General features: G+C 42.4%; 3 protein-coding genes across 8 annotated transcripts; 2 read left to right on the top strand and 1 right to left on the bottom strand.

Moving 5' to 3' along the window:
- Positions 1-24,993: 24,993 nt before the first annotated feature.
- Positions 24,994-102,024, bottom strand: zgrf1 (zinc finger GRF-type containing 1). 3 transcript variants are annotated; one of them, XM_033018633.1, is made up of 31 exons: positions 101,960-102,024; positions 93,598-93,684; positions 93,285-93,365; positions 91,690-91,749; positions 89,716-89,901; positions 88,213-89,620; positions 86,967-87,056; positions 85,750-85,814; positions 81,202-81,291; positions 80,218-80,385; positions 80,033-80,129; positions 79,829-79,926; positions 79,053-79,191; positions 74,845-75,467; positions 70,344-70,482; positions 67,059-67,243; positions 65,060-65,259; positions 62,412-62,554; positions 60,753-60,899; positions 56,009-56,123; positions 53,788-54,032; positions 51,194-51,353; positions 46,827-46,904; positions 40,710-40,851; positions 39,798-39,925; positions 37,281-37,404; positions 35,641-35,817; positions 33,146-33,280; positions 31,588-31,852; positions 29,923-30,080; positions 24,994-25,051 (listed from the first exon to the last, which is right to left on the bottom strand). In XM_033018633.1, exons 2-31 carry the CDS (start codon positions 93,616-93,618, stop codon positions 25,001-25,003), a joined length of 5,718 nt encoding a protein of 1,905 aa, XP_032874524.1. In that variant the 5' UTR covers positions 93,619-93,684; positions 101,960-102,024; the 3' UTR covers positions 24,994-25,000. The 3 variants fall into 3 exon arrangements, with proteins under 3 accessions (XP_032874524.1, XP_032874534.1, XP_032874542.1); XM_033018643.1 differs by lacking the exon at positions 80,218-80,385; XM_033018651.1 differs by lacking the exon at positions 101,960-102,024 and having other exon boundaries at positions 93,594-93,654.
- Positions 102,025-102,053: 29 nt separating this feature from the next.
- larp7 (La ribonucleoprotein 7, transcriptional regulator) lies at positions 102,054-154,420 on the top strand. 4 transcript variants are annotated; one of them, XM_033018674.1, is made up of 14 exons: positions 102,071-102,120; positions 102,742-102,933; positions 109,982-110,203; positions 110,287-110,387; positions 117,736-117,819; positions 121,407-121,571; positions 123,502-123,610; positions 123,678-124,046; positions 124,132-124,270; positions 129,249-129,403; positions 145,445-145,569; positions 147,218-147,380; positions 152,658-152,749; positions 153,308-154,420. In XM_033018674.1, exons 3-14 carry the CDS (start codon positions 110,002-110,004, stop codon positions 153,386-153,388), a joined length of 1,785 nt encoding a protein of 594 aa, XP_032874565.1. In that variant the 5' UTR covers positions 102,071-102,120; positions 102,742-102,933; positions 109,982-110,001; the 3' UTR covers positions 153,389-154,420. The 4 variants fall into 4 exon arrangements, with proteins under 4 accessions (XP_032874584.1, XP_032874555.1, XP_032874565.1 ...); XM_033018693.1 differs by lacking the exon at positions 102,742-102,933 and having other exon boundaries at positions 102,054-102,120; positions 123,702-124,046; XM_033018664.1 differs by lacking the exon at positions 102,742-102,933 and having other exon boundaries at positions 102,054-102,120.
- A 36,731-nt stretch (positions 154,421-191,151) lies between these two features.
- On the top strand, positions 191,152-234,261 carry gucy1b1 (guanylate cyclase 1 soluble subunit beta 1). The gene is made up of 13 exons (XM_033018619.1): positions 191,152-191,280; positions 191,740-191,813; positions 194,518-194,618; positions 199,410-199,528; positions 205,472-205,669; positions 216,589-216,819; positions 220,712-220,828; positions 220,955-221,088; positions 222,363-222,560; positions 227,065-227,302; positions 231,665-231,805; positions 233,592-233,746; positions 233,917-234,261. Exons 1-13 carry the CDS (start codon positions 191,278-191,280, stop codon positions 234,047-234,049), a joined length of 1,842 nt encoding a protein of 613 aa, XP_032874510.1. The 5' UTR covers positions 191,152-191,277; the 3' UTR covers positions 234,050-234,261.
- The last annotated feature ends 32,533 nt before the right edge of the window (positions 234,262-266,794 follow it).

Here is a 266,794-nt window from a genome sequence, read left to right as displayed (position 1 = left end):
TAGGTAGATACAGGGAATTGAGGGATAGCGTAGTGCGAAATGTGGAAATATTGATGCTCTGAGGTACTTGGCTTTCACTGTTCACAAGCCACAGAAAACCAACATGTAGCTCCAACATGTGATCACAAAGGTAAATAGTCTGTTGGGCTTCATTAGAAGATAATATAAGTGCAGGAGTAAATGATGCTTCACAGCAATTATACTGTGTATTATCTCACCTGGGATTTGCAAGCAATTTTGGTCTCCTTGCCGAAGAAAGGATATACAGTGGACTTGCAAAAATGAAAAAGGTTCACAGGACTACTTCCAGGGATGGCTGGTTTGGTGTATGAGGAGTAATTATGTTGAGTAGGCCTGCATTTTTTTAGGGTTTAAAAGGCAAACATGTTTAGGACAGGGGACAGCACAGTGGCGTATGGGGCAGGATGGAGGCACAGCGGTAGAGTTGCAGCCTTATAGCACCAGAGACCCGGGTTTGATCCTGACTATGGGCGCTGTCTATATGGAGTTTGTCGTTCTGACTTTCCACACTTTATGTAGAAACAAGGAACTGCAAATGCCGTTTTACCAAGGAAGGGCACGGAATGCTAGAGTAACTCAGCGGGTCGGGCAGCATGCTTGTGGAACAGGGATTGTGTTGTTTCGGGTCGGGATTCTTCTTCAGACTTGCTTGACCACACTTTATATCTACCGGAGACATGTCAAGGACTTCAAAATTAAGATAGGGATATGGTAAATAATTGCAGGCCACTCAGCCCAATATCAGCAGTGGGCAAATATTTGCCGAACATTCTTGAGGGATAGCATGAATCAACATCCCAGATTCATTAACACAATGTTGGCATGACCAACAGTTGTATTTTGGGAAGAGGTGTGAAGGAGGGTAGAATATTTAATGCAGTTAATCCTTGAATTTTAGCAAAGTTTGCATCTGGCAGATTGCTCCAACGGAAAGTGGGAAATTGAATTAAAAGCTGTCTTGTTTGCAGACAGCAAAGGGTGATGTCTGAAGAAAACCAAACGCAATGCGCTCCATGGGCTCTGAACAAGGCCCATGCTGTGTTATTATTTTTTACTTCAATGTAGACCACAATGAAGACATCTGTTAGCGATGCCAAGACTTCCTACACAATATGAAGGTTTCAATAGACCAAAACCAGCAAATAGAATTCAACCTGGAGAAGGGCAAGTTAATGATTTAGAGAGGACAAACAAGGACATGATACACATGCCAAATGGTAAAAATTAAGGAGTGTAAAAGAACAAATTAAAGTTTGAGTTCAGGTACATCAACCCTTGATTGTAGCAGGGCAGCAGATAAGGTGATGCAGATACCTGACTATTTTGTTAGAGGGATGGAGTACGTCAGGCAGGTCATGTTAGAACTATATAACACATTAGTGTGGTCCAGGTCGGGGATACTATATACTGTTATGGTCATTGTTGGAGAATGATAGTAACGGTGAGATTGTCAAAGCTTTGGAACAAAGGAGATTGTCATTTAATTGAAGTGTATAACATTTTGAAAGCTTTGACATGGTGGGCAGTAAGGGCTTATTTCCCCCCAGCAAAGTGATCAGCCACTGGAGATCCAGTGCAAACAATGAAATAAAGTAAATAAGTATTAGTTAAAAGATAGTTACTAGAGCTGACTGTGAGCCTGAAAACTGATAACCCCCAAGAATATGATAATCAAGGGAAACACTATTGTAGTTCGGTTGGGTATCAATCGTGTCCATATGGGAAGAACACTGCTTTGGGATGAGTTTGCATAGAAGCAGTATGGTGGTGCAAAATAGTAGGTAGTCAAAGATAGATCCTTGAGGGATATCAGCGATAACCAACCTTGCAGTGCACCTAGAGATGCCATTACTGGCTAAAAGGGTAGATAAGGATGGGGCTCAAGTTTTTTTCCCAAATGGATAGCAGAATAATTGCATAATGTTTCAGATCTCTGCTGGGAAATTCTGTAATCTTTAAAGAAAGATGAAATTGCTCAACATCTAGCTAAAGAGACATAACTTGAAGTATCTTAGATTGTTATTTGATGAAGAAGTTCCAATAGATAAAATGTATTCTGCACAATGTACAAATTGGAAAGTATTTAGCAGATGAAACCATTAGAGAAGGTTAAGATGATTTAGAGCAATTTGGATCAATGCTGATTAGAGAGGAGGAAATAGGATACAGGAATTAAGAACAATCTGATTGTGATTGCAAGTTGGAACCAGATTCCACAAAGCTTAAATTTTTTTTGCTTGCATCCATTCAATGTTTTCCAATAATATAAATATATGAATGGGAGCGGTGGCCAGATTAGAAATTAATGTCACAATACTATATGCAGTAAATGATATGGAGGTGAAAAGAAGTGCCAAGGAGATAGTGAAATGGATATAGCGTGGCCAAAGTAATAAATATGAGGGATCATGTTGATTAGAAAAGGTTTTCATCAGCCTGAAGGTAAGAAATACCACAAGGCAGAAAGCAGTAATGGAAGTAGCCGAATATCGTCCAAACTGAGTCTGAAGAAGGGTCTCAACCCAAAATGTCACCCATTCCTACTCTTCAGAGATGCTGCCTGTCCCAGTGAGTTACTCCGGCATTTTGTGTCTATCTTTGGTCCAAACTGTAATATTAACTTCATGGATGACATCAAACAGGAAACTATTGATGAAGATCATTTGATGGAGATATCAAAAGGGTTCTAATGGGTAATAATGTGTGACTTTAATCCATATGGAGATGTCCAAAAACAAGCTATAAATAATGCTCTACAGGATGCATTCGTAGACTGTTACTTGTTTTTTAAGCTCAATTCATTGAAGACTCAAGCAGGGAATAGGATCTCCTAGATTGTTTATTGGGCAATGAGAGGGGTAGGTCAGTTAACCATATACAGATGCCAGAAATGCAGCAGATCGGAGGATTGGGATTGGGAACACCTTAGCTTTCTGTAATATAAAGTACCAACCGTTTAGTTAAGAGTGGTAAAATAAAGGGTAGGGGTATATTTGCAAGATACACATAAGTGAACTGTAAAAGTTTCTCCAATAGTCAAGAGTCGAGACTGTTTTAATGGAGTACTGTAAGTCCTGAAAGAGTTTTCCAAACTTATTTGGAGGCTGTAGTGTTTAATAACCTGATGGTTGTAGGGAAGTAGCTGCTCCTGAATCTGGACGTTACAGTTTTCAGGCTCCTATTCTTTCTTCCCGATGGCAGGAATGAAATGAGGGTGTGGCCAGCATGGTGTGGGTCTCTGAAAGGCTTCCTTTATGAGGCATCGACACCTGTACTTCCCTTAGACGGTGAGGAGTTCAGTACCCGTGGTGGATGGGGCTGTGTTGACCATTTTTTGCAATCTTCTTAATTCCTGGGCATTCAAGTTGCCGAACCAGCCCATGATGTAGCCAGTCAATACGCTCTCTCCTGTACACCTTTATATGTACAAGAAAGTATTTGTTGACATACAGAATCTCCTCAATCTTCTAAAGAAGTAGAGGCATTGATGGACTTTCTTTATGATTGCATCAATTAGCTGGTTCCAGTACAGATCTTCAGAGATTTGGCTGGCCAGGATTTTTAAGCTTTCGACTCTCCTCCACTATCTCATCAATAAAGGCAGGATTGTGCACCCTCAATCTTCCTCTTTCAAAGTCAACAATCAGTTCCTTGGTTTTACTGACGTTGAGAACAAGATTGTTGTTTAGGCACCATTTGGTCAGTCGATCGAACTCCTTCCTCATCATCTGTAATTCATGCAATAACGGTGGTGTTGTGGCGAATTTGAAGATGGAGTTGGAGCTATATCCAGCTTCACAGTCATGTGTATAGAGTGAGTTGAGCAAGGGGCTGAGAACGCAGTCCTGAGGGGGTCCTGTGCTGATGGTTATTGAGGAGGATGTGTTGCTGCCAATTTGTACAGATTGTGGTGTGTGGATCAGGAAGTAGAGGATCCAGTTGCAGACGGATGCACGGATGGAGGCCCAGCCCCAAGAGTTTGATAACCAGTTTGGAGGGGATGATGGTTTTGGATGCTCAGCTGTGGTCTATGAACAACAATTTATATTGTCCAAGTGGTCCAGTGCAGAGTGGAGAGCCAGTGAGATTGCATCCTTTGTTATCCTGTTGAAGCGGTAGGCAAATTGCAGTGAGTCCAGGTTCTTGTTGAGGTAGGAGTTGATATGCGCCATAACTAACCTCTCAACGCACTTAGAGTGATATACAATGTGGAACTAGGCCCCTCGGCCCAACTTGTCCGTACCGGCCAACATGTCCCAGCTACTCTAGTCCCATCTGCCAACGTTTGGTCCTTATCTCTCCAAACCTGTCCCATCCATGTACTTCATCACAATGGACGTTAGTGTCACCAGTCGGTAGTCGTTGAGGCTCATCTCCTTACTCCCTCTTGTGTCATGGTATTATTGATGTCCTTTTAAAGCAGGCGGGAACCTTCGACATCAGCACTGAGATGTTGAAGATGTCGGCATAAACTCCAGCCAGTTATGTGAACAGAAAAAGATTGGTGAAAAAAAAAACCGTCCTTTGCAGTCACGACTGAGAGAATTTATAATAGAGATCAAAGAAAACACACAACAACTCAGCAAATGCTTTGGGCTATCTTCATAGAAAATGGCACAATGAACTGCCCAGCAACACTATGTAACTAAGAATCGAATGAACAGGAAGAATTAAAATAAATTATTTTAAATGAAAAAAAGTGTTGGAGAAATTAATGGGACTGAAAGCAAATACATCAGTGTGAAGAAGGGTCTTACCCCAAAACATTACCTTTTCCTTTTCTTCAGAGATGCTGCCTGACCCATTAAGTTACTCCAGCATTTTGTGTCTATAGCCAGGACCTGATGAGCTGTGTCCAAAATTACTAAAATAAATGATGTGGCCCAATGGGTCCTTCGGCCCACAATGTTTGTACTGAACAAGAAGCCAAGTTAAATATCTTCTTGTACATGATCAATGTACCTCTATTCCCTGCTCTTCCGTGTGCCAATCTAAAAGCTTCTTAAACGGCACTATCGTATCTATGTCCACCCACACCCCTGGCAATGTGTTCCAGGCCCCCACTGCTCTCTGTGTAAAAAACTTGCCCTGGACATCTCCAATAAGCTTTCCCCCTTTCACTTTAGAGCTATGCCCTCTAGTGTTGGACATTTCCACCTGGGAAAAGTTTCTGACTATCTACTAATTGTATATACTCCCCTCAACCTCCAACGTTCCAGAGAAAACAATCCAAGTCTATCCAACTCTCTCTGTAGCTGAAACCCTCTAATCCAGGCAGCATTCTGGTACCCCCCCCCCCCCCCCTCTGCTCCCTCTCCAAAGCCTCCACTCCTTTCCTGTAATGGGGTGACCAGAAATGCACACAATACTCCAAATGCAGCCTAACCCAAGACTTTACCCACTGTTTACTGACTCTTATATTCAATGACCCTAATAATGGAAAGCATACCATATGCCTTCTTTGCCACCCTATTTACTTGTGCTGCAGTACTAATGCAACTTCCCCACCATTTTTATCTCCCTCTCTATCACATCAGAGATAGATAGATTTCGAGACACAAAAGCAATTTAAGCATTTTGGGGAGAGAACATGGATATAATAATTCAATAGGGGATGATAAATGGTCACATTGAAGGTGGAGAGAGCTTGAAGGACTAAATTACTTGTTCATGTGCTATTTTCTATGTTTCAATGTATGCATGTTTAGGGCGGCATAGTTTTCGATGTTTCAGGCAGTATCGTGGAGCAGCTGGTAGAACTGCAGCCTCACAGCGCCAGAGACGTGGGTTCGATCCTGACCTCAGGTGTTGTCTGTGTGGTGTTTGCACGTTCTAGATTCAAGATTCAAGAGAGTTTATTGTCATGTGTCCCAGATAGGACAATGACATTCTTGCTTTGCTTCAGCACAACAGAATATAGTAGGCATAAATGAATACAGAACAGATAGATCAGTGTGATCATATACCAATGAATATATATATATACACATAAATAAACAGAAAAAGTGCAATGGGCTATTAATGATCAGAGTTTTGTTTGAGTTGAGTTTAATAGCCTGATGGCTGTGGGGAAGTAGCTATTCCTGAACCTGGATGTTGCAGATTTCAGGCTCCTGTACCTTCTACCTGATGGCAGCGGAGAGATGAGTGAGTGGCCAGGATGGTGTGGGTCTTTGATGATGCTGGCAGCCTTTTTGAGGCAGCGACTGCGATAGATCCCCTCGATGGTAGGGAGGTCAGAGCCGATGATGTACCAGTTTCTTCTCACATCGTCGAGACGTGCACGTTCGTGGGGTAATTAGCCTCTGTGAAAACTGGCCCTAGCGTGTAGGATATGGATGAGGAAGTGGGATGACATACAACTAGTGTGTATGCCCTCGGTGAGCCAGGGTCGGGCTTGTTTTCATGCTGTAACTCTAAAGTAAACAATGTTTCAGGTATTATACTTTCGATAAAGAAAGCTGTTTATTATAAAAGAGCATGAAGATTGCAATGTTTTTATTTGACCATGAAGATTTATTGTGCAGATTCATACATCGAGTTATACCTCAAAGAGGGGAAAACAATTGGAATATCATGCTTTATACTGAGAACTAAATATAATTTTGAGATGTAATTGTGAGTCTATATTTTTTGTAAGTTGAAAGTGTTAAATTTCAAGGAGAAACACAAGAAGATTCTGTTGGATGCTTCCTGATGATAAAACACTATTAATAAGAAAATCTTAAATATTAGTTGTTTCCATTTGAAGGTATTTGAGATGATTGTTTAAACTCATGAATGGGGTGCGTCAGAATGGATTGAACCACGTTGCCAATGATTGACACTTTTGGTGTGGGGGAATCAAATTCAATTAGAAATAAGGTTAAATGTAAAAGAGTTAGGTCAAATAGGACGTTTTTACTCAGTGGTCTGCAAGGCTGAATTATGTCAATTGGAATGACTGGTGCGGAATCCCTACTACCTACCATTTAAGAACTGGTTGAAGGAGGGGGATTAAAAGAGTATGAGAACAGAGCAGAGATCTAGATTAAGACTACTTTATAAAAAAAGGTAAACACCAATTTGAGCTGTTGAGGCATAGCTAATCCCATGCCTTAGTTTATACATATAGGAAAAATCTACATTTTGTAACAGCAAAAGAAAGTATTTCAGGGCTCAAACAGGTGCTTATCAGTTGACATTTATTCCCATACTAATAACTTGCATAATAAGTTAATTAAGTTTTTGGATTGCAATGTTTTTATTTGACAATGTAGTGTCATCAAATGCTTTCAAATACTTTCAGATAATTCAGAGACAGCTCACTGTTTTCAGATTATTAATGGATACTTAACAATCTAAATGAAAATATAGAATGAAATATAGAATAGGGGCACTAACACCCAAACCTAAATTAATAAAGATTAAAAAAATACTTAGCAGATGTGATCTGACCTGAGAACTTCAGCATTCTCTGTTTTTATTTTAGATTTCCAGCATTTGCAGTTTAAAAAAAAAATCAGCTCTCAAACCTGGAAGCTCCAGCATTAAGGATTAGGGTAACAAGTATGTAGAAATATCATCACTCTAAATTCCTCTCCCAATCTGGATCATCTTAACTTGGATATGTGTCATCTTCTGGGTAATATCCCTGTAACTCTCTACCCAACAGCACTGTTTGAGTACTGTAACCAGACAGCTTTCCCCAGTGTGACAAGATCCACCACAACTTTATAACAGAGGCTGAGAATGAGTGGCTGAGAATGCTATATGGTCAGTGTCACACACGCCCTATTAATGATTTTAATTAAATAAGCAAGATTTACATTTATAATATTGTGTCTTGAAATTTTGAACAATAAATGTGTTGCGACATGGTTCCATGTGGTTTCCATGACTACAAAACCATGGATTGGAAGAGAAACTGAGTTAAAAATTGCTCCATTTAAACATGTTAACAATAATAATAATAATAATAATACATTTTATTTATGGGCGCCTTTCAAGAGTCTCAAGGACACCTTACAAAAATTTAGCAAGTAGAGGAAAAACATGTAAGCGGAATGAAATAAATAGTAGAGACATGACTAGTACACAAATTAAAGACAGAATTCAATTCAAAACACAATATGAGGCAATTCAAGCACAGATGAAAAGGGAGGGGGACGTGGGGCTAAGGATAGGCAGAGATGAAGAGATGGGTCTTGAGGCGGGACTGGAAGATGGTGAGGGACACGGAATTGCGGATCAGTTGGGGGAGGGAGTTCCAGAGCCTGGGAGCTGCCCTGGAGAAGGCTCTGTCCCCTAAACTGCGGAGGTTGGACTTGTGGATGGTGAGGAGACCGGCTGATGTGGATCTGAGGGACCGTGAGGGTTGGTAGGGGGAGAGGAGGTCAGTGAGATATGGGGGGGCCAGATGGTGGAGGGCTTTGTAGGTGAGGACCAGGATTTTGTAGGTGATCCGGTGGGAGATGGGAAGCCAGTGAAGTTGTTTGAGGACTGGAGTGATGTGATGCCAGGATTTGGTGTGGGTGATGAGTTGGGCGGCTGCGTTCTGGACCAGTTGGAGTCGGTTGATGTAGGTGGAGTTGATGCCAAGGAGAAGTGAGTTGCAGTAGTTGCAGAAATACAATGATGCAATTGTCAAACATAAATTCACAAGAGAATTTAATGTTCTCTTGTGGATTTAATGTTTAGAGACTACATGAACATTTCCAACATGTCTCACTCCTGCTGTCTCTATCCAAAGAAATATCTAATAAGAAATAGAACAGAAAATGAATAATTCCAAATTAAGTGATGTTTACATTTTTCTTTGCAATGGGAACAGATTTAAACCCAGCTGAAGGACATTTTGAAGATTAGAATTTAAATATGTTCTGCCACAGAAACAATTGTTTTCTCAGGAAATATCTGACATAGAGAACTAAGGTGAAATGTGACTTAAATTTTTAAAAGTACTAAAAGATGCTACGTATATATTTATATCTGCAAATATTCATGTTTTGTGGAAAGTCTCAGTTCAAAGGTTAGGCAAAAGCAACAGGGGAGCAATAGTTGAAGCAAAGTCCAGTGTATTAACTGACTTGAAAAGATCAAACCTGTAGTGATACATGTCTTGTCTTACTACACATGGCACAGATTAATGCAAACATTAAATGGAAATATGTTAGTGTTCTGAACTCATCAGAAATTAGAAAATACATTGCATTGTCACAAGAAATGAAGGGCTTCTTGAAGAGGCTAAGTGGAATGTCCTTAAAACTTGGAGGAAGATATTGTTATGAAATCTGGGGTTAGAGAAGAAAGTAGATTTAGTGCTTGGGTCCCACAGGTTGTGATTGTGAATTAACTGGTTCTGCTTTAGATGACAAGATTATACCAGATACAAGCATTGAGCTAAAGAGATGCATCCACAGTCATGGCCTCAATAGATATTCATACAATTGGATTTATTTTAAAGTAATATAATGTAACTGATTCCAAATTGAACTAAATAATTGTCAGATCATTTTGAATAACTTCGGTCCAGTATAGGATCTAGCCCCAGTTCCCTTCAATGTAAAATCACCTAGTAATAAATGGTCAAATATATTATCAGTTTACCATCTCCTCTTACCCGATCATGGTGACTCAGTTCAGCTAAGGCGCATTTGCCCCCAATTTTAAATCCGGCCAGATTAAAGGGCCTGTCCCACTAACACGACTTTTCAGCAACTGTCATCGAACTTCAAGCTCGAGGGCACTCGCCTGAAAAACCTCAAGCTGGATCGACCGTCAACGATGAAACCGCGAGCTGGATCGATCGTCAGCGCACACACACACACACGCACACACACACACACACACACACACACACACACACACACACACACACACACACACACACACACACACACACACACACACACACACACACACACACACACACACACACACACACACGAACAAAGGTGGGGGCCAGGGAAAGCAGGGGAGCGGTGTCTGAAATTCACACATTACAAAGCCAAGGTGATACCCGCGATGAACAGGAAGGTAAAAGACGACTGGCACAGTGTACGGTCAGTCCTTTAACAGAGGGGGGAGGGGAGAAGGGGTGAGAAGGGAAGATAAGGGGGGAGAAGGGGAAATGGGGGGGGGGGGCGGGGGTAGAAGGAGTGGATACACTTTTAACAAGCCAGAGATACACAGCTGTGAAGTTTAGCGGGCATTTAACATTACCGGTCGGTTTTCCTTGGTTCTGAAAACTCGTGCTTACATTTATTTCCCCCCAATGAGCCAATTAAAATGCCCGGTCAGCAAAGCCGATTGCCTACGGCTACCTCGACTATCTATAACTACATGGCGAAGCCACTACCACTGCACTACGAGTTCAAAAGAACCATGCCGACCAATTTTGACTTGCGGAAAGTTTTTCAGCATATTCAAAAATGTTCCTCGACCAAACTGAGGCAGCGAGTATGCGGGAACTTCTCTCGAGCATGAAGGAGAGTTACAGTGACCTCCTAGGACCACGTGTCGACCATGCTGCGAGTTTGTGGCGAGCGCAAACTCTTCTAAACTCGCAAATTATGTCGCCATAGTGGGACAGGCCCTTATAATACCTATTTTGTGTTATATTTAAAAGCTCTCTTCCATTTGTCACTGGCGAGTGCCCTCAATGGCTGCTGCAGTGTCATTAAAACAATGGCCAATCTACCTGAGGTTGGACACAAAATGCTGGAATAACTCGGTGGGACAGGCAGCATCTCTGGAGAGAAGAAATGGGTGAGGTTTCGGGTCGAAACCCTTCTTTAGACTCCTGAGGTTGATTGGAAATAAAGTTTTCAGAAACGAACACAGGAACAATGCATCTTTCTCTACCTGGGGTGAATCTTTATAGATATTTCAAGTCAGGAAACGTCTAAATGCCGATGGTGACCAATTCTGATCATATGTGTTTGACAAAGACAAGCATAAGTCTCAAGTGACTGGATGTGGGACATGCACTTTGTTCGTTAAGACCAACCTCACAACGAACTTCCCTTTGCTATGAAAGAATAAATATATATATTTCAGACTAAAATAACATGGGGGAAGTTCGTTGTGAGGTTGGTCAATTGAACAAAACTCACTAAGTACGTGTCCCACATCCAGTCACTTGAGACTTACGGTTGCCTTTGTCAAACACATATGATCTGTTGTGTGGGCATTCTTGTGGCCACCCTACATTTTGGTGGATTTTGTTCTTCCAGTTTTGCATGACAGGTGCTGGAATCACGTCAAGCTTTTCTGAAAGATACTTTAATGAGAATCAAATTACTCCGGACTGGTGAAACACACAGCATCAAAATAAAGTGTATGTGTTTGATCTTATTCGATACCCCATTGCATAAGAAGCATTCGCGGCAACAAAAAACCCAACATCTATTTCTCTTGCCATTTGTTCTTAATGTTCCGTTAATATAGATTAGAGAACGAAAAGATCTTATATTTTAAATCGTGATAGTTTTTAATAAAAGGAGATTCCGTCCGCCGAGAATGCGGGTGAATGACGGGACCATTAATCACTGAGCCGGCTAACAAATACGATTACTACCAGAGAGTCTTGAGTCAGAAAGTCTCATAGACTTTAAGACGTTAATCCCGAACGTAATCCTTCCTTTGCCGTGTAGAAATACTGCAGCCACAAGAGTTGTTTTGTTATTTATATTGGCGTTTAATAAAACTCAGCCGGGGTTGAATAGGACCCTTACTCTTGGATGGTAATTAATTCCTTATTTCTGTGACCCAATTGTGCCGGGATAGAGCAGTGGACAGTGCCAGTGTGCCCCCTTTATCTTTGTCCAAAGACACAACTCTCGTGCTTCAACAGCTATGGGAACTCGCTCTTTTGATGTTATTCAAGAGTTTTTCCTGGACATCTTCTACTTCAAGGGCTTTTAATTTTTTTCATTTTTTTTTAATTCGTGAAAACCTTCCAGCTTGGCCACCTCAGTCGAATTTAATGATTCAATGGGGTTTGTTTTTTTTGGGGGGGGGGGGGGGGGGGGTTGTAGTGGTGGATGGTAATGTGTGCATAATAGCTTGGCAGTCAGCTGCCTAAACCGGGGACCAACAAACTAAATGTGTATAGTTGTAGACTTCAACCCTATGCCTTTTTGACAACTGTAAAAGTATTTTCTATTCTCCAGTGTGGTTTCTATGACAGAATGTCATATCTGAAGTTGAGTGCCGGAAATTTGTTTTGCAGATAATTAAATGTCGGTTGACTAAAGGTGTTCAGGATCTCTTATTGACTAGGGTGGTTTGAAGCTGGACAGTGTGCACCATTGTGATATTTCGTCCCTGGCTTTGTCGTTGTTGAAATCTCGCTGCAGAAAAATCTGTACTTTAATGTACTATAATGAATCTTGTCTGCAGCAGGTTTTTTTTTTTGGGACGAGAGACCCCCGAATGAACCATATGGCTAGGGTGACTCGAGCTGGCCGTGTTTCGCAAACAAAGAGGGGATTGAGAAGCTGAAGGAAGGCAGCAAACTTCTTTCCGGCTGATGGAGCTGTTGTCTGAAGCCAATGATCCCAGATCTCTGGGCTTTATTCGCAGCTCGGGCTGGGACGTGATGTGTCATATCATTAGAATCTTTCATATTTACTACAAGTGTGCAGACGACCAGTCTGCAAAGAGAAGGGCGCATATGTGAGGTAGATTTAGCATCTGAAAAACCCCATCGGATAAATACACTTGAATGGGGATTTGTTCGTTTTTGTTCCAGCGCAGTTCTAATCGATTGTTGATTGAGATTTTAAGGACCATCAGCGAGTAGCTGACGTTTGAATTACAAATCTGAGGCGTCTTCAAGCCATTTGAACAGCTCTTTTATTACGATATAGATCAATGGAATCTCCTAATTTTGTGTTAACGGCAATGGGAACAGATACAAATCACAGATGCATCGTTCTGTGCAACAAAACTGGTTGTAAAATCGTATTTGGAATTGTTTATAGACAAGTCTTCACGCATACACTCTGTGTGTCAAGATAGATACTTTGGATGTTAATTATTTCGGTATGTTTTTCAACACCGGCTGACTGAGGAAAATCTTGCAAGTTCCCTCGACGGAAGGGAAAGAGGGAAGGCGACGCCTAATGGAATGACAAGGAGACACAAGAGACTCCGGACGCTGTAAGCTTGAGCAAAACACAAAGTGCTGGAGAAGTCCGCGAGTCGGGCAGCATCTGTGGAGGGAATGGAGAGATGGCATTCCCGGTCTGGACCTTTCTTCAGACTAATTTGAGGGACGGAGAGGGGAGAACGCTGGAAAAGAGATGGGGAGAGACAAAGGCTGACAAGTGATAGGTGGATACAGGTGGGGTTGGTGAGTGGTGGGCAGATGGATGTTATATGTGACCGAGGCGAGGGATATTAAGGAAATAAAAGGGCGTTGGAGGAGATGAGAAGAGTGAAATGTAAATCCAAAGAGGAAATGGGTGAAAGGGGAAATGCAGGGAGGTTGGGGGGAAGAGTAAAGGGAAATGGGAAACTCAAGCACAGAAGATAAGTGTAGGAAGGAGAAAGGAGCAGGGTGATGGGGGTGGAGTGCAAGCGAGGATGGGATAATTGGGATTAGAGAGGGGGAGAGGGCACAGGAGGGAAAGAGGAATGGAGGGGGACATTAAACTTAAGTTGGAGAATTCAATGGTCACTCCATTGGGTGGGAAGCTATGCAAGTGGAATGAATGTGAGGTGCTGTTCCTCCAGTTTGCATGTGGCTTCACTCTGGCAATGGAGGTGGTCCAGGTCAGAAAGATCAATAAGGGAATGATAAGAAAGTCATTATTTATGTGCACAGCTTCACATGAATTGTAGGTAGACAAAAAATGCTGGAGAAACTCAGCGGGTGAGGCAGCATCTATGGAGAGAAGGAATAGGCAACGTTTCGGGTCGAGACCCTTCTTCAGACTGATGGGGGGGGGGGGGGGGGGGGTGCTGGAAAAAGAAAGGAAGTAGGCGGAGACAGTAGGACTTGTGGGAGAACTGAGAGGGGTAGGGGAAGGAGGGAGAAAGCAAGGGCTATCTAAAATTAGTGAAGTCAGTGTTCATACCGCTGGGGTGTAAACTACCCAAGCGAAATATGAGGTGCTGTTCCTCCAATTTGTGCTGGGCCTCACTCTGACAATGGAGGAAGCCCAGGACAGAAAGGTCAGATTGGGAATGGGAGGGGGAGTTGAAATGCTGAGCAACCAGGCGATCAGGTTGGTTAACACGGACTGAGCGGAGGTGTTCAGTGAAGCTATCGCCAAGCCTGCGCTTGGTCGCGCCAACGTAGAGAAGTTGACACTTAGAATAGCAGATGCAGTGGATGAGGTTGGAGGAGGTGCAGGTGAACCTCTGCCTTACCTGGAAAAACTGATTGGGTCTTTGGATGGCATGGAGGGCGGAGGTATAGGGACAAGTGTTGCATTTCCTGTGGTTGCAGGGGAAAGTACCCGGGGAGGGGGTGGTTTGGGTGGGAAGGGACAAATTGACCAGGGATTGTGATGTACCATACCTCCGAATATTCATTCTGGAACAAAAACATCTGCTCGCTGGCTTTGGTTTACAACCCCTGATGTGGTGCCATAAAATATATTTTATTTTTGGCATGTGTGGTTGTTTATAAGGCCAGCATTTAATGTCCATCCTTGCGAGTTGCCTTCAATAGGCAATTGTGTACCTGTTCAGCAAAGAGTTCTAGGAATTTCAACCAGTAATGTTGAAGAAACAGCCAAATATTTCTAAATAGGAATGGGTGACGTTTCGGGTCGAGACCCTTCTTCTGACTCGACCCGAAACGTCACCCATTCCTTCTCTCCAAAGATGCGGCCTGTCCCGCTGAGTTACTCCACTATTCTTTGTCTATCTTTGGTTTAAACTAGCATCAGCAGTTCTGTCCCACACAAACTATTTCTAAATCATGAGGGGAACCAGTGCTACCAGTCCTTGTTGGTTGAACTCACCGGTTTGGATGTGCTGGGGGAGTAACCTAGACGGGTAAACTGCAGCATATTTTACTTTGGATCCATGCTATGTCTGTCGTGGAGATTTACATGATTAGCTGGTCCCGGATGCTGTCAAACCTTTACCTATTGTTAAAGTTGCATTTATCCAACCAAGTGGAGAGTACTGCATCGTGCACCCGAGTTGCCCTTTATGCATGAAGGAAAGGTTTTGTGATGAAGGAGATGATCTATTTCACAGAAGGATGCCCAGCTTATGACCTATGTTGCATTTTTCAAGTGGCAGATCTTGACTGTCCCCACCCCTTCCTCTCCACAATGAATAGCAATAGTATTACCATGATGGAGTCCCCCAGGCTGTTGATGACAAGGGACTTGGTAATGGCTATGCTGTTGAACATCCAAGGTGGGTGAATGGAGTCTCTCTCGCTGGACTTGGTCATTGCCTGGCAGTTTTGTAACTTACCACATCTGTTCATGCCTCATGTTGAGCTCCTGTTCCATGGAGGCAAGGGGTGGCACAGTGGCACAACAGTAGAGTTACTGCTTTACAGTGCCAGAGATCCGGGTTTGATCCTGACTACGGGTGCTGTCTGTATGGAGTTTGTACGTTCTGCCCATGACCGCGTGGGATTTCTCCGGGTGCTCTGGTTTCCTCCCACACTCCAAAGAGGTACAGGTTTATAGGTTAATTGGCTTTGGTAAGTTGTAAAATTGTCCCTAGTGTGTATAGGTTAGTGTGATCGCTGGTTGGCACAGACACAGTGGGTCGTAGGGTTCTGCTTCTGTGCTGTATTTCTAAAGACTGCTTCCTTTGCTGAGGAGTTGCAAATCATAATGAACCCTGCCCTGGTGTGATGACTTAGGATGTCCAATAACCTTTATGGAAGGTAAATCCAATCATCGGATTTCACACCATAACCCCTTCCTCGCCCCCGCCCCCTTCATGCCATTACTTTCCAGTTTTACCAGCATTCCTTGATCCACACTGAGTCAAGTGATGTCAAGAGCAGTCGTTCTCACCTATTTGATTTCAGTTATTTGGACTGAAGCTGTGATAACGTCTGAATCTGATCAGTTGGCAAAACCTAAACCGGACACTGGTGAACAGATCATTGGAAAGCATGAACCAATTGATTGATCTACTATCCTCAGTTAGTATTACTGGTGGGCATTGACTGGTAAGCTGACTGAACAGCAATTAGTTGGATTAGATTTGTTCAGCATCTTGTGGACAGGGGACATACTTGGGCATTTTTCCATAATGCTGGATAGATGCCTGGATTGCAAATGCGTTAGATCAGGTTCGGCGTAAGCATGTTCTGGAGCGCAAACATTCATTGCGGCAGTTTGGAAGCTGTCTGGAAGCTCAACCTTTGCAGTAGCTTGTGGTCTTTGTCATTTAAACTTTGAGATGCAGTGTGGAAACTGGCCTTTTATCCCACCAACTCTGTGTTGATCAACCATCACCCCATACACTAGCACTATCCTACACTGGGGACAATTTACAATTTACTGAAGCCAAATAACCTGCAAATCTGTAAGTCTTTGGAGTGTGGGAAGAAACCGGAACACCTGGAGAAAACCCACTCAGTCACAAGGAGAACGTACAAACTCCGTACAGACGGCACCCATAGTCAGGATTGAATCTGGGAGTTCGGTGCTGCTCCACTGTGCCACCCTTTATTTGTAGAGGAGACCAACTTTTATGAAGCTTGGTGTCTAAAATGGTGGGGATTTCAGGAGGAATCGGAGATGGATCATCAACTCAGCCATCTGGCTGAACATATTTGCAACGGTGTCCACCTTCCCTTTGGCACATATATGCTAGCTTAGTTAGCTAGGTGATGATGGGAGTATTACTGGACTGTCCCCCTATTAGCTCTTTAGCAGCTTATCACCATGTATTAACCTAATCGCTTGTTGTGGGATCACTAATGTTTATTGCAAGATGTTCTTGCTGATTAGCTATAATCCAATTTTAATTTTCAGCACAAGGTCCATAGCTCTGTAGTCACTGTTCTTCAAATGAACCTAAAGATAGTCTAAATGTGTTGAGGTTTCTGCCTCTAACACAGATTAAAGGGAAAATCAACTTCCTCATTCACTCGACAATTCTTTAAATCAATGCCACCTCCGCTGGCACGAATAGATCCTTTCCATTTACTCTGTCCGGGCCCAAGAAATTTACATACTCATTTGCACCATCGTTATATCTCGATATTTATTGGTAATTTGTACTCAGATACGAGTACCTTTGAGGTTCTAATATGCAATTTCCTCTGCATTAAATCATCCTCCACTCATGCAAATATATCTTAATGTGCCCAAAATTGTTAAAAAAGATATATTTTTAAATGGGTAATCATTATGACAGATAGTATTTATGGAGGGAGATACTGAGTTAATATTTCATGTCAATGATCTTTGCTCTGAATAAACTTACACATCAGCTGCTTTCCTCTACTTCAAAAGCTACATATTTACAACATACGTAACTGTTACAATTTTTCCACTAATTAAAACAAACATAATTGAAATTAGTAGAGGAAAATCAAATTTTATTCATGTAAATGAGGTCTATACAATGTATGTTTCCTTTCTATCAATGTAGTTAAAACATGTATTATATTTCATATTACAGCAAGTTTAAATACTTAAACATTCTAACCATTGATTTCTGGCTATTTAAACAAATAATTTAAATGTGTGAGAAACATGAAATTCAAAGGTTAATTTGCAGTTTTCTGTTTATCTAAAATATATTACGTCTGCATACAAATGAGTATTTACAAGCCACCTTGCAATTTTGGTGCTGATTTTCCCCCTAGAGTCCATCAGCCATGTCTATTTATTACAACCAGGTAGACACCATTCCATTCTCATTGGTAAATTAAAACTTAAATGACTAAGAACAAAAAGCAAAAACATACTGAAGCCGCAAAGCATTTTCTCACTTTGTTCATTTCCTTTTGAGTCTACAATTCAAATCCAGACGCAAAGAAATGGACAAATGTATTATTTTATTCTGCCGGCTGACGATCTTACATAAAATTAAAATGGATAAATGTCATCCTGTTTCCAAATAAAGCAGAATTAACCAAAGTAAAACTAACAGAAGCCACTGGCTTCCAAGTAACACCATCCTTTGCCTTACCAGATGAACCAAACAGCATAATGTAAAGAGAGGAGAAACTTCACAAATTAAAATAATCCACCAAACCAATATCAAGGAATAGCAGTGGAGAAAGGTTTACGCTGATGAAGCTTTTTAAGTATTGTAGAAAGGGAAGTTATATGTTACGTTAATGGCAACTAATTGGTTTAATTATAATCATACAGAATATAATCATAAAGGCCACATGCACCTTTAAAATGAACGATAAAATAGAACCGTAACGCTATTCTTACAATTACCAGATAAAATCTTCAATAACTCATCATATAATTGGCATCGATCAAGTTTGGTTTCTAGGCCAGACGGCAAAAAGTCATGTTCTCGTGCTCCGTTGGATAGTATTCTATTTGATCAATTGTGAGATATTGCTTCTTGCCACTCCAAATCCAGTTGCATGTTCCTTTAAGACCAAACTATGCAAAATTGACGCACTTAGGTTAACTCAATGCATTTTAGTTATTGTCATTTTATACATTGTAATGTAGTATATTCTCCCCTGCTATTATAAACATGTAATGTTATAGGTCATACATTGCCCTCCATAATGTTTGGGACAAAGACACATCATTTATTTATTTGCCTCTGTACTGCACAATTTGACATTTGTAATAGAAAAAAAAAAATCACATGTGGTTAAAGTGCACATTGTCAGATTTTATTAAAGGCCATTATTATATATTTTGGTCTCACCATGTAGAAATTACAGCAGCGTTTATACATAGTCCCCCCCCCCCCCCCATTTCAGGGCACCATAATGTTTGGGACACAGCAATGTCATGTAAATGAAAGTAGTCATGTTTAGTATTTTGTTGCATATCCTTTCATGCAATGACTGCTTGAAGTCTGCGATTCATGGACATCACCAGTTGCTGGGTGTCTTCTCTGGTGATGCTCTGCCAGCCTGTATTGCAGCCATCTTTAGCTTATGCTTCAAGAAGAAACTGCAGATGCTGGAAAATCGAAGGAACACAAAAATGCTGGAGAAACTCAGCGGGTGCAGCAGCATCTATGGGCGAAGGAAATAGGCAACGTTTCGGGCCGAAACCCTTCCTTCTCCCCGCCACCCGCTATCAGTCTGAAGAAGGGTTTTGGCCCGAAGCGTTGCCTATTTCCTTCGCTCCATAGATGTTGCTGCAACCGCTGAGTTTCTCCAGCATTTTCGTGTACCTTTAGCTTATGCTCGTTTTGGGGGCTAGTCCCTTTCAGTTTTCTCTTCAGCATATAAAAGGCATGCTCAATTGAGTTCAGATCGGGTGATTGACTTGGCCACTCAAGAATCGACAATTTTTTTAGCTTTGAAAAACTCCTTTGTTGCTTTAGCAGTATATTTGGGATCATTGTCTTGCTGTAGAATGAACCGCCGGCCAATGTGTTTTGAGGCATTTGTTTGAACTTGAGCAGATAGGATGTGTCTATACACTTCAGAATTCATTATGCTACCACCATCAGCAGTTGTATCATCAATGAAGATAAGTGAGCCAGCACCTTCAGCAGCCATACATGCCCAGGCCATAACACCCCCACCACTGTGTTTCACAGATGAGGTGGTATGCTTTGGATCTTGCGTAGTTCCTTCTCTCCTCTGATATGTTAATCTTCGTTTCATCTGTCCACAAGACCTTTTTCCAGAACTGTGGTTGATCTTTTAAGTACTTCTTGGCAAACTGTAACCTGGCCGTCCTATTTTTGCAGCTAACCAGTGGTTTGCATCTTGCAGTGTGTATTTCTGTTCATGAAGTCTTCTGCGGACAGTGGTCATTGACAAATCCACACCTGACTCCTGAAGAGTGTTTCTGATCTGTCGGACAGGTGTTTGAGGATTTTTGTTTATGATAGAGAGAATTCTTTTGTCATAAGTTGTGGAGGTCGTCCTTGGCCTGCCAGTCCCTTTGCGATTAGTAAGCTCACCAGTGCTCTCTTTCTTCTTCATGATGTTGCAAACAGTTGATTTTGGTAAGCCTAAGGTTTGGCTGATGTCTCTAACATCAGCCAAACCTTGTTCTCAGTCTCATAATGGCTTCTTTGACTTTCATTGGCACAACTTTGGTCCTCATGTTGATAAACAGCAATAACAGTTTCCAAAGGTGAGGGAAAGACTGGAGGACAGACTAGATGCTGAGTGTTCTCTTATACCTGCATTAAGGAGGCAATTAAACACACCTGAACAATGTAAGTTAAATAAACAGGACAGCTAGGTTGTAATCTCAGTTATTACACATGCCACGGTAAGTAAGGCAAATAGTAGATAGTATAGCTCAATATGTGGCTAACACCTGTGAAGCCATGTGTCCCAAGCATTATGGTGCCCTGAAATGGGGGAACTATGTATAAACACAGCTGTAATTTCTACATGATGAAACCAAAATGTATAAAAATTGACAATTATTAAATCTGCGTTTATTAACAAATTGACAATTTATTAAAATCTGACAATGTGCACTTTAACCACATGTGATTTTTTTTCTATTACAAATCTTAAATTGTGGAGTAAATAAATGATGGATCTTTGTCCCAAACATTATGGAGGGCACTGTATATAGACATTTTAGTTATAATTTTATTCTGAAGTTTATAGAGAACCCTTAATATCACACTTGAAATCTGAAATAGATGCAAGAGAGAGCAGACATATTCCTGTTCCCATGTAGTAAACAAAATAAATATTTAGAACAAGGCCAAAGGAGTACAGTGATAATAACATGTAAAATAATGTAAAGGGGGGATAGACAGAATGCTGGAGTAATTCAGCGGACAGGGAGCATCTCTGGAGAGAAGGAATGGATGATGTTTCGGGTCAAGACCCTCCAGCATTTTGTGTCTTTCTTCGGTGTGGGTTTGGGATATGGAGTTAACCTTGATTCTTGCAACGGATAACTTCTGTAGGCTTTCTATTTTTATTACTATTAAAACACATATTCAAATGTAGATATTCGAATACTGATCCAATACATATGATTAATTAAGGGAAAATGCATTGTGGATTCCCTATCATTACCACAAGAAGTTGGGAAATGATTAAACTTGGGAGAATCCGGTGGAAAGGATTCTTGATACACTGTCTCCAGCCTGCTGAGAAATCAAAGAGTTGAAACAACTAGGAGAACCTTGCTAAGTACAAGACAAGGTGTTTATTTTTCCTTAAGTCCGCTAGATTTACTTTAAAGTGTATAAGAAGGGGGCAATTATGGCAGTGGGGTGGTATGCTCCTGTTACAAGTGGCAGGATTCCACACCCTGATTTTTGTTTGCAATATCTGATCTACTTGTATTCGGATTGGTTGTATGATTTGAAGGTAGACACAAAATGCTGGAGTAACTCAGCGGGACAGGCAGAATCTCTGGAGAGAAAGAATGGGTGACGTTTCGGGTCGAGACCCCTTGGTATGATTTGACTAGGTAACATGCAAAACAAATTATTCACTGTACAATCGTACACATGACAATAATAAATCAATATCAAAACCAATGTGGGAAATCAGGTACCAGTCATGTGTCTGCAGGAAGTGTGTCAACCTATAGCTCCTCTCAGACCTCAAAGGTCGGTTGAAGTGGCATTGGACACACCAAGGAGCATACAGGACATAGAGAAGATTATACACTTTCATGTCAGAGAGGTTTAACCATACAATTGGGTAACTGCCAGAGGCTGCAATCAGGTAGAGCCACAGGATACTTGAGCAACCTGCCCCTCTCAGATATATGTTTTGGATACTTTTGGATGGGGGAGGGCGGGGTGTGGCCTTTAAGGGGCAAATAGCAGCACCAGCCAGAACAGTGGCACCACATCTGGCTTTGTTGGACAGCAGGCTAGGACTAAATCAATGGTAAAGGTACCGAGATGGTGTGTTGCCTGCCTGATGCCAGTCACAAGTATGTCTCTGAGCAGGAACTGGACATTCTAAGAGGAGAGGGTGAGCAGCTAAAGCTCCTGATCTGTATTGGTATCAATGACATTGTTAGGAAGAGAGATGATGTCCAGCAAAGATAATTTAGGTAGTTAGGTGCTAGGTTATATAAACAGGACAGCTAGGATTGTAATCTCAGTTATTACGCATGCCACGGTAAGGCAAATAGAAGATAGTATAGCTCAATATGTAGCTAAGAAGCAGCTGCAGGAGAGAGGGCTTCAGATGGGATCATTGGGTTCTCTTCCAAGGCAGGTAGGACCTGTACCAGAGGGGCAGGTTGCATCTGAGCTGGAGGGTAACTAATCCTTGCAGAGAGGTTCGCTAGTGTGATTTGGGAGCTTTAAAACAAGAGTGGCAGGGGGTAGAAACCAGAACAGATCAAGCGAGTGGAGGGACAGATGGGAAGGTAGAAGTTATGACAAATGAGTTTGAAGGGAAGGACAGGCACGGATAAGTTTATGAAATGATGGGACTGATAGGCTGAAGTGTGTTTATTCCAATGCAAGAAATATTATGCAATAAGCAGATCAATTTAGACCTTGGATCAGTGCATGGAATTATAATCTTGTATCCAGTACGGAGATTTTGTGCGGAGGTGCTTTACTGACAGAATCTTCCAAGGTTTTAAATGCTTTAGACATGATAGAAAGAGAGGAACAACAGGCAAAGGAGTTGCATTGCTAATCGGGGAGAATGGCACGGCTGACTGAGAGTGGATCATCCACTGAGGCAATCTGAGTAGAGCCCAAATATAAGATAGGTGCAATTATTGATGGGATTAAATAATAGGCCTCTCATTGCTAAGATTTTGGAAAAATGTAAAAGCAACAGGCCTGTTGTAGCGAGGGACTCTGATTTCCTCAAGATTGAATAAGATTTACTTTAAGTGCAAGAGGCATAAATAGGGTAAAAACTGTGAGTTGTATCCAAAAGAATATCATGAAATAGTGTGTGGATAGTCCAACTGGAGGAGGGACTATGCGTGGCCTTGTATTGGAAATCGAGTCTGGTCAAGTGACTGGCAATTGAAAGGGAGATCACAACTCCATAGCTTTAAGATAGTTATGAATAAGAACATGTCTTGACCTTGGAGTAAGCACTAAACTGGGGAAGGGTAAATTACAACCTAATTTGTCAGGATATAAAGGCGGCATGTCCACATTGGGCAAGTGGTATTCTTCTAAAGACCAGAGTTCAGGAAAGACTTGTCCATGTGAGGAGGAAGGGCAAGGATGGCTAATTAAGCGAACAACGGATGACAAGAAGTTGTACATTTGGTTAAAAAAAAAAAGCAGATGCAAGGTTTAGGAAGATGAAAACATTCAGGTCTTTTGAAAGATATAAAGAAAGCAGGAAATAACTCAAGCAGAGATTTGGGAGAGCCAGAAGGGGCCATAAAATGTTGCAAGTAGGGTTAAAGAAAATTCCAAGACGTTTTACACATACATTAAAAACACGAGGGTAGCTCGGAAGAAGGTTGAAACCACTCAAGGATGAAGGAGGGAATTTATGCTTGGAGAAAAGTCAGGTACTAAACGAGCATTTTGCATTGGTATTCACTAAGGAAAAAGACAGCGAGGATAATGAGATCGGTGTGGTTAAACTAATATGCTATATGATATCAAGGAGGAGGTGGTGTTGGGTCTCTTGAACGTGGATAAATCTCCAGGACCTAGAGGGATCGATCCCAAATTATTAAGAAAGGAAAGAGAGGAGATTGCTGGGGCCACGATGAAGATCTTCATATCCTCTGTAGCCACTAACCCAGAGGACTGGAAATAGTCCATGTTATATCTTTGTTTAAGAAGGGAAATAGAGATAAAGCAGGGAATTATAGGCCAGTGAACCACACATCAGTCAGTTGGAAGCTAATGGAGTGGATTCCTCGTGGTGGGATTTATTTGCATTTGAACGGAGAATGGGCTAATTAGGGACAGAATGGCTTTATGCGGGGCAGATAATATTTGTAAACAGATCGTGTTTCTTGAGAAGATGAAGGTAATTAAGGATGAGGCTAAGGCAGTGGATGTTGTGTACATGGACTTTGTCAAATGCCTTCATGGTGTCTCATAGTATCTCATGGAAGGCTGATTCAGAAGATAATGATGCATGTGATCCATGGATTCTGAATTGGTTTACCCATAGAAGACTGAGGACAGTGGTGTCATTCTGACTAGAGGTCTGTGACCAGTGGTGTTCCGCGGGGATCAGCGATGGGACCTTTGTTGTTTATACGTTAAATAACTTGGACAAAAATATACATGTTGGTTTGATAAGTTTGCAGACAACATAAACATTTGTGGAGCTGTGGACAGGAATAAGACTCAAAGGATGCAACAGGATATAGATCAGTTACTGATATGGATGGAGCATAGGCAGATGGAGCTAAATCGAGGCAAGTTTGAGATGTTGTACTGTGGGAGGTCAAATAAGGGGAAATTATAGAGTTACCAGATGCTGCCTGGATTACAGAGGTTTAACTATAAGGATGGACAACCCCCTGGTTCTGGACTCCCCCAACATCGGGAACATTTTTCCTGTATCTAGCCTGTCCAATCCCTTAAGAATGTTATGTTTCTTTAAGGTCCCCTCCCATACTTCTAAATTCCAGTGAATATAAGCTCAGTTGACCCATTCCTATGTCAGTCCCGCAATCCCAGGAATTAACCTGGTGGACCTATGCTTCACTCTCTCAATAGCAAGAATGCCCTTCCTCAAATTAGACGACCAAAACTGCACATAATACTCCAGGTTCTCCAGAGAAGTTGCCTGACCCACTTAGCTGCTCTGGCACTATGTGTATTTTTTTGTAAACCAGCATTTGCAATTTTCTATTTGTTTTGGGAGATTTCCTAGGCCTACGCTATACACAGAACCAGTAATAAATTAAAATCACTTGCCAGTGGTTCATCTGTCTGGATATTTTCTGCATTCCTATACCTCAAATGTTGCATTTCCCTCAGTCCCTTCTGTTGTATTAATGGTCTGAAAATAAATGAATGTTAGATTGTTCTTAAATATGGTTATTATTGTTTTAATTACCAAAATCACAACAGTGTTTAAGAAGGAACTGCAGATGCTGGAAAATCGAAGGTACACAAAACTGCTGGAGAAACTCAGCGGGTGCAGCAGCATCTATGGAGCGAAGGAAACGGGCAACGTTTCGGGCCCAAACCCTTCTTCAGACTTCGGACAAAATCACAACAGTGTTAGATATAAGCCAATCTATACATATGCTGTCGCCTCCGAACTTAGGCCCGAGACATCAGCGTTGACAGGAACTGTCACAGAAATTGGCCGCAAGACAGCAGTGTCGACGGATACGGGGCCACGTGGGTAATTGCCAAACCAACACGCAGCCAGCCGCGGAACCTCCTGGAGTGGTTCTGAAGCTCATCTCCTGCTCGCCCCTGAAGACCGGTACTGGAAGGTGGAGAGAGTCAGACTGGTAGACGCTGATCAAAGGGTTGGTCGGAGGAGTACCATGGTGGTTTAACCTCCCACTCCTTCAAGGTCAGCTGCGGAAGGCGTCTTCCAGGGCGCGTGTGCTGAAGGATCGGAGAGGAAAGGGATGGCTAACTGGCAAACCGTATAAAGCGGGAGAGGCGGTTGGGCCGAGGAAAGAAGGCAGGCTGGGACCAAAGTGAGACATTGGGGAGTCTAATGAGTACATTTGTAACCATGTTGGTGCCAGATATGTGCCGACTCTTTGCAAAATCAAAGAATTTCACTGTACCTAGGTGCATTTGACAATAAAGTATAATTGAATTGAATCATTGAAGTTACAATTCTAAGCAATGAGATTTTGTCATGCTAATTTAAATCTGTACTTAAAAGGTAGTAATCTTCGATATGTGTCCATAAAATGTCCAAAATTATTAGGTACAACCGACAAGCTTGATGGATGAAGAAACAGTAACAGCACCAAGTACCTCTAAATAAACTATACCAGTGAAAGATTAATATAGAAATCCATACATTTAAACACAAGAGTTAAAGTGTTGTATCGCAGGAAAACAGGTCCTTTGAGTCACCTTGTTCAAACCAACAAAATTGGCATACTGAGCTAGTCCCATATGCCTGCATTTGGCTGATAGCCCTTCAAACCCTTCCTCTACATACATCTGTCCAAATGTCTTCTAAAATTCATATTTGTATCTGCTTTTATAGCTTTCTCGTAGATTATTTCAGATACAGACGACCCATTGTGTGAAAAGGTTGCCACTGAAATTCCTTTTAAATCTATCCCTTCTCACCTTAAGATTATGCCCTCTCATTTTAGAATCCTCTAACCTGGGAAAAACACTGTGAGCGTTCACTTTATCCTCTCAGCCTCAAATGCTCCAAAGAAGGAAGTCCTATCCTAAACAACCTCAACCTATAACTCATGCCCACAAGCCCAGGTAACATTCTAGTGAATCTCTTTTGCACCCTGTCTAACTTAATGACATCCTCCGTTTAATTTGGTGGCCAGAACTGCGCCTAGTACTCCAAGAATTATTTCACCAAAGACTTGTGGAGCTGCATCAAGATTTCCCAACATTTGCACTCAATACCATTTCCTGGCTGAACAACTTCTAATCATGTGTGTGGACTCGGTAAGAAGTCTTATTGGGCTTGACAACAGGCAATGAGAAGTGATCAGATTGCAGTAAATGTACCAGTTTATAGTATTGAAAGATGACTTCAAGTCAAGAGTAGACAAGTCTCAATTCATTCATCTTTTTGAATTCTGACAGCTTTGCAGTGCCACTGTCAGGGAAGTACAGTTACTGCAGTTACTTTGTAAACCGAATCCTTGAATAGCCACTACACATTCTTCAATTTATCTATATCTCTATTATACTATAACTCTTCCTATTATTTGTGTTTGTGCCCACGATGTGTCAATCTACTTTTCCTATCTTCTTCCAAACGCTAGGCCACAGCCTACCCATTTTCACATATCTTACTCACATTTTACCCTTCGAGGCGATAAACATCTTCCCGTCACATTCCCACCTATATTTCCGAGGTTAATAATTGTTTAAAGTTTCAAAAACAGCCCGAAAATTCTAGCATTTCGGGAAAAAAAAACCCGAGTGACTTCACAATGCACAAGCCGGGACACTCCGGGAGGGATGGGCACTCCAGCGCTCGCGGTGAACGAGGAGTGGCAGTGACTGCCGGCGTCCGACGCCCGGTGGGGGGGGGGGGGGGGGGGGGGTGGTGCTGGAGGGCGGAGCCCGAGGATGGGATGGGGCCGTGGCCAGGGCAGAGAAAGAGGCCGTCGCTGGAACCAAGGATGAGTCTGGGTCCAGGGTCAGGGACGAGCCCAGAGATGATGTCGGGGCCTGCAGTGGAGCCCAGGCAGTGGCCGAGCTGATGGCTGGAGTTTACAGCCAGGGCCGGGCTGAGTATGAGAACCAGGCCGAGTTCCAGGCCCTGGTGCTGCTCTACCACCTGGGTAGGTGCTAGGACAGGGAATGGGAATGAGGGGAAAAGGATGAGGGAAATGAGGAGGAGGGAGATGGGGTGGGGAGTGGGGTGGTAGAGGGAGAGGGGGTGTGGAGGAGGAAGATGGGGAGGGGTGGAGATGTCCCCTCCCTATCTACCCATACTCCCACCTTCTACCCCCTCCCTCTCTACCACTCTTCCTCTCCCTCCCTCTCTACCCCCCCTCCCTCTACCCCCTCACCATATCTCTCTACACCCCCTCTCTGCCCCTCTTCCTCTCTACTCCCCTGCCCCTCCCTCTCTACCACCCCTCCCTCTCTAGAGATTGAAGAGGGAGGGTGAAGAGGAGCGATTTGTATTGGGGGAACGGGTGAGTGGTGGAATCTTGCTTTGGGGGAGACCTAATAGGCATGTAAAACACAAACATTGTACCTTAATTGGTACACGTGACAATAAAAATCCTTTGCACCTTTGAAAGGCATGTTAAATATTTCATTGTATTTCCTGATTGGCTTCTGTATTGTTATTGATTGCTGCTGTTATGTCATGGAATTATTTTGGTTATAGTTATTGGACACTAGACCAGGTGCGGACCCGTTGGGCCCCGTCCCCCAAGGCAATATTCCACCACTGACCCATAGCCCTCAACCGCACAGGCGTGGCTGAGGGGTTCTCGTTGTGATGCCAGAGATCCCCGTTGTGACACGAGGCACTGAAACCCTCCATCAACTGCTCCTCGCCATTCCTCCTCCTACTCCATCCTCCTCCATTCCCAGCAGTCCCTCCCCTCTTCACCCTCCTTCTTCTTTCCCCTCTCCTCCTCCACTTCTTCCCTCACCTCTCCTTTCCCCTACCCTCAGTCACTACCTCCCTCCCTAACCCGTTTCCCCTCCCTACACCCCTCCTCTCCCTGCTCCACCACTCGTAACCCTCCTATCCTACTCCCCCACTCTCCTTCCTCACCCCCCCCACTCCCTACCTCACCCACTCCGCTCCCTCCATCCCCCCCTCCCTCCTCACCTCCCCCACTTTCCCCTCCCTCTCCCCTCTCCACCCCCCTCTGCTCCCCCATTCCTCACCGGCTCCTATCCCACCCTCCCCAATGAAAATTGCGATGTTTTTTAAAAAATTAGATTCTCAATGAATATCGCATTTTTTCTTTAAACAACCTAAACAACGTTAAATGTTAATGAAATTGGAAGAATTTGATAAACTTTTTTTTGAAAATCGCAATTTAAAAAAATGTAAATGAGATTTGGGATCCCATTGTGATGTCATTGTGACGTCGAACGCGGCTGACTGGCAGTGCAAATGGAAAAGTAGTTTGTAAAGTGATTTTCGTTAAGTTTTAAGTGTCAATAACTTGTAAAATATAACATCAATCCGAACAACACTTGTTTAATTTACATTCCAGGACAACGATAAGGTGGGCCAAAAATTGTTGCGCTATCATGTACCGTTTTGGCGGGGTTTTGGGTATATCACGCACACAAAAGCATACAAACAAACAGAGAATTTTAGTAATATACTAGACCAAGTATAGGCCAAGGGCCACAGTTTAAGAATAAGGGGTAAGGCATTTAGAACGGAGATGAGGAAACACTTTTTCACACAGAGAGTTGTAAGTCTGTGGAATTCTCTGCCTCAGAGGGCGGTGAAGGCCGGTTCTCTGGATACTTTCAAGAGAGAGCTTGATAAGGCTCTTAAAGATAGCGGAGTCGGGGGATATGGGGAGAAGGCAGGAACGGGGTATTGATTGTAGATGATCAGCCATGATCACATTGAATGGTGCTGCTGGCTCGAAGGGCCGAATGGGCTACTCCTGCACCTATGGTCCATTAGAGGTCCACATATATATTGTATCATTCACATTTCCTACCTGGTTCACTACTTCAACAGAAAACAGTATTGTGTTAAATTGACATGATTTTCCTTTAACCAGTGATTAGCTTTTTCTAATCACTTGTCCAAATGTGAAGTGTTTCATTTAGGAAAGAATGAGACTTAACAAGGTAAACAAGAATGCACAGTGTTGTAAGTGGTAAACGAACAAAGAGATCTGGTGATATATGTGCATGATTGAGAAAAATGCATCTGGGACATCGGCTTTATAATTCAAGTGGCGTAGACTACAACAAGGAAGTCACTTAGAAATATTCAGAGCTGAAGATGCCTGTGTGTGAATTTTTTTTACATGTGGTGGCTGTTACACTAGTTACTGCACAAGTAACGGTTTGACAGAGGAAAGATGTCCATAATAATAATAATAATAATAATAATAATAAGTATGAATTATTTCACAGATTCAGGACAAGCTTTAACCACTAGACTTACTCTTATCTAAGGGACTTTGAAAATAAGTTCATTCACTGGACAATTCAAAGAAAAAATTGTCAATGTCAGAATATTGAAATTCTTACTTTGTTGTCCTCGTCAGACAGAACAGACTCATTTCTGGATGTTAATTTTCTTTTTCCCTTTTGGTTTTTTTCTATCAACTTCTGCTCATTGTAACATTTCAAAATCTTCTCTAGCTCTGGTTCACATTGTCGTGCGTGCTGCAAACCATTTTTTCTTCCTGGTAAAATAAGTTATTTCGCTACTATTAATTAATATCTACATAGACCACAATGACTGATTTGTGAAGGTACTTACCATTTAGGAAAGTTCAAAATTAATTCTAATTTATTGAGCAACATGAAACAGTTAAGAGTATTTTCTTAGAGGGGGAAAAAACATATATTTTGCACACTTATATTACACCCTGACAACAATATTTTGTGCACTGTTATTGGGAAGCAGAACAGAGCAGGGATTAAAAGATCTCACTATGAACATAAGCAGCAGAAACATAATTTAATCTTTATGCTGTGTGCATATAAAATGCAAGTTAGAAGGATTTATAATGATACTAGACTAAGTGGGACCCATTGGGTCCCAGCATCACACGGGAGGGCTGGTCACCAACGCAATATTCCACCTCTCCACCAATTCCAATACTGCTCGCCAGTGGGGGGGGGGGGGGCTGTCTGTTGCGCTAGTATGGGTGTTGCGGGCGGAAGGTACTGGTTTCCAGAGGGCTAGTATAGACATTATGGGCCGTATGGATGCTTGGGCAGGCATCCAACTGTTGCAACGATTTTAAAAGACAAGCCAAGGCAAACAATTGGGCTGCAGACACCCGACAACCAAATTTCACTTTGTGAACACAAACTTGTTAAAAAAAAGGCGAGGCAAACAATTGGGCTGCAGACACCCGACAACCAAAATTCATTTTGTGAACACAAACTTGTTAAAAAGGCAAGGCAAACAATTGGGCTGCAGACACCCGACACCCAAAATTCATTTTGTGAACACAAACTTTTAAAAAAGGGCTGCAGCCACTTTACAGCCGCATCGAGGGGACTCACCGTGGAGTAGACGTGCCTTCAGTGTTATTCGCAGCTCAGAGAGCCGTGATCCTCTCGCTTCCTGGTTCTGGCAGAGACTGAGTGAGGCACGACACTTCCTGGTTTTATAGTCCCTCCCCCTGCCGCCAGCGGGGGCAGCAGAGAGAATGGGGAATTTTGAAAAACATTAATATCTCTCTCATTTTTCATCGACGGAAAAAATCCTCCGCACTCATACGGTGGAGGGGGGCTCTGAGTGAGGTGGCCAAAAATGACGGCCGTAGGTGGCGGCGTTCTCTCGGAAATCGCAGCACAGTCGGCCAAAAGCGGTCAAGATCAGAGATTTAGTCATATAGATTTATTGATAACTTGGAATTGGCAATGTTACAAAAGGAAGATAACGTGATCCTCATAAGGCTACACTGGGACTGAGTAGCCTTATGATCATAATTTGATTTCCATTATTTGGCATCATTAACAAATATTTTCAGCATGGTGTTTGACCTTGGACTTTTGCATCCAGCACGAAAGATCAAATGGAATGGAAAAACAAAACCATATAAACATTGGAATCATAACCAATACTTTAAAATGTTGACGCACTGGATTGAAATTTTCATGTTCACATTACTGATAGTTATCTTCAATAATGTGTGCAAGACTTAATATATGTTACCTTACCTCCTAATATCTTACCTTCACAGTGACGAATAACTTTCCCCCACTGTTTATTGTTTCGAAGACAGGACAGATTGCCGACTATTAGCAAGTGTTTTTTTCCTCTGGTCAGAGCAACGTTCATTCTCTTCTCAGAATCTATAAATCCAACCTGTTGAGTTCTCACACAAGACAAGACAATAATCTCCTTCTCGGCTCCCTGGAAAGCATCCACTGTTGAAACCTGAACAGCTTTGATCTGAGCCAGGTCACATTGTGCTGCATAGTTAAGTAATCCACATAACTGCAAGTGTAAAATAAAATGGAAGTGTAAATTGGCATCTCTTTCATTAGTTTAGTTTAGAGATACAGCATGGAAACAGCCTTTCGGCCCACTGAATCCATGCTGACCACTGATCACACAAGTTCAATGTTATCTCACTTTTTCATCCACTCCTTAAACACTAGAGGTCACTTAACCTATGAACCCCTGCTTTCAGATGTGGGAGGAAACTGGAGCACCTGGAGGTAATGCATGCGGGAGAATGTGGAAACTCCACACCAACTGTACCGAAGGTCAGGATGAAACCTGGGCCTCTGGTGCTGTGAGTAAACATTTAGTCAGTGTGGATGAATTCTTTAAATAGTTCAGTTCCGATGAAAGCTGGACACAAAATGTTAAACCTATTCCTGCTCACATATATGATCAGCTGCATTTTTTAGCATTTTTGTTTTCAAATTAATTAACCAAACCAGTAATGGATGCAGTTGTCTCCATTTCTAAAGTTCAATTCCACCCAAGCCAATTTCTGTTCCACTGTCACTAAACATGTTTTGTGATGCAAAGGAGTTTGGTTTTACTCTGGATAATTATTAATGGATACAACTGCAACTGTTGTTTTTTCAAGTTTCTAGCAGAATGTGTCCATATAAATATCTGAATTTCAAATGAACTATTTTGAATTTAAATTCCATTGAGTAGGAGAGTAGTTATCTAATGACAGAGCAATGTGACGTCTTATTTGACGTGCCAATTTTATCCAAATCCCTTTTGGCCATTCTTTGGAAAGTGAACTAAAATGTCACACACGTTACCAAATGGCATCACATAAAATAATACATTAAAAAATTATTGTAAGAGATTCATCTTATTCATTGCTATTTTCCTACCCACAGAACTATAATGCATGTCTGCTAAAGATATGAACATTCTAGCTTTTTAAAATTCATAAGAGTTTGTAAGATAAAACTGAGATGAAAAAAATGCTTCTGTGCATTTTTTTCACACACTTGACCAGTCATATTTGACCTCTGACCCTAAACAAACATTGTCAGCATAACATAAATATTTCACTTGATAAACTGAAACAAAAATGAATCATATATACAGTACAAAACAATATACCTGTAATGCTTTCAGAATTAGAAGAGATGTATTCCACAAATTTTCATATTTTTGGTCACACACGTGACTAAGAATAGGCCATTGTAATCATGCCGCTTCGTTGCTCATATATTTCCCATTATAAAAATCATACCGTACTTCCTTTAATTTACCATGAGCAGAACAATACATATATTGAAGTAATTTAATCACCTTGAACATCTGAGATTTGTATAATGTTATCACCCCAATCATTGACCCCATAATTCCACTGGCTACCAGGGACTGGATGAGTTTTGTAGTGAATGTTGCTTCCTCCAGATTATGGTAGCTGCCTTGCATCTCCATCTGGACAGATCAAAACATAAATCACATTACAATTCGACGAGGCAACATTTTGTAAACTCTGTATACAGTATCAATGTTCATGACATCAACTGATACCTTGAAGGAAAGATAATTGCTTAGACCGAATGCAAGTTAATATCTAATATCCTATTTAATATTCTCCAAAGCATGTCATGTATGCATATGGTCCAAGCTAATCTGACATTTAATTTCACAGTTTTCGTGCGGAAGCATCACTTTCCCATCCAGCAGGAACTAAGACTAAAGTCTAAGACTAACCAGGCTAAAATCAGAATTCATTATTTGGCGATGCGAGCATGAATGTACATGCCCAATTACCACATCCACACAACAGTAATTAAATAAAGTATTTCAATTAATGATGGTCTTAAATTGGTACACACACTCCTGGGTCAATTTAAAATCTGCCTTCACATAGCTTCCACTAATTAATGAGTACAGTCATGTAATGGGCTCACTTTTAATTCTGGAATAAAAAATAAATGTCAATAAATTTGATTATTTTTAAATGCTCAGAGAAATAAAACTGAATTTTGCAGTTTCACCCAAATGCATTGCCAAATATGGATTCCATTGTTCAGGCTTACAACAAATTGCTACAAATTCAAAATCAAATATGCCAGTTATGAATGCAATTTAAGCAAATATGTGAATAAACTAGCTCACCCCCGAAAACCTGACCATACAGTTTTACATTTGTTGTAAATGACGTTAAAGGCAGGATGCCATTGCAACCCAAGGTGAAACCATCATAAATTGATAGCATTCCACTAATTATCCTCATTCAATTATCAATTACTTAGGGTCTTGCAGTAAATGTTACCAATACAGAGGTACAACAAACATAAATAATATCAGAGGAAATTCTACTTGGACAGCTGAGGACAACAAAGTCCAAAGAGTAGTCCAGTGATGCTTTTCTGGCCATTTTAGATAGCCCCTGTGTAGTTAAGATAGAGAGAAAGATCAATCCAAGACATATAAGGTTAATGTATGGGTTATGTCAGCTAAAATTGAGTTGTCAACTAAATTGCAGCACCTCACTTCAAAACCTTCTTAAGAAAACAAGTAGATGTTTTGGAAGAATGCTTAGGTTAACTTAAAGGAACCAGTGAATCAAAAGGCCACCTATAAGGTCACTAAGATAAGCTTTTGTCTTCCTAGAGACATCCGAGACTAACTCGGCATTTTATTGAATAAAAGAATGTACATTTAGAAAGGAGATAAAGAGGATTTATTTAGCCAAAGGATGGTGAATCAGGGGAATTCATTGCCACAGCCAACTGTGGACGCCAAGTCATTGGGTATTTTTAAAGCGGAGATTGGCAGGTTCTTCATTCATAAGGGTGTCGAAGCTTATGCGGAGAGGGCATGAAATTGGAATTAAGGAGGAAAGATAGGTCAGCCATGATTGAATGGCGGAGTAAACTCGATGAGCTGAATGGCCTAATTCTGCTCTCATGACATAAACATTTGATAGGACAAATATCTCACACAATTATGCCACAAAGGAGGATAGATAGTTTTGCCACATAGCTACCAGTTGTTTTTAGAGATAAAGTTAATATATGTGCATGCTTCGACCATTTAGGTAGATCTTCACCTTCAGGGGCAAAGAGAGAGATGGAGAGAGAGAAAGACTTTACCTTAGCGGACGGGGAAAGAGACCCTGGATCATGGTGCAGGCAGGTGTCAGGATTCACATGATCTCAAGGTCAAAGCCATCGCAGACTGAGTCTTTGATGTGCAGAGGGATGTGCGACATTTCTTTATTAATCATTTTCCTGTATTTTGCTTTAATTAATAAATATAGTACTCTCAAAAATGTTCTTTTCAATTCATTGATGCGATCCTTGAAAACTGCTTATATTTCATTACAGAAGGATCTTGTTTGCCACTGATAAACTCAAGTAGATCAGAATTATGAAATACTTTCTCCTATCTCTTTGGCCAAACTCTGCCTTAGTACAGAATTTACAAAACAAATTACTTACCAAATTTAAAAAGAAAAAGCTAAATGAAGAGCACATGGTGATGGATTTATTTGCTTATATATACACTGACAGATGACACTGTGAAACAGCAAATTAACACTTTCACCCACATAAAGAAAGCAGCTGGGGTAAAATCCAGGAGCACAATTTTCTACTGATTTAGAATTACAATGTTTCTATAAGAGAAAAATCACTGACATATGTTCAAATAGCACAATATTTAGTGGTGGTACTACCAAGGTTATTACAAAGTGAAAAAACCCCTACAACTTTTATTGCTTGCTATAGCAACTTCTTTAAAATATGTTAATCTGAACAAACCCATATCCAATGTAGAATATTTACCTGCTCTTGTCCTTTAACATTATAAAAGCAAAGAGTCGGCAACCAGTCCAATAAAGGATTCAGATTCAAAGTAGAAAGACCATCTATGAGATTGCCATCATAGAAGAGTTCATTTGTTATAGCACTTATAGCAGGATGGCATCTGTACTGAGTCCGAAGCATAACAGGTTTATGGCCCTGGGTTTAAAGGAAACAAAAATCCACCAAGATTATAATATTAACACAAACAGTATGCCCCCAATAATATGTTCGCAATTGCTTCCAAAGAACAGTAGTACTTTTGTGCCTTCAGTGCTGTGTTTATTTTATGCATGAATGCTGACAAATATATATTTTTAAATGAACTCGAAAGAGGCACTTACCAAACAATGCAAGGCAAAGCCATCATTAATGCAAACCTGCCCACCTTCTAAACAGAGTTTACATATTCCTTTTGTGCTTTATGTGCACTTGGCACAACGAGCACACATTACAAAAACAATGTTGGGTGCAGCTGGTGTTGCCCTGCAGATTCCACAGCTGAGACAGTTGGCACAGATGGCAGACTACACCAGTGAAACTGTATGAAGTGGGAGTTAGGGCAGACACCACAGAAAACATAATTGGGATTATGGAGACACACAGGATGATTTGCGCAGATGGCATGAATAACTCTGACTCCTAACTCCATAGAAGTATGACTAACATGCCTTATTTAAACATATGAAGAGCAAATAATGAGCAACTTTTTAAACTTTAGTCATCTTACTGATTATTTATAACGCTTAGACTGATTATGGAAGCAAAATATTTAAGCAGAAAATGCAAAATATTGAACCTTGAATATCAATAAAATTTACAAAGATAATTTTTTTAATGAAATATTAAAATGCATGAATCATACAGAAGTTGATGATATTAGATCAGTTATGTGATTTCCTACAATGGAATTACTGTGCAGAACTTTATCTGCAGAAGCCTTTATTTGTATTATATATTGGAAAATTAACCCTGATCCATTGTGATGCTGATCTTTAAGCAGCGATTTAATTACCAAAACTGAGCAACATTCATAAATAACATGCTCATTGACAATACCCCTGCACCTTGCCAGTAGCATCATATATGCCGCAAGTGGGAACTGCAGCTGCATTGTTCTGGCCTAAAATGTGATCTCACTGCAGATGTCACATGAGTACAGTGACAAATACAACAGATGCACTATTAAGTATGAGCAAAATACTGCATATCACAAAACCTGAAATAAGTATACGTGTTGGAAATACACAACTTATTTCAAGTTGTCAATGTCCGCCTGCTTCTGTGAGCAGAACAAAAATAGTTAACATTTCCAATGCAGGTCCTTTTCACAATATCTTTAAAGAAATGCACTTTTCTATTCCTTCCACATTCTTTTTCACTAGATACATAATTATAACGTTTGTGAGCCATTTGGGTTCGCAATGTCTGATCAGAAACAAGGAGAACTGGTGAAAGCAGAGGATGCATGCTGAGAAACCAGAAAATGATATTACTTGCATGTACTGGACTGAGGTGGATTTATTCAGGTTAAAAAGGATAAAGCTGAAGCATGCGTCACTGCATCTTTTAATGTGGACAAGCACAATTCCCATCATTAAAGTTAAAGTTAACTGCTTTACCATCAGGCACATTCTGTCAAAGAGAGTCTGCTCCAAGCCAGCATCATGAGCACTTTCAGAGCCTTGGATGGTAGGAGGCAACTGTTTAGGATCTCCAACAAGAATCAACTTTTCACATGCAAACCTATAATGAAAAGGCAGATTTAATATTTATTATTTATTTATATTGTGTCATGAATGCATTTTGAACCAAAAACAAAGAGGTTTTGAATTCTAGCATGTTTCAATGTGATATTATATTAGACTACAATTTACTTAGAAATGTGTTAACAAGACTGGAGAATATTTGCTACTCTAGTATATAAGCATCTCGATCAGCAGAATTTCTCTCCGGGGGATGATTATTTCAGTATGTGGAGTCAAGAAAGGGCAAACATTTTGTAATCTGTGTTCCAAAATGCTAAATTGGGATATACATTTGGTAAAAATGTAATGTCTGTCTGTCTTGTGAACCTTTGGAACTGTTCAAACCTTCAATTGTTTGTATGGGAAAAAAAAAGAGCAATTTTATCTCACGCCTCAAATATTGATAACAACTGCATAGAATCATAGTTGAAATTTGGCAATAACAATCTTAGAATAGCCATTACTTATATATATATGTCTTGAGATTTATTTGTAGAACTTTTGAGATTATTGAATAATCGTAGGCCCCCACCTCGGTCATGACTGACCATGGGTGATGCATCCTAGTTGTTGGCTGCTTGCTCCAAACATCGACTAGGTCAGCGTCGCTTGTGGCTGAAGAGACCAATGCGGGAGTGACAGTCTCTGTGGCAAAGGTCACATTTGTGTGTGTTGTCTGTGGTTTGTTGAAGTTGCTGCGCTCCTTTCTGCGTGCCCGCTTGTCTGCCGCTGTGTTCAACAGTTTCTCTTTCCCCGTTTTTAGATGTTGGTTCAGGGCACCTCTCCACTTCATGCGGTCAGCTGCAAGGCTCTCCCAGGACTCCACATCGATGTCGAGCGCCTTCATATCACTCTTGCAGACATCCTTGTAATGTAGCTGGGGGCGGCCGATGGTTCTCCTCCCAGATGCCAGCTCTCCATAGAGGATGTCTTTTGGAATACGGCCATCCTCCATGCAGTGGACATGGCCCAGCCACCGCGGTCTGTGCGGCCTGAGTAGAATGTACATACTGGGAAGGCCAGCGCAAGACAGGATCTCGGCGTTGGACACTCTGTCTTGCCAGGATATACCCAGGATACGGCGGATGCTTCTCAGGTGGAAGGTGTTGAGTCTTCTCTCCTGCCTGGCATAATCATGCAGCTACATACTCAAAGACATGATCATTTCATATGAATGGACTGAAAATCAAGGAATAAACTTTCTCAATATGAAAGGAGTTCCGTGAGCATACATTTAGGACTTTCCACGGCACCTGAAAAATCAGTTAACCCACTTCCCCAAGACGTACATACGCAAATAATTGTGAAATTTTCCTTTTTTGCCATATTTATACTTCATTTATATCCTCTTCTCTGTGGGGCCAACATACTGAGATACAATTTTCAGTTACTTCCTTGCTGATTCATGATCATTCATCGTGTACTTGTTACCTCTGTGCTTGTTCACCTACTTCAACATTCTGATATTCTCATTTTTTTAATGTAAATCCTTTCATGGCCTTGTTCCTCTCTACAACAATATCCTGCAATTTTGCACCGGTGATCTCTCTGCTCTAATAATATTCATCGGTCCTCCACTATCAGGTATGCCATCAGCTGCTAAGTTCCTTGACTCTGTTGTTCCCACCCAGAACTTCTGTGTCTTTCTAGCACTTGTTCTTGAAGATGCACCTGAAAACATATTGCATTTACCAAGTCATCTAACCTTTAATCCAAACTTGGCGCATGTTTCATCCAGGACTTTTCACTTATAACTACAAACAGCGACATGTAGCTGTTTTAAATTAAACTTGCAGACATCACACAAATATGCATATAATAGTCCTCAGCCAAACAGCGTCTCGTGTGCAGCTTTGAACATCAGATGGTGTCATCCATCTCAACATTTTTCTATCCTCTCTCCTTCTCCACCCCCTTTCCCATGTCTACTATTTCCCCCTTTATCTATCTGACCCCCCCCCCCTTATCCACACATTCTTCTCCTCACTCCATTGCTCTTATTTTTTCATTTTACTCTCTCACCTCTTTGCTTTGCTCAAAACGTATTCTTTGGGTGCATCAGTTACCTCATCTTTCAAGTATTGTTTGTACAAATATAATTTTTTACCATCACTGTGAAAAGTGGTTTTAAAAAAAAATTGTTTTTTCGCTAATATGGCTCGATGTGTCTTTTCATAAAATGTTTCCTATTTTGGATCATCCAAAACAGATACAAACAACATAACATATCAAATGCATGGATTTTTCCTCTCGCTGGTTGTGATGATGTATACTTAATCTCTGTGACAAACACTAATGGCAGATAGGCAAACAATCTGATGTTGAATACTGCCCTGTGATGAATAGTGCAGTAATTTATAAAGAATGAAATGAGTTTGCAATAAACAATACCTTGCAATAGGAAGTAGAGAAGTTGGTTCTGTGATTTGGCTGCATTCGTCCAGTAACACTAATGGAAAGCTCAGGTTGTTCATGCATTGAAAAGGACATGCAGCACAAGTAGCTCCCACCACTTTAATCTGCAGAAGATAGTGGGGGGAAAAAGAAAATTGAGAGAAACCTGTTGTTATTATATATATAGATGGTGTTTATTCATCTAAAGGAGAAAGTCCCACTTGTAGTTCTAGTATTCCAAGTGTCAAAAATATAGATTTTTTTATATTGTAGATGCTAAGCTTCCAAAAAAAGCATTCTATAAAACATAGTAAATTGGACATTCAAACTATCAATCTAAAACAAGAGGATAGTAGCTGATGTCAATGGTGCTATTAAGGAGCATTTAGTTTCGAGGAACTTAATAATCTCTGCCTATTTTGAATTTCTCCAAGAGCACTTGGCTTCGGACATTCACCTAAAAATATTTTTGCCAAAAGGACTGTTCCAATGCATGGTAGTGGGTCTTAAGGGCAAATAGAGTGCTGCCTTGCCCGAAACACTTTGGCATAAAAAATTGGCAACAATTGCTAAACAATCTGAGGGCCTGTAAGGGCCTGTCCCACTTGGGCGTCATTTGCGAAGATTTTGTGAATCCCAAAATCCTGGGGTGCCGCGCGCAACTGCCTATGCCACCACGCCTCACATCGCACACACACACACACACACACATAAAAAACACACACAAACACACACACAAACACACACATTTTTAGTAAAATTTTACTACGGCCTCCAGTGCCTTTGACGTGGTTACAGTGCAATCAATTAGCGTCATTAAATAAAAAAGTGCTCCATACTTATGAGAGCCTATAAACGATGAAAGGATTTTCTTTCAGTCAAGTTTATATGCTAAAACAAAGTACTGACCTCTTTGAGCAGAGCTCTGTTTCTGCCCAGTTTGTGTTGCTCAATACATCTTCTCACATGCACCTTTTCCACTAACGTCAAATCATCTTTAAGGAGTGCCTGTAATTCACGTAGTTCCTCGCTGTCGCTACCTGCATGTAAACTAATTAAAATTCATTAAAAATTATCATAGCCATTATGGTACATTTGTTCTGTCGGGAAGACGACTGATTTCTCAAAATTAATGACAATTAAACAGAGACTATTTGTTCATTCAGGAAATTAAATAAATGTCTATATCCTGACTCAATCGTGTCTTGCCTTGTCTAGTCCCTTCCCATCTACATTGTGGACACTGTGAATGCCCTCCATCTCGACAACTAAGAACTCCCTGGCCTCCACAGCGTCCTCATAACCATGGATATCTATATAACTAAAAGTCTCATCTTGACACTTCCTGTCTGTGCTGTATATTGATTTTAGGAAAAAACGCTACCGTATATCGCTATGATTTTTAGCCATCTTACTCAGTCCTCCTCCACTGAGGCAGCCCCGAGGATTTTTCCAATCGATGAAAAATAAAAAAAGTTATGAGTGTTTAAAAAATCTTGAGATCAGCTGATTGGTCCTCTCGTCTGTCAATCACCATGATGAAGGTAACGCCCCTTTGGGGGGAGCAGGACTATAAAACTCTGGATGCCTGGACGTGAGTGACTGAGCTACCAGCCCACCAGGCCTGAGTGACTGAGCTGCCAGCCCACCAGGCCTGAGTGACTGAGCTACAAGCCCACCAGGCCTGAGTGACTGAGCTGCCAGCCCACCAGGCCTGAGTGACCGAGCTGCCAGCCCAAGAATCCATTTGGCCCACAATGTCCATACTAGCTCTCTGGAAACCAGTCCCTTCGGCTCACAACACCCATACTAGCACAGGAATATTGCGTTGGGGGACCCTCCCGTGTGAACATGGGACCCAACGGGTCCCACTTAGTCTAGTCTAATCTTTATATGTCTCCATCCCCCATCAAGTGGGTCTAAGGCCAATTGCTTATTTTTGGAAAAAAGATCTAACCAAATCCACCAATAGCAGAACTTGTTCTGCTAAAAAGGAGGCACAAAAGGGGTAAGGCCCTGGCTGACACGCGATAACTAGAATCAGGTGAAGAGGAGAATAATAAACAGATAGAGCCAGGTGAGGGAGGAATGGGGTGGAGTTGAGACATTTGTGAGTGGGTGATAGGTAGGGGGAGGAGAAAGAGGCGAGGGGGAGAGAATGTGAATATGTCCACATCACCTCAGTCTTTGTCTCCATCTCCACTCTCACCTCACTTGGGTCCATCTGCCCATGTTTCCCCTCTCCTTATCTATCCCTACATGTCACCCATCTCCCAACTAAACCCCCTCCTTCATTTTCCCATCTTCCCCCTACCACGTGTTTCTACCTATCGCCTGCCAGATCATGCCTCATAAGCTCTTCCTCTCACTTCTTTACATTGACTGTCTACCCCCTACACCTTATGTAAGGTCTTGACCCAAAACATCAATCATCTCCATGTCTCTGCAGATGCTGCCGACCCTGCTGCTTTCCTCCAGGGGTGTTTATTTTGCTATAGATTTTAGCTTCGGCAGTTTCCTGTTTCTCTGAGTGAAGAAACCCAAAAGCCTAAACAATACAAGCACCCCCTTGTGGCTGACTCGCTTGCAGCGTAAGGCTAGAAAGAATACGAGGACATTTTCCAAAGTACACAATACAATGTGAAAAAGGAAAAGATAGACTGCTTCAATAAAAACATCCTTTCAGCTTCAAAATATTGGTCAAACCAAATGGGGAGCAAGACTGGACCATGATGGGAGAGTTGATTAGCTTTCATTATGGCTAGGCTAAAAGATATGGAAAAAAAAAAAATAGGAGATCACATTCAATGATCTCCCAAGAAAAGCACAAATCCTTGTTGCAGAAGAGTTCATGCACAGTAAGTCATAGAGCTATTCAGCACAGAAACTGCCCCTTTGGCCCTTTCCCATGCTGATCACACTGCTCACACTAAGCTGGTCCCACCTCCTTGTAACTGGCCCATATCCCTCCAAACCTTTCCATTTACCTGTCTGCGTGTCTTTTAAATTTCATAATGTTACACTTCCTTTGGCAGCCCATTCCATGTTTGCACCACTCTCTGTGATGCTTTTAAATCTTTCCTATAAACCTTTGCCCTCTAGTTGTTGATACCCATTCACTGGGGAAATTAATCTGGCTGCTCACCTTATCTATACCTCTCATGAATGTGTACACTTCTATAAGGTAATTTCTCATGGAAGTATACAAAAGAAAGACCCAGCCAATCCAACCTCACATTTTAAGTCAAACCCTCCAAATCTTTTTAAAGTCTGTTCCAGTTTAATGGCTTCCTTTCCATGGCAGTGTAGAATCATAGAGTGATACACAGTAGAATCATAGAGTGATACAGCGTGGAAACAAGCCCTTTGGCTCAACTTGCCCACACCGGCCAACATGTCCCAGGTAAACTAGTCCCACCTGCCTGCGTTTGGTCCATATCCCTCCAAACCAGTCTGATCTATGTCTAACGTGTCTAACTGTGTCTTAAATGTTGGGATAGTCCCAGCCTCAACTACCTCTTCTAGCAGCTTGTTCCATACACCCACCACCCTTTGTACTCCAAATGTGGTCTTACCAACACTTGCATAGTTGTAACATGACCACTCAACTTCAGTATCCAAAACCCTGACCGATGCAGGCACGTGTGTCAAATGCCCTTTTCATTACCTTCAACACCTGTGTTGCTACTTTCATGTATATACCTGCATCCCTAGATCTCTCAGTTCTACAACACTTCCCAGGGTCCTACCATTGAGACTATAGATAATAGACAATAGGTGCAGGAGTTGGCCTTTCGGCCCTTCGAGCCAGCACCGCCATTCAATGTGATCATGGCTGATCATCCCCAATCAGTACCCCGTTCCTGCCTTCTCCCCATATTCCCTGACTCCACTATCTTTAAGAGCCCTATCTAGCTCTCTCTTGAAAGTATCCAGAGAACCGGCCTCCACCATCCTCTGAGGCAGAGAATTCCACAGACTCACAATTCTCTGTGAGAATAAGTGTTTCCTCATCTCCGTTCTAAATGCCTTACCCCTTATTCTTAAACTGTGGCCCCTGGTTCTGGACTCCTCCAACATCGGAAACCTGTTTATTGCCACTAGTGTGTCCATTTACTGTACAAATTCTGCCCTGGTTCATCCTACCAAAATGCAACACTTCACATTCATCTGAATTAAACTTAGAAACATAGAAATTAGGTGCTGGAGTAGGCCATTCAGCCCTTCGAGCCTGCACCGCCATTCAATATGATCATTGCTGATCATCGAACTCAGTATCCCGTACCTGCCTTCTCTCCATACGCCCTGATCCCTTTAGCCACAAGGGCCACATATAACTCCCTCTTAAATATAGCCAATGAACTGGCCTCAACTACCTTCTGTGGCAGAGAATTCCAGAGATTCACCACTCTGTGTGAAAAATGTTTTTCTCATCTCGGTCCTAAAAGATTTCCCCCTTATCCTTAAACTATGACCCCTTGTTCTGGACTTCCCCAACATCGGGAAAAATCTTCCTGCATCTAGCCTGTCCAACCCCTTAAGAATTTTGTAAGTTTCTATAAGATCCCCCCTCAATCTTCTAAATTCTAACGAGTACAAGCCGAGTCTATCCAGTCTTTCTTCATATGAAAGTCCTGACATCCCAGGAATCAGTCTGGTGAACCTTCTCTGTACTCCCTCTATGGCAAGAATGTCTTTCCGCAGATTAGGAGACCAAAACTGTACGCAATACTCCAGGTGTGGTCTCACCAAGACCCTGTACAACTGCAGTAGAATCTCCCTGCTCCTATACTCAAATCCTTTTGCTATGAATGCTAACATACCATTCGCTTTCTTCACTGCCTGCTGCACCTGCATGCCTACTTTCAATGACTGGTGTACCATGACACCCAGGTCTCGTTGCATCTCCCCTTTTCCTAATCGGCCACCATTCAGATAATAGTCTACTTTCCTGTTTTTGCCACCAAATTGGATAACCTCACATTTATCCATATTATACTGCATCTGCCATGCATTTGCCCACTCACCCAGCCTATCCAAGTCACCTTGCAGCCTCCTAGCATCCTCCTCACAGCTAACACTGCCCCCCAGCTTCGTGTCATCCGCAAACTTGGAGATGTTGCATTCAATTCCTTCGTCCAAATCATTAATATATATTGTAAATAGCTGGGGTCCCAGCTCTGAGCCTTGCGGTACCCCTCTAGTCTCTGCTTGCCATTCTGAAAAGGACCCATTTACTCCTACTCTTTGCTTCCTGTCTGCCAGCCAGTTCTCCATCCACATCAATACTGAACCCCCAATACCATGTGCTTTAAGTTTGTATACTTCATCTGGCATTCCATTGGCCCTGTTGATCAAGATCCTCCTATGAAAATAGATAACCTCTCTTCGCTGTCCACTATATCACCAAACTTTGTGTCATCTGCAAATTTACTAATCATGCCACCTACATTCACATCCAAATCATTAATTTAAATAACAAACAACAGTGGTCCTAGCATCGATTCCTGTGGTACACCACTTGTTACAGAATCCATCTTGAAAAGAAAAACTCTACCACCACCTGTTCTTCTGTTTCTTACTCTAAAGCCAATTTTTTTTATACAATTGTCTAGCTTGACCTGGATCCCACGTGATCTAACCTTCCAGCCCAGCCTACCATGCAATGCTTTATCAGCGTCCTTTTTATAAATAATTGCAGACAACATCAACTGCAATTGTTCCTGGCTACCTCTTCAGAAAAATTGGTAAAACGCATTTTCCCATGTGCAAAGCATCGCTGATTATCCTTAATCAGTCCTTGGCTTTCCAAATGCATGCTGATCATACCTCTTAGAAACCCCTCCAATAGACTGGGAGTCTGTTTCAAATTTTATAGTTGCAACAACAGCTTTCCAGGTTGCAGGAAACTGTACAAGGAGGTTATTTTCAGCATATCGATAGGTCCATATGCCTCGTAAACCTGCACTCTCTCCTCTCCTGATTGCAGTGTATTTCATCGTTGCTGTGATTATGGATGGCCTCTCTAATCCCCACAAACACCAATGTTTAACCTTGCTATATGATGTTCCTTTCTTTTTGCCACCTTACTAGCAACCAACCAAGACCTGACCTCTGGTTCACCTTCCCTTCCAGTTATTCCTTTCCAGTTCCAGTTAACATCTCCAAGAGTCTCTTGTGGTGACCAAATATTTGCAGTTGGTATTTCCATCCAGCTTCCATTAGAAAATGAAAGAAAAGTGATATAATGGAGGTCTGGCTAAAATTCACCATGATATCTCTGGCTTTAAGTGTATCCTGTCTGTTTTCCCCTGTTCTGCCCATTCAGTGTTTTCACCGGTTTGCCTGGTCACTGGGTGCCAGCAAAGATCATTTTCATAACTTACATTAAAACAAGACCTTCAACGTTACACTTCACACTCAAATCACCAATAATACAGGAACAAAGACCTGTTTACAGTAAGCTTTTTATGGAGAGGAGAGTGTTATAAAATATGATGTACTTTATCAAGACCATTCTAGAATGTGTTGCAAGTTAGTTGAAAGACTTGAACAAAAAGATGAAGAATCCATCGTCTACAATTTTAGGCAACAAGGACTGGAAGGACCAGATGAGTGAGTGGGATTTAATATTAATCTGGACAGCAACACTTTAAATGAAGAAAAGGGAAAAGGTCCAGAGCAGCAGCATCCCAGGCATTCCCCATTCTTCACTAGAAATGCTGTCAAATTCAGAAATGGGGTTGACCCAACAGTTTTGAAGAAATATTGCAAGCACAGAATGGGCAATTCACAACTCCAGGAAATACCTGACCAATATCATGTATAACAGTTGGAAGAAATTTAGGATTGAGCATATTTATTCATCACTAACTCAGCCAGAGTAAAATCAGGTGCGCAGTCCTACTAGATGACAACATTAATGTTAATCTGTGGCCATTGTAGTTTATTGTAGACCAATAGTATTAAGGAGTTCATCATACTACATCTTCATGGACAAAAATAGAGAATGAAAATTATGCTTACCTGTATGGCAAGATGGGTTTGGCAATCTTCCGAATGCTTCCAACTCTGATAAATTTATCAAATCCTAGTTCCAGAAGCCTAATTAAAATAAACCATGCTAGTTAAATAATAACTGCATAACAAACTGGGGAATAATGTTTATTTTTCTGAATAGATTTAAAAAAATCATAATGCTCTACCATTCCAGGGGATGTAAAACTATATCCCTGTAATTACTTACAGTCATCCTGCATAAACTGGCATGCTTTGCAGGGGTGAAACAAAATGAAACAATGATACTGTATGTAGATGCATTTAGGTAAGTGTGCATGCTCCCCAACCTGCAGTAGGCATCAAAGGTTACAGGGAGATGGCAGGAAAATGGGATTGAGAGGGACAAATGATCAACCATGATTGAATGGCAGAGCAGACTCAATGGGCCGAATGTCCTAATTCTGCTCCTATGTCTTACAGTTTTCTTCTTTGCTCAAGAAAGACTAAAATAAACTACATTTTACATGCAAGCCATACTGAAAACCAAGTGCAATATTTGTTTATGAGCAAAATAAATGATTGAACGGCTTGGGCAATGATGAAAATATGCAATTCAATGGTTGGGCGCGATTCCAAAAGGCACAATATTCTTCAGAATTCTTACAGTGCAGATTATACAAGGCTGTGAAATGAACTTGGAAATTATCTCATTTCCTATCTGTCTCGGTCACTCCAATGAATGTATCCTCATAAGAAATCATTTGGAGAAGCAGTTGTAAGAGTCAGAGACTACCCTACTTCAGCTACAATCCATAATTACTTTTCTGAAATAACAAAGCATTGATAATATTGTTGAGAAATTCTATGACAATGTATTCAATTGATTGAACGTCTTGCATTTGCATCTAGACTATCCTTGTTGAGACATTCTGTTGAGTTTTGACGCGATCAAATTAATATTTTGTAGAATATTGAACATATACTTGTACTTTAAATCAGGTTGGGGGAAAATAAATAGTGAAGGTTCATTTGTACCTCATCATTGCTAATCAGAGAAAGGGACCCCCAGAGATGGTACCAAAATTAAATATCAGTGACTGAGGAGGTCTTAAATCACTCAATCACATAGCAGTGAATTAAATATTTCCTAATGTTCATAGAAACATCCTTATCTGAACAAGAATCATAGTCAGACAACATGGAGACAGACCATTCGGCCCAACTTCGCCACACCAACCAACATGCCACATCTATACTAGTCCCACCTGCCTGCATTGGCCTATATCCTAAACCTATCCTATTTGTGCACCTGTCCAAATGTTTTTTTAAACATTGTGACAGTACCTGGCTGAACTAACTCCTCTGACAGGTCGTTCCAGATACCTACAATCCTTTGTGTAAAAAAATGTTGCCACTAAGGTTCCTCCCTCACTTTAAACCTATGTCCTCTTGTTCACGATTTCCCTTCTCTGGGCATAAGACTCTGTGCGTTTACCCTATCTATCATCATCTTATACACCTCTATAAGATTACCCCTCACCCTCCTGCGCTCCAAGGAATAAAGTCCTAGCCTGCTCAAACACTCCCTGTAGCTCAGGCCCTCGAGTCCTGGTGACATGCTCGTAAATCTTCTCTGGACCCTTTCCAGCTTAACAACATCTTTCCTATAACATGGTGACCAAATTCAACACAATACGCCAAAAGTGGCCGCACTAATATCTTGTACAACTGTAACTCCCACTTTCTCTACTCAGTACTCTGGCTAATGAAGGCCAATGTGCTGTAAGCCTTCTTGACCTCCCTATCTACCTGTGACGGCACTTTCATGGAACTATTTACCTGCAATCCTAGATCCTTCTGCTCTGCAACATTTCCCAGAGCCCTGCCCTTCCTTGAGTTAGTCTTGCCCTAGTTAAACTTCCCAAAATGCAACACCTTGCACTTATCTGTATTATCTGAAGGCTCCCGGAATGCACTGAAGACCCGGCTGGTTTGGCTTGGCCGCTGCAAAGAAGGGCCTGGCAGGCCGCTGGCACAGGGAGTGGAAGCTCAGACGCACTGAGCTCGGCCCTAAGAGCCGAGGAGACATTGCTGATAATGACAGACGTGAGAGAGGGACCGGAGTATTGCCTCAAGCACCTTCAGGCTGGCTGCAGGAGACGACCCGGGACACAAAGGTGGTCGGGCAAGAAGAGGGACATTGGTTCGTGGGCTAAGCTGGACGAGGGCAACAGAGGAGGCCCTCCTGCAGCCTGGGGATTGTCTGGATCAGGAGCTGCTCCAGAACATCGAGCACGTGGACTTTTTGTAAATGGTGCCAAAATATGACGATTCGTGCATTTGTGAGCTATACAAAAATAATTTCACCGTGTATACATGACAATAAAGAACTATTGCACATTGCAAACTCCATTAACCATTACTCAGCCCACCTGCCCAACTAATCAAAATCCCACTGCTATTTTTGACAATACTACTTTGCAGCTTCTTTGACTTAAGCCTTTACTGGTTGGCAGAAAGCGATTCATCAGAGGAACTGAATTTTTCCAAAAGGATGCAACACAGCAGGCCCGTATGAAGCTTTTCAAAAAGGGGGGTGGCATGAGGGGTAGTGCGGGGGGGAGTGGTGGTGCGGTCGGGCCTGAACAGCGGGGCTGAGCGGGGGGTGCGGGCGGGCCTGAACGGCGGGGCTGAGCGGGCGGGCCTGAACGGCGGGGCTGAGCGGGGGGGTGCGGGCGGGCCTTTACGGCGGGGCTGAGCGGGGGGGTGGGGGGTGGGGGGCCTGAACCGCGGGCCTTAACGGCGGTGGGGGGTGGCGACGCGATTTTTTTATTACTCTAGGGGGAAAAAAGGGGGGTGCGTTCGCACAGGATGTGCACAGGACACATATTTACAACACACCAGCGTAGATATATGCATATCAGTGATTATTGGTAACTTTTTGGCAGGAATAGGTAAGAAAGCAAATATTAGTATTATTATTTATAGTTATTTTTTCAAATTTACCATGTGAATTCTCATTCCCTTCTTGCCTTGTCTTCAAAGGCAAGTTTCAAGGTCAAAAAACCTATGCATCTACCTGTGAATACCAAATGAGTTATTACTACAGTTTAACAATTCGTTGGTTGATATTACTAACTCATTACTCAAGATGGGCCCAAAAAAGCTGCAGTAACTCAGCGGGCCAGGCAGCATGTGTGGAGAGAAGGAATGGGTGACGTTTCGGGTCCAGAGCGGGCAAGCACACACACTGACAAAAACTAATCCAAGGTGAACACAATATATGCCATTTGGAGCTGGCCAGCACATTCATAATCTGTTACCTGCACCAATTTGTGTATTCTTGATGATAAAACTCATATTCTCAAAACAAACTAGGCTGGGACACATCCTTCCTTTTAGGCACTATGAGCTCTTAATATGCCAAAATGTTGTGTGCAGCATTCTGACATCTGTGGGAGAAATCTCTACAGGCATCAGACTGATGAAGGCGATAGCACAAGCTCAATCAAAATGTGTAATAGATTGTGACATAGAATCAATTTGTGACATTGATTTTACATCAGTGTTCCCATTCTGAAGCTTGACAGTCCAGACAACACCTCAAGTTACACAGCTGAATTTAAATTCAGAACTTGACGGACGCCTACATCATTGTTATTTAAAAAGGTGATTAACTGATGACACCTTAGCTCTCAATTGTTTTTTTCTGCGTTATTAGAAGGGTTCGACAGATGTCTCATGTTTTACAAAACTGTTTCAAATTTTGCAAGTCTGCAGAGATGCAGAATGACATTTGACTGATTTCAAGGCTTCTGTATAAACCAAATACTTCCAAATGTGAGTAGAAAGTTCTCCTTGAAGGTTTGCATGACTAGAGCAATGATGGAAAACACTTAAGAGCTGGTAATATTTCTTTAAATTGCTAATTTGACATCCAGCTTATATAAAAATGAAGAAGGGGTTCGACCCAAAACGTTGCCTATTTCTTTCGCTCCATAGATGCTGCCTCACACACTGAGTTTCTCCAGCATTTTTGTCCACCATAAAAATGAAATTCTCCATTCATCAGGTGGAGTTGTTGAATTGCAATCAAAACAGACAGAGCAGACAATTCCTCCTCCTCCGTTTGAAGAAGGGTAATGACCCGAAACATAACTTATTCCTTTTCTCCAAAGATGCAGCCCGACCCACTGTTACTTCAGCATTTTGTGTCTATCTTTGGAAAAAACAGCATCTGCTGTTCCTTCCTACACAATTCCTCCTCCTTGTTCAATACTATTTATACTGCTATTGTGTGTGTGTGTGTGTGCGCTATAATAATTATGAAAAGTCCACCTAAATACTTGCCAAAACCAACAATATTTTGATCATCATTCTGATCTATGACTCACCCAAGCAGGACTCTGTCCACTGCAACATTAGTAGAGGCAGAGACAAGAAGTTTCCATTCAACCTGTCTGGGACCTTCACTTGCTTCGCTTTCTTCGAAAAGTTGAACAAGAAATAAAATCATAACAGCCAACAGGTGACTCTTCCCAGCTCCATAGACACCTAATAAGGAAAATCGTAATACAATACATGAAACAAAAAGCTAGTTTTGGAATATCAAAATTCCAATGGAAAAATATAGAATTTTTGATTATTTTACCTCACCAAAGGGTACATAAGCAGAGTCAAAGATATTTTTCACCAGTACAAAAACTCATCATATCCCCCACACGAAGATAAAATGATGCACATTATAATTGTTGAAAACATGTGGATGACCACTGGAGGGCAGTGCTGCGTTCTAGAGGAAATCAGCAAAGAGAATGCCATCTATCTAATGAATGCCATAAACGTCACCTATTCCATAGATGCTGCCTCACCCACTGAGTTTCTCCAGCATTTTTATCTGCCATCTATCTAGTGTATCTTAAAAACAGAGTCTTGTACATTACTTAAGGATATACTGGGCAATAGAATCTGGAATATCTGTCTGAGATGCCCGGATCTTCTTCAAATTACATGGAAATAATAGCTCACACTCTAGCTACCCATTCTAATGTATCAACCAGTCACACATAAACTCAATAAAGTTAATAAAAAGTTAAGTTTTTGTCTGTTTAAGTACTTTATTTATGGTGCAATATGTCTTAACTACTAGACCTGGCACCACAAACTGGCTTTTATGAGTTTATGAGTTTATCAAATTTGGAGTTTTAAAAATATGTATTTTTTATCCAATATTTATTTACCTTTCTGTACTTGACAACATCAAATAATATTTCCCATATTTTCTTGCTATTATAATTTGCCATTATAAATGATGGTTCCTGTTTAAGACTCTACGTTGCTCATCAATGATCCTTCCGGAAGGTTAGGGTAAATACATTTACTGGTTTGTTCACTATAGTAGCAATGTTACAAAATGTTGAGATTTTAAAAATCAAGTCTGCAATTTATCCCATCAGATAAAGCATAAAAGGAAGTTTAATTTGACACCTAATTCACTTTCATATCTTCAGTATTAAAAAGGTTATGGCCATTTTCATACTCAGAAATTAGCATCTTGTTCCCTATTGATTTTCCATTGACTTAACACAAAAGCTGTGATCGAGGACAGTCTAAAGCCCATAACTTTATTAAAAATTAAGAGAAGTGAAATACATTTTCAGTTATTTTAGATTGAAGCATTCTGAAACAAGTATTAAACAATCTTACTTGGATGACCTGAAATTAAAGCATATAATTAGTTAGTTACCCAATTGTAGCTAATTCCAAAATTCAATTACTAGATCTAAACATCTATCCATTTCTTAAGGAAAGATTAACATTTTTAAATAGCCTAAGTGTCCAAAGAACATTCACACAAGAATTCACAATAAAACATGATTTTTAAATCTCATTGACATTAATTTATAGGCCAAATGGAAGGGATTTAGTGTTCAATTGCTGTAAATTAATGGCCATTTAAATCAGCCATTAAATGGGATTCTGTGGAACGCGCTGGTTTAGAACGCTGCCATTGCGGTGAATTTGTACCCCATGTCGGCATGAAAGATACTGCCGGTTCAGATGGGCCCCCAAGTCAGCTACTCGCAACATAAAATTTTGTATAAAGGGATCTTAAGAAGCCCTTTTTAATGTAAAAATAAACAACCTACCTTGCGTTGTCCCCTACATGAGATCCGTCCCGTTGTCGGGGTTCGCGGCTTTAGAGGATGATTTTTAATTTACTCTAACAATTAAATAACCCAATTTAGTCTAAAAATACCAGCAGCGAACGAATTTCGCAACGATTTTTCGTCAGCAACTAAGTAGGCTGAACAACATCGATTTCAACAGCCTAGAGAAAGTCGCGTTTTAAACCCGCCCCCTCTCAAAGGCGTGCACACGGGCAGCGGCAGAACTGCAGCGCCGCTGAAGGTAAGTTTTGCAACATACCTAACTATAGTCCTGTATGCCCTGCATAAATTAATGCATAGTTCTGATCTCATAGTAATAGCAACTTCTGACGTTTTTTTTAAAAATGAACAAGTAAGGCAATGTACACAAAAATGCTGGAGAAACTCAGCGGGTGCAGCAGCAACTACGGAGCGAAGGAAATAGGCGACGTTTCGGGCCGAAACCCTTCTTCAGCCGTCTGAAGAAGGGTTTCGGCCCGAAACATCGCCTATTTCCTTCGCTCCATAGATGCTGCTGCACCCGCTGAGTTTCTCCAGCATTTTTGTGTACCTTCGATCTTCCAGCATCTGCAGTTCCTTCTTGAACACAAGTAAGGCAATGTGATGAGTTGTAGATTCTGTACAATACCTATTCACCTAGGGTCACCATATCGATTTGGTAAAAGCATCTAACAAAATGTAATTTAAAGTCAATGGATGTTCTAGCTGATTGGCTAGACCCACCCTTTGAACTATTGGAATATGATTAATAAATCCAAAGTGATCATATAAATCTACATATTATGAAGATTAAATAATAGAGTAATTCCAATTTTTACCATGTATGACAGTGACTGGCAGAATGAGATCCTGGGAATGTTCTCCTTTTGCTATCATTGTAGCTACTTGTTTGAATGCAGCTCCCTGATCTGTATTCAAGTGAAATGCCTGTATCATTTCCATTGTCAATTGCATTGTCCTTTCTTTACACAACAATCCAGTCATCCCAGCTTGCTTTGTCACAGCAGGAGAAACAAACTTCTGTCTTGCAGACCTGATTATCAGTTCTTCTTCATCTTCAGGCCTACATATTTAAAAAAAAAAATTATTTACATTTTTTTCTTTAAACATTTTTTTTTTTTTAAGTATTATGGAACTTTTTCCAATGGGCTTATTATGGAGACTTGGGTTCATGCATGTTGAAACTTGCTACTTTACTTGTATTTATATTTAGTAAAATACAGAAGAGCAATAATCAACTTTTTTCAACAATTTATTGAATGGCAATATTGCTTTTACATTTTCTAAATCTTCACTGGAAAAAAAGGTATAAAGCAGTTGTCCTTTACGGCCAACAATATTCAATGTATCTTCTCCCAACAAAACTGAAAATTAGACATCAAATTCACATACATTTTATTTCACCATTTTTATAGACAATTGTATTAATCGGCAGTGTGCAGCATTTCTTGAAAGATGCTTTCTACCATATAGAGCAAGAGGAAAAATGGTAAACTATTCTGACATTAACATGCCAACTTAACAAAAGTAACCAGAAATGCTACACTTGTCGCTTTACCTCCCCCCTCGACTCCATTCAAGGACCCAAGCAGCCGTTCCAGGTACGACTGAGGCTCACCTGCACCTCTTCCAATCTCATCTATTACATCCGCTGCTCTAGATGTCAGCTGATCTACATCGGTGAGACCAAGCGTAGGCTTGGCGATCGCTTCGCCCAACACCTCCGCTCGGTCCGCAATAACCAACCTGATCTCCCGGCGGCTCAGCACTTCAACTCCCCCTCCCATTCCGAATCCGACCTTTCTGTTCTGGGCCTCCTCCATGGCCAGAGTGAGGACCACTGGAAATTGGAGGAACAGCACCTCATATTTCGCTTGGGCAGTTTATACCCCAGCTGCATGAACATTGACTTCTCCAATTTCAGGTAGCCCTCACTGTCTCCTCCCCTTCTCAGCTCTCCCTCAGCCCTCTGGCTCCTCCTCTCCCTCCCCCCCCCCCCTCCACCACCCTACATCAGTCTGAAGAAGGATTTTGGCCCGAAACATTGCCTATTTCCCTCGCTCCATAGATGCTGCCGTACCTGCTGAGTTTCTCCAGCACTTTTGTCTACCTTCAATTTTCCAGCATCTGCAGTTCCTTCTTAAACAATACTATACTGTGATTTGTTCCATTCAAGTACAAAGACAGCACTATCACTGACAAATGTGTTCTTTTGAACAATTGAGAGAGAAACTAATTAAATCTCAACTTCCCATATATTGTGCACATTTCAATAAAATACCATATATTGGTATTGGCATATTATAATCATGTGCATCGAGATACAGTGAAAATTCACTGTTAAGTCAAACAATACACAAGTACAATGAAGTCATCAACAAGTACAAAATGTAAAGACTGCAATGGTCATTTGGGAGATTGGGATCACACCATTAGTTTATGAATTTGTTCAGTAGTTCATGCATAAAGCATAGATTGTCTGTTTGTGGAGGTGCTGAAATGACGAGCTCTTCACACACAATTTACAATCCGTTCCTGAATCCACTCGTCACAAACATAGGCTTGACCATCATTTGCATCAGATGATTCCAGGTGCCTTAGTTTAGTGCCCAGGTAGTTTAGTTAATATGTAGAGGCAGAAGGAGCCAAGACCCCTGCACAGGATTGCTATCCAGTGGGTTTCAAAACGCAGATGTCACTCGAAACTGGATGCGATGGACTTTGTACCAAGGTATCAGCAGAATGCTAGAGAAACACTGGAAATTATTTCAAATCATGAGATTCCCTGCAGAAATTCTATCCCAATGCCTTGGCCTTGATGGTCCTAGTCTCCAATTAAAATGACCATCCACTCTTCGCCAATCAGGCTGTAAGATTGTAATTGCCACAATTTTATTAAAAGAACTGTTCTATTGACAAAAAACAATTCTGTTCATAATTTCACATGCTATTAAAGTTTGCAATACGACATTTACTTTGGGAATGTATAGTCACTAATCACCAACATAAATAATTCATGTACCAGTGCTGAATGCTTACATTTTGAGCAAGTATGGCATCAGAGGAAGGGATGCTGGGTTAACATGTTCCTGCAGATTTCTCAGACAAGTTAGCTCAGTGGTAACATTACCAACAAATAAGGCATGAACAATCACTGGGAAAGCAAGAGAAAGAATTAGTTGCCTTCTCAATAACCAAAGATTTTATACAAATTGAGCACCGATTCATTTGTGAACAAACAAAATTATAAACAAAACTGTTTTTTGTTTAATTTTCCTAGCTAATAAACAGAGGTGTATGAAACATTGCTAACATCCATGTCATACGCATAGCCCAATGGGACAATGCTACTTAATATCATAATCAAGTGCTTGCAGGACACACAGCAATCACTACTCATCTTTTAAGTGTACACTTAACTTCCTCATGAACAAAAACACTTTACGGGCTCCATGTTCAAAAATACACCTCCTGGGTTAAAACCAGTTAATGAAGAGTCACAAAAAATTGTTGAATGAAACGAATGATTAAAAAAAAAAAAAATCATAATAAACAAAATTATATAACTTCTAGGATATCCTCCCTCAATACCAAAGTAGTGCATTCTTTGACTAACGGTGCCATCTCTTCTCCTTTTACTCCTCCTGTTTCACTTGAAAAATCTATACCATGAGATATCGTTGCCACCCTTGCCCATCCTTCAACTAGGTCTCCGATGTCACCAATATCATAGTCCCCCATGTTAATTTAAGCTTTGAGCAGATACTTTACTCGCTATACTCCTTGCATTAAACTAGATGCAATTTAGCTTTGAATTACTTTTGTGGTCTCCTCCTCACTTGTTCTGCCCACGGGACTTAATAACTTTTTTTTCCTCTAATTGCTGTACTTCTCTCTCTGATTAACCAATCTGAGTCCCTTCCCTGCTAACTCAGTTCCAATCTTTCCAGACAGCACTAACAAACAACCCGTGTAAGGATCCTCTTCTCTTCTTCTTCTTGCGAATGAAACATAAACCAAAGGAATAGTTAGATCCCAAGCCGGGTGTTGAGCAGCCAGGTTGTTATCTCTGCGTCAATGTCAGCCAGGCCATGAGCTCCATTTGGTGGGCGGGAGAGAGGGCACCCAGAGATGACATGGTTGGCTGTCTGTTGTTCTGCTCCACATTCACAGGCTGGGCTCTGGCGGAGTCCCCATCTCCACATGCTGGCATTGAAATGCCCAACTCCAGTACAAAGTCTGTTGAGCTTCACCCATGCTCCTCTGGGGAGGTCAGACCCTGGACAGCTTTTATCTGGTGAAGAGATGTAGCTGTGTAATGGAGATGAGGTTGCCTTCTGGCACTCCTGTGACCACTTGGTGGCTATCCAGTGTGCTTTTGTCTCAGTTGGCTGGATGGATGCTAGGAGTTGTTTTCCATGAGGAGGAAAGGGGTGACGGGACTTCAGTCGGGGTGGTATCTGGTCTCTGCTGATAGCCTGATGGAGGAGGTGATCTGGGTCCATGGCACGACGAGGTAGTGCCAGAGTTGCTGCTTGCCTTCGGATCCCTGCAGGTGGAATGCCTGCAAGTATAGGGAGCTGCTCGACTGGAGGAGTTTGAAGGCACCCAGTGATGATATTGGCTCCACTATGGCTCAGATACAACACATTTCAACTTTCCCAGAATGGTTCCAAACATAAACACGTCCCACAGCACCATCCTTTCAGCCATGCATTCATCTGACCTTTCCTTCAATTCCTATAAACTCAACCTAGAGGCATCGGAAATGATCCAGTGATTGCAACCTTTGAGGTCCCAATCCTTAAACGGCTACCTAGCATTCTAAACTCAAGTTGCAAGACCTCATCCATTCTGTCACCCATGTCGTTGGTGCTTACATGTATCACAACCTCTGGCTGTTTATCCTCCCTTTTCAGAATCTTGCAGCTGCTCTGAGACGTCCTTGACCCTAGCAACATGGAGGCAACATAACAACTTTGAGTCTTCTTTGTGAACACAGAAATGTCTATCTGATAGAATTGAATCTCCTACCATTATCACAATCTTGCTTCCCCCAGAACCATATGTTCAAATGCCACAAACAGGGCTGCTGCCCCTGCTCCCTCCTGGGAGGCCATCATCGTCTGGTAATCTGTCTCCTCTATATTTGTACCTGGGGAGCAACTGGGTGAGCAGCTCATTAAATGCATTGTCTACTTCATTCCCTGCATTTTGAATGCACCTTTCCAACTCCATCTGCAGTTGCAACTACTTTAGGCAGTCTGCCAGGAACTGCAGCTGGATACACATCCTGTGGATGTAGTCATCAGTGAAAGTGGAAATGTCCCCGATGCCCCTTATCCTGCAGGTGGAGCATAGCACTGCCCTAGTCTCCATACCATTAGTACTACTCCCTTCAACTAAGACATTAAGAGAGAGAAAATGAATCTTACTTTGTCACTACTCACCCTGGTCTCAAAGCCTGTACTTTGACTCACAGGAGGATGTCAGCCTCACAACCCCATTCAAAACGGCCTTCCCTTTTATATATTGTTGATAGGGAAAGACAAACTCGATCTCTGAACCCCTCTCTGCCTTTCTAAACAACATTGGTCAGTGTCCCTGGACATGCTCAAAGCTCCAAGGAAAAAAGTCACTTGATCCATGTCCGAAACAGAAATCATATTAAACTCAAATGCATGATTTATGTACTGGTTTGTGGAGTGATAAAATATGACCAGGTAATAGTCTCTCACGTACAATCATGTTGCACTACATACAAAATGCATTCCAATCTTATAACATTGAGACAAACAGCACTTTATCAACATATCCCTGGAACACTTGGATAAGAGAGACACCTACGTCAGACTCCCATTCATAGACCACAGCTCTGCTTTTAACACTATTACCCCATCCAATCTCATCACCAAACTCGTGGGACTTGGAGTCAGCACTCATCTCTGCAACTGGAGTCTCGACTTCCTGACTAACAGACCCCAATCAGTTAGGATAGGGGACAAATCATCCATTACGATAATCTTCAAGGTAGACAAAAGTGCTGGAGAAACTCAGCGGGTGCAGCAGCATCTATGGAGCGAAGGAAATAGGTAACTTTTTGGCCCGAAACGTTGCCCATTTCCTTCGCTCCATAGATGCTGCTGCACCCGCTGAGTTTCTCCAGCACTTTTGTCTAACTTCGATTTTCCAGCATCTGCAGTTCCTTCTTAAACATGATAATCCTCAACACTGATGTTAGGCAAGGATGCATTCTCATCTCCTTTCATTAATCTTTGTACTCCCACGATTGTGCAGCCATGTGCAAATCCAATTCAATTTACAAATTTGAAGACAGCACCATCGTTGTGGACAGGATATTAAATAATGATGAGGCAAGCACAGAAAGGTGATTGAGGACCTTGTGACCTGGTGTTGAGATAACAATATTTCCCTCAATGCGGGCAAGATAAAGGAGATAGTGATCGAATTGGAAGTGGCACACATACTCCGGTATGCATTGACGGTGTCAAAGTTGAGATGGTTGAAAACTTCAAATTCCTAGCAGGAAATATCACAACTTGTCCTGGACCCACATTGAAGCAATGGCCAAGAAAGCACACCATCACCTCATTTTATTTGAAGGCTTAGGAAGTTCGGCATGTCCCCAACAACTCTCACCTACTTTGCCATAGAAAGCACTTGATCAGTCTGAAAAAGGGTTTCGGCCCGAAACGTAGCCTATTTCCTTCGCTCCATAGATGCTGCTGCACCCGCTGAGTTTCTCCAGCATTTTTGTGTACCTTCGATTTTCCAGCATCTGCAGTTCCTTCTTAAGCATTTGATCAGGATGCGTCACAGCATGGTTTGGGAACAGGTCCATCCAAGACCACAAGCAATTGCAGAGAATTGTGGACGCAGCCGAGACCATCACACAAATCAAACTCCCTTCAACTGACACCATTTACATGTCATGCTGCCTCGGCAAGGTCACCAGCATAATCAAGGACGAGATGCACCCCGGCCACTCCTTCTTCTACCCTCTCCAATCAGGCAAGAGGTATAAAAGTGTGAAAATGCACTCCACCTAATTCAGGGACAGTTTCTTTCCAACTGTTTAAGCAACTGAACCATCTTACCAGCAACTAGAGAGCAGTCCTGAGCTACTAACTACCTCATCCGAGACCCTCGAGCTATCTTTAATTACAAAGCCAAGTCAAGTCCAATATTTGGCAAATTGAAATCTCCCCAGTATCATAACCCTATTTTTTATTGCATTTCTCTGATATTTGCCAGCATATTATCTCCGCCATCTCCTAGTGACTGTTAGGAGGTTTGTAGTAAGTGACAACATCATTTTTGGTAGCTTTGTTTGCGGATCTTCGAAGGTATCCTCCCTCAATGGTAAAGTAATGTATTCTTTGACTAACAGTGCCGTACATCTTCTCCTTTCACTCCTCCTGTTTCACTTGAAAAATTTATATTATGGGATATCGAGTTGCCAGCCCTGCCCATATTTCAACTATGTTTCTGATGCCACCAATAAACTAAACTACATTAAACTAGACATGATTGAATTTCTAAGCCATTGTTCTAACTTCCTCGTGAATGCAAAGTAGAAACCTTGACCAAGAACTCCATCCCACAATAAAATGTTATCTTTAAATAAAAACATGATTTGCCGCCAAGCATAAAGACTCTCATTGAAAATGGTATAATACCAAGCATCAAAAGTTTGGGGAGATGGGGAGTAGTTGAGGCTATTGTGAGAGAGAGAAAATGGAACACAAATTAAATTCCTTACTGTCTGAAGGCCAGTTTGAAGGAGAATAGCCTTTCACCGGCAGAAGTTCTATTTCACTGGTTGATGATGGCCCATAGAAAACACTGTATGCAATGAAAGTGTCAATCGGATCAAATTTCAAGGTTTTTGAAATAACCCAGAGATCATCTGTCAAAAGAAAAAATTGGAAAGATGTTATAAACCAAAGACAAGGTGGTTACAAATTTACAACTTTTTATTTTATTATTCAGGACAGATCTGATGAATTTAATTACACAATTTTTTTTTATTTTAATTATATCTTAAAAGTTCAAATTGCAAAATGTATCAATGATTTCACAGGTGTGTTACAAGAATTGATGCTTTGAAATTGAAATTGCACCTGCATCAAAATTGCCCCGATTAAAGAAATGGAACTGCCCCAATCTTACTACCAAAACTGAACACATATCTGTGTATGATATGTTTAAGAAGGAACTGCAGATGCTGGAAAATCGAAGGTACACAAAAAAGCTGGAGAAACTCAGCGGGTGCAGCAGCATCTATGGAGTGAAGGAAAAAGGCAACGTTTCGGGCCAAAACCCTTCTTCAGACTGATCGGGGGTGGGGCGGGGAGAAGAAAGGAAAAAGGAGAAGGAACTCGAAGGCTGGGGAAGAGGAGGAGACAGCAAGGACTAACAAAATTGGGAGAATTCAATGTTCATGCCCCCAGGATGCAGACTCCCCAAGCGGAATATGAGGTGCTGTTCCTCCAATTTCCGGTGTTGCTCGCTCTGGCCATGGAGGAGACCCAGGACAGAGAGGTCGTATGGGGAATGGGAGGGGGAGTTGAAGTGTTGAGCCACCGGGAGGTCAGGTTGGTTATTGCGGACCAAGCGGAGGTGTTCGGCGAAACGATCGCCCAACCTCCGCTTGGTCTCACCGATATAGATCTGCTGACATCTAGAGCAGCGGATGCAATAGATGAGGTTGGAGGAGATGCAGGTAAACCTCTGTCGCACCTGGAACGACTGCCTGGGTCCTTGAATGGAGTCGAGGGGGGAGGTAAAGGGACAAGTGTTGCATTTCTATATCGGTGAGACCAAGCGGAGGTTGGGCGATCGTTTCGCTGAACACCTCCGCTCGGTCCGCAATAACCAACCTGACCTCCCTGTGGCTCAACACTTCAACTCCCCCTCCCACTCCGTATCTGACCTCTCTGTCCTGGGTCTACTCCATGGCCAGAGCGAGCAACACCGGAAATTGGAGGAACAGCACCTCATATTCCGCTTGGGGAGTCTGCATCCTGGGGGCATGAACATTGAATTCTCCCAATTTTGTTAGTCCTTGCTGTCTCCTCCCTTCCCCAGCCCTCCTGCTGTCTCCTCCCATCCCCCAGCCTTCGAGCTCCTCCTCCTTTTTCCTTTCTTCTCCCCACCCCCCCACCCCCGATCAGTCTGAAGAAGGGTTTCGGCCCAAAACGTTGCCTTTTTCCTTCGCTCCATAGATGCTGCTGCACCCGCTGAGTTTCTGTGCATGATATGATTGTTTTAAATTTCACAATATCATGAGCAACAGCTAAATATTTTCCCAAGTAAAACTAACTGAATACTTTTAAAAAGCAACTAATATTCTGGCAGAAACTAAGTATTTGGTCCACCTCTAATTTTCAGTGCTTAAAATTGAAATGGTTAAATGCACCTTTATTGTAGGCTGACGAGTTCTCTTTCCTGCTCAACCAGAGATACAATTTAGGTTTACAGCAGTTTTCTAAACTTGCATCATTTATCAATTCATTCCACTTGCCACGATAAAATCTTTTTCTTCGATATCCAGATGTTTTCCTATCGACAGTCAAAATGAAAATCAGTATATTAAATATTTAAAACGCAACCAATATCACTCATCTTCAAAATGAAAGAAAATAAGCGAAAATATCATTTAACTTGAAATAGAACTGTTAAATTCAGCCATGCACTGCATCACGTTGTTAAATGAAAACAAAAAAATGCCTAAAGCACTCAGCAGGCCATGCAGCATCTTTTCTATGAGGAAAAAAATAATGCTGCATGTTTGAGACCCTTCATCAGAACTGGGAAGGAGAGAAAATAAGAGGATTTTGTAACAAAAAGGTTGCTGTAGTAACAAGTACAAAGGCAACATCCCATCAGGTGAGCTTTCTTAAGTAAGTATAACAGGAAAAAATAGCAGTTAAAACCACTATATGCTTCATCTTCTTTTAGTGTTGTTAGTAGCATGGTGTTGAGGCATGTCCAGCAGGCCACAGTATACTGGCTAAGAAAAAAACGAGCAAAAATGCTGACAGGCAGCAATAGCCAGTTCCAATAAGCACAGAAAAAAAAGAGCAAGTTACATAAAGTTGGAGAAAATGATCTCAAATAAAGAAGGCTGCAACCTTACTGAGACAGAGGATGAGGTTTTATTCGAAGGTAGACACAAAATGTTGGTCTCGACCCGAAATGCTGGTCTCGTCAGGAAGGAACTGCCGATGCTGGTTTAAATCAAAGATAAGACACAAAAAGCTGGAGTAACGCAGCAGGTCAGACAGCATCTCTGGAGAAAAGGAATAGGTGACGTTTCGGGTTGAGACCCTTCTTCAGCCAGTCTGAAGAAGGAGGTTAACACAAAATGCTGGAATAACTCGGGAATAATAAAAGCGGGTGAGGCAGCATCAATGGAGAGAAGGAATTGGCGACGTTTTGGGTGGAGACCCTTCTTCAGTCAGGGGAGGGGGCAGGAAAAAGAAAGAATGTAGGCGGAGACCGTAAGACTAGTGGGAGAACTGGGAAGGGGGAGGGGATGGAGAGAGAAAGCAAGGGCTGTTGGAGAAGCCAATGTTAATACTGCTGGGGTGTAAACTACCCAAGCGAAATATGACGTGCTGTTCCTCCAATTTGTGTTGGGCCTCACTTTGACAATGGAAGAAGCCTAGGACGGAAAGATCAGATTGGGAATGGGAGGGGGAGTTGAAGTGCTGGGCCACCGGGAGATCAGCTTGGTTAATGCAGACCGTGCGGAGTTCAGTGAAACTATCACCGAGCCTGCGCTTGGTCTAGCCGATGTAGAGAAGTTGACACCTGGAACAGCGGATACAGTAGATGAGGTTGGAGAAGGTGCAAGTGAACCTCTGCCTCACCTGGAAAGACTGTTTGGGTCGTTGGAAGGAGTTGAGGGGGGAGGTAAAGGTACCTGAGGGGGGGGGGGGGGGGGGGGGGAGGGGGGGGGGCTTGGGTGGGAAGGGAAGTGTTGACCAGGAAGTTAGAGGTAACAATCTCTACGGAAAGCAGAAAGGGGTGGAGATGGGAAGATGTGGCCAGTAGTGGGATCCCTTTGGAGGTGTCGAAATTGTTGGTGGATTATATGCTGTATGCGGCGGTTGATGTGGTGGAAGGTGAGGACAAGGGGGACTCTGTCCTTGTTACGAGTGGGGGGGAGATGGGGAGTAAGAGCGGAGCTGCGGGATATCAAGGAGACCCAGGTGAGAGCCTCATCTATAATGGAAGAGAGGAACCCCCGTTCCCTAAAGAATGAGGACATCTCCGATGCCCTGGTATGGAAAACCTCATCTTGGGTGCAGATGCGGCATAGACGGAGGAATTGGGGGGGGGGGGGGGGAATAGAATTTTGATAAAAAGCAGGGTGGGAAGAAGTGTAGTCAAGCCAGCTATGGGAGATGCCAATTTTAACTCTTGATTCAACTAGCACCCTATATCCAGGCTACTGTTTGGAGGCCTCTAGATAACTCCCATTAGGGTCTTCTTACCCTTACAATTCCTCACCCTTACAATTACCCTTGCATAGTCTTATCAGTTCCACTGTCCACATCCATGTATCCCTCTTGTTATCACACCTTTGCCGGCCAACAATTGTCCATTATGGGCTCCACCTTTCCTGAGGTCGTCTGTTGCCGGCCTGGATTTGTTCTGCCTTTTACTCGCCTCTAGTTAATTTCCCCCCATCTCTACTTTCGGTCTGAAGACGGGTTCCAACCAGAAAAGTCATCTATTCATTTTTTCCAGAGATACCGCCTGACCCGCTGAGTTGCTCCAGCATTCTGTATCTATCTTTGGAAGACGTTAAAAGACAGGTGATAGACACAAAAAGCTGGAGTAACTCAGCGGGACAGGCAGCATCTCTGGAAAAAAGGAATGGGTGATGTTTCAGGTGGAGACCCTTCTCCAGACTAAAAGACAGGTGTTACATTGCCTGCAGTTGCAAGAGAAGATTAGACACAACCAGTTTTGACACAACTGCATTAACAGACATTTAAACCATTATAGGTCATTGTTGTGTCAGGGGTACGAAGCACCAACAGAACTAAGGCACACCTTATGCGAAGTTGACATTCACAGTACAGAGGAACATGCTGGCTTCTAAAAAAGGCACTCAAACTCATGGCATCAGCCAGTTGTAACTTAGCCTGAAGCTCCATTTTCTGATTCAATTCAAACGGCTGCAGATGATCTAACCACTTGAAAAATTTACATTGATCTTTTTTTGAGGCATCACAGGTATAGAAAAAACGACCCTAAAAAAAATGCAATTCAAATTTTAGAAAGACATTCAAATGTAAGTTAGGACACATCAAACAATGATTCAGCAACTCGTAGTGTACAAAAATGCTATATATTTAAGGAAATGTTGATGGTAAGTCATGGGTAAATGGGAATCCATTTAAAATCTATTTACACTTTACAATAAAATTTAAATATATTTGAGTTCTCTGAGGTCAGTTTTCATCCTTTTGAATAATCTTTTGCATTTTTAGAGTAAAGTAATGAATATGGCACATAACACAAGGGTTGGCACAGTGGCGCAGCTGGTAGAGCTGCTGTCTCAAAGCACCAGAGGCCCGGGTTCTATCCTCGGGTGCTGTCTGTGTGGAATTTCCACGTTCTTTCCTGTAACTGTGTATGTTTTCTGCAGGTGCTCTGGTTTCCTTCCACGTGCCAAAGACGTACGGCTTTTTAGATTATTCAGATCTCTGTGACATGTCCCTCGTCTGTAGTGGCTGGATTAGAAAGTGGGAGAACATAGATCAAGTGTGAAGGGGTGATCGATGGGCAGCATGAATTTGGTGGGGCAAAGCATCTATTTCCATACTGTTTCTCTAAACTAAACCATGATGGCTCATCAACAGCCCAGTGGTTAAATATAATTCTGAATGCAGAGATGGGATATGAAGACCAGGAATACTCCAAGATTAATTGCCAATGGTTGCTGTATCAGCTGACCTACAACAGCGTGGGTAGTTTGTGGAATTGGTCTCAGTACCTGTATCCTGAAGATAGGGAATGAAGAAAATCTTTTTTTATCTTTCTACAGCTTCAGCTGAGAAACAACTTGTTGATTTCAAGAAAGGGGAAGTTTCGGAGACCTCAGTTTTAGTTGGTGGTGGAGAGTTAACAGCTTCAAATTCATGGGCATTATCACCTTGGATGATCAGCCCTGGGCCCAGCACATAGATGTTATTACTAAGATGGCATGACAACAACTGTACTTTCTTTAAGGTATGTCTCCAAACACCACAACAAAATTCTACAGATGAACTGTGGAAAGTAACCTGACTGGTTACATCAGGACTTGGTGTGGGAATTCCAATACACAGGAAAGCAATAGGCTGCAGAGAGTGGTAGACAAAGGCCTGTCAATCACAGGTACAATCCTCCCCTCCATCAAAAGTATCTACAAGGCATGCTGCCTCAAGAAGGCAGCATCTATCATCAAGAATCCCCACCATCGAGATCATGCCCTCTTCTGCCTGCTATTCAGGAGATACACAATCCTGAAGTCCCACTCCACCAAGTTCAAGAACAGCTACTTTCTTACAACTGTGAGGTTCCTGAACATATCTGCACAACCCTAATCCTACCTTGACAATGAAATAACACAATTCAACATTTGCACTACCATGGTCTTGGTGTTATTTTCTAGTAATATTTTTGCATTGTCTTTATACTTTTAGAAATGTTGTCTAATTGATATATAATTTGTGTTTGTCGGAGTCTATGAGCCGGTGACGCTGCTGCAAGCAAGATTTTCCATTGTACCTGAACCTCACCACACTAGTGAATATGACAATGACTCGACTTGGCTTGACTTACATTTGGGTAAACTCTCACATTTCCCCATTGTCAAATAACCTGCTAACATTCACCGCCTCAGCAAACACACGGAAATCAACCTTTCAGGTGAGGTACAGGATTATGCACAAGATAACAACTACATATAAAAAAAACTTTTCACTCTCACCAAGCCAAAGCTTAAAGCCTGTAATTTAATTGTACATAAACCTTGAAAAACTCAGCAGTTCATGGAAAATATTACCTTATTTGGACCTTCCTTTTTAACCATGACAAGCTTTGCAGGCTGTTGATGTTGACAAAGTGGGAGAAAATGTTGCTCATTTTTACTATTGTTTGCTTTTTCTGAAGAATATCGAGACATGTCAACTTTTGACAACGTTTTGTGAAGTTTCTGAGACAGTTCATAGAGCAAAACATTGAGATATTCTGAAAAAAATGTTCAAAGCCAAGCAATTTCAGTGGTGTTTAGCATGTTAAAAGATTAACCAAGAAAATTAAAAACAGATAAAGTATATGCCATACATATTAATAAATCACTTCACACCCTTTCCTTGGTCAAAATCTAAATTCTTTAGACAATTTGACAATGCACAAAAGTTCTAATTATACACAATACCTGCATCAAAATATCCCTCTATATCTAAGATGTAGAAACAAATATCTGTAGATGCAGGTTAATATACAAAAGGGCACAAAGCGCTGGGGTAACCCTGGAGAATATGGATAGGTGGCGTTTTGAGTCAAGACCCTTGTTCAGACCGATTGTGCGGGGAGGGGGGGAGAAGAAGGCACGAAAAGGTTGGAGGGAGTTATAGGTTGACATAGACAAGGGACAGGCTGATGGTTGGAACAAAGGCCAGAAATAAGAAAAGAAGGGAGGTGTGGTCAGAGTGAAGAGTTGCAGATTGTAAAGCCAGAGGGAGGAAATTGGCGGGGGGGGGGGGGGGGGGGGGGGAGATTGTGCAGGAGAAAGGGTACGGGGTTAGTGAGAGGTTACCTAAAATTGGAGAATTCAAACCGAATACGAGGAGCTGTTCCTCCAGTTTGCATGTGGCTTCACTCTGGCAATGAAGGAGGCCCAGGACAGAAAGGTCATTGTTGGAATGGGAAGGGGAGTTAAAATGGCAAGCAACCAGGAGATCCAGTAGGCCCAAGCAGACCAAGCTCAACTGTTCAGCGAAATGGACGCCGAATCTATACTTGGTCTCGCTGATGTACAAGAGGAACAGCACCTTATATTCTGCTTGGGTAGCTTACAACTCAGTGATATGAACATTTAATTCTTTTAATTTTAGGTAACCTCTTTGACTTTCATTGGCACAACTTTGGTCCTCATGTTGATAAACAGCAATAAAAGTTTCCAAAGGTAATGGAAAGACTGGAGAAAAGACTGAGAACTCTCCTATACCAGCATTAAGGAGGCATTTAAACACACTTGAGCAATTACAAACACCTGTGAAGCCATGTGTCCCAAACATTATGGTGCATTGAAATGGGGGGGGGGGGGGGGGGGGGGGGGGGACTATGTATAAACACAGCTGTAATTTCTATATGGTGAAACCAAAATGTGTAAAAATGGCCTTTAATAAAATCTGACAATGTGCACCTTAACCACGTGATTTTTTCTATTACAAATCTCAAATTGTGGAGTACAGAGGCAACTAAATAAATGATGGGTCTTCGTCCCAAACATTATGGAGAGCCTGTATGTCCCAACTAAGCAAGCCCCATTTGCCCATGTTTGTCTAATATTCCTCTAAACCGTTCCTATCCATAGATCTGTCCAAACATCTTTTAAATGCTATTGTAGTGCCCGCCTCTACTACCGCCTCTGGCAACTTGTTCCATAGACCAAACACCCTGACTGCAAAAGTTGCTTTTCAAGTTCCTATTAAATCTTGGCCCTCTCACCTAAAACCTATGTCCCCTGGTACTTGATTCCCCTACTCTGGGTTAAAGGTAATGTGCATTCACCCTATCTATTCCTCTCATGATTTCAAACACCTCTACAAATCACCCCTCAGCCTCCTGCACTCCAAGAAATAAAGTCCTATGACTTTCCCCCATGATGTTAACTTGCTGCCATAAAGCCTTCCTAATGCAAGATGCTAGGGCCTTGCAAAGTTTAACATCATTAAACAAAGGGAACAGAGTAGGCCTGATCAGAAAATGATCAAAATAAAACTTTGATGGTTAGTTCAGCCAGTGCCTCCCCATTGCCATCTGTCAAAGCTATCAAGGACAATTAATACTTTTCAATATCTCTGACATTCATAAATATTCAAAAATTATTAAAGATCAATTCAACAATTTATATATACATTTTGAGAAGTATACAACAAAATATTAGGTTTGAGAATATCTGGAGTAATGACACAGCTCTGTGCTGAGAATAAGTTTCTGGTTACTTGTTGAATGGTACATTATGTAAACTGACAATGAATTTCTGAGAGAAGCCAAATTGAGAAGGTTTCAAACACAGCCCCTCTCCAATGAGAGTCATCGATTTCTGTAAGCCTAAAAAAGACCTATGTTTAATGGGCTGATGTTATTCCTCTATGTATATATAACGACATGGAGTGTATACACCAGGGGTGGGGAATCTGCGGCCTACTAGGTCATTAAGTGCGGCCTTTTGAATGAATCCAAATTTTGTAGAACAAATCCTTTTATTTTAATTAATGTTTTTGTTCGTCTTTTATTATTTTTATTTTAATCTTAAAATGAATGTATTTAAAACACCAAAGAGTAAAGGAAGATTCACTTATTGCTGCAAATCTACGTTCTCCTACCTAACCCAAATCAAGACACCCTTAAGGTCACAAATGACGGATACCCATCTAGAAGATCAGCTGATCCATGTTGCAACCAAATATTCAAATGTTTTCCCACGAAAAGCACACAACAAAGTCATTAAAAGATTAGTTAACTTTAGAATTTTTTTTTTTTTAAATTTTCTTGAAGTTAGTACAGAGTAGTTATATTTTTACAAAATAATGTACATTTTGAAGTATATCTAATTGAAGTTTCTTGGATGCAGCCTTATTAGATTACAGCTAACTTAATGTGGCATTCTAACATGAAAAGGTTCCCCACCCCTGGTATACACGGTAAAGCTTGATGGCGTCTTTAATCAAATGGTAGCACTTGATTACAGAGCAACCTATTTATAAATACGTTTTCCGTAGCTGTAATGGGAGTTTTGCATGTGATGTAGGATTGTAAGGTATTTTGAAGGCAGAGATTGATGGATACTTGATTGGTAAGAGTGTCAAGGGTTGTGGGGAAAAGGCAGGAGAATGGGGTGGAGAGAGAAAGATTGATCAGCCATGGCGGAGTAGACTCGATGGGCTGAGTTGCCTACTTCTGCTCCTATGACAAAAACTTTTGTAAGAAATAAAGTGAAAAAGATGGCCATAGGTCTTTCAAGACTGATTTCCTATTCAATACGATCCTAGTTTACTAATGCCCTTACCATCCTAGTTTCACATCCTTTGATTTATTTGGTAAACAAACAAAAATATACCTGTTATTACTGCTGTGAAGGCTTCTTTGTAATGTGCAGTACTAGGGAATGTGGTTGGGATGGTTACATGTCTCTTAAGAGTCTTTGCTCCTTGTGCTGCATCAGCTTTGGGGAAACACAACTCTGACAGTGAAGTATTCTGCATCAAAAAAAAGAGACATACAGATTAAAATCACTGTGTATCTTTTTTCCTGAAATGTCAAGTAAATGTTTTTAATGTGCTCATATTACAATTGTGTTAGTGATTTTAATGATAATTGAAATAGAAAAAAATGGGAAAATAATTTCTTCAGTAATTTAATATTCATATGAACGCTTTTACTACGAGCATAAATCCTTGCAGTAGAAAAAGCCCAATACATCAGTTGTGTTATTGTTGTGGCAGCTGCATTAAAAATCCAACTTTGTGCACTGTTATGATTGTTGTTTAATACTAAAACAAACTAATTTGCAGGTGAGATGGACATTAGAATGTTTCCATGAAAAGAAGGGAAAAAAAGTGCATGATGGAAAATGTTTGCACCACTTACATGGTTATAGATTGGACTAAGGAGGAGTATAAGATAGTCTAAGGTGGCTCTGCGGTACATGGAGGGAGAATATTTTAAGTGTGTTTAGCGGAACTTCTCTGACCAGCATATGTCTGACCAAATAAGGAAGGGAGCATTACCGAATTTGTTTTTTGGCAATGAAGTGAACCAGGTGAAGCAAGTAAAAATATGAGGAATAGTGATCATTGAATGGGTATGGAAGCGTTTCTTGAGCACTAAGTGGTTAAATTAGTCAATAGGGATGGACCAGTTTAAAAATGAGAAGAGATCTGACATGAATAACATGGAATTGAAGATTGGCTGGTAAAAAAAAAAAAATGATTGATTGCCTTAATGCAAGAGACTGAAGATTTAGGTATAGTCCCAACAATGGAACAATATAAGATAATTAAAGCCAGAATTCCTTGTATAATCAAAAAAATGGAGTAACATAGAGATGAAAATGTTATCTGATGATTCTACATAATATGCTTGTCAACAAGACTGAAGGCCATGGAATAAAACGGGCTTAATAGCAAACTCTGAAAGTATTTGGAAGATTGTGACCTGTACCTCAACATTTTCCAGACACTTTTCATTTAGAAATAAGAATGTATCCTATATACACTGGCCGACCGCATCAATTTCAGTGCAGCCAATCTTTCTTGCACTTCCTTTGCTGAGACTCCAGTGTTCTTTCTTGCTACAGGCACATGTTCTTTTATTACCTCAGCTTAGCCTCCATCTTCACAAATAGATCTCCCTTTGGTCTACCACCCGTCTTGCTGTCTATAGAAGATATTTGGATGTTTTTCTGGTTATTGCCAGACTTTTCTCATACCGTTTGCCTCTCTCATTACTTATTTCATTTCCCCTCTGAATCTTCCAGAATCTAAGCTGCAAATGTTACACTATTGTTCAAAAAAATGGTGTAAAGATAAACCCAATAACTGCTCAGTCAATTTAATGTGGGAGATACCTGTCAGAAATAATAATCAGGTGCAGAATTAGCAGTCACTTAGAAAGATAGAGGTTAATTCGGGAAACCAACAATGAATTGCTAAAGACAAATTATAATTAAACTATTTTGTCAAGATAACTGAGAGGATTAATAAAGGGAATGCAAACAATGTGGTGCATGTGAATTTCAAAATACATTTGATAAATTGCCAAAGAATTTCTCATCAAGATTCAAGTCAGTGGAATAAAAGAGGCTGTAGCAGCACGACTGAAAAATTAGTTAACTATTCTAAAACAGAGCAATTGTCAAAGTTTATTCTTCAGAGTGAAGGCAAATGAACTAGGGTGTTCATCAGGATGGATATTAAATAGGCTGGTGGAACAGTGTACATAAGGGAGACAAAACTTAACACAGAATAATACAAAGTTGAAGAGCAAAGCAAGGCAATATTAACTTGAGGACACAAAGTGCTGTGGTAACTCAGCTGGTCAGGCAGCACATCAAAAGTTCACGTACACCTCCCCGAACCGCATCGACCAGATTTGGGGTTTTACATCAAGCATACACTCGGCGACTGTTTCGCAGAGCACTAATTTCCTGTCTGATAACCATTTTAACTCCCCTTCGTATTACCATACTGACATTTCTGTCCTGTGTCTTCTCCACTGCCAGAGTGAGACCACATGCAAACTGGAGGAACAGCACCTCATATCCCACTTGGGCAGCTTCCAACCCAACAGTATGAACATTGAATTTTTAAATTTTAGGTAACTTACCAAATCACCCCCCCCCTTTTCCCGCTCATTCTCTGTGCTGTACCTCACCTGACCTTGCACCCATTATTACATTCATTCGTTTGGCTTCACAATTCAGAACTGTTCCAAATCAGTCTTAAGAAGGTTTCCGACCTGAAACATCACCTATCCATGTTCTCCAGAAATGCTGCCTGACTGGCTGAGTTACTCAGGACTGTCTATTTTGTAAACAAGCATCTGACACACCAGATGCTGGAATCTAGAACCAAAATAAAACAGCACGCTGGAAGGAATCAGGTAGTCAAGCAGCATCTGTGGAGGCATATGATTGAACTCAATGTTTTGCATTGAGACTTTGGAAGAGGAAAGATTGGCAGCATATTGCAATGTGGGGGTAATGGGATATAGGTAGATGGGCAGAAAGGATGATGGACAGGTGGAACCAGATGCGGTGAGGGACATGGGAAAAAAATAAAAAAGATATCTAGACAAGTGTGTATGTGTCTACAAAGCGAGAACATGGGAAAATAAATTCAATGTTCTTATCATTGGGTTGCAAGCTTTAGTCTAGTTTAGAGACAGTGTGGAAACTGGCTCTTCGGTCCATCGATTTTGCACGACCAACAATCACCTGTACATTAGTTCTACCCTACCCACTAGCAACAACTTACAAAAGCCAATTTATCTAAACATCTGTATGTCTTTGGAATGTGGGAGGAAACCGCAGCTCCCAGAGAAGGTGCAGACCCTGCACAGACAGCACCCAAAGTCAGGATCGAACCTGGGTCTCCGGCGCTGCAAGGCAGCAATTCTACCATTGTGCTGCTGTGTCGCCCTATCCAAACGGAATAAGAATGTTGTTCTTCCAAATTGCATTTGGCCTTGCAGTAGGAATGGAGAAGGCCGACTACAGACAAGTTGGTGCGCAGGAAAGTTAAAATGATACAGGTCCACCACTGATTTAATGGCACATTTGGTTCCAGAGCCTTTCTGGATTATCCGTTTTGCCGGACCAACAGGTCACGGCCTCAGAGAGGAGTCTAACGGTACCAGAACGGTCCACCTAGGCTGCCGAGGGACCGGCAAATTTGGCCTGGGAAGCTGGCTCTGGGAAGCCAGGCTGGAGTGCTAGAGCCCCGGTCGGAAGGGGCAAATTCAACCCGCCATTCGACGTGGAAGTCCCAATGAGGTAGAGATCAGCCGCCTTACCTGGCCTAGGCATCACATTTTTAGGTGACTTCTGGGGGGAAAGAGGGGGGTAGGTGGGGGGGAATTTCAAGTCCGCTCTCGTGATCTTTCCGGATTAAAGGAGGTGCCCGACCATCTGTTGTCGGGGGGGGAAAAAAAACTATAGTGGTCCCGTACTTACAATTAGCACAGAAGAGTGTCGTAGAAGAGATTACAGACTGCCCATTCTCTCTAGAGCTAATAATGAGAGAAGTTCTTAAAAGGCTTGGCATTGTAGTTGATATTTCTCCTGCCTGGGGTATATGGAACCAGGTTCACAGTCAAGGTGTTTCCCATTTAAGGACAGAGATGAAAATAAATGTGTTGCCCCAAATTGTCGTGAATCTTTAAAATTCTCTACTCAAGAGATCTTGAGGCTCAGAATATTTGTGACTGAAATGCATCGACTGTTAAATATTAAAGGAATCAAGGAATATGGAATTAGGTAGGAAAGTGGCACTGAGGTAAAGGATCAGCCATGCTAATATGGAACAGCAGAGCTGATACAAGGACTCAAATGGCTTACTCTTTCTTCTACCTCTTAAGATTTTACGTACACCAAGCTCAGATGATGCTCTCATTTAGTGTGGTCTTTCTGTTCATGGAACTTAGCCTTGCCCACTTTTTATCTGAACACCCGAGGTTCCCCTTTTCCCCAAATTTGGCTCTTCTGCTTCTTTTTAATATATTAATGCAAATTATATAACAAAACCAAGCAATCTCTCCATACAGTATACCACTTAGTTCTTGGCCACAAATCCCACACCATATGTGCTTTTAAAATATAAGATGCAAATCATAAAAGAACCATCGGTTAGATTCACTCAAAAACAAAAGTAACACTGAACAGACCACAACTTTTGGGAAATTTAGAACAATAAGCCAAAGTAAGTCAGAAAAATAAACAGCAATAAATTCATACAAAGATATAAATAAGAACAAAGTTCATGCGACAGATCATTACAGGATGAGGCAGTACACGAAATAATAATTTAAAAGGTACAGATAAATTGAAATTAATCACTTACATTAGAATTTTTCCAGTTAAGAACATGATTTGTTTTGCTTGGTACACTGTACCATTTATGCATGGAACTAATATTTGGTGCAGGATAGGTTTCATTTATTGACAATATATTTTCATGATGTTTGACCAGTTTGTCTTTTATCAGCTGAACAGAAAGAGGGTCTTTTACATTTTCTTGCATCATAAGTACTTCTTCACTTCCTTTCTCAAACATATGATTTTCTTCACCGTGATCATCATCATTCAGATTGGCTGAATTTTGATATTTCATCCATTTGCTAGACCTATTCTGTAAAGTAGAATGATGGTTCATTGGTTTTGGATATTCTGTAATGCAAGTATCAGTGTTCTCAGACATATTATAGCTATTGATCATGTATTTAGACCAGAGTCTCTTTTCTGAAGAGTCACATAAATCTCCTTGTTGGCTATTCACTGAGTAAATCGTGGAGCACTGAGCGCGCGGTTCAATTATACTTGAAAAGTTTGCAGGGAAATTTGAAGGAAGAGTCTGGTTGATGCATTTGTCTGTTGCTGGTAAAGTAACAAGAGGACTTCTTAGTCTTAAAGTTGATTGGATTTTCGACTCTCCATCCTTCACAAAACTATCTGTTCTTTCATTATCTGTGAACGATAAGAATGTTGGACACAAGTTAGTCAGCAGGAACCTGGAATAGGTGACATTTCGGGTCGAGACCCTTCTTCAGACTGATGTGGGGGTGGAGGGGCAGGAAGAAGAAAGGAAGAGGCGGAGACAGTAGGCTGTGGGAGAGCTGGGAAGGGGAGGGGAAGGAGGGAGAAAGCAAAGACTACCTGAAATTGGAGAAGTCAATGTTCATACCGCTGGGATGTAAACTACCCAAGCAAAATATGAGGTGCTGCTCCTCCAATTTACGGTGGAACTCACTCTGGCTGTTATAGGTTGTGAATATAGTTACATTTGTCATCACTCACAAAATACAAATTATATCAGAAAGATCTCTTACATAACTGTTTTATTTATTCCTTTCTACTTTACTCTTCTCCCTTACCATTACAAGCAATGTACTAGGAACTCCTGTATACTATGTCTCCAAGTTATACATTCAGTTCCCTTTGTTGCTCAAACACCATGCATACTTAGCCAATCCTTTCCCCAGACACGCCTACATTCCATGTTTGAATTACTCTAGTTTCTTTCCCAGGTCTTATTATCCATTCTCCACATTTTATACATGAGATACACATCCTGTTTTCTCCATCAAAATATTAACCACCCAATTTCCATTACTAGAAGTCGGCATTATTCAATATGGTGGCAGTGGCAGGTGAAGAGGAAAGTCGGCAGCTGTGAATAATATGCAAACTCACCTCCTGCACCTTCTGAAAATACATTAAAGGTTTGTGATCGGCTCGGAAAGTGGAGCAAGGTAGCCTCAGCACACAGTAGCGGACGAGTGGCTGTCATAGTCATAGATCGTGGTGTTGGCAGAGGTTGCTACAGGAGGCTCTACAACAGCCGGGTGAGAGAGTAGATTGAGCATGAAGAGGGGTTAGAAGGAGCTGATGACATTGAGCTGGGCCAGTCCAACACCTACTTCATCGATAGAGCGCTGCCAGGACACCATGACTTGAAGTGAGGATATGAGGAATTGTGTATCTCCATGAGCCAACAATGGAGTTTTCAGAGATTTGGAAGCTGCAACATGGCACTGAAACACGATGACCGTCTCCGTGCTGTTCCAGGAAAGAACCTATGGTGCTCATTTATAATATGATTTGGTTGGATAGGATGCCGAATAAATTTCTCACTGCATCGAAGAGCGCATGACAATAATTTTTAAAAATCAACTCTACCATAACCCTTCTCATAACCTCTGTGAAAACTAGCATTGAATCTCAATTTCCTTTGCCTCCCTACAATTCATAAACATGCCAGTACTCAAACCTCTCCTTCTACCTCTTTCCACCATAACATCCAAATAAAATCTCCCCGATCTGCTTTCTCACTCTCCCCATGTCAAAAATTCCCAACTGAAACCTGACAATTCCCGTGTGATAAAACAGCAGTTAATGAAGTGTGAGAGAGTATTCCTTGTATTGCACAGAAACAGAAACTTTTTGACATAGATTGTCAACAGGCCCATTGTATCTTTGCAGCCTCAATAAAAACCTTGCAGCCTAACCCAACATAGCAACAGTAGGTCTGTAGGCCTACAGGTCACATGTCTTCATACACACATTTAAGAACATTTAAAATCTATTTAGGGTTTCTGCTTTCGCTACCCTCAGAGTGAAATCTTTTTTTTTCCATCTCCTTTCTAATTCTTCGCAATCACTCAAAATCTAATGGTTCTCATAATTCATCTTCCATTGTGAGAATTGTGAATTAATGGCTATCTATTGCTGAAATCAGCTTATAATCAAGAAATTCAGAAATCCTTTTTAATTGAAAGCTAATAGCACCATGTACTCCTTTTTCGACCTAACACATTTAAATTACTCTCGGGGTATGTCCTGATCCCATCATTCATGGAACTTTGCAACATTTATTCACATAAACATTAAATCAGTGTGAAAATTACAATAAAAAGTCCTATATTATGAAGCAAACAACTCTCGATTTTCAGTGTGGCTCAAGATTAAAAAACCAAGATAGAAGTACAAGTTACTTAGATGTTGCAAAGAAAGAAATATAATGTCAGATAAATTACGATGCAATAATTAGGTGGCTTGTTTGTTTTCCTATTTAATTCTTTTGTATAAAATTCCTAATCATAGTTTTTAAGGTTACGCCAAATAGTTATCTGACATTGGATAAACAACCCATCAGTTAGCCCTGGCCTGCACTTGACAATAGACAATAGGTGCAGGAGTAGGCCATTCGGCCCTTCGAGCCAGCACCGCCATTTAATGTGATCATGGCTGATCATCCCCAATCAGTACCCTGTTCCTGCCTTCCCCCATATCCCCTGACTCCGCTATCTTTATGAGCCCTATCTAGCTCTCTCTTGAAAGTATCCAGAGAACCGGCCTCCACCGCCCTCTGAGGCAGCGAATTCCACAGACTCACAACTCCCTGTGTGAAAAGGTGTTTCTTCATCTCCGTTCTAAACGGCTTACCCCTTATTCTTAAACAGTGGCCCCTGGCTCTGGATTCCCCCAACATCGGGAACATGTTTCCTGCCTCTAGCGTGTCCAAACCCTTAATAATCTTATACGTTTCATTAAGATCCCCACTCATCCTTTTAAACTCCAGAGTATACAAGCCCAGCTGCTCCATTCTCTCAGCATATGACAGTCCTGCCATCCTGGGAATTAACCTTGTAAACCTACGCTGCACTCCCTCAATAGCAAGAATGTCCTTCCTCAAATCAGGGGACCAAAACTGCACACAATACTCTAGGTGTGGTCTCACTAGGGCCCTATACAATTGCAGAAGGACCTCTTTGCTCCTATACTCAACTCCTCTTGTTTTGAAGGCCAACATGCCATTCGCTTTCTTCACTGCCTGCTGAACCTGCATGCTTACTTTCATTGACAGATGAACAAGGACCCCCAGATCCCGCTGTACTTCCCCTTTTCCCAACTTGACACCATTTAGATAATAATCTGCCTTCCTGTTTTTGCTACCAAAGTGGATAACCTCACATTTATCCACATTAAACTGCATCTGCCCACTCACCCAACCTGTCCAATTCAACCTGCATTCTCATAGCATCCTCCTCACAGTTCACACTGCCACCCAGCTTTGTGTCATCTGCAAATTTGCTAATGTTACTTTGAATCCCTTCATCTAAATCATATACCCCCAATACCATGTGCCCTCATTTTGCCCACTAATCTCCTGTGGGACCTTATCAAATGCTTTCTGAAAGTTGAACAATGGAATTGATCAGAGATCAGCGATAACCAACTCCAGTTCCAGTTGAATGCATTGGCACAGACTTGCACACCTGGAAGACTTGCGTCAGTGCCATTTTCAGATAGCCAATTTCCCAGCCCAAAATTAAATATCTCTGATGGTTTTTAAGAAAGCACTTGAAGTACTTTCTTTGTGCAATATCACCAAAGGAAATATGGAAGTTAGTTTGCATACAATAGCATTCCAATGCAAAGCTATGATATTTTACGTATTTAAAAAAATTAAAATATCTTCCAAATTATTCCATTGCAGCTTTTTCTCCCCTGCATATAGATGTTTCTCTCGTTTGATAACAAATTACTCACCAAAGAGATAGCCACTAGTACTTAGTTGGTTGTTTGGCACTGAATAATCAAGTTCTCCCACATTGCTGTCCCTGGAATGTCTGAGCATACTGCCCAAAAATGCATCCACTGAAGGCACTTGTTGCATTGGGGATATTTCCTTGTAATTTAAAACAAAATCCAATTTGGATTTTACTTTTCAGTTATAAATAATGTAAAATTGAATATTAACAATTAATTTAGAAACATATTTGAGAGAAACAATGAATAATTTGCATAGTGAGAAAAACTTTTGTTTTCAGTTGCAGTTATGTGTTTAAAACAATTTAAAAGTATTGACAAAACTATACATGTATAAGTGTTAACAACTCCATTACAAGCAATTTCCTGAGTTCAGAGATGGTATAAGGTCATTACATTACTCCTTGTTCATTCAAATCACATCCAATTGCACACTTCTACAGTCCCCCTCCCCCCAACAAAAAAATCCGATACACTAAATAAAGCACTGATATCCAGCCTATAAAATACTAATTATTGTGTTCACATGTTAATACTAAACAGTAGACAATATACTTCCTTTAGAAAAAAGAGCTCATAGCTCATTTACCTTGCAATATAAAGGTTCAAATAAAATTACAATAATTCGCAATATGTCATTTGGAATATGATTTTGTCAATGGATTCTTTAATTTGTGAAAAATCATATTCCAATATTGTTCAATTTTTGCTTAGAAGTTTCTGTTTCAAATAATTATGTCTATTAGATTCACAATATAATTCAGATTAATTTTAACCTTGTGCATGTTCCACGGTGTCAATTCAAAATCAGAATATGAACCAGAGGAATTGAACTGATCAGGGATGTCTGATGATAAAATAGGCTCCACTGGTACTAGGAGAAGAAACAGACAGTATTAAATGAAGTAAAAAGCAGGAATATTTTAATAGTTATTGGATATAGTTGGACATTACAGAGATGAATATGAAAATCAAAATACCTTGATCGTCTTCGTACCAGGTGCGTATGCCCTCTCTAGCAACATTAAAATTGCTCTCATCGTGGAGACTTGGTGCATCAATCGGTAAATCTGTAATCTTTTCAAAATTATGCACTTAAAAATATAAATAGTTGCGTACTAACGGAAAACTTCATAGTTTAAAAATGAATGGCTCTTAATTCTACCTGAAACAAAGCAGCATTTGATACGAAACTGGCTTCTGTTATCAAACTCCTTCGAATGTGATGCAAAGCATCAAAGTCTTTTTCAAATCCTATTTCATCTCGAGGAGCCCTGATTATTGTATCACTGGTGGCTGAGCCCTTCACCTGGTACCCTTTAAATTCAGCTGCCTGTGGAAATGTGTCATGCTCTTTTCAGAAGTTTATTAAAAACCACAATGTAAATTTTATTTTTATTGTACTTTCATTTAACTGGCAAACTTATAGAATTCATACATTGACCTACTCCAAACTTGAAAAGCAAACAATTCTGTAAAATCTTCCTGATAAGGGCCGCAGTGACGCAGCTGGTAGAACTGCCGCCTCACAGCGCCAGTGACCAGAGTTAAATTCTGACCTCTGATGCTGTCTATATGGAGTTTGCACGTCTTCCATGTGATCATATGGGTTTGCTCCGGGTGCTCCGGTTTTTCTCCTCAAGGAAGTGTGGGTTTGTAGGTTAATTGGCTGCTGTAAATTGCCCATAGCGTGTAGGGAATGGATGAGAAAGTGGGATAACATAGAACTAGTGTGAACAGGTATCAATGGTCAATGTGGACTCAGTGGGCGGAAGGAAATTTCCCATGCTGCATCTCTATAAGCTCTAAAGAAGATAATCTTTAAGCAACTACCAAGACATTAAAAAAGGTAGGCTTGTTTTGAAGTCTTGTTTAATCATATGGTCACAACGAGTAGACCAACTTGGTTGCAATGAACCGCAGTGCCAAGGAACAGGGAAATGAAAACATCTGGACATTAAAAGTGAAAAGTTGGTCTTCAGATGAGAAGGTATAATATTGCTATTTTAAGGAGTGATACGAGATAAAATTGCTACACAATAAAAATTAGATAATTATTGATTATTAAATTAAGCTTTCTGTCTTTAATATTTTAGCATGATAGGTACTGAGATCTACTAATGCAAAAAATAAATATATATTATATTACCTGTAATGTTCTGAGTGGTATGTCAGATGTTATTCTTTCAACCCAGTTGTTATTGGCATGTTCTTCAAATACTTCAGCAAATTTTGTATCCTAAGATTCAAAGGTTGCAAGATTTCATAAAACCATTTTGAGAATTTAACAGGCAGTGCTGCCTAAGGCAGCCTTGTACTACGCATTATCTTGGTTAATATAAAACTGCTAATGGCATGAAGTATGTATGTGGACTTTATGTTTGTCGAATGCTTATTATTAAAATAGCTAAATGAAAAAAGTGCATGCACATTTATTTATTGTGAATGCTGTATATCACATTTAAGCAGGAAGACAGGTCTATTTAGAAGGCAGTTTTCACAAAATGCCAATCGTGTATTTGAAGGTTTAGTTACTGTAGTATTGGATGACATAATGTACTAGAAGTTCAATATATCCTCAACATGCGAAATGGCCAGAAAAAAATATAATTGGCAGAGGAAAAAAAACACAAATTGATTGATTTAGATATCTTGGAGAGAAATATTTTTCAAAGTAATGAGGTGATACCGGTACTTTTGGAATTCATGCAAATTCCCACATTATTTTCCTTTCTGTCGCCCACGTCAGGTCCCTGACAACTTGCAAGTATCCCATTCCCTGGTTCCTTGTAAGTGTGGACAGCAAATTGGGCTAATTCAAATTTTAATGGATAAATTAGATGCCTTTACTCAATATAAATCTATAAATAAGGATAGGAGGAAAAAAAAAATCGACATTTGAGAAAATGGATGGAAATATATTTTTCTACAATATAGCACCACTGATTGATGTTAGAAAATGTTGAAAGTAAGTTTTCAAAATGTGATAATTGCATACATTCATTGAAAATTTTTGTTTTAAATACCCCAAAATATAAACAGATATTGAATTATTGTCAGCACTATGGCTACAAGTAGACAGCATTCTGGCATCTCAACATGATAAATTAAATAAAGAAATACAGAAATTTATGTCACAGGTGTTTTGCTCTATAAAAGGATCTATTATTGCAGCTTTTATCAACAGATCAGGCATTGAAATATCTGCATGCACTGGTATACTCAAGATTGTTGAAAATGTTAGGGTCGGTGCATTCCAGATTAAACAACTATTTCAATGGAATGCAGTGCATTAATGAATAAAGATTTATTAATAACCGGGAAAAAAAGACAGCTTTTAAAGGAAAATTGTCATAGCTGTGGAAAATGGAATATATATGTCTAGGTTGAAAGCTTAATGAACAGCTTATGCACATGGGGTGAAAGATATCTTTCTGTGCTGTATGATTCCAAAAACTTTATGTAGAAACAAGGAACTTGTGTGTTGGTTTCCCAAAAAAAGACAGTGCTGGAGTAACTCAGTGGGTCAGGCAGCAACTATGGGGAACACGGCTAGGTGACGCTTCAGATTGGGACATTTCTTCAGACTCCAAACACAATTTGGTTTATGGCACAACCAATTGGTTTCAGAGTTCTTCACAGCCTTGGTCTAAACATGGTCCAAATAACTGAATTTGAGTGGAGAGGTGAGAGCAACTGCCTTTGGCAACATGATATGATTTGTTCACTCAAATTCTCAATGAAGCTGTGCCAGATAATAACTAACTCCACCAAGAGTCTAACCAATTACCCATGACAACGTAGCAGCACAGAAAAATAGAGCATGGAGTTCCGGGACTTCATAGCTCCCAGATGCTCAGCTTTCTACCCAAGTTCCAAATATATACTCATTGCCAGGTTAATTGGCCACTGATGTATGTGGGTAGCACAAAAATCAATGAAGCTGAAGGGCACATTGGCAAGAACAGATCACAGGGAAATAATGGAACGCATGGAAATAAAGATTTTTACTGTACCTTGGTACATAGCACAATAATAAACCTAAACCTAAATAAGTGGAGGAATGGGATTGACTGGATTGTTTGATGCACAACCCTGAACACAATCCTGTTTCAGCAACAATCCATTATATACTTCGCTTAGGTTGCACTTTTATGGTCTAGTTACCTAGAAATATTGCTAATTTATTTCTAATATTGATATTTTATATTATTAGTTATCTTATATTTATTTGTTATGTTATTGCATTAAATGTACCTGTAAAGCTGCAGCAAGTAACATTTAATTGATTGTTCCTGGTGCATAACGATTAAACAACTTGACTTTTGAAGTTATTCTGAGAACCAACATGGACAATGGATCGAATAACTTCCTTCTACATCATAGGAAATTATGAGATTCAATGGCATTACCATTGGGAAAGTCCTCTGCCATCAACATCTGTCCAGATGAACCAGCTACATAAATATAGTGGCTACAATAGCAAGTCAAGGACTGGGTATCTTAAGGCAGGTAACTCACCACCTGACACTTAAAGCCTTTCCACATATACAAGGCACAAGTCAGGAGCGCAAAATTAAAAAAAACCTGAAAATCCCAAAACGTTTCCAGTCGAAGGCCCTTCACCAGAACTGGACAGATAGGAATATACGTTATCGTTAAATTGCAAATTGAGATGGTGAGTAATGCAAAATAAACCAAGAGAATGAATGAATGAATGCTTTATTGTCACATGTGACAAGTCACAGTGAAATGCTTTGCTTGCATGCCCATGGTATGCAAAAAGTCACCATAAAGGACACTGACAAAGTTAGAGTATCCACACCAGGCCCCTTGTTCTTCCCCCCTCCCCCCTCTCCCTCCGGGTCCTCATTTGTTCATTGTTCTTCCCCCTCCCTCACGCTGGATCCCCCATGCCGGGTCTTCCATTGTTCCTTCTCTCGGCAGCAGCATCCTCACTCCATGTGATCTGTGCTCATCCGTCGGTCGGCATCCTCATCGACCGCCGCATCGACCTTTCCACTATCGCTACCGGATCCCCTCTGGATGCCTCTGTGGCGCCGACCCTGGCCCCAGCCGTGGGCTTCGCCAACCCAGGCTCCATCGGCCGCGGGCTCCTCAACTCGCGTAAACTCGTACATGTAGACATGTAAAACCCGGCATAAGCATAATCATCTTCAGTCTTTACATGTTGCAGCTACCAGGACTTAATATCAAATTCAATAATTTCAAATAACTTGCTTTCCTGGTCATCAAATAATTGCATGAATACAAGCTAAATAATTTAATGCTTAAACTGTAAGAAAATCAAGAATCCCAAGTTACAAATCATGACCGTTCAAAAACACATTCACACTAATCTTTTTCTTCTTTTTTTTTTACAGGTTGATATCACTTGGGAAGCAAGCATTAGTCCATTCAAAATTACCTTGCAAGGTAATAAATCAGATTGATATGTCCATATTGAGACCAAGTTATGCGAGGATGACATACTTCCTTCATTGAATGATACGACTAAATAATCAAATGTGTTTTCAAGTGACAATCTAATAAGTTCACAATCATCATTATTGATATCAAATTGTTATTTTGGATTGAATTATTAGAATTTAAATTCCAGAGAAGCTGTGGTGGGATTCAAACTCTCGACTGCATCAACAGTCCATGCCTTTGAGTACAAGTAAAGTTACTTAAAAACTGTGCTTCCATAGTTCCAAATGAATTTGCAACCTTTCTGTTTTCCAGAGGTTAACAGCATATTACATCTTCGTTGATGTGTCAGGTGATGAAAAAAAATACTATATTTCTATAGTCTACAACTTTTAATGCAAAATAGCTTCTTAAAAGGGGAAATTTCGACTTTACTTTGTGACGAATTCTGTTCAAAATATTAAATTTAAATTGAAATAGGATAAACTCGGGTCAAGCACCTTCTTTATCCCTTCACATTTCTGCAACTTTAAACATGGTTGTTTTCTTACTTTTCCAGTTCAGGTTAATGATTCTTCATCTGAAACACTGACTCTATATCTCTCCCATGGATGCTGCATGACCTGCTGAGTTCTTCTAACATTTCTGTTTTAGTTAGGATTTCCAACATCTGCAGTTTTATGCTCTGAACAATTTTAAATTACTGCAAAAAAACTCTTGCAAATTATAACATTAATTTTAAATTAAACTAAATAATTCCTATTTCTTATGTGTAGATAGAACATACTTGAAAAAAGTAAACGCACAAGATCAATTCTTGGCTGTTTGATCTTTCATTGAGCATCTCTACAAATTATCTCAGACTGTAAATGTTAAAAAAGATGAATAATATAATTTTATAAACGATTCATATTCCACATCTAGCATATAAAACAATTAAAAATGAAATAATACCAGAACATCAGAACCAGGACATGCAGGTCATTCTGCAGCATAAGGATTTATTTTTCACATCATGTTGCAGTGATATCGCACATTCATAACATTTGTAGGTTTTTAATAATAAATCTTCAAATATTATTTACATGATTATTGTATTTAGCTTCATTATAAGGATAGCGTTTCATAATACTACTTTGCATTGCACATTTGCATTTTACAGGTACATATGAGACAAGAATGCACAGTTTCACTGTGGCACAGAAATCTCAATAATGAAAATATGACATCTTAATATGAAACAAATTATGGACTGTATCTACTGTACCTCAGCCAAACAGCTGAACTCTGTGGGCGAATTCCTTGGAGTACATAAAGAATGTTCCGTTGAAACTAAGAAACAAACAAATTTCACTGGTAGATAATTAACTACGTTTTTCATATTCAATGTACATGTCATTGAAAAAAACCCACAAGTGATGTTGATTTTGAAACTTTCACAGCTACAACACAGTTTGATTTGTTTTTGAAAATAAAATAAATGCAAATTTATAATCTATTTACACAAGCTTTTTTTAGTTTGTAATAGCTTTATATTGAAACATAACCTAATATTAAATATTAATCATATTCAATTGTATTCAGGCATTTGTAATTACAGTAAACCTTTGTTATAATAGACCATGGGGGGTGGGGAGGTCTGATTGCCTGCTATAACTGAATATGGGATTATCCTTGTATTAAAAAGTAGAAACAAACAGCTGCAGTTGCTGGTTAATACATAAAAGCACACAAAGTGCAGGAGTAATGCCCCTGTCCCACTTAGGAAACCTGAACGGAAACCTCTGGAGACTTTGCGCCCCACCCAAGGTTTCCGTGCAGTCCCCGGAGGTTTTTGTCAGTCTCCCTACCTGCTTTCACTACCTGCAACCTCCGGCAACCGCACGGAAACCTTGGGTGGGGCGCAAAGTCTCCAGAGGTTTCCGTTCAGGTTTCCTAAGTGGGACAGGGGCATACCTCTGTGGGTCAGGTAGTAACTCTGGAGAACATGGATAGATGACGTGTTGAGTCAGGACCCTTCTTCCGCTGGAGGAGAGGTTCTGCACAGTCATTGGCAGCCAAAGTTCAGGTAAGGGTCGGTGGCAGCAGTGGGTTTAGCGGTGGAGGCAGTGCTAATGGTGGCGGCGACAACGGTGGAGGCAGGAGCGGCCGGAGACGCAGCATGGGCCGGAGTGGCATTGGCAGCCTAGCCTTGGAGTGAAGGTCAATAGATCAATCTGCTATAACCAAAATTCGTTATAAAGAGGTCTGTAAAAACGAGGGTTTACTGTTCCAGGTTTTTCTGGCTCCTGGAGTTCTGAACAAGTAACATAAATTGGTTTATTTTACAAATACTTTTTCAGAACACTAGACAATTGTGTTTCTGTATCTTAAAACCATGGTAATAACATTGTTTGCAGTAATATTTATCTATATCTTGTACCATTAAAAAAATGCACTATGTAATTTCTGTTGTTGGATTAACATTGTTTTACAGTTTCTCACCTCTGTCTTTGTTACAATCTGCAGGGCTGTAGTTGGGATTCTGGCTGAAAATACAACATTGCTTCAAATCCTCATTCTTGGAATTTATTCCTACACACGTTTAAAAAAAAATTTGCAGTTCATGGATCATTCCACAGTACGTTTGACACAAGGCTATGGTGGCGATATGAAGGATGTACAGGCAGTTCTGATATAATGTGATAGTTGGATTCCCAAGAAACCTAATGTTATATAAAATATGTCATTTGGGAAAAGGAGGATAGATGTTGGAGAGTTTCAGACTCGTAATAACAAAGTTATCCCCCCCCTTCCCCCCCAGAGGATTTTTGAAAATAATGATCTTCTTAGTAGCTGTAAATTTATTCTTGTTACTGCAAGTCAAAAATAATAATGGCTGCATTTAACAATGTTTAATACAGCATTAGTACCCAAATGTCAATAAATGTGTTTACTTGTCAGTTTTGATCGCTACCCGCGGTTAAAGTAGCAGGTGTGTTCTCCAGATAAGGGTGTCTGATTATTGCAGAGAAGTTAAGTGGAAACAGGTTTATTCTCTGCTTATTAATTTCCAAATTATTTTTTGTGTTTCTCCAATTCTTAATTGAAATCGAGCTATAAGCAGTTTGGCCTAATGCACCAATCGTGTTAGAAACATAGGTGCAGGATTAGGCCATTCAGCCCTTCGAGCCAGCACCGCCATTCAATATGGTCATGGCTGATCATCGAAAATTAGTACTCCGTTCCTGCTTTTTCCCCCATATCCCTTGATTCTTTTAGCCCTAAGAGCTAAATCGAACTCCCTCTTGAAAATATCTACTGAATTGGCCGCCACTGCCTTCTGTGGCAGAGAATTCCACAGATTCACAACTCTCTGGGTGAAAAAGTTTTTCCTCTTAGTCCTTTTTCCAATTCAATTTATGGAAATATACCTTAAAGCAGAACTACCTGAAGAGGTGTTGGGGAGATAGACAAATTAAGTCAATGGCAAAGAACATGGTAGATTGAATAAAACATGGAAAAACAGGTGGTTATCACTATGGTGAAAAACAGAATGATAACGTAATTACCTTTGAAAGTATTTATCCATGAAAAGAATAGAGAAACATAGGATTATTGAAGGAAAAAGGTATCAAAATAAAAGAATAGCCACAATCCAATTGAACGGCAGAACAGGCACGAGGGCCCAATGGATCCTCTTGCTTGAATTTGTTATTTTTATTAATAAGTCATAGGTTCACCTTCTTACCTCCTGTAATTTCTTCTGACCTATTAAATGCTTGTTCCAGAACCCCATTCATTGCACAGTCTTCAAAGGGTTTCTGTACATTAAGCTTTTCTAAACTTTCGATTGCATTGCTATGTTCCGATAAAGATTTTAACAGTGAAATTGTGTATTTTGGAGCATGACTGAGAGAGTAGTCATCAGCTTTAGATCTTAGCTCTTTTGGTTCATGTATAGGATACTTCCGAGGACACTGGGAATGTTTTTCCGATAAAGATGCGGTGTTCGGGTGATTTATGGATTTAATTTCAGTTTGATTATTTCCTTGCAAAATTGGATCCAAGTCCTCCTCTTCAGAAACAGGCAACAAAGTTTTCAATTCCACGTGGTCGGTTTGATGGACTTCCATACATTTAGGTATGGGAAGTGCTGGAATGGGTTTAGCAGGAGCACTACATATGTTCAATGATCTTTGTGACAATATTTCATTTTCATACAAATTAGTTGTTCCATTTTCCTCTGAGATAAATTCCCCTAGTAGATCAAAGTTTATATCAACAAAATTATTAGTGCTCAAGGTGCTCAATTCTACTTGTGCAATTGGTTTCTCAGAATAGTCACTGTGAGTAGTTGAAAGCAACTCGGATGGATTATCCAATTTGATATAACATTCTTTTGCCCTGCAAACATTATTGTCCAATGCCTCTCCAGCATTTGTATAATTCTCCTCAGTCTGCTCTCTTGTATTTGGAGTAATTGGTTCTTCCTTCTTCTCACATTTCTGTTGGATTTCTTGAATATTCAAGGAACTTCCTATTCCTAAACCTTCAGATAAATTTCCACTTACATCACAGTTCGTTGGCAAATCTATATCACAATGTTGTGCCAATCTAGGATCTGACATTTTACCAGGAGAGTAACCAGCATGATGGACACTTATATCTACTGCACAAGCAATGTCAGGACCAACCGATGGCTCCTGTGGATGATTTTCTGACATATTGCAGCGTGACTCTGTTTTTCCATCAAGCAGTGCTAAAATCTGAGCTTTGCTCCTCTTATTTTCATGTACTCTATTACTATAGGAAGTGCCCTCTGGATTGGAAGCCATTGCAGCAAATCCAGCAGAATAAACCATATTCATTTCATCACTGTCCCTCAATGTACAGTATTGACTCAGTGAAACTGTAGAGGGTAATTTAGAGCTTAACATAGTTTCACTTGTTGAATCTCTATTAGTTGTTTCTGAAGAATCTTGCAGAAGTGCAGAGCAACTTAAGGCATTCTTTGCGCACATAGTAGAAAAAAGGAGTGATGTAGCATTAAGCTGAGGGAGTGATGAGCTTGGCTTCTGGGATTTAGCCATTGTGAATGATGCATTATTCTGCTCTGTTGTCAGCTTCTTTGACACCTCCCGAGGTCCTTGGAAGCCCTGTAATATTTGCATGAAATTGAATTAGAATGCTTACTCAAGCCATTAATGGTGAACACCCAAATGCAAAAAGGTTCATAAAATACTTTACATACAGTGTACTTCCGTTTCAGACCCACAGGCAAGTAACGTCGAACTGGGTTTGAGAGATTTACATTAGTTGTAACAGGTTTTGTGGCTTCTTCTTCACCGATACAATTAGTGTCCCTTTCTTGGAACATTTTTTCTTCTTCCACTGTAATTAAATATCGATCACTTTCAAATTCCTTGCCCGATTTTATCTACCAAAGCAGCAGAAAACAATATTGAAATTATTTGGAAGAAGAATGAGAGGAGATCTAATTGAAACATAAAATTCTCAAAGTGCTGGACAGACAGGATGCCACAAGGATACTTCCTCTGGCAGGGGCGACTAAAACGAATGGGGTCTCTGTCTCAGAATACATGGGTAATACATTGAGGACTGAGATTAGAAATGTCTTCACCCAGAGGGTGTAGAATTTGTTACCATATAAGCACATAAAGGTCAATTGCTGAACATACTAGATAGATAAATTCATATGAGGAGATAGATACATTTCCAAATGAAAAATACATCAAGGGGCAAGAGATGTGAACAAGAATATTTTGCTGAGATAGGTGATCGCCCGTGATGATATTGGATGGAGGAGCAGTCTTAAGAGGCCAAATGGCCTACTCCCACCTTTATTTTTTGATGTTCCTCATGCACTTTGAAGCATTTTTAACTTTCCTAAATATTCCATGAACTGGAGCACCAAACAATATTTCGCAACTCTTGGTCAGAGATTTGGTAAAAGGGTGGGCAAGAAGCAGAATATTACCAGAGAAAGGTCCAGAACTCAGGAATCAAGTAGCCTGAGCTATGGCTACTATAGTGGAATAATTAAATCACAAAATCATAAAAAGGCCAGAACTAGAGGAGCGCAGATAATAACGGTTGTGGAACCAGAAAAAATTATGGGGACAGGGAGGGAAGAAACAATAAACAATCTTCAAAAGGAACAGTTGTAAATTGTTGGACAGACAGGATGCCACAAGGATACTTCCTCTGGCAGGGGCGACTAAAACAAATGGGGTCTCTGTCTCAGAATACATGGGTAATACATTGAGGACTGAGATTAGAAATGTTTTCACCCAGAGGGTGTAGAATTTGTTACCATATAAGCACATAAAGGTCAATTGCTGAACATACTAGATAGATAAATTCATAAATTAAGTCAAGTTTAGAGAGTGGAGCTCACATGAGGTTTCCCAGAAATGTTTAGAATAGTCAGTCTCAGAAGTAATAATAATAATAAAAAGTCTGACGTTTCTGCACTAGATGAACTGATGTAGGGCATGGTGTTACAAATGTCAAAATAGCCACTCCATTGCAATGACTCCGAGGCTCCACAGTTTTGGTGTGATGACGATTAAATCAAAGGCTGCAAAATGGATTTTTGAAACGGCTCTGAAAACATCAACTTTGCGGTATTTAGATGGTGAAGGTTCTGTGCACCCAACAGTAGATCTTAAAGAGGGTGGTGAAGAAGTAGAATATATATTATAAAACATTTACAACACAAAAACAGTTTGGGAAATTAATCTCTCTGGCTGTTTCTATGCTATTGAAGCCTTCTAACACTTCATTTAACCCAATCAACACATTGACCTACTCATTTCTCCTTCATGTGCTCATCTAACTTGTTCTTGACTAGATCCAAACTATTTGTCTCAGTTATTCCCTGTGGTCACAAGTCCAGATTCTGACCAGTTTCTAGGGAAAGCAGCTTATTTTGGGTTTGTTAAATAGTTTAATTTTTGACTTTCGACTATTTAAGGCCCCCCCATTTGTTTTTCATCCACAAATGGAAACATTTTATTTTTTAACTATTCTTTTAAAATCTTCAAAGATCCTTCTAGATGAAAACCTGTCACTTTATTGATGGATAACTGTTCAATCAACTATAATTAAATACAGTAAATCATGGGACTGCTCATTGCTGCATGTACAACATTTCCACAAATGAAACAATCAGAGATGAAAAAACATTAAATAAAACTCTCACCTCTCCAAATCTGACATAGATGTGATCCAGACAAAGTCCTTTATCATCATACAAAGTAGCCTGAATGGAAAATAAAACATATTGATGATAGGTCATCAACTGGAAATTTATTCCTCTCTTCACAAACACTGCCAAAAATATTTCCAGCATTCTATTTCTACAGCAAAAAGTCTCTTTGTTCTCCAAACTTTCATTTTTACAAAACTGAATATGTTATGAAAGAATACTTTGGTTGAACAATCCAAATAGAAGTAAAACATGAAAACAATGAATTTACTGCCATTGATGCACCAAACACAATTGTATTACATCTGCATTGTTTTGAGATTTCAACTAAAAAGGTAGGTCTTGAAGGCACAGTGAATCTATAATCCTGCAATGGATATGTTTTGTAAAAGACCAAATGCTAATAAAGACACTGCTCTTACAACATAAATGCACTGTCTCTGTGCCAGATGCAGATAAGTCTATTTTTATTTCAGCAATAGGGGGAAACAATATTTAAAAACTGTTAATCACAAACAGATATTGATTCAAAATTAAATTCCAAATATTGAGAATTGCAGCCTTTTTCAGATATTTCTTTGATGAGACATTTTTCAATGCTGTCTCAAATTTGTTGGGTCTCTGCTTAAGATGAGTTGATTGATTTCAGTTGGGAACTACAACTTCCACAGGTGAGCGGATAGGAAAGAGAAAACCGTGGCATACTTCTGATACCTACCCAGCAATGCATGCTGTTAGAATTAGATGTACAATATGAGAAGCTTGGACATGAAGCAGATGTGGAAAAATCCCATCAACACCACACACTGTGAGCCGTGCGGGCGGAATGCAAGATCCGACACACCACGGCCAGGAAGAGCAGTTCACCAAGCTACCCTGGTCGTCCGCTGGAGACCAGAGTCTGGGAGAATGGAGCCGGGGACAACACTGGATGCGACGGGAGAGGAGTAATGTCGCTGGAGAAGAAAGGAAGCTGGGTTCTGGTCTACCACACCTTCAAGATCGGATGCAGGATGCGTCCCAGGGACACAATGGTTGACGGGCGAGGAGAGGACGCCAGTTGCCGGTCGACCAAGGAAAGCAGCAGCTGGAGGCAAACACCAGCCTAGGGTTTGGCTGAATTGAACACCATTCAATAACAACTGGAGCATGAACTGGACTTGGAAAATGCACTTTGCACATGACAATAAAGCACCATTGAATCATATTGCACCATTGAATTACTTTTCAAATGAAAGACTGTAGTACGAGTGTCATCTGTGAATTTGTAATTTAGCGTGAAGACAAGGAAAAGATCATTTTCAGAATAAAGTTATACTTGCAGTCATATAACGAAACCCAATTTATTTCTCAGAACTATCCTGCTAATGCAAATAATCAGTCATCATTAACAATTGAACTTCAGTTTCATTCACAGCGTCTGAACAATATGTCTTGTAATGAAGCTAAACTATGCACAGTCTCAACAGTTATTTTACTGAGTGTTACTTTATGTAGGTGGAAAGCTATATCCTCCTTACTGTGACGTTAAACTATACTTTAGTAGAAAATATTTTAGTAGAAAGTATCTCACTACTTGATAACCAAACCTTATTTCCAGGAGAACTAGTCTTTAAAACACCATCATGCCATTTTTTTGCTTTTTGTATTTTCTGATTTGTGTAGAGCACCTAAAGAATAAAGCAAGGATTAAATGATCAAGTGATGGATGTTTTGCATTTCAGTCAAACAAGATGTTTTTAAAGTGAGATTTCTCGAAACATTTCAAATTAAAATGAATAATTCCAAGTTTGAGGCAATTATGTGAGGTAAACCAATCATCTGACTTTACAAAAATGGCACTGCCACAAAATAATTCAAATACATCAAACGAACAAATAAAGTAAAAGTTAGCTTACTTACAATAAATTCACGGCAAGGCATTTTCTTTCCTTTTCCAAACACCAAGTCACTTCAGCAAGGCTAATTCATAATTCAATTGCACCAGCTCTAAGTAGAAAAATATACATTATTTATACACTCGGAACAATTTTGTTGAATGGTGTCAGAGGTTATGTGTTTAAGACGGAACTGCATATGCTGGAAAATCGAAGGTACACAAAAATGCTGGAGAAACTCAGCGGGTGCAGCAGCATCTATGGAGCTAAGGAAATAGGCAACATTTCGGGCCGCAACCCTTCTTCAGACATTATGTGTAACAGGTTATTATTTTATCGCAGTGGGATTGACTTTATGGGCTGATTATTTAAGGCAATGCTGGCGTAGATCAGCTTTGCTTATTGAGAAATAGTTCTATGATATCAAGGCCCATAACCGTTTTCAGCTGGTTACACATCAATTCAGCAGGGCTTCTGCTGCAGTGTTGAAATCACTACAGGGCTCAAGTCTTCAAGCAGAATCTTCTGGCACTTGTGTTGATGAACAGCCTCCACTACCTGCACCAGAGCTGCCAGGTTTTGTCAAAGCATTTCAGTATTCTAGTACCTGAAAATCAGTATTTTGCTGACGGTGCCATTTTGCTGAAAAAAGTTTTTTTTTTTTTAAATGTGCAGTCATACCCATGTCAGAGTACAAGAATGCATAACTTTGCTACCAATTGACATGTCTTCTACGCACCTTACTTGACAGTGCATTCATTGCCTTCTCTTTGTTTACTGCTGTTTGAACGGCTGCTTCCTGCTTTAGCACCATGATGATGCAGAAGCCATTTTGGAAGCCTCCCACTCCCTCCCTCCCTCCATCTGTCTCTCCATCCCTCTCTCTCCTCCCCCTTTCTATCCCTCCCACCCCATTTCCCTCCCACCCTCTCTCTCTCTCTCTATTTCCTCCCTTTTTTTCTCCCGCCGTCTCTTTTTCCCTTCCTCCCTCTCTCCCTACCTCTCTCTCCATCTCCCTCTGTCCCTCCCTCCCCTCTCCATCTTCTCCCTCTCTCCGCCTCTCCCTCTTGAGCCCACACACTGCTCTGTAAAATCAAGGCCAATCCCAATATAACAGCAAACCCACTGGTAACCTTTCACCACTGGGCTTATCCAGAATTCTACCACTACCTGAAAAATAATCAAAGGCTCAACTATCACTGAGAAAGAGAATTCCAAAGACTCATTGTTATATGAGAATTTTCCTGAACAGTCTGTGACCCTTAGCGCTGTGGCCATAGCGCTATGTGTAAAGCCCATAGTGCTATGTTTAAAGCCCATAGCGCTATTTTTAGAACCCATAGCGCTGTAACCGACAGCTTTTCGGTTAAATTCCCACACGTTAAACTGACAGCGCACTGTTTAAACCTGGAGCAGGACAGGCAGCGTCTCTGGATAGAAGGAATGCGTGACGTTTCTCTGCCTCTATTATTAACAACTATAGACCAATATCAAACCTATCTTTCATAAGTAAAATCATTGAGAAAGTTGTCCTCCAGCAACTTAATCACTTCCTGGCTTCAACTGGCTGCTACGACAACTTCCAGTCAGGATTTCGACCTCTTCATAGCACCGAGACCGCCCTTATTAAAGTTGTAAATGACATCCGTCTTAACACAGACTCTGGCAAAGTTTCAATATTAATGCTATTAGACCTCAGTGCTGCATTCGACACTGTTGATCACTCAATACTTTTGGACAGGTTGGAAAAATGGGTGTGGCTTTCAGGCACAGGTCATATCTACAAGATAGGAACTATTTTGTTTCCATTGGCGACTTTGTAGCGGAACCAACATGTGGAGTCCCGCAAGGTTCGATCTTAGGGCCCTCTTTATTCAACATCTACATGCTCCCACTAGGGCAAATCATGCGAAATAATAATATTGACCACCACTGCTATGCCGATGACACTCAAATCTATGTAGCGCTATCACCAAATGACTATCGCCCCATAGATCTGCTGTGCCAGTGCATTGAGCAAGTCAAAGACTGGATGTGCCAAAATTTCCTTCAGCTAAATAAGGACAAAACGGAGATAATTGTTTTTGGTGCTAAAAAAGAAAGGCTTAAAGTAACCCAACACCTTCACTCTCTGTCCCTGAAAACTTCAAACAAAGTCAGAAATCTTGGGGTTATTATGGATTCAGATTTACATTTCGACAGTCAAATCAAATCAGTAACAAAATCGGCCTACTATCACCTCAAAAACGTAGCAAGATTAAGAGGACTCATGTCAGCTCAAGACTTAGAAAAACTTGTACATGCCTTTATTACTAGTAGGCTAGATTATTGTAACGGTCACCTTGCAGGTCTTCCGAAAAAAACTGTCAGGCAGCTACAGCTTGTTCAGAACGCTGTTGCTAGAGTTCTAACAAAGACCAAAAAATTTGAACACATTACACCAATTCTTAAATCCTTACATTGGCTCCCTCCCTGTATGTCAGAGAATTGATTTCAAAATCCTGCTGCTCACCTATAAATCACTACATGGTTTAGGGCCAAAGTATATCACTGACATGCTTCCACTATATAAGCCTTCTAGACCGCTAAGATCTTCTGAGACCAATCTGTTAGTGATTCCCAGAGTAAATACAAAACATGGGAAAGCAGGATTTAGTTACTATGCAACAAATAGCTGGAATAAACTTCCTGAAGATTTAAGACTTGCCTCAACTTTGACCACTTTTAAAACAAGACTGAAAACTTTTATGTTTACTTTAGCTATCAGCTAAATCTTAACTACATTGCACTTTTAACTTTTACACTTTTTATAATGCATTTTTAATTTTGCTTTATTTTCTTTTAATTCTTCTATTTTATTATTTCATTTTATTGTATGACATGTTTTTATGTGAAGCACTTTGAGTCGGCCTCGTGTATGAAATGTGCTATATAAATAAAGTTGCCTTGCCTTGCCTTGCCTTCTTCAGACTGAACTGCGTATTTAAAATCCGTATTTAACACAAAATCGCACATCCGTATTCTAATCGCATTTCCGTACAAAATACGGAAAATCCGTACTACTTGGCAGCTCTGCTGCACAAATTAATTAGGAGTGCCCCAGGTTAAATGAGAGCTTAAAAATTAATAAAGAAGGGCTTACAGTTTGGGATAAAGAAAATAACTCTTAAATAATGTATTTTACTTTGCAGAATGGTACTGCACTCATAGCATTTAGTGTCACTGAATTGTGCTGAATTAGTTGATTCAAATCAAGATAACTGTGAGCAAGGCACTACAACAACTACTTACATATTTATAATCAGTCTCATTTTTCCTGCACTTCAGAGGGTAAAATAAAAAATAAGGAATTTCATTTTTATGCACACCATGCAGTAATTCATTATGATTTTTTTTCTGAAAAGGATATGGTTCTTTTCTTATGATAGGATCATCTCAGCCTTGAGATCAAAAGGGCTATTAACAAATGCTGCCTAGCCTCAAACATGAAGAATGGTTGATAGATTGGGATGTAAAGCATTGTGGCAACCACCCACAGAAACTTGTCTCCGCCTTACAGTTGTTCCACAATAGCATGCAAGCTATAATATTAACCAACAGGTTTACCACAGAACTATTTTCCAATGTCGAACAAAGCTGCACTTGTGCCCCAACACTTCTCTCATTTTTCTTCATGCAATATTACATCTCACCTTAGACAAACTTCCAACAAGAACAGACGTAATCTTCAGATGTATTGGAAAGCTCTTCAACCTGTGGCAGTTACATTTTAAAACTGTAGATGGTTTATGCATGCAACCTATAATGTAGCTACCTCATCACCACTAACCACGCCCCATCATATTAGTATAACTGTAGTATCCTCCCTTTGTTCCTCCCACTAGGTCCCAGTACGCCTGAAGGCTGGATGCAGTCAGTGCTGGGACGTGTGTGCCATGTGCTATATTAAACTCCTAGTAAAGGTTACAGTGTGTCAGCTATCACTCCTTTACATGGTGTCAGAAAGTTAAACTCGCGTCTCCCATTTACCGGTTTTCTTTTATTGTCCCCTGAGCGCACCCCTGAGACAACTCACTAAAAAGGACATAGCTTGGTCATGGTTTCCACACCACCAGCAGGCGTTTGACCTGCTAAAGACGAAGCTGATCAGCACACCTTCTCTGAAGTTCTTTGATCTACTGCGTCCGGTCGTGGTCACTTGCGACGCTTCTCGTTTTGGACTGGGTGCTGCTTGCCTGCAGCCCCATGATGGTGACTCGCTGCTGCCTATCTCTTATGCCTCCAGGACCATGACGGACACAGAGCAGCGCTATGCGCAGATAGAGAAGGAGCTGCTGGCGGTGGTGTTTGCGTGTTCAAAGTTTAAGGACTTCCTATTTGGAACCAGGTTCACCGTTGAGACGGATCACCAGCCACTGGTGACGATACTTAACAAGCCTATACACTGCGCTCCAACCAGGCTACAGCGGATGATGCTGCAGCTACAGCGGTTTGACTTTAAAATCGTGTACAAGAGGGGCACCGAGATGCATGTGGCTGACGCGCTGTCCCGGGGCCCCCGGACCTCCTGCGACCAGCACCCCTTCGAGCAGGCAGACTTACAGGTACTGAACGTTAACTTCGTCCCTTCCAAGCAACTACAGTGCCTGGTTGAGCATACCGCTAACGACCCCGACCTGCAACAGCTTGCTGCTGTCATCAAGCGCGGGTGGCCTACCAAACGGACTTCATTGCCTGCTAGCGTCCACCCCTATTTTTTGGTCCGCGATGAGTTGGTCCTCCGGGACGGCATTATTATCAAGGGACATAAAGTGGTCGTCCCTGCCTCGCTGCATGGTTTGTACTTCGACGCCGCCCAAATGGGGCATCCCGGGGCAGATGCCACTATCTCGCATGCCCAGGAACAATATTACTGGCCGGGCATGGCAAAGTACATCAAGGCCAGGGTGGATTCCTGTCCGGACTGCAACTCTCATGCCCCGCATCAGCAGCGACAGCCACTTCTACAACAGCCTGCCCCTGACATGCCCTGGTCTTCCCTGGCTGCCGATATTTTCGACTGGCGTGGGAAGCAGTACCTTGTGCTGGTAGACTCTTACTCAAATTGGTTCGAGGTGGACCTCCTCCCTGCCATCACCTCTGAGATGGTGATCAGTAAGCTACGCCGTCACTTTGCCACGTTTGGTTCCCCTGTTCGGCTGCAGACAGACAACGGCCGCCAGTTTACTAGCGCCGAATTTCAAGCTTTTGCTGCAAAGTGGAACTTCAATCATTTCACCAGCAGCCCGGAGTACCCGCAGAGCAATGGACTGGCTGAACGAGCGGTCCCCAGCGCTAAGCACTTGCTTGAACAATCCCGTCTCTCCAACGGGGATTTCTATCAGGGTCTCCTGAACCTTCGGAACATTTCCAGGGACAGTACTATGCGATCCCCTGCCCAACGACTCATGTCCCGAGTTATTCGCCCTCCGATGCCGATCGCCCAGCAGTCCCTGATGCCCAAAGTCCTGCAGCCTGCTGATGTCCAGCATCGAATTGCCCAGAAGCACGAAATCCAGCGCCGCTCGCACGACAAATCCTGCCGCCCCCTATCCCCACTGATGCCTGGACAGGTCGTCCGTTTGCAGACGCCCACCGGCTATTCCCGACACCACCGTTGTCGGGTTCGACAGCGCTCCACGGTCCTACCTGGTGGATTTTGAGGGGACTGTATACCGACGCAGCCGCCAGCACCTGTTGGCGGTCAACTAGCCCAAACCACCTCCTGCGATTCCGTATACCCCTCCTTCGCGTGTCGAGCCTTCCTCAACTAACTTACCCTCTGATCCCTGCATGCCCCGGTCGGTCCGTTTGCCTCGGGCACCTCCCCCTGCTCTTCCTGGGTTCGCTCCCCAGGCCCGGTTGTCCCGTGTCAGGTCTCCTCTCTCTCCGACTTCTGCTCATTCTACCCCTTCTGTTTAACCTGGCTCACCTGTGCCTCTCCGTTCCCCTTCCAAGCTTGGTTCTCCACCCACCTTCTCTCCCCCTCCTGTTTCTGTTCCTGTCCCTCCTCCTATTCTTTCGGGTGGGGAGGGTGAGGGTGCTGTGCGCACTCGCTCGGGTCGGATTGTAAAACCTCCGGCTCGATACGGAGAGTTTGCTTCGCTCTGCAGGTACTGTATAACCAACCTGCCATTGCTGTAACTTGTTTAAATTGTATGGGGAAGGATGTAGATGGTTTATGCATGCAACCTATAATGTAGCTACCTCATCACCACTAACCACGCCCCATCATATTAGTATAACTGTAGTATCCTCCCTTTGTTCCTCCCACTAGGTCCCAGTACGCCTGAAGGCTGGATGCAGTCAGTGCTGGGACGTGTGTGCCGTGTGCTATATTAAACTCCTAGTAAAGGTTACAGTGTGTCAGCTATCACTCCTTTACAAAAACCAAGCTTGCTCAGACTTTAGAAAGTGAGCAGCACAGAAACACTTTCCTTTGCCTAGGCTCAGAGCTCCAAGCCAACATCATAACTTTCAGTGAAGCATACGAGAGGTTGGGGCTTCCACTTGCTATCCAAGACAAAGGTCCTCTATCAATCTGCTCCTGATGCACTACACTGTCCTCCAACAATAAAAATTCACAGAAAACCCGGCAAAATAAGGTCTCAGAAGTAACTTCTCGGCGGCTCCTGTCTTCATTGTGTCAGCAAGGCCTTTGATTAACTGAGGAGAAAGATGTTTGAAGAACAAGACCTTAAATTTGGCACTGATCCCAGCCCACCAATATACCCAACACAGGTTTAATAAAAATACTACCTATTCTATTCCCACTAAATCTTGCAAATTCATTAGAATGACAATGATTACAAAGTTAATCATTATTCGCTCCAGCACAACATCCCCAGTATTGAGGGCTTCGTTATATTCAATTGTCCATATTGAAATGGGCACATCAATTACATGACCAACTAGTGGAAATAGATTTGCAAACAGAGAAAAAGATTCAAGGATGTATTCAAAGCCACCTTAAAGAAATACAACATCCTCACTGGCAATTCTGACCCATTACTATTCAAAGTGGAGGAGCATTCAGGATGCTATTGTAAACCTCTAAGCCATACATTAAAAATAAACAGTTGGCCTGGGTAATTGGCAGGGTGAGGAAACCACCACAAACTTCCCACTGCCAACCCTATGAATGGCCACCTGCCCCATCTACGGAAGAGTCTTTAGTTTCACGTTGACCTCATTAGGTACTCTGAACTACCACATTTGGAAATGGAATTCAAGTCATCCTTGAATCCAAGAGACTAACAAGTAGCATGCTGATACAGCAAGTAGTTAGGAAAGCCAAAAAGATGTTAGTGTGACCTGCGAAGAGGATGCTAGGAGGTTGCAGGGTGACTTGGACAGGTTGAGTGAGTGGGCAGATGCATGGCAGATGCTGTATAATGTCGATAATGTGAGGTTATCCACTAGCGGCAAGAACAAGGAGGCAGATTATTATCTCAATAGTGTCAGATTAGGAAAAAGGGAAGTGCAACAAGACCTGGGTATCCTTGTACACCAATCACTGAAAGTAAACATGCAGGTACAGCAGGCAGTGAAGAAAGCTAATGGCATGTTGGCCTTCATAACAAGAGGATTTGAGCATAGGGGTAAAGAGGTCCTTCTGCAGATGTACAGGGCCCTGATGAGATCACATCTGGAGTATTGTGTGCAGTTTTGGTCTCCTAATAAGGAAGGACATCCTTGCTATTGAGGCAGTGCAGCGTAGGTTCACGAGGTTAATCCCCAGGATGGCGGGACTGTCATCTGATGAATGATTGGAAAGACTGGGCTTGCATTCACTGGAATTTAGAAGGATGAGAGGGATATCTTATAGAAACATATAAAATTATAAAAGGACTGGACAAGCTAGATGCAGAAAAAATGTTCCCAATGTTGGGCGAGTCCAGAACCAGGAGCCACAGTCTAAGAATAAAGAGGAGGCCATTGAAAACTGAGATGCGAAAAAAACGTTTTCACTCAGAGTTGTGAATGTGTGGAATTCCCTGCCACAGAGGGCAGTGGAGGCCAAGTCACTGGATGGATTTAAGAGAGTTAGATAGAGCTCTAGGGGCTAGTGGAGTCAAGGGATATGGGGAGATGACAGGCACGGGTTATTGATAGGGGACGATCAGCCATGATCACAATGAATGGCGGTGCTGGCTCGAAGGGCCGAATGGCCTCCTCCTGCACCTATGTTTCTAAGAGCCGGGACAGCGAGCCTGCTGTCACCAGCCCGACACACGAAGCAGCAGCAGCAGCACCGCGGTCACGAAGCCGACCAACACCACAACAACAGCAACAGCAGCTTCAGCAGCAGCATCAGGCAGCAGCAGCATCTTTGACCCCGCGGTTACCGGTGGCGGTGATGTGTTGTTATTGTTGTTACCGGCAGCAGCAGCAGCAGCAGCTCGAGCCCCGGGACGTCTGGAATATTCCCGCCGCGCTACGTCATTAACCGGCGCCGCCGAGCAGTGAGCCGAGTCGCGCCGAGCCGAGCCGGGTGTCGCAGAGCGGGGTATGCACTGACCTGTTTATGTTTGCTGTTATATTTGTTCGTTTCCTCTGATCCACCGCGTTTGTTTCACTCCCAGCAGCTGGGTGTCATCCGTACGATCTCCTGCATCCGTTTACTTGAAGTGTTTATGTTTGTTGTAATATTTATTTCATTCCCAACAGCTGTGTGTCGTGCACACATAGATGGACACATACACACACACATACAGGAGAGCACTTGCATTCATTTATTTGATGTGTTCCAGTGTCTTGCACTGTTGCGATCCACTGTGCGGTGCGGTATATTTCATAGCTCGGTTTGGTGTGTGGTTTAAAGATAGATAGAAAATGCTGGAATAACTCAGCGGGTCAGACAGCGTGTCTGGAGAAAATAAATAGGTGACTTTCGGGTCGTGACTACTCTACAGACTGATTTCTTGCTCTCTTCTACAATTGATTTTGATGCAGTTTGTGTTTCATTTTACACCGACTGGGTATTATATTACGATTGCGTTTTTACTTGATTTTATACACTTTTATTTACTGTATAATATGGTTTGATGAATTGTGGGTTGTGCATTTAGCTCGCTGCTTTTTTTGTATTTTGACCATACATTCAAAATTTAATGTGCATTCACTTAAGGTTGGTGTGGCTTGGAACCCTGGGCATACAGGAAGAGCGCGGGTCTTTCGGTGCGGCGGTGGCGCGCGTTTCAGGTCGCTCTGAGATGAAGGCGCATTTGTTGGAATAGGACTGAACGGAGTTCTGACCTCTGCACAACATTGCAATAATATTTCCCACCTATCTTGTTGGGGATTTAAAGCACGCATTTGGGTGAGCAGCATTGTATTCTGTTTACTTGTGAGGTTTTCAGTCCATTTTGTAAAATACATGAATCGAACTCATGGTTGTTAATATCAATCCAGAGATATTTTGTTTGGTGGTTTTCTCCTCAATGTTTTATTTTTTAATAATTTGATGTTTTTATTTGATGTCAGGATAGTTTCTATTGTTATGCCCCTCCTTATGATTCCTCCATCTGCAAATTTAATAAATCATTAAATTCAACATCTGGATGTTAGATCAGCAAAATGCCGTTCCTTTGGCAACACATTGCTGAAATTAATATCTATCATTTTCTATCTATCTTTGAACCACACAGTAAAATAGTAAAAACAGGCTAAAGTGCAGATGTGTCTGTGCGACGTGACCATCCGAGGGAGACAGTCCGTGGGGGGGGGGGGGACGTGGAAGGCCTTGTAATGTCTGCCGGAAGGAAGTAGTTCGAACAGCCCATTACAAGGGTGTGAGGAGTCTTTGTGAATGCTGACGGCCTTCCTGAGGCACCGTGTGCGGTAGATGCCCTCCAAGGCTGGTAGCGGTGTCCCAATGATCTTCTGCGCTCTGTGGACGACGCGCTGAAGAGCTCTCCTCTCCGCCTCCGCGCAGCTGAGATACCACACATAGATGCCATACGATAGTATGCTCTCTGTCGTGCAGCGGTAGAAGGTTGTCAGCAGCTGTTGGGGCAGACCAGTCCTTTTCAATGTTCTCAGAAAGAACAGTCGTTGCTGTGCCTTCTTGACCAGCGCAGCGGTGTTGGTGGATCATGTGAGGTCCTCTGAAATGTGAGTACCCAGAAACTTAAAGCTGGACACTCTCTCCACACTGTCCCTGTAGATGGAGATTGGGGCGTATTCTCCATTATGTGACCTCCTGAAGTCGATAATCAGCTCCTTGATCTTGGAGGTGTTTAAGGACAAGGTTCTGCACCTCCGCTCTAGTTTGTTTCATCACTGTTGGTGATTAGCCCGATCACCGTTGTGTCATCTGCGAACTTGACGATGGTGTTGGTGTCGAATGCAGGAACACAGTCGTGTGTGAAGAGGGAGTAGAGCATGGGGCTCAGTACACATCCCAGTGGTGTGCCGGTGCTCAGGGTGATAGTGGAGGACAGGTGCGGGCCCAGTCTCACTGCCTGCGGTCGCTCCGTCAGAAAATTCAGGATCCAATCGCATATCGGTGAGCTGAGGCCTAACTGGTGGAGTTTGGTGGTGAGCTTGGTGGGGATGACCATATTGATCACAGTGGACTGCACAGTGGATCGCAACAGTGCAAGACACTGCAACACATCAAATATATGAATGCAAGAGCTCTCCTGTATGTGTGTCCATCTATGTGTGCACGACACACAGCTGTTGGGAATGAAATAAATATTACAACAAACATAAACACATCAAGTAAACGAATGCAAGAGATCGTACGGATGACATAATATCTATCAACTAATGGTAGTGACAGAATTAAGACTACGCTTATGTGGACTACCTTGCACAAATGACTATCTTATACTGTTGATTGAAGGACAACTATCAACATTTCCCCTCCTGCTCTCAGTTATTCGTGAGATCTACCTCCTGTGGTCTTCATTACATTCCAAGTTAATTGCTGCCTTTCAACGTTCTCTTCTGGCCTCTGTGTGAATTATAGATATTTTTAATTCCTGTCTTCTTTCAAAGCTACCGTTATCTATTATTTTACTTGTAAAGTACAGCCGCACCTCTCACCTAACATTCTTCTCAAGATACTAACCTTGTGGTTGTCCAAATTTGAGCCCATCTTGTCCAAACCATCTCCTTTGAATTCCTAGAATTAGGCTTCCACCCCTGTTTCAGTCGCACAAGTCAAGAGTCAAGAGAGTTTATTGTCATGTGTCCCTGATAGGACAATGAAATTCTTGCTTTGCTTCAGCACAACAGAACATAGTAGGCATTGACTACAAAACAGATCAGCGTGTCCATATACCATTATATACGTAAATACACACATGAATAAATAAACTGATAAAGTGCAAATGGGTGGGCGGCGCGACTCACGTCGCAGCGGCCTCTGCAGTCCGTCTGTCGTTTTTTATTTTTTGTCTCGTTTGAATGTAGTTTAAAGTTTTTTTTTAACTGGGTATGTGTGTGGGGGCGGGGGGTGGTGAAACTTTTAAGATCTTTAACCCTGCACGGAGAACCCGACCTTTTCTCTGTCGGGTCTCCATTGTTGGTGGGGCCTAGCACCGTGGAGCGGCCTCCAACCGGAACGACCTGGGGCTCCAGTCGCGGAGCTGCGGACTTACTTACCATCGCGGAGCTGGCCGAGTTCAGTGCGGGAGGAGCGGTGGTGGCGCGCTGCTGCAGCCCGACCCCAGAGATTCGGAGGTTCCAACCGCAAATCTAGTGGACAGTAACACCGGGAGCCCGCGGGTCTCTGCTGGGAGACTGCTTTTCGGGGCTACCGCAACGGCAACTTCTCCCGCCCGAGTTGCGGGGTTGAAAATTATCTGTAGCGGGGCCTTGCATCATCGCCTGGCGCGGCTTTAACGGCCGTGGGACTTGGGGGGCTCCAAGACCCGGAGCGTGGCCTTGCATTACCCGGCGCGGCTTTAATGGCCGCGGGACACTTACCATCGCCCGCCGGGGGCTTTGACTCTGACATCGGGAGGAGAATGAGGAGTGCAGGGGAGAGATAAGACTTTGGCTTCCATCACAGTGAGGAGGAGATTCACTGTGATGGATGTTTGTTAAATTGTGTTGTGTCTTGGTTATTTTTCTTGTGTGTATGACTGCAGAAACCAAATTTCGTTTGAACCTCAATGAGGTTCAAATGACAACAAATATATTGTATTGTAACAGATAATGAGCTATTAATGTTCAGAGTTTTGTCCGAGCCAATTTTAATAGCCTGTGGCTGTGGGGAAGTAGCTATTCCTCAACCAAGTCATTGCAGTCTTGCAGTCTTCAGGCTCCTGTACCTTCTACCTGAAGGTAGCAGGGAGATGAGTGCGTGGCCAGGATGGTGTGGGTCCTTGATGATACTGCCAGCCTTTATGAGGCAGCGACTTCGATAGATCCCCTCGATGGATGGGAGGTCAGAGCCGATGATGGACTGGGCAGTGCTTCCTACTTTTTGTAGTCTTTTCCTCTCCAGGGCGTTACAGTTGCCGAACCAAGCCACGATGCAACCGGTCAGCATGCTCTCTACTGTGCACCTGTAGAAGTTAGAGAGAGTCCTCCTTGACAAACCGACTCTCCGTAATCTTCTCAGGACGTAGAGGCGCTGATGTGCTTTCTTAATAATTGCATCAGTGTTCTCGGACCAGGATCAATAATCAACAGTTTGTGATTATTGTGAGCAGTTTGTGCTTATTGCAAAGAAAATGTACTCCATGGTGAGTGGCATGACCTGTGCCCTGTAATTCCTACGTAGCCTTTCTACCAATCTTTCCTCAGACCTTAAAACGTATTTAATTGACCAAGCTTTAAGCCAGTGCCTCTCCAACTCTGGGTGGGGTGTGCTCCATCATTTGGTCTGTGAGTCACATTTGATCTACTAAATTGCTTTGGACATTGGAACCACATACCTACATTGTTGGAAAAGCACATGACCAGCTCTTCCCATGCTGTTGGTTTATTTACCTTTATGCCTACTGCTTTAATGGTCCATGCCAATCTCAAGATGTTTAAGTGAGTGCCTATTTTCCAAGGCCTGGCACCAAGCGTCATCGCTGAATTTTTTTTCATGTGATCTGCTGAATAGTGTGTGTGTGTGACTGACTAAGGGTGTAAAGAGACTTTTGGAGGAGTGGAGTGGGGGGGCAGCAGGAGTCCCTGAGGGGGAAGGACATGGGGTGCCTCTGTTCTGCTTCCAACTCCTGACAGTTGGCAAGGCACATGGGTCCCCTGAAAGGCTGGTATTAGTTTGTTTTTCTCTCATGTACCAAGAAACAGTGAAAAGCTTTATTTTGCCTTCTATCCATAGAAATCACACCGTACATGAATACTATGGGTAATGCAAACAAAAGGGAAAGGGAATACAGAATGTAGTGTTACAGCTACTGAGAAAGTGCAGATAAAAACAAAATATGCATGGGCCGCAACGAGATACGTTGGGTGATCACAAATACATCATTATCTTATAAGAAGCCCATTCAAGAGTCTGATATCCGCAGAGGTATAAACTGTTCTTGAATCAGGTTGTTGTGGTTCAGTATTCTTAAACAGGCAAAAATGCAAATAAAGTCAGTATTGAGCATTACAATCTTTATGCCGCCAGGCGGGTGTGGTAAAACACTTTATGCAGATTACAGACTATACAGAGTTCTCATCCCCACACAAAGGGGCAGTGATTTAAGTACATATATATACTCCCATAATCAACGATTCAGCTATACCTTATCTAGAGCCTCTTGCTTCTTAAGATTAACAGATCCTTAAGATTGACAGGTTCTTAAGATTGACAGGTTCTTCTGACAGAGGAAGGGTTAGCCATATATGGTTATATGAGAAGGCTATTTTTCTGCAGAACAAGCATTTTGTTTTTTCTACTTATGACGCACATTATAATCTTATAGAGCAAGAGTTAGTGCCAAGAGTCTGAACCCCCTCTAAATGTTTATATTATAGAGGAGACATTCATGAAGCTGTGCTCATTATCTCGCTTATGTTATTGGAAAAGGAACATCAACAGTTTGTTAGCCTCGTTAGTGTACTGAAAGCAAAGGTTAGTGTGTTTTGCTGGCTTTGCAATTTCTTAATTTCAGCTGAATCCATTTTGTAAGTTTAAATCTTTTCGAGCTTCCTCAAGGTGATACGTGGTTTCAGGAATTGCCTGATTGGAGAGGGGAAAAGAAGAATGACGATAAGTGAACTGTGATTATATTGGCTGCTTTCCCGAGGCAGCATGAAGTGTAGATGGACTTCATCGGGAGGGGGATGAGGGAGAATGGGGAGGCTGGTTTGCATATTGGACTGGGCTGTGTCCACAACTCTACAGTTTCTTGTGGTAGACACAAAATGCTGGAGTAACTCAACAGGACAAGCAGCATCTCTGGGAAGAAGGAACAGGTGACGTTTCAGGTCAAGACCCTTCTTCAGATATTCTCCAGCATTTGCAGTTCTTTCGTACAGTTTCTTGTGGTCTTGGCCAGCGCAGTTGACAAACCAAATTGTGATGGATCCTGTTAGGATGGTTTCTAAAGTGGATCTGTAGACATTTTGTGAAAGTCATTGGAAACATGTCGAATTTCCTTAGTCTTTTGGGGTGTCCATTGCAAGGGATTGTAATCTGTGGATGGTCCCTTTGAATATGGATTGTCGGAACAACCAAATCTAAATAAATCTATCTACATGCTGAGTGGTAGCATTATCATCAGTATCAGAATATGAAGTCTGCTCAAGTCGGGGCTGGTTGTTGCTTGATCAAAAGGTCATAAGGAATAGGAGTAGAATTAGGCCATTCGACCCATCAAGTCTCCTCCACCATTCAATCATGGCTGATCTATCTCTCCCTCCTAAACCAATTCTCCTGCCTTTTCCCCATAACTTCTGACACCTGTACTAATCAAGAATCTATCTATCTCTGCCTTAAAAATATCCACTGACTTGGCCTCCACAGCTTTCTGTGATAAAGACTTCCAACAATTCACCACCGTATGACTAAATTTCTCCTACCTAATAAGAACATCCTTTAATTGGCCTTGCATTCACTTGCTGCTGGTAGAGTTGACGCATCATGGCATCTGAGACCTGGGTTAGATCCTGTTGGGTGCTGTTTGTGTGGAGATTACCTGTTCTCCCTGTGACCGCATGGATTTCCTCTGGGTGGCACGATTTACTCCCACATCCCAAAGACGTGCAGGTTAGTAGATTAATTTGCCTTTGTAAAATTGCCCATGGTCCATAGCGAGTGGATGCTATGGTGGGATGATATACAACTAGTGTTGATTGTCAAGGGGTGATTGATGGTCAATGTGGAAGCGGTGGGCTGAAGGGCCTGTTTCCATGCTGTACCTTTCAATCAGTCACTTTAATCATGCCAAGTGTTCGCCTGAATTCAACTGAAGATTGTGCAATTACCAACGAGAATCCTCACTTTTAATCTTATGATAGAGGGATGGTAATTAATAAAGATACTTTTGAGAAAGTCATCTGTCAATGTACTGGGCTGGCATAATTGACTTCCAACAAATCACAGCCATTTCACTTTGAAAGATTGGGTTCTCCTGCCACTGGAGAATTTATCCATTGATGCCCACTTCAGTTTTATTAAGGAGATTACATTCCACATTTGATTAAATGCTGTTTAAATATCGAGGCCAGTCATTCTTGCCTACCCTTGGAATTAGGCTCTTTTGGCCAAGCTTCTCAATCAGGGAGAATGAAGAAGGGTCCCGAGCCAAAATATCACCGATCCATTTCCTCTATGGTGGCGCTGGGGCAGACCTGGCAGAGCAGCTGCATCATGATGCCAGACCCATTCGGTCCACCCTTGGGTGCTGTCTGTGTGGAGTCTGCATGTTCTTCCTGTGACCATGTGGGTTTCCTCTGGGTGCTCCAGTTTCTTCCCCCCCCCCTCCACCTCCACCCTTCCCCCCCCCTCCACTTCCACCCTTCCCCCCCAAAGACATGTGGGACTGTAGGTTATTTGGCCCATGTAAATTGATGATGCCTGACCCTATAAATTAATGACCCGCTAATTTACTCCAGCAAATTGTGTTTGTTTTTGATCTAAATCAATCATCTTGTCTGTTGAATCATTTATTGCATGCTGCTACCCAAAACTAATCTGTATAAGTGACAGTTTGTTGTTGCATAAAAGTATAACCTTAGATCAAAAACGTAGCAGATTATTTTGATGGTTTGGCCTATATAAGCCTTATCTAATGTGATACTATGTCATATTAACTGATCTCAGGTGGTGGTACTGCATTCTGTAAACTGCTAGTCAGTGGTTTAAAATAACTTTTGTTAACAATATGCCTACTCTTGAAGTCCATCTTGATGCTTATGTTTTAAAACTATTCTTGATAAGCTTAATGCATTTCCTTCATAAATAGCTTATTGCCTTGGACTGAATATGGAGGAGACAGAAAAAGTGTCAAGTGATGCAGCACAGACGGAGTCCAGTATCCAGAAGAAGGAAAAGGAGAAAAAGAAAAGGTCACGGGTTAACAAGGTGCTTTCTGAGATTAAAAAGCAGGTGGAATTTTGGTTTGGTGACGTAAACCTCCACAAAGACCGCTTCCTCCAGGAACAGATTCAGAAATCCAGAGATGGATGTGAGTAGTGCCTCATGATATAAATATAAACAATTAAAGATTAAAATGTATTTATATTTAATAATTATTTTTATCAACCCTAGATGTTGATATATCTGTGCTGACAGTGTTCAACAAGATGAAAAAGTTAACCACAGATGTAAAACTCATAGCAAGGGCGTTAAAAAATTCAAATGTTCTTGAGGTAAGCTGGAATAATTTCTTATCATATGTTACTGTTGTGAATAGAAGGTACGCATCTATACAATACAAGCTATGCATTAATGTTATTAGTTTTTACATTTACATGTCACTTAATTTCTAGATTTACAGAGAAAGGCAGCATCAGTATGTTAGAGGAGGTAGGTATGCTATGGAAAAAGTAAGTGATTATGAGATGTCGTTTGGCTGAAAACATGTACTTTGAAAGGTGATGTGTTTCGGTGTTAAAAGATTAGAGATACCAAATATAATGAGGACAAAACAAAAATTAATTGGTGCCTCCTTCAGGTTAAAGGCGACTCTAATGCCCCAGTCAAACAAGTAATACACCCATATAGCATTAGATTGGAGATATGATGATGACGTTTTGGAAATTATAATCTGGGAGAAAATTAGCAGGCGCTTGGGCAAACATGGTGGATCAAAAGAGAAGCAAGCCTGATTCGCTGAGGTTAAATTGTATCTGATAAAAATTTGAGTATAGCAGCAAGGAGGTCAGATTGCAGTTGTACAGGGCCCTGGTGAGACTGCACCTGGAGTATTGTGTGCAGTTTTGGTCTCCTAATTTGAGGAAGGACATTCTTGCTATTGAGGGAGTGCAGCGTAGGTTAATTCCCAGGATGGCGGGACTGACATATGAAAGGGCTTATATTTACTGGAATTCAGAAGGTTGAAAGGGCTTTCTCACGGTGCGACCTGACGCAAGAGTTTAACATCGTGGGAACCTCCTGCGATAACAGTACGGCATTCGTGGACCACCGAGGACCTCCGTGGCGCTAACGGCAGGTAGTCGTGTAAATTTCTCCAAGAGTGACTTGAGCACTTTTTGGTGAGCGTTGCAACATTGTATGAACGCAGATGCCAGTGCGATATCCGTAATGACTCTTGCGGGTACCGTGGGAACTCCTGCGAACGGTAAACCCGGAAGCTTGACAGAGGGGACATAAGGTGAGTAAAAAAGGTGGTCTCAATATCGCCAATGGACCATGTGTCCATCGAGGACGTCCCACCTAATTGTCATTGTTTGAGAATCTTTTCAACAGTAATACTTGCAGAGATGCCTCTCAGAAAAGCGCAAAGAAAGGGGTCAAAGAAAGTCAGAAAGTTTTTAGCCATGCAGGTAAATAAGGAGGAGACTCAGCAAGAGAGACAGGTGGAGAGGCAAGAGGAGATGCCAGAGATACCACTGCCTGTGGGCTCCTTGGAGCAGGGAGAGGGTGATCAAGGTGGATTTGAGATTGCCTCCCCAGTAGCTGTTGCCTCCCCAATAGCCTCAGCAGATGATAACATAAAGGGAAGATGGCAGAAGGTAAGGCCATATAACTTCAACAGGGAACAAGAGGAGGAACTGGTGGAGTGGTACCAATGCAATGTGATTCTCAGCAGCTGCACCTCTCATTCGGATCAGGTTGTGCAGAACACATGCTGCATATACTATACTCTCCACATTCTTGGGCCTCTGCTCCATTGTCTTGAGCAAGCATCTAAATCTGTTTGCCATGATGCCAAAATAATTTTCTACTACCCTCCTGGCCCTTGACAGCCTGTAATTGAAGATCCTCTGTTCCCTAGTTAGATTCCTCTGTGGATATGGCTTCATAATCCAGGGCCGTAGTGCAAAGGCTTCATCAGCAACCATCGCATATGTGATGTCCGGGCTGTCTTCTCCTGACAGAGGTTCTGGAACAGGCATGCCTGCTGTTCCACCTTCCATTTTCTTTCCAAGCCAGGTTTCTTTCCAAATCTGGCCATCACCAACACTTCCAGGTGTGCCCACATCCACAAAGTTGTAGTTATAATCAACCACCGCCATGAGTACAATTGAGTGGAATTTCTTGTAATTGAAATAATTTGAGCCACCTTCGGGTGGTTTAAGAATTGCCACATGCTTGCCATCCAAAGCCCCACATGTGTGAGCAAAGTTCCACCTGTTTTCAAACCCCAGTGCAACTCTCTTCCACGCATCTGGTGTACTGGGGCATTCCATCACTTCAGCTGAATAAAATTGGATGATCGCCTCACAGGTTTCTCGGACAATACCACAGATGCTGTTGGTGGCGACAAGAAAGTTGTAAGATAGACTTTTATAAGAATCGCCTGAGGCCAAGTAGCGGAGGGTGATTGCTATGCGCAACCCTGGTTCCAGTGCCTTTCTCATTACAGTGTCAGTCTTCTTCAGCAGAGGTCCCAAATTATTCTTTAACTCATTAAAGAGCTCGGGTGAAATTCTGACAAAGTTTTTGAATGCACTTTTATCCTCTTCGCACAGCACATTAAGCAGTTGCTCATATTGTCCAAATTGAGGTCTCCGTTGAAACATGGGCTTAACCCAGTGAGACTTCCTCTTAATTCTCTTTTAAATTAATCTCACCCTTCTGCCTTCACGCAAGCGTTTTCGATGCACATGTTGCGCTAATGCATACAGCGCGTCAATGAAAATAACAACCAGCCTGTACTCGAACCAACTTTGTATAGGCATGTCTGCAAATGAGCCAATTCTACGAACGGAGGATATTTATATAGTGTGTGAAAAAAAGTGACATCATTTGTGCCACGTGATTAACTACACTACAGTCCACGATGTTCATTCACGATTAACGGGAAAGATCGGGAGACGGACAAGTCACTTGCACAAATGACAGAATTGCCGAGTACCGTGGGAACTCTTTATCTACCCCCCGTTATATCGTGCGGAACTCATGCTGGACCACGACCACTTCACTCTGGTGACATCTTGCGTCAGGTCGCACCGTGAGAACCGGCCATTAGAAGATCTTATAGAAACATAAAATTCTTAAGAGATTGAACAGGCTAGATGCAGGAAAAAATGTTCCCGATGTTGGGGGAGTCTTGAACCAGTGGTCACAGTTTAAGAATAAGGTGTAGGCCATTTAGGACTGAGATGAGGAAAAACTTTTTCATCAAGACAGTTGTGAATCTGAAATTCTCTGCCACAGAAGGCAGTGGAGGCTAATCCACTGGATGTTTTCGAGAGAGTAAGATATAGCTCTTAGGGCTAGTGGAATCAAGGGATATAGGGAGAAAGCAGGAACAGGTACTGATTTCGGTTGATCAGCCATGATCATTTTGAATGGCGGGGCTGGCTCCAAGGGGCCAAATGGCCTACTCCCGCACCTATTTTCTATGTTTCTAATTAGGACGATGCAATTAAAATGCAGTAAAAGCATAGATATAAATTGGCCTGGGAGCAAGATTATGTTGAATGGCTGTGTTTCACACGGCGTACATCAGAATTCTGCAAGCTTCTGTTCCAGAACCATTGCTGTTTTTGATATGACTTGACTATAGAGGGCAGCATTTAGAAATTTACAAAAGTTTGAAGTGCAGTAAACTCGGGTGTGATGATCAACTTCGGGGGAACCCAGAATGGCAGACATGGGGGTAGGTGTAAAACATAGAAATAAATAAAGTGATAGCATTTGTTGGTAAGAATGAAGTGGGGGTAGCTTGGTGGAAGGTTCAATTTTAAAAGATATGCAAAAAGAGAGAAACTGATTGCATATACAGGTGCACAACCTTTTATCCGAAAGCCTTGGGACCAGACACTTTTCGTAATTCGGAATTTTTCGGCTTTCGGAATGGAAGATTTTTAGCGTAGATTTTAATGGCTGGCTCAGTGGTAGAGTGCTCGGCTCATATCCGCAAGGTCGCGAGTTTGCGCCTCGATCCCGGCAGTTACTCGATCGCGAGTTTGAGTCTTCAATGTAGTTTTTTCTTGCAGAATAGGAGAGAATAGGGAGGGTTAGGCTGGGATCATTCTCTGCGAGATGATCTTAGTGCGGGAGACAAGTGTAGGAGAGGTGTACTGACTGTGTGGGCAGAACTTTGGAAGTGATTGCCCACCATTCTCAAAAGCCGCTGTGTCTCCCTGTCCCTGGGATAGCAGGGGGCGATCAAACAGCACAATACCCCCCTCCCCCTCCAACTCCAGAGGAATCCGCTCCCCGATGGGCCGCTACGGCGACAAGTGGCAGTTCGCCCACAGCCCGAGCTGCGCCACCCCAAGAACAAGACGTACCTTGCACACCATCAGCTTCTGCCCCTACAGGGAGCGTGTTCCTCTGGAGTTGGAGCGGGGCTGGGCTGGAGTTGCTGATCTGGGATCTCCGTGCTTGCAGTGGGCCTGGGGGTCAGTGTCCCGATGAGGGGGCGCAGCTCGGGCTGTGGGCAAACTGCCACTTGTCGCTGTAGCGGCCCATCGGGTAGCGGCTTCTGGTGGTCCTGACGTCTCCGGCCAGTTTGCAGTTTTCCTCTGGAGTTGGAACGGGGCTGGGCTGCTGCTGGCTGTGGGTCTCTGGGATCTCCGTGCTAGCAGTGGGCCTGGGGGTCGGTGTCCCGTTGGTCCTGACGTCTCCGGTGACTGGCACTGACCTGCTGGCATCGCCGACGTGAAGACAGTGCAAAGCCCCCGCGCCAGTGCAATGGGCGGGGAGCTGGAGAGGGGAGGGAAGGGGTCACACACATGGCCGGGAAGCAGAGGGGTGTAGGTGGGGTGAAACTGAAGGGAGCGACAATCTGCTGCTGCCTGCCCGCTGAGTTAAAAAGTTCCCACGCAAGACTCACGATACATTGTGTATCGTAAGTCTACCGTGGGAACTTTTTAACTCAGCGGGCAGGCAGCAGCAGATTGTCAATTATTAACCCTCCCGCGCAATATACCCTCACCTTCTCTTTTATGAATGGGGATTTAGTTCCCCTTTCTTCGAGGACCGACCGGAGGTTCCGCTGTCACCTCTGCGGGCCGTCCTCGGTGAACGTCTTCAAGGACCTTTCTTCAAGGACCGAAAAAATGTCCGCTATTCGGAGCTTTTCATTATTTGGAATTTCGGATAAAAGGTTGTGCACCTGTATTGCACAAATCTGTAAAAGTAGCAGGACGTGTTTAGACAGCAGGTGACAGTATTTAAAAGTCCAGCCTTTGGATGGAGACCTTTGGATGGGTCATTAATCTAAACTGCAGCATTTTATCTAGTTCTGGGAACAATATTTCAGAAAACGCATGAAGGTATTGGTTTAAGGATGTGACTAATAATCAGGTTATTCGTCTACAACGAGGTTAACAGGAAATTTGATAAAGTTGGTTAGAAAGAGTAAAAATGAGTAAAGTAACACTAGATGGCGCAACAATCACATTTGTTTCCGATGTTTTGCAAGAGTGAGAAAGAGTTGAAGAGGAAAGGTCTTTGACCCGAAACGTCACCTCTCCAGAGATGCTACCTTTCCCTCTGAGTTACTCCAATATTTTGTGCTGATCTTTGGTGTAAACCAGCATCAGCAGTTCCTTCCTATACAAGGTTTATTTTGGAGTGGTTTGATCTGAAATGTACTTTCTTAAAGAATAATGGCTGCAGCTTGAATTGTTAGAGCACATGGGGGTTTAAGAGACAACATATATGAAACGTGAAAGCTGCCGTGCAAGTTCATCAGGTAATTAAGGTTTATTGGGTACAAGCTTTTATTTCAGGAGGGTAGTATAAAAGTAAGGAGACCACAGCTAGAGTACAGTGAAGAATGTGTCCCTTTATTTAAGGAAACATAACATTTTGGAGGCATTTCAGAACGGGTTCATGAGGATGACTAGGGGTGTAGAGATTGTCTTATGAGGAAAGGTTGGTCTGTGCATATTGGAATTTAGAAGAATTAAAGGTGATTTTTTTGAAAAGTATGTTTTTAGCAAGCTAGATGGTGCTAATGCTGGGAGGATATTTCTGCTTGTGTGACATCAAGGGTGAGAGAGCATGGTCTAATTAAAAATGTGAGACCGAGACTTAACAAAAGCTAAGACAGATGTGGAAGAATTTCTTTTTTCAAAGGGTTGTGAATCTTTGGAATCCCTTTGCCTCACTTAGAAAGCAAAGCAGTGGAGGTTTCAAAGGTCTTTTATTGTCACATGTACCAACTAAGATACATTGATATGCAAATTATCATACAGCCATACGAAAAAAAAGACACACAACTACATAAAAGTTAACATAAACATCCACCACAGCGGATTCCCCACATTCCTCACTGTGATGGAAGGCAGAAAAGTCTAATAAGCTTCCTGTTTATTCTCCCGCGGTTGGGGCAGTCGAACCAACCGTTGGGGCGATCAACGCTGCCGCGTCGGGGCGGTCGAAGCTCCTGCGGCTTGGAGTTCCTGAAGTCTGTCTCGGACCGGACACCGCGAGCTCTTTGATGTTAAGTCTGCAAGCACCCACGGTTGGAGCTCCGAGGTCGATCCCTGTTAAAGTCCCGTAGGCTCCCCGTGGTGGAGCTCTCAAAAGTCGGTCTCCAGCAAAGGCCGCCAACTCCTCGATGTTAGGCCGCAGTGTGGACGGAGATACGATACAGGGAAAAATCGCATCTCCATCGAGGTAAAAGATTAGAAAAGATTTTCCTCAAACCCACACACACACACACACACACACACACACACACACACACACACACACACACACACACACACACACACACACACACACACACACACACACACACACACACACACACACACACACACACACACACACACACACACACACACACACACACACACACATAAAACAAGCTAAAGAACACTAAAAACATACATTTAACACACTATTAAAACACAAAGAAGGAAGGGACAGCCATTGGGGCTGATCCTTGAATATATTCAAAGTGAGATAGATAGATTTTCAATCAGCAAGAAAAGCAATGATCAAGGGGAGAAGGCTTAGAAAGTGGACATCAGGAAAGTTGTACTGATCTTGATTTCATTGAATGGCAGTGTAAGCTCAGGAATGAACAACCACCTTTTTCCTGCTATTTTTATGATCTTACTAACTTTCATAAATTAAAGATACTAGATAAATTGAAGATATAGCTCCAACTGAGAGGCGCATACACTCTTTGCATGCTGTATCACAGTCGGTTGAACCTTCTGAAACTGAGCTAAAGGTGTTACTATGTTAACAGTTTTGTCGCTCCACTTCCAAAAGATTTTAGATTGTCATAATGAATTAGATAATTTAAAGATGCACACACAATAATATGTCAATTTGAGCCTGGAAGATATGTCCATTTGAGCCAGGATCTGGCTAGTTTTTACATGGATTGTGGGGTACATAAATGATTGAACGGAATAGCTGTAAATCCATCCATTACTCCACTGTATGTTGCCTAATGATTAAAAAGTACAAACCAAAATACTGCAGTCACAGTAGCCTTTTTCCTATTAAGCTGCGAATCCTGTTGCTAAAGGAAAAAGAATAGGAAAAAGAATAAGAAAGTTCCTTTCTAATCTAATGATAGTTTAAAACTAAGCTTCTTCAAATTGTTATCTGCAGCTTAATGTCGAAGCGACAAAATTAAGGCGACGCCTGGCATTAGGAGTCCAACCGCAAGATGTTGATGCCCGTACAATTTATGTGGTATGTATGAATAATCTCGGTATGATCAGTGACTGAATTTCCCATTAGAGCTGAAGACAGCCATTGATTGCATGGACTCCCACCGTGTGATCCTGCAAATTGACCTTTTGCCGCATTATCCGTTTTGCCAGAACAACATGGCACGGCCTCCATGATGAGTCGAACGGTACTAGAATAGTCCACATAGGAGGCCGAGATATCGGCAAACAAAGTCGGCTATGGGAATGTATTCTTCCGGCTACATCTGACCTGCCAAATCGGCCGTGGAAGTCCCGATGAGGTTGAGATTGGCTGCTTCACCCAGGCCTAGGCACCGCAGGGGGGGGGGGGGGGGGGAGAGAAATTTTAAATGCGCTCATAATTTTGTCCGGGTTAAAGAAGGTGCTGGACCATCAGTTGCTGGGAAATTGGTGGTGGGCCTGCAATTGTTATCGGCTAGTTTCTTGTCATATGCACCGTTACAGGGAGGAACAGGTACAATGAAAAACTTGCTTGCTTACAGCAGCATCACAGGCACCTAATCTCAGCCAACATACAAATTATCCACAGCAGTACAAAAACACAATTATAAAGCAAATCTAACCCACAGGTGTGAATCGTGGTGGTGTTCCATTCCTGAGGTAGGATAAGGCAAAAAACTCATGGTTGTAGCTCTGTGCTGAAGTAACTCAGCAGGCCAAGCAGCATCCACGAAGGGAATGGACGGGCACTATTTCAGGTTGGGACCCTTCTGGTTGTAGTGGGGGACGGGAGGGGAGAGCTGGAAAAAAGGCGGGAGTGGGACAGAGCCTGGCGGGTGATAGGTGGATACAGATGAGGAAGTTTGTTGGCAGATGGGTAGACAAAGACGAGCTGAAAAGGAGATCCTCGAGAGTGAAATGTAGTCGGGGAGATAAAGTGGTTTTCTCTTGGTGCTCCGGTTTCCACCCACACTCCAAAGACGTACAGGTTTGTAGGTTAATTGGTTTTGGCAAAATCGTCCATAGTGTGTGTCGGACAGCTGTAGAGCATGGGGTGATTGCTGGTCGGCATGGGCTCAGTGGGCCGCAGAGCCTGTTTCCGCAGTCTAATGGAATCTGTGCTTCATAAATGGCCTACCTACCCCTGTGCGAGAGATGGGTGCGCATCATGGAGTACACAAAAGAGAGGGGGGCTGGGGAGATGGGGTTGTTACTTATAATGGGAGTTTATTGTTCTTGTTGTGTAGATGCAGACATATACCAAAGATGGACATGTGCTAGAGTAACTCAGGGGATCAGGCAGCATCTCTGGAGAAAGGATGGGCAACGTTATGAGTCGAGACCCTTCTTCAGACGCATGTTCATACTGTTGAGCTGTAAACTACACAACTAAACAAGATCTTTTTGCTCTATTTTGCATGAGTCCTCATGGAGCCTCATGTATTTTGCAGTTGCCAAACAGAAAGGTTGACAGATGGAAGATTGGGGGGGGGGGGGGGGTTATAAGAGTTAAAACGGGTACTAACCGGGGGATCCAGCAAAGTAGGCAAGTAAGATGTTCAGAAACACCTAATGCAAATGAGCTGGTGGTCTCAGGGTGGATGTGTAGGGTCATGCCATATCTCCTACTGTTGAAGGTGAAGTACCTGAGGAAGGGAGTGTGGGGGAAAGTGGTCTCTGGAGAAAGCAGAATGGGGTGGCGATGAGAATATTGCTTGTATTCACTGGAATTTAGGATGAGAGGGGATCTTATAGAAACTTATAATTCTTAAAGGATTGGACACGCATGAAAAATGTTCCCGATGTTGGGAGAGTCCAGAACCAGGGGTCACCGTTTAAAAATAAGGGGTAGGCCATTTAGGACTGAGATCACCCAAACAGTTCCAGACAGAATCTGTGGAATTCTCTGTCACACAAGGAAGGCAGTGGAGGCCAATTCACTGGATGTTTTCAAGAGTTAGATTTAGCTTAGGGGGGGGGCGGGGGAGCAGGAACTGGGTACTGTTTTTCGATGATCAGCCATGCTCATATTGAATGACCTACTCCTGCACCAATTTTACTGTTTAATAATATGACTGATGGAGGGGATCGCATTGAAAACGTCAGGTTGCACGAAAGGGGGTGCGTGATAGATGAGTCCAAAGATCTTAGAGCAGAGCAAGATGGGCTGCTCCCGCGAAATACAATGGGCTGACGTGTAGTACGCTACAGAGGGGATCCTGGGCATTTTTCCCCGCCCATTTTAGTAACCGGAGCCTACCTGACCCGACTCGCAGTGTAATCAATGTTGCGGGGCAACAGTTTGTGTGTGTGATATAGGGTTAGATTCATAATTCTGTCAGTTCATACTTGTCAAGAATAAAATTTGACTGGTAATTGTCTTTTTTAATGTTTTTTAAATCATGTCTTTTTAAATGGCTCACAAGCAGTGTTTGAGTTGATTTTGTAGTAACCGGAACCGACCCGACTCGCAGGGTAATTGACATTGCGGGGGAAGTTTTTGTGTGTGATATAGGGTTAGATTCATAATTCTGTTAGTTCATAATTCTGTTAATTCTTGTTAAAGAATAAAATGTTTATAAACACACATACATGAATGTGATATAAATGTATATAATCATATAACACACACAATTATATTTCTTCTGATCCAATGATGAACTTTATTTCAGACTAGACAAGGGACATTAAATAAGAAACATTGTAAACCCCCCGCAACTTCACACACATTAGGCCTTATCCCCCCCCCCCCCCCCTCGGCACTCCCTCGCCTGCCCCCTCACTACAATGTCTCCCCCCCCTCCTATACCCCTCTCCCCGCTGCCCCACACTCCCTCTCCCCGCTGCCCCGGGCCCCACACTCCCTCTCCCCGCTGCCCCGGGCCCCACACTCCCTCTCCCCGCTGCCCCGGGCCGCACACTCCCTCTCCCTCTCCCCGGGCCGCGCATTCCCTCTCCCCGCTGCCCCAGGCCGCACACTCCCTCTCCCCGGGCCGCTCACTCATTCTCCCCGCTGCGGAAACAAAGATCCGATCTTTGGCCGGAACAAGATGGCGGGGACTGGTCGCTAAAATGGGTCCTATAATCACCCATGAATCCGCCCATGAGCGTACTACGCGTTTGCGTGAGTAACCCACCTTGCTCCGCTACAAGATCTTTGGACGAGTCAGCACACAAATAAAATTGTGGCGGGTGGGGGCAAAAGAATGCTGCTTGTCACATCCAGAATCAAAAGATTTGATAACTAAAGTATGGGAATTTGCACCAGGTCAAGTCGCAGCCCAACTTGCCCATGCCAAGAATATGTTCAATCTACACTTGCCCCTTCTGCCTGCATTTGCCCCATGGGCCTCTTAACCCGCTAGACCCGGGTCCGATACAGAGTACAGATGCAGTCTGTACGGAATTGTATGTTCTCCCCATGGGCACATGGGTTTTCTCCCAAGATCAGTTACCACTCGCACTCCACAAAGACATACAAGTTTGTACGTTAAGTTGCTCTGTATAAGTGTAAATTGCCCCCAGTGTGTGTAGGATAATGCTAATGTGCAGGGGATCACTGGTCAGTGTGTCCAAAGGACCTTTTTCTCTGAACGAACTAAAATTTGTCTGTTTTGCTACTTTTAGGAGTTACTTCCCAAAAATGTCTCGCATAGCTGGATAGACCGTGTATTCAGCAAATGTGGTAATGTAGTCTACATCAGCATTCCTCGTTATAAAACAAGTGGTGACCCAAAAGGATTCGCTTTTGTGGAATTTGAAACAACATCAGGGGCCCAGAAAGCCATTGAGGTAACTCGAGAGAAACTTGCAAAAGCAAACACAGGATGTGAAACAGGGGTTATGTGGGGGAAATGGAGACATTTGACCACTTGTGAAAACTGGCAAGTGTGTAGGAAAATTGTGAATAGAGCAGAAATTATCTAATTAATTTTGGGGGTCTGCATGTGCACACATGGTAAGTCAGTCACAAGCGAGTAGCAGAATTAGGCCATTCAGCCCATCAAGTCTACTCTTGCCATTCAATGATGGCTGATCTATTTCTCCCTCCTAACCCCAATTCTCCTGCCTTCTCCCCATTATCACCAGTACTAATCAGGAATATCTGCCTTAAAAGTAACCATTGACTTGTCCTCCACAGGCAGCTTTCTGTGACAAAGAATTCCAGATTCACCATCCTGACTAAAGAAAGTCTTAGATACACAAAAAAATGCTGCTGGAGAAACTCAGCGGGTGCAGCAGCAGCTATGGCGCGAAGGAAATAGGCAACATTTCTTCAGACTGAAGAAGGATTTCGGCCCGAAATGTCGCCTATTTCCTTCGCTCCATAGATGCTGCTGCACCCACTGAGTTTCTCCAGCATTTTTGTGTACCATGTTACAACCCTTACCTTCAGCAGCACTGCAGTTCTGTCACTGGCCGTGTGCGCGACTTTGGCGCTTTTGGGGGCAGTTTAAAATGTTGTTTATCTCCAGCCTGTTGAAATCGATCTTTGTCAGGCTGTTTAGCTGCTGAAGAATAATCGCTCCGACATCCGTTTTATCAAGTTTATTAAAAAACGGCGCTGGATAATTTAATAGCAGGAGTAAAATATAAATGGCCTTCTAAAGTAGTCAACGCCAACCTCGCGTACGGGACAAAGCAAGGTACGCCATTTATTTTTACATATAAACGTGCATCGTAGGATGCCCTTTAATCAAAATTTAGGCCCCATACGTACCGGCAGTGTTTTTCCTGCCGATATGGGGAATTCATCGCAAATGCAACGTTCCAATCGACCGCGTTCTACAAAATCCCACTCGCAAGACGATTTAAATGGCCATTCATTTACGGGAATTAAACACTAAATTCCTTCCAAATGGCCTATAAATTCATGACAATGAGATTTAAAAATCATGTTATATTGTGAATTCTTGTGTGAATGTTATTTGGACACTTAGGCTATTGAAAAATGTTAAACCTTTTCTTGGATAGATGTTTAGATCTAGTAATGTTTGTAATTTGCTACAATTAGGTAACTAACTAATTATATGCTTTAAATTCAGGTCATCCAAGAAAGATTGTTTCATATTTGTTTCAGAATGCTTCAATCTATAATAACTGAAAATTTCATTCAGTTCTTAATTTTTAAGAAAGTTATGGGCTGTCCTTGATCACAGCTTTTGAGTTTAAGTCAATGGAAAAGCAATAGGGGAATGGAAAGCAATGGAGAAGATGCTAATTTCAAAGTATGAAAATGGCCATAACTTTAATACTGAAGATATGAAAGTGAATTAGGTGTCAAATTAAACTTTTTATGCTTTATCTGATGGGATAATTGCAGACTTGATTTTTAAAATCTCAAAATGTAGTGACATTGCTAGTACTTAAAGAAATTATGCTTTTAGGGAAATGGAATGTAGATAATTCCTTGGTACACAAAAAGGCTGGAGAAACTCAGCGGGTGCAACAGCATCTATGGAGCGAAGGAAATAGGCGACGTTTCGGGCCGAAACCCTTCTTCAGACCTTTATTGCTTTATTAAGGAATAAAGCATAATTCCTTTATGCTTTTCCTCTCAATCCATACCTATTTATCGGGCTACAAATGAAGATTGCCCCCCAGAATTCTAGCAAGTGATAAAAAATGTTGTCCGAAGTAGCGAGCGCATGAATATAAAAACAATTAATGTATCTATGATGTTTTAAATGTTTTGAAAAAACTTTTATTTTTTATTTCCAAGTTGTTAAATAATCCACCAGAAGATGCACCACGAAAACCTGGCGTTTTCCCCAAAACAGTAAAGAATAAGCCTGTTCCTGGGCTTATCTCCAGTGATGGCATTGCCCCAGGTAAAAAAAATTATTAAGTAGCTTTGGCACAATTTTGCAAAATCTTCCTTTATTCGTGGTTCTCAAGTTTCTTCAAAACCATTCTCTGTAGAGGAGAAAGAGAAAAAGAAAAAGAAAAAGAAGAAATCTCGAAAGACCGAAAGCTCGAGTCAGTCGACTACAGAGGCAATGGACCATTCCCACAAAGAACATGCAGAGACCTCAGACAAAGTGAAGGGGAGCAGAGTTACACACGATGAAACCAAAATGCCAGATCCTAGCAAAGCCAAATCGAAAGGTGAACCGCGAAAACGAGAAAAAACAGCCCTGGAGGAATCAGGTAGGAAGAAGAGAAAAAGAAATAGTACCGAAAAGCTGGAATCTGCATCTTCTACAAAAGTGAGGAGAATTGACAACACAGACAAAGAGAAAACAGACAGTGAAAAGGACATCAAAGGCAGGTAGATTTTAAAACATTCATCAAGAGTACAATGCAGAATACATGCTGTATGTTTAATTAAGCAATTTTTTTAAATTTTAAGATTTTTCAACAGAAGAAGAGCATGGATCAGGTGACAAAAAAGACGAGTCCATATCCAAAAGCAAAAGAAAACGGAAAAAAAAACATAAAGATAGACACAAGGTTGAAGAAGAGGTTATTCCTCTGAGAGTAATATCCAAGTAAGTAGACAATGGAAGTGGAATATTTCCAGTACCAGATTCAAAAATATAGAATTAAATCACCCAAGGAATCAGTGGGGTGGTGGTACAATACAATTTCATGATACGGGTTTGTACATTTAAAACACCAATATGAAGCACTTACTTGCAAGATTAAACAGCAAGTTTTCCATGTTGGTGTTTCAAAACTACAATAAGCTTTCAAGATCCAAAATGTGCTGTAGAAATCCATATGGTCTTATCGTGAGGCAGGAATCCCAACAAGAGAGCACTTACTTCATAGATAGCAAGTTCTCACATGTTAGAGGACCCACATCACAATTGCTTCCATTGCAAAATTGGGATATCTTGGAACTGAACATTGTAAATAAATTCCCATACAAAAGTTACTATAATAACTTTATTTAAAACAATTCAGCACAGGTATTACTCTAAGTCTTGCTTTTGACTTGATATAATCGTGTGTGTGTTGAGAAATCCCAACATAAAAGCACTTACTTCAGCAATAACTTAAAAGCAGCAAGTGCATGAATGTTAGGGAATTCTTGCCACTCAATTTCCTGGTGTACTTCTTACAACAATCTGCAAGCGAATGTGTACAAACCTCGGATTTTAAGATTGTGTGCAGTAGAAATCCCAACATGAGAGCACTTACTTAAACCGAGATGGCAAGCACTCGCATGTTAGAGGCTCTAAAGCAATATCTTGTCCCTTCTCCTGCCAAAATAAATGTACACATTTGCTCTTGTCAAAATGCCTTAACTGTTGCAGAAATCCCAATATGATAAGCACTTAATTTTAATTGAATGCACAGCAAATGCTTACATATTAGGATCTCTAAAACAATTGATAGAATTGAATCATACTGCAAAAGAGTAACATTAAAAGATTGTGTGACAAATTTAGAGTCCAAGCAGTCCTTCCAAGCTAAATCATATCCCACTCCAGATGACCTTAGCCTACCTTTTACAAGTTTTTATTTATTTCCACACCCTTTACATCAGCTTTCATACAGCAACCCGACATGCACAAAATCCCAAAAGCTTTCAAGGCAAACCTCAGCTGTGATTTGTATTCCACTGTTACCCTAACAAAAAGCACTTACTAAATGTTATGAAAAAGGAATGCTTTGCTGTTAGGTGAGCAGGAGATCCCAAGTTGGGCAAGTAAGAAAATACTCCTCCCAAGACACTTTTGTAGTACATATGTATGCCAAAACTGTAGGTTAGAAATTCCAACATGTGAGTACTTACTAATGTAACCTGGACAGCAAGCTTCACTTGTTGGAGTGACTAGCAACAGTGAAAAACAGTATAAATACCCAGATGAGCATAGGGATACATTGAGGTAGGATTTTGTTATTTTAAAGTCACCAGCATTGGCAATAAAAGTAGACATTAAAATGTTGATACTAGACAGTGCATCACCATTGCTGAAGTGCAATACCAAATAAAGATGAACAGCATTGCACGATTGCAGTGGTGATGCACTGTACTGTATTAGCAATATTTTTTCTTTTCAGAGCAAAATTATAGCCCATTCATCAGTTAAAACCTCATTCTTGCTCAGTTCCCTCAATTGCATCACCAAACAGTTTCCACGTTTTTTCCTTACAATGAAGTACATTATGTAAAACAATTGGAAGTGAAATTGAACTATTTTTACCATGCAACAACTTTTAAAAACATCATTTAAATATCTTAATGAAATTTGACTTCCCTTAAATGTCAATAAAAGTTATTGCCAATTTGCTTGAAAAAGGTGCAGGAGGCAAAGAATTAAATATCCACTGCTACTTCAACATAAAAGCACTTACTTGTACTAAAACAGAAAGGCTTCTAAGTTGACGTAACAGGAGACATTTTACATCAATATCTCAGGTAGAGGAAAACATGCAGCACCAGTAAAAGAAGGCAACCTCAAGAGCTTACACAAAGTTTTTACCAAACTGAATTCTTCCTGGTTTCATTTCTTCCAACCTTCCTTCTTCGCTTCTACAGCCAAAGGATTCTTTCAGCTACTCAGTCACTGATATTTATATTTCTTTCAGGTACAGTGATTTTAATTAGCTACCTTTTCTGAAGGGGTTGGACCTTTGAATTTCTATTGTTCTAGCAATGTATCAAGACCTGTTTGCCTCAGTGGGTGGTGCCGGCATGTTAACAAGCTGTAAATGGCAGCAAATGGGGCCCATCACCAGAAAAGACTGGTTGTGCTTAATTCAATATCTGCTTTTGTTTAATGGAATTAAGATAGCCTGCACAATGATGCATTAGCACACAATTATTTTTTTCCAAACAATGTGACTCAGTTGAATATTGTTCTGAATATTTGCAGTAATTTATTTAAAGCACAGTACTGTTTTATCATTCAAGATTCATTTCAGTTTATTTCTAAAGTAAAATACTGAATATATGTGGCGAGAACTGGTTTTGACAAATATTAAATCGTTTTGGATGCAAATCAGTTTTATGGTGGAAAACCAGAAAATTGCAGATCCTGGAAACTGAAGCAGCTTGGTGTTGAAACCGGGCATCTATGTCATTCAGTTTTATGATTTTATATTTCATTTTCACAAAATAATAATACTATTAACTTAAATGAAGTTTAATAACTGGTTTATGTTCCTGTGTTTAGTCACAAGTGCTCAAGCTTAAAACATTGTGTTTTCAATTCAATTGGTTGGTTCAATGGACAAATGGAAAGTTTGTGATGCCCACAAATGGTCTCCTGCTACTTTGCTCATGCTGCATGGTCCTTGATTTCTCACACATAGAAAGCAGGTTTTCAAAGTATTGATTGAGGGAATTGGGTGCTATCCTGCAATTTTACTCACAGGTGTTCAATTAGATTTTTGGTGCCTTTGACACCTGTGCCATAATTTCATGTGACTCAAAGAAAGCAATGCTATCAATACAAGTACATTTTTTAAAAAGACAAAAATTCTTGTGGAGAGCAATATCGGTAACAAGAACTTTATTTATGTAGCAAGCAACTGCAGATGCTGGTTTACACTGAAGATATACACAAAATGCTGGAGTAACTCAGCGGGACAGGCAGCATCACTGGATAGAAGGAATTGGTGACGTTTCAGGTCGAAACCCTTCTTCAGGCTTTATTTATTTGTGTGTAATAATGTGGACAATCAAAGATCGATAAAGTAGCGCTGAATTTTAGAGAAATTCAGATTCTGATCAATATTTAGATGCTCGCATCAAAGATAACACGGGCTGAAGAAGGGTCTCGACCCGAAACGTCACCCATTCCTTCTCTCCAGAGATGCTGCCTGTCCTGCTGAGTTACTCTATCATTTTGTGTCTGCATCAAAGATAAGTTGGACAGATGGGTGAGTAGTTTGAGTGAGCCTAACATGTAGATGACTCAAAAGTTTGAAATACATAAGATCTAGGAAGCAATTATGGTTAGTTTCAATTGTTGAGGACTGTCTTTAAACAAAGTTTGTTCATAAAATATATGAAATATTAAAGTGCAAGACTTCCTTTTACATTCACAGTGTTATCCAACTATGCATTCATAATGTTGTCAAGTTGGTACATTCATAGAGTTGTTTATACATTCCATGTACAAAGCACCAATACTACTCATGTAGCTCTGTTTAATGTGTATTTGTGGGGCTGTTGTACAGGACAAAGTCCCTCAGTGCCGAATGGCAGCAAGACCTTAGGCTTAGATTGTAGTCCTTTTTCTCAAAGCCTTTTGTGTTGTCTGTACCAATCTTCATTGCATCCCCTACCCCTTGTCGATATTTTGTTGTGCTGGAAGGTTTTGAGCAGATCAATGTGTGTGTGTGTCTCACCAAACTCATTATCTCCCACTTGATGTTTGCTTGCAAATGGCCAGTAGATCAGAGAGTAATCTTACAGCAGCTTGCTGTAGAAAATATAGAAGCTGCTATGTTTATAATGAGATCATACAACAACAATCTAATGAAGACATAATCAATGTTTAGTTATGTGTGAAGGATAAATATTAGTCGGAATACTGGAGATGACTAACTGTGCCTTTTCACAATTTATATGTTTCACACCCATTGAGTTACTCCAGCACTTTGTATGTTTTAGAATCTAGTTCTAGTTTTAGAATCCTCTGCTCAGTGGATAAGTCTGTGTGTTTATTTGTTTGTTTGTTTGTTTGTTTGTTCTTTCATTCCGGTTTAGGCGCTGTGCACATGACTGCCAGTCAACAGTCGCTTGTAGACAAAAATGCTGGAAAAACGCAGCGGTTGAGGCAACATCTATGGAGTGATGGAATAGGTGATGTTTTGGGTTGAGACCCTTCTTCAGATTTAATCAGTCTAAAGAAGGGTCTCGACCCGAAACGTCGCCTATTCCTTCGCTCCATAGATGCTGCCTCACCCACTGAGTTTCTCCAGCATTTTTGTCTACCTTTGATTTTTCCAACATCTGCACTTCTTTCTTAAACAGTCAACAGGCGCTTGTCCTTTTTTTTTAATCACTTTTAATTGTTACGTTTTTGTGTACCTTGTGTGTTGTGACTGTTGGCAGACCAATTTCCCTCCGGGGATGAATAAAGTTTATCATATCCCTTTTTGTTAACCAGCATCTGCAGTTCCTTGTTTCTCCATCTTTCAAGCCATGTGTGGTACAGTAATTTACTTTCAAGTCGCACGGCATAGCTTTGGATCCTTTCATATTTCTCCACAGAGGAGATTAATTGGGATGGTATCACACAGTACCTTTCGCCCATTAATCTGTCATATATCTTTGTCATTGAATGCATTTTTGATGACACTCACTGGACTCAGTAATTTAATGTGACAAATGGTTCCTCCTTTGTAAATAAAGAATGTTATATTTTAGTGACATCACCTCTACCCCTTGGAACTATTTGTGAGAGAAAATTTAAAGGGACGTTTTTGAAAACACAAAAATATGTTTTTAAAATATGTCATGAAAAATATTTTAAAATGTGATCATCCATTTAATTGTTTTACCAGGAAAGAGTGGATGGATTTGAAGCAGGAGTACTTAACATTGCAGAAGTCCAGCATGTCCAACTTGAAGAAAACTATGTTAGAAATCAAACATAAAAATGGCAATGAGGCAATGGAGGTGATTGACAAAATCAAAGAGGAATGCAAAGACGACGAAGGTCAGTGTCTGTGAAATATTGTATGTGTTGCTTTTCTCAATTTGCCGAGGTATCTTAGGAGAATGATGAGAGGAAGCATTCCTAAATGGAGAAATTAGGAAATGATTTAAGTCAAGATTTCCCCTTGATTCCATGGATTAGAAAAATCTTCTACCTTGCTCTTACGAGGTTTTGGAATAGAATTGTGTTTTGACTTCCGAATCCAAACCTTGGGTATGAATGCCGAGATGTAAAGATTGGAGGGAAAGTAAGGAGGCTACAAAGGGGTATAGATATTTTTAGGGAGTGGACAAAGATCTAGACAATGGAGTATAATTTGATAGTCCATTTTGGCAAGAAAAATACATTATCTAAATAGTGAGAGATTGCTGAGTTTGAGATCGAGAATAATTGCAGGATTGATTGCTTGGGGCTGCTCAGCTCTGGATGATCTGAGTTTGATTCTGACAGGGTGCAGTCTGTGGAGTTTGCATGCACTCCATCTGATCTCATGGGTTTTTACTTGGGTGCTGCAGTTTTCTCAAGCATTTCAAAGACATACTGGTAGGTTAGTTGGGTACTATAAATTGTCCTTGCTATGACAGCAGGATCAGTGTAGAATTGATGGACCTGTGAGAGAGAATGGGTTGCAAGCAAGTAAATGGTGGGTAGTTGGACTGATTGGAGTACTTGGAGAGCCTTCATAGACTGGGCATAACACTTGTCTATTTTGCGAGAAATATGACGGTTGCTTTAAAGATAGACCCCATTTCAGAATTACATGGCCCACAGAGGGCTGAAGAAGGATACTGATCTGAAAAATCGACTATCTGCTTCCCTCCATAGATGTTGCCCGACCTGCTGAATTCCTCTAGCAGTATGCAGCATCTACAATCTCTTGTGTCTCTATCCTAATCACAACACATTTGCCCTAGTGTTTGTTGCAATAAATTATATGGGTATTTACCATTAGAGGTTTAATTTGGGAGACAGTGGTGATAATTTGTTTTTCACTCCGTGTTGAAAAGCATTATGGAAGCCCAGCTTTGTTTTAGGAGCTTGTCAGACAGGGTGTTTTCTATTTCTATTTTCAAAAAGATACATAGACAATAGGTGCAGGAGTAGGCATTTGGCCATTTGAGTCCACAATCAGTACCCCGTTCCTGCCTTCTCCCCATACACCTTGATTCCAATAGCACTAAGCTCTATCTATCTCTCTCTTGATGTGCCCCAGTTAGATGTGGCCCTTGTGGCTAAAGGGATCAGGGGGTATGGAGAGAAGGCAGGTACAGGATACTGAGTTGGATGATCAGCCATGATCATATTGAATGGCGGTGCAGGCTCGAAGGGCCGAATGGCCTACTCCTGCACCTATTTTCTATGTTTCTATGAATGCATCCAGTGAATCGGCCTCCACTGTCTTCTGAGGCAGAAAATTCCACTAATTCACAACTGTGTGAAAAAGGTTTTCCTCAGTTCTAAATGGCCTACCCCTTATTCTTAAACTGTGATCCCTGGATCTGGACTCCCCGAACATCGGGAACATGTTGCCAGTCCAACCGCTTTGTTGTATTTTAAAACTTGCCATCTAAGTTCTAAAATTCATTCTATGCTGTGTATTGGCACATTACATTGAGATGGCATAACATGGCAAGACATGAACATTCCAGCCATGTAGATCGTGATCTGTGGAAAATATCACAGCTGTCTAGGCATGGAAAAGAACATTAAAACATAGAATCGGATTTACTCCCATTTGGAACAGATGGATTAATTGGAGACAGTCAGCTTGGCTTTGTAGGCAGCAGGTTGTATTTAACTCATCTGATTAAGTTTTTTGAAAAGATGCTGAAGGTGATTAATAAGGATAGGGCAGTGGATGGCGTCTACATGGATTTCAGTGTCCCCCATGGAGGCATATCCAACAAAATAAAGATGCACAGGATTAATGGTGATTTGGTCGTATGGATTCATAACAGGCTTCCTAATTAAAGACAGAGGGTTGTGGTGGAAGAACAACATTCTGGCTAGAGGCCTGTGTCTAGTGGTGTTCAGCAGGAATCTGTGTTGGGAACGCTGTTGTTTGTGATATTATTGCTGTGGGCATAAACGTAGAGGTTCGTAGATTTGCAGATGACGCCAAGATTGCCGGGATCACAGTCTGAGAAAGTCTGTCAAAGTGTATAGCAGGATATAGATTGGCTAACGAAATTGGTAGAGAAATTGCAGATAGAGTTTAAACCAAGGAAGTGTGAGATGTTGCACTGTAGGAGATCGAATGTAAGGGAAAAATTCACAATTCATGAGCAAGACCCTCAACAAGCATTGATGTACAGTGAGATCTTGGGGTCCAAGCACAAAGTGGTAACACAATTAAATAAAGTGGTAACGAAGGCATATGGTATGTGTAGGAAGGAACTGCAGATGCTGGTTTAAACCGAAGATAGACACAAAAAGCTGGAGTAACTCAGCGTGACAGGCAGCATCTCTGGAGAGAAGGAATGGGTGACGTTTTGGGTCGAGACCCTTCGTAGTCGTATGATATGCTTGTCATTTTTGGTCAGGGCTTTGAGTATAAGGTTCAGGAAGTCATGATGCAGCTTTATAGGACTTTGCTTGGGCAACATTCAGAGGATTGCGTGTAGTTCTGGTTGGCCCATTACGGGAAGGATGAGGAGGCTTTGGAAAGGATGCAGAGCAGGTTTGCCAGAATGATGTCTAGATTAGGGGATGTGAGCTACTGGGAGAAGTTGGACAGACTTGGATGGCTTTCTCTAGAATGCCAAAGATTGTGGGGAGACCTGATAGAAGTATATAAAATTATGAGAGGCATAGATAAGATAGTCAGTCAGAACTTTTTTCCCAGGATGGACATAGACATAGAAAATAGGTGCAGGAGTAGGCCATTCGGCCCTTCGAGCCTGCACAGCCATTCAATATGATCATGGATGATCATCCAACTCAGTATCCTGTACCTGCCTTCTCTCCAATCCCCCTGATCCCTTTAGCCACAAGGGCCACATCTAACTCCCTCTTAAATATAGCCAATGAACTGGCCTCAACTACCTTCTGTGGCAGAGAGTTCCAGAGATTCACCACTCTCTGTGTGAAAAATGTTTTTCTCATCTCGTCTCGGACAATAGACAATAGGTGCAGGAGTAGGCCATTCGGCCCTTCGAGCCAGCACCGCCATTCAATGTGATCATGGCTGATCATCCCCAATCAGTACCCCGTTCCTGCCTTCTCCCCATATCCCCTGACTCCGCTATTTTTAAGAGCCCTATCTAGCTCTCTCTTGAAAGCTATCCACGTGTCTACCTAATATCCTCCTAAAGGTCTATCACACCTGCTTCCAGAAATGAATATTTCTTCTCTGCATTGACCATAGAGAAAGATGATGGTGGGCAACTCGGGCAATAATAGTGACACCTTGAAAAGAGTCCTCATTACAGCAAAGCATGTGCTGAAGGCTTTAAAACATAATGGTAGATTAATTCTAGAACCACATCAAGTGAATGCTAAGATGTGGGAAGCAGAGGAAGACATTGCTGAGCCATTGGCAGAGATAATCAAAGGTAGACCCAAAAAGCTGGAGTAACTCAGCAGGCCAGGCAGCATCTCTAGAGAGAAGTGTGGAGAATTTATTAGAAATGATTCTGACAAGATTTACACGCTGTGGAAAGGTTCAGAGATATTCAGCATTAATTTGTGTGGGAAATTGTGTCTTAACTGGTTTGATTAGTTATTGATCAGTTGATTAGTAAGATTATTGTCATAACAGTGAATTATTCAAAATATGTCACTACATTATAAATACTTTGTTCATTTGTAAAATTCTGTATTGGACTTTTTGGAAAACGTAAGGGCTGCAACAAAAGTGTCAGAAATTTGTCGGTCGGCTGATTGACCCTTCTTTAGGTTTTGGGTTGTGCTCAGTATTCAGATTGTGCTCACTGTAAATGCCCGACGCTGCAAGGGTATGTTGTGTTGGAATGTACTTCTCCAATTCAGAGACCCAAGCACTTTTAAAACATATCCCCCCTTTTCAAGCTATTTAAGCCTTAGGTAAGGAAGTACAGCATGGGCCGCGGAACCAGGGGGATGGGGGGCTCTGCGGCCCCTGACCACTTCATCTCCACGTCCTTCCCCCATTTTAGTGGTGTGGCAAGGCTTCAGGTATTTTGAGTAAAGTTCTTCACATAAATGTGTATGAGGTTGGCTGCCTGAGGCAGGGAGAGAGAAAGAAATGACTAAATCTATTACCACCTGCTGTTAAAGATCAGCCTTGAAGATAAGTTTCCAAAAACTCTGCAGCAAATCATCCAGGCATGTCGCACCTTGCCCAGACATGGACAGTGAAAGGGCAAGAAGCAAAACACCTCGGCTCCATTGTTTTACTGCTTCACATTCCATGAGGCAGGTCATTATTTTGTACCCATTGCCCAGTGCCCTACCATTCACTGTCTACGTCTTGCCCTGCTTGTCTTACCAAGTTCAAGTTCACATTTATTGTCACATGCACCAATTATGGTACAGTAACATTTGTTACCATACAGTCATACAAGTGAAAAGAACACAATACATGATAGAGTTTAACATAAACATCCATCACAGTGGAATCAGCATTCCTCACTGTGATGGAAGGGGATAAAGTTCAGTCAATCTTCCACTTTCGTTCACCCGTGGTCGGCGCTTGCTCGACCATAAATTTTAGCATAATTTGAAAACTTACTAAGCATATCACCTCTTGCTTATCAAATACTAAGGGGCATTTGTTTAAGGTGAGAGGGGCAAACTTTAACGGAGATGTGTGGGACAACTTTTTTTGCACAAAAATACTGCTGGGGTTGGTGGTTGAGGCAGATATGATAGTAGCATTTAAGAGACTTTTGACTAAGTATATGCACATGTGGCAAAGCAAGGGATATGGATCATTTGCAGGCACATAGATTTGGTCGGCATCATGTTCAGTACATCGAGTCTGAAGAAGGGTTTCGGCCCGAAACGTTGCCTATTTCCTTCGCTCCATAGATGCTGCTGTACCCGCTGAGTTTCTCCAGCCTTTTGTGTACCTTCGATCTTCCAGCATCTGCAGTTCCTTCTTGAACACAGTACATACAATGTTGGCCGAAGGACCTGTTCCTCTGCTGCACTGTTGTTCGATTTCCCTGATTTTGCAACAGCATTCAGGCTTTCTGTCACAGAGAAAACTCTAACCACTCCACTTCTGATATTGAAGCTATATTGCTTTCTTGTACATTTCTAACACCTGGTTGAGCTACAGAAGGTATTGGAAGGATAAGCGAAGCACTGTTAGTTTACTGTCCAAGGCTAACAGCAACCAGTATTGAGGACCTAGTTACATTGGCGACATTAAGCAGCGTTTGTCATTCACATGCCCCATTGACATTCTATTCAAAGCTTGATCAGGTATATCCAAGAACTCTGCGGGAAGATAGAGAAGCCTGGCTTGGATTCACGATTCATCATTGGAAAAGGTAGCAGACAAATGGGAGATATCTAATGCTAGACCTCTATTTACAAAGGGCTGCCATCTACATCAATGATTGGGATGAGAATGTAAATGGCAATATTAGCAAGTTTGAAGATGATACAAATGTGGGTGGTATTCGAGATAGTAAAGATGGTTGTCAAAAATTGCAGCAGGATCTTGATCGGTTGGCCAGGTAGGCTGAGGAATGATTGATGGAATTTAATACAGAGAAATATGAGGTATTACATTTTGAGAAGTCTAACATGGGCAGGACCTACACAGTGAATGGTAGGGCTCTGGGAAGTGTCGTAGAGCAGAAGGTTCTAGGAGGGCAGGTGCATGGTTCCTTGAAGGTGGATAGGGTGATCAAAAAGGCTTTTGGCACATTGGCCTACATTAGTCAGAGTATTGAATAAGGAAGTTGGGAGGTCATATTGCAGTTGTATAAGACGTGGATGAGGCCACATTTAGAGTATTGTGTTCAGTTCTGGGCACCATGTTATAGGACACGAAGCTGTTGAGCTGGAAAGGGTACAGAGAAGATTTACGAGGATTTTGCCAGGACTAGAGGGTCTGAGCTATAGGGAGGGGTTGAGAAGGCTGGGACTTTATTCCTTGGAGTGCAGGATGAGGGGTGATCTTATAGAGATTTATAAAATCTTTAGAGGAATAGATCGGGTAGATGCAAAGAATCTCTTGCCCAGAGTAGGGGAATCGAGGACCAGTAGGTTTAAGGTGGGGAAAAGATTTAATAGGAATCGGAGGGGTAACTTTATTTACACAAAAGGGGGTAGGTGTATGGAAGCTGCCAGAGGAGGTGGTTGAGTCATGGACTATCACAACGTTTAAGTAACAGACAGGTATATGGCTAGGACGGATTTGGAGAGATTTGGACTAAACGCAGCAGGTGGGACAAGTGTAGCTAGGACATGTTGGCCAGTGCAGGCTCGTTGGGCCTAAGAGCCTGTTTCCACGCTGTATGACTCTGGCTGCTTGAGGTGGAGAAAGAGCACTTGGGATAGGATTAAGAATCTCAAGTTTTCTCGATCACTATTTCTCACAATCATCCCACCAACCCAATTCATCAAAGTCCTTCTGCTGGAATGTCTACCTTTACCGCATTGTCCTCATTAAGCATCTGACAACCCACAAAACCTTGTGAAACCAAGCCATCCTCTATCCCGAGGAACTGCCTAAAACAAATATTTAACTGCCAAATACAAAATCTAGAGAATTTTTAAAAAATCACTCAGAAATGAATTGGACAGTTTTTGCGTTGGCAGCAAAGAACATCATCATGTACACATATTTAAACTGTGGAAATCTTTACTATAAGTAAATAGATGTAAGCATTTTAACCTAAACTGGAACAATTTAACTGGAGTTTTTCATAATTTGATCTAATTTAGAAGTGTGAAGAATGCAAAATAGTTGCCATTATCACTCCAGACAAGGCCAGAGGTGTTAATAGGATTGGTGATTATAGAGCAATTTTATAGATGCCTTCACTCACAAGAAGCAGAAATTTAAATCATTCTGAATGGTAAATCTGGAAACTTCCTTTGTTAACCTATTTTATTAACAAACATTATTTAAATGCTTGGATTTTTAGGAACCTTTTTCTGCAATCAATTGACTTTTTGCAGGAGCTGCTACAAATACCAGCTACCAACTAAGACAAGTAGTAATATTTGTGACTAAAATTTCAGACCTGAGACTTGGCTGCATGGCTTTTCATGCCAATGATTGATAAGTCTTCTCTTCTTTTCTCAAGGCCTCCTTTCTGCCCTGACTCGGGGGAGGAACACTACCTCATATTTCGCTTGGGCATCTTACACTCCAGCGTAATGACTTCTCTAACTTCATGTAACCCTTGCTTTCCCTGTTTCCCCCAATGGATTCTGTGGAATTCATTGCCACAGAAGGCTGTAGAGACCAAGTCATTGGGTATTTTAAAGCCAGTGATTGACAGATTTGTGATTAGTACGGGTGCCAACATTTAGGGTAGAAGGCAGGAGCTTGGGATTGAGAGGGAATGATAGATCAGCCCTGATTGAATGGCACTTGATGAGCCGAATGGCCTACCTTTGCTCGTAGGACTTGTGTTGCATGGAATGGAATGTGTTAGAACATAGAAACATATAAAATAGGTGCAGGAGTAGGCCATTCGGCCCTGCGTGCCAGCACCGCCATTCAATATAATCATGGCTGATTATCCAGAATCAATACCCCGTTCCTGCCTTCTCCCTATATCCCTTGATTCCGTTAGTCCTAAGTGCTATATCTAAATCTCGCTTGAACACATCCAGTGAATTGGCCTCCACTGCCTTCTGTGGCAGAGAATTCCAGAAATTCACAACTCTCTGGGTAAAAAATCTTTTCCTCATCTCAGTCCTAAATGGCCTACCCCATATTCTTAAACTGTGTTTGGACACCTCCAACATCGGGAACATTTTCCCTGCATCTAGCCTGTCCAATCCCTTCAGAATTTTATATGTTTCTATAAGATACCCACTCATCCTTCTAAATTCCAGCGAATGTAAGCCCAGTCAATCCATTCTTTAGCTGTCCAGAGAGCCTGGATAGGTTGGGTTGAGCAGAGAACACCAAAGGAGGTTCTGATTAACAAAATGATGAGGGGTGTCGATAGAAAGCTTTCCCATTAGCCATGTTTATTATCAGGCATATAAATACGGCAAAGCTCCTGAATTCAAGAAAACCCTGCCTTAGCAATAATGGAGATTGCCTGAAAACATATTAAGAAGTATGTTTAGATGAGCACTTGAAAGTCCATGTTATACCAGGCTGCAGACTTCAAAAATAAAGCACAATTGAAATGGGATCAATATATACGATCGCCAGCATGTTTGTGATGAGGAACATGGCCTATTTCCACAGTGAACGGCTCCTTGAATCTAAATGCAAAAGCAATTATTTAAGTGTCCTTCGAGTAATAATATCTCAAAATGCTTCAGAGTTTTGAAAATGTAAAATAATGAGAAGAAAACCTTGCGAGTGAAGTGTAAATATTATTATAACGATGAGTGAAGTAAAATACATATTAGAAGCATTTGCAGCAAATGGGAGAGAGGATAAAATGAAAGGACACCATTTACACCCAGTAGACTAGAAATGTTTAAAGTACAAAAGTGAGTTCGGTATTTTGACTGCGCATGCCCAGGTCATAGGTCACAAGCGAAAAAAAGTCTTGGCAATAGTTGTGCAGCATTGTGTGCAGGCTTGCGTTTCGTCCATGGTCGGTGTCGGCCGGTAGGGGGGAGGGGGGGGGGGGCGGGGACGGTCCAGTGGCGGTTCGGCAACGCTTGCGGCGCCGGGGCCACGGGTTCGATCCTGGCTGCGGATGAGGCGCGGTTCTACGTGCCTGCTGCTGCCGTGAGCCGGTCCAGTCTCCCCCCCCCCCCCCCCCCCACCCCGGTCTCCCACTCGATTCTGCCCCCCTGACAAATACAAACTTGAAAAAAGACAAAAAATCGGACCCAAACTATACTCACTGCATCCACAGAGCTTTGTTCGATTTTTATTTATAGCGTTTGAACTTTGACAAATTCCATGATTCCTTGCGTTTTTCGGAATAGCAAACTCGCTTATACAAGCACGCCTTTCCAGCCCACGGTAATGACTTGATCGAATACACTACTTCCAAATGATACTTTGCTGACATTACTAGTTTTTAAGTGAGATTTCAAACCGAGGGCCCCTTGGGTGGGTGTGCAAGATCCGCAGTAACTTGAGGAACTATGGCGCCCTGCTGATGTTTATCTTGCAACCAATATCACAAGAAAGTGATTTTAAAAATAATAATTGAGGCTAAAACGTCGATGAAAACTTCTGATGACTAATGCATAAAAGCATGGCATCACCTTCTCCCAGATCATAGATTCAGAGAGTTGTACAGCACTGAAACGGGCTCAGGACATCCATGCTGATCAAGACATCTATCTGAGAGTCTGATTGACCTGCAATGGCTCATATCCCTCTAAATATTTTTTTTATCCCTGTATCTGTGAAAATTTCTTGTAAACATTGTAATTGTAATCACTTCTACAGCTTCCTCTGGATATTATCAAATGTTGGGGTTTGTTATTTTCACACATACCGAAATGCAGTGAAAAACTATGTTTTGTTAGCTGCCCAGGTAAATCATAGACCAGTGGATATGGGGCATCATATTCTATGTACCACCACTCTCTGTATGTGAATATTTGCCCCTTTTAAATCTTTCTCCATTCATCTGAAAACTGCCTTCTAGTTTTTGATTCCCCTATCTAGGGCAAAAAAGACTGAAATAATCCACCTTATGTATACGCCTCTTAATGTTATTTCGTGCACACTTGAATGACAGGATCAATTCCCATATGTCCATATTTAGCTTGCTGTGTTGTATGGCCCATTTGGTAACATTCAATTGCTGTGGCACTTCTGGCATGTGAGTAGAGAAATCTGGGCTAACCCCCAAGTGTTGTACTCTCACAGGCTACTCTCACCAGGAGTGGCCATCTTTCAGATGAAACTTGAAACCAAGGCCTTTAAGGCTTCCGGGACACTGTTGTGAGGAAGTGCAAGCGAGTTAACCAAGGTTTCACTGCAAATTTTTATCTTTTAATTAACGTTTTTTACAAAATGGACGCTCTGCTAATTACCACGTTACTATTTATAGGGAGTTGTGCAGCCCAAATTGGCTGTGTGATTACAACATTGGAATACTGGGTTTAGGTTTAAGTATAAGTTTATTATTGTCACATGTACCAACCAAATTTAAAAGGTACTTCCCAGATGTAAATAGTTTGGGAAATCGTTAATACAACAATTTTAATGTCCCTTTTATTTTCAACTGATTTTCACTGGGGAGGAATTAATGCGCTATTGGGCGAAGGAAAGGATATGATCAATGCAACCGGAAGGTGTTTACTTGGATTGCATTTTAAATTAAGGTAAATTAAGGCTCAGCAATGATGTCCATGCTAAATAACTTCCTGAAACCACTGGGCTCCTTCAAGTAGAGCCGACTTGTCTTTCACATTTTGGTTCTCTTAGAATAATTGACTGTGTTTAAGAGATCAGGGAAATTTTTGTATATAAGAAAATAATTTGTTTTACATTTGGTAAAACAAGTTTATTACCCTGCATAAGTTTTATTTGTTTTGAAGCATATAAGCAAGCTTTAAATCAAGCATGGAATATCCTCCCAACTCCAAATCAAAGAAACATAGGAAAATGTTTACATTTCCTGTTTGACCTGAACTGAGTTGTCCTGAAAAAATTGACAATTTCATGCTTTTTGGCCCACTTTCTAATTTTTTTAATATGATTTTAAGACTGTTTTAGTTAATATTCAGCATTTGTTTTATATCCCTATTGCTACCCATTTTGCATTTTACACTCCTTCACAATCTAAACTATTTTAAAGCAACATCCCTGTTAATTACATCAAACTTGCTTTAAACTTTAATACTCGTTTATATGTTGAAATGGAATGCTCTGCAAACCACAAATCATCATAATTCGAATTTCCTGCCATAAATCTGATAGATTCTAAATGTCCTCAGTAAATTAAATTAACTTGCATGAGTTATCTTATGGAGTGTGATGAAGTTTATCTTGATTCAAGCTAAACATGATCACAGTATCATTTGCATTCTTTTATCAAGGTGTGATTTTTTTTTGTGTCGAACAAAATCGTGTGTATTGTTCAGCAGTGCACAATAGGAGGTTATTTACTGTCGTTATGTTAACTGGAGGCCGGTATTTGAACACCCTATCCTGCGCTTATCTTAATATCAACCATAATTAGGTTAGAGAGGTAACCAAATGGTGGGACACAGTTTTTTAATAAGGTGCAATATATCTTCCCGTGTGCTCAGGATGACTTTTCAAACATAAACACTACTTAGTGCCTACTGCTGTTTGTGAGAAACTCTTTGGCCCTTACAAGAAGCGATGGTTTGGATTCCGAGTTGTCAGATTGCTTTTTTGGGGGATGTAAATGGGATTGAGATAGTTGCATATTAGTATTTGAGAACTTATTTAATTCTAGGGTTAATTTACCATTTCAAACTCATCAACATCCCAGGGCACCACTGATAACTGAGTAAGCCTGCCTGACCAAATAACCAAAGAGCAAGACCAGTCACTAAGTGTTGGAATTTTTTTTTCTGATTTGGCTGCTGATGGTCGTTCAGATTTAATTCCTGGTGCATTGTGTAATCCCGACTGAACAAGTAAATTTGCCTGAACAAGGAATCCAGGTTATTTGGAGTGAATTAATATTTAAAATGTAAATTTGCATTTTAAAACCTGCCATCAGTAATCAGGACAAATACTGCCAAAATATGTTTTTTTTAAACCAATTCGCCAATGTTTGTAAGGAAAGTTCGGCTTGTACTCGCTAGAATTTAGAAGATTGAGGGGGGATCTTATAGAAACCTACAAAATTCTTAAGGGGTTGGACAGGCTAGATGCAGGAAGATTGTTCCCGATGTTGGGGAAGTCCAGAACAAGGGGTCACAGTTTAAGGATAAAGGGGAAATCTTTTAGGACCGAGATGAGAAAAACATTTTTCACACAGAGAGTGGTGATCCTCTGGAATTCTCTGCCACAGAAGGTAGTTGAGGCCAGTTCACTGGCTATATTTAAGAGGGAGTTAGATGTGGCCCTTGTGGCTAAAGGGATCAGGGGGTATGGTAAGGCAGGTACGGGATACGGAGTTGGATGATCAGCCATGATCATATTGAATGGCGGTGCAGGCTCGAAGGGACGAATGGCCTATGCCTGCACCTATTTTCTATGTTTCTATGAAAGAAATCTGCATTTTTAACGTATAGCCTGAATATGATGCCAGACCTAGTATGTCAATGTGTTGACTCGGTAATTCTCCAGTAAGCAGTCAATGCAATGACTATTAAAGATGAACAATAATTTTTCACACAAAGTCTGGAATGAACTGTCAGAGATGACGGTGGAGGCAGATACTATAACAATAGCTACAAGACATTTGTACAGGTACAAATATGAAAGGTTTAGAGAGATAAGGGGCCAAATGTGGGCAGGTTAGACTAGTGTAGAAAGGGCATCTTAGTTAATATGAGTGTTGTGGCTGTTTCCATGCTGTATGACTCAATTACTCTAATTTGCAGCATTATTAGCAATGCTCATAATCTCATGATTTTTTTTTTTAAACAGCACAAGAGCCTTTCTTGCCATCATTAGCTGACTGAACATTCATACACACCATTGTACAGTTGGGGAAGACTCTTTACTTGGATACATTGTGGTGCTGGTTTAGGTTGTGAGACTGGGCACTGGAGCATTCGAGAGTGCACGGGCCTGATCAAGCATTGGGAATTTTGACTCTGACTGCTCTGGAATGTATGAATGGAAGTGTGCCAGCCAGGATAGTTTGGGGCTTGTGATAGAAAGTGATCAGACAGGCAAGAGATGTGATGTGACCCGATGAGGGTGATAGGTCATGCTAGTGGGGTTTATTAACAGCCAGCGAATAGATTGGGTGGTTTGCACAAGTATGGTCTGGTTACCTAGTATTATTGTTTATTGGGATATTTATTATTGTACAGTTGCATTAATTTTTTTTTAATTAAAAAAAAAAAATATTAGAAGTAAGTACAATAATGTGGTACCTTGTAGATACCTAATATATATTGACATGTTACATTTTATGTACAACTTCTTTTTTTTTTAGCAGTAAATGGAAGAAAAGAAAGAGAATAGTAGAAAAATAGAGAACTGCGTGATATCGAACAGTAAGGTGAAGGAAAGAAGAAAAGAGAGAAAATAGAGAGAGAAAAAGAGGAGATAGAAAACAGGGGACTGAAGGAGAAATAGCTATTTATTATTCTTGACCACCCTTCACCCGATCCTGAAACAGTTAATTTCTACGGTTATGTTGCACCATATGCTTGTAAGAAGTCGATAAATGGAGACCAAATCATTAAGAATTGGTCTGCTTTGTCTGTTAGGAGGAGTCGCATTTCTTCAACATGTGAGGGTACAGTTGCATTATTGCGCCTGTAAAGTTGCAGCAAGTAATGGGCCTGTCCATTTAGGCGACTGCAGGAGACAATGCAGTCGCCTCATGGTTGCCACATACTCGCGGGTGGTTGCCTTCATGGTCGTGAGGAGTTCCCGCATTCTGGTAACTAGTCACGACCTCAATATGGTCGCCGTGAATTTTTCAACATGACAGCTAAACATTCCGATTCTCTCTTGAGATTGGGCGTGTTCATCTGGAATTCAAGGGAACCACTGCTGCATTGCTGATGCCCATCACATGTAGAGGGTTTGAACACAATATGAACATCAAGGACTTCAATACCTGAGCTGATTAGAAATAGTGGCAGGGTCGAGATATAGCGGGTGCATTTGGAACATATTTTAATCAGTCCCATACTGCAGGGTGCAAACTCTGGACAGTAGTTGCAGAGAGGAGATAATTTACTTCCAAGATGACGTGAACTAATTTGCCCAGCAATGTGAAACTTTACTAATGTAAATTTGGACACTGGTGAAGCCAAATTTCACTGAACAAGTAGTAGTTCCTTGAAAGTGGGGACGCAGGTGGATACGGTGGCGAAGAAGGCCTTTGGCAAACTTGCTTTCAACTGTAAGGGCATTGAGTAGGGAGTTGTGACACCCTGCTACAAATGTACAGGGTATTTTTCAGACCATACTTGGAGTATGGTGTGTATTTCTAGTCGCCCAGCTATAGAAAGGATGTCATTAAGCTGAAAAGGCTGCAGAAAAGATTCACAATGATGCTACTGGAACTGAAGGGTTGAGAGGCTGTGGCTCTAATCCCTGGGACAGAAGGTTGAATGGTGATAGTGTAGAGGTATGTAAAGTTATGAGAAGCATGGATGAGGTGAATGGTCAGTCCTTTTCCCAAGGCAGGAAGTAGAAAACTAAAGGGCAGAGATTTAAAGTGAGAGGAGAAAGATTTAAAAGGGATCTGAGGGCCATGTTTTCCGAACAGAGGATGGTAGATATATGGAGTGACCTACTAGAGGAAGCTGTGGAGGCAGGTACGATTAAAATATTTTTTTAAATATCAGGCAAGTACAAGGATCGGAAAGGTTTTGGAGGAATATGGGCCAAATGCAGGGAAATAGGACAAGCTCAGGGAGACATCTTGGCTGGCATGAACAAGTTGGGCTGAAGGGCCTGACTTCATGTTCTCTGTGACTAACTGCAATGAGCTTTTCAGCAGTTATTGGGATTTTCTGACATGCTCTTATTGACATTCATGTCTGGTTGGTTCGTGCAAGTGGCCTACAAACTTCAACCAGTTATATTGGTTGATTTTTGTTATGATTGGCTGGTGGGGATTGCTGCATAAAGTCTTGTAGCTTTGGTGCTTAAGTTCAGAGTAAAACCAAAAGTTAATGACTAATTGCAGTATATCTCCTCAAAATATGACAATTCATATCCTGCTTTTGACTCTGAAAGCCACTTTTGAACCAATGATGAATATTTTGAAGACCGTCTTTAGTAAGCAGAGTGCAACAATCTTGGGTACATCTCCAGGCAGTTACACACACACACACACTGGAGTACATGTAGTGCAAATGGGGCATGTTGGACCGAAAGGCCTGTTTCCACGCTGTACGACACACAGGCGGCATAGGGTTATCGTTGCCTCAGAACGGCAGAGAGCTGGGTTCTATCCTTTCAATCCCAGCCTCAAGTGCAGTCTGTGTAGAGTTTGCATATTCTCCCTGTGACTCGAAGATAGACACAAAAAGCTGGAGTAACTCAGCGGGACAGGCAGCATCTCTAGAGAAGGAAAGGGTAACGTTTCGGGTCGAGACCCTTCTTTAGATTGGAGACTATGACTGTAGGTTTCTTCCAACAAAGCAAAGATATGAGGTTTAGTAGTTTAATTGGCCGTGGTCTGTAGGTAAGATGTATAAATCGGGGGAGCAGGAGTTGATGAGAATATGGGGAAAATAAAAAATAGAACTCTTGCTGGATAACTCTATGTGGATGACTGTTGTTTTATGTAGACTTGGTGGTCTGAAGGACCTGCTTCCATATCGTATGTCTCTATGACTTTGAGATGTAACCATTACCAAAATATTTCTAGATGGGAATCATGAATAGCACGTAGGATTGTGTTCACCACTTCGGTCTTGTGTTGTGCACCAGCAAGCACACTTGCTTACACACTCACAATGTCTGCAACATCCATTTTTTAAAATTTATTTGCAACATCCATGAGGACAACTATTTTAGCGTTGTCCAAGATCAAACCTGAGAACCTTGAGTTATGTGGCTTTGCTTTTAACTTGAAAACTGCTTTGGGATTCTGGGGACCATTCAAGGGTTATCTTCAGAGTTTGCATTCTTTGAGTCTAATCAACTGGACGAGTAAGTGTATTAGAATGCAAATAGTTCTGCAAAACAAAAGACTTTGAAATTGTGCTTGGGATGTTAAGGAGGGGGTGGGACGATATGTTTCTGTGAATGTGTTAGTGTTAAGTATCTTTGAATTTCAAAGCTATTGATGAAGGCCACATTGTTCTTTTCTACTAAAGCAAAGGTTAACGATGGAGAAACCCATCCCTCTGCGAAGGTTAACACCCTGGGGCCACAGTTTGTGAGTGGAGTCATTGTGAAGATCACCAGTACTGAGCCCCTGCTGGGCAGGAAACAGATCAAGGTATATGTATGCCCTGGAGGTAGACTTTCTTTGATCCAATTCTTGGGTCAGCCTATTGTTCTGTAACATTCGGAATAAAAAATTGTACCTTCCGTTTTTCTCGTGACTTTCTTGGCATTTTAATCTATTTCTTCTGCTAAACAAGAATACATTTCAGATTTTTTTTTTACCCTCTACATTATTGGTATGATTTTCAATCAAAGCAAACATTCATTCCAGCCCTATCTTCATTAAGTTATCTTGTATTATTCTCTAGAAAATCTGAATGCATCAGACAATAGGTGCAGGAGTAGGCCATTCGGCCCTTCGAGCCATTCAATGTGATCATGGCTGATCATCCACAATCAGTACCCCGTTCCTGCCTTCTCCACATAACCCCTGACTCCGCTATCTTTAAGAGCCCTTTCTAGTTCTCTCTTGAAAGCATTCTGCTCATCATGCTGATGACTTGTAAGAGTAATTATTCAGGTATAAAGTTGACCCATTTAGTTGAACCAATGTTTTAATGTCAAATGCCCCAAAACAGAACAATTAAATTCTTACTTGCAACAGCACAACAAATATGTAAACCTAGCGCTCTGTAAACACCATAATATACAACAAAACATTTTTTTAAATATAAAAATAAAACAAACAATAGTCATGCAAAGACAAAAACAATGCCCTAAGTCTATGTTGTTCAGAGCTTATTTGGAAGTTGCCGTGTTTAATAGTGTTTAACCATCCTTGAGAGTTGCAGAAAATGTAACCTGGAATAAGGTCATTCAGCCCATGGTTTCAATGTTGGAACTGGTGGAAATCTTAACTCTACCCATCTCACTATAAAAGACAAATCAATCAAATGTATTTCAAGTAAATGTAAGACACAATTAAATAAACTCAAGGATTAGGGTGCAGGGCTAGGATCTGGCTATCTGAGCTTGTTTCTTTTGATTATCAGTATCATGACTAATCTACCTTGTGCCATTTTCTTGTACTATCCCATATCTTGTGATATCTTGTTAACATTGGTTAAATCCAGACATTTGTCAATCTCTGCTTTGGATAAGCTCTGTAACTGTGTCTCAATGGGATAGAGGATTCTAAATAATCACCATCCTGAGTGAAGGCATTTTCCTCATCTCAGTCTAAATGGCCTGATCAGTCCATCATGGGTTCTGACCTCCCCACCATCGGAGGGATTTGCAGGTGTCGCTGCCTCAAAAAGCCAGCCAGCATCATCAGAGACCCGCACCACCCTGGCCACACACTCATTTGACCCCTGCCATCGGGAAGAAGGTACAGGAGCCTGAAAACTGTAACGTCCAGGTTCATGAACAGCTTCTCCCCTTCACCCATCAGGCTATTATACACGACAACCTCAAGACCTCTAAATTACATAAACTTGGGGGCATTGGTTTTGTGTATTTGCACTATTATTGGTTGTTTTTTTTTTATGTCAGCATTGACTGGAGAACCTTTATAAGGATATTTGTGAATATTTGAGAATCAACATCTTACATCACAGCCGTCATGTACAAAATTAGGGTCGAAGCAATGGCCCTGACAGGAAAAGAATGGCACAGCAATTATCCTTGAGTTTAGAAATTAACATTGGGTTTTGGAAATCACTTCACTCCTCTCTAATGCACTTTTTCTTTACATGAAGGATGCTTTGATGGAGTCATCTGTGGATGTTTTATATGTGGATATGATTGATGGAGATACTGAGGGACATGCTCGGTTTAAAACTCCTGAAGATGCCCAAACTGTAATGAAAGCACATCGAGAAATACAGAGCAAGTACAACTGGAAACTTGAACTCCTCGCAGGTCAGCTTCAACAAATACAAATCTAGCTTTACATGTATATATTTAAATGATCCAAGAAAATTTCTGTTGGCTATTTTTGGAGCTTCAAAGATATGTAAATGAAATAGTGAATGGTGGAAGCATGCATGGAATGAGATGAGCAGCAGATAGAGAAAAGGAGAATGCTGAATGAAATGATTGAATCCTAACATTATTAAAACACAGTGCTGGAGGAACCTGCTGGGTCATGCTGCGCCCCTGCCTCTCTTTTCCAGCTTTATCCCCACCCCCCTCCTATCTGTATGAAGAAGGGTCCCGACCAAAATGTAATCTGTCTTCTGTCCATTACCTCTGAGCTGCCAACACTTTGTGTTTTGCTCAGGATCCCAGCATCTGCAGTTTCTTATGTGTCCCCAGCAATATTGGTTGCCTGCTGTTGGATATTGGTGTCTGAAGGGGTGTGTAGCATTGAAGTAGGAGAAATCATATTGCTTTTTTATCTCGAAAACCTGGGAAATAACAAAGTAAGTTTTTAAACTGAATGGCTGCTCACACTTTGCTTTCTGAGCAAACACTCCTGCCCCCTCCCACCACTAAGATGTCAGGCAGCTGGGCATATTTCTTCCTTGTTCATGAACCGCAATAGCCGATGTTCAAAGAACTACAGTCCATCGTGCCAATTAGTTGGTGCCAATGAAAGCCATCAGTCCTATAATCTGGTGTAATTCAGTGACAGACATGTGTCCACATAACTGCCACAGTGTTTGTTGGGACATATACCCAACATTAATCCCATCCAGATGAATGCATTCAGCCATGTTTGGACTTTGGGTAAACAAATACCATTGTCCCTATGTGCAGGAAGGAACTGCAGATGCTGATTTAAATCAAAGATAGACATAAAAAAGCTGGATTAACTCAGCAGGTCAGACAGCATCTCTGGAGAATAGGAATAGGTGATGTCTCGGGTCGAGACCTTTCTTTGTCACCTATTCCTTTTCTCTGAAGATGCTGTCTGACCCGCTGTGTTACTCCAGCATTTTGTGTCTACCATTGTCTCTGTTCCACAGTTGTTCCTATATCCCACATCTTCTAGCCACTCGTTCCATGTGCATGTTACCCACTGTGTGAAAAAGCTGTCCCTTGGCTCCCTTTCTGTGGAAGAGTCTACAGCCATCCCAGAACCCACAAAACCAGACGTAGAAACAACCCTCTTTAATTCAAGTGCTTGCCTAAGAACGAGTATGCATTTCTAGCACAACCTCCTTTCGCTTATGTTCTATGCTACTACCGACATATCTTCCTATCCTGCTAATTTTAGGGGTCTGCCTACATGTACTCCAGGGTCTCTCTGTTACTCTTTAGTTTTAATAATACCCAAATCCAGCATCTTGTACTTCTCTGGATTCTTTTGTACCTAATCACTCCACTGATCGCTGCCTGCAGCTTAGAACTTATTTCTTCACTATTGACCGCACTGTGACAGGTATTGTGAATATTGGTGCCACCAGCAAACTATTTAATCATAGCCCAAGTTTAGTTTAGTTTTAGTTTGGAGATACAGCGCAGAAACAGGCCCTTCGGCCCACCGAGTCCATGCAGCGATGTGATCCCCGCAGTGATTAACCCTATCCTACACACACCAGGGACAATTTACACTTATACCAAGCCAATTAACCTACATACCTGTACATCTTCGGAGTGTGGGAGGAAACCGAAGATCTCGGAGAAAACCCACGTGGTCACAGAAAGACCGTACAAACTCTGTACAAACCGCACCCGTAGACGGGAACGACTACTGTGCGTCCCTTTAAGACAAGTCATTGCAGGAAGCCTCCAGGTTACAACAAATTCCGTTCCTGCGTACTGTTCATACTGGGAGAGGATGAGAAAAAAGTTGCGAGAGAAAAGTGAACGGGTGGTTAGAATGGCTGCCAACTCATCTCACTGACTCATTGAGTGAATGAGTGAGTCTGCTTTGAGCTCCTATCTCTGTTCAGCTCAACCCAGCCACCCCAATTATTGCTGCTCGTTGGGGGCTGAGGCGAGGAGGCGCACAGAAAAGCCCCGTTCCCACACACCACAAGATGTCTATGGTCCGCAGCAGCTGGCAAATCCATCCCACCGCTCTCCCAAATATTTGATTGTATGTGTGGGATGTCTATAAGTCAGGCTTTCAGTATCCGGGTCAACTTGTAATGTAAAGTACAAATAGCATGAGTTTTTAGACTTTAGAGATAGTGTGCAGAAACAGGCCCTTCGGCTCATTCAGTCCACGTTGACCAGCGATCATCCAGTATACTAGCATTAAGGGCCTGTCCCACTTGGGAGACCTCCACCGCGACCTCTGGCGACATTAAGCGACTAAAAAATATCACGGTCGCGGTGACTTACGACCTTCCTCGACTATATGTACGACCTCTTACGACTATGTTGAAGACCTCCCTCGACTATGAAGAAGACCTTCTTCGACTATTTTGAAGACTAGCTTCGACCATGTACGTTTTACTCGAGGATGGTCTCTGGCAAATTGGTCCGTGAGTGAGCATGACCCCCTTCCACCTCAGAGGACCACACCGAAAATCAACAACGACCAGTGACGAATATCTACAGCTCAAATGATCACCTGATAAAATGATGTCATGTCTGCAATTTTTTTTCCCTCACTAAAAAATGTCTCCTGGGTTTTTTTAAATCATTCTGAACCATGCAAGCAAGGAAGGAACTCGTTTGGAGGATGTTAGTAAAAATACAACTATTGCTTTTGCTTCAGCAGCCTTTTAAGAAAGGCAGAAGGGGAAGAGCAAGGGTGAAGAGGAAGCACAAGAAGAGGTTTCAATGGGTGAATGGAGATGATGTGATGGACTGTCCCAGTACACCAGATGACTGGAAGAGAGTGGCGCTGGGCTTTGACAAAAGATGGAACTTTAAGCACACATGTGGGGCAGTGGATGGCAAGCATGCCATTCTTGTCCCTGTCCCTGTACCCCTCATTTTGCTTTTCGTACAGGATGGCATTCTGCTGGAACCATTCCTCAAGGTCCCCCTCCTGCTGCCTGGTGAAGGTGTAGGCCATAACCTTCCTCCAGCCCTCCCTCACCACCAATGGGGCATCTGCCTCTGATGCTGCGTCAGACACAGGAGAAAGGGCTGCTTTGCTGCCTTCAAATGAGGCAGTGAAGGATGGGGTGGTGGTGGGGACATATACTACCACCCTAGTCTCCTCCTCCAGGGGTCTCTCATGTAGGGCTACCTCCTCCTGCACTATCACCTCCTGTGGCATCACCTCCTGCCACTCCTCCTCCTGGGTGGGCAACATCTGCATGGCAGTTTTTTTTTAGGGTTGTGCCTTCCCCCTGTGCTGCTGCCTTTTTGGTGCCACCTCTAAAACACAAGTCTCCTCTCCAAAAAACTCTCCAGCTATGAATGAACATGCCCTGGAGTGACAGAGGTGACGTTCTGCTGTTTAAATTACTTTTTTTTTCTACTGACCTTTTTTTCACCCTGGAGCTATTACCTTCGACTAGCATCATGACCGACTACGACCGGCTTCGACTAGACCTACGACTAAAAACATATTGATTTTTCCCACGGCGACTTATTTTTAGTCGCGGTCAATTATTAACATCTTGAAAAATACGCCGCGACCTAGCTGAAGCCTCGACTACGCGGAGACCACTCTTGACCATGAAGGAGAGTGACGAAGACCTCCTACGGCCTCGTGACGACCTTGCCGCGACTGAGTCGCGGGCAAACTCGCCAGAGGTCGCGGTGGAGGTCGCGCAAGTGGGACAGGGGCTTCACCCTACAGAGTAGGGACAACTTACAATTTTACCAAAGCCAATTAGACGACAAGCCTGTGTGTTTATGGAGTGTGGGAGGAAACCAGAGCTCCCAGAGAATACCCACACAGTCACAGGGAGAACGTGTAAACTCTGTACAAACAGCACCCGTAGTCAGGATCGAACCCAGGCCTCTGGCGCTGTAAGGCAGCAACTCTACCACTGTGCTGCCCTAGTTTTTGTACATGACGCCCTGCATAACCTTGACAACACACTAGTCACTAAAACACTCAGCAAACTGAATTCTTAGCTTTCTACCAGTGAAACAATATTTATTCCCAAACATGACACTACCTGATTAATGCGTCATGTGCATCTTTGTCAAACACCTCACTAAAATCTACACAGGGACATAAAGGTGCTCTCGTCATCAACTCTCCTTGTTACCTCCTCAAAGCATCCAATCAAATTAGTCAGATAATTTGTTTCTTTAAAAGTTTGTGCTGATTATCACTGGGCAAAGGAAATTAAGTGACAACGTTTTCACACAGAGGATAACGAGCACAAGGAACAAATTGCCAGAGGATGTGGTAGAGGTTGGAACAATTATGACATTTAAGAGACACATATTGGTACATGGGTAGGAAAGTTTAGAGGGATATGGGCCAAGCACAAGCAAGTGGGACAAGCTTGGTTAAACAACTTGGTTGGCAGGTGGGGGTTGGGCTGAGAGATCTGCTCCTGTGCGGTTTAGCTATGACTTACTGTATGTAGCAGGAGGTGACCGATGTGGACGGATCGGGAGCTTGTAGCTAGTATATGTTCAGGTGCAGTTCTACGTACGTTCTGGTCACCGTACTGTAGAGAGGATGTGATGGCACTATTGAGGTTGCAGGGACATTTACAAAGTCCACTGTCATGGCTATAGAGTTATAGTTATGAGAAAATAGACACGAAAAGCTGGAGTAACTCGGCGGGACAGGCAGCATTTCTGGATAGAAGGAATGGGTGATGTTTCGGGTCGAAACCCTTCTTGAGAAGTCTGATTAGGCTGGATTTTCAATTAGCCGGTGTAAAGTTGTGAGAGGTGTGGATGGAGAGAACAAGAACCTTGACTGTAAAATATAATTTTTTATTAATTGGAGAAGGTTAGAAGGATTAGAGAGGAGTTGAAATTTCTGTTTTCATCCAAGGAGTTGTGAGAGTGAAGAACTCTCAACTGAAATCCAATCAATATTGAATGTTTGGATGAGAAATCCTAAACTTGAAAGCCTTACAATCTGAGAACCAGGAAGTGCAAGGAAGACATCCCCCCACAAAAAAAAATCAACACAGTTCTTGGTGATATTGTCACAGTGGCCTGACTGGGCTCCTTCTGTGCCACAGGATTTTCAGATTTTATGCAAACAGAAAATGCTTAACAAGTCAGAATCACCTCTACTTAGAAAGGCAATTTAAGTTGATGAGTCTTCATCGTGAATGAATTCTGAAAAGTTTGTTTTCTTTCTGTCGAAAGGTGATGGTGAGCAGCGTTACTGGCAGAAGATTTTAGTGGATAGGCAAGCAAAATTAAACCGCCCACGGGACAAAAAGCGAGGCACCGAGAAGGTATGATTGAATGAATACTTTATTGTCACATGTGACAAGTCACAATGAAATTCTTTGCTTGCAGACCCAAGGTATGCAAGTAGTTGCCACATAAGGGCACTGACAAAGTTACAAAGTATGTACATTATCCGTGCCAGGTCCCCTTTTGTTCATCCCCCTCCCTCACGGCGGTCTCCCCCCGCCAGGTCCCCATTGTCCATTGTTCATCCCCATCCCTCATGGCGGTCCCCACACCATGTTCTCCTTTGTTCCATCCCTCGGCAGCGGAGTCCTCACTCCACGTGGTCCGGCCTCGTCTGTCGGTTTGTGCCCCATCGACCGCCCCACTGACCTCTCCACTATCACTAACCGGGTCCTCTCCGGACGCCTCCGTGGCACCGACTCAGGCCCCAGCCACATGGCTCCGTCGACTCAACTTCACTGGGGCTTCATTTGTGTATGTTAAGCATTTTCAGAAAGGCGTGGCATTTTTATGAATGTGGAATGTGTTTTCATTTACTTCTTTTCCCTATAAACACTGAGAAATTTAACAAGTTCTTAAACCCTTCTGTATTACAGTTGATTGTCAAGGCTGAAAAAATAATCGTGGCCAAGACACACAAAGCTGGCAAGCACATACATTTTTCTGATGAAGACTAAGAACGTCATACCAAAATATCTTCTTTCTTTTGAAAGGACTTTTGCTACTTTGAATTTTTTTTACCAGTTTTATACTATGTATTAATACTGTTTACAACAACTAGAAAGATGTTCACAGTTGGACTTTTAAGAAATCCAGTGAAATGTTTGACCTTTTTATGGATTGTGTAAATTTGAATCAGTATTTTCATTGTTGCTATAATTTGACAATTTGAACACTGCAAATCGTCTTCCATAACATTTGTCTCAAATGTAAGCTATTAAGGTAGATTAACCCAGGACGTATGGTTAGATAATCTTTTTTTGCTGTATGGTTTCAATAGTTTCAGAATTTTACTTTGTGAAACAGGATTTGGAGTAAATACATTTCAATTTTTTCCCTATTTTGTTTAAAGATTTTTTTAAATTGTGTTTTTTGTGGGGTGTATTGCAGATTGGGGAGTGGAGTGGGAAACGATCTACACTCATCACAAATTTTTGAGCAGGGATAATTGATCTAAATGTGAAAACCAAAAAGATTTGTTTTTTAACTTTATTAATTTGTGTATTCTGCAAGATAAAAATAAGGAAATCAAACTTAGGACCCAACTTGTACATTATCTGAATTGATTTGGCGCCACGACCTTTTGCAACATCGAGCTGCTTTTGAAGGTGCACATGCAGAGTTGTGCATTTGCAGAGTGATCTTCGTGGTTGTAGTTCAACAGTGTTCACTCTTGAGGCTCGCACATGAAAACTGGCTTTAAAATGGGAACACTGAAGACTCTTGGAGTTGAATACAAGAATTGAAGTTGCACCTTTTAGTTCATATTGGTGTTCATCGTTGGCTGACCATACATCCCCCACCTCATATTGTTATAACATCCCTCACAGGAAACAGAGTAATGGCATGAATTCAAATTGGGACCTGATAACTGAGGAACATTTTTGATCTTTGCATATTTCAAAGCCCACGAGATGCTCACTTTTCACTTTTGTAGAAGGTTGTGTAAACATAAACATAATTCTATTAAAATTCTAATTCCTAACATTTCTCCTTTTGTATCGTGGTCAAAAAGACTTAATGAAAGAAGCTTTTGAGGCAGTTATGCTTTTTTGGGATACTTGTGAACTTGGTTCACTGTTCAATCAAGAAGGACTAAACCAGCCAATTGCTTATACAAACACATTTAGCATTGTTTGGCTGCTGTGAAATTTGTCCCCTGTAAATGTTTTTACAGTACCTGAAACAGGTTAGCTTCCTAAAGCTGTTGCAGAATGTAAATGCGATCTGTCTTTGAGGTAATTTCTGCTCCTCCTTTTCCTGGAGTCAATTGACTGTTTATTGGGGTACAGGTTCATGCACCATTGTCATCCTTTTTACATATGAGCTTGCAGTTGACAGGCTACAGCATGGGGGAGAGGGGTGGAAAGGATTCGTACCATCATGATTAATTCTGTCTTGCACGAGCCACACTTCCTGTAAAAGTGCCAAATGATGTTCAAGTTTTTGAAATTATGCTCTTTTCTATGAAACATCTTGTCTCTACCATTATGTCATCCCAGACCAGGAAATTAATCTGAAATGTTCCAAAGATAGACCCAAGGTACTGGAGTAACTCAGTGGGTCAGGCAGCACCACTGGAGGAATAGGATTGGGACCCTTCTTCAGAACCGAATCATCACCCATTCATGTTTCCCAGAAATGTTGCCTGACTCGCTGAGATATTCCCGCATTTTGTGTCTATCTTTGGTAGAAACCGGAATCTGTATTTCTTTGTGTAGGAAGGACTGATACTGGTTTAAACCGAAGGTAGACACAACATGCTGGAGTAACTAAGCGGGCAGGCAGCATCTCCGCAGAGAAGGAATGGGTGACGTTTCAGGTCAAGACCCTCAATCCGAAATGTCACCCATTCCTATCCAGAGATGCTGCCTGAACCGCTGAGTTACTACAACATTTTATGTCCATCTGCATTTCTTTGCTTCTACATCTGAAATATTGCTGTGTGTGTGTTGGTGAACATAGTGTGAACATTCTGAACACAGTTAAGGCATTGCAGAGGAGAGCTTGTGCAAGTCTCTCTGCAGGAGTTGGTACAGGTAACAAAAGCTGTCTAGCACTCTGGTGCCAGGATAACAGCCTCCTCTTGAACATCAAAAAAACGAAGGAGCTGATCATGGACTTTAGGAGGGCACATCATCCGAGGACGTACACTCCATTGAGGATAAATGGGGATCCTGTGGATAGGGTGAACTGTTTTAAATATCTGGTAGTCCACATCTCCGAGGATATGACATGGGCATCACACGCCTCAGCACTCGTGAGTAAGGCAAGGCAGCACCTTTACCACCTCAGGCAATTGAGGAAATTCAGAGTGTCTCCGAGGACCCTCCAGTGCTTCTACGCAGCGGCGGTGGAAAGCATCTTGTCCGGGAACATTAGAATAGAATAGTTTCTTTATTGTCATTGTAACATGAACCATGTACAACGAAATTGTAAAATGTCAGCCAGTCAGTGCACCATTCAAACATTTCTAAAAGCTAACGATACATACAAGGTAAAATATTTAAAAAAAGATAAACAACTAAAATAAATATCATGAAAATAGCACGCATAAACACCCAGCCCTACATCCTTCTGTCGATTTCACAGTCTCTTATTATGTATCGCCCCTGCGTTCCTTGGAGGCTACATTTAGTGCCTTTATAGCAGTGGGGTAAAAACTGTTTTTAAGTCTGTTTGTCCTTGTCCTTGTAGATCTGTACCGTCTGCCTGACGGTAACAGTTCAAACAGGGAGTGTCCGGGGTGGGAAATGTCCTTTATAATACTCAGGGATTTTTTGATGCAGCGGGAACTGTGTAAGTCCTCCATCTGGTTTGGGAATTGCTCTGCCAAGGACAAGAAGGCTCTGCTAGAGAGTAGTGCGTTCGGCCGAACGCACTATGGGAACTTCACTTGCCCCCCTGCAGGAACTATACATCAGGAGGTGCAACTCCAGAGCCAACAATATCATGAGAGACCCCTTCCACCCCTGCAACGGACTGTTACGGTCCGTTGTGTGTGTGTGTTACGGTCAGCTGCTACGGTCAGGCAAACGCCTCCGTTGCCATACGGTGAGAACGGAGAGGTTGAGAAGGAGTTTCTTCCCAGAGGCCATTCGGACTAAACGCCTATCTCACCAGGGACTAACTCTACTGAACGTTTTTCCTTCCATTGTTTATTATGTAAAAGAATATATGTGTTATGATTGTGTTTATAGTTTGTCTTTTGCACAAAAGCCCGCGAGCATTGCCACTTTCATTTCACTGCACATCTCGTATGTGTATGTGACAAATAAACTTGACTTGACTTGACTACTTTTCCAAGACCTTCTCCCTGTAGTAGCAGTTGTGCTGCCTTATGTGTCTGATATAAAAGAGCATTGCTGCTACAACCATCCAAAAAAGTAAGTAGGATGAGCTCCAAATGCCCCGGGCCAGGGGCACAAAGAAAATACCCTCACTGGATATAAATGCGACAGAAAAGGAAGCAGCAGGGAAAGTTGCCCAAGGCCACCTGAGGTGGAGGATTCTGATATGACTATTTTGAGAGAATGACATGTAGCCTTCCCTGTGGGGTTTTAATATGCAAGTTTTGTCTCTGCATGGGGCGAGGGACTTTTAAAATGCAGGATTGAGCCACAGCATGAGTTCCACTCTTCTTGATGAATGAGAAATACTAGCACTTCAGTGACTAATCTTTACTTTCAGAAGATAGTTAATTGGAATGTCATTCATGCAATTCCACAGGCAAATGTTCAATGTGTTCTGTATCTTTTTTTTTCACAGTTAACAGCAACTTCCTCTTTCGCACCTCCCACGTCAAATTCCTAGATTTAAACTTCAGGCAAAATGACTTATGGAGTCAAAGTGTAAAATGGAAGGACAATATACTGTAATTTATGTTATATATCCAATTTATTAAATATTAAAATATATGTGTTTGACCATCCTTGCTAATCGTAGAAATAAACTTTAATGGTTGGTTTAAAATGGATGTAAATTTTTTAATGTATTTTTCAGATAATTCTGAACTGGTCTGTTTTACCGTGCATTTTCAATTGCTCTCCCTCAATCCCATTCTCGGCAATAGAACCAATCTTTCAATTTACTGCAGGAAGGAACTGCAGTTGCTGGTTTACACTGAAGATAGACACAAAATGCTGGAGCAACTCAGCGGAACAGGCAGCATCTCTGGAGAGAAGGAATGGGTGACATTTCAGGTCGAGCCACTTTTTGCTGACTCTTGATTATTCCTGAACTTCATAGTTTCTTGTAGTGCCCAATTCTGATATTATTATGGGCATATGGTGCGTCAGAAGTCACAGCATCAGGCTTATGAAGCAAGTTGTCTCTTCACTACTCCAGACATATTGCTGGAAGACTGAACACATTTCAAAATGGAACAGGTTTCAAGCTTGAATCTAATTTTTCTAGAAAAGGAATGGCTGAAAACAAGTTAATATCTCCAAATCCCCATGGCATGTTGTACAATTGAATCGTACATCAGGGAAGCAGACCACCCAGAGAGACACAAAAACCTGGAGTAACTCAGCGGGACAGGCAGCATCTCTGGAGAGAAGGAATGGGTGACGTTTCAGGTCGAGACCCTTCTTCAGACCCTACCCAGAGAATGATGTGGAGAATCTAACATTTGAGTGAAAGTCATACAAAAAGAAAATAACAGCAAAGGAATACCTTCCATGCCAATAGATTCACAATAGTGTTATTTATAGAAGAGCAATTTTGACATACCTTTATTTATAAGATACTGGAATATGTTTTGAGGAGTATCTTCATTTGTGGATAAAAAGATCAATAGATGTGTCTCCTCTCACTTGCACACAAGATATATCTCTTCAACTGTCTGTAAATGCATTATATAATGCATCTGATTCCAGATTATGCACTGGCTATCAAAAGTTTATCAGGTTGTTATGATATGAATGCATATTCTCCAATTGATTGGATCCAGCTTTCATGACATGTTTTTTATATTTTATTTCATAAGACTTTGAAGAAAATATTGCTTATAGCTAACTTGCATGCTAGAAAATTGAAATTACCTGTTTACCCTTGATGCTACTGAATTGTTAAATCAATAAAATCTATCCAGATGGTTTTCAAAAATACTTTTCCTCATTTCTTTTCACTTGCATTGTTTTTTCTTTCAGTCTACATTCCTGCACTAGCTTATTTTTTTCAAAAACAAGAACTAATTAGCTCTTTCCATTCAGGTAGTAATAGATGTAAATATTTAAAACACATGCGGAAAAATAGGGTCGTGATGACCCTTTAAAAGTCATGGTGAAAGTTAAACTGAAGTGAATCCCAGAGGCAGAATTATTGTACGATATGATGCCTGCGTAATGCATGATGGTACTGAGAGTCAGAATTTTGATGTTAGAGGGAACCAAATATGGAACCCTGAACTATGTCGAGGGTGACCATGCAGATGCTGTAAATAGGCTTGTGGAAGAAAAGGTTATAGAATCATAAAAATCATAGAAACAATGTAAACACAGGCCCTTCAGCCCAACTAAACACTGACCATGTTTTCCATCTGAGCTTGTCCCATTTGGCCCATATCCCTCTTAAAAAGTTGATGAAGGAATGGGATCATGAGAAGGGGTTAACAAGTGGTGTATTTTAGCAGTGATGTATTAAAGCAGGATATAATGAACCGCAGAAAATGAAATTGGTGTGCGTTCACATGGAAAAATGCTAGCAAATATTGAAAGACCTTTGGAAAGATATATCGATAGGGTTTAGATGGTTATTGGGCAAATACAGGGAAATGGGATAACCCTATATGCAAATTTGGTCGACATGGGCTTGGTGGGCCAAAGGTCCCGTTTCTATGCTGCATAGCTCGATGACAATGACCAACAAGGCCATGGTCCTACGGGCAAGAACAAGAGCCTGTGTCGTTTCTCCAATGTAGGAATTTGAGCATTATAGCAGATATTAAATGTATTCGACTGGTGGAATGATAATAATCGACATAAATGTTTGTTGTAAGATACACTCAAGGTACTGAAAGCTCCTCTACACACATACTGTCATGTCAAGTTAATGACAAGTTTGTGAGAAAGTCCTGTGTTTTCAGATGCCCCTGTTGATTCACATAATTATAATTTGGGGAAACAAGGTATACTTTATATCACAAAAATAGTATTTTTTGCACCAACATATTTTTATGGTGAGGCCATCCTAAAATTTTATAAATACACGCAACAGATGGTGCAAAGAAGAACATTCAGAATGGAAGATAAAGGTGTTTTTGAGATTGAGCCAAACTATAAAATGTAAACAAGTTCGAAAATATGCATGAGACTAGGATCAGCAGAATTATTTTTCAAAATTACAACACCTATAGCTAAAATCTATGAAAGACAGAAAATGCTGGAGTATCTTCGCGAATCAGGTAACATCTTTGGAGAACATGGATAAGTGACGTTTTGGGTCACCCGAAATGTCACATATCCATATTCTTCAGGGACTGCAGATGCTGGTTTAAACCGAAGATAGACGCAAAATGCTGGAGTAACTCAGTGGGACAGGCAGAATCTCTGGGGAGAAAGGATGGATGACGTTTCGGATCGAGACCCTTCTTCAGACAGACAGATCAGCTGTCCTGTTCATTATCAACTCTGACAACTTAAGGTGTTGGGGTTCTACTTTGGAGGGGCTGAGGTAAGAAGAATTGGCTGAAGCAGACAGCCAGTCTTAAACAAAAATTAAGACTGAGGGAGCAGCGCCTCTTATTGAGACAGAGGGCATGGACCACATCTGCTCCAAGTATATATTTGGTCCTTACCTGCCCTCTAATGTGCCTGTCCCATGGGCAATCCTCCATTTCATCTGGGAACCCAAGATGGATCATCTATGACATGTCCCCAGATAATAGGGGAACATCTATCTAACTTCGCCCTCATCCTGATGGCCACCATTGTGTGCGGCTGCATCAAGCTGTGTGGAGAACTGAAGCAAATAATGCACCAAGGGTCACAACATGCTGAGGTTCTAACTATTCCCTATGTTGCGAGCAAAGATCCTATAGCAAGCAAGATAGATCACTCGACGAAAAAGACGTGGTACGGTCATGGGCAGATTCATGGGTAATTTTTGGCCCCATTTCTGTAACCGGCGTCCGTCTTCGTACCAAAGATCCCATAGCGGAGCAAAGATAACTAGTGCGGAGACGGAAGACGGTTACGAAAACATCCTCGTAAAATTAAAAGTTCTTTGGTAAAAATCTTCTCATTTTCAGAATTATAATTTATTAACACGAACTGGTCCCCCGCAACGTAGATTACACAAGCGAGTCGGGTCGGGTTGGGTTACTGAAATGGATGAAAAAAAGGCCCACGTTCCGCTCCGTTGCGTACTACGCGTCAGCCCATTGCATTTAGAAGGAATGGTCTATCTTGCTCCGCTATAGGATCTTTGGTTGTGAGGGGTGGGTCGGATCACATTGCCAGGCAATATTCTATTCAGTTGGACGACGCATTCCCAGCGCTTTGTGGAAAAGTTCTTTCAGGAAAACACTTTTGACTGGAATCACCATCAGTCTGCACAGATTTTCCTGCAGGTCTGTGCGAATGTCTCACTGCTAGAACTCACAATAAGCACAGCGACATCGCTTGGCTGGAAGTGAAAGGCTCCTCCTCCACATTGTTGCTGTCTTGGCCAATGCGCAAAGCTGCTCTCAAGACAGCAGTTATGAGGACGAGATTATTGACCATCTCTTTCTGGGCTGTGCATTCATAAAAGAGGTCTGGAAAAGATGCAAGGTTCCTTGTCAAGGTTCAACTCCAGCAGTCGCACAACTGTCTGATTTATGGGAAACTCCAACGATGCTTGCTGAGACAATCATCAAGTGCTGCTGGAAGATCATCAACTCAGTGAAAGAAGTATTTTTGAAGAAACAATGAAACTGCAGATGCTGGTTGACACGAAAGGACAACAAAGTGCTGGAGTTACTCAGCGGGTCAGGCAACATCTCTGATGGCTGGCAAGTGGGAGGCTTTCAAATGTGAGACAGCAAGAGTACAGGGGCAGCATGTAGCTGTAGGAGTGAACGACATGGCTGGCAGGCGGCTGAGACCACACGTGGAGTACTGTATGCAAATCTGGACGCCATGCTTTTGTAAGGATGTCTTTAAATTAGAAAGGGTGCAGAAAAGATTCACCAGGATGCTACCTAGGCTTGCAGAATTTAGTTACAAGAAGAGGTTGGATTTATTGGCACGTTTTTTCTTTGGGGAGTAGGAGCCTGAGGGCTGAATTTATTGAGGTGTGAAAGATCCTGAAGGACATTGGAAAAAGTGAACACTCACAGTCTTTTTTCCCAGGGCACAAATCTCCCATGAGAGGGGAGCAGGGAGATTTAAGAGGGACCTCAAGGACATCGTTTTCACTTAGAAGGTTGTCCATATCTGGAATGAGCTGCAAGAGGATGCTATAGAAGTAGATACCGTTACAATATTCAAAAGACATTTGGACAGATATATGGACAGGAAAGGTTTCGAGGAAATGTGTAGGAAGGAACTGCAGATGCTGGTTTAAACCTTGGATAGACATGAAAAGCTGGAGTAACTCTGCGGGGCAGGCAGCATCTCTGGAGAGAAGGAATGGGTAATGTTTTGGTCGAGACCCTTCGTCTCGACCCGAAACGTCTCCCATTCCTTCTCTCCAGAGATGCTGCCTGCCCCGCTGAGTTACTCCAACTTTCTGTATTTATCCAAGGTTTTGAGGGATATTGGTCAAATACGGGCAAATGGGACCAGCTCAGTATGCCACCTTGGTCGGCATGGGCAAGATGGGCTGAAGGGCCTATTTCCATGCTGCACAGCTGTATGACTTGGTGACCCGTGCTTAAAGAATGATACTTGGTATGAAACGATTAGTTGACCAGTTGTGCAGTTGTTGCAAATGATCAGATAGGCAAACGGGAGAATTTAAACTCCATTCTCCATATGCCATCAATATCACAAAACCAGAAATGACTGTTTAGTTTAGTTTAGAGATACTGCGCGGAAACAGGCCCTTCAGCCCACCGTGTCCGCGCCGCCCAGCGATCCCCACATATTAACACTATCCCACACACACTAGGGACAATTTACACATACACCAAGCCAATTAACCTACATACCTGCATGTCTTTGGAATGTGGGAGGAAACCGAAGATCTCGGAGAAAACCCATGCAGTCACGGGGAGAAGGGACAAACTCCATACAGACAGCACCCATAGTCAGAGGTAGACAAAAATGTTGGAGAATTGGGTGCGGGTGAGGCAGCATCCATGGAGCGAAGGAATAGGTGACGTTTCGAGACCCTTCTTCAGCACCCATAGTTGGAATCGAACCCGGGTCTCTGGCTCTGCAAGCGCTGTAAAGCAGCAACTGTACCGCTGCGCCACCGTGCCGTTGTTAATATCAAGAGTACAGGTCGGCACAGGTAGAGTTGCTGCCTCACTGCACCAGAGACCCACGTTTGATCTTGACCTCATGTGCTGCCTGAATGGAGTTTGCACGTTGTCCCTGTGACCGCATGGGTTTCCGGGGGGGTTCCGGTTTCCTCTCACATCCCAGATGTGTGAGTCTGTAGGTTAATTGGCCTCTGAAAATTGTCCTGTGTGTTGGGATTGGACGTGAAAGTGGGATAACATGGGGCTTGTGGAGTGGGTGATTAATGGTCAGTGTGGATTTGTGGGACGAAGGGCCAGTTTCAATGCTGTATCTCTCTTAATTCTTAATTTATTTGATGAGTACCACAGTTTGGAATTAGAATTGCCAATAATAAATCACACCCTGACAAAATCACAATTTATAATCTCAATTTTATTCTGAAAAATTCAGCCCCTTTTCTCTTCCGACAATTTTGGTTGTTTCTCCACTTCACCTTTTACTCCTTACCAAGCGATGAATTCCATGGGATCATTCTCTAAGTAGCAGTGACTGACTATTAGCATAGTAAATACATGACAACAGAGAGGAGATTACACCAAAAGGTACTGCTGTTCTGTTAATGAGTATGCATATAAGGAGTTATTTTACCCATTTGATCCCCATTAGAAAAATGCATGCTATGCACAAGATTGAAGTAACCAGTGTCTACAAAGAGATGGGATTAATTCCAACTAATTAGCATTGTGCATTGTGTGAATTGAAATAGCTGAACCTTTAAAAAAAATGCCAGAAATTCCTGAGGAACTGTGTGTATGTGTTAGGTTGCTTAATGGCCGTTGATTAGCTCCCACTGACAATAATTCCCAGGATGAAAGTAAATGGGTGTGCAAGCGTCTGAGGCATAATCAAAGAAGTAGAGACTGTAGTTGAGGCAGAAAGGATTTCCTGCTATTATTAAGTTTTAATTGGATTTACTATGCCTTGATAGTCCATTTGGAATATAAACTTTGCTGACGCTGGGAAACTGTTGTGAGAATGATCCTGCAAATTAATATTTCTGACGGTAGGAGTACATGCTCGGGGACATGCTGAAAGTTTGGTGTGGCCAACATAAAGGCCCGGTAAGGAAGGACTGTGATCTATGTTCCAGCTTCCAATGGACACTCAACATGATTAGAGTCAACATGATTAATTGTTGTTACCAGATCTGGAACAATTACATTTTTATTGTTGCATCTCATTAACGCGACAAATTATCAATGAACATACAATGAACAACATTAAGTGTAGACAATAAACAATATTAATGGAGAAAGCAGGAGCGGGATAGTGATTTTGGATGATCAGCCATGATCATATTAAATGACGGTGCAGGCTCGAAGGGCCGAATGGCCTACTCCTGCACCTATTCTCTATGTTTCTATGTTTCTGTTTTTCTAATACAATAATGATCAGTTACACTGAATGGTATAGCAGCTGCCTCAAAGTGCCAGAGATCCAGGTTCGATCCTGACCTGGGGTTCTGTCTGCATGGAGTTTGCACATTCTCCCTGTGACAACGTGGGTTTACTCTGGGTGCTCAGGTTTCCTTTTACATCCCAAAGAAATGTGGGTTGGTAGGTTAATTGACCTCTGTAAATTCTCCCCTAATGTGTAGGGAGTGGATGAGAAATGAGGGATTACATATAACTAGTGTGAAAGGGTGATCACAATGGAATGGGTGATCACACTAGATCACTCTGAAGAAGGGTCCCGACCTGAAAGATTCTGAAATTTCCAAACCGAAAATTCTCCTATTCCTGCTCTCCAGAGATGCAGCGTGAACCGCTGAGTTACTCCAGCATTTTGTTTTCTTTTGAATGAGTTATCATGTGGTTTCAGTAGGTCAAAGGGCCTGATTTCCTGTATCTCTGTATCTCTAAACTAAACATACTATGCAACCAGATAACAATAATGCAAGTCGAAGTACATAGTGCAACCTTAAACAAAGTCCATTGTTGTGGGTTGGGGCCTGGGTTACAGCTCAATGGACACATGTGTATTGTTCGAAGAGGCACATAAGCGCTGTTCATTGTTTGGACATAGAATGTATTAATTTTTAGTTTAGTTACATTTAGAGATACAGTATGAAAACAGGCCCTTTGGCCTACCGGGTCCGCGCCGACCAGCGATCCCTGCATAATAACACTATCCTACACACACTTGGGACAATGTTTACATTTACCAAGCCACTTTTCTTACATATCTGCACATCTTTGGAGTGTGCGAGGAAGCCGAAGCTCTGAGATAACCCACGCGGTCACGGGGAGAACGTACAAACTCCATACAGACAGCTCCGTTGGGACCGAACCCGTGTCTCCACGCTGCAAGTGGTGTAAGGCAGCAACTCTACTGCTGCGCCACCGTGCTGCCCACTACAATTTGATGACACTACAAATGTATTGTCTTGATGATATAAAGTCATGTACTGCTTAGCATTTCTTGAAAAGATTTTTTCAATGGGGTTCTTTGTTAAAAGAGATTGAAATGAAGTCGAAAGCTGAACTGTAAAAAACAGATCTGTCCTCAACAGAGGCCTCACTTTTCTTCATTGTAAACCAGTAGCTGCAGTTCCTTCCTACACAAGACATGAGAGTGGGCAACCTTGTCGGGGAAGCTATCTGTTTTCCACCTATTATTGTGGACTTTACCAATCATGTCTGTGTGGAGCAGCCGGATCCAATTCCTGATTCCTCACGAGAGTCCATTTTGGAGCTCATGCCCATCACATACATGTGTGATATTTAGTCAACTGTCCAAGCATTTTTTAATATCAAAAATAAAAAATTTACTCAAGAAAAACAAAACAAAAAATATCCACAACTTTCTTTACATTGGTATTCTCATTGGTTCTGTACATATGTAGCATTAACACGTGGTGAACATAAAGCACCATAGCAACTCATGTATACACCTACCGGTGGCATATCGGTAGAGTTGCTGCTTACAGCGCTCGCAGCGCCGGAGACCTGGGATCGTTCCCGACGAGTACAGAGTTTGTCGTTAAAGGCCTCCGTCCGCGTTCCCCGTCGACAGCCGCGGCCTGGCAGGAAGCCGGGGTCCCCACGCATTGCCAGCCAAGTAAGGTCTTGGTGCTTGCTAGAGAGCTCTGGCAATGAGGCATTCTGCCAAATGGCAATGATGGCCTGCTTGAGGAACCATGCCATGGGATCCATTGTTTTCTTCTCCAGCAGTGCATGCAGGATGTTCCATGCTAACCACTGCCTGATTAGTGTTGGTTAATTACCGCCACGTGCACCGGGATACAGTGAAAAGTTTGGTTTATGTGTTATCCAGCCAAATCATGCTATACATGTGTACAATCAAGCCATTCACAATAGAACAAGTAGTGCAAAGAGAAAAATACTAGTGTGCAAAAATATAGCATTACAGCGTTATAGTTACAGTGATAAAATTCCAATGTGCATAATGATGTAGATTGAAAAATCAGACTACACCTAGGCTTGCGGAAGAACTATTCAGTTGTTTGATAACTGTGGGGAAGAAGTTGGTCCTGAGTCTGGTGGTCTCTGCTTTCAGGCTTCTGTATCTTCTGCCTGATGGGAGAGGGGAGAATAGGAAATGACCAGGTTGAAAACAGTCCTTGATTGTGTTTGCTGCTTTCCTGAGGCAATGTGAAGTGTAGATTAAGTCAATGGTGGGGAAACTGGTTTGTGTGATGGACTAGGCTACGTTAAGACCTTTCTACAATTTCTTGCTGTCTTGGCAGATCTGTTGTTCAAATAAGCTGCGATGCATCCCAATAAGACGTTTTCTATGATTCATCTGTAGAAGGCGGCACGGTGGCACAGCGGTAGAGTTGATGCCTTACAGCGCTTGCCGCGCTGGACACCCAGGTTTGATCCCGACGACAGATGCTGTCTGTACAGAGTTTTACATTCTCAGCATGACCACATGGGTTTTCTCTGAGATATTCGGTTTCCTCCCACACTCCAAAGACATACAGGTTTGTAGGTTAATTGGCTTGGTATGAATGTAAAATTGTCCCTAATGTTTGTAGGATGGTGTTAATGTGCGGGGATTGCTAGTCTGTGTGAACTCTGGGCCGAATGGCCTGTCTCCGTGTTGTATCTCTAAACTAAACTAAACATGAAAATTAGCATTTTCGCATATCTTTTGCACAGCAAATGTTGGGTACTTCAAACATGGGTGAACTGGAGGTAGTGTGAGTTATGATACAGGTATCAGAGTTTTGGTGACAAAATTCAGCTCCAAAGGATGTAAAGCGTAATGTCAGTAAGGAGAACAATAGACTAGTCCAAGCCTGAATGTAACTGAGGCATGGCTGGGTATTCTATGTACAGATGAGCTGAGGATGGCCAGAGAGAAATGATATGATAAAGGTGGAAGTGGTCAGAAGCTCAGTTTCAGATCAGAAATGTATTAAATTTGCTCATTGTCTGATTGAGACATGATCAGGGAGGGAAATTGAGCTTGTAACTGATGAGCAAAGTGGTTTGCTTGGTGTATAGAGCCATGTATAACACATTGCTCGTTTTAATTGCAACATGTTTAATGTCCGTACACTAATGCAAAGCAAGAAACATCCTCCACCTTGTTCTTGTCTTCCATTATTTTGGATTTATCTTTATCTTCTCTTTGAAAAGGGTACCATTGTATTCAGTGATTTGTTCTTAGCGTTGATTTTCCCATGTAAATATTTGCTGATCTCTGTATCTGGAATTAAACATCAGTTCAGGTTCTTCGAAGGAAATGTGGCAATAGTCAACACCAGGCACCAGAGCCAATAATACAGTTATCAACAAAATACATGAGACATTAGAAGCCATTATTCGGGCTTTAATACATACAGCTGAAGAACCCCATCTGAGGAAAGACATTCTTGCCATAGAGGGAGTACAGAGAAGATTCACCAGACTGATTCCTGGGATGTCAGGACTTTCATATGAAGAAAGGCTGGATAGACTCGGCTTGTACTCACTAGAATTTAGAATATTGAGGGGGGATCTTATAGAAACGTACAAAATTCTTAAGGGGTTGGGCAGGCTAGATGCAGGAAGATTGTTCCCGATGTTGGGGAAGTCCAGAACAAGGGGTCACAGTTTAAGGATAAGGGGGAAATCTTTTAGGAGCGAGATGAGAAAAACATTTTTCACACAGAGAGTGGTGAATCTCTGGAATTCTCTGCCACAGAAGGTAGTTGAGGCCAGTTCATTGGCTATATTTAAGAGGGAGTTAGATGTGGCCCTTGTGGCTAAAGGGATCATGGGGTATGGAGAGAAGGCAGGTACAGGATACTGAGTTGGATGATCAGCCATGATCATATTGAATGGCGGTACAGGCTCGAAGGGCCGAATGGCCTACTCCTGCACCTATTTTCTATGTTTCTATGTTTCTATCTGTTAGGAATAGTCCATCAGCCTTACAAGAGAATATGTGAAAGGTCCTGTATAAGGACGGAGAGGTCCGATAGCAGAAGCATCCACGTCACAGGGCTGAAAACTGGAAGTATCCCGAGCTAATTCTGCTACCACCATCATCTATTGCAACTAGTGATGGCTCCCACTGATTGTCGCCGGAAGCTTGCGTCCTTTGCAGGTCGTACGATGACAGCGATGTCAATATTTAAAACATGGAAGATGGACACGAAAGAAGAAGAAGGACTGAGAAATGTCTTTAGTGTAGGCTTGGAATCAAGTGATCCAGTCATGAATAAAATATTAGGTCTGAAGTTCACCGATGTGACGGCCTGCTTAACGTGGATTTCAACAACTTGTCTTTGTCGGAGCAACCATCTTGGGGAACCGAAGGAGTCAGTGGAAAGAAAGGGTGCAAAGATTTTAGGAGTAAGATGTTCACTCTTCCCTTTCATGAAGTGCAGGTAACTACTGCTGTCAAATGGACTTTAATAGCATATAGCAGCATATTGTGTTTACCATTGGCAAGCTGGTCTACAGTGGAAGGCAATGTTGCATTGTTTCCCAATCTCAAACAAGCATTTCAGTTCATTCCTTATTGCCCGGGACTTTACGGGCAAACTGCAATTCATTTAAATGTGTAGGAAGGAACCACAGATGCTGGTTTAAATCGATGATAGATACAGAAAGCTGGAGCAACTCAGCGGGTCTTCAGAAGGGTCTCGACCTGAAATGTCACCTACTCCTTTTCACCAGCGATGCTGTCTGACCCGCTGAGTTACTCCAGCTTTTTGTATCTATCTGCAATTAAGATGAAGCTGCTGAGCACAAACCTTACTTGTGTACATGATGATAGATGGAAATAGAATAAAACAGAATTCTCATTTGCTGAGAGCGTTAAATAAAATGGTTCCCTCCAAACTGTGGAGATGGAGTCATCAAATAGTTGACGTAGATTCTGGGGCAGAAAATCAGTGTAAACCCGATGTGACATAGAAACATAGAAAATAGGTGCAGGAGTAGGCCATTCGGCCCTATGAGCCTGCACCGCCATTCAATATGATCATGGCTGATCATCCAACTCAGTATCCTGTACCTGCCTTCTCTCCATACCCCCTGATCCCTTTAGCCACAAGGGCCACATTTAACTCCCTCTTAAATATAGCCAATGAACTGGCCTCAACTACCTTCTGTGGCAGAGAATTCCACAGATTCACCACTCTCTGTGCGAAAAATGTTTTTCTCATCTCAGTCCTAAAAGACTTCCTTCCCCCTTATCCTTAAACTGTGACCCTTTGTTCTGGATTTCCCCAACATCGGGAACAATCAGTTGACATGTGACATGTCTTGTTGTATCACACTTTAAGGTACACCATTGGTATCATCATTGGGTAAATGTTAATTTTACTTAAAATGTAGGTAGTTTCTAATGCAGGTGGTAAAGTTGACCACATGTCCATGTTATATTGAAGTTGCACTGCATCATCAACTACTATATTCCTATAACTATTGATAGCCACATTGCTCAATGCACCACATTCCCTTCACTCACTGTCAATCAGGAGTGGGAACTGATATTCATTTAAAAAAAAGGGCACCAAGTGGTGGAGTAATTCGACAGGTTAAGCAGCATCTCTGCAGGACATGGATAGGAGATATTTTGGGTCGGGACCTATCTTCAGACCAATCTGCAGAAGGGTACCAACCTGAAATGTCACCTGTCCATGCTCTCCATGGATGTTGCCTGACGCACTGACTTACTCCAGCAATTTTGTGTCCTTTTTTGTAAACTGGTATCTGCGGTTCTGTTTCTACATTTTGACTGGTTCTAAGTAGGTATGCCTACTTTGAAGAAATTCTCCTCCTCTTTACGAGTGTGAAAAAGGATCCCAACCCGAAATGTCACCTATCCATGTTCTCCAGAGATGCTGTCTGACCCGCTGAGTTACTCCAGCACTTAGTGTCCTTTTTTTTGTTAACCTGCATCTGCAGTTCCCTGTTTCTACAACTGATAGTTATATATGTCACAATACCTTACTCCAACACCTGCCACTACCTCAAGCTTTCCCACTAACATTTTACCCATTCAACTATGATACATTACCCAAATGCAGAACAACATTCAGAAGTAAACTCTCCTCTCTTTTACAGAATGATGTGTCTGGATCATGTGGCTTCTTGGAGGGGTCATTACTATCGGAATGGCCATTATGGATTTGATGTTTCCATTCAGAGAAAATAACAGGACTCACATATCTCAGATTCAGATTCGGATCCTGGCTATTATCATACCGTATATAACAGGATGCAATGAAATTCCCTGTTTACCTACAAACATATCAATCGTAAATACAACAATATATATAATGATGAATGCAAAACAGCAGAATAGTGCGATATTGTAGTGCAAGCACAGTGGTGCAAAAAACGATGAAAGTACAAAAATGGAATAACCAAAAGAGTTAAAGTTAAAATAATGATGGGTGACAGAACCTCTGGGAAGCAGATGTGAAAGGTGATGGGTTCAGAAGTTTGACAGGACCTAATTCCTGTTGGCAAATTGTACTTTCACTTAATCCAACTATGCAAATTATATGATGGAACTCCTATGAACATGCATTTCCTTTACTCTCCCTCATCTCACTGTTAACATACACAAGTACCTTTCTCCTATCCGATGGTCAGCACTCTAAACTGGCAGGGCAGTCATGGAAGGACAAGAGAAGAGTGAGGATAAGGTGACACGATCACTTGTTCTATTAAAAAAATACAAATTGCAGGAGTAACTCAGCGATTAGACAGAATTTGTGGAGGGAATGGAAAGAAAATATGTTTCAATCAATCAATCAATCAATCAACCTTTATTGTCATCTTGCAAAGCAACAGTTGTACAGTGCAAAATGAGAAGACGTTTCCCAGGGAATACCAGAGCATTGCACATAAAACTTAAACATTTCCAACATAAATAGAAACAATAAAAACAATCCAGTCCCTGATAAAAACAATACGAATAGTTAAATAGTGCAGGCAAAAAACAGCAACATTAAAATACAAGTAAAAACAGTCATAAATCATCCAGGGCAGCTGATTTAAGTGGCTAGTGCCAGAGTTGTTATTAAATTGTCAGTGCAAAGAAGCAGCAGAATCAGGTGGAGTGACTGTTTAGCAGCCTCACAGCCTGTGGAAGGAAGCTGTTTAGCAGTCTGGTTGTCCGGGCTTTGATGCTACGGTATCTCTTGCCTGATGGCAGGAGATCCAGATGCTATGCTCAGTGCTTTTTTCAGGCAGCGGCTCTGGAACAGTTCTTGCACCGAGGGTAGGGAGACGCCAATGATCCTCTCTGCTCCCCTCACTACCCTCTGCAGAGCCTTCCTGTCTGATCAGTTGCACTTGGAGTACCACATGTTAATGCTTGTTTCGGGTCTGAAGAAGAGTTGCGACCCAAAATGTCGTCTGTCTATTCTCTCCACAGGTGTTGCCTGAACCTTTGAGTTTCTGTAGTACTTCATTTTTGCTCAAGGTTCCAATTTCTGCAGTTTCCTGTATCTCTACATATTATTGCAGCCACCAGCTCCTTTTACTCAAGCCAAGAGTGTTTAGTTTTTGTATGTACCAGGAACAGAACAATGAAGAAGGGTTTCGGCCCGAAACGTTGCCTATTTCCTTCGCTCCATAGATGCTGCCTCACCCGCTGAGTTTCTCCAGCATTTTTGTCTACCAATGAAATTCTTGTTTTCTTGTTGCAGCTTTACACGTCCATTTACACAATAACACAAGAAATAAACATACGATAATTAGTGACACTATAAATTAACAATCTACTGTAGGTAACCAGCCCATTATAGTGGAAAACCAAAGTATGGAAAGGGAACTGTGTTTGTGTGATGGAGATGGGAAGATATGACTTGTGGTGGGATCCCGTCTGAGGTGACCAAAATGTTGGAGGATGATGTGCTGTATGCGAAGGATACTGGGGTGAAAAGTGAGGATGAGGGGGACTCTGTCCCTGTTTACAACTGGGGGAGAGGAAGCAAGAGTAGAACTATAGGATACAGCGGAGACACATGTGAGAGCCTCATCTGTGATGGAAGAGGGGAACCCATGTTCCAAAAGAATGATGACATCTTGGATGTGTTGGTAGGGAACACCTCATCATGGGAGCAGATGTGGCAGATATGGAGGGATTGGAAGGGGGATAGAATCTTTGTAAGAGGCCGGATGGGAAGAAGTGTAGTCTAGATAACTGTGACAGTCAGTAGGTTTGTAATATACATCAGTCGATAGTCTATCCCCCGTGATGGAGACGGTGAGATCAAGAAAGGGGAGAGAAATGTTTGAGATAGCCCAGGTGAATTTGAGGGCAGGGTGGAAGTTAGTGGTGAAGTTAAAAAAGTCCATGATTTCTGCATGGGTGCAGGAGGTAGCCCAGATGCAGTCATCAATGTAGCAGAGATAGAGTTCGGGGATAGGACCAATGTAGGCCTGGAATAGGGACTGTTCAATGTACACAACCAAAAGGCAGGCATAGCTGGGGCTCTTGTGAGTGCCCATGGATACAGCTTTGACCTGGAGGATACATTATTATGGGTGAGGACCAGTTCTGCTAGGCTGAGGAGAGTGTTGGTAGAGAGAAATTGACGGAGGACCTTACGGCCTTCCTGGTGGGGGATGCTGGTGGAGAGCGACTGTCCATAGTAAAGATGAGGGAACGGGGGCCTGGGGACCGAAAGTTCTTAAAACGTCAAAGAGCGTCTGAGGTCTGTCAGGACGATCGGTCTGCCAGGGCAATTCTGCTTATGGATTTTGTGGAGAAGGTAAAAGTGGGCCGTGCGGGGAACGATAGGGTTGGAGACTGTGGAGGGCAGACAGCCAGAATTGATAAAATCAGACATGATCTGAGAGATACACTAGAGAGATTGGGTTGATGGTTAGGGATAGGAGAGAGAAGATGTGGAGGGGGAGTGCAATACAGTGGACGGTTGAAGAGGCAGGATTAGCTTCTTCACCAAAGTGGGCGATACACTAAACATCGAGAAGACAATGATCACTCACCAATGTTTGTTTTTCAAAAATATACTTGGTCATTATATATAACAATTAGGATATGTCGACATCTTCATTCAATGTTCTAAGCAGTTCCATAAATTTCACTTTGAATACGTTAAATTCAGAATCATTTCAATATCATTTTAATGCACTGTGAGTTTCAATATACCTTGCACCCTGGTATATTTGACACTAAACTAACCTGTTGTTAAACATTGCATCAGTGAAACATTTGAAACATGAGCACACAAGGATTTTAAGGATCTGTATTCCTACCCTGCAAATAAAATTGAAGACTGACCTCTTGTGGAGAAAACAGGGTTTAAACATGTTTGCGAATGTAATTTTCAATCTTGTACTTTGAATGCTTTTCTGATATGTTTAGGGCTTTTGTATCGTTTCTGTGTTTCAATGTAGAACAGAATAATATTGTACTCAACTTCTATATTTTATGGTTAAAATATAAAATATAGGTACAATATCTTTCACTGGAGAGCATGGATAGGTGACTCCTGGAGGCGGGATTTCTCTTCAGACTGATTGTGGAGGTGGGGGGGATATGAAGGAAGCTGGAAGAGGGGAGAGGCAGGAATAAATATGGCAAGTAAAAGATGGACACCAAAGATCCTATAGCGAGCAAGATAGTCCACTCGACGAAAAATACATAGTACGGTCATGGGCAGATTCATGGGTAATTTAAGGCCTCATTTCCGTAACCGGCTTCCGTCTTCGCACCAAAGATCCCGTAGGATAATAGTGCGGAGACAGAAACCGGTTACGGAAACATCCTTGTAAAAATAAAAGTTATTTGGTAAAAATCTTCTCCTCATTTTCAGAATTATAACTTATTAACACAAACTGTTCCTCCGCAACGTTGATTACACTGTGAGTCGGGTCGGGTCGGGTCGGGTCGGGTCGGGTCGGGTCGGGTCGGGGTCGGGTCGGGTCGGGTCGGGTCGGGTCCGGTTATGGAAATGGATTTTAAAAAAGCCCACGTTCCGTTCCGTTGCGTACTACACGTCAGCCCATTGCATTTAGCATAGAAACATAGAAAATAGGTGCAGGAATAGGCCATTCAGCCCTTCGAGTCTGCACTGCCATTCAATATGATCATAGCAGGAGTGGTCTATCTTGCTCACTGTAGGATCTTTGGTGGACACAAGTCTGTAACGGTTTTTGATAGGCAGAAGGTTGATAGGAACAAAGGTCAGAGATAAAAGCAGAAGGTGTGAGACAGGTTTGAAGTTGCGGATTGTGGGGTCAGAGGGAGAAAAGTAGCAGGACGTGAGGGGAGGGGTGGGGAGAAATGTATGGCAATCCAGGTAGGGCACAGGGGTGGGGGGCGGGGGGGGGGGGAGAAAGTGTGGGCGTTAGGATATGAAATTGAGTTAAAATCCGATCAAAGATAGTTTGAGGTCTCCAATGAGGTAGCAGTCCTGAACTACTATCTAACTCATTGGAGACCCTTGGACTATCTTTAATAATAATAATAATTTCAGACATCTCAAGGACACCTTACATAGATTAACAGGAATATAAACATATAATCGGAGTAAAATAAATAATAAAGACATCACAGAGACACAAACTAAAAACAGAATTCAGTCCAAAAACAGAAAATCAAAAACACAATGTGAAGAGAGAGCAGCGGCAGCCAAAGCGCGCCAGCGTCCATTCTCCCTTCACGGCAGCCATCTTGGACAAAGACTAACAGGATTACGTATAGCGAGAAAATCATCCCCCCACAATGGTTACCACTGTGGGGGAAGGCACAATGTCAAGTCCCCAACCCCAAGTTCACCCAAAGTCAGGCCTATTGAGGCCACCGCAGTTGCCTCTACGGAGGCCCGATGTTCCTGGCCATTCTCACCGGGTGGTCTTGCCCCGGCGTCGGGAGAGTCCTCACAGCGGCTGGGCCACCTGGAACGGCCGCTTCCAAGCTGTAGACCGCGGCTTCCGGAGCCGACAAGGCTGCGCCGGTTTGGAGCTCCCAGGCTCCCGATGTTGAAATCGGCGCCGCCCGCTCCGCTTTACTAGCTTTTGTACAAAGGTAGACACAAAATGCTGGAGAAACTCAGCGGGTGAGGCAGCATCTATGCAGAGAAGGAATTGGCGACGTTTCGGGTCGAGACAATAGACAATAGGTGCAGGAGTAGGCCATTTGGCCCATCGAGCCAGGACCGCCATTCAATGTGATCATGGCTGATCATCCACAATCAGTACCCCGTTCCTGCCTTCTCCCCATATCCCCTGACTCCGTTATCTTTAAGAGCCCTATCTAGTTCTTTCTTGAAAGTAACCAGAGAACCGGCCTCCATCGCCCTCTGAGGCAGAGAATTCCATAGACTCACAAATCTCTGTGTGAAAAGGTTTTTCCTCATCTCTGTTCTAAATCTCCTGGTGGCGGCGCGACTCGTTGCAGCGGCTCCTACAGCCTGTCTGTCTTTTTTTTAATTTTTGTCTAGTTAAATGTAGTGTTTGTGTTTTTTTAAGCTTGGTTTTAAATGTGTATATGTGGGGGGCGGGGGGGGGGGGGGGGGGGGAAACCGTTTTAAATCTCTTCCCTGTTCGGGAGACCCGACCTTTTCCCTGTCGGGTCTCCGTTGTCGTTGGGGCCTAGCACCGGGGAGCGGCCTCCAACCTGAACGACCCGGGGGCTCGGGAGACTGCGGAGCTGCGGACTGCTCACCATCGTGGGGCTGGCCGGCCTCGGAGCGTGGGGAGCGGTGGTGACTTGCTGCTGCGACTCGACTCCTGGGGCTCGGAGGCTCCAGCAACGCAGCCGCAGGTCCGGTGGACTGGGACATCGGGAGCTCGCGGGTCTGGGTGGAGAGAGAGACCGCTTCCCGGAGCTCCCACAACGCGACTTCTCCAGCCCGTGTCGCGGGGTTGGAACGACCCGGACCGGGACCGTACATCACCCGGCGCGGCTTCATGGCCGTGGGACTCACCATCGCACGCTGGGGCTCCGACCTTGTACTTTCAGACCGGGAGCGGGGCCGTAAATCGCCCCGCGCGGCCTAAAATGGCCGTGGGACTTAGCATCACCCGCCTGGGGCTTGGACATCGGGAGAGAAATTGAGAGCAGGGGAGAGAAAAGACTTTGCCTTCCATCACAGTGGGTTCACTGTGATGGATGTTTGTGTGAATTTAATTGTGTGTATGTCTGTAGGACATTGTTTTTGTTTGTATGGCTGTGGAAACAAAATTTCGTTTGAGTCTCACTGGGGCTCAAATGACAATAAATTTGTATTGTATATTGTATTGTATTGTATAAATGGCTTACTCCTTATTCTTAAACTGTAGCCCCTGGTTAGTCAAGATGGGAGGGAATACATCGAAGTCCCTCACCCTGAGCACAGGATCGCCCCAGGGTTGCGTCCTCAGCCCCCTATTGTACTCCCTGTACACACATGACTGTGTGGTTAGGTTCAGCTCCAACTCAATAATTAAGTTTGCTGATGATACCGTGGTGGTGGGCCTGATCTCAGACAACGATGAGAAGGCCTACCGGGAGGAGGTGGCTGATCTAGCACTCTGGTGCCAGGATAACAGCCTACTCTTGAACATCAAAAAAACGAAGGAGCTGATCATGGACTTTAGGAGGGCACATCATCTGAGGACGTACACTCCATTGAGGATAAATGGGGATCCTGTGGATAGGGTGAACTGTTTTAAATATCTGGGAGTCCACATCTCCGAGGATATGACATGGGCATCACACGCTTCAGCACTCGTGAGTAAGGCAAGGCAGCGCCTTTACCACCTCAGGCAATTGAGGAAATTCAGAGTGTCTCCGAGGATCCTCCAGTGCTTCTACGCAGCGGCGGTGGAAAGCATCTTGTCCGGGAACATTACCATCTGATTTGAGAATTGCTCTGCCAAGAACAAGAAGGCTCTGCAGAGAGTAGTGCGTTCGGCCGAACGCACTATGGGAACTTCACTTGCACCCCTGCAGGAACTATACATCAGGAGGTGCAACTCCAGAGCCAACAATATCATGAGAGACCCCTTCCACCCCTGCAACGGACTGTTCCAGCTGCTACGGTCAGGCAAACGCCTCCGTTGCCATGCGGTGAGAACAGAGAGGTTGAGAAGGAGTTTCTTCCCAGAGGCCATTCGGACTGTAAACGCCTATCTCACCAGGGACTAACTCTACTGAACGTTTTTCCTTCCATTATTTATTATGTAAAGGTATATGTGTGCTATGATTGTGTTTATAGGTTGTTTGTCTTTATGCACCAAAGTCCGCGAGCATTGCCACTTTCATTTCACTGCACATCTCGTATGTGTATGTGACAAATAAACTTGACTTGACTTGACTTGACTTGACTTGGTTCTGGACTCCCCCAACATCAGGAACATGTTTCCTGTCTCTAGCGTGTCCAAACCCTTAAGAATCTTTTATGTTTCAATGATCCCCTCATCCTTCTAAATTCCAGAATGTACAAGCCCAGCCGCTCCATTCTCTTAGCATAAGACAGTCCTGCCATCCTGGGAACTAAACCTTGTGAACCTACGCTGCACTCCCTCAATAGTAAGAATATCCTTCCTCATATTTGGAGACCAAAACTGCACACAATACTCGAGGTGTGGTCTCACTAGGGCCCTGTACAACTGCAGAGGACCTCTTTGCTCCCACACCTCATTGCTCCCATACTCAACTCCTTTTGTTATGAAGGCCAACATGCCACTCGCTTTCTTTGCTGCCTGCTGTACCTGCATGCTTACTTTCATTGGCTGATGAAAAAGGACCCCCAGATCCCGTTGTACTTCCCCTTTTCCAACTTGACACAATTTAGAAAATAATCTGCCTTCAGACTTCAGACTAGGTTTATCTTACACTAAACATTATTTCCGGTATTCCCTTTATCATGTAACTGTACACAGTGAATGGCTCGATTGTAATCACGTATTGTCTTTCCGCTGACTGGTTTGCACGCAACAAAAGCTTTTCACTGTACCTCGGTACACGTGACAATAAACTAAACTCAAAGTGGTTAATGTGGAGCAGAATAATATTGTATATCTTGCATTAATATTGTAATAATATTGCATTCTATATTTTAACATAGAAACATAGAAAATAAGTGCAGGAGGAGGCCATTCGGCCCTTCGAGCCAGCACCGCCATTCATTGTGATCATGACTGATCGTCCCCTATCAATAACCCATGCCTGCCTTCTCCCCATATCCCTTGACTCCACTAGTCCCTAGAGCTCTATCTAACTCTCCCTTAAATCCATCCAGTGACTTGGCCTCCACTGCCCTCTGTGGCAGGGAATTCCATAAATTCACAACTCTCTGGGTGAAAACGTTTTTTCTCACCTCAGTCTTAAATGACCTCCCCTTTATTCTAAGTGTGGCCCTGGTTCTGGACTCGCCCAACATTGGGAACATTTTTCCTGCATCTAGCTTGTCCAGTCCTTTTATAATTTTATATGTTTCTATAAGATATCCCCTCATCCTTCTAAACTCCAGTGAATACAAGCCTAGTCTTTTCAATCTTTCCTCATATGAAAGTCCCGCCATCCCAGGGATCAATCTCGTGAACCTACACTACACTGCCTCAATCACAAGATGTCCTTCCTCAAATCAGGAGACCAAAACTGTACACAATACTCCAGATGTGGTCTTACCAGAGCCCTATACAACTGCAGAAGAACCTCTTTACTCCTATACTGAAATCCTCTTGTTATGAAGGCCAACATTCCATTAGCTTTCTTCACTGCCTGCTGTACCTGCACGCCAACTTTCAGTGACTGGTGTACAAGGACGCCCAGGTCTCGCTGTACCTCCCCCTTACCTAACCTAACCCCATTGAGATAATAATCTGCCCCCTTGTTTTTGCCGCCAAAGTGGCTAACCTCACATTTATCTATATTATACTGTTTATATTATAGATAAACCAGTTATAAATTATGGATTATATATATAATCTCTTATATTAATCTATTACAGATTAACCATTTTATATGGATATAAATATAAGTAGCACAAGTGTTCGGCGAAATAGTCGCCGAGTCTATGCCTTATCAAGCCGAATTATAGGAAACCACATCGGGACACCGGATGCAGTAGATGAGGTTAGAGGGGGTTAGAGACGTGAACCTCTATCTGACCTTTAGTCCCTGGATGGAGGTGAGGGAGGAGGTATAGGGACAGGTGTTACATCTCCTGCGGTTGCAGGGGAAAGTACCTGAGGAGGGAGTGATTTGGGTGGGAGGGATGAGTTGACCAGGAGGTTGTGGAGGGAGTGGTCTCTGTGGAAGGTGGAAAGGGGTGGAGATAGGAAGATGTGACTGGTGTTGGAATCACTTTGGAGGTGATGGATATGTCAGAGGATGATGTTTTGGATGTGGAGGCTCGAGGGGTGAAGGGTGTGGAGCAGGGGAACTATCCTTGTTCCGTCTGGGGGGAGGGGGAGCGAGGGCAGAGCTACAGGACACAGAGGAGACATGGGTGAGGGATCTATCTCTGACAGAAGGGAGGAAACCACATTTCCCATCTATGGCCAAAAAATAAAACGGGGAAGGCCACTCAACCGTGGCTTACGAGGGAAATTAGGGATGGTGCTAAATCCAAGGAAGAGGCATATAAATTGGCCAGAGGAAGCAGCAAACCAGAGGACTGGGAGAAATTTAGAATTCAACAGAGGAGGACAAAGGGGTTAATTAGGAGGGGGGAAATAGAGCATGAAAGAAAGCTTACGGGGAATATAAAAAACTGACTGTAAAAGCTTCCTTAGATATGTGAAGACGAAAAGATTAGTGAAGACAAATGTAGGTCCATTACAGTCAGAAACAGATGAATTTATAATGGGAAACAAGGAAATGGCAGACCAGTCTGAAGAAGGGTTTCGGCCCGAAACTTCGCCTATTTCCTTCGCTCCATAGATGCTGCTGCACCCGCTGAGTTTCCCCAGCAATTTTGTGTACCTTCGATATTCCAGCAACTGCAGTTCCTTTTTTAACAGTTAAACAAGTACTTTGGTTCTGTCTTCACCATGAAAGACACAAACAATCTCCCAGAAGTACGGGGGGCCGTGGATCTTGCAGGAGGAACTGAAGGAAATCCACATTAGTCAAGAAATGGTGTTAGGTAAACTGTTGGGACTGAAGGCAGATAAATCCGCAGGGCCTGATGGTCCGCATCCCAGGGTATTCAAGGAGGTGGCCCTAGAAATCGTGGATGCATTGGTGATCATTTTCCAATGTTCTATAGACTCTGGATCAGTTCCTGTGGACTGGAGGGTAGCCAATGTAACTCCACTTTTTGAGAATGGAGGGAGGGAGAAAACAGGGAATTATAGACTGACATTATAGTTAGCCTGGCACCGGTAGTAGGGAAAATGCTTGAGTCGATTATTAAAGATGTAATAGCAGAGCATTTGGAAAGCAGTGACTGGATCGGTCAAGGTCCGCATGGATTTATGAAGGGGAAATCATGCTTGACTAATCTTCTGGCATTTTTTGAAACGTTGAATGGATAAGAGAGAGCCAGTGGATGTGGTGTATCTGGACTTTCAAAAAGCCTTTGACAAGATCCCACACAAGAGGTTAGTGTACAAAAATAGAGCATATGGTATTGGGGGTTGGGTATTGACATGGATAGAGAGCTGGTTGGCAGACAGGAGGTAAAGTGTAGGAATTATCAGGTCCTTATCAGAATGGCAGGCAGTGACTAGTGGGGTGCCGCAAGGCTCAATGGCGGGACCCCAGTTAGTTACAATACATATTAAAGATTTAGACGAAGGAATTAAATGTAACATCTCCATGTTACGCTCCATCTGAGTGGTGGTGCCATCGAGTGTGGCAGCCTCGCCTGCAGCTGTTCGTCCTTTCATCCTTTAAATTTTTTTTTAGTGTGTCAAAAGTTTTGTTTTGGAGGTCTTTTAGTCTTTTCATGTGGGGGGGAGAGGGAGGGGGAGGGGGAAACTGTTTTTTTCAGTCACTACCTGGTCGAGGATGCGTCTTTTCTCCGAGTCGCAACTTCTCCCCCTCCTCACGGCCTGCCATCTGGATTGGCGCGGCCATTTCTGCCGGAGACCGGCCAGAGCTTCAGCTTCAGTAGCGGCGCAGCACTGAAGTACCATAGCGGAGCGGGCGATGCTTTACTAGAGTCGCCTGCCCGTGTTGGAAGCTCCAGAATGCTGGGACTGCCGACTCTAACACCGTGGAGCTGTGGTTTGCGGAGCTCCCAGCCGCGGGCGGCGCTGACTTTAAACACCGCGGAGGCCTGGGATCTTTCCCCGGGGTCGTCAGTGTTGGAGCTCGGCCCAGCTCGGCCTGTGGGCTTCGGGAGTTCCATCATTCCGGCGAGAGGGCCTGAAACATCGGGCCGCCGTTTGCGGCGACTGTGGAGGCATCAATAGGCCCCGACCACGGGTGAACATAGAGGAAGAGGACTGAACTTTGCTGCCTTCCCTCACAGTGGGAAACGTTGATTCCGCTGTGGGGGGATGTTTTTTATGTTTAATGTTAAATTCTATAGTGTTGTGTTTATCTTATTTGTGTGCTGCGTGGTAACTCAAATTTCACTGCACCAATTGGTGTATGTGATAATAAATGTCCTTTGTCCTTTTTCCTTTGTTTGCAGATGACACAAATCTGGGTGGCAGCGTGAGCTGCGAGGAGGATGCTATGAGACTGCAGGGTGACTTGGATAGGTTGGGTGAGTGGGCCGATGCATGGCAGATGCAGTTTAATGTGGATAATTGTGAGGTTATACACTTTAGTAGCAAAAACAGGAAGGCAGATTATTATCTGAATGGTGTAAGAAAGAACTGCTGATGCTGGTTTAAATCGAAGGTGGACACAAAATGTTGGAGTAACTCAGTGGGACCGGCAGCATCTCTGGAGAGAAGGAATGGGTGACGTTTCGGGTCGAGACGCTTCTACAGACTGATGTCAGGAGAGTGGGTGGGACAGAGATAGAATGTAGACGGAGACAATAAGACTGGTGGGAGAACTGGGGGGGGGGGGGGGGGGGGATGGAGAAAGAGGGAAAGCAAGGGCTATTTGAAGTTATTTTTATTCCAGTAAGGGTCCATTACAGGTGTGGTTGAGTGAGGCCCAGAGCTTTTTTTTATTGCCCTTGCTTTCCCTCTCTCTCCATCCCTCTCCTCCTTCCCAGTTCACCCACCAGTCTTATTGTCTGGGCTCTCTCAGGCTGGGTGGCTCTCAGGCTGGGCGGCACTCGGGCTGGGTGGCTCTCAGGCTGGGGGCTGGGCTCTCTCAATCACGGCTTCTGGACTCTCACTCACAGACTCTGTACTCAGCCCCGCCTCTGGGACTTTATTCTCCCCGGAAGGGGTGTTACCTTCATGGTGACTGACAGGCGAGAAGACCAATCTGCTGATCTCAATGCATCTCGATCTTAAAAACAACGCAAACCGGAAGAGGACAAGATGGAATTTAGTAATAGTATAGAAGAAGATAGAGATAGATAGATAGATAGATAGATAGATAGATAGATAGATAGATAGATAGATAGATAGATAGATAGATAGATAGATAGATAGATAGATAGATAGATAGATAGATAGATAGATAGATAGATAAATAAATAAATAAATAAATAAATAAATAAATAAATGGATAGATAGATAGCCAAATCCAGGCAGGTGAGACTGGTGTAGGTGGGACATGTTGGTCGGTGTGGGCACGTTGGGCCAATGGGCCTGTTTCAATGCTGCATGACTCTGTAACTACGACACTACAACAGAAAATGACAGAAAATCTTCTGCAATGACTTCCCTTCTTCATAGCTGCCCAGGTTCTGGGTGGAAATCTGCTTTCTCCGGGCCCGGTTTAATTTTCTTGCAGGCTTTAAATCTCTATGGTGTTTTCCACATTTGCCCCTGTATAAACGTAAGAACATAAGAAACAGGCACGGAAATCGCTATCAAAACATGGGGGGTACCGGGGGACAGGGGGGACAGAATTTCTAGGGGCCGCGTGTGCATTCGCACACTCTCACGCGCACACACACACACACACACACACACACACACACACACACACACACACACACACACACACACACACACACACACACACACGTGAGGCTTCAGAGGCTTCAGCCGTGGGCCCTATGGACGGTAATTAGTGATGGGTGCGGGCAGTCGGCGAAAAAATCGCGTAAGGCTCACAGCCAGAGCGGAGAAGCAGCGCTATATGCTGCTCAACTCTGCCTGTCTTGCCGGGTTAACCTACAGCCCTGCCTGGACTGACGGGACACCAGTCCGGAGCCGTGGAGCTAGCGCTGCTTCTCTGCACTGGCTGTAAACCTGGGCCGTCTTTACCGTAAGTCCAGGCAGGGCTGTAGGTTAACCTGACGGGACAGGCAGAGTTGAGCTGGGTTTAGCGCTGCTTCTCTGCGCTGGCTGTGGGCCTGGGGGCACCGCTCCCGTCTGACTCCCGATGTCTGGCCACCCCCGGGCGTGGGGAGGGCGGGGGGACACTCGGGTAGGGACGGGGATGGTCCAGTGGCGGTTCGGCAGCGATTGCAGCGCCAGAGACCCGGGATCAATCCTGGCTGCGGATGAGGCGCAGGTCAGTGTCCAGGGCTGCCGAGAGTGTTTTTCGCCTGTGATCCTATGATCTGGGCATGCAATTCAAGCTCCGCTTTTTTTGTAATCCGGATATAGATGACAAACAGTAACGGGCCCAACACCGAACCCTGAGGCACAGGCTTCTGGTCCGAGAAGCAACCTTCCAACATCACCATCTGTTTCCTTCCATGAAGCCAATTCTCTATCCATTCAGCTATCTCTCCTTGGTTCCCATGCCATCTAACCTTCGTGTACATGTGCTGTATTTTCCTGCATTCCATGATGTAAGCATCAAATGATAAAATCACACCCAATTATTTTCTACTCATTTATCCACATTTTCTTATCAACAAAAAGCATCACCCCCTCAGGAATTCTGTTCCTATAGTCTTTCTCCACATGTTTCTATTTGGCTTGTGGAACCCTCTTTAGTTCTTTAAGAGCAATTTGCTCTCAGTGCTGCAAATTATTTTCTTTCAGATACCCATCCAGCTCACGTCTAAATGTTAGAATTACATTTTCCTCCAATACTCTCCCAGGAATTGTATCCCATACTCTACACCTGGTCAATGACACACTGGTCAACCTGAGGTGAACCTTCTGCAACAGACTGGTTCCACAAAGATACAGTACAGAACGCCACAGGAGTTCCTTTTTCCATGTGGCCAACAAACTGTACAACTCCTCCCCCTTCTGTCATGGGGTAGACTGCTTGCGAATTCCTCAGTTCCAAGGAAAATACTCCAGCTTCTGGTTTCTGACTCGAAACACCAATCAGTCTGAAGAAGGGTCCTGCTCCTAAACATCACCAATCTAGCCCCCCACCCCCCTCCCCTCCCCAGATGCTGCTTAACCGTTGAGTTCCTCCAGCACTTTGTGTTTTGCTCAAGATTCCAGCATCTGCCAATTTGTTTAGTTCAGTTTTGTTTAGAGATACAGCGCGGAAACAGGCCCTTCGGCCCACCGGGTCCATGCCGACCAGCGATCCCCACATATTAACACCATCCTACACACACTAGGGTCAATTTTTACATTTACCAAGTCAATTAACCTACAACCCTGTACGTTTTTGGAGTGTGGGAGGAAACCGAAGTGAGAGGAAACCGAACCGAGTGTGGGAGGAAACTGAAGATCTCGGAGAAAACCCTCGCAGTCATGGGGAGACCGTACAAACTCCATACAGACAGCACCTGTAGTCAAGATCGAACCCAGGTCTCCGGCATTGCATTTGCTGCAAGGCAGTAACTTTACCACTGCGCCACCGTGCCACCCCTGTGTGTCTCCATTTTACTGCCTCACTGCTAAATCTCATCAAAGCATGTCTACATTGAAAACGTCCTTCTCTTCTTTTTGACGGAAGTTGTGTGAGACCCTCTCTCACTGCTCCTCCTCATTGATTCCTAATCAGTCTGAAGAAAGGTCTGACCCAAAACATTGCCTGCCTCTTCCCTCTCTCGATGCTGCTTGACCTGCTGGGTTCTTCCAGCATTTTACTCAAGATTCTGGCATCTCAATTTTCAAGTGTGACACCAGCTTCTCATGTTCATCCACATAACTAAAGTCATTCATCCCTGAAATAATGATTAATAAAGCTCCTTTGGTCCCCATCTGAATCGTTTATATCCATCCAAATGCATGCAGACCAAAATTGGTTAATTTTGTGGCTGAACCACAACTTAATAAGGATGTTACGTGATTTGTTTTTGTTCTGTTAAGAGATTAGTATACAAACTTAAAGCACACGGTATTGGGGGTTCAGTATTGATGTGGATAGAGAACTGGCTGGCAGACAGGAAGCAAAGAGTAGGAGTAAACGGGTCCTTTTCACAATGGCAGGCAGTGACTAGTGGGATACCGCAAGGCTCAGTTCTGGGACCCCAGCTATTTACGATATAAATGATTTGGACGAGGGAATTGAATGCAACATCTCCAAGTTTGCGGATGACACGAAGCTGGGGGGCAGTGTTAGCTGTGAGGAGGATGCCAGGAGGCTGCAAGGTGACTTGGATAGGCTGGGTGAGTTGGCAAATGCATGGCAGATGCAGTATAATGTGGATAAATGTGAGGTTATTTACTTTGGTGGCAAAAACAGGAAAGTAGATTAATATCTGAATGGTGGCCGATTAGGAAAGGGGGAGATGCAACGAGACCTGGTGTCATGGTACACCAGTCATTAAAAGTAGGCATGCAGGTGCAGCAGGCAGTGAAGAAGGTGAATGGTATGTTAGCATTCATAGCAAAAGGGTTTGAGTATAGGAGCAGGGAGGTTCTACTGCAGTTGTACAGGGTCTTGGTGAGACCACACCTGGAGTATTGCATACAGTTTTGGTCTCCTAATCTGAGGAAAGACATTCTTGCCATAGAGGGAGTATAGAGAAGGTTCACCAGATTGATTCCTGGGATGTCAGGACTTTCATATGAAGAAAGACTGGATAGACTCGGTTTGTACTCGCTAGAATTTAGAAGATTGAGGGGGGATCTTATAGAAACGTACAAAATTCTTAAGGGGTTGGACAGGCTAGATGCAGGAAGATTGTTCCCGATGTTGGGGAAGTCCAGAACAAGGGGTCACAGTTTAAGGATAAGGGGGAAATCTTTTAGGACCGAGATGAGGAAAACTTTTTTCACACAGAGAGTGGTGAATCTGTGGAATTCTCTCCCGCAGAAGGTAGTTGAGGTCAGTTCATTGGCTATATTTAAGAGGGAGTTAGATGTGGCCCTTGTGGCTAAAGGGATCAGGGGGTATGGAGAGAAGGCAGGTACAGGATACTGAGTTGGATGATCAGCCATGATCATATTGAATGGCGGTGCAGGCTCGAAGGGCCGAATGGCCTACTCCTGCACCTATTTTCTATGTTTCTATGTTTCTATGTTCTGGCACCCTATGCCTGCTACCGACAAAGCCCAGGAATCTGCATGCATTTTAACCACTTTCTCAAACTCTGTTGCTACTCTCTGTGAAGTCTGCACATGGACCCCAAAATCACTTTGGAGACATTTGATATTAAGCTGTGTGCATATGAGTGGTGGAGAAAAAGCATCAAAGTATCAACGCTAATCTTACTAGAAATCTTCTGGTTCATATATTGTCCAAGGATTAATGCTGAAATTATCCTGCTGCTATGCATAAGATGGCTGGCAGCTTTATTATTAAAATGTTCTGAAATATTTGGTTTATCACAGGAGTTAAGTTTAGTTCATATTATCATACACTCGAGTTGTTTGCCCACCATCTCAACAACACTTGCAAACAAATGCATTAAGACTGGAAGAATCAATGGGCAGTATGGTGGCGCTGTGGTACAGTTGCTGCTTGACAGTGCTTGCGGCGCCGGAGACCTGGGTTTGATCCTGACTATGGGTGTTTGTACGGAGTTTGTTCATTCTCCCCGTGACTGTGTGGGATTCGGTTTCCTCCTACACTACAAGACGTATAGGTTTGTAGGTCAATTGGCTTAGTACAAGTGTAAATTGTCCCTAGTGTATGTGTAGGATAGTGTTAATGCGGGGGGGGGGGGGGCAGTACAGACTCGGTAGGCTGAAGGGCCTGTTTCCACGCTGAATCTCTAAACTAAACAAAACTAAAAATTAACTTAACTGGCCTCATTAAAATGTGGAAACACAGTTTTATTTGTTGCTTATCCTTCTATTGCATACATTTTGTTCATTATAACTTGCTGGTATATGCACAGCGGTTTCAATTTCCACCATCACCCCCTTTGTAATTATTTTACTTTCTTTCTATATTAGCAGAGACCTTTATCTTTATCTCTTCACCTCACCTTTTTTAAGCACTATCTTCATTTTTCTTTTCTCCAACAATTTCCGTTCCTTCAATCAGAAATATTAACTGTTTCTCTCTATAGATACAACTGTCATCAACTATTTCCATCATTTCCTGCGTTTTTAATGCCATATTTTTCACACGTAATATTTTGCTGTTGTAATTTTCCCTCTAAGAATTTCCCATCGGGTGGCTTTTATTGTATAATCTACAATTTAAAATGGGAATGAGATGACACTGCACTGAGATGAAGTGCGTGGGGTACAGAAAAGGTTAACATTTCCACTTGAAATTTACCATTAGCAATCCAGCATTCAGTCTTCCTCTCTAGCCGGTACAAAGGGATTTGATCTGTAATTATCAGAAAGAAAAACAATCCAAAATGCATCCTTATAAGTAGATGTTCAGCATCATGATTTACAAGCACATGTCATATTTTACATGCTGCCCTCAGCTTGTGGAGGAGTTGCATCCCAGGGAATCATTACATTAAGTAAAAGGTCATAAACTAATCTAGCCCGACCCATTAGCTTCAAAGTAAAAGTTCATGTTGCATGCCAGAATTCTGTTAAAAGTATTTGAAATAAATACTTCCCAACCATAACCCCCATGCCCCCGATCTGTCACACTCCTCGTCCCCTTCTTCCTGACTCCCCCCACCCCCCCTTCCTCCAACACACATCTGAAGTCTTATCCCATTTCCCTCACTCTTGGCTCCCCAATCTTCCTCCACCTTTTACATCCTCTTCTCCCACTCGAATCACTCAACTCCCACATATTTCCCATGCTCTTCCATTCTCTATTGTATTCCCATGCTCTCCTGCTCACCACGACTCACACTTTCTCCGTACACAATCCCCAGTTAATAACATTTTCCCTCCAAAGCCTCACTCCTCTGCCCAGCACCCACTTTACTCTACTTGTCTTTTCCCCTCCCTCCCTCAGCATTTCCTTTCTCCTTCTCCTCCCACTTGCTCCTTTCCTCCCCATCCTTTATTTTCTTCCTATTTCTACCCTATTCTCTTTCCTGTTTCATTCCTCCATACTCTTTCCCCTCCTCTGGTGCTCTTCACTCTTTCTCCTCTATTTGATGTTCCATTCCCAGTGTTTTGCCCTCCTTGGCCTGTTGCTCTCCTCCATGATCCTCCATCTCCCAATTTCTTCCCCTCTGCTCTCCGTTCTGTTCCTAACCCCACCTATTTTTCTTTCCTTCTTCTTCCACTCTCTATTTTCTTCATCCTCCCTCTCCTACCCATTCTCAGCATCACCCCCCAGCTTTCTTCCCTAGTGTTCCCCTCTTTCCTTCCTTCTGCCCCTTCTCTTCCCACCACTTCCAACCTTTATTATCTTCCTCCCTGCTCATCTCCGCTTTGACGAAGAGGGGAATTGCTCTCCTTTTGATTGACCTTTCTTCCATTGTCAGAGTGAGGCTCAGCGCAAATTGGATGAACAGCACCTCATATTTCGCTTGGGCAGCTTACACCCCAGCGGCATGAATATTTACTTCTCTAACCAAGTAATACTTGGTTTCCTTTTCTCCCCATCCTTCCCCCTTCCTAATTCTCTGAACAGTCTGACTGTCGATTAAATTTTACCTCTATTTGCTTCCTTGTCACCTTTTCCCAGCTAACAATTTTCTACATTTTCCTTGAACCTCATCTCCTTTGATGTCTCATTTTGCCCTTCCTTACCTCTGTGTCTCCCTCTCCCCTGATTCTCACTGAAGAAGGGTCTCGACCCGAAATATCGCCCTTTTCTTCTATCCAGAGATGCTGCCTGTCCCACTGAGTTACTCCAGCAATTTGTGTCTATCCACCTATCACTTGCCAGGCTTTGTGCTGGACCCACCTCTCTTCCAGCATTCCCCCCCCCCCCCCCCCCCCCCCCACTACAATCAGTCTGAAGAAGGGTTCCGATCTGAAACATCATCTATCCATGTTCTCCAGAAATGCTGCCTGACTGGCTGAGTTACTCCAGCACTATGTATATTTTTATACACCAGCATCTGCAGTTCCTTGTGGGTTCTATAAATGTTGAACTACATTAGATAGTGCCCTTGTTCAGTTGAGCTATGTCCCCTACTGTAAACATTTCCTACAATACAATTTCTATTATATTAATTGCAGTGAAAGATTAACGAATAAAATTAATTTTCATCAGGTGTATTGTTGCATTTACTAAGCGAATTACAAATTTTGTTCCAATATTTTTAAATTCCAAAATATTTTGTTAGTTTGAGCTACATCAATCGAAAGATCAAATGTTATTAATGTTACTCATTTTGGTAACACAAGTAACTGCAGATGCCGGTTTACAAAAACAGACACCAAGTGCTGAAGTAACTCAGTACCTATCTATTGAGTAGAAACAAGGACAGTAGATAGATCTCTAATTTTCACACCTTACCCTTCCCTATCTCTGTGTCTCCCTCTCCCCTAGCTCTCAGTCTGAAGAAGGGTCTTGACCCGAAACGTCACCCATACCTACTATCCAGAGATGCTGCCTGTCCTACTGAGTTACTCCAGCGTTTTGAGTCTATTTGCAGATATACACAAAGTGCTGGAGTAACTCAGCGGGCCAGGCAGAATCTCTGGTGAAAAAGGGTCCCCATTCGAAACGTCACCCATCCTTTTTCTCCAGAAATGCTGCCTGATCTGTTGAGTTACTCAAGCACTTTGTATCTACCTTCAGTATATACCAGCATCTGCTGTTCTTTTCTACACAAGTTTACAAAAAAAAAGAACCAAAGTGCTGGGGTGACTCAGTGGGTCAGGCAGCATCTCTGGAAGACATCGATAGGAACATGGAAAGGTCCCGACCGGAAACATCACCTATCCATGTTCTTCAGAGATGCTGCCTGACCCGCTTTTTGTCTATTTTTACTTATGCTGGTTACTTATTATGCATTTTACTTATTGCAACACCTAACTGCTTTTATAATTTCCTTTAAATATTTTGCTAGTTTTATTTTAGCACTTTATGATTTTAATAGATCCCTGCATTATTTCTATCTCCTCGTTACCAATTCACAGCCCAAGGAGATTCTTCCACAAGCTCTCCCAACATTTAAGATTTGAAAGGAATCTTTCTCTCATAAAGGGTGCACGGAACAAGCTGCCAGAGGAGGAGGTTGAGGCAGGGACTATCCCAACGTTTAAGAAACAGTTAGACAGGCACATGGATAGGACAGGTGTTTCAAAGGAACTGCAGATGCTGGAAAATCGAAGGTACACAAAAATGCTGGAGAAACTCAGCGGGTGCACCCGCTGAGTTTCTCCAGCATTTTTGTGCACCTTGGACAGGACAGGTGTGCAGTGATATGGACCAAACGCGGGCAGGTGGGACTGGTGCAGCTGGGACATGTTGGCCGGTGTGGGCAAGTTTCCATGATGTATCTATCACACTACGACTATGACTCTGAGCTCGCCCCATAGACGACGACGAGGTTGGTTGTCAGCAAAGATACTAGAGGAGTGGTCTATCTTGCTCCTCTGGTGTCTTTGGTTGTCAGGCAGTCAGAGGCGGAGTAGCGGCAATGGCTGGCGGCGCCTGAGCTGAGCTGAGCTGACTGACGGGTTGTCCACTCCGGTACCGGTACAGTCACCCAGACAGGCGGCCGCCGAGCATCGGTAATGGTGAGTGACCGCCTACAGTGTCGATGTTGTTTATGTATTCTCCCCACCCACCACCACCACTGTCCCAATGAGGCTGCCACTGTAATGGAAGCACGGCGATTGCTGCTGTCTTCGGCATTTATTTCCTTTGGATGAAATTCGTCTCTCTCTCTCCCCCCCCACCCCATCCCTTCCTTCTCATCACCTTAATATCTGTTAAATGAGAATCGAATCCTTTCCAGCAGAGTCTCTTAAATTCCCCAGAGGGCCGATGATGGAGTTAAATAAAACCGATCTGGATGGATGTTTCTAAATATATAAATGTTGTCTTATTGGCTGTCTATGGAGGGGAAGACAGTTGTGCTTCATGGCTTCCCCACCAAGTATTGGCCGTCCTGCTTTAAGACCATTTTAAATTCTCGCTCATTCAGTTCGTGCAAAACGAATCACATTTTTGTATTTTGTTTTTTAAATTTGCAGTATGGTTTCGTCAACCACGCCCTGGAGTTATTAATTCAACGCAATTATGGACCTTTGGTGTGGGAAAATATCAAGTAAGTGCCGCAGACATATATCTATCTCAAGGTTGCAGACATCTTATAATTGCCTCAAGTTTACGCTCCTGTTCAGCGCGTTTCAAGGATTCTTGGGTTCGGAGACGAGTCAATAAATATTCGGTTGAAACATAAACAACGGCAATCCAGAGGTCCTGGCTACAAGGGGGAAAACTCCAGCACATACCTATGAATCATTTGGTGTCTGCTGGACATAACACACAAGTTTAAAAAAAAATGCACTTTCGTTTTATGCTGCGAAGGATATTTTCTTTTGCACTGTATCTTTTGTAGGGACACTGAGAGAAATGTACAATGACAGTTCTATTTGATTATCGAACAACTTGTCCAAATAGCTACAACAGCATTTACATGAACATTAAAGCACCAGCCATTTTATGCCGAAGATGTTTGGAATATTATTCGTATTGCACTGGTTTGAAGATGTGCTGCAGGAAACATAGAGGGTTAATTCTTGCCAGAGCTGTGATAAGTCGGATATATATATATAAGATTATCTTGTTCAATTGCACGTGTGAAACTAGCAATTAAGGAGCTGCTTGCTTTTTAATTTCCCGAATACAATTAAAGCTTACTTACATACAGTTTAAATAATCAAATACTCTTGAAGTTCTCTCCTGTACATAATTTTTTTTTTTAAAGTAGGGAATTCTACAGGAATGTTCATAAATTATGGGAACAGAATCAGGCCAATCGAGTCCACTCTGCCATTCAATCATGGCTGATCAATCTTCCCCTTTCAACCCCATTCTCCTGCTGGCTCCCCATAACCATTGAAACCCTTATTAATTAATTATCTGTCAATCTCCACCATACAAAATATCCAATGACTTGGCTACCACAGCCGTCTCAGACAATTAATTTCACACCCTCGGACTAATTGATTTCCTCCTCATCTCCTTTCTAAAGGTATGTCCTTTTATTCTGAGGCTATGCTCTCTGGTTCTAGACTCTCCCACTAGTGGAAACATCCTCTCCACATCCACACTATCCAGGCCTAATTCGGTAAGTTTCGATGAGGGCCCTCTAAACCTTCTAAACATCAGCGAGTACAAGCCCAGTGCTGTCAAATGCTCATCATATGTTAACCCACTCATTCCTGGGGTAATTCTTGTAAACCTCCAGTGGACCCTCTCCATTGCCAGCACATCCTTCCTCAGATATGGGGCCCAAAACTGCTCACAATACTCCAAATGCTGTCTGACCAGTGCCTTTTTGAGCCTCAGCATTACATCCCTGCTTTTGTGTTCTAGTCCTCTTGAAATAAATTGCGTTTGCCTTCCTTACTACTGTACTTCCTTCCTGCACCACGACTCCCAAGTCCCTTTGCTCCTCCGATTTCTGAATCCTCTTTCCATTTAGAAAATAGTCTATCTCTTTATTTCTACTACTAAAATGTATGACTCCACACTTGTGCTTCACTGTATTCCATCTGTCACTTCTTAGCCCACTCTCCCAACGTGTCCAAGTCCTTCTGCAGACTCCCGGCTTTCTCTACACTTACCTGCCCTTCCACCTATCTATGTATCATAGAAACATAGAAACATAGAAAATAGGTGCAGGAGTAGGCCATTCGGCCCTTCGAGCCTGCACCGCCATTCAATATGATCATGGCTGATCATCCAACTCAGTATCCTGTACCTGCCTTCTCTCCATACCCCCAATACCGTGTGCTTTAAGTTTGTTTACTAATCTCTTATGTGGGACCTTGTCGAAAGCCTTCTGAAAGTCCTGATATAACACATCCACTGGTTCTCCCTTATCCACTCTACTAGTTACATCCTCGAAAAATTCTATAAGATTCGTCAGACATGATTTACCTTTCATCCGCAAACATGATCAAGAAGTCTTCAGTTCCTCATCCAAATCATTGATGTACAACATGAAGAATAGTGGCCCGAGCACCGAACACGGTTAGTCACTGGCAGCCCAACCAGAAAAAAATCCCCTTTGTTCCCACTCTTAGCCTTCTGCCATTCAGCCAATCTTCTATCTAGCTTTCCGGCTAGTATCTTCCTTCTAATACCATGGGCTCTCATCTTCTTTAGCATCCTCGTTGGCAGCACCTTATAAACCATATAACCATATAACAATTACAGCACGGAAACAGGCCATCTCGACCCCTCTAGTCCGTGCCGAATACATAATCTCCCCTAGTCCCATATACCTGCGCTCAGACCATAACCCTCCATTCCTTTCCCATCCATATAACTATCCAATTTATTTTTAAATGATAAAAACGAACCTGCCTCCACCACCTTCACTGGAAGCTCATTCCACACAGCTACCACTCTCTGAGTAAAGAAGTTCCCCCTCATGTTACCCCTAAACTTCAGTCCCTTAATTCTCAAGTCATGTCCCCTTGTTTGAATCTTCCCTACTCTCAGTGGGAAAAGCTTTTCCACGTCAACTCTGTCTATCCCTCTCATCATTTTAAAAACCTCTATCAAGCTACCACTCTCTGAGTAAAGAAGTTCCCCCTCATGTTACCCCTAAACTTCAGTCCCTTAATTCTCAAGTCATGTCCCCTTGTTTGAATCTTCCCTACTCTCAGTGGGAAAAGCTTTTCCACGTCAACTCGGTCTATCCCTCTCATCATTTTAAAAACCTCTATCAAAGGCCTTCTGAAAATTTGCAATGTTTATTGTGCATCATATTTTCTCATCATGTTTTCTTGTTGCAGAAAAGAAGCACAGGTGGATGTGGAAGGACAATTTCTGGTACGGATAATATATGATGATTCTAAAACATATGATTTAATCAGTGCAGCAAGCAAAGTCCTAAGTAAGTAGTTTTTAAAATCTATATTACTATGAATTTTGATAATAGAACCATGAATGGATAATTTAATCAAAGTAAGCTATTTAACCTCCGTATCATGAGATCTATAGTTCAATTGTATTGAATTAGTTACCAAATGCTTTCAGCTACATTCACATAGTTGTGATTCATAAATATTAATTTCTCCGTTTATGGTTAAGGCACGTGGGATCAGACTTAATTGAAATTACTCCCAAGAAGACAACTTGCAATTATCCACATTACATTCGATGTAAAAAAAAAAGAACGTGGCAGTAACATTTTGTATATTTGCCTACATTTATACATTCACCTGTATAGCCCGTAAGGATAGATGCAATAACAGAGAGGGGAAGAGGAGTAAACATTTCTGGTTCATTTTCTTCCCCAGAGTACAATTCGACCTCAGCGAAAAACACAAGTGCAAAATAATATGTTTCCCATTACGAAGGGTTGGAGAAATGAGGGCAAAAGGGGTTTCCACCAGTACTGGACCCATCCAATAAATACAATTTATTTGATACATTCAATTCAAGGAGAAGGATAGTTATCGTGGTGTTGGAGGCAACCTTGAGCAGCAAGGCATTCAGTGTGGATACGCAGAACAGTAATGCAATAGTCATCGAATGTTGAATAATTACATAGTATGAACTTTAGCAACGTTGATCTGTCCCAAAGGCTGTGTTATGTTTTGGGGGCCAGAAAAATAAGGATATGTCAATGCATTGGAATTTGACAAGAATGAGAAGAATTAGTTTGCTGGATGGAGCATGGCTCACGATACACAAGAAGGGAATGGAAGGAGGTCACAATCATTAACATTGTTATTTCAGGTGAAAGTATTAATAAAATGACTGAAATTACCATAGTAGTAGTACTGCAAACCCTTATTTTAACGGACCTCTCTATAACAGATTTTGGTTATAGTGGATGGACCTACCAACGGCTGCCCACGCCATCCCCTGCTCCCCGTCACCTGCAGCCCTGGCTGCCCACACCACCACCGACTTGCGCCGCTTCCAGGCTGGACCTTCTGCCGCCACTCTTGTTCCACAAAGCTTCCTCGACTGCATCCAGGCCGTGCCTGCCACTATCACCGCTGACCCTTACCTGTACTCCGGCTGCCCCGACCATTGCCTCTGCTGATCCTCACTCTCCCCCAGTCACCAGCAGGTCATGGCCATCAACTCGCCTGGATTCTAGGCTTGCTACCGGACTGAGAGTCTGAAGAAGGCTCTTGATCCGAAACATAAGGTCATAAGTGATAGGAGTGGAATGAGGCCATTCGGCCCCTCATCTACTCTACCATTCAATCATGGCTGATCTATCTCTTCCTCCAAACCCCATTCTCCTGCTTATCCCCATAACCTCAGACACCTGTACTAATCAACCCCTCCGCCTATGGCCCATTATAAGGAGGGTTTACTATACTTTAACTTAAAGGGCCCAAGGAAAGCAGGTTAGGATATTTTGTCCAACTAAGAATTTTAACACATACATTTGAATGAGGTCAAATTTGAGGGGCAAATGGGCTTAGAATGTATGACATGATGCGTTTTTATTGTAGGGAAATAAATATTCTAAGTTGTAAGACCTTTTGAAAAGGATAGGGAAAAAAACAAGCAAGGTTGGCCTGTGATGAAAGTGATTATCACAATATTGTAATGTATTGGACAAAACTGTAATGGATATAATTTGTGGGTTTAACAGCTTTGTGGCAGGACATTTTCATTCATAGATGAGTCTTGTAGGAAAAAGTAAGGTTGTTTAGCCACCAAGAGTTGAGAAGTACCAAAATTAAAAGGCTATTAAAAGAATTACAATGGATATTTTTTAAACAGAGATAGATAGATTCTTGTGTAGGAAGGAACTGCAGAAGCTGGTTTAAACTGAAGATAGACACAAAAAGCTGGAGCAACTCAGCGGGACAGGCAGCATCTCTGGAGAGAAGGAATGGGGGATGTTTAGGGTCAAGACCTTTCTTCAGGTGATAGATTCTTGATTAGTACGGGTGTCAGGGGTTATGGGGAGAAGGCAAGGGTTGGGAGGGAGAGATAGATCAGCCATGATTGACTGGTGGAGGAGACTTGATGGGCCAAATGGCCCAATTCTGCTCCTATCACTTAAGACCCTATGACTATACAATAGTGTGAAGGTGTGGAAGCAAAATAATTGAGGGAATTGAAAAGTGATGTATTGGAACATATCAATATTGCAAGAGAGAGTGTACTGACAATTTTATGGAAGATTAAGGTGGATAAATTCTTGTGGCCTGACTAAGTGTATCCAAGGACATTGTGTGAAGCTTGGGACAAAATTGCAGTGGGCTGGCCAGGTCAAATATAATGTGAGCCTTTCAACATCAGATGTAAGAAGTGTTATAAATGAAAGTAAGGAAGTGACAAATTTATAAAATTAATACATTGTGGCAAAGTAACACCCTTGAAGGCTGAATTGGTGTTGCTTTCTAGGGTTTTAAAGTAAACGGGTAAAGAAATTTCAGGCACCTTTGCTACAGTATATACTTTCAAAGCTATAAATGACTGCATTGTGTTGGTCAGGTTAGAGTCTCAGAGCCATAAAAAACTGTTTGAGGCAGTTAGAGGAATCTATAGGCAATGGTGGAGGGACTGAACACAGACAAAACTGAAATTTAAAATCATCATGGGTTTGTAAAGATTTGCATAGGCTTAATTAATGTAACAGAATAGCACTGTTAATTCATTTGAACTTCAATTAAGCATTTGAGATAGCTACTGTTTGACTTTGACCACCTTGACTTTGACTTTGTCCCTTACCATCTGGACGCCCGCAGCAACGGCTGTGGAGGGTGGTGGTCCCGACCACGGGGGAAAATGGAGGAGGACTGGCCAAGCTCTGTGCCTTCCACCACAGTGATGAATGCTGTGGTGGATGTTTGTGTAAATGTTTTATTGTGGTTGTGTTCTTTATTACTGTACCGCTGCTGGCAACCCAAATTCCACCGACCTTGGTTGTGTGGCAATTAAATTATATCTATCTAAATTATATCTACTACACATGAATCTAAGAAATAAATTAGGAGTAAGCCATTTGGTCCCATGTGTTTGCTCCACCATTCAGTAAGGTTACGACTGACCCTTTACCTCTGCACCATTTTCCTGCACCTAAACCATGTCCCTTGATTCCCTTAACAACCAAAAATCTATCAGCCTGCGTGATCTCTTGGCAGATGGGCCACAGCAACTCTCCACAGTCACACCACATCTAATCATGAATGGTAATTAACAATTCATTGTTCAGATTGTCGAAGGCAGTAGTTGAGGCAAGTTCTATTGCAAAGTCTAAGAAACATTTAGACAGGTACATGGATAGGATGGGTGTGGAGGGATTGGGCTAAATGCAAGCAGGTGGGACTAGTGTAGATCGGACATGTTGGTCAGTGTGAGCAGGTTGGGTCCTAGGCCCTGTTTCCATACTGTGTGACTATGACTACTCTGGGTGTGCTCTGTTTTAAAAAAAAATCTATTTTATTTTTATTCGTATTTTATTATCAATTTTTCTCTTTTTTTTACTTTCTTTCGTTTAGTTTTGTTTTTTTGTTTTTTTTCCTTTTTTCTTTTCCTTTTTGTCTTTTTATCTTTGTGTTTTTGTTTACATTTATAAGTTTCCTTTTAAAGATGTAACTATATTTACATAGAGACCGGGAGGTCTGTATTCATTGTGTATTTTGACACTGGTCTCATATTAGGTTTTACCTGTTATTAATGTAATCCTGATCCTTATGTATCAATACCATTGTTATGTTTATCATTATTCTTTTTGCTCTGTTTTTTATGTTTTATTTTTGCTTTTTTTGGGTGTGCTCTTACAAGGACTTTTATAGGTGCAGTTCATACCGAACCCATTGAAATAGACACCAACATTTTAGCTGGCATGCTAAATTAAATTAAATTAAATTTCTTTATTTAGCACATTTTTAGTCAACTTCCATTGACCCCAAAGTGCTTCACATAATTACATCCACACCCACAGGCAAAGATGGGTGAAGTGTCTTGCCCAAGGACACACACAGGCAAAGGTGGGTGAAGTGTCTTGCCCAAGGACACAATGACAGTATGCACTCCAAACGGGATTCGAACCAGCTACCTTCCGGTTGCCAGCCGAACACTTAGCCCATTGTGCCATCTGTCGTCCCTAGCTAGCTCTTGGTGTTTCATGCACAAGGACTACCACGCCCTTTGTGCTCCAGCATTCTGTGTTTTTCCTTCATATTCCACTGATTTATTCATTTTTCATATTTTCCCATTTTATACCATCTTTACCAACTTTTTGTCCACTTAATTGATCCAATGATTCAATGATCTAGTAATATTTCTATAAACTGTTTGTTGCCTTTGCCTTTCTATGGTCTTCTTATCGAGTCCACACACGAGATTAGAAGTTGTTCAGCCAGTGTTGAACACACTTCTCGGCATCTGTATACAATGGTGTCTGTCTTGTTGCTTCTTGTGCGTGGTGGTGGAAAGATTTGTGAAAACAGGGCTGCGACGTGAACGCTCTTTCCCTGACACTACTTTTCTACAGTAAAAAATCAGCTTGTCCCTGGCATTATTGGATGTTTCTTTGTTCCGTGTAGCATCTGATATTTAAGTCATTCCCATTATATCATCAGTCATGAATTAATTTGTGTGACAAGTTACTCAGCTTCCACAGACACAACTAGGTCATAAACAATCTTGTTTGAGATATTTGGAATGAGACCCAACAGCATGTTCTGTGATCATTTCTTTCCAGAAATAAATGCTGGTGAAATACTACAGATGTTTGGGAAGATGTTTTTTGAATTCTGCCAAGAATCTGGCTATGATACAATCCTTCGTGTTCTAGGCTCCAATGTTCGTGAGTTTTTGCAGGTAAATACATCATATTTCTGTTTTGAACAGCTAAACATCGATTATTTTTAAGTACTGGTCCACAGAAAGCTAGTTCAATAACCTGAATTAAAGTATTAAAATTTATTACCCAACATTAGGCCTTATCTTGAGCTGAACGCCACTCTTTTGCTCATCGTGGAATTGCGTATTTCATGAAAGCACCGTATTAATTAAACATTTCAGAATCTGTCAATGGTAACTTTATTTTTCAACACCTGTTTATGAAGCTTATTTTAAATGTTAAGTATTTTGTGGAATAAAAAGTAACAGCTGGCTATGATTGTTTTTTTGATAATTGAAATTCTTTATTTTCTGCAGCAATATTATGCTACTAATATAATCAAGTTGGTCATTTTGAATGAATGAATGAATAAGTTTATTGGCCAGGTAGACAAAAATGTTGGAGAAACTCAGCGGGTGAGGCAGCACCTATGGAGCGAAGGAAATAGGCAACGTTTAGGGTCGAGACCCTTCTTCAGTTTATTGGCCAAATATTCACATACAAGTAATTTGCCTTGGTGCTCCACCCGCAAGTAACCACATGACATACAGTGACAGTTAAGAATGATACATAAAACATTAAACATTAATAATAAAACATTATTGATTAAACGTGTGAATTAAATAAAATACCTGAGCAAAAGGAGGCTACAGATTTTTGGTTATTGAGTGGTGCTACTACTCATGGAAAAAAAGCTGTTTTTATGCCTGGCTGTGGCAGCTTTGACAGTCTAGAGTCGCCTTCCAGAGGGAAGTGATTCAAAGAGTTTGTGGCCAGGGCGAGAGGGGTCAGGGATAATTTTACCCGCTCGCTTCCTGGTCCTTGCAGTGTACGGTTCGTCAATGGAGGGAAGGTTGCAGCCTTCTCAGCTGATCGGGCGATTTGCTGCAGCCTCTGGATGTCGTGCTTGGTGGCTGAGCCAAACCAGGCCATGATGGAGAAGGTGAGGACAGACTCTACGATGGCCGTTTAGAATTGGACCATCATTGCCTGTGGCAGATTGTGCTTCCTCAACTATATTGTAGAATGGAACATATAATAGTGTTTAGAGATACAGTGCAAAAACAGGCCCTTCAGCCCACCGAGTCCACACCGACCAACGCTCCCTGCACATTAACACTATCCTACACACACTGGGGACAATTTACATTTATACCAAGCCAATTAACCTACAAACCTGTATTTCTTTGGGATGTGGGAGGAAACCGAAGATCATGGAGAAAACGCACGTGGCCACATGGAGAATGTCCAAACTCCATACAGACGGCACCGGTAGTCAGGATCAAACCCAATTCTCTTGGTACTGTAAGGCATGCTGTGTCACCGTGTCATGCTTTGGACATATTTCTGTCTCAGATTCAGATATTAATGCAGAGTACTGGCAAGCACAAAGTTTAATTCATCAAAAACAGAGGAAACTAATCTTGAAGATACTAGATGCAGGGGTAAAATACCATAATATTTTCTAAAAGATCAGATTTTAAAACATTCAGTGCAGAGATAGATTGAAAAAAGTGAGCCACGATTTCTTAAAAGTTGACTAAACTGCCATAGCGAAATCTTGGAAAAAGTAATTATTAATATAGCATGGACTTGTTGCTTGTTTTTGATAAGTGCTACCAAAAGTTCTCGTTTTGAGTATATGTTTAGTTTAGTTTAGTTTAGAGATACAGCACGGAAGCAGGCCCTTCGGCCCACCGAGTCTGCGCCAACCAGCGATCCCCACATATTAACACATTCCTCCACACACTCGGGACAATCTTATACGTTTAACAAGCCAGTTTACCTACATACCTGTACATCTTTGGAGTGTGGGAGGAAAGTAAAGATCTCGGAGAAAACTCAGGCGGTCCCGGGGAGAACGTACAAACTCCTAAGTCAGCACCCGTGTGTATTGGATATAGTTTGGGATCATAGAATTCGTTGCGACAGAAAATTGCCAGTAGGCAAGATTTTTCTTCCCAATTAATAGAAGAGGTCATCGCTTCCAAATTGGATCTGGTGATGATCCCATTCTATAGAGGTGATTGAGTTAAGTAGCTGTTGCTGTGAAGATCCAGGCAGAGGGCGCAGTGCACCTCAGTGTTACTGTGCACACTCATGATAAATTCATCAAATCCATCAAATCTCTGCTCTCTGATATCTACATCAATTTGCTGTATTGTAAGTAGAGTGATGCCCAATAGTGCAGTCATTCAGATCTTTCAGGAAATCATACAGCATGGAAAAGGGTCATTTGGCCCATTGACTGTGCTGGTTGATCATTGAGCACCCAATTGCACATTCTATTCTCACCATATTCCCATCAATCCCCACCCACTTCCCTTCCCCCCCCTCTCACATTCTATCAGCCACCAACATTAGGGGCAATTTACTGTTGCCAGTTCACCTCCATTTATTTATTTATTTATTTTATTATTTATTTCGAACAGAACAAAAGAATAAAAAGCAAGTGTGAAACAGCATACAAAAAAACAAAACAAGAATATTTATAAAGTGTCATAAACAATATCTATAAATAAATGAAATCGTATGTGTCCGAAAAGGAGCAGGAAGAAGCCAAAGCTTATTAATTCCCACCCCTTATTCAACTGCTTGTAATTATCTTATACAAATTTAGCAGCTATATGTACACCATATGTACACCAGCCACTATATGTACATCAAATGATTTACATTTATACACTAATCAAATATTTACAAAGCCATACAAAAAAGAAAAAAAGAAAAAGAAAAGAAAAAACCCTCATATACTATACAGTATCTTAGTCATATATATAACCCATCACTCTATAATCACCCTTCCCAATACAATCCCACTCACAATCACCTATCCTCATCCCAATATCCTTTTAAACATGTGTTTTTGTACATCTTTTTAAACTGAATTATGCTTGTGCTAAGTTTTATCTCCTGTTCCAGACCATTCCACAAATTCACACCACAGATTGCTATGCACATACTTTTAAGAGTTGTTCTGACATGGATTAAAAAAAAATTATGTTACCCTCTCAAATTTTGAGAGAAAAAATAACAGAGCATTTGGGTTCTACAGGAACAGAGTACTGAATTTGGATGAAATGCCAGGATCATGTTGAATCATGGAGCAGGCGTTAAGAGCCAACTTCTGTTCGTAATTTCTAAGCTTTAATATTTCTGTGCATTTGACAGCTCGTTTGGTTTAAAACACTTCAAATTTGGACTTAAAGAGCACATTTTATTTATGAAAAGCTCATAATCTATCATTGCTGTCAAGTATGTTCTGGGAATGTTGCATAGATGTGCATTTCTCTCCTTAGATGTCATGCATGTTGAGAATCCATGTCATATCGTACTAATCACAGAAAGTTTACCATTATGAAGCTATGTGGCCTTTTAAGTCCATACCAACTTGAAATGAACAAGATAGACACAAAATGCTGGAGTAACTCAGCAGGACAGGCGGCATCCATGGAGAGAAGGAATGGGTGACATTTCAGGTCGAGACCCATCTTCAGACGACTATGTCACCTTTAAATTGAACAACCCAGTTCATTCCTCTCCCTTGTGCTCTCCTCATAAATGATTTCCTTTCAGTTCCCTCTTGAATGTTACGCTGAATCTGTCCCCTACGTGGCTGAAGGACATTTAGAGTCGTAAAACTCACAATTTATGTTATATTCAAACGCCGCTGCCCTGCGATAGTGTTGGCTGTGGTGCAACAGTAAATTGCCATTTATTATTCAAAGGCTAGATGGTGGTAAGATCTCGCTGCATCTGGAACCATTATGATAAATCTCTTAAGATCCATGACATCCTTCCTAAAATATGGTGACTAGAATTGAATGGAATACTCTAGGTGTGGTATCATTAGAGCTTTATGAAACCTCCGCAAAATTTCTCGGCTTTCATTTTATAAAGTCTGAACCCAGCTGCTCTTATAACTATTCTTGGAGTGTGTCATGCCCCAATCTGCTGTTCCTGCACACTCCTCAGAACTGTGCTTTTAAATCTGTGTGTTGTCCCTTTCAATTCCTTTTGCCAAAATCACCCCAGCATTAATTTCCAAAGTGTAATCTGCCACCCTATCTCTGTCCTTTTGTAATGTTATAATGTTCTCCTCGATATTTCTGAAAACAAGATTGCAAGTTTTCCCATTGTCACCCGTTTCTGCCGACAGTGGAGGAAACATACCACGTGTGAACTGCGATATTATTAGAAGCACTGCAGATACTGGGAAGCATCAACGCACCATGGGGAATCACACATGGAATTCCCCAGAGTAGTTTCCCAATGGGCGCCACTTGACCTGAAGATGGTTGATAGCATCATATACCGAGGGGAAAAAATCTATAAAATATGCACAGATGTTTCCAGTTTTGTGGAAACTTAATTTATAAAATATTTCAGAGTTCAATGTAATTCAGTCTGTTAATCTATTATTGTGACTTATATTTCTTCTAAACTAAAAACTTTTTTTCATATGTACTTTCTATAATCTACGGACTGACGCAAAACTGCATTTCGTTGTACCCATACTCAGTATTTGTGCAATGACATTAAAGTTGAATTGAATTGAATTGAATTGAATTATGAGCATTAACTTATTTTTGACCTTGATATTTGACATGAGTATGGTTTGCTTTGTTTCAACTTTTATTTACTTCCAACAGCATCCGAGGTGGGTGTGCAAAGATATCTCCCTGGTTTCTACATTAAGAACTAAGGGTCTTGTGTCTGAGTGAGAAGGTTTTGGGATCGGATTTGAGTTCCAAACCAGACACTCAAGTTCAAGTCTAGTTTAGTTTATTATTGTCACGTGTACAGTGAAAAGACTTTGTGCGCTATCCAGACAAAGAATAAACCACATATGAATAAAATCAAATATTCCACAGTGCACAGATAAAGGATAAAGCATACAACACTTAGTGCAAAGATATAACATTGAATTTCGATGAAGTCAGATTAAAGATAGCTCAGAGGTCTCCAATGTGGTAGATGGCAGGGCAGGACTGCACTTTAGTAGTCCAGGTGGATGCTGAGTGAATGCTGCATTGTCAGATGGGGCAATAAACTGAAGGCCTGATCTACATGAAGCAGAAATCAAAAATTCAGCAGCACTATTTGGCATTCTCACTATTAAATGGAAGTCGTACTAAATTAATAATTTAGCATTGATGACCAATCATAAATTAAAATCATAAAATTAAATTATTACTCATTAACGCACCACTCATTGGCACCAACCTGAAACAAAACCGTTTGGCCTTTCGATCATACATCCCACTACGGTAAGTTAGTCCCTGAGGCAAAACTAATTGTTAAAGCTGTGAGATAGCTTGCATTCACAAACATTCAAACGTTAACAAATTAAACTGCGTTAAACAAAACAAAATGTTGCAAATAAGAACACAAACAAAAGCCAATACTTTAAAATAATTTCATACATTTACATTAGTTAACAATAAAAATGTTCTGGACGTTTTCCGAATTAGCCCTCTACTTGCAGATGTGAAACTGAAGGAGACACAGAATCTGTATCAGATCTAACCTAAAGCATGATTGTCTGCAGATTTCCGTGAAAGTACCACTCACTTCTCAGGAACGCAACATCCCCATTCAATTGGAATGACAATTTTCTTTAATTATGAGGAATTTTCATGTTCTTGTATATTTTTCCATGAATACCCAACTTTCTGACTGTTATAGAGATCGATGCCAGAGTTTCTTGTGGAACTAACTACCTCCTTTCCTTCTGATAAATTTGACCCATTGGTTTTGCATCTGCTATGATAAGGTTAACAGTGCCTGTGACAAATAGGATGCATTATGGAAGCTAGAAGGTTTGACAAAACGTTTTTTGTTGTTGTTGCTTATTATAGATTATGTCTGTGCTTTAAAATGCTCTACTAAATGTGACTAAAATATCAATCTTTTCTCAGAACCTGGATGCTTTGCATGATCATCTGGCTACCATTTACCCAGGGATGCGGGCACCATCATTCCGATGTACAGATGCAGAAAAAGGGAAAGGTCTAATTTTACATTATTATTCAGAAAGGGAAGGCTTACAGGATATTGTAATTGGAATAATTAAGACAGTTTCGCAGCAGCTTCATGGCACTGAAATAGACATGAAGGTAAGATCACAATATTTACATTTTCAATAATAGTGTTTGAAAACTAGAGATAAAAGGGAGCAATATGCCTTTGGTCATGAGCGATTAATGTGCCAGAGATTTGGCTATCAATAGTATTCGCTTTCACATGAATACACTGGAGAATAATTCAATATTCTGGCACACACTTGTGATTAAACCTCACAGACAAATTGCTTCAAATTGAATCTAAAAATGCATGTCTCAAGATTACATGATCTTTCTCCTTAATTCAATATTACCATTAACAATTTCAAATTTCAATATTTCTTATCCTTTCATTGTTTAGATGTATTAATTGTTAATCTGGTTAAAAATCCCTTGTAATTACAATATGCATGGATTTGTAATAATTTAGACAGTAAAAAGGAATAGTTTTGGATTATAGTCTTACCATTTGAACGTGTTGAACTATCTATATGAGTTCTAGGCTATGACATACTTGCAGTTTTTATATTTTGATGTTTCCAATTTATTGACATGTCATTAGAAAGATAATCCATTGTCCCCCAGCTCTCTGGTTGCATTATGCATGATTTACCAGATGCATTATAGCAATTTACTTTGACAGCATCTCCCACTTTAAGCAATTAGTGTATCTAGGACCTAGATTAATGATGCAATGTTTAAAGGGTAAAGAATGCAATTATTTTTGGATTACATTAGGTAATCCAATGGAATAAAATCAAAGTCTTGCCTTTTTATTTGTGTAGACCAATTATTTAAAGGACCCTATTTTCTCCAGGAACAAGTAATGGTTAAGCCCCTGTCCCACGATGCAAGTTCACCCAAGAGCTCTCCCGAGTAAAAAAAAAAAGAAACTCCTGGTAAGTACGTAGAATGTACGTAGGACCTCGTGGATGTCCCGTAGCGGCTCGTAATGCGAACGGCAGGTACTCGGGAAACGCGGTAACTAACGGCAGGTACTCGGGAAACCCTTGAATATTTTTCACAGTGTTGCAACAACCTCACGAGTTACCGCATTTCCCGAGTACCTGCCGTTAGCATTACGAGCCGCTACGGGACATCCACGAGGTCCTACGTACCCGTGCACACCACCAATTTGATTATTTTTTAAACTCGGGAGAGCTCTTGGGTGAACTCGCATCGTGGGACAGAGACTTTACCATAATCACCTACAGTTGGAGATTTGTTGTCGTCAAAGCTTTTCAACTCTGCCTTTTGATGTAACAATTGAAAAACAAAAATACAGTTTGGTACAATGCAACCTCAGATTGCCACTGTATTATTTTGCATTGTATATTTGTTGAGAGTTCAACAGAACTCTTCTTGCACTGCTTTTGCAAGCTTTCTGCAAATTTTTCATCAAATGTAGAATGGCGGCGCCTCGCGGCAGCGGCCTCTGCAGTCCGTCTGTCTTTTTTTATTTTTGTCCCATTGAGTGTATAGTTTGTTGTGGTTTATATATTGTTTTTAGGTGTGTATATGTGGGGGGCGGGGTGGAGGGGGATGGTGGGGGAAACTTTTAAATCTCTTCCCCGTACGGGGGACCCGACCTTTACCCTGACGGGTCTCCGTTGTCGTTGGGGCCTAGCATCGTGGAGCGGCCTCCAACCGGAACGACCTGGGGGCTCCAGTCGCGGAGCCTGCAGACTTACCATCGTGGAGTTGGCCGGCTTCGGAGCGTGGAGAGCTGTGGTGGCGCGCGGCTGCGACCCGACTGGAGCTTCGGAGGCTCCAACCGCAGGCCCGGTGGACGGTGACATCGGGAGCTCGCGGGTCCCTGGTGGGAGACCGATTTTCGGAGCTCCCGCAACGGCAACTTCTCCTGCCCGAATTGCGGGTTTGGAAACGACCCGGAGCGGGACCTTATATCGCCCGGCGTGGCTTTAACGTCCGCGGGACTTGCCATTGCCATTGCCCGCCGGGGGCTCCAACATCAAGACATGGAGCAGGGCTTTGACATCGGGAGAAGAATGGAGAGCAGGGGAGTGACCATGACTTTGCCTTCCATCACAGTGAGGAGGAGATGCACTGTGATGGATGTTTGTGTAAACTGTGTTAATTGTGTGTCTTGTTAATTGTTTCTTCTTGTTGAATAACTGCGGATCAAAATTTCATTTGAACTACATTTGAGGTTCAAATGACAATAAACGGTATTGTATCAACTCTGCAGTGGTCAGCCAGGGATTCTATTCAACATGAGCGCCTCTAGATAATATAATAATAATAATAATAACTTTATTTATAAAGCACTTTAAACAACTACAGTTGCCACAAAGTGCTGTACATGAGAAATCATGAACAAAAAGCTATTACAAACAATTAAAAACCATTAAAAACCGTAAAACGAAGGACTATAAAAAACACACTAAAAATTAAAAGACATTAAAAGCACTAAAAACAGGAGCAATGCCTCAGCCAGTGTCGAAAGCCAAAGAATAAAAATATGTTTTTAGGGAGGATTTGAAGATGGACAGTGAGGGGGCCTGTCTGATGTGCAACGGCAAGGTGTTCCAGAGTGCCGGAGCAGCAACAGAAAAGGCTCTATCCCCTCTGAGCTTCCGCTTAGACCTTGGTACCTCAAGGAGCAGCTGATCAGCTGACCTGAGGCACCGGGCAGGAGCATATAGGTGGAGCAGCTCAGAGAGGTAAGGCGGGGCGAGCCCATTCAACGATTTAAAAACAAATAAAAGAATTTTGAAATGAACTCGAAAGTGCACTGGGAGCCAGTGTAGGGAGGCCAAAATTGGCGTAATGTGCTCCCTCTTTCGAGTTCCAGTCAAAAGGCGAGCGGCAGCATTTTGAACAAGCTGGAGACGAGCCAATGAAGCTCGTGCGACTCCAGAGTAGAGTGCGTTACAGTAATCCAGCCTAGATGTAATAAAGGCATGGATTACTGTTTCAAAATGCTCCCGCTCGAGAATGGGCTTCACCTTTGCCAGCTTCCTTAGGTGAAAGAAGCTGGACTTAACCACCGCGCCTATTTGTTTGTCTAGTTTAAAATCACCGTCCATCCTAAAACCCAGGTTCAAGACGGTTGGCTTTACAGACAATGCCAGTGGACCCAAGTCAACAAAGGGAGGTTCACGGCAGCCATTGGGGCCAAACAAAATCACCTCTGTCTTCTCTTCATTAAGTCCCAGAAATGGATAATTTCAGCAATGATGGGATGATTGGAAATCATTTTTGCAGATTAAATGTAGAAAATTAGCATGGGGTGCAGCAAGTAATCAGGAAGGCAAATTGAATTTTAGTTTAGTTTATTGTCACAAATGTTAACTGCAAGGGGGATGGACTATAACATTTATGATGTTTTGCAGTTGTTGTCTCACACCTGAATGCACAAATACTACTGTGTTTAAGAAGGAACTGCAGATGCTGGAAAATCGAAGGTACACAAAAATGCTGGAGAAACTCAGCGGGTGCAGCAGCATCTATGGAGCGAAGGAAATAGGCAATGATTCGGGCCGAAACCCTTCTTCAGACGGGTTCTGAAGAAGGATTTCGGCCCGAAACGTTGCCTATTTCCTTCGCTCCATAGATGCTGCTGCACCCGCTGAGTTTCTCCAGCATTTTTGTGTACACAAATACTACTGATAGTTTTAGTGTCCTTATTTGAATATGTATATGCTTCCATTGGTGGCACTTCAGCTGATTCATTGTAGGAAGAAATTGTGATATAAGGAAAGATTGAGTAGGTTTGATCTCTACTCATTAGTGGTTAGAAGAATCAGAGGTATTGATGGAGCTTAACTGAATAGATGCTGAAATAATGTTTTCCAGTGGTGGATTTTAGATCTTAAAGCATTGTATGACTCTACAATGACAGTGGCAACACAAGTAGTGAGGGTGGTAGAGAAGGCAGACACAAAATGCTGGAATAACTCAGCGGGACAAGCAGCATCCCTGGATTAAAGGAGTGGGTGACGTTTTGGGTCAAGACCCTTCTTCAGACTGAAGGCGTATGGTATGGTTGCCTTCATGGGTGCGGAAATTGAGTGTATGAGTCAGGAAGTCATATTGAAGCTTGATTGAACTTTGGTTAGGCTACATTCAAAATATTGTGTGTCTTCTGATCGCCACATTATAAGAAGATTGTGGAGGCTTTGGAAAGCGCAGAAGAGGTTTATCAGACTTATAAGGAGCGATTGGACGAATTTGGATTGCTTTCTCTGGAATGGCGGAGGTTGAAGATAGAAATGTATAAAATTATGATACGCATAGATGGGGAGACAGTCAGAACCTTGAAACAAGGACTAGAGGGTGTAGCTTTAAGGTGAGAGGAGCAAAATTTAAAGGAGATATGCCAGGCAAGATTTTTACACAGAGAGTGTAGGGTGCCTGGAGTGTGTTGTGTGGGATGGTAGTGGACGCAGATATGATAGTGGCATTTAAGACGATTTTAAACAGACAGGTGGCTATACAGGGAATAGAAGGATATGGTAGAGGAGGTCCGTTTAACCTGATATCATGTTCAGCACAGAACTGTGGACCATAGGGACTCTTCTGTGCTTTACTCTTCAATGTTTTTAAAGACAGAGATAAGGAAGAAATTTTCTCAGAGGGCCATGCATCGTTGGTATTCTTTACACAAGGAGACTGTAGAGATGAATCTTTGAATATACCCTAGGCAGAGATAGATAATTTTATAATATAGAAGAACAAAGGTTTATGAGGAATATCTAATGAAGTTAAAATGAACCAAGATAACATCAGCAATGATATTATTGAATGACAAGGCAATGTGCCTGGTCCTGGGATCTATTGCTGCTCCTTTTTTATGTTTTAAAGAAGATATTTTGGACTGTTTAGAAATATGTCTTTGGTGATTGGTTTAATAGGTAGATTGGAATAGGCTAGATAAGGCTGGACACGTGTAAAGGAACGTGTGTAACGTTTTTCACAATTATTTTGCTTTACTTATTGCTATAGGTTATGTAACTCATTATTCTATCGTTTGAAGCAAACTTGTGTGTTAAGGAAGTTATATTTAAATGGATGATTGTAACTGGAATCTATTTGTTCATTTTCACCAATTTGAATTGAATTACAAGGTAGCACTTTAATGACAACATCATCAGCATGCCAATGATATACAATAAACAAGTCTGAAGTAGGGTCTTAACCTGAAACGTCACCCATTCCTTCTCTCCAGAGATGCCGCCTGTCCCGCTGAGTTACTCCAGCATTTTGTGTCTATCCTCAGTTTAAACCAGAACCTGCAGTTCCTTCCAAGGCAGCAAACAAGTCTTATCATTTTTGATTGTTTATTGCAATAGGTAACTTCCTGTTACATTATGCAACAAATTGTATGAAATCTTTATTGTAAAGCACAATTTAAAGTCAGAAATATGCATGTTGGCATTCGAGGTCTTTACGCATAGGTTTTGTTGTTAATTCATGCAAATTTAGAACTAATTAGGGTGCTGTCCCAAATTGATTTGTTGTCAAATATTCTGAAGTGCTTTTATATTTAGCTGTAAATATTTAGTTATTTTCTTTCCTCCCTAGCCTCCAGATTATCAAAAACAGATTTTATATTTAGCATTACGCTCAAACACAGGAAGAGTTTGTCCATTAAATTTGTCGGGGGAAGGGAGGAAAATCGAGTATATGTGCAAAATGCATTGAAAGTGTTGGTGCAGGTTGGGAAAACGTTGCAGAAAGCATACAAGATCCTCTGGGCTGTATAAACAGATTTCCAGAGCAGGGAAATCAGAATTTCCCTATTTAAAACACCAGGTCAACCGCAATTATAATTTTAATTCCAGTTCCTGGCACCACATTTCAGTAAAGATTTGAAGACTGGAGACGGTGTGAAAGGGTGTACCAGAGGGATAGCAGGGATGATGGACGAGTTCAGATGCATGAACTTGGACCTCATTAAACAAGAGTTGAAAGAGATGTGCTAGAGGCACTTGGACTCATCAAGGATCCACTGGATCCAGTAGAAAGAAATAAACTATTTTCGATAACAGAAAGGAAGAAAACCAAATAATGTGGAATGAAGGTTTTAGGCCAAATAACCTAAATTGACATAACAAAACATTTATTATACGGCAAGTGGTTGGGATCTTGAACACAAAGTCAGGAACATTAGTGGGGGAAGATTCAATTGTGGCATTTGAAAGGAAATTGAATAAGTACTTAAAAATATATAATTTGCAAGGTTATGTGGAGAAAACGACTGTCTGCCATGTTCTTGCACATGGCCAGTATGGACTCGATGGGCCAAAAGGCATTTTTCATTCTGTCAGTTGTCTGTAATTTCTTCTGACACTTACCACGTATATATAAACAAGCAAGTTGTTCTCAGCAGTTCTCTGCGAGCCAGCAGGATACATTCCAGCAACGGAGTTTGTGAGGGAGTGAGAACTTGGGATAAATGCCCAAAGTTTGCACAACCATCTTACCAGAAATGTCCATATCAGGTCTTATATGATTCTGCAAGCAGGGTTCGTTTTGATCATTTTAGATGCCGTTCCTTTTATATCCTTAGGTCCTTATAATAGTCTTAATGTCTTACCATAGAATATCTTCTCAATGTTTCTGCAGGATTTCCATAGGATTTTTCACAGACAAATTTTTTTTAATTCCAAGTGGCGCATTCGCAATCGTAGTGAGATTGGCAATAAGTATAAAAAATGTTAGCACCCTGTAGCCTGAGAAATCCTGTTGCATGGCATATACTCATATACAGTAGTGCCAGGTGATCGGAAGACTATACTTTTAACACATTTATCTCTAATTCTCATCAAAAGATGTGTAACATTTATTTTGAACCTTCTGTTAAAATTATAGCATATTATTATTGTTTAGGAAACAATGTAAACAGCTCACATGGAAGGAGATCTTACAGCATTCTCATGTACACCACACCATTTGTGCACCTGAAACCTGGACTCTTTATAAGGATAATCAATCATTGCTTTTTTGGGGGACTTAGCTGCAAATAATCTCATATCAAGCCAGAGGATTGATCACAAGAGCCCACAACAGTTATTTTCTGAACTATCTGTAAAATCCTTCTTATGCATGCGTCATTGTTGGCCTTCTGCGATGCAGATTGACAGCCAAAGAGGTGATGGTTAATTGCACTCTGTAGTCCTTGATCTCGGGACTAATGCAGGGAGTGCAGGTTGACTCATGCCGTGTATATCACAGGGCAGCTTTTTGCTGCTATGGGAACTTCATTACTTATCTTTGTCGTTGATTAGTAAATCCAGCTTGTTTCATGTGCCTGTAGATTTGCTGAAATACCTTTGTTTACTGTGATTAGGATGGCATGATAGCACAGCAGTTAGTATCGCTGCCTCACAAAGATGTGGTGGTAGGTTAATTAACGGCTTAAAATTACTGTTTAATTTATGTAAGTGCAAAAAGAACCAACGAGGATTCGTTTCAGGACCACTGGGATTTAAGAGAGAGGATGAGATTAATGGGATTGCTCTTCTGTGAGCTAGCATAAGTTGTTAGGCTGAACGGCGTCTCTCTGTATCATAATAAGGTAGTAAGAACTTGGAGCTATTCATGAATTATAAGGGGTTTCTTGCCCAGAGTATGCAGCTTGTCTGAAATCATAAAGGGAAAATCGCCATGGTAGGTACCATGTACCTAAGGACAGATAGCATGGATGACTTCTTTAGATCCTGATACATTCCATTCAAAGGTTAGAGAAAGGACTCCTTGACAAATTTTACAGGCATTCTCATTACTCCGCTAATATGCTCCGCATATTCACATGCTTCTGGGCACTATCGGGGCACCCGTCGTGGTCTGCATCTGAGTACTTGTGAGCAGAATTAGTGTGTGTCCACCTCCTTTGCGGAGTTGACCAACCAGCTGTCAAAACCAGACTGCAGCAGTGAGTGCCATACATCTCAACACACAATGTTACCATAATGAAGGAATGACCGAGATGCAAAAGGTCTCTGATTACATTGGTCGCTACATTTCCCGAGACAGCATGAAATGAGATTACTAGTGCTGTGACAGCAAAGCATATGCCCCAGTGCCCAGCGCTATGCCCAGTGCCGGATTTACGTATAAGCTAAACAAGCTATAGCTTAGGTCCCCCACTTTCTAGGGGGCCCCCCGAAAAAATTGATGGGCCTCGAGGTCTAGGGGGGCCTCCGGCCAAGGCAGAACACCTACCGCTCAACTCTGGGCGGCCCCCCTCTCTATCTCTCTCTCTCCATCTCCCCCCGCTATCCGTGTCCGGGCCGCCAGGCTCCGCTCGCTCCTCATCCGCCGGCACGGCAGGCCGCCTTGCACATGCGCACAACCACGGCCAGCACATCATCGGCCGCCCTGCGCATGCGCACTGCAACGGCAACTGGTCGGCGCTGGGCACTTTCTCCCTCGCTTTGAATTGTGGGAGATTTGACCGCCATGGCTGTCCGGTCGTTGGGGGCCTCACAAGTGGAACAGCTTAGGGCCTCTCTTCATCTAAATCCGGCACTGGCTATGCCAAGTGAGATGGCATACATGGAAGGAGATTAATTTTGTTGCATCTTCTGCTAATTGCTTGTCAGAGGGTGAAGCATTAGTTAGCAATCATCTGTAATGTGAGTACATTTGCCATTGGTGCATTTGGTGGTCAAACAGTCTTTGCATGCACATATATATGTATAGATGGATTGGTGAGGTGTGTGAGGTCATCACAATGGATAGCTGCCTCCGAAGGATAAGTGTCTGTTCGTCAGATGTTAGTTTTGCAGCACTGTTGATTCACTGTGTGAATGATGTAGCCCTTGTATCTATGATTTACAGCATAACTACTGTGATCTACTGTGGCTCAGCTCTGGACCATTCTGCCGTTTATGCTTCTTCCACAATTCAGGCAGATAGATCACGATTATTTTATCTCAGCTCCATATATGCACTAATCCATATCGCATGATTCCCTTAAAGTCTGAAAATTTGTTGATCAGTGTCACCAATGTAGCATCTGCCTGGATTCTGTTTGACCATAGTCGTTTGTCTATAGTGCAAACACATGTTTATTCTGATGTCTCCTGTGGACTGACCCTGGAAATATCCATAGTCTCTATCGAGAGCAACAAAACACTTGATACCATGCATTAAGAATGTAATGTTTATGAAGGAACTAAGAATGTAACCTATTTAAGTAACAAAACACATTATATGAGACCACCTAGCTTTGTATAATGTTTCTGTTACTGCCACTACACCGCAATTGCTCTTCATTCATTTTATACACTTCATCTATTTGTATATATGCACTTTTTTTAATACAATCATACTTATTCTCCTTTTTTCAGTCTGTTCCTATATAAGATTGTACAATATATTTCTCGCTTGCTCTCTGAGTTTCCCAGTCCCTAATGTACCAGTCTTTTCTCTTTCATTGCTAGATCCTCATGCTCTTCTTCTTCCCAAATCCTACAACTCTTCCCCAAAGTCACAAAAGCATTTGTGAATCTCTCTCCAGTGATAGTGTTTCCAGTACTGTTGAGATAGAACTACTTGGGCCTGTACATTACAATCCCTGCAGTGGTCCGAATGCTGAAGGAAGTTTAAGTGCTCCATCCTGCACCAATTTTGTAGCTACAGTTATCTGTGTGATCGATTTGTAAACAGTAAAACTCTGATTTGTGGTCTAACTGGAAATACCAATAGGTTGGTACCTGGCTTACCTGGTAATGTTTCCCATGTTCTCTTTCATTTCACCAGACTCATAGTTTGTATGCTCCCACTCTACTCACAGTGGCCCTGGTTCCCCTGCTCCCTTTTAGTTTAGTTTAGACATACAGCGAAGAAACAGGCCCTTCGGCTCACCGAGTCCACACCGACCAACGATCCCCGCACATTAACACTATCCCACACACATTAGGGACAATGTACTCTTATTACAATTCAATTAACCAACAAACCTGTATGTCTTTGAAGTGTGGGAGGAAACCAAAGATCACGGGGAAGACCCACATGGTCACGGGGAGAACGTACAAACTCAGTACAGACGGCAAGCGTGGTCGGGATCGAACCTGCATCTCTGGTGCTGTAAGTGCTGTAAGGCAGCAACTCTGTAGCTGTGCCACCATACCGCCCTTTGTATTTTCACTGGAAGCCTATTTCCTATATTCTGTTCCAGCTCACTGGGATCCCAGTTCCCACGCTCCCTTAACACTCACTGCGACTTAGGATCCTGTCACTCTTCCAACTGACTGGAGCCCAGCTTCCCACGCTCCGTTTAAACTTACTGGAAAAATTATCATAATACTGTATCAAATTTAGTAACCGAACAAAAAAAGTATTAAAGATGTGTTGACGTATTTAACATTCAATTAATCTGGAAAATCTTCAGTCAGACAACACTGAAGTCCCCCAGCATGCTGGGTTATTGTGGTTTTAATGTATTTAGTACTGGGAATAAATTGGAGGTTACTGCCTTTAACACCTTTCTACCTAAGGAAAATAACATATAACTCCCTCTCTTTAGAAGGACTTTTAAGTCAAATTTACAGCGCAGACACAGGCCCTTCAGCCCACCGGGTCCATGCCAACCACAGATCACCCCATACACTAGCACTATCCTACACACCAGGGACAATTTACAATTTTACCAAAGCAAATTAACCTACAAACCTGTACGTCTTTGGAGTGTAGGAGGAAACCGGAGCACCCTGAGAAAATCTATGAGGTCACAGGGAGAAAGGACAAACTCCTTACAGACATTTGTAGTCAGGATCAAACCCGGGTCTCTGGAGCTGTAAGCTGTGGCACTGAGCCTCCTCCTTGTGTTCTTTATTACGGACCACATTAACTACTGTTTTTGAAAAAGGAACTTAATAGAGGTGGTTTACTTTAGGTTTTAAGATGAACATTACTAACAATGGAAATTGCTTCCTTAGCTTGATCCTTTTCTTTGCTTGAGGGTAAGGAGATTACTAAAGCAAGTCTTTCTGCATTTTTAGGTGGTCCAACAGAAGAGTGACGAATGTGATCACATTCAATTTTTGATTGAGCAAAAAGATTCTGAAGAAGAGGATTTTTCAGAAGATCTGGATAGGTTTGAGGAGAATACCACCCAAGAATCCAGAATCAGTCCATTCACCTTCTGCAAAGCATTTCCTTTCCACATTATGTTTGATAGAAAATTAATGATTACGCAGTCTGGGAATGCAATTTATCGTGTACTCCCACAGGTACGAACCAACTTCATTACAACTCACAAAAATAAGTAATTTTCATTGGTGTTTGTCTTCATCCCTCTCCCTCTCCCTCTCCCTCTACCCCTTTTCCGCTCTACTGTTGACATTAAGTGAATTTGCTGTTACCAATGCAGATAAAAAAAGTTTCCTACCAGGTAGCCTATTAGGCCAAATTAGGACAATTTGGAATTTGATTCTAAATGATGATGGAACCTGCAATATTTTCATTTTCTGCAGCAGACTTACCAGCACGCATCTAATGACAATATTTTAAAAAATGTGTGAAAAATCTTCAACGTTTAATACATTCATATTTTTAAAAACCATAACTTCACCTTTTGTTTTTATATGAGGCATGAGCAACTTATCTTTTTAAATGTTCAAGTTAATGTTCAAGAGTTTATTGTCATGTGTCCCAGATAGGACAATGAAATTATTGCTTTGCTTCAGCACAGAACAGAATATTCACAACAGAATATTGTAGGCATAAATAAATACAGAACAGATCATTGTGTCCAGATACCATTGAATATATATATACACAGTTTAAGAAAGAACTGCAGATGCTGGAAAAATCGAAGGTAGACAAAAATGCTGGAGAAACTCAGCGGGTGAGGCAGCATCTATGGAGCGAAGTAATAGTCTGAAGAAGGGTCTCGACCCGAAACGTCGCCTATTCCTTCGCTCCGTAGATGCTGCCTCACCCGCTGAGTTTATCCAGCATTTTTGTCTATCTTCTATCTTTTTAAATGAATCAGTTTGGGGCATGTGTGCCACCAACTGTGAATGGAGTGAGTCTGCTTTGGGTCAGACTGGCCTAAAGCTTGTAAGCAACATTTTAAGGTGCCTTTCGGTGTTCTTGGAAATGAATCTGACTGGTTTGAAGTTGCGTTCTCCTGATATCTGGTACTGCTTGCAGCCACTTGTCTGGGTAAAGCAGCCCGCCATAAACCTCATTACATGACACCTGCGACAATGTTTCTTGAAGGATACAAAGTAACTTCCGTGAGAAGAATATCTCGGGTGGATGCAGAGTCTCTTGCTCAAAGCGCTTTCTCACGGGGCGACTTGATGCAAGAGTTAACCAGAGTTGAACATCGTGGGAACCCCGTGCGATAACCGTACGGCATTCGTGGACCACCGTGGACCATCGTGGCGCTAACGGCAGGTACTCGTGTAACTTGGTGACTCGGGAGAAAATTCAAGCAAGTTTGAATTTCTCCAAGAGTGACTTGTACACTTGTGGTTGAAGATTGCAACATTATATGCACGTAGTGGCCAGTGTGATATCCGTATTAACTCTTGCGTTTACCGTGGGAACTCCTGCGAACGGTGAACCCGGAAGCTGGACAGAGGGGACAGAAGGTGAGTAATCTGGAATGAACATGCTGTTAGGCTGGGATCATTCTCTGCGAGATGATCTTAGTGCGGGAGACAAGTGTAGGAGAGGTGTACTGGCTGTGTGGGCAGAACTTTGGAAGTGATTGCCCACCATTCTCAAAAGCCGCTGTGTCTCCCTGTCCCTCCAACTCCAGAGGAATCCGCTCCCCGATGGGCTGCTACGGCGACAAGTGGCAAGCGACAAGGGATCTCCGTGCTTGCAGTCGGTGTCCCGTTGGTCCTAATGTCTCCGGCCACCCCCCTGGACTGGAGCTGAGACTGAACTGTACCGCCCTTGCCCCCTCCCTCTGCAACTGCAAACAACCCCACAGTTCCCAGTCTCAGCTCCTGTACAGGGGGGTGGCCGGAGACGTCACAGCCCGAGCTGCGCCCCCTCATCCGCAACCCCAAGAACAAGACGTACCTTGCACACCATCAGCTTCTGTCCCTACGGGGAGCGTGTTCCTCTGGAGTTGGAACGGGGCTGCGCTGCTGCTGGCTGTGGGTCTCTGGGATCTCAGTACTTGCAGTGGGCCTGGGGGTCGGTGTCCCGTTGGTCCTGATGTCTCCGGTGACTGGTACTGACCTGCTGGCATCGCCGACGTGAAGACAGTGCAATATCGTGAGTCTACACTGTATATCGTGAGTCTACCGTGGGAACTTTTTAACTCAGCGGGCAGGCAGCAGCAGATTGTCAATTATTAACCCTCCCGCGCAATTACCTTCTCTTTTATGAATGGGGATTCACAATGTTCATTCAAGATTTAACGGGAAAGCTCGGGAGACGGACAAGTCACTCGCACAAATAACAGAAATGCCGAGTACCCGTGGGAACTCTTTATCTAACCCCCGTTATATCGTGTGATATTGTGCTAGACCACGACCACTTCACTCTGGTTACATCTTGCGTCAAGCCGCCCCGTGAGAAAGCGCTATTAGAGTAGGTGAATCAAGGACAAGAGTGACATACAGAAGGTTTAAGGTGAAGGGGAAAAGATTTAATAGGAATCTGAGGGGTAAGTTTTTCACACAAAGGGTGGTAGGTGTATGGAACAAGCTGCCAGAGGAGGTAGTTGAGGCAGGGACTATCCCAACGTTTAAGAAACAGTTAGACAAGTATATGGATAGGATAAGTTTGGATATGGGTCAAACATGGGCAGGTGGGACTAGTGTAGCTGGGACATGATGGCAAGTTGGGCTGAAGGGCCTGTTACCACACTGTAAGTTTATGACTATACTGTAACTCAGCAGGTCACGCAACATCTCTGGAGAACGTGGATAGGTGACGTTTCGGATTGAGACCCTTCTTCAGACTGATTATATGGGGGGAGAAGAAAGGTATAAAATAGGCAGGGCAGAGCATGGCAGGGAATAGGTAGACATGGATGGCGAGGGGGGTGTTTTTTCACAGACAGATTGCTTGACAAAGGCCAGAGATGAACAGAAGGTGTGAGACACTTTTGTAGAGGTGTGGATAGTGAAGCCACAGGGAAGAAGTTAGCAGGAGGGTGAGGGGGCAGGGGGGACGAGGGGAAAAGTAGATGGGAGCTCTGTCCTGCCTCTTCTCTTTTCGTGCTTCTCAAAAAATAATTATTCAAATGTTATTTCAGGTATTATTATGGTCAGTGCTAAAATTAAGTAGACTTCAAATAGTAAAAAGATGATGTATGTTACTACATATTAACAGGGAATTTCAGCTACCTCTTTATGATCATAAGCTTGTTATAGAAGGAAGATCCTGAGGAGCATCTTCAGATATATTGGTTTGTATTCCAGGTGATAGACAATAGACAATAGGTGCAGGAGTAGGCCATTCGGCCCTTCGAGCCAGCACCGTCATTCAATGTGATCATGGCTGATCATCCCCAATCAGTACCCCATTCCTGCCTTCTCCCCATATCCCCTGACCGCTATTTTTAAGAGCCCTACCTAGCTCTCTTGAAAGCATCCAGAGAACCCGCCTCCACCACCCCCTGAGGCAGAGAATTCCACAGACTCACCACTCTCTGTGAGAAAAAGTGTTTCCTCGTCTCCGTTCTAAATGGCTTACTTCTTATTCTTAAACTGTGGCCCCTGGTTCTGGACCCCCCCAACATCGGGAACATGTTTCCTGCCTCTAGCGTGTCCAAACCCGTAACAATCTTATATGTTTCAAAGAGATATCCTCTCATCCTTCTAAACTCCAGAGTGTACAAGCCCAGCTGCTCCATTCCCTCAGCATATGACAGTCCCGCCATCCCGGAAATTAACCTTGTAAACCTACGCTGCACTCCCTCAATAACAAGAATGTCCTTCCTCAAATTAGGAGGAGATCCTACCTTCCATTTCCATAATGCATACATAACATCTGCATTCCCAAATCTCTATTAAAATTAGAAATAAACAACTGCTGCTTGATTTTTTCTCTCCTTTATCTTAGATAATGAAGTGGTTCAATTTTGTAGTCTTGATCTATTGCACTATTAATGACCTATGGTTTGTAATTTTCCTTTCCTTTCTGTTGTAGCTTCAGCCGGGAAACTGTAACCTTCTGTCAGTTTTCTCTTTGGTTCGGCCACACATTGACTTTACCTTCCACAGAATCCTCTCACACATTAACACAGTCTTTGTGTTAAGAAGTAAGGTAACTCACAGTTCACTTATCCTTTTTTTATTGACATTACAATAACCATATCTGAATCAAAACCATTAAATAAGTAAACTTATTTTTTTTTAAAATATATCTATATATATATTTTACTTGCTTTAGGAAGATTTGCTGAATGTAGAAAAGGCAGAATCTTACAATGATCTGACGGGTGCTGAGATCTGCTGTTTACGGTTGAAGGGGCAGATGATCTATTTGCCTGAAGCTGATAACATACTTTTCCTGTGTTCTCCCAGGTATATTTTTCATGTGTCAAGCAGTTATGCGTTAATTTTACAGAATTTCTAGACACGATGTATCAATATTAATTTTAAAGTAGCTTATTTTTCTTTTCAAACATGTAACAGAACACAAGTGGGTGAGGAACAAGTGGGTGAGGCTCCAGCACCCCTTGAACCTTTTTCAGTATTCATTACACTCATGGTAAATTTACACAAACACCTGTACCGAGTCAACTACAATCCCTCACCGTATACAAAATTTACCAGGTTCAGTCTTGAGCGAGTCTTCGTTGACAAAGAATGAAAACTTATTCAAGACTTCAATCTACTCAAGGCTTACTCAGATCTGCCTTTCACAAATCTACACAAATAGACAATAAACAATAGGTGCAGGAGTAGGCCATTCGGCCCTTCGAGCCAGCACCGTCATTCAATGTGATCATGGCTGATCATCCCCAGTCAGTATCCCGTTCCTGCCTTCTCCCCATATCCCCTGACTCCGCTATTTTTAAGAGCCCTATCTAGCTCTCTCTTGAAAGCATCCAGAGAACCTGCCTCCACCGCCCTCTGAGGCAGAGAAATTAACCAGTCTCAGTCATGAGTAAACATAGAAACATAGAAATTAGGTGCAGGAGTAGGCCATTCGGCTCTTCGAGCCTGCACCGCCATTCAATATGATCATGGCTGATCATCCAACTCAGTATCCCGTACCTGCCTTCTCTCCATACCCTCTGATCCCCTTAGCCACAAGGGCCACATCTAACTCCCTCTTAAATATAGCCAATGAACTGGCCTCGACTACCCTCTGTGGCAGAGAGTTCCAGAGATTCACCACTCTCTGTGTGAAAAACGTTCTTCTCATCTCGGTTTTAAAGGATTTCCCCCTTATCCTTAAGCTGTGACCCCTTGTCCTGGACTTCCCCAACATCGGGAGCAATCTTCTTGCATCTAGCTTGTCCAACCCCTTAAGAATTTTGTAAGTAAGTAAAGTCTTCATTGTCAAAGAATGCAAGGCCCTCAAGGATTATAAATTCCAAAGGTTCACATATTTCAGAATGAAAAAGTGTCTTCCCCATCACATCCTGAAATGATAATCCCTAGTTATCAGGAGTTTCACTTGAGGACCTCACTTCACTAACTCAGGACACAGATGAAAAGGCAGTGTATGTCCAACCAACAGCAAGATATTGTTGGACACACATTTCCTTGTCACGATCATGCCCAGCATTGACCACCCATCTCAAATGAATGTCTCAACCTTTCTAAATATTTTCTCATGTTCAATCCAGTGTGATGAATTTGGATGACCTGACAAGGAGAGGCCTTTATCTCAGTGATATCCCGATGCATGATGCTACACGCGATCTTGTTCTGCTAGGCGAGCAGTTCAGAGAAGAGTACAAACTTACACAGGAACTGGAAATTTTGACTGATCGCCTGCAACATACTCTGCGAGAACTGGAAGATGAAAAGAAAAAGACAGACAGGTAAGCTACTTCAGGCTAGGAAGTGAATGGTTTGTACAGTTAATTTACAGCTCCAGTTGGCGGTGCGACTCACTGTTGCAGCGCCCCCTACAGCCTGTCTGTCTTTAAAAAAAATTTTTTGTCTAGTTAATTGTAGTTGTTGTGTTTTTTTTATACTGTTTTGAACTGTGTTTATGTGGGGGGTGGGGGGGAACTTTTAAAAATCTCTTCCCTGCACGGGGGACCCGGCGTTTTCCCTGTTGGGTCTCCGTTGTCGTTGGGGCCTAGCACCATGGAGCGGCCTCCAACCGGAACGATCTGGGGGCTCCAGTCGCGGAGCCTGCGGAGCTGCGGACTACTCACCATCAGCCTCGGAGCGTGGGGAGCGGTGGTGGCTCGCTGCTGCAGACCGACTCTGTGGACTGTGATATCGGGAGCTCGCGGGTCCGGGTGAGAGACCGTTTTCCGGAGCTCCCGTAACGCAACTTCCCCAGCCCGTGTCGCGGGGTTAGAACGACCCGAAGCGGGGCCATACATCGCCCGGCGCGGCTTTAATGGCCGTGGGACATTCCAGCGCCCGCCGGGGGCTCCAACTTAGTGACATTTAGACCTGGAGCGGGGCCGTACATCGACCGGCGCGGCCTAAAATGGCCGTGGGACTCACCATCGCCCACCTGGGACTTCAATATCGGGAGAAAAATGGAGAGCAGGGGAGAGAAAAGACTTTGCCTTCCATCTCAGTGAGGAGGAGGTTCACTGTGATGGATGTTTGTGTGAATTAAATTGGTTGTATGTCTGGTAGGAATAGTTTTTGTTTGTATGGCTGTAGAAACAGAGTTTCTTTTGAGCCTCACTGAGGTTCAAATGACAATAAATATTGTATTGTATTGTATTTTTGGTACTGATATTAATTCATCTCAAGCCAGCAACATGAATACAGAGGACATTTTCTGGTATTAAAAAAACTGAGAAAAATAGCAGAGAATGTTAGAAAGGCACAATAAAATTGTGTAAAACTATGAAATATTTTAACACAGGAGATTGGAAGAAACTCAGTGATGAAGGCAGGAAGGTAGACGTTGTCTATATGGATGTAGTAAGGTGTGTGATGTGGTTCTGTATGGTAGCCTCGTCCAGAGCACATGGGATCCAACAGCAACTGGCTAATTGAATCCAACACTGGCTTGGCGATAGGAGGCAGAGTATAGTGGTGTAAGGATACCTTTCTGATTGAAGGTCCATAATCCTGATAAGTATGAGTAGATACATTTTGGGAAGAGGAGTAAGATATACAGTAAATGTTAGGGCACTGGGGAATGTTGACGAACTGAAAATGTAAAGGGATAAGTAAATAAATACCTGAAAGTGATAACACCGTGAGATAGGTTGGCAAAGAATGCAATGGCACATGTACCTTCATAGGTATGGGCAAATAATACAAGAACTGGAATGTTTAAGAAGGAGCTGCAGATGCTGGAAAATCAAAGATAGATAAAAATGCTGGAGAAGCTCAGCGGGTGAGAAGAAGGGTCTCGACCCTAAACGTCGCCTATTTCCTTCGCTCCATATATTCTGCCTCTTGCTGAGTTTCTCCAGCATTTTTGTCTACAAGAACTGGAATGGTAAGTTTACAACTTTACAAAACACCAGTTAGCCGCATTGGAGTATTGTGTGCAATTTTGCTCACCATTGTATAGGAAGGATGTGCTTGCACTGGAGATAGAACAGATTCATAGGATGTTGCCTGGATTGGAGAATTTTAGTTATGAGGAGTGATATGAATGGTTGGGCTTGTTTTCCTTGGAGCAGGGAGGCTGAGGGATGACGATAGAAGTAAATATGTTTATGAGAGACGTAGATAGAGTGATGGTCAATTTTTTTCTCCCATGATCAAGATGTTAAGAAACAAGATAGAATAGGTTTAATAGGAATGAGTTTTAATAGGATTCTAAGGCGGAAGTCTTATAACGAGAGAGGGGTTGATATCTGTAATGTGCTGCCATAGGAGGTGATGAAATCCGATACAGTTACTAAGTTGAAGAGGCATTTAGGTAGATACTTCAATAGGAAGGACCAGGTCCTAATGTGGGCAAAAGGGATTAGGAGAGATGGACAAAAAGATCAGGAATGGCGTCATGGAAAAAGATCCTGCTTCTGTTCTGCACCACTCTAGACTCTATAAACAGAGGAGACAGACTCAAGATAATTGTCAAAACAGCAAGGGTAGAAATTAATGTTTTTTTTAAACTTGGCAAATTACGTGGATTGCCTTCCATGCACTGAGTGACGCATGCAGATTAAATGGAAGCTCTCAAAAGTAAGTCAGTTGATGAAAAGCAATTCCAAGGCGCTAGAGAAAGAACAGGGATATTAGATAAATTGCCTGTTCTTGCAGAAACTTAACTCGGGCATGGTAGACTAAATACATTGTTTTGTGGTTAATTAGTCAAAGATTGCATAATTTATTCACAGCACATTGATAATAAAGGAGGTGTAAATAAAATTACACGTTCAGTGGAAATAATTTGTAAATTCGTGCTCACTGATATTTCATGATGATAAGGTTGTGTAAAAACTAAAGGAGTAAAACTAAAATGATCAGTTATATCAGTTAGATTTACAGGTTATATGTATTTCCTACCGGATTATGATGTTTAAGAATCACATAGCCTCCAAATGAAAATGTGAGAAATTATGTACATATCAGATTGCACAAGTCTAAGTCATGTGCAGCAGCTCATGGAACATACAAATAATCTGGTGTGAATAAATGGGTGTCTTAAGGATAGGAAGTGGTAATGTAAGAATGAGCAGGTACAGCACTGGATATACTATTGCCCCTGCTGGAGGTTGCAGGTGGTTTCTGGAGGTTGCAGGTAGTGGAAGGTAAGACCTTCCGGCAACCACCATCAACTAGCATGGCAACCGGCTTCGACTAAAAAATTACCGATTTTTAAAACGGCAACCTATTTTTAGTCGCGGCAAGTTTTGAATTTTTTGAAATAATCGCCGGAACATAGAAGAAGCGGAAACCACTTTCGACCATTAGGGAGACTGACAAAAACCTCCGGGAACCGCACGGAAACCTTGGGTGGTGTGCAAAGTCTCCAGAGGTTTCCGTTCAGATTTCCTAAGTCAGACAGGGGCATTAGTCCTCCGACACTCCCGTCACTCCACCTGGACTAGTTACAGTATCAGCATTACTGACTCCCCACATACCCAGCAAGAAGTCAGATACCTACTATGCCTCCTAGCTAACCTGGACTATTATGCTCTTCCACCCTCACCTACTGCCTGCCACCACCCACCCTCGGACAATGCTGGACTCCACTGCCTGGACCAACATGCAGGAAATTAAAGCACATGTTACCTACCTAGACCAAAATGCTAACAGTTCCCTTTTGGCCTCATCAACAGCCTTGAGGTCCAGGAACGAAGCCCTACTGGTACTCCTCTCTGGGGAATACAATCCCAGCCTATCTTGTCTCTTCCTGTAACTTCAAGGCAACATATTGTAGGATCTCCTCTGTACTGACCAGTTAATTTACAACCTAATGGCAATGTGTGAATGGATGCTGCACCAAAGATACTGTACCTAAAAATGGAACAAATACCTTTATTTAGTTCCCTTTATGCTGTGGTTTCATAGGATTCCCTTTGCTTGTTATAAGATATTGAGATAGATACCTCACTGGATCTTGGTTTTGTCATTAACTAACATGCAAATTTTATTTTTAGACAAAAAATAAATAAGAAGTAAACAAATTTGCAATAGATTTTTAATGATGCTAACTCTTTGAAAGAAGCCCATAATAAATAATTTACAGTCCGTATTCTGAACAGTTTTGTGGTTGCATAGTGCACCATTCATCATTAGTTGTAGGGGGTGAGAACCAAGCTGTGAAGACCTATCACTGATAAAGGGTCTGAAGAAGGGTCTCAACCTGAAAAAACACTCATTCTTTCTATCCAGAGATGCTGCCTATCCCACCGAGTTATTCCAGCATTTTGTGTCTCCTATCTTCACTGATAAAGAGGACCTGCTTAAAACTGATTATGAGCTTGTGTTTCACAACAGCTTTTCCTCAGTACCCCACAATCATTCACAACTCTTGCCCCAACCCAATTGCAATTCTATCCTTGACCTGGTCTTCCTGGTTGCAAAGATAATTTCTCCCTCTCACCAAATGATGCCCAACTCTCCCCTCTGAGGCTCACAACCCATCCTCACTCCATGCAACATATGAACAAGATCTGCACCTGTTTTTCTTCATGTATTCTGCAATAGTGGAGGATAGGTATGGTCTTTGAGACAGTTACTTCTGCATGGAATGTCCTACAGCAAATGCCCTTTAGACCTTTTACAACAGAACTTTACAGCGGTAGACCCTCAAACAACTTGTATGTTGATCTGCTATGCATCTTCAATTTAAAGTGCCTTTTTAGGTGCGTAAAATTGAATTATTTTAAATGTTAGGAGAATATTTAAAACATTGAAAATCTGTATGCATTCATCCTTTTTCAGGTTACTGTATTCGGTTCTTCCCCATTCCGTGGCCAATGAGCTGAGACACAAGCATCCTGTTCCTGCTAAACGTTACGACAATGTAACCATCCTGTTCAGTGGGATTGTTGGATTCAACTCCTTCTGCAGTAAACATGCCTCAACTGAAGGAGCTATGAAAATTGTAAATCTCCTCAATGATCTTTACACAAAGTTTGACATCCTCACTGATTCACGCAAAAACCCTTATGTGTTTAAGGTGAGTTGCCCTGTTCTCATTTGGTTCAATTTAGAAGTAAATATTATCATCTGGAAATTTGCCATTGGTTGCTGCTGAATTCTTGCAGTAGCTGTGCTTCACACTCCGAATCTAAAATCAATATATTTGGACCAAACCTACATTTTTGTAGTTGATTTCGAAGTGGAACCTTTTATGTTTCATGTATGTAGCAACATTGAACAAGGCTGGATTTTCATACTTGGATTTCTGCATGCTATTGGGCTATCACCTATCTCTGAAATGTTCAATAGAAATGGTGCAAATAGAATTGCCTGTAGAAGTTGTCAACTGACTTATTCTGTAATCTTTGGTTGTTAAATCACAGATGGAAGGTGACCAGTGAATCTGTTACCTCCACACTTAGAGCAATAATATTTTAGTTCTTATCCACACTTTGCAGAGTAATAATAATACTTCTCCTAAAGTCATTGAGCGACATAGAGAATTATCTGTTTCCTCATGCTTGCCTGTGACAGGTAACACCCATGTCATGGCCATTCGGTAATGGAAACATTTTGTTTAAAAAATTTACAAACCACTACCCAAAAAAATGAAAAAGGGAATAACATTTACTCTCACAGAACTTGTGTTGGAAAATAAAAAGAAACACCATTATTTTTCAACTGGCATGCCTTGACTCATGCACAGGTGATGTGGCTTTGTGTTATAGAATATCATGATACAGAATTTTTCTAGGAATTCAAACCTGTCCTATCACTCCACTCCCCCACCCACATTATCCTGATTCATTACCTTGCCCTACCTGGCTCTGCCTGCCCATCACCTGGTTATGTCTGCCAATCTCACACACACCTATCCACCTGGCTTTCTTCTCTCCTGGTCAACCTTTCCTATCTCTCCCCCCCCACTCCAGTTCTGTCCAAAGATTATAGAGGAGCAAGATAGACCACTCCTCGAAAAACGCGTAGTATGACGTGTGTGATTGTCGACACCATTTTATTGAGCATTTTATTGGGCTGTCATGGCGTCCTCATCTAAATCTTCATCTCACTGCTCCGCTATCAATTGTTCTAATCGTAAATCTAAACGACCAGACCTGTCATTCTTTAGGTTCCCCAATAAAAAAGAAAGGTGAGAAAATATTATTATTATTTTCAGTCGATATTCTGTCGTGAAAATGTTATTTTCTGTTCTCCCATCAACGGCCATTGTGAAACTAGGTTTGTCGGTACATTAGAAAGTTAGTAGACTTATTTTTAATAGATCTTTACTTACCACTATAATAAAGACAATTTTAACACTTCTGTACGTTTTTGGTTTTGTTCTTGTAAGGGATTGGTCTCCAAAATATGGCCCGCGGGACACATTAGGCCCAGTGACCACGAGATTTTTCGAGCTCAGATTCAAGTCCGAGAACGCGGCGGCTGTTACCCGTTATAGCCCTCGAATTGTCGAGACATCACAAGCAAAGATCACAAGCCCGCCGTGAAGAAGGGTGCAATCAAAGATTATACAACTCTGCTCTATCATCTCTGGGTGCAATGGTGGGCCGGGGCGTTCGGCGGCGGCGGCGGTTGCAATCAAAGATACTAGAGTAGCTCTGCTCTATAATCTTTGGTCGGAATGGGACGGCTGAACGTTATAACATGATATCGTTCCACCCTCCCTCTCCCCCCTTCTCCCTCTTCCCCCTTCTCCCCTTCTCCTTCTCCCCTCTCGATCCCTCTCCCTTCTCGATCCCTCTCCCTTCTCTCGATCCCTCTCTCCCCGCGTGTCGCTTAAAGAAATGGTGGCCGTGACGTTCCGTCACGTACTACACGTCAGTCCATTGGATTTCGGAGGAGTGGTCTATCTTGCTCTGCTATAAGATCTTTGGTTCTGTCTGCCCATCAGCCCTTCCTTATGTAGTTCTACTTATGGCCTTCCAGCCTCTGTTTTTCCCTTCCCACTCATCCCCTAGCCTGACTCCCTGCCCAATTATTTCCCTTTTATGTTTCCACCTATCATTCTCCAGTCAATATCTCCAAACAACGTCCACCCCATCATTCACATGTGTCCATCTACCCCTCATCACCATATCACCTGGTTCCACTTATCTATAAGCATCTGTCTCATCCTTACTGTATGTCTCTCGTTTATACTGGCTATCTTTCTTCTACACTGTCAATCCTGTTACAAGGTCTCACCACAAAACAGAATCATCCCTTTCCCCCCACAGATTCTGATTGACCTACTGAGTTCTTCCAGCACTCTGTCTTTTCTTTGTAAACCAGCACCTGCAATTCCTAGTTTCTCTGAGTTTGTTTGTTTGTTCTAGACCAAGCATTTGCTCACTTGTCCTAATATTTTCCATGTGACAGATTATATCAGATTACACACTTGTGATTAATTTTGTTACAGACAGATAATTTCAAATTATTGTCCAATTAGTCCGTGGCTATATTTGGCAGCTCTGACCACTCAGCATTCAAATTGGTGCAAGGATTGGACAAAAGTGCAATACAAATGTTTTGCTATGTTCTGTCTTCCATTGAGACCAACAGCAGTTTAGTAACATTCCCCATGCCAAGTGATACCAGGCATGCAATCCAAAACCCAATGTTAACAAGGGTACCAAACCTGCAAATGACACACAAAGAAGAAGCTATTTTTAATTATTTTATTGTTGTCCAATGCAGTTACTCATTTCTAACAGTTTTTATATCTTTCATCAATCTTTCTGATCTAAAAAACCTTCACATTTGTTTGGCTTTTTGAATATTCTTCATTGTAATAGTTATTAAATATCCCTGAATGTCAGAGCTCTTAAAAATCTATCAAGCATAAAGGGGCTGTCCCACTGCGGTGACCTAATTGGCGAGTTTAGAAGTGTTTAAGAGAGTTTGAAAAAATGTCATGTTGAAGACCTCATTCGACTATGTAGAAGACCTCCTTCAACATCCTTCAACTATGTTGAAGACTAGCTTCGACTAGCTTCGGGAAAATTGGACACCGAATAGTGGAGAGTGAAGACGACCTCCTTCGATCTCCTTCGACCTCCCTTCGACTATGTTGAAGACTATCTACGACTACCTTCGACTACACTGAATTACCTACGAATAACATGCTGACCAACTACGACCTACTTCGACTAACCCTAGGAGTAAAAAAAGTATCGATTTTTTCCATGGCGACTTTTTTTTACTCGTGGGCACTTTTCAACGTTGAAAAATACGCCGCAACCTAGCTGAGGCCTCGAGTACGCGGGGACTACTCTCGAGCATGAAGGAGAATTACAAAGACCTCCTAGGACCTCATGTCGACCATGCTGCGAGTATGAGTCAAGGGCAAACTCGCCAGAACTCGCGGATTAGGTCACCGCAGTGCCACCTACTTTGTGGGTGTGGACAGCCAGGCCATACAGGCCAGGGGAGTCCAGGTAAGAAGGGTTCTTTGAGGCCAAGACTTGAAGAAGAATATAGCAAGGCTGATCAAACAGTTTTTAATTAATGTAGCAATTGAAAGTATTGTATGATTTGCTATGTATCTCAAAATTTTAGATTGTTTATTATTTTATTAGCATCTTCCAATGAATGGAACTGAGAAGATTACGGAGAGTCGGATTGTCAAGGAAGACTCTCTCTAACTTCTACAGGTGCACAGTCGAGAGCATGCTGACCGGTTGCATCGTGGCTTGGTTCGGCAATTTGAGCGCCCTGGAAAGGAAAAGACTACAAAAAGTAGTAAACACTGCCCAGTCCATCATCGGCTCTGACCTTCCTTCCATCGAGGGGATTTATCGCAGTCGCTGCCTCAAAAAGGCTGGCAGTATCATCAAAGACCCACACCATCCTGGCCACACACTCATCTCCCTGCTACCTTCAGGTAGAAGGTACAGGAGCCTGAAGACTGCAACAACCAGGTTCAGGAATAGTTACTTCCCCTCAGCCATCAGGCTATTAAACCTGGCTCGGACAAAACTCTGATTATTACCAACCACTTTCTGTTATTTGCACTATCAGTTTATTTATTCATGTGTGTATATATTTATATCATGGTATATGGACACATTTATCTGTTTTGTAGTAAATGCCTACTATTTTCTGTGTGCTTAAGCAAAGCAAGAATTTCATTGTCCTATACAGGGACACATGACAATAAACTCACTTGAACTTGAATACTTTATTGTCACATGTGACAAGTCACAGTGAAATTCTTTGCTTGCATAACCAAGGTATACAAATAGTCACCACATAAGGGCGCTTGCAAAGTTACAAAGTATCCCGTGTCAGATCTCCCATTATTCTACCCCCTCCCTCCCCTTGCACCCTACCTCGGCACCCCACTCCTCACTCCTCCCCCACTCCCACGCCAGCATAAATTTTGCCCTTCTTTTTGCAGGTGGAGACAGTTGGCGATAAGTACATGACTGTGAGCGGCCTGCCAGAGCCATGTGTCCATCATGCTCGTTCCATATGTCACCTGGCGTTAGACATGATGGAAATCGCAGGACAGGTGCAGATAGATGGAGAACCTGTGCAGGTTAGCCAATAAACTCCGAAATGGTATCCGTTGTGCATGTTCACCTTCTGTGCGATACATCTAAAAAAAATCCTTGTAAATGCTGATGAACAATTCCTCATCAACAAATATTCCATTGCTAAAAAAAAGATTCCATGAAAAACTAACATTTAAGATGGTGGTAAATTGAAAGCATAAATTTGTGAAGAAATAAACTGTGTAGTTGTGGCACAGGGAAGAACAATTGTCCACAGAGTACATGCCGTCTCTCTGCATAGCGTCCTGATAGTCCTAGTTCCCTGCTCCACACTGCAAGCCCTGCCTGTGTACTTTGAAGAGCCTCTCGTATTTTGAAATTATTGTCACTGCTTCTAGCACTCTTGTAGCCAGTGAATTTCAGTTCATTCATTTTTATTAGGTAGAAAAATATCTTCCACATGGCCCTTCTGTATTTCTTCTTGTATCTTTAAATATGTGTCCCTACATCCTTGTACAAACAGCTAATGGGAACACCTTTTTTCTTTGTTTAATCTTATCTAAACCAATTGCAATCTTGTTGAGCCATGATCACAATGAATGGCGGTGTTGGCTTGAACGGCCTCCTTCTGCACCTATTTTCGATGTTTCTATCTTTTTCAAATCAGCACCTCTTATTCCAGGGAATAAATTAAAGGCATCTTCAACCTAACCATACAGCTAAATCCCCTTATTCCTTGAACCATTCTGACAACCCTCCTCAAAATCCTTCAACTCCTCACCTACATGTCCTGTGTAGAATGTGGTGACTAAAATTGGATACAGATCTTTCACATGTTATGGCAAGGTTCTGTAGAAGAGAACTGTTTGTAACCCTTAACAGTTCACCAATTAGATGGGTGGGTACAGTTCGCCCCGGCAGAAGATGTTTGCAGAGGTGGGTTGCCCTATAGGACCTAACCATAACCCTAATCCTAACAAATTTAACCTAAGCCTATCTCGGGCTAATAATATTCCTTTAACTTTTGTTACTGCAGACAAGGTTTTAAATGCTATTGACGGTTTTATGAAAGATCCTGCTTGGATATAGAAACATAAAAAATAGGTGCAGGAGTAGGCCATTTGGCCCTTCAAGCCAGCACCACCATTCAATATGACCATGGCTGATCATACAAATTCAGTACAGCGTCCTGCTTTTCCCCCATATCCTTTGATTCCGTTAGCACTAAGAGCTAAATCTAACTCTTTTGAAAACATCCAGTGAATTGGCCTCACTTCCTTCTGTGGCAGAGAATTCCACAGATTCACAACTCTCAGGGTGAATTTTTTTTCCCTGTGTGAAAATGTGTTTCCTCATCTCTGTTCTAAATGGGCTACCCCTTATTCTTAAACTGTGACCCCTGGTTCTGATATGGCCTGGATGGCATGTTTGTAGATAAGATTTGTAAAGTAAACATCATTGTGTTAACTGGAATATATTCTTCTTGGGTTCAACGTGGCATTACAACAGCCCTGTAATAGCTGGCGAATCCATCCTGCTTGTCTCCTAAAACACAAAGTGCTGGAGGAATTGAGCAGGTCAGGCAGCATCGGTGGAGGAAAATGGACAGATAACGTTTTTGGGTTGGGACCATTCTTGGGACCATTATCTGAGGATTATTATCTAGCAGCTCAGATGCTGCTAGCATTGGATTCACTAAAATTATATCGATAAACTATATAAGAACATGGACACAAAAATCTGTAGTAACTCAGTGGCTCAGATAAGAAAAGGAATAGGTGACGTTTCGGATCGAGACCCTTCTTCAGACTATATCTTCTTTCACTTCAGATCACTATTGGCATTCACACTGGGGAAGTTGTCACTGGTGTAATAGGCCAGAGGATGCCTCGCTATTGTTTGTTTGGAAATACTGTTAACCTAACAAGCAGGACAGAAACCACTGGAGAAAAAGGGAGGATCAATGTCTCTGATTACACATACAGGTGAGTGTCAGTTTAATTCATGGTGAATGGTGTTGTTACAATCATGTGATGGGGGAGGGGAGCACATCATGTTTATATCTTGCACATTTACCATTTCTGAATTAATATTGTTTCAACCTGCACTTAAAATGAGAAAAAATGTCCTAATTAGCATAATCTTTTATAATTAGATGCCTTATGAATGCTGAGAACTCGGATGAACAGTTTCAACTGGAGTACAGAGATCTGGTTAGCATGAAGGGCAAGAAAGATCCGATGAAAGTTTGGTTCCTCTCCAGAAAAAGCAAGGAGACCGAAATATGATTCATCAATGAACAATTTATTATTTTGAACATAAACAGTGGGAAAAATCATTAATTTGATAAATAGTGCAGCGTTAACCTCACAACGGAAAAATGAAACATTTCCTAAATTAATGGCATTTTTCTATGAACTTTGTCAAGTACCAAGAAAGTTGTTTAATCAGAAGATTGTTTCTCATTTTTCTTCATTCAATAAACAGATATCAGCGAGCATATTTGGTTTATCTTACATAAAATATTTGCACATTGTGCCAAGTCCGATAACATTTATGTAAAAGATGGATGCCTTGAGCCAATCCAGCATCCTGGCGGTTTGTGTGGCTTTGGAGGAGAGGGCACAGTTCTTCACTGCTGACATGCTGGAGGCTGCAGAGCCAGCAGAAGATAATTACCGTATTTCCCGGCAATGAAGACGCTATTTCTTACCCAAATATAAGGCACAAAAATTTACCTGCGTCTTGGAGGCCGAAGGTTAGGTTGTTAGCCAAGAAAGATAGACTGATGTTGCTATACTGAGGGATAGCCAAGTCTATCCATCATTGCTGGCAGCTGATGGGAAGCGGCTGTAAAGTGGGATGCGGCTTTAAAAGGCGGGGGGGGGGGAGAGTTCCTTTCACAGCGTGTGGGGAGTCTGGCCCGGAGAGGGAAGTAGCTCAGGTGGCTGCGAGCAGCTACTGGGACCGGACAGCGGAAGCAGCCGCCACCTCAGCGCCTTCTGCCGGCCTGCCCGCGCAACCGGTGGCGCTGTTGTTTGGCAGGTAGCTACTGGGCGGAAGGCTGGCCTCTCACTCTCTCTAGCTCTCTCTCGCTCTCTCTCGCTCTCTCTAGCTCTCTCTCGCTCTCTCGCTCTCTCTCGCTCTCTCTCTCTCTCTCTCTCGCTCTCTCTCGCTCTCTCGCTCTCTCTAGCTCTCTCTCGCTCTCTCTCGCTCTCTCTCGCTTTCTCTAGCTCTCTCTCGCTCTCTCTAGCTCTCTCTCGCTCTCTCTCGCTCTCTCTCGCTCTCTAGCTCTCTCTCGCTCTCTCTCGCTCTCTCGCTCTCTCTCGCTCTCTCTCGCTCTCTAGCTCTCTCTAGCTCTCTCTCGCTCTCTCGCTCTCTCGCTCTCTCTCTCCTTAAATCCAGAAAATCTACCTGGTTGTAGATTTGCTAATAATTGACAATAAGATCTTTTTACGGACATATATCAAGCACGACCAACAATATTGGGCTGGAACAGCTTCCAGCAGGAGATGTGGCTAGTTCTGAAAGTTTTAATATTTCAAGAAGCCTTCAGAGTGGCCTGTGTTGGAATAGAATCGGTTAACGGGATAATTAATTAATCTTCTAATGTTTTGCTACTCATATTCTGTGCTTGAATTGTATGTATGGGATACTTACATGAACTTACAAGGTCTTAATATCTTCTCTGTTCAATAGCCCTGAGATAGAATGGTTAAATTACTGAACGTGAGGAATGCCATATTATATGGTGCTCGTTTGCATCAACGTCACCGATTCCTTCTCTCCAGAGATGCTGCCTGTCCCGCTGAGTTACTCCAGCATTTTGTGTCAATATTTAATCAGGAGGACAGTGGAGCTAGTCAGAGAACTAATATGGGGCGGGACGGAGAGAGAGGGAAAACAAGGGTTACTTGAAGGTAGAGAAATCAAGATTCATTCCACTGGGTAGTAAGCTGCCCAAGTGGAATATGAGATGCTGTTCCTCCAATTTGTGTTGGGCCTCACTCTTACAGTGGAACAGGCCCAGGACAGAAAGTTCAGTGTGGGAATGGGAGGGGGAGTTAAAGCGTTTAGCAACCGGCAGTTCAGGTAGGTTTCGGCAGACTGAGCAGAGGTGTTGAGCCTGTGCTTGGTCTCGCTGATATATAGGAGTCCACACCTGGAACAGCAGATACAGTTGATGAGGTTGGAGGAGGTGCAAGTGAACCTCTGCCTCATCTGAAAAGACTGTTGGGGTCCTTGGGTAGAGTCGAGGGAGGAGGATCAGAGACAGGTGTTGCATCTCCTGCAGGGGAAAGTACCTGGGGAGGGGGTGGTTTGGGTGGGAAGGGATGAGTTAACCAGGGAGTTGTGGAGGGAATGGTTTGCAGAAAGCAAAAAGGGGTGAAGATGGGAAGATGTGGTTTCGGGACTTGGAGAGAACAGCATAAGTTAATGGGTGTTAATATCTTAGATGACATTAAATGATATCTTAGATATCGTAGAGACATATAACGACTCTACTTAGAAGTTTCAAGAGATTTGTCATGTCACTGAATAATTCTACCGATACACTGTCGAATGTATTCTGACTGGTTGCATCATAGTTTGGTAGAGTTATTTAAACACACGGGAACGCAAGGGGCTGCATAGAGTGAAGGTCCATCATTGCTACAGCTCTCCCCCATATCAAAAACATCTACATGTGACATTGCCTTAAGAAGGTGGCATCTCTCATCAAGGATCTCCACCATCTGGATAAGTCCCTCTTCAGGCTGCTACCTTTGGGCAGGAGGCACAGAAGTCTAAGGACACCACTGAATTCAAGACAAGGTACTTGTTTGCAACTATGGGTTTCTTGAACTGACCTGCATCACCCTAATCCTACCTCACCAACATGGCACAATAGGAAGAAAATATTGAGAGCATTTTGTCTAAACTTTTTACAAACGCGCGATTTCATTTATTTGAATGAATGCTGCTTTATAGGAGTATGGATTTCTGCTTGAAAATAATGTTCTTGATAAAAGTCATGCTAACCTTGCGGACAGCACAACGGTGCAGTGGTAGAGTTGCGGCCTTACAGCGCCAGAGACCCCGGTTCGATCCTGACTATGGGTGCTGTCTGTACGGAGTTTGCACGTTCGCCCCGTGACTGCGTGGGTTTTCTCCGGGTGCTCCAGTCTCCCCACAGTCCAAAGGTGTACAGGTTTGTTGGTTAATTAGCTTCTGTAAATTGTCCTCAGGTTGTAGGATAGAACTAGTGTACGGCTGATCTTTGGTCAGTGGGTCATCGGTGGGCTATCTCTCAGAACACCAGTCTCTTGCTCAGAATGTTGCTGATCTCATCACCCCTGGCGATCGCCCCTCCGCAGCCTTGAAGTTTCCCAGCCCCATACTGCCCGTTTCCATCTCCTTCCCAATGTCCACACACAGGACTGCCTGGCAGACCCACTGATTCTGCCTGCTCTTGCCCCACAGAACTCTATAGACTCCATTTGTACCACACGTTGCCTCGGCAAGGCCAGCAGTATAATCAAGGACGAGTCGCACCCTGGCCACTTCCTCTTCTCCCCTCTCCCACCAGGCAAAATGTATAGAAGTGTGAAAAAGCACACCACCAGATTCGGGGACAGGTCAATTCAATTCAATTTAAAAACTTTATTGGCATGATAAAAAATACATTGTTATATTGCCAAAGTATAAAACATGACATACATATTTAAGATGCATAAGTATAAATACAAGTATACAGTGCATGGATAGATATGTCCCTGTACATAAACTCGCAATAGGCCTATAGCCCTTTATTGATTGCTACACGTTCTTGCAGCTGTAAGCAGTACAACACAATAGTAAGATTAAACGATAACTTACCAGTTTGAAGTTTGATCTGTATTTTATGAGGAGGAACGTTGAGGGAATACGTGAAGAACCCGCTTCCAACGCATGCGTGTCATTCTTCAAAGCAGCGGTGTGAGGTCACAGAAACTATAATGACCTAACATAGTAAGATTATCAAAGAGATACCAGTTTTGATATGATCATAGGAGGGTGGGAGCGGAGGGCACGTATTCCCTCAACGTTCCTCCTCATAAAATACAGATCAAACTTCAAACTGGTAAGTTCTCGTTTAATCTTACTATTTTACTTCGGAGTCACGTGAGTGACTACGTGAAGATTTCAAAGCTCTGTGACCTCATGCCGTGGAACGAGTCCATGCTTCACAACTGCCTTGGGTATCGGGAGAGAGTATCATTAGCAATTTTAGACACACTTATACAAAGACTTGTGTGATATAACGAGAAAATACATTTATTAATTGAAATCATAGCCCTGTAACCCTTCGGGCAAATTATAATATTGAACGTAAAATGCTTTCCGAAAATGATGATGGCTCCAAAAACTGGTTTATTATAAAACCTTTGGAAAGTCCTTTCGGATGACCATCCTGCTATTCTGAGGATTTGGTCCGTGGGTACCTCAGAATTTTTGCTGCGGATTTTGCTGCATCCCTGGTGGAATGAGATTTAAAACCATTAGTGTTTATTCCTGCCATCTTTAGGACACATTTGAGCCACCTTGAGATAGTTTGGGTCGTGACCCTTTTGTGCGGTTTCTTGTAAGAAATTAACAAAGCCATTTCCTGACCTCGAATGCTCTTAGTATATTCCATGTATAATTGGATATGTCTTGCTATACACAGACGTTCGTCATATGGATATGCCATAAATTCAATCACTTGACCCGATGAACCTGGTCTGTTTGTTTTATTAACTCATGTATGACAAACACCAGTTTCTCTCGTGAGATGATCAAGGAGTCCAGGCTCAGTTTGCTTAATGACTGGACTCGTTGTGCAGTAACTAACGCCATGAGCATAACCATCTTCATGGTCAGTTTCTGCAGTGATAATGCTGTTTATGGGCGACCAGCTCCTCAGCATGTTTAAAACGACACCCACATCCCAGATTTTGGAGTACCTGGTTTTAGGGGGATTTGCATTGAATATGCCCCTCATAAGTTTTGTTACCAGGGGGTGCGTTCCCACCGTGTGCCGCTCCGTTCCTTGTGATAGGTAATTGGAGAGTGCACTTCTGGCACTATTGATGGCACTGTAGCCCAATCGTTTATCATAATGGAGGTTTGTTAAGAATTCCAATACGGCCGGAATGTTCTTGGCCCTTTGGTCTAGGTTGTTGTCAAAGCAGTATATATGCCCCATTTCTTGATGTGTCCGAGGTACTGCTTCCGTGTTGACAGTCTTTGTACGGATGTGATGAGATTCATCGTCCTGTCTGACAGCCCCATGCCGTGTAGTGGGTCTTTCAGACTCTACAAATCAACAAATCCATAGTCTTATGGCATGGGTGACTGCCCCCCTCCAGTTACTGGATGAATTAATAAATTCGGGCTATGTCCAATAATGGAACATGGTTCTAACACCATCCCCTGTATGACCGAATACCACGGTTGAGTAGGCCAATCGGGTACTATGAGAATCCCAGATGCCGAATATTGTTGAATTTTCCTTTGTACCCGATTGATAATGCAGAATGGGGGAAAAGCATAAAAAACGCCATTTCCCCCAATGCAGTGAGAAAGCATCTGTAGCTTCTGCCCCAGGGTCTGGTCCCAGGACACATACCTTGGTAATTGGTGATTCAACCTGGACGCAAAAATATCAATATCTGGTCTACCATATTTTGCTGTAATTTCAGCAAATACATTTTTATTTAACATCCATTCCGTGTTTTCATTAAATTTGCGTGACCTGGTGTCTGCCACTGAATTTAGCTTACCTGGTAGGTATGTTGCCGATATCCAAATGTTTCTTTGGATACACCATTTTGTAATACCATAGACGAGTTGTCAATAATGATGGGGTTGGAGCAATACCTAATGCTATGTTCCCACCACTGTAGTTCAATTATAGCTTCCGTAGGCAGCTCCATAAGGTCTATCAAAATGACCTTTGTTAAATTTGAGTGCTCTAATTTTGCTCTTTGCAAATTTTGATAATGTAATGGCCCAAAATGTGTGGCCGGGAATGTAGCCACAATCTTCCCAATTATCCGGCCTACCCGTCTAATGGAGGGTCTGTTGGTGTTAAGAAGCTCGCTGCAATCCTCCTGTAGGGCTGCGGCTTTATTTATTGGTAAAGTTACTAACATATTGACCGTGTTAATGGTGAATCCTAGATAATCCATATTCGTTTCTGGTATCAATTTACACTTAACTACCGTCTGTGTTCCCCTCTGATGGGTACTGTATAGTATGCATCTTTTAAGTCAATGCTTGTCATATAGAAACCAGCTGATACTAATTCTTTAGCAGTGATAAAGGTATCCATCTTAAAATGAACATATTGAACGAATGTGTTTAGGGTTGAAAGGTCAATGATAATCCTGCAACCCCCATCTTTTTTATTTTTAATAAATATGTTTGATACAAATTTTAATTGTTCATGAGTAGTATGCTCAATCACACCTTTTGTATACAATCGTTGTAGCTCCATGTGGGCTTTAGATTGTTCGGTTTTTGTAAGGACGAAATGCCTTTCTGGTGTATGTTGTACTGGGGGGTTATTGGGATGAGTAAATTCTATCAGATAACCCTGAATACTGCTTAGAACATACGAGTCTGTAGTGATTTTACACCATTCGTCACTGTAGTATTGCAACCTCCCCCCCCCCCGTCGTGGGTCCCTTTTTTATAAAAGAACCACACCCACCTACCTCCATGGTTACTGGTGATTGTATTATTTTCTTTGTTTTTTTTTTTTTTTTTTTTTTTTTTTGTTGAAAAAAGGGGGTTTTGTTTTTATTCGTGTTCGTGGTTGTACTGGAGGTTTAGGCTTCCGCATCTTCCAGGGTGGCCGTCCCTGGCCATACCCTAAAAGAAGGCTGCTGCGGGTTATATTGGGTTCTGGCACTGCCACTGATATAAGCCATACTTTTCGGTCTTCCATGTGGCTGGTACCGTGATCCAAAATAAGCCTTTGCGCTGGTTTTGATGAGCCCCAGTGTCTTGGCTTCCCCAAACAAAAGGGTTGGGGTTTTAACGGCTCTTTGTTTGCAAATTGTTGCATATTTAGGATGCAGTGCTGGCTGAATAGCCGCCCTCCGCATGCTATTCAGCTCATATTGTACATTACAGAACAGGGCTAGTGCGTCTTGGTGGCCTTTAGTTTGCTCTGTTTTGTCCAGGGTGCGGATGTAAGCTGTGATCCCTGCCGTAAGCCCCTTTAAGGCTTTCTGGATTTTGAGATCATGGTTCCTGATGTCCTTCCCCATATGCTTCCAAATGCATTGGTTGACACTGGGGATTTGTAATGCATCACAGTTACCAGGTGGCAGATGTCTGGCCAGTGTCTCTGTGAATATTTGTTGTTGGAGTTGATGGCCAGACATGTAGTTAATACTGGCTGCCATCCTGGAATCCAAGTCTGCCCCTGTTTGACTTGGTTTGTAGTAATCAGCCACCATGTCCAGCAGTGTATGTTTTTCTGCAGATTCAGGATCATGGGAAGCTGTGTGATCAGGGTCTGGCCCATCAGGGTCCTGCCCACTCTCCTCCGAAGAGGTCGAGATTTCAGAGGGTCCCTCACGGGGTACCCATATGGGGCTTGTCTGCCCACTGTGGCTAGTCTCCACATTCATGGGACTGCCACTGTGAAGGAGCTCCTCCAGCAGCTCCTTTAGACGGTCTGTACGTTGAGCTGCACTTGCTATTTTTGGCTGCTCCCATTCCTGCAGCCTTTCAGCAGTGTGCTGCTCTTCTCTGTATCCCAGCTGTTCCCGTCCCCGGTACTCACGGGTGCTGGTTTGCGGGCTTTCCTCGTCCCGCCGCTGGCCACACCGGTCCTGACTGTCGGTCCACGTCTGTTCCCGGTCAGCTGTTTCTCCTGGCTGCTCCGTATGCAGCCACTGATAGCGGGTTTGTTCCGTCTGCCGCACCCGTTCAGCCCAGGTCCGATATTGATACGGGCTGGTCGCCCGCTGCTGCTCCAAGTCGGGCTCTGCTAGATGGTGCGTTTTCGTTTGAACTTTCCCTCCCGGCCGGTGAGTAAGTTTCGTCGGTGCCAGAATAATTTCTGGCACAGCTGATTCCTCTACCGAGGCCTCTAGAGCCGACGGCTGCTGTCTCTGCCGTTCATCCACGTTTACAACGCGTTTCTCGGGCAGCTTTTTTGCAGACCGCTTACTTTTCACTCTGTCCATTTTTCTGTGAATAAAAATGCAGAGTCCTTACCTGCCTTTTGCTGGTCCTTTTTTCCTTCTCCCGTTACTGGGGGATGTCCTCCACCCTTCTGTTGACTCGTGCAATGCGTGTAGCGATATGACACGCATGCGTTGGAAGCGGGTTCTTCACGTAGTCACTCACGTGACTCCGAAGTAAAATAGCAAGTTTAGCAATTCAATATTAATTTCTTAGTGTCAGTTAATGTCAATTAGTGTGTGCGTACATATGTGCATGTTGGTCATTCACCGTCTCTCAGGTTGTGGCATGCTGTTACGTATTGTGCACCAAGATGTACTGTATTTCCTTTGCCAAGGATTATTCTTAGTTTTGATGTATCATCTAGTTCTTTTAAATCAGGGGTTGTCACACTGAGTTTGTCAAAGTATGCTTTCCTTGTTTTGTCAAATTTTTTGCATTTTAGGAGGAAGCGCACCTCTGTTTCAACCTCATCTGTCAAACAGTGGCCGCATAATCTGTTTTCTCTTGGTTGCCAGAATCTCTTCTGTCTTCCTTTTTCAACTGCCAAATAGTGGTCACTTAATCTGTATTTGGTGAGGGTCTGTCTCTAACAGTTATGTCTCTAACAGTTGAGAGATAGTCTGCCAATTTAACCATATAACCATATAACAATTACAGCACGGAAACAGGCCATCTCGGCCCTACAAGTCCGTGCCGAACAATTATTTTCCCCTAAACCCATCTACCTGCACTCAGACCATAACCCTCCATTCCTTTCCCATCCATATACCTATCCAATTTATTGTTAAATGATAAAATCGAACCTGCCTCCACCACTTCCACTGGTAGCTCATTCCACACAGCTACCACTCTCTGAGTAAATATGTTCCCCCTCATGTTACCCCTAAACTTCTGTCCCTTAATTCTGAAATCATGTCCTCTTGTTTGAATCTTCCCTACTCTCAATGGGAAAAGCTTGTCCACGTCAACTCTGTCTATCCCTCTCATCATTTTAAAGACCTCTATCAAGTCCCCCCTTAACATTCTGCGCTCCAGAGAATAAAGACCTAACTTATTCAACCTTTCTCTGTAACTTAGTTGCTGAAACCCAGGCAACATTCTAGTAAATCTCCTCTGTACTCTCTCTATTTTGTTGACATCCTTCCTATAATTGGGCGACCAAAATTGTACACCATACTGCAGAATTGGTCTCACCAATGCCTTGTACAATTTTAACATTACATCCCAACTTCTATACTCAATGCTCTGATTTATAAAGGCTAGCATACCAAAAGCTTTCTTTACCACCCTATCTACATGAGATTCCACCTTCAGGGAACTATGCATAGTTATTCCTAGATCCCTCTGTTCTACTGCATTCCTCAATTCGCTACCATTTACCATGTACGTCCTATTTTGATTTGTCCTGCCAAGATGTAGCACCTCACACTTATCAGCATTAAACTCCATCTGCCATCTTTCAGCCCATTCTTCCAAATGGCCTAAATCTCTCTGTAGACTTTGAAAATCTACTTCATTATCCACAACCACCTATCTTAGTATCATCTGCATACTTACTAATCCAATTTACCACACCTTCATCCAGATCATTTATAATCTCTTTTTGGGGCACGGTAACATTCTAATCTGCTTTTTCAAACGTTTCAAATACGTTTCTTTACATTGTTTGATAATTTGGTTCACTCTAACTGGTGATTGGGGATCAATATTGGTCCTGAGGTTGGTCAGGATTTAACTGGATAGGGTTTAACTATACTTACCTTGGTCTAACTGTTTCAGCATCAGGGAACAGTGAATGCACTAAAAGAGAAAGCTCGAAGAGCTCTGTATGCAATAAAAAGAAGATTCTACAACATCCAAATTCCAATTAAAATCTGGCTTAAAATATTTGACAGTGTAATCCAGCCTATTGCGCTTTATGGTAGTGAAGTATGGGGTCCGCTCAGCCACCATAGTTATAGTAAATGGGAAAAACATACAACGGAGGCCCTGCATGCGGAATTTTGTCGGAACATCCTCCGTATCCAAAGGAAAACACCAACAAACGCATGTAGGGCGGAATTAGGCAGATACCCACTGATAATAAATATCTAGAAAAGAGCACTAAATTTTTGGAATCACCTTAAATCTAGCCCCCCAGATACCCTCCAGTTTAAAGGCCTTCAAACACAAGAGGGGAGCCCAGAAAAGAGTTCCCTGTGTCAGTCGGTACTGAGACAGTTTCTTCCCAGCTGTTATCAGGCAACTGAATCAACGTACCACCACCAGACAACAGTGCTGAACTACTATGTACCACTTTGATGTTCCTCAGACTATCCTTGATCAGATTTTGCTGGTTTTACCTTGCACAAACGTTATTCCCTTATCATGTATCTATACACTGTGAATGGATCGATTGTAATCATGTATTGTCTTTCTGCTGACTGGTTAGCACGCAACAAAAGCTTTTCATCGTACACGTGACATTAAACTAAACTAAACTAAACTCATCTCCAAATACCTTGACTCATCCTATCCCCTTGTCCAGTCCCTTCCAACCTACATCCAAGACACTTCACATGCCTGTCAAATCTTCAAACTGGAGGAACAGGACTTCATATTCTGCTTGAGTCTACAAACCAACAATATGATTATTGAAATCCTCCACTTTTACGTAGCTAATCTACTAACACCCCCACCTTTTCCCCTTCCTTCCCTCTTTTCTTTTGTTCCTCTCTTCCCTCGAAGCACTTCCTTTTTCTCCGTTTTCCCTTCCCTATATTGCTTCCTCTGGCTTCACATTTTGTGCATCTTCTGTCCTTATTTCACACTTTTTGTACTTTCATCTCTGGCTTTAGCCCAACCGTCTGCCAATCAACTCTCACCCCCTCACATGTATCACCAGTATGGTTGCCAAGTTTACTGATGATTCAGAGTTGGGAAGGAAAGAAAGTTGTGATGAAGACACTAAAGAGATATGGATAGGTTAAGTGATGGGCTAAGATGCAACACATGGAGTAACATGTGGTAAAATGTGACATTGTTTACTTTGGACAGAAAAATAATAATGCTGTGTATCATCTAAAATGGTCAGAAATAACAAACTGTATTATTGAACACTTAGAAGTCTGCAAATGTAAGATTTGCCTCATCAAAACATCCAAGAAAATTGGATACAATTCACCTTTAACAAACCCACGTTGGCTTTCTCTAATCAATCCTTACTTTATCATTCAACTGATAAATTTGTCCCTGATTATTGTTTATGTACTTTCTTTGCCATCAAGATTAAATTCAGTGGTCAGTATCAACTTGGGTTCATACAAGTGTTTAACGTTTGCTGTTTTTCAGTCCTCAAGAACCAATCCTACATCTGTATGTGTTTTTTATTTTGCTCCCTTCATATCTTCCTAATTTGATTTAACACCCTCATTTTGATTGAATTGCATCAGTTTCAACCCAATGTATAATTCTAACATATCATGGTCACTCTTCCTAAATGCACCATTACAATAAGATTTTCAATTAACCCTCTCTCATTGCACAAAAACAAGACCTAAGATATGCATTTCCTGAGTTGGTTTCTCAACACATTAGTCACCTTCACCGTAGGAGCAGCTAGGCTCACATGTATGGCTCACTGATAAAAGACAGAGGGTTGTGGTAGAAGGGGGGTTATTCTGGCAGGAAGACAGTGACCAGTGGAGTTTGCAGTGTTCTGGGCCAGGACCTCTGTTGTTTGTGATATATGTAAAGGAATTTAATGTAAATGTAGATGGGTTAGACTGTTAGATAATGACACCAAGGCTTTTTGATAGACCATGGATTGAATACATTTTGCAGGGAATATGCTGTGTGGACAGTTGAGGTTAGTTTATTTTGACATTATCTTCAGCACAGACATTGTGGAAAAAAGGGCCTGTTCCTATGCTGTACTTTTCTATGTTTTTCTCTATATTCTATGTGTGATTGGGCATCTGCCAACTGAATGTCTCACACAACTCACTCAGTTTTGAGAACTTGAGCTTGTGTCTGTGCGCAGTGGCCTGCTATACCTCCTGCCCCAAGACTCTTTAGCCCATCGTTTATTCCGCCATTCAATCAAGGCTGATTTCTCTCTCCCTCCTAACCCCATTCTCCTACCTTCTCACCATAACCCCCATAATTTTAATGTACAAATCTATCTCTGCCTTAAAGATATCCACTGACTGGCCTCTATAGCCTTCTGTGGCAAATAATTCCACAGATTCACCAACTTCTGACTAAATATTTGTTTCCTCAATTTCTTCCTAAAATATTGGTCCTTTAATTCTGATGCTATGTCCTCTAGTCCTAGACTCTCCCACTAGTGGAAACATCCCTTCCACCTCCACTCTACATAAGCATTTCACTATTCTGTATGTTTCAATGAGGACCCCCTCATTCTTCTAAACTCCAGTGAGTGCAGGCCCAGTGCCGACATAGGCTCATCATAGGTTAACCTACTCATTCCTGGAATCATTCTTGTAAACCTCCTCTGGACCCTGTCCAGAGCCAGCACATCCTTCCTCAGATATGGTGCCCAAAATTGCTCACAATATTCCAAATGCGGCCTGACCAGCGCCTTATAGAGCCTCAACATTACATCCCTGTTTTTGTATACAAGCCCTCTTGAAATAAATGCTAGCATTGAGTATGCTTTATTAACTACCAATTCGACTTGCAGATTAACTTTTTGGGAATAATGCACCAGCACTCCCAAGTCCCTTTGCACCTCCGATTTCTGGATTCTCGCCCCATTCAGAAAATAGTTTACTCCTTTATTCCTACTGCCAAAATGCATGACCACACTTTGCCAAGGTAGCATTCCAAGGAATGCTGTAATTTAATTAAGGAAGATTTATTGTTTCCGAAAGAGGGCTGGTGGTGTGAAGTCCATCCTGAATTCTCAGGAATTCTTTGATGGCCACTAATCTGCAAGTCCCCTGGTAGTTCCGCTAAATAGGACCTTGGAAGAAAATCTGCCTCATTTTCATGAACGTGTTTTAAGTGCAGGCTGTTGCTCAAACCAGCAGGTGGTGTGCTTGGTCTGTATTGTTTTAACTTCTCCATATGACTGATCTGCAGATTGTTTCTTTCAAAAGCATAGCTGGGACCTGATGATACTTGTTTAGGACCCAAAATGGTGAAATAACTCAATGGGTCAGGAAGCATCTCTGGAGGACGCGGATAGGTGACGCTTCGGGTCTGGCTTCATTTCATGTCTCAAGAAGGGTCTCAATCCAAAAGGTCACCTATCCATGTCCTCCAGAGATGTTGCCTGACCCATTGAATTACTCCAGCACTTTGTGTTCCTTGCAAGATTCCAGCATCTGTAGTTCCTTGTGTCATCTGATGACACTAGTTTGAATGGCATTTGAAGGTAGCATTCAGATATTTTTCTTTCAACTCACCGATCTGTTCTCATCTCACTACCCATGGAAACTGGGTTGAAATAAAAATATTAATTTTATTGTGTACTGTGGCATTTCAAAAATCTTTAAATAAACCAATTGAGGGCTTCAAATCAGGTTATTAGAAGCTTTCTTTACATGTATTTTAGTCCAATACATTTGATATATTCGATATTTATTTACCTGGGGGGGAACACATTAGCAACATAAAAATAACTCACTGGGGGATTCTGAATTAATGAGATTAATCTGCAGCTAACGTAAATGAGCACGCCACTGTTGTCACAAACTTCATCAGCAAGTGGGGGAAAGCATACCAAAGAAGGCAATACATGTGTTCCTAACCGGAAACCATGGATGAACCATGAGGTCCACTCGCAGCTGACATCCAAGCCTGCAGCATACAAGTCAAACATTGCAAGCAGTACTACGACCTTCTGAGAACAATTAAGGATGCCAAGAGGGAATTCTGAGTGAAGCTGGAGTCCTGAGGCAATGTCCCAGACACCCGTAGATTGTGGCAAAGCTTGAACACTATTATGGGCAGCAAAGCAATATTGTGTAGTACAGCTAGCAACAACAGGTCCCTCTCCCATGAGCTCAGTGCATTCTGTGCTTACTTTGAACAGAACATCACTTCTCCGTCAACCTCAGCCTGCACCTATGGTCGCTATGGCCGTTGTAAGACGTGGAGGCCCCAGCAGCATCCTGAGCTGGCAGAGGTATTCACAGATATCTTTAACCTCTCAATGCTCCATTTTGAGGTTCCCACCTGCTTCAAGAAGACGACTATCATCCTGTTGCCAAAGAAAAGTAATGGGCCTGTCCCACTTAGGTGGTTTTTGATGCAACTGGAACGGCGACTGTCAAGTGAAATTCACACGGTGCAAAGCCAATGTGATACAGACACACACCGTGATTAACAGGAAGGTTGGCGCTGTAATTTGACGGTGAAAGCACAGTGTACGGGAAGGGTCAAATAAGTCATTTAAAAGAGGGGGGGGGGGATGGGGGGGAGAGGTGGGGAGAGGGGGGAAAAGGAGTGGAGACAACTTTTACGAAGCCAGAGATACACGGCTGTGAAGCTCGGCGGACATTAACATTACCGGTCCGTTATCCTTGGTTCTGAAAACGACTGCTTACCTTTTTTCCCCACAACGAGCCAATGAAATTCACCAATCAGCACCGGCTATAACCTACGACAACCTGCGACCTCCTGGCAACCAACTAGGACCTCCTGGCAACCCACTTATGGCACGAGAATTCCGGCTACTCTTCATGGCGGCTTCATTCTAGTCGCCGCTAATTATTCAACATGTTGAATGAGGCCGCGACTAGTTCCCAGAATGCGGGAACTCCTCACGACCATGAAGGCGACTCCCCGGCAACCACCCGCGACCATGTGGCGACTGCATAGTCTCCTGCAGTCGCTTAAAATGTTGCCTCAGTGGGACAGGTCCGTAAGGATACGTTTGCAGATGACACAAATGCACTGGGCCAGATCTCAAGCAATGATGAGATGGAGTACAGGAAGCAGATAGACAATGTGGTTACATCCTCTCCCTCAATGTCCCTCAATGTCAGCAAGAATAAAGGGTCTGTCCCACGAGCATGCGACTCCATGCGGCAAGCGCGACCTAACATGGTCGCTTGAGCCGTACGGCCTCGCGGGGCCGGTCCCACTTTGATCGGCGGAGCCGTATGGAGTTGTGCGGAGCTGGTCCCAACATCGCGCGGGGCTCCGAAAAACTGACCTGTTCAAAAATTCCGCGCGGCAACGGCCTGCCGGCCCGCAGCCGACTTGACACCGTGTGCACCGCCTCGACGCAGTACGCAGCGTCTTGATGCCGTACGTCACGCGCGAACTTCCCGTGGACTTCGCTCGAACTTCACGTCACTCACTCGACCTCCGAGCGGCCCCCGTTTCTGGTTTGGTCGCGCTCGGCGCATGCAGGCGCATGGTGGTGGGACAGGCCCTGTACGGGGATCACTCGACCTCCGCGCGGCCCCCGCTTCCGGTTTGGTCGCGCTTGCTGCATGCAGGTCGCATGCTCGTGGGACACCTAGATATCGAGTTCCAAAAAAGTGGAGGGAGTACATGCCCCAATCAGCATCAATGGTCTCAAAGTCAAACTTTCCGAGGTGCCGCGCACGGCTTAGGCCTTCCCAAAGTGCTGTGGCCGCGTAACCGGGAACCTGCCGGAGGACCTGACCCGAAGGCCTGGCTGACCACGGAATGGGGAACCCGACTGCGTACCTGAAGGCTCAGCTGACCGTGGAACCAAAGGGAGCCGTTGGAGAGATGGGCGTGATGGGCAAGGGCTGGTAGGAGAGTGAACCGGGGTCATGCCTCCAGTGCACTCAAGGCCGGCTGCAGGAGGCGTCCCCGGGACACAACGACGGCCGGTCGAGGAGAGGGAGGTCGGTTCGCGGGCCGATCCGGTGGAAGATGACAGAGGGAGGCCCTGCAGGAGCCTGGGGTGTACCTGGATTGGGAACCATTTTAGTGGACTGAGCGTGTGGGCAGACTTTGGACTTTGGAAATGGTGCCAAACATGGTGGTGCCTGCATGTGTAAATATGCAAAGAGAATTCCACTGTGCAGTTGCACATGCCACAAATAAAGCACTGTTGAACCATTGAAGGTGGAAATGATTGAGAGATTCTAGGTGGAAATATTGCCAATATTCTGTTGTGAACCAACCAGATGGGCATAAAAGGACACCAATGCCTGAACTTTCTCAGATGACTTACAAACTTCCACAGATGCAGTGTAGAAAGCATACTGCCGGGTTGCATCACAACTCAACCTGAGGGACCCACATTATCTTTTGCTAATCTTTTTCTTTGCCCAAATTCAGAGCAACTTTTTCAATTTGTTTTGAAGTTTTCCAGATATTTATATTCAATGCTCCATTTCGCATCTGTGTCTCGGTCCTCCTTTCCCGATTGTGAATCCTGTGTGGGAAGGAAATGCAGATGCTGGTTTAAATCGAAGGTAGACGCAAAATGCTGGAGTAACTCAGCGGGACAGGCAGCGTCTTTGGAGAGAAGGAATGGGTGACGTTTCGAGTCGAGACTCTTCTCTCGACCCAAAATGTCACCCATTCCTTCTCTCCAGAGATGCTGCCTGTCCCGCTGAGTTACTCCAGCATTTTGTGACCTCCTTTTGTTAATCGTGTTGCCTACTGCTCTGACATTATTATATTCCTTTTTCTTTGATCTAATACCACCTTTAACTACTTCTGTTAGACGCAACCTTTTAGGTTTTTGTACCTTAAAAGGATGCCTATTTTTGGTAAAATATGTATTCTTTAAATATTAGGCAATATTCCTTGTTTACAGTAATACTTTTTTTACTGTAATATCTTCCATACCCTATATCATATGGTTTGTTTGCAATTAAGGCAACAATGTGACACAGTGGTAGAGCTAGTGCCTTTCAGCACCAGAGACCTGGGTTCGATCCCGACTACGGGTGCTGTCTGTACAGAGTTTGTACATTCTCCCCATGACCGCGTGGGTTTTCTCGGAGATCTTTGGTTTCCTCCCACACTCCAAACACATGGAGATTTGGAGGTTAATTGGCTTGGTATAAGTGTAAATTGTCCCCAGTATATGTAGGATAGTGTTAACGTGCGTGGATCGCTGGTCGGTGCGGACTCGGTGGACCTAAGGGCCTGTTTCCGTGCTGTATCTCTAAACTAAACCAGAGGATCTTTGCTTCACATGGAGCGGAATCACTTTCAATATTGAATTACAATTCTATCATTTTGTGGTAATATTAACCTAAAGCGCCCTTAATTATCAGATCATTAAAAAAAATCTTTCTCATTATGAAAAATTAGATCCATGCTAGTTGGTCCCCTGAACGATTTCTCAGCATATTGATAAATAAAATCATCCAATGTCATAAAATCCATAAAAACACATCATTATTGCTTCCACAATATTGCTCTAATTTTGGTTTAGCAATCGATAAGTAAATTAAAGTACCATATGATACAGACACCTCGTTTCCTTATTTATATTATGCCACACTGATTGGGGACGTATAGACAAATCCTGCCAATGCATTCAGTTCCTTGCTATTTCTTAGCTCCACCCATAGTGCCCCCACTTCTTGATTTTCTGTGCCTTTAACCCATAATTTATTAGGACTGCCTTTGTTTCACTTTGCCTAGCTCTTCTAAAACTCAAGTATCCTGTAATATATAATTCTCTACCTTGGTCAATTAGCAACCATATCTTCATTGTGTTTATTGGATTGCACCTGTTTTTGAGTAGCTTCATCTGGTTTGAACACTGCACCCACACAGAGTTGTAACAACACTAGTGAATAAATATGCAAACCATGATCTTATTATTGATATACCCAGGCATTCCTTTGCTCCAGTTAGTATGGGATCTCATTTTTATATTCCACTGGGATGCTTCTTCAAATGCATTTTTTAAGTTGTTATCGTGATAAATTAGGAGATTTCTGCTTCATCGTTCTAAAATTTCCATTTGCAACAGTTGGTGGACCTTGAGTACTCCTCCCACTTACACTGAAGGCTGATTGGCCCCGAGGTTGTATTTAGATGTTGACTTTGCAGTTGTGGTGACGTTCTAGCTATCTAAACATGAACTGTGACATTGTTTTTATACCACGTTTTGTTGTCTTTTCTGTCACTAATCAATGGTTCAGGACTCTTGTTGATTTCACATTTCTGAAAAATTGTGTTGTTAATTTATTCATTTATTTTAGATATAAACTTGGTCCTTTCAGTGGGGGTAAATGTAGAATTACTATCATCAATGAGAGTGTGATGATTATCGGTGCTGAAAGTGAAATGCTTTTGTAACTTTGGCACTCAACATCAAAAGAAGGTTATCAGATGTACAGTATCAAAGTTTGGATTAGCTGCAAAGTAAAGGGTAGAAGCCTGGCCATGTAGTTCCAACCAATATCATCCTGTGGCCTATGACGGTTCTCTTCACTGTCTACTGGTTTTCTGTCATTGCCAAACATATTCTTCACACCTCCTATTTTCACATCCAAATTGTTAAGGTGTGTAACAAACAGGCTTCCAGCACTGGTCTCTTTGGCGCACCACTCATCACAGACTCGTAATTACAAAAACCCTCCACAATAATCCTCTGCCTCCTATGTGGGACCTTGCAATTACTCCAGTTATCCTCATCAATATATTATGCTACCTCTTCAAAATATCTGTACTTTGGTCAGATAGGATCTGCTGCAAACTCAAGCATGCTGACTATCTAGTTGCCCCCCCTGTTCTGAGACTCTACAGTCAGGGGGAAGTATTTTCCCTGCATGCAGTTTAGTTTTGGTTTAGTTTAGAGATAGGGAACAGGCTCTTTGGCCCATCGAGTCCACACTGACCAGCGATCCCCGCACATTAACACTACACTTGGGGGCAATTTAAACTTACATCAAGCCAATTAACCTACAAACCTCTACATCTTTGGAGTTTGGGAGGAAACCGAAGATCTCCACACCGTCACAAGAAGAACATATAAACTCTGTAGTAAGGATTGAACCCGGGACTCTGGCGCTGCAAGTGCTGTAATGCCCCTGTCCCACTTAGGAAACCTGAACGGAAACCTTTGGAGACTTTGCGCCCCACCCAAGGTTTCCGTGCGGTTCCCGGAGGTTTCCAGAGGTTTTAGTCAGTCTCCCTACCTGCTTCTACTACCTGCAACCTCCGGCAACCACCTGCAACCTCCGGGAACCGCATGGAAACCTTGGGTGGGGCGCAAAGTCTCCGGAGGTTTCCATTCAGGTTTCCTAAGTGGGACAGGGGCATTATTAGGCAGCTACTCTACCGCAGCACCACCATGCCGCCCAGTTTGTTAAGCCCTTTAACAATTTCATAAGGTTTGATGAAATCTCCTTCCCTTCTTCTAAACTCTGGAAAATTCATTCTCAGTAATCCTAAAGTTTTGGATAACATAAAACTTGGAATGTATTGAACTGTGAACAGATTAATAACAGACCAAGGAGATATAGTTGGCCAGATTGAATGAATGGGCATGTTGCAGATGCAATTTGACATGGAAGTCATAGGGCTGTATTTTGATAAGAAAAATGATCAATGTAATATACTGCAGAGGACATAATAATAATTATAAGGGTACAAAAACTGACATAGATTACAGTATACATGCAGAGAAGGCATGTTCTTTATCTCGCTACATCATCGTCTATATCTCTCGGTTCCCATATCCCTAACCAGTCTGGAGAAGGGTCTTGACCAGAAACGTCACCCACTCCTTCTCTCCAGTGATGCTGCCTGTCCTACTGAATTACTCCAGCTTTTTGTATCTTTCTGAGGCTTTACATGTGTGGTGGATAGACCGGAGGAACTGGGGTTGTTTTCCTTGGAACAAGAGAGGTTGTGAAGAGATCTGTAATCTTCTATATTACTAAAACTCTGTTCTTGACCGGTTTCGGCTTTCTGTGCTGCGGTTTCCGAGAGTACGCCGCCACCTACGGCCGTCATTTTTGGCCACCTCGCTCAGAGCCCCCCTCCGCCGCATGTGTGCCGAGGGTTTTTCCCGTCGATGAAAATTGACAGAGATATTAATGTTTTTACAACATTCCCCATTCTCTCTGCTGCCCCTGCTGGAGGGAGGGGGAGCGACTATAAAACCAGGAAGTGGTGTGCCTCAATCAGTCTCTGAAAGTGGTGTGCCTCAATCAGTCTCTGCAAGTGGTGTGCCTAAATCAGAGCTTTGAATGACACTGACAAATGTCAGTACCCTTAATTTGGTTTGAAAATGAAAATATGGTTAGAGGTAAAAAAAGCACTGCCTGCAAATAGTTGTTTGGGTTGAAGTTAAAAGGAACTCTCTTCCCCCCCCCCTCCCTCTCCTTCCCCCCCTCCCTCTCCTCTCCCCCCCTTCCTCTCCTCTCCCCCCCTTCCTCTCCTCTCCCCCCCTTCCTCTCATCTACCCCCCTCCCTCTAACCCCCCCTCTCCTCTCCCCCTCTCCTCTCCCCCTCTCCTCTCCCCCCCTCTCCTCTTCTCTTCCCCCCCTCTCCTCTCCCTCTCCTCTCCCCCCCTCTCCTCTCCCCCCCTCTCCTCTCCCCCCTCTCCTCTCCTCTCCCCCCTCTCCTCTCCTCTCCCCCCCTTCCTCTCATCTACCCCCCTCCCTCTAACCCCCCCTCTCCTCTCCCCCTCTCCTCTCCCCCTCTCCTCTCCCCCCCTCTCCTCTTCTCTTCCCCCCCTCTCCTCTCCCTCTCCTCTCCCCCCCTCTCCTCTCCCCCCCTCTCCTCTCCCCCCTCTCCTCTCCTCTCCCCCCTCTCCTCTCCTCTCCCCCCTCTCCTCTCCTCTCCCCCCTCTCCTCTCCCCCTCTCCTCTCCCCCCTCTCCTCTTCTCTTCCCCCCCTCGTCCTCTCCCTCTCCTCTCCCCCCCTCTCCTCTCCCCCCCCTCTCCTCTCCCCCCTCTCCTCTCCTCTCCCCCCTGTCCTCTCCTCTCCCCCCCTCAAGTCCTCTCCTCTCCCCCCCTCTCCTCTCCCCCCCCCTCTCCTCTCCCCCCTCTCTCCTCTCCCCCCTCTCCTGCCCCCCTCTCCTGCCCCCCCTCTCCTCTTCCCCCCTCTCCTCTCCCCCCTCTCCTCTTCCCCCCTCTCCTCTCCCCCCTCTCCTCTCCCTCTCCTCTCCTCTCCCTCAGCCTCTCCGCTCCCCCTCTCCTCCCCCCCTCTCACCTCTCCCCCCTCTCCTCTCCTCCCCTCTCCTCTCCCCCCCTCTCCTCTCCCCCCCCTCGGATCCTCTCCCCCTCTCCTCTCCCCCCCTCTCCTCCCCCCCTCCCTCTCCCCCCTCCCTCTCCTCCCCCCCTCCCTCTCCTCCCCCCCTCCCTCTCCTCCCCCTCCCTCTCCTCCCCCCCTCCCTCTCTCCTCCTGTCCTCCTCTCCTCTCCCCCCCCCCTCTCCTGCCCCCCCCTCTCTCTCTCTCTCTCTCTCTTTCTCCCCCCTCCTCCCCTCCATTAGCGTGAGTGCGGGAGGGGGGGTAGTTAGTGTGTGACGCTGCATGCCGCCTCCCCCCCCCCCCCCCCCCCCCCACAACCACACGTTGGGGGAACAGACCCAACGGGTCTGCACTTGGTCTAGTAGTTAATTAAAATTAGGAAGGTTAAAGATAGAGCTGAAAGAGAGAAACTGTCCCTATTTGGGGAACGGTAAAGAGACAGAAGAAGACTGAAAAAAATACAAAGTGCTGGAGTAATTCAGTGGATCAGATAGCATCTGATAGGTGACATTTCGGGTCAGGACCCTTGGAAGAATGAAGGTGTTTGGCAAAATATTCAATGAGACATTCATGAAACATGATTTTGTGTGCATAGTGTTTTGGGTCTGGAATGCAGTGCCAGGATTGCAGAGTAAATGGCTTCAATTATTGCACTTAATGGAATGAATTGACAGGGCTCTGGGGTGGCGAGGAGGAGTGGGATTAGTTGGATTGCTCTTGCATAGAGTCAGTAAGGAAGCAACAGCTAATGTCCACCACTTCGTATACTGTAACTACCCTGCATTTCTGTTGCTTAATGAAAACTCCTTGGTGATTTGTGCGTAAAAATGGAAAGTAACAAATTCTGGGCTTCATAAATGGAGGAGTTGAGTACAAACATGAGCAAATTCTGATGAAGCTTTGCAAAACGCTACTTTGGCCAATTATGGTTCACCGCACATTAGGAAGGATGCGTGGGCCTTAAAGGGCTTTTTAATTGTCCGACCTGAAGCAAGACCTAACAAGATTTAACATCGTGGGAACCTTCTGCGATAGCAGTACGGCATTCGTGGACCACCGAGGACCTCCGTGGCGCTAACGGCAGGTAGTCGTGTGACTTGGTAAGGTCGGGAGAAAATTCAAACATTTTTGAATTTCTCCAAGAGTGTCTTGAGCAGCGTTGCAACATTGTATGGACGCAGATGCCAGTGCGATATCCGTGCGATATCCGTAATGACACTTGCGAATACCGTGGGAACTCCTGCGAACGGTAAACCCGGAAGCTTGACAGAAGGGACATAAGGTGAGTAAAAGAGGTGGTCTCAATATCGCCAATGGACCATGTGTCCATCGAGGACATCCCACCTAATTGTCATTGTTTGAGAATCTTTTTCACAGTAAGACTTGCAGAGATGCCTCTCAGAAAATCGCAAAGAAAGGGGTCAAAGAAAGTCGGAAAGTTTTTAGCCATGCAGGTAAATGAGGAGGAAACTCAGCAAGAGAGACAGGTGGAGAGGCAAGAGGAGATGCCAGAGATACCACTGCCTGTGGGCTCCTTGGAGCAGGGAGAGGGTGATCAGGGTGTATTTGAGATTGCCTCCCCAGGAGCTGTTGCCTCCACAATATTCTCAGCAGACGAGAACATAAAGGTTAGATGGCAGAAGGTAAAGCCATATAACTTCAACAGGGAACAAGAGGGTGAACTGGTGGAGTGGTACCAATTCAATGAGATTCTCTATGACAAATCCAGAGAGGATTATAGAAATAGGGAGAGAAAGCGCAACCTGCTGGAGACGAAGGCTGCTGAGTATCCCCGGTGCTCATGTGAGTAACTATAACAATATATTAGTTTATGTACAGGAGAACAATTTAATGTTATCCATGATTTTAAAACATACAATGCTACAGATGTAAAAGTGCTGTTTTTGCAGTCACCTTTAATTTATCTTATAAGTCTGTCTGTTCCCTGCAGCTGCAATGTAAAAGTAGTCGCAGACAGCTTTTACACCCTCTTCGTTTGAAGTGGGAATCATGTCTCTTTTAGAGCCATAAAATAAATTATGCGAATTCTACGAACGGAGGATATTTATATAGCGTGTGAAAAAAAAGTGACATCATTTGTGCCACGTGATTAACTACACTACAGTCCACGATGTTCATTCACGATTAACGGGAAAGATCGGGAGACGGACAAGTCAGTCGCACAAATGACAGAATTGCCGAGTACCGTGGGAACTCTTTATCGTGGGAACACTTTATCGTGCGGAACTCGTGCTGGACCACGACCACTTCACTCGGGTGACATCTTGCTTCAGGTCGCACCGTGAGAACTCGCCATTAGAGTTACAGGGAACAATTTTAGAATGGACTGGGGGATAAGGCAAATGAATTAAAGGATAAAGCTGGAGATGATAGGTTAAGGGCCGATGTGATAGAGATGTTCAACTGAACGAGGCGGGTAGACAAAATAGATGGAGAGAAATTATTTGGTTGACAAAACAAAAACAAAGGCAGCATGAGGTAAAACATTTATATATCGAAGGGTTAGCATCTGCAATACAATGACTAACAGGATTGTAAAGGAGATTCAGTCATGCCTTTCAAGGCAATTGAATGAAAGATGATTGCAGTGCCAGGGTAAGGGGTACTGGATGTATTGTTCTTACAGAGGCATGGATTCAAGAGCTCCTTTGTGTCTTCTGTAGTCCCTTTAGTTTTAGTTTTAGAGATACAGCGCGGAAACATGCCATTCGGCCCTCCGGGTCCGCGCCGACCTGTGATACGCGCATAGTAACACTCTCCCACACACACTAGGGACAATTTTCACATTTACCAAGCCAATTTACCTACATATATGTATGTCTTTGGAGGTACTTGCTCATGATTTCATGATACAGTTTGATAGAGAACAATTGTGCAATTTTCCAAGAGATGACAGGCTGGTGGCAGAGCTGTTTTGCGTGCACGGCATGAGATAGAAAGTGGTACATGTTCTTGTCACATGCTTAAAACACCCAAAATCAATCTTCAATAAGGGCATCTACAACCCAACAGAAAAATGACCTGCAATTCCCTTCCCCTCCTTCTCCATCTTTTAACATCTAAAATGTCTGAACTCTCTGCAGATTTATCATAACAGCACCATTCCACATGGCTTGACTCCTATGTTGTGAAGGTTGAATTCAGGTCTGATCAAGGTCCTTAAGTGCAACACGGTTGGAAGTGCTTTGCAAACTAGTCACCCAATCCACATTTGTTCTCTCCAGTGTAGATGAGGAAGCATCGTAAAAGCAAAGCACAGTAGGTTAGAGTGGAAGATATTCATGTCAAAGTCTGTTTGACTTGGAATTACTCTTTGGGATCCTCCTTGGTGGGAAGGGACTAGATAAAAGAGCACCAATTGCATCTCTTACATTACCAGAGAAAATGCCTTGAGAAGGGGAATGAAAAGGAAGAAAGAAAAAACGGGAAATTGCAAAGAGAATGGTCAAGAGTCAAGAGTGTATTATTGTCAGATGTTCCAGATAGGACAATGACATTCTTACTTTCTGCAGCACAACAGAATATGTAATCATAGTACATAACGGAGAAGAAAAAAAGTTCAGTGTGTATATATACACATGCACACATACTCAATAAACAAATATAATCAGTGGCGGACTGGGTCTAAAAATATTGGTTGCCAGGAGACAAAGGGGGCCCACCCACAACTACAATACTATCATTTAACAGGGGCCCACTTGCCATCACTTCATCAGGGGCCCACTTGCCATCGGGCAAGCTGACACCCTGGCCAGTCCGCCACTGAATATAGTGCAATAATAAGAATAGCCTGTTGTAATAATGGTCGCTTTGGAACGCTGAGAGGAGGGAGGGGAAGACAAGCCTGGTGGTAGAACTTCTTTGAAGGAGAGAAATATTGTGAAGAATGATCCGATGAATGTGAATGCCGGTGTATCAGGTGAGGGATGAGGGAACCCTAATGTTGCTGTGGCTGGGATGAAACTAGGGTGAAAGAAAAGTTGCAGGTGAGATGTGGACCAAAGCTTTGTCTACTCTGGCAGAAGGGAGCCATTGTTCAGGGAAAAGGAAGGCATTTCAGAGGCAAAGTCACATTGTGAGAGCAGATGTGATGGAGAAAGAGGAAATAGAACAATAGAATTTAATCCAGGTAGGACACCAAGTGGAAGAAAGTATAGTCAGTACGGTTGTAGGCTCATGATGGATTTTGTTTGTTAATTTATCCTCTAAGATGGAGAGAACGAAATCCAGAAAAAGGAAAGGGAAGAATTAAAGATGGACTGTGAGAGCAGGGTGGAAAATACCCCTCAATGTCCAGCAGCAGACGGCCCATAGACTGTGGTCCTCTACAACAGAGCCTTGCATCTAACTACAGTGCGTCTCTCTGAATATGCTTCTGCAAACACTCAACATTTGCTGAATGGATATCTCACTGTGCTGAGAGAAGTTTTAATGATGAAGTTACCGAAAATGGAAAGAAGCTGTTTGGCAGTCGTGTCCAAAAATGAGCTTCAGGTAAATCCTGCATATTAGCAGTTGATCCATAAGTATATGGGTGTTCATATCCAGCTACTTTTTAAAATATTGTTAATTTTTTTCACTAGTTTCCAACCAGGGTGGAAATGTTTTTTTCCTGCTTTCCTCTAAGTCGTATCAATTAACCCACATCTGCCGTCCCTGGATATTATCCTTCTGGTAGTGAAAATGGATCTTAAACTTCTATTCTGCCGAGGGCTTCAAATTTTGCTTCCCACACCTGGAACATCTAGCAGCGAAGTGCCGTCCCTTCTACATCCCAAGGAAATGAATCTCTATCATCATCTCCATGGTCCACATTCAGCAACTGGCTGATGTTGCGTTAGCTCTGCGCGAGTTGCATACAGTGGTCACCAACCACCAGACGGTGAAACCCCAACACTTCTCCATCATAGCCAAGGATTTCAACAGGGCTAATTGAAAGAAGTCACTTCCAAGCCACCAACAGCATGTCCCCTGCAGCACACAAGATCAAATACCTTTGACCATTGTTACTAACCAGCAAAGATGTCTGTCGCCTCATCCCTTGCACACACTTTGGAAAATTGGATCACCTGGCTTTGCTCCTTCTTTCTGCATGTAGTCAGCAAGTGGGGAACACAGCTCCAGCAGTGAGGATTGGACAGAGTTGGTCAGGAGAGACAGGTGTCAGAGAGTGACTGCTTGGCATCGGCAGACTGGGCGATGTTCAAGGACTCGACAATTGACCTGAACGGATATGCCAGTGTTGTAACCTACTTTATAAAGAAATGTCTGGAGGTGTGTGTTCCCAGCAAGAGTATAGAAATATTCTCCAAACGGAAGCCATGGATGAACTAGGAGGTCCACAGTCTAGTGAGGACCTTCTTCTTCTTCTTGCATTTGAGGCAGCAGAGGTTATGTAACGCCCTCCAGGCGCTGTAGCCAGTTCAATGTGCTGTTGTCGAGGGCCGTGAGATCTACCCCTCCACCAGGGGGGCGGAGGACAGTGCAGTCGGAAATGACGCGCTGCGCTGTTTGCTGGTCTGCTCCACACACGCAGGCTGCTGGTGAACCCAGCCCCCAGTGATGCATGTTGCCGTTGAAACAGTCGACCCCTGTACGGAGCCGGTTCACGGTGACCCACTCTTTGCGGGGCAGGTCCGAGCCGGGTGGGGCTGTGGTGTTCGGTGCAACAGTGAATTGTGGAGGTCACGAAGTCTGTTTCCAGCTGGTTCTCCATGCTCCTAGTGTTTTGAAACCAGAGCCACAGAGGGTCGCTGCATGTCGGGAGAAGGAGTGACGAGGCGACTGCCGTTGAAGTCCCAGTTCCTCTGAGTCCTGGTGCAGAGGATGTTTGGTGTCCGATGGGGCCTTGCACACCAGTCTGTGGGTGAAGTACTCTCGGCGAAGCTTGGCGGGTGCGATACCTGCGAGCACTGGCAGAAGATCCGTCGGAGTAGGACGTTGGCAGCCGGTGATGATCTGCATGGTGTCGTTGAGGATGGCGTCTAGCTTGCTAGTATGAGCGCTGTACACGAGTGCAAGAGTACTGGTTCAGAGAGTAAATGTCCTGGCTCCCCATGACGATTCAGCCAAGCAATGCAGGAGGCTGTTCCGCTACGAGACTTTAGCACGGATAGGGGAATAGGGGAACACAGCTAGCAGGGGAAGACCTCTTCCCTCTGGCTCGTAGGTTGACGAGGTTCAGGTAGCCGAACAAATATCTGCTAAGTAGACCCAGCTGTTACCAATGATGCTGAGGATTGGCCTCTCCTGACCTGTCTGCAAGTGTTAAGGATCAGAGCGGCTTCTGAGAGAGGGGGCGCTATCACAGCCCTTATGATAGAGGAGGTTGGGTTGCGCTGTGAGTTGTATAGCCCTGATTCAATGCTGACCTCTGGTACTTTCTGTGTGGAGTGTGAACATTCTCTCTGTGACCATTTGGAATTATTCACTCTTCCTGTGTTGCATCTTCTTCAACCATGCTCATGATTTAAAGAATGTATATCATCACTCAGCAGTAACGAGCTCATTGAATAATGGAGACTGTGCTATCAATGGCCACTCTTCTAATGATCCTCCAGAATGTCCAATGAAAATAATTTCCATACACATTGTTTAAAGCAATATCCCAGTAATTTTACTTTTTAAATTATAATTCATAAAGATAATAAGGTATGTGATCTGATGAAGGAATAATCTCTCCAAAAAGGACCATATCTCCACCGTGACAGCAGGTTCAAGTTCGGGAGAAAAGTTAACTCATGATGCTAACTGCGGGTGGAACCATCTATGGATCTTCTCTTGTGTAGCATTTTGGCATGTTCCTGCTTTGTCACTGAATTTAGCGTTAAGTAGCTTTTCCTAATCCATCATCTAAATCATGTGTCATCCGATTATACTGCCAAAACTATCACACTCACAATTATACATCACCCCCACCCATTCCCTAAACTTATTGAACATGCTACATACTGGCAAGAATCACAAATGTTTAATTGTCATAATAACTGACAACGGAATAATAAAGATAGACACAAGATGACAATAGATAATAGGTGCAGGAGTAGGTCATTTAACCCTTCAAGGCAGCACCGCCATTCAATGTGATCATGGCTGATCATCCACAATCAGTACCATGTTCCTGCCTTCTCCTCATATCCCCTGACTCCGCTGTCTTCAAGAGCCTATCGAGCTCTCTCTTGAAAGTATCCAGTTAACCGGCCTCCACCACCTTCTGAGGCAGAGAATTCCACAGACTCACAACTCGCTATGTGATAAAGTATTTTCTCATCTTCATTCTAAATTGGCTTACCCCTTATTCTTAAAATGTGTCCCCTGGTTCTGGACTCTCCAAACACCGGGAACATGTTTCCTGCCTCTAGCGTGTCCAAATCCTTAATAATCTTATTTGTTTCAATAAGAAACCCTCTCATCCTTCTAAATTCCAGAGTATATAAGCCCAGCCGCTCCATTCTCTCAGCATATGACAGTCTCGCCATTCTGGGAATTAACCTTGTGAACCTATGCGGCACTCCCTCATTAGCAAGAATGTCCTTCCTCAAATTTGGAGACCAAAACTGTACACAATACTCACTAGGGCCCTGTACAACTGCAGAAGGACCTCTTTGATCCTATACTCAACTCTTCTTCTTATGAAGGCCAACATGCCATTTGCTTTCCTCACTGCCTGGTGTTCCTCAAAGGTTCAAAGGTTCTTTATTAGTCACATACACCAATAGGTGTAGTGAAATGCTTGTTGCCAATGTTTACCTGCATGGTTGCCACCTGCATGTTTACTATCATTGACTGATGAACAAGGATCCCCAGATCCTGTTGTACTTCACTTTTTCCCAACTTTACACCATTTAGATAATAATCTTCCTTCGTGTTTTCGCCACCAAAGTGGATAACCTCACATTTATCCACATTTGCATCTGCCCACTCACACAACCTGTCCAAGTCACCCTGCATTCTCATAGCATCTTCCTCACAGTTCACACTGCCACCCAGCTTTGCATCATCTGCAAATTTGCTGATGTTACTTGTAATCCCTTCATCCAAATCATTAATATATATTGTAAATAGCTGCGGTCCCAGCACCAAGGCTTGCGATGCCCACTAGTCACTGCCTGCCATTCTGAAAGGGACCCGTTAATCCCTACTCTTTGTTTCCTGTCTGCCAATCAATTTTCTATCCATGTCAGCACTCAACCCCCAATATCACGTGCCCTAATTTTGCCTACTAATCTCCAACCTGATCAAATGCTTTCTGAAAGTCCAAGTACACTACATCCACTGGCTCTCCCTTGTCCATTTTCCTTGTTACATCCTCAAAAAAATTTAGAAGATTATTCAAGCATGATTTCCCCTTCGTAAACCCATGCTGACTCGGACCGAGCTTGCTACTGCTATCCAAATGTGCCGCTATTTCATCTTTTATGATTGACTCCAGCATCTTCCCCACCACCGATGTCAGGCTAACTGGTCTATAATTCCATGTTTTCTCTCTCCTGCCTTTCTTAAAAAGTGGGATAACATTAGCTACCCTCTAATCCAAAGGAACTGATCCTGAATCTATAGAACATTGGAAAATGATCACCAGTGCGTCCACTATTTCTAGAGCCACTTCCTTAAGTACCATGGGATGCAGACCCTCAGGCCCTGGGGATTTATCAGCCTTGTCCCATCAGTCTACCCAACACCATTTCCTGCCTAATGTGGATTTCCTTCAGTTCCTCTGTCACCCCAGATCCTCTGGCTACTACTATATCAGGAAGACTGTTTGTGTCCTCCTTAGTGAAGACGGATCTAACGTACCTGTTCAACTCATCTGCCATTTCCTTGTTCCCCATAATAAATTCACCCTTTTCTGTCTTCAAGGGTCCACCTTTGGTCGTAACTAATTTTCTCCTCTTCACATACCTAAAGAAACGTTTTCTATCCTCCTTTATATTCTTGGCTAGCTTACCTTCGTACCTCATGTCAGTAACTCAGTGAGTCAGGCAGCATTTCTGGCGAGAGGGAATGGGTGACGTTTTGGGTCGAGACCCTTCTTCAGACTGATGTCAGGGAGATGGAGTTACATAGATAAGAAAGTGTAAGGTGTGAAAACAGGACAAAGGGAATTAAGCTCAAGGAAAATGTAGAATAGATCATTGTCAGCTAGGAGAAGGTTCCTTCCAACAAAAAATGGAATAATTATATTCTTATTGATTAAAACGATTCTCTTTTTAACCTCTGTACTATGCAGAATGCACTAATTTTTATCTGCTCCGTTAATGGCACCTAAGTTTATATTTCAACTATGGGCATTATGTCATGTTGGTGTCCTCAGTTTATCACCTTTATTTCCAGACCTTGCATTGAACAATTAGTATCAGCAAAATGCTTTGTTTTCTTTTTCTCACTCTTTCTCTGCCCTCCAAATTCATCTCTCTGCCATTTAAATTTTTTTTTTTTTAATTATGTTTTTGAAAAGGAAGTAAAAAACCCCCAGAAAAAATAGAGAGAAGAAAAAGAGGAAGAATAGATAGTAGAAAATAGAAAAACGTGAAGTGTCTATATAAGAAAAGAAAAAAGAGAGAGTAGAAATAGGAGAAAAAGACCCTTAAAAAAGAAATTGTCATGTCTTTGTTCGGAGATGTAAATCTATCAACGACCTGACCTGGAATCAGTAATCTTTACGGTACCGCTGCATCACATGATTCCAAAAAGTCGATGAAAGGGGACCAACTCCTTAAGAATTGGTCATATTTATCTATTAGACGGAGTCTCATTTCTTCAAGGTGTGCTATGTCCATCATATTCCTAGTCCACATTTTAATAGTTGGTATAGCTGTATTTTTCCAAAATTTAAGTATCAATTTCTTTCCAATTAGTAACCCATAATTAAAGAATACTTTTTGGTCTTTATTTAAATTGATATCTTCTACTGTTATTCCAAATATAATCCATTCCGTATTAGGTTCTATTCTTGACTTGAAGAGCTTTGTAAATATATCAAATATATCGCTCCAAAATGTATTCAACTTTGTACATCCTACAAATGAATGTGTTATATTGGCGTTTTGAAACAAACATTTATCGCATCTGGGAGAGACGTTTGGGTAGAATTTATTCAACCTCGTTTTTGAATAATAAAGTCTATGTAATAATTTAAATTGAATTAAATTATGTCTTGCATTAATGGAGCAATTATGTGTGTTCATCAGATACTTTTCCCATCTATCTTTCGGGATCTTTATCATTAGTTCATGTTCCCAATCTTCTCTTAGTGCCTCTGTTGAGGGTAATTCTCTATTTAATATACTATTATATAAATATGATATTAGTTTTTGTGAATCAGCCTTAATATTCATTGCTTCTTCTAAAGGGTCTAAAAATGTAGTTTGAAATCTATGTATATATTTCTTCATAAAGTCACATATCTGTATATATTTAAAATATTGATTATCATTCAGTTTAAATTTTGATTTTAATTGTTGAAATGATAACAATTTCCCCAATTCATACATATCTCCTACTTTCCTAATCCCCAGTCTATCCCATTGTTTGTATGTTTTATCGATAAGAGATGGTTTGAATGCAGGATTGTTCAATATTGGGGTTAGTACTGATAGAACAAGATCGTTCCTATATCGTACGGGAAACACTCCTCTTTCTCCCTCCGACTGGTGAGTGGAACTATCCAACCAGTACATTATGTTCTTAATATGCACTGCCCAGTAGTAATACGTAAAGTTAGGTAATGATAAACCCCCAACTTCTTTAGGTTTACACAAATGCTTTCGTTGAATTCTGTGTGCTCTATAATCCCATATAAAATTAGTGATATTAGAATCTAGTTTTTTGAAAAAATATTTTGGAATATATATTGGGATCGCTTGAAACAAATATATTAATTGTGGTAAGAAAGTCATTTTTATAGCATTAATTCTATCTATCAATGAGAGCGGGAGCGTTTTCCAAAATTTAATCATAACATTCAGTTTATTTAATAGTGGCATAAAATTGGCGCTAAATAATGATTTGTGCCTTCTCGTAATTTGAATACGCAAATACTTGAATTTTTCTGTTGCAATTTTGAAAGGGAATTTTAATAAGTGTCTCGCATCCTGTGGTTTTAAAGATAATTTCGCTTTTATTCCAATTTATTCTATATCCTGAAAAAGAACCAAATTCATCAATTAGTGTTAATAAGGTGGGGATACTCGTTTGTGTATTAGGAGCCATCTTGGTGAACGGCTGCTAGCCAGCAGCCGTCCGTTTTAAATCCGTTTTTTTAATAGTTTTTAGTGAGTCCTGTTTTTTGTTTGTAGGGGATATGGTCTTTTTAATGTGGGGGGTAGTGTAAACTTAATTTCTAGGTCCCTACCTGGTCGGGGTGGCAGCCTTTTCTCCGGGCTGCCCGTTGGCCCGTCCTCGTGGCCTACCTGCGGGCTTGGAGCGCCGTTTCCTGGCGGGAACCGCCCAGCACCTCGGCCTCGGCGGCGGCACAGCATTGGAGCGCTGGAGCGGAGCGGAGTGGAGCGGGCGATGCCTTGCCTGGGTCGCCGCGCTGGAGCGACGCGCTGGAGCTCTGGCGAGCTGGATCGCCGAGAGCAACATCTCCGGGCTGCGAGTCTGCGGAGCGGAGAGGCGGCGCCAACTTTATCAACGGGAGCCTGG

Source organism: Amblyraja radiata, chromosome 1 (genome assembly GCF_010909765.2).
Source record: "Amblyraja radiata isolate CabotCenter1 chromosome 1, sAmbRad1.1.pri, whole genome shotgun sequence".
Taxonomy (NCBI): Eukaryota; Metazoa; Chordata; class Chondrichthyes; order Rajiformes; family Rajidae; genus Amblyraja; species Amblyraja radiata.
This window is presented reverse-complemented; position numbering and strand designations above follow the sequence as displayed.

Bases quoted from the DNA above. Each gene is read 5' to 3' on its own strand.
- larp7 (XM_033018664.1), top strand. From the start codon at position 110,002: ATGGAGGAGACAGAAAAAGTGTCAAGTGATGCAGCACAGACGGAGTCC. The intron at 110,204-110,286 runs GTGAGTAGTGCC...TATCAACCCTAG, and splicing joins TCAGAAATCCAGAGATGGAT to ATGTTGATATATCTGTGCTG. The intron at 124,271-129,248 runs GTAAGTAGACAA...TTGTTTTACCAG, and splicing joins CCTCTGAGAGTAATATCCAA to GAAAGAGTGGATGGATTTGA.
- gucy1b1 (XM_033018619.1), top strand. The intron at 199,529-205,471 runs GTAAATACATCA...ATCTTTTCTCAG, and splicing joins ATGTTCGTGAGTTTTTGCAG to AACCTGGATGCTTTGCATGA. The intron at 216,820-220,711 runs GTACGAACCAAC...TTTCTGTTGTAG, and splicing joins TTTATCGTGTACTCCCACAG to CTTCAGCCGGGAAACTGTAA.
- zgrf1 (XM_033018633.1), bottom strand. From the start codon at position 93,618: ATGCCTTGCCGTGAATTTATT. The intron at 87,057-88,212 runs GTAAGAAGGTGA...AAACGTGTGTAG, and splicing joins GTCAGAAGAAATTACAGGAG to GAATAAATTCCAAGAATGAG. The intron at 79,192-79,828 runs GTTAAAATTAAT...TTAAATTACAAG, and splicing joins CACCGTGGAACATGCACAAG to GAAATATCCCCAATGCAACA.